Source organism: Gorilla gorilla, chromosome 21, assembly GCF_029281585.2.
Source record: "Gorilla gorilla gorilla isolate KB3781 chromosome 21, NHGRI_mGorGor1-v2.1_pri, whole genome shotgun sequence".
Taxonomy (NCBI): domain Eukaryota; kingdom Metazoa; phylum Chordata; class Mammalia; order Primates; family Hominidae; genus Gorilla; species Gorilla gorilla.
The window spans coordinates 71110925-71397529 of NC_073245.2; the positions used below are offsets into that span (position 1 = coordinate 71110925).

The 286605-nt window shown below is 44.7% G+C and overlaps 8 protein-coding genes, 3 long non-coding RNA genes and 1 pseudogene across 22 annotated transcripts; 5 read left to right on the plus strand and 7 right to left on the minus strand.

Moving 5' to 3' along the window:
• The first annotated feature begins 9206 nt into the window (after positions 1 to 9206).
• Positions 9207 to 9944, plus strand: LOC101132215 (neuroendocrine secretory protein 55). The gene has a single exon (XM_031004789.2). The coding sequence runs from the start codon at positions 9207 to 9209 to the stop codon at positions 9942 to 9944; it is 738 nt and encodes a 245-aa protein (XP_030860649.1).
• Positions 9866 to 80553, plus strand: LOC109023045 (guanine nucleotide-binding protein G(s) subunit alpha). Of its 7 annotated transcripts, none has more exons than XM_055372861.2 (13): positions 9866 to 9986; positions 64986 to 65058; positions 68280 to 68324; positions 72863 to 72917; positions 73004 to 73123; positions 74738 to 74835; positions 78516 to 78570; positions 78704 to 78777; positions 78875 to 78933; positions 79038 to 79158; positions 79305 to 79435; positions 79689 to 79756; positions 80038 to 80553. In XM_055372861.2, the coding sequence occupies exons 1-13, from the start codon at positions 9944 to 9946 to the stop codon at positions 80182 to 80184; spliced, it is 1089 nt and encodes a 362-aa protein (XP_055228836.1). In that variant the 5' UTR covers positions 9866 to 9943; the 3' UTR covers positions 80185 to 80553. The 7 variants fall into 7 exon arrangements, with proteins under 7 accessions (XP_055228836.1, XP_055228835.1, XP_030860657.1 ...); XM_055372860.2 differs by having other exon boundaries at positions 9929 to 9986; positions 68280 to 68323; positions 72859 to 72917; XM_031004791.3 differs by lacking the exon at positions 9866 to 9986 and adding an exon at positions 60798 to 61258.
• Positions 9982 to 19996, minus strand: LOC134757811 (uncharacterized). 2 transcript variants are annotated; one of them, XR_010132313.1, is made up of 3 exons: positions 19960 to 19996; positions 17973 to 19851; positions 9982 to 11651 (listed from the first exon to the last, which is right to left on the minus strand). It is a non-coding gene; the product is annotated as an uncharacterized lncRNA (long non-coding RNA). The 2 variants fall into 2 exon arrangements; XR_010132314.1 differs by having other exon boundaries at positions 17973 to 18011; positions 19617 to 19989.
• LOC129529102 (protein ALEX) lies at positions 22464 to 24616 on the plus strand. Its single transcript, XM_055372858.2, has one exon. It carries the CDS (start codon positions 22537 to 22539, stop codon positions 24577 to 24579), a length of 2043 nt encoding a protein of 680 aa, XP_055228833.2. The 5' UTR covers positions 22464 to 22536; the 3' UTR covers positions 24580 to 24616.
• Positions 33024 to 58281, minus strand: LOC101144717 (uncharacterized). Of its 2 annotated transcripts, XR_008674509.2 has the most exons (5): positions 54219 to 58281; positions 52290 to 52402; positions 51109 to 51171; positions 36667 to 36753; positions 33024 to 33384 (listed from the first exon to the last, which is right to left on the minus strand). It is a non-coding gene; the product is annotated as an uncharacterized lncRNA (long non-coding RNA). The 2 variants fall into 2 exon arrangements; XR_010132315.1 differs by lacking the exon at positions 33024 to 33384 and having other exon boundaries at positions 35903 to 36753; positions 57959 to 58281.
• On the minus strand, positions 76799 to 118252 carry LOC134757812 (uncharacterized). The gene is made up of 4 exons (XR_010132316.1): positions 118031 to 118252; positions 114368 to 114536; positions 88964 to 89081; positions 76799 to 77394 (listed from the first exon to the last, which is right to left on the minus strand). It is a non-coding gene; the product is annotated as an uncharacterized lncRNA (long non-coding RNA).
• Positions 117464 to 117756, minus strand: LOC115931695 (small integral membrane protein 30-like; annotated as a pseudogene).
• Positions 118253 to 150725: 32473 nt separating the features above from the next.
• NELFCD (negative elongation factor complex member C/D) lies at positions 150726 to 164663 on the plus strand. 2 transcript variants are annotated; one of them, XM_004062446.5, is made up of 15 exons: positions 150726 to 150887; positions 155631 to 155746; positions 156299 to 156408; positions 157254 to 157363; positions 158460 to 158567; positions 159034 to 159186; positions 159404 to 159534; positions 160464 to 160629; positions 160866 to 161000; positions 161435 to 161574; positions 162556 to 162670; positions 163011 to 163106; positions 163186 to 163326; positions 163672 to 163801; positions 164192 to 164663. In XM_004062446.5, the coding sequence occupies exons 1-15, from the start codon at positions 150774 to 150776 to the stop codon at positions 164224 to 164226; spliced, it is 1800 nt and encodes a 599-aa protein (XP_004062494.2). In that variant the 5' UTR covers positions 150726 to 150773; the 3' UTR covers positions 164227 to 164663. The 2 variants fall into 2 exon arrangements, with proteins under 2 accessions (XP_004062494.2, XP_055228839.2); XM_055372864.2 differs by lacking the exon at positions 164192 to 164663 and having other exon boundaries at positions 150754 to 150887; positions 163186 to 163237.
• A 73-nt stretch (positions 164664 to 164736) lies between these two features.
• Positions 164737 to 176878, minus strand: CTSZ (cathepsin Z). The gene is made up of 6 exons (XM_004062448.5): positions 176541 to 176878; positions 175878 to 176041; positions 171019 to 171198; positions 167160 to 167310; positions 166223 to 166385; positions 164737 to 165316 (listed from the first exon to the last, which is right to left on the minus strand). Exons 1-6 carry the CDS (start codon positions 176681 to 176683, stop codon positions 165206 to 165208), a joined length of 912 nt encoding a protein of 303 aa, XP_004062496.1. The 5' UTR covers positions 176684 to 176878; the 3' UTR covers positions 164737 to 165205.
• A 6684-nt stretch (positions 176879 to 183562) lies between these two features.
• On the plus strand, positions 183563 to 196249 carry TUBB1 (tubulin beta 1 class VI). 3 transcript variants are annotated; one of them, XM_063702384.1, is made up of 6 exons: positions 183563 to 185875; positions 186102 to 186198; positions 186733 to 187019; positions 192497 to 192605; positions 193144 to 193254; positions 193359 to 196249. In XM_063702384.1, the coding sequence occupies exons 4-6, from the start codon at positions 192506 to 192508 to the stop codon at positions 194435 to 194437; spliced, it is 1290 nt and encodes a 429-aa protein (XP_063558454.1). In that variant the 5' UTR covers positions 183563 to 185875; positions 186102 to 186198; positions 186733 to 187019; positions 192497 to 192505; the 3' UTR covers positions 194438 to 196249. The 3 variants fall into 3 exon arrangements, with proteins under 3 accessions (XP_063558454.1, XP_055228840.1, XP_004062495.1); XM_055372865.2 differs by lacking the exons at positions 183563 to 185875; positions 186102 to 186198; positions 186733 to 187019 and adding an exon at positions 187454 to 187540; XM_004062447.4 differs by lacking the exons at positions 183563 to 185875; positions 186102 to 186198; positions 186733 to 187019 and adding an exon at positions 189144 to 189231.
• Positions 196250 to 198169: 1920 nt separating this feature from the next.
• ATP5F1E (ATP synthase F1 subunit epsilon) lies at positions 198170 to 201875 on the minus strand. Its single transcript, XM_031004770.3, has 3 exons — positions 201722 to 201875; positions 199792 to 199918; positions 198170 to 198332 (listed from the first exon to the last, which is right to left on the minus strand). The coding sequence occupies exons 1-2, from the start codon at positions 201751 to 201753 to the stop codon at positions 199795 to 199797; spliced, it is 156 nt and encodes a 51-aa protein (XP_030860630.1). The 5' UTR covers positions 201754 to 201875; the 3' UTR covers positions 198170 to 198332; positions 199792 to 199794.
• Positions 201876 to 202635: 760 nt separating this feature from the next.
• Positions 202636 to 212424, minus strand: PRELID3B (PRELI domain containing 3B). Its single transcript, XM_004062449.5, has 6 exons — positions 212174 to 212424; positions 207940 to 208108; positions 206665 to 206754; positions 206164 to 206234; positions 205949 to 206051; positions 202636 to 204607 (listed from the first exon to the last, which is right to left on the minus strand). The coding sequence occupies exons 1-6, from the start codon at positions 212203 to 212205 to the stop codon at positions 204488 to 204490; spliced, it is 585 nt and encodes a 194-aa protein (XP_004062497.1). The 5' UTR covers positions 212206 to 212424; the 3' UTR covers positions 202636 to 204487.
• Positions 212425 to 286605: the final 74181 nt, after the last annotated feature.

A 286605-nucleotide genomic window follows, 5' to 3' on the forward strand; every position in this document is an offset into this window, starting at 1 on the left:
CCCTTCTCTCTCCTACACACTTTCAGAGGACACCACAAGGCATAGACAAAGGATGAAGTCAGAGAAAGCCAAAATAAGTAACAAAAACATCAATCTAACTGGCACTACTAACTAGAAGAACCCAAAAGAATAAACTAAAAATGATTTTAAAATATAAAAAGAAGTCCAGATTTACCAAATATCACAACTGTAAAACCCAAAGGACATCGAATTGGGGGTTCCTAGATTTTGAGATTTTAGACCAAAATCTACGAACAGTGGCGTAAGCCACTGTGCCCGGCCAGATCACGCTAATATTTCAAAAGAAATGTGTGGCACTCACATCGGGTTGCCAGCTGTTTTGCTTTTTTTAAAAAATCTGCTAGATAAAGTCACTGAAAACCAAATAAAAGCAAAATTTAAAAAACAACATCAGCGGGCGCAGTGGCTCACGCCTGTAATCCCAGAACTTTGGGAGGCCGAGGCGGGCAGATCACGAGATCAGGAGATGGAGACCATCCTGGCTAACATGGTGAAACCTCGTCTCTACTAAAAATACAAAAACAAAATTAGCCGGGAGTAGGGGCAGGTGCCCCTAGTCCCAGCTACTCAGGAGGCTGAGGCAGGAGAATGGCATGAACCGGGGAGGCAGAGCTTGCAGTGAGCCGAGATTGAGCCACTGCATTCCAGTCTAGGCGATAGAGCGAGACTCTGTCTCCAAAAAAAAAAAAAAAAAAAAAAGATCTAAAATCTTTTGGGGAGGGTAGAATTCAAGCAGTTTTATTTATTCATTCATTCATTTATTATAAGGATTTCTGATTTATTTATTTTCAAAGACTCTAAAATCTTAAAGCAAAACAAAACCCCTAATTATCATCTACAATCCTTCTAGAAAGAAATGATATCAAAATTCTAAAAGGCAGGAAGCTTATCTAGCCTCAAAATCAAGAATCAAAATTGAAAGTCCGTCCCCTGAATAAATTTGGCTTGATGAAAGCCCCACTACAACATCTTTCGTTTTCTCATTTCACTGTGGACTGGCATTTGGGAACCGCTGACTTAGTTCAGCTCTTTCCCTGATGAGGTAGTCTCTTCTACCAAATCCTCCAGAAACCTTCTCTGAGTGTTTGAGTAGGCTGCTGGTTGCCTCAAAAACCAACCAATTCTGAAAGTGGCAGAAGATGAGAAAAACATACAAAAATCAATACCATTTCTATAAATACATAATAAGAGACCTGAAAATATAATTAAAAAAAGAGTGCCCACTCACAATGCAACAAAAGCATCTATTACTTGGGAACTATATGATATATATTCACATATCAAACTCACATAGGATATATTAAAATTACATGAAGAAAACACAAATCCTTAATGAGAGAAATAGTGACCTGAACAGATTGAGAGGCCATACTTCTGGCTTAAGACTAAATGCAGAAAAGATGAAAATATTTCCCAACTTAATTTATAAATTGAACGCCATTCCAGTCAAAATATCACCAAGGTCATTTATAAAACTTGATAAAAATGGTTCTTAAATTCATATAGAAAAATAAATGGACAAAACATCAGAGAATGCTGAGATACTGTGCAATGAGAAGGCATTTGCCCCAGCAGATCTTAAACTATAGTCTAAAATCATCATTGTTAAGGCTGTAGGGCAGTCACGCTAAGATACTGGGAAAATGCCGCAATTTCACTAACTGAGCAGGAATGAAACCACTAGCAATTAAAACTACAGAACCCACAGAAGGCCACAACACTCCGAGGACAGAGAGATGTCTTGCAAAACTCTCTTATCTCAGTTGTGGACAGGAAGCTTTTGTTTTTGTTTTTCTAACTAACTGAGCAAGGTCAAAAATTTACAAAGTGACAAGATGAAGATTTCCTGACAGCGTAAAACAAGCCTCTCCTTAAGTATTTTCCAAGGTTCATCTCAATTCCCACACAGCACCTCATTCCTAGAATGCTTATGGTCAAAAGCACACTTTGGCAGTTAATTAAATTCCCGTTGTCCTCTAATTGTGAGTGTGAGTGTGTGACACAGGCTGGCGGCGACAACTCCTGTCCCAGAGGCTCTTTTGCCAGGGACCCTGCACCATCTCCACCAGGTGCCCAGGCACTCAGGAGGCACTGCTGGACTTCTTGCTGGGCCACTGGCTCCCTAAATACACAGATTATTGCTTAAAGGCGAGGATCTCCTCCACTTAAGTCAAATCTCACAAGCCTCAATGCCTTTTCTTTTTATATGTGGCTCCTCACATGCCTGAAACCAAATCTGCCATTTGGAAAACCGGAAAGTCTTCTCTTGCTCCTCTTCCCTCCCTCCTCAGTGAAGAGCTGGGAGAGAAGTGACGGCTGCTTCCTGAGGGAACTTCTAGACCAGTAAAGGGAAGGACTCCCAATTTATGATGACTTTTAGCCGAAACAATGGATGGGGAAGAGGGGGTCCAGAAGTAATCACCAGCCTCCAGTGCATTCTCATTTCTGACGTTGAGAGGCCCTTCTTTCATTCTCCTGGCTCCATGATATTTTATCATGCACAATGTATGTCACTCATGGGCCCTATTAGGAATCCTATCATCCTAGCAGTGGAGGTGACCTTGTAGACCAACCCATCCAACACCTCAGGGTTCTCATACACAAGGAAGGAAGAAGTGGAAAGAAAACCCTGACGTGGAAACCAAGTATCCACCAAAAGGAAGCCAAGGATGCACCCGGCTAGGGCACTGATCTGATTATCAACCCGTCCAGATCAAGCCCACACACACCTGACTGAGACCTAAGGGGTCCACACATCCTAACACCAGCGCGAGAAAGGACCTCATCTTCACTGGACTGTCTTTTAGAAAAATGAAGCCAAGCGAAAATAACAAACAAATACCTTAGAATTCTCTTTAACGCAAAGCAATGCTACAGCGAATGACGCCAATTTCTCCCCAGTTATCAGGATGGACTGATTGCAGTGCCCAGATTCATTTGCCTGAAGATAATTGCCTCAATTATCCACTTCACTTTGCACATATAGAAATAGTCCCAATCTACTGGAGCCTCAGTGACTAGACATGTAAAATTGGTCTAATCATATTTTGAAGAGCTCGAGCTGCAAGGATTTCTATGAGCGTGTGCCTAAACCGTGACAACACTAAGGGTTTCTCCCCTCCGGGCTCGAGGCGCGCTCGCTCTCTCCCTCCCAGAAGTCTGATGGGGTGAGTCAGATCCTCAGCAGATAAGATGAAAACAACTTTGAGGCTCTCTGTCAGGGCTAGGGGCTAGAGGAAAGATAGGATGTCCAGGACAGCTGGACAAAAGACAAAGCTATGAGCTGAGAGCTTTCCTGACGGTTGAGTGGTCCTTTGCAATCAGCAGTGTTTTCACCCACAGCTCACTGGCTGGCATGGCTGCTGGTGGGCCGGGCAGAGGTGGACATCTGGGGCCAGAACCACGTAGACTGGGGGTGTCCTGGGACAATGATGTCTCAACTGGCTGCAGGAAAGAACCAGACAAGCTCAGTGTAGGTCCGAATGGGCAGACAGCCGGAACTCAAGATGAAGCAAGGCAGGGTGTCAGAGTCCAGGGCCTGAACCGGAGAACATAGAATGCCAAGCTCCAGGGCCACGGGAGAGAAATGAGACACCACGTCCAAGAGGGCCTGTACCCCTCTTGGGTACTGATGCTTTGCCTGAGCAAGGGGGCTTCTAGATGCTTCCCGTTGGATCCAGAGTCTAGAAATTGCTCCTCCTGTGGCAGAGGAAGAGAGAGGGAGATAGGCGCTTATCAGTAGGAGAAGCTCAACAGAGCACAAAGTAAAGAGAAAGTAAGGGAGCTCCTGGGAAGACAGCTCCGAGCAATCTCTATGCACAGAACGAAGGCTCCTTTCTGATCCTATGCCCTTTAAAAATGAATGGCACAAATACAGTATTGTAATCCCAAAAATGGCCTGGACAGAAACCAGCCATGTCAAAAAGGTGATTATTTCCCTCTATTGTTTGCTTTTAGCTCTAGATGGCATTCTCCCCAAATCTCAAAATCAGGAGCTCGAGGTTTTCACCATTTCTACTGGTGAGAGCCAATTGATATCAGCGCAGTCTGAATAGCAGCAAAATAGCACCCTAGAGAGCTGAGCCAAATGCTTCTGCATTGTACCTGGTCCTCTCCGGGGAACAGGCGGGAGGGGCCAATACCAAATTCTCGGTGGGGTTGAGCCTTACTGGCTGATTGCCACAGTGAGGGGTGGGGAGTGCTGCAAACTCCCTGAATTCATTTCTGTCCAAAGGAAAGTTTGAAAAGCTCTTCATCTCCAAAAATAGTCCTTTCCAATGATTATCCAAAAAATATCTTCAAGAGTGATTATACCCGCTCACCAGGCAGGGCAGAACCAATCCATTATCTTGAGTTTCATCTTAGAAAATGCATTGAGGTCTATGGGACCTCTGACAATAGCCTGCAAGCCTTCTGAGAACCCATGATTCATCTGTCTCCCCCAGGGCCACTAGCACATGGCTTTGCACACGGTAGACACATGGTTAGAAACAAGTGGATTGAAAGCAATTCTCATGGGCTTTTAAAAATCAAAAGAAAATCTCAGAGTCAGACTAGGTAAAGACTCATCTCTTTCTGAAAATCACAAGATGAACTGTACCTCTGATTCTAACCAGTTACTCAACTTCCCTCCCTGTCTATCTGGGCTGGAATGTATTACTCTACACCTGTCAGCAATCTGGTTTTAATATTTGGGGGCACTTCACATCAATGTGTGTGATGTTGGATGGCAGGAATTGCTCATCCTCAATTACTTCGATCTCCCCACAATGCCCGGAATAGTGTCTTGATCATAGAAGTGGCTCAATTTATGATTGCTAAATAGCCAATTTCATTTGTAATTTCCGAGACAGCTCCAGGAGAGGAGGCAAAGAGAACCAATGTAATTAACAGATGGACTTGACTAATTTCTTTGCTTCAACAAGTGGTGAGTTGTGGAGCAAAGAGCCTCCACACCCTGCCTTGGTGAGGGAAGCTCCTCCACAGGCCGCTGGGTCCATCGCACACATCTGTTTGCCCTGTCTTAAAACTGCCACCCCAACACTCCTTCCTGTCACTGAGCCACTTGCGCTTTCAATGCTTCCAAAATAGTAAAAAGTGGGGGGGGGGGGGGGAGGATCGTGTCCATCAGTAGAGCCCCCAAACCCTTCTCCCACAGTCTACAGAGGCCTTCGATGGAATCAGAGGCTAACCTGATAAGAATGCGGTGGGCACCAAGTTCCAACCCCACTCGCTCACGCACACCGCGAAAAACATCTCCAGTGTGTGGTTACCTGTCCTTTGACTTCACATTGCTTCTGACAAAGCGCCAACTTTCTGACAGCCCACTCCATGTCAGATTCTTCTTTGGGTTGCGCTGAAGGCTTTCTGCTACAACTACCACCGATAGGTTCTAATTTTGCCCTCTAGAGCCGTATATAATAAATCTTAAGGCCTCTTCCACATGAAAATCCTTTAAGGAGCTAAAGACAATATTCTTCACAATTTATCTGAATCAGAAGCTTACTGTATGATACTGTAGTGAGCTGGGAACTGCGCTTTCCTGTCCAACTGGTTTAGGAGCCTCGCTCCAGCAGAGCCCCGGAAGTGATATATGCCCATACTTTATTTACCGGCAGACAGAGAGAGCCCCTTGTTCCTCAGCCCGGTAACAACAGAGGTGGTTCATCACCCACTTGCTCCTTTTTGAAATTCATTCTGCAGTGAGCACTTTTTAAAGTCATGCACGTAATGCATTTTAAAGAGCATCTTCTGTACGGCTCCATTTGCTCGACCTCGGCACTAAGTGTGAGATGGAATGGCATCTCAGTGCAGTCCCCCACTCCTTCCTCCCAGAGCCTGTGGTGAATGTACACTGAGATGTATTTGTAACTACACAGGACTGGGGCTCAAAAATGCAGTGTTTTGTTAAATGTTTGTTTGCTGATTAAAATGCATCTTGCAAAGAAAGCGCATTGCTAATGCAGAATCTAGTCCAAAAATATGTATTATGTAATGCACGTTTTTTAATAATGCAGGCAATCTCGGTGTATCTATATTAGTGAATCAGCTCTGGGCTGCCATCTCCTTTATAGGCATAAAAGCACTCCATCTGAAGAATGAAGTACTTTCTTATGTACACTAAAGAATCATAATCTACCTCGTTGCGGACAGCTGACATTAGTTTCCATTCAAAGGGCATTTACTAGCACCCATATAGTCCTGATTTTTCCCCCAACGTGCCCTGAAATCAGCTTGAATAATATATTTCTGTTCCATATGCGGTCGATGGAGCTGTGCTAATTAGAAGAAATAAAGTGGGTGGGTCAGTGTAGGCAGACTCTCTAGAAACGTGCCCCATTAGTTGGGACTGAGAAGCGGAGATTAGGATTTGAAATATACAGCTCTAAATGCCCCTGTCCAGTGTCCCATGATAATATCCACACAGTGACTACAGCCACGCAGGCATCTGTGATAATAAAACCCTTGCTGTTCCACAGGAAAAGTGGTAGAGCAGGGCACAACTGGAACACAGACATTTGTCCTTTTGTGGGGTTTGACAAGTCAATCCTACTTTATCAGACTAACCTCCCAGGTTCAAGCAATTCTTGTGGCTCAGCCACCCGAGTAGCTGGAACTACAGGCGTGCGTCAACACGCCTGGCTAATTTTTGTATTTTTAGTAGAGACAGGGTTTCACCATGTTGGTCAGGCTGGTCTTGAACTCCTGGCCTCAAGTGACCCACCCGCCATGGCCTCCCAAAGTGCTGGGATTATAGGTGAGAGCCACCAGGCCCAGCCCAATCACTATTTTAATGCTACAAACTAACACAGAGTGCAAGATACAAGCTAGATACAGCCAAGATGCAGAAAGGAAAACCTCAACACATCCAAAGCAGTTGCTGGTCTCTCACTGGGGTATGAACTCTGCACTTGGTGGCTTTAATACGGGTGTGGTGTTGAAGGTGTGAGGTTAAGTTCCATCATGGTGAGAATGGCTGTGGGTACCTGACTGACTCTTCAGACACCAGGCAGAAGTACCAGTACCAGGAGGGCCTGGTGGGCCACCCAGTGGTAGAGCCTCTTTTTTTAAGATTCCCCATACTGACTCAAGAAGGAGAAAAGGACCACAACCCATGACATGTGTCCTAAGTGAAACAACCTTCTCGATACTCCCAGGGATTCTAGGACGATGGCTTTGCTCTGAGTTGTTTCGCCTTTGGACTTGTCACTATGGCCAAAAAGGCACTCCATAATCATCATGGAGGGCCAGACTGAAGACACGCACACCTCAAAAGCATCAGCCAGGTTAGCTCCCACTGCAGGGATCTCCTCCTATAGGCCATCATTTGATTTTCTAGGGCCAAGAAAGAGCGGCACTATTTACTCCAAATCTTCAGCCTTGCAGAGTACAACACCACGATCTAGTGGTGTCTGACCGCCCCCTAGCCCTGATCCAATCATTTTCTCATGTGGAATTCAAGCTAGATTAAACAATGTTGGTGGGCACAGAGGGATTCTGACTGATTCAATCTCCTGATTAACAGCAAATTAATCCAAAATATCCTTTCCTTAATACAATACTTTTGTTGTTGTTGTTCACTACTCTACCTTCAGCACCTAAAACACAGCTTGGCACATGCAAGGCACCCAATGAGTATTGCTGAGTTACCTTTGTTAAAAACCTATCTAGGACCTGGGCGCAGTGGCTCACGCCTGTAATCCCAGCACTTTGGGAGGCCGAGGCGGGCGGATCACTTGAGGTCAGGAGTTTGAAACCAGCCTGGCCAATATGGCGAAACCCCTCTCTACTAAAACTACAAAAATTAGCCGAGCGTAGTGGTGCACGCCTGTAATCCCAGCTACTCAGGAGGCTTAGGTAGGAGAATCTCTTGAAGGTAGGAGAATCTCTTGAAGCCAGGAGGCAGAGGTTGCAGTGACCCAAGATCACATCAGTGCACTCCAGCTTGGGTGACAGAGCAAGATTCTGTCTCAAAGCAAAACAAAACAAAACAAAACAAAACAAAACAAAACAAAAAAAACCTACCTAGGAAATAGCTGTAAGGGGCCTCCAGTGAGGATTCCGTGTCACCCTGAACTGCCCCGCAGGAGAGAAGTGGTTGTGTGAACTGAGAGCGCAGGAAAGACTTCCCTTTACCCATGCTCTCAGCTCCAGTCCACTTCCAGCACCACCTTCTCAGCTCAATCGAGCTCAGGGCAGTCCTCAGATGGGCTTGCAGACTTGCAAACTACTACCTCAACCGTGGGGGCCCTTGTTGAAGAAGATGAGGTAATTAGCCAATTCAGACTGTTTGAGCACGTATTTTTTGGAAACTTTTCTAATTACAGTCACTATAACAGATCTGCTAAAGGTAGTTTCATGATTAATGGCTGCCCGAAGTTACCATCCTCAAACTATTAAGCCATTGGAAAATGCTAGAGGCTTAATACTCGTGTATAGACAGACCCTCATTCCCCTGAATATTTGCTATTTGGGGTTCTGCGTTTTTAGCTGCTCCCAGGCTGTGTTTATTTCCCCAATAACTGGGGAAACTGGGGAGGGGCACGACCCCACGGGAGCCTGCGCCCACCTGCCCAAGTACTGGACCTGGGGCTAGCTTGCCGCTTGCTCCTTGCCACCCGCCAGGCCCCCCGCCCATCGCTTCACCCAAATCCTTTCAAACAAGGTTCCCTCCTGCCACCTGCCGGCCCACTAGGGTCTGCGCCACAGGCTCGGCGCCACCACGCAGCTCGCGGGGAGGTGGCCCCCACCTCCTTACTGCACATGCCCGGCAGAAGTCCGGGCGCGCAACTTCGCAGAACCTCACTGCCCGTCCCTCCTCGCCTCAGTCTCCTCTGTCCTCTCCCAGGCAAGAGGACCGGCGGAGGCACCTCTCTCGAGTCTTAGGCTGCGGAATCTAAGACTCAGCGAGAGGAGCCCGGGAGGAGACAGAACTTTCCCCTTTTTTCCCATCCCTTCTTCTTGCTCAGAGAGGCAAGCAAGGCGCGGAGCTTTAGAAAGTTCTTAAGTGGTCAGGAAGGTAGGTGCTTCCCTTTTTCTCCTCACAAGGAGGTGAGGCTGGGACCTCCGGGCCAGCTTCTCACCTCATAGGGTGTACCTTTCCCGGCTCCAGCAGCCAATGCGCTTCGGAGCCGCTCTCTGCAGAGCCAGAGGGCAGGCCGGCTTCTCGGTGTGCGCCTAAGAGGATGGATCGGAGGTCCCGGGCTCAGCAGTGGCGCCGAGCTCGCCATAATTACAACGACCTGTGCCCGCCCATAGGCCGCCGGGCAGCCACCGCGCTCCTCTGGCTCTCCTGCTCCATCGCGCTCCTCCGCGCCCTTGCCACCTCCAACGCCCGTGCCCAGCAGCGCGCGGCTGCCCAACAGCGCCGGAGCTTCCTTAACGCCCACCACCGCTCCGGCGCCCAGGTATTCCCTGAGTCCCCCGAATCGGAATCTGACCACGAGCACGAGGAGGCAGACCTTGAGCTGTCCCTCCCCGAGTGCCTAGAGTACGAGGAAGAGTTCGACTACGAGACCGAGAGCGAGACCGAGTCCGAAATCGAGTCCGAGACCGACTTCGAGACCGAGCCTGAGACCGCCCCCACCACTGAGCCCGAGACCGAGCCTGAAGACGATCGCGGCCCGGTGGTGCCCAAGCACTCCACCTTCGGCCAGTCCCTCACCCAGCGTCTGCACGCTCTCAAGTTGCGAAGCCCCGACGCCTCCCCAAGTCGCGCGCCGCCCAGCACTCAGGAGCCCCAGAGCCCCAGGGAAGGGGAGGAGCTCAAGCCCGAGGACAAAGATCCAAGGGACCCCGAAGAGTCGAAGGAGCCCAAGGAGGAGAAGCAGCGGCGTCGCTGCAAGCCAAAGAAGCCCACCCGCCGTGACGCGTCCCCGGAGTCCCCTTCTAAAAAGGGACCCATCCCCATCCGGCGTCACTAATGGAGGACGCCGTCCAGATTCTCCTTGTTTTCATGGATTCAGGTTAGTTGCCCACCGCTAAATTGGGGAGCCTGAGGGCGGTGTGGGAGCAGCGCGGGCGGAAAGGAGGTGAGAAGGAAAGGCAGGTCAGGGGAGAGTGGGAAGAGAGGAGGCTCAGCTGGCCAGCCCGGGATCAGGGGTCAGGGTGAGGCGGCGAGGGCTCCCCCAAACTTCCCAGGATGCCAGGGGCGCCCTGGTGGCCAAAGGCTTGTTGGACGGCGGGGCGCACGCCGTGCGTCCCGCTGGAGACAACCTGAGGTCTCCGAGCTGGTGCCCCGGCTACGCGACTGAATCCCGAACGCACCCCAGATTTGGAGCTGCACACCCAAACGGCATTGGTAAGTCACTTGTTTTGCGCGCTTTTCTTCCTCCTAGAAAGACTAGTCTCAAATAAGTTGGCCTTCTCAGGTGTCCAAAATGTGGTTCGGAGGTGCGCGCGCCAACTTTCACGATGTGAGAGCAGCCGCGCTGTAAAAGACACTGTTGAAATGTGCGGAAAGTAATCAGAATGGGAATGGGCGAGAACTCTAGAGACTGACCACCCGGGAGGGAAGTCACGGGCGCGCGGCGCCTAAGCAGCTCAGAGCCGGGAGCCCAGGTCCCAGAGCTGACAATTAAGCCGCGGGACCTCCGCGCCAGTGCCTCCAGCTGCCGTGCGCCAGCCTTGGCCGCCACAGCCCGCCTCCCGTCGCTCGCGGGACAGAGACCGCCTCAAAGAGTGTGCGCACCTGCCCGCGCGCGCCGGAGCTGACCTCTCCCGGCGGCGGGCGGTTAGGGGAAAGTACCTGGGGGAAACGTAGAGGAGGTAAGGGGACCCTTGGGGGTGCCCCTACGGGCTACCAGGGTTGAACGCACAGGCATGGTCACGTCGGGGTATTGCCAAGCTTTTGGCGCAGCTGGTCGGGTGGCCAGGCTGCATGCGGCTTAGCAGGAGACGTCCTGGGCTGTTTGCGCAGGAACTCTGGAGGCCCTCGAGATCGTCGCAAGCGGAAAGGTAAAGCGGAACAAGGGACAGGCTGGAGACGGGGGTCGCGTCTAACATCAGGATAACTTACAATTCGTTTCCAAAGAGCGCGGTACGCGCAGAGCTGGGGAAAGGTGTTGGATCCGGCGCCAGTCCTTGGACGATCAGTCGTCGAAAAGGAGGCAGGGGCCGGCGGCTCCGGCAGCCTTGGGGAGGGGAGGCGAGGCGGCGTGCTCCGGCCATTTTCAGCACGGGTAGAGTTAAGTTTAACCTGTAACCTGGAGGGGAATCTGCTCTGATGACCTAGCACAAAAACGGCAGCAATCTGGTAACGCACCTTCGGAAGGGAAGGCGTACTCTCCTCGCCAGTCCTGGAGGGAAAGACTGATTAAGTGAAATGTCTTTTAAAAATCTCATCCGACTTGGAAATTGATTTTTTTTTTTTTCCTGGTGTGCGTGTCTCATTTTGCGCCGGCTTAATTATTCGGATGACAATGATTTGGAGGAATAGTAAAGCGTTTTGAGGGCTTGAGATGAATGACGGTCAGGTTCTTAACTCCTAAGAAAAGGATGATGATAGAAGGAAAATACCTTAAATGGTCTTCCTTCCAGGACCTATTCCGTAGGAAAGGCGTCGCGGCGCCCAAGACTTAGTTCTGCCGGGCTGCAGCGCAGACTGTGGTTGGATGCCTTTGTGGTCTTCCCTAGTAAATACGGAGAAACCAGTTTATTTGCAAGTGGTTTTCTGCGACAGCAATGTTAGTCTCAGAAGTTTGGAGGCTGCGGAAGGGCTAGGCGTGCCCCGCTTTTGGCTTGCCCCTAAATCGAAATTCCTGCTTAATGTAAACAATGATGGTGTGTTGGCTGTGACATTAAGTGTTCAGTTTTTCCTAATGTCTCAGCCTGAGTTCACCAAGCAAAATGTCTCTAGGGACAAGCAAGAAAAACTAGGGATTGTGTTGAATTTTTTTGGTGTGCCTTTCAAGTGTGGGAGCTATCTTCAGACTGGGTATTCCGGGAGACCCGTTTTCCCACAGAGAATTATTCGTTAGAGAAATGAGCATGTTGCCTTGTTGCAGGATGAATAAACAAGTTTTTTAAAAGCCCTCCGTGTCGAGCCCACACCTCACACCCATCTTGCTGTTTTTTAAACAGAAGCCCAACACAGGGATGTTTCCTGAACTGTAAGCAATGTACCATGTTCACATGTAGCGAGGAGGGGCAATCTAGGAACACACACTGTCTTTCAGTCTTCCACAAACTGCCTCGCCATCTGCATTACAGCCCAATTGTGAAAACCTGTTACCTACCGGCACACACTCTCCCCCGCTCAATTCCCCTCCCCCGCTCAATTCCCCTCCCCCGCTCAATTCCCCTCCCCCAGCTTCCCTCTTTACACCCTGATTCAAGGGTGGAAAAGCCAGTGCAGACCATATAAAGCAACTGAAAGCTATACCAACCCCCGAGGAAAGCACCTATGACCCTCCCTGAGAAGACAGGAGTTTGCTATATAGACTTAGCAAACCTTCTTTCTGCCTGAGAAACTGGTATTCAGCTGCCTTCCTTTTCCAGAGCCATTTTTAGCAAGTTCCCCAAGCATTCCCAACTCACTGGTCTCCCAGCTGGCCCTTTGTCCCACCCTGCTCAACTGGGGTTAGCATCTGAATAGGCCCACTTGCCCCTTTTACATAGGTGAGGTCTGCGGGGTGAGGATAGGCTCTCAAGAAAAAGCAGATCTTATGGTTAACCACATAGGTGAATTACCAGCCACTTTTAATACTTCAAATGGAGGGTGAGGGAGGAGGAGGAGCAGGAGACTAAAGCTAGTTAAACATGATGATATGCCCCTAATATTGAAGTTCTTTCCTTTAGTACATTAATCATTTGCTTAATGGAAATTTGCTTTTGTCGGGGAGGGGAGGGCGACCCAAAGGTGCTCTTGTAACTGAACTTATCTGAGCTGGGAATTTATGTTGCAATGTTCCAATATTGTGTGGGGTCAACCTGATGTAGGTTTAAAGTTTTGCAAACAAAACTCTTTATGTTCATCAGAATTCAAGAATTAGAAATGTTACAGTTTGGGATTGTTTTGAGATGTTTCTTTAATGCACTGCAAGCCTTTCTCACCCTGGAGTTGCTTACAGCCTTTGACTCTTCAGCCTTCATTTTCTGCAGCTGTGTGGAAGGTTAAGGAGGAAGAAAGCTGAAACTTCAGTGTTGGTAAGAATGAGGTTTTTTGGTTTTTTAATAATCTACATGGATTTACCTCAATTATCAGTTATTATTATACTGCTCTTCAAGAAGAGGGAAGCTTTTGAGAGGAAACTGAGCAGAAACCATGGTGTGAGTAAAGCATGTCTCCTAACTGCTTAACTGGAAGGTGACCTATCACAAAAACCAAATCACTAAAATAAAATTAAGCTTCCAGGCCAGTGATGTCATGTGCTGGCTCAACTGCTGCTCTTCTCTAAAAAATCACCCAGCAGAGGGATGAGATGCTCAAATGACATCTTTAATCCCCATGTTCAAGAATGAGAGATGGAATTTCTTGTTCTGTTGTGGGGTTTTGACACTAATGACTCTATTTCCTATAACTTGATGTCCCAAACTGGAGCAGTGGCATCTAAGACGAAAGGCCCAGGGCTAGGAGCCCAGGTTGCTTCTAGCCATGGTCAAGTGGCCTTAGGTCAGACCCAACACCCCTCTGCCTCAGTTTCTTCTAAAATGAGGTCGCTGAATGAGATGATCCTATTTATCCCTTTCAGCTCCAAATGTCTAGATTGATTAGCTTAAGAAGGCTGGGGTTGTCCAATTTGACCCTACACTAGTGATTTTAACCCTAATGGAACTCCCAAAAAACATCGAAAGTTGCTCAAATAAAAAGCACCAGCTAGGTATCACGCCATTGCACTCCAGCCCGGCCTACAGTGTGAGACTCCATCTCAAAAAACAAAACAAAACAAAACAACAACAACAACAACAAAAAACCCCGAAAAACAAAAAAAGCACCAGCTATGAAGAAATCTGTTTTGTGTTGGCTTCATGTAAATTTTGTCAAATCTGCTTTACAGCTGGTTGCAAAATGGTCTCAAAAGGCAGTTTAGAGAATGCAGAATTCCACTGTGTCCTTTCCCTAAACTGGAAACATTTAGCCATCCTGAGAGTCGTATTTAGTGTGTGTTTTACATGTGTGTGTGTGTGTTCCCCACCTTCTGTCCCTGACCTTGGTGTCTAAGAACAAGCTTTTCAGAGCAGGGGCAGGCAGCATGGTTGCAAGTACTGACCTAGTACTGCAGCTTGGAGAGGCTAACCACTGTGGGAGACGGCAGACTGATGGGAACATTGGTTGAGTGACCACAAGTGTTGTTGAAAGTTTTTTGGTAACAGTTTTAAGTGTTTTGGTTAAGCTAGACCTGAAAAAAATGGTATAGAAGCTACAGCTATTTGAGATAAACCAGTTTTCTCAACCTTTGTTTTTTTCATGATCACTCCCCTCTTAGCTTCTTCAGACATATGTTTCTTATTTGCCCCAACCCATGACATTTTAATACCATGGACATATAGCTATACCCCATTATCTGTTTATGTACTGCAGGACCTTGTCACAGCTAAGACTTTTTTGCACACCGCATCCCCCAAAACCAATTTTGCCTCCATCATACATGCATGGGATAAACAAAGCAAATATTTCAAAAACAAAAAAATCTGGTTCTGTCAAATTAAGTGATTTAGCACCCATTTTTGTTTTATAATTTCTTTCTTACATATCAAAAGGCCATATTGGGGGGTGGGGGGCATAAATTTTTTACTGGTATTTGTTTTCTTTCCCTTGTTTAAAAATCTCATGAGTTTTTTCAAACGCCTCCAATAGCTATGCTGGTCCAAGCACTAGTGGCCATTAATTCACAGGGCAGAGAAGCCAGAATAAACAGCCTAGTGACTTAGTTCTCCCAAGGCCAAGAGCCTGCAATGCGGGGCCACCATTACCTGTTGACAGTGCTCAGCCAGCAGAGGCAGGACTCTGCCTGCAACTATTCCCGGGTAGAAATGGGGAGGCTGCCTTCCCAGCTCCCACTGGGCATAGCCTGTGTGTTTATTTTTTGTGTTTATTTTACGGTATGTTACAAATTAGCAGGGCACATGGCTATGAGAAAGGCCAACATAAACCCAGGCAGCAGGGACAGAGGGTAAGTGGTGACAGTAAAGTGGGGAGAGATTTAAGGAAGGCAAAAGGAAAAGAAGAATTTGAGGGATCACAGAAAAAAGGAAGATGTGGGTAGATAAGAGAAGCCCTGGGAAGGAGCAGAAAAGAAGATTTAGAAATGGGGAAGGGGGTCACAAAGCCAGGAAATTTGGGGTTTATAAAGAAAGTTGTTTGAAGGAATAAAGAGAGTCTTGAAGAGAGAAAGGTTGAGGGCAGCTTCAAGTATCTGGTGGCTAAGGGGGTTAGAACCAGGTGCATCAAGGGACAGACTTCAGCTCAACATTAGGAAGGGCATTTTTAAAAGCCAAATATGGCATTGGAGGGCTACTAATGAGGCTCACAGATTCGACACCGTTAACATCACTGTCCCCCTGAGAGTTTCTTACAGACCTGGTCCAAAAATTCCAATTTCATAGGTGTGGAGTTTTCATACAAGTACGTCAATTGCTACACTCAAAGAGAAAGATTTAACACCTAGAAATCTAGCTGTCTAGCTCCAAGGCTAAAGCCTTGGGTTTTGGTTCACAGCAAGGTTGGTCTTCAAGGTCCCCACTCTCAAACTTGAGGGGTCCAAGGGGCACAGGCCAAAGACCGGCAGCCAGCAGAAGACCACGTTTCTTCTCCCCCCAACCCCATGTGAGAGCTGGTTTCTGAGTGTCCTGGCTTATGTCGCTGTCTTAATTAGATTTCATTAGGAAAATTTGTCCTGGGTAATTGAGGTTGTTCTAGAAGGTGAAATATACCATTCCCCTTAAACAATGATGCCCAGAAGCCCCCAGGGTGGCTGGAATTCCCACCATGAATTGCAGAAATTTTAAGCAGAGCTTCCACTAAAGCCAAATTTACCTTCCGAGATTCCCTCTTTCCCTTCCAACCCCCACTTTTGCCTCTCTCTTAGTTGCTTTCCCATGGTGCTGTTCATCTTTTCTGGAATGGCCTCTCCTCCCCTGAAATTCTTTGCTGCATCATCAGCTAGTCTGGAGAAGGAATCCACAAATGTCTGGACCCACTGTTCAAGCATAGGTGCTCAGAGGGCAGTGGCATGCCTTGGCTGAAACAGAATTTGGGGCACCTTTTGAGAAGGTTGCTGAGCTACAGCTAATTAGCTGAGTGAAGGGGTCTGAACTCATGATGGGGGCTTTTTAATCTGAGCATATCAAGTATTTTCATAAAGACTGTTTCCACTACCTCTAATATCAGCCTTGCATCTGCCTCTAACCTGGTATCTTGCCTCATCCATTTGAGGCTTTTTTCCTTTAGCTGGCATTTGCTTCAAACAGCCTGGCCACCCAGACCCCTCTGCAGACAGCAGTATGCTGCTGCCTCCACCGGCCAAGGCGGGCAGAGGAGAGGCTGAAGGGAAAAGGATGGCAGCAGCAAGTCTTGATTGAAAAGTAATTAATTGTACAGCTTCAAAGTCTATTACTACTCACTCAGCACTCAGAAAACATTTGTCACTGGGAGGCTGAGAAACTTCATAGTTGCCTAAATTCTTTTCTACCTTCTCTTTCTGCTTTTACTTTTTCCTCAATTGAAAGAAACCCACTGACAACCAATGACATGAATGGGCTACAGAGAAGGCACTTCTGCAAACTTCACCACCCACCTCCTCCCTGCAAAGCCGCAGACCAAAAGGAAAATGACTACCAAAAAAATACTGTTTTTCGTGGTTTCTGTTCCCTTCCCTTTCACCCACCTCCCTTCCCTCTCTCTACTTTGCCTTCTCTTTGTTGGCTACAGGGATAAACCCAGAAAGCTGACAGGTAGCTACCTAAACTTGAGATATGCCTTGTGCTTTTGGTAATGAGTAAGAATCCCAGAATGTAAGTAGAAACACAATTACTTGTTGAATACATGTGCCATGAAAGCATCAATAGAGAGGTGAGACTGTTTGGGAAGCCCAGGGCATCACGTGCGGCTACCAAGGAACGGGGCTGTAATGGTGCTGTTCAGAGAGTTAATGGTAAAGAAATACATACATTCTTTCCATTGGGGGTTCCATATTTTCAAGACGCCACTGTTTGCCACCTGTGGCACCTGGGCCATTTGGCTTTCCTCAGACATGCAGAGTTTAATGGAAGCATGAGAAATTTTTCCCATCCCTTTCTTAGTACATCAAGTGCAGACGCTATTATTTTTAAGTAGCCAAGTATACACAATTTTCAAGTAAACCATCCCTGGGTTTCGACAGCCAATCCTGTCCTCCCCTACTTGACACATCATCTCACTGCAGCCCTACACTCCAGCACACAGCCCCTCATGACAGGGGTCAAGACCCTGGCACACAGCATCTATCCATCCCAACTCGGCGTTTTTTTCAGGCACCAGCCTCTCCTGACTTCCTCTTCCTTAGCTGCATAAACACATTAATAGACTTTCCTTCCTCAGTCCTATCACATATTTATCTTTTCCCATGACGGCAATCCATCCAGCACGGGAAAGCTATGTTTAAGGTACTTTGCTATTATACAATTATAATGGCAGATCCTAAAAAAGTCCCTGGCAAGGTGAGGCCCCAGACGATGCTGCCCACTAACACCCAGCACTGGCCATCTCCCTCCAGATCAAGGCCATGTTTCTGTCTTGAGCTAGCAAAATTATCAGCCTTCAGGAGGATCACCAGACAAGCCAACCAATCAGGCCAATCAAGGTGGACCCCAGTAAACCCACTAGCCGATCACCCCCAGCTCTTACTATACCGGATTCCTCAGGTCCCTGTGGCCTTGCAGGTGCCACAGGTGGGTCAACTCCTCGAACATTTGGCCACACTTCTGGGGTCCCTGACCCCACTACTGATGTTTCAGCTCTTAGCTCCACTCACCTAAAGGACTTAGGTTTTTCAGAGTCTGGTAGCCAGTCACTACAGAGAAATAACAGGAGTGGAAAAAAGGGGGAATATCAGGGTTAAATACTGGGATTTATTCTTCCTAGTCTTAATTTATCTTTAAATTAAGGCAATTCCTATTCAAATCTAAGGGTCCTTTCTCAGCTTATAGTGGTGATTTTCAACTGGGGGAGATTTTGCCCCCCAGAGGACATTTAGCAAAGTCTGGAGACATTTTTGGTTGTTAAAACTAAGGGGATGCTACTGGCATCTAGTGGGTAGAGGCTAGGGATGCTGCTCAACATCCTACAATGCACAGGGCAGTCACCACAACAAAGAATTGCCTGGCCCCAAATACCACCAGTGCAGAGGCTAAAACACCAAGTCTAGATGAGATGCGCTGAGTGGTTCTGAAACCCCTTCCTCTGGTGTGCTCCCATCTCTCCCTTCTGAGTCCTCCCTACTCACTCCTGGACTGTCTCCCTTTTTCCTGTCCAGTGCGCCAGTTGTTCAAGATTCTATTACCAAATGTATTTCTCCCCTAAAGAGTTTTCTCTGACTCCATAAATTCATCTTTGTAAGTACGATTGCCAATTTGAATGTGTGACCTTTATCTTTTTCTGAACTTCCTCCCAGATAATGGGCTGCAAAAATCTCCATCCCAACTGCCCAAAGTTCCTTCAACTCTGCCATGTCTAAAACCAAGTCAGCACTGCCACCTTGCCAGCCCCTCCCACTGACTTCCCTGTCCCACTCCCAGTGTTGCATCCATCTGGGTGCCATACTTTGGCTCCTCCATCTTTTGTGTCTTTCTAGCATAAGAGCTGCTCCAGGAGGATCCTTTGGGACCCCTCTTGAGTGCCGTCCTTCAGCCTTACTGCTTCCTTTACCGTGCTAGGTCTCTCCTTTAAACATCTCCTTTGTGCATAACCCCTTTCCTTTGTTCTCGATCAGGATCATCCTCCATGCTGCTTCTGCTTTTCCTAAAAGTAGGCTCAAATCCTCACTTGCAGAACAAAAAACTTTCAACATCCTTTCCGTTTCCTGCCAAAATAGCCTCAAAAGTGCTTGCCCTCATACCCCATGGCATCCTCAGAGAGATTCTATCTAATTTCTCCTAACTTTTCTCCCCCTGCTCCCCAAGAGCCAGCCAAGGTGGCCAGTTGTGTTTACCCAGCCACGCCCCATGTTTCCTACCATTAAATCCTTTGTTCGTGGTGGGCAAACCGTCTCCCATCCCCCACTACCACCTTCTATTCATAGCCAAGGCGTCTATCCTTCCTTGGAGGCCCATATAAAAAGCCATTTTCTCCACCAAGACTTTCAAGGTCCCCCCAAGTGGAGGTCTTTTCTTTCATTTGTATGCTGCTCTACTCTCTAGGATGAGGAATTGGTATTTGTCTAACTTTTTAAATTTTTTTTAGTCACCTCCATGCATGTGCTCCCCTGGCAAAGATCATGATATCAGAAAGAATGAACAAAGGGGTCCCACAGACCCATGAGGGTGTCGAACAGAGACCCTGAACCCGTTCCTCGACAAATGGTACTTTGGGGGTGAGCGCGAGGCCTGACGAAAGCAAACAACCCCTTTGGAGCACCCATGGCAGTCTCCCTGGGGCTCCAACCCCAATGTCTACTGACCTTCCACTTGTGCAGGCTCAGCATCCCTGGGGCCTCAACTCCTTATCCATCCTGGGCTGCTCCTCGCAGTAAGCCCTCTCCTTGGGGTCCTGGCCCTCTACCTCCCAGCCCTGGAAATCTTCTTGCTCCTCACCTTGCCCGGCAGCGGCACCCCGTTGGCTAGGTTAGCCTGCCGCCATCAACACACCCAAGGGTTGGCCCCTGGGACACCACCTCTCCCCCCAGGCTTGGCAACCTGTGGCATGAGAAAGAGTGACCCCACAGCGCTAGCGGTCCTCGTGGTCTTCTAGGCCTAGCCGCCATACACCCGCCCCCCAACGGCTTCCAACCACCCCAGCAGCACCTCTTCGGGCGTTCCAACGCGGCGCCCCCTATTGGACCTCCCACCCATATCCGGTTTCCGGTCTGACGCCCCCTGCTCATTCGCCAGGCAGCCTTGATTGGCATGACCCCTGCCCAATGGCTGACCCGGCGCTGGGGTCGGAGGGGAGTGAGTTGGTGTTGGGACCCAGTTGGGCCATTCAGTGGATGCTCAAGTGGTTAAGCCGTTTTGCGTGGGTGTAGTTGGCCAAAGTTTGAATCAAAGTTCAGTGTTGACATCTGGAAGTGTGTAGACCCATAGAGCTAAAGCGATATATCTTTGGGGGATCCCAAACGTTTCCCAGGGTCCAACTGTGTTCGCCTCCTTCCGTGCTGCGTGGCCACATGGATGGTGGATGCAGGGGGGGCAAGGATGCACGGTGCCTGTGGTACCCTGGCTCTAAGAGGGATGCGTTAGACTAAACGGGATCGCAACTTGCGGTGGTTCGCCCGCCTGCAGCTCTTATACAGCAGCCCGTGCCATGCGCCCTGCTTGCTGCAGCCCGCCCTGTGTAACTCATCCAGCCTCCCCTCCCCCAGGGTTCTGCAGGTCAGGTGACCCCCTGCCTCCTGCCCAGCTGCTCTGTGCCTAGACGTGGCTCGCCAATCTGTCTCACTGGTGAGACCGACCTGATGCGCACCTGCCGGGTTTTATGTGACCCCCTAACAGCAGCTTTTCTCCCGGGTTCCAATCCCTCTGCAGACCCCAGACCAGAGCATAGCATGTGCACACACCAAGGCCACCAGGTGGTGTGGGTATTTACCTTTGGCTAGCTCTGAGCCCACCGCAGCATGGTAGCGGGAGCGCAGCTGCGCGGGCAACCGCCGGGTTTGTGGCCGGTTGGCGGGCTCAGTGCCGCCTCAGTGGGCTCTAGCAGTGGAAAAGTAAAGCGACTACCCTAAGATACCCAGAGCGAGAGGAGAGGGGCTGGAAGGGTGCTGGAGGCAGGCTGTAGTGAGGCTAAAGGAGCTGACTGACCGGCGCTGCGGCCGGTGCCCGAAGCAGCGAGCAGCGCACCTCAGCTCCGGTTGCCGCGCGGCATGGTATTTATCTGTGGGTTCAGTGCGCACAGCGTTGTCCAGTCTCGAAACCACCCTAAACCGGCATTAAACCCCAACCAAAATCCCCTTTAACCCTTCCCTAGAACAGCAGGACCTGCGAAACTCGGAGGCCGCTTTGTGAGGTCCGCCTCTGCGCAGCACGCCCCCCACCCCTCTCTTGGTGCCGCCGCAGCTACTCCCTAGGGGGCTTTGCTCTTGGTGGTACGCACCCTAGACCTTCTTATTCCCCTGCGTCACCATCCACATAAACAAGGGAGCACCCTGCTTGCGCCGCTGTGGGCCACTGCGGAGACCCCTAGAGTGTGATGGGGGTGGGGGCTGTTAAAGTGCTTTACCGGAGCCAACCTCAGCAAGTGACAAACAAAAGCAGCAAAAAGTACACCCAAGGCATTTAAAAAACAAATTGCGTGCTCATCTACTCGGCATCCCCTCTCCCTCGCCTCTCTCTGCTTCTCTGGTGGGCTCACGACCACCTGTCGCATCCCTACGCGTGCCTGCGCCCCTTCCCAGGCACCAAAAGCCTTGCGCTCCGGACTAGGGGCTTGAGATCCGGGGCTGCCTGGAGGCTGGGGGCTATGACTCAGAGTTTCAGGGGTATCCTGGGGTGATGAAATCCTTCTTCAGTCCCCCCTCCCCCGAGGAGTCGGTTGGGTTGGGGAGGGAGGGTTTCAGCTCCTGTACTCCAGCGTCCCGAGGCCCACGTCTTGCGTCACGTGTCCCGCAACGCAGGAGCGCTTTCTCTGGCCAGCGGAGAAGCGAGGAGAAAGACTCCAAATCAGTCAGGGAGAGGAGTGGAAGGAGCCAAAACGTCCCTGCGAGGCCTGCGCTCACCAGCCCCCTTACCCAAAGTCCCGGGCCCCTGGCGCCAGGAGCGGGCTCCTGGAGCCGGAGCCAGCTCCGCACTGGAACCGGCGTCCTCTGGTGGCAGAGAGAGAGCGCTACTGGCGATTTTCGGACCGAATCGGCACGCTCGTCAGATCCAAGCAGGCGGGACTGGCCTGGAGCAAAAAGAAAGAGAGAGGAGGGCATAAGGACAGACCAAGGAAGAGGGGCTGGGGGGCAGCCTGGGGGCATGAAAAGTGGCCAGGAAGGAGCCAAGACTCCACCAGCAACAATTGAGTTGCTTCAGCCTCAGTCTAGGGTTCCAGGCCTTGAACCCCCCAACCTCACAAGGGTTGGAAAGTGAGGCTGGTGAACTTTCCAGCTGGTACTTTGATTTAAAAATAATAATAATAATTTTTTCACCCTAGTTCGGTTGGGTGCTCCATCTTACGGAGCCCCAAACTTATTTTGAGAGGCCGCCACCGTGTTATGGGCGTGCGCAACTGCCTCTACGGCAATAATATGTCAGGACAACGCGATATCCCCCCTGAAATCGGGGAACAGCCCGAGCAACCACCTTTGGAGGCCCCAGGGGCAGCTGCCCCCGGTGCTGGGCCTAGCCCAGCCGAAGAGATGGAGACCGAACCGCCTCACAACGAGCCCATCCCCATCGAGAATGACGGCGAGGTCTGTGGACCCCCAGAGGTCTCCAGACCCAACTTTCAGGTCCTCAACCCGGCATTCAGGGAAGCTGGAGCCCATGGAAGCTACAGCCCGCCTCCTGAGGAAGCAATGCCCTTCGAGGTTGAACAGCCCAGCTTGGGAGGCTTCTGGCCTACACTGGAGCAGCGTGGATTCCCCAGTGGGGTCCATGCAAGCCTTGAGGCCTTCGGCCCAGCACTCATGGAGCCCGGAGCCTTCAGTGGTGCCAGACCAGGCCTGGGAGGATACAGCCCTCCACCAGAAGAAGCTATGCCCTTTGAGTTTGACCAGCCTGCCCAGAGAGGCTGCAGTCAACTTCTCTTACAGGTCCCAGACCTTGCTCCAGGAGGCCCAGGTGCTGCAGGGGTCCCCGGAGCTCCTCCCGAGGAGCCCCAAGCCCTCAGGCCTGCAACGGCTGGCTCCAGAGGAGGCTACAGCCCTCCCCCTGAGGAGACTATGCCATTTGAGCTTGATGGAGAAGGATTTGGGGACGACAGCCCACCCCCGGGGCTTTCCCGAGTTATCGCACAAGTCGACGGCAGCGGCCAGTTCGCGGCAGTCGCGGCCTCGAGTGCGGTCCGCCTCACTCCCGCCGCGAACGCGCCTCCCCTCTGGGTCCCAGGCGCCATCGGCAGCCCATCCCAAGAGGCTGTCAGACCTCCTTCTAACTTCACGGGCAGCAGCCCCTGGATGGAGATCTCCGGACCCCCGTTCGAGATTGGCAGCGCCCCCGCTGGGGTCGACGACACTCCCATCAACATGGACAGCCCCCCAATTGCGCTTGACGGCCCGCCCATCAAGGTCTCCGGAGCCCCAGATAAGAGAGAGCGAGCAGAGAGACCCCCAGTTGAGGAGGAAGCAGCAGAGATGGAAGGAGCCGCTGATGCCACGGAGAGAGGAAAAGTACCCTCTCCGGGGTACGGATCCCCTGCCGCCGGGGCAGCCTCAGCGGATAGCGCCGCTGGGGCAGCCTCAGCGGATACCGCTGCCAGGGCAGCCCCTGCAGCCCCAGCCGATCCTGACTCCGGGGCAGCCCCAGAAGATCCCGACTCCAGGACAGCACCAGCCGATCCTGACTCCGGGGCATTCGCAGCCGATCCCGACTCCGGGGCAGCCCCAGCCGATCCCGACTCCGGGGCAGCCCCTGCCGCCCCAGCCGATCCCGACTCCGGGGCGGCCCCTGACGCCCCAGCCGATCCCGACTCCGGGGCGGCCCCTGACGCCCCAGCCGATCCCGACTCCGGGGCGGCCCCTGACGCCCCAGCCGATTCCGACTCCGGGGCGGCCCCTGACGCCCCAGCCGATCCCGACTCCGGGGCGGCCCCTGACGCCCCAGCCGATCCAGATGCCGGGGCAGCCCCTGAGGCTCCCGCCGCCCCTGCGGCTGCTGAGACCCGGGCAGCCCATGTCGCCCCAGCTGCGCCAGACGCAGGGGCTCCCACTGCCCCAGCCGCTTCTGCCACCCGGGCAGCCCAAGTCCGCCGGGCGGCCTCTGCAGCCCCTGCCTCCGGGGCCAGACGCAAGATCCATCTCAGACCCCCCAGCCCCGAGATCCAGGCTGCCGATCCGCCTACTCCGCGGCCTACTCGCGCGTCTGCCTGGCGGGGCAAGTCCGAGAGCAGCCGCGGCCGCCGCGTGTACTACGATGAAGGGGCGGCCAGCAGCGACGATGACTCCAGCGGAGACGAGTCCGACGATGGGACCTCCGGATGCCTCCGCTGGTTTCAGCATCGGCGAAATCGCCGCCGCCGAAAGCCCCAGCGCAACTTACTCCGCAACTTTCTCGTGCAAGCCTTCGGGGGCTGCTTCGGTCGATCTGAGAGTCCCCAGCCCAAAGCCTCGCGCTCTCTCAAGGTCAAGAAGGTACCCCTGGCGGAGAAGCGCAGACAGATGCGCAAAGAAGCCCTGGAGAAGCGGGCCCAGAAGCGCGCAGAGAAGAAACGCAGTAAGCTCATCGACAAACAACTCCAGGACGAAAAGATGGGCTACATGTGTACGCACCGCCTGCTGCTTCTAGGTAATGCGGCGGACTCTGCCTGCGGGCAGCAGGGCCGCCGGGGAACCGGGGAGGGGGTGGCAGGGCTGCCTGGTGGGGCTAGGGGCTCAGCAGTGGGAGGAGGGGGTCCAGCCAAAGGCGGGAAGAACTTGCTAGAAAGTTCCAGGGAGGGACCCTAACTTTGCCCTGGGAGCGGGAGGGGATCTTTGGTGGATTCGGGTGGCCGAAGTATATGCCCTCCAGGGAGAAAAGTGGTGCCGAGCGACACTGAGGGTCGTTTCCGGCTGGACAGGCCAGCGCCAGCAACCGTAAGCTGGACAGGCAGGGGCTTCAGGTGAGCCAGGAACTGCCGGGGAGGGGCCCCGGGGCCCCGGGACTCCCCTGGCTAGGCTGGTGGGGTCCACGGTGGGCTGGGGTCATTGGGGAAGGCGCGCCCCCGCCTCGCCTGGCACGGCTGCTTGGACTCAGACAGCTTGTCGTTGTTGTGTGTTGGTGTCCATATTCTGTGTTCGCCTGTGCATGATACGCTCAAGTGTCCCCTGTTCCTATCCTGGCACCCCCAAATTACCCGCCGACTGTGTACTTGTACTTGGGAACGGGCTGTGTTGTGATTTGCGCCATGGCCCGGGCAAAAAACTTTCGCTGTTCGCACACTCTGGTGGTACCTGCGCCCGGGCGCTCTGCGGCAAGCGGTGCGGAGGACACGCGGGGAAGGTGGCGGGGCCTCCCGGGAAATAAGCGGGGCCCTTGGCCTGGGGGAGCGGGGGATCGCTTTTCGCCGGCCTCCGTAACCTTGTTCCTGTATGTCTTTCTCTCTTTTTCCTTTTGCGCTAAGCGTTTCCTCACTTCTCATTCGTTCGCCAAACCCTCCCGCCTTTACAGTTGAAAAACCAGACACACAGGTATCTGGGGCGCCCGGGGCTGCACACCTCAGTTCGGTATTCTGCACACACACAGGTCGGGGGATGGGGGAAAGGGGAAACACAACCTGCTGTAGGCAAGTCCGGATCCCAAACCACGTGGGGGCTGGTTCCAAGGGGGTGGGCGTGGCTGTGTTTAAAAAATACGAAATAATTTTTCTTCCTAGCGAAGAGCCCGAGGTAAGCCAATCATTTTTACAAAGAGTACAGTAGGAGGGGCTTGGTTTAAAAAGATGGGGGTTATGTGTTGTGAGTGGAATGTCACCTTTGTGTTTGAAATGCAACTAAAATAAAAGTTTTCAAAAAATGCTCTGAGTGTATTTGAAGTGTGTGGACAAAGTATGGCAAAACCGTGAATATGACTTGTGAAAACAAGTAAATGTTTGCATGTGAATTTTTTCAGGCAGCTTTAGCTGGGGGCAAAGAGGCTTGTCAAAGGTAAGGTCTTCTGCAAATTGGCTCTGGATACAAAAAATATATAAAGGTATTTTGATTATAGAAGTTAAAAATCATGATATTCTTGTCAGGAGGGTATTTTGGTGGCCTTCTCCCTTCCCCCTCCTCCTCTGCTCACATTTCCCCACCTCTTGGTGCCCTCCCTTCTCCAGGATCCCCCTCCTCACCCCACAGCAAGACCCTCTCCTGTATCTCCCAGTCTTTCCCTGGCCATTCCCAGTTCCCCACCCTCCCCCCAGCCCCCCAAGACTTCTTAACCTCAAATCTGGGGCATTAACTATTTTTGCCACATTTAATCAAAGCATCAATTAGCAATGGTCTGAATATGTGGTTTAAACGAAAACTTCCAAACAAACTTCACAAGCTTAATTTTTACATTTTATTCTCTAAGACTTTCTCTAAGACCTTTCAAGGGATTTCAAGATCACAGTTTTTAAGGCTGCGCTACATTTGTTAAATATGTTAGAATGTGTGATGGTTTTTTATTAATGGCATTATTGGCATATAACTGTGCTATTGTGACGTGGCTCTCACAAATCACAATTTTAAATGTGAGGATCATTTTGTGTATGCCCATCCAGGTAGACCATGACATTATCATTTACCTAAAGACATATAATATGGTCGTTGTTTTAAATTTCAAATGTCTCAACTACACTAAAGCTACCAAACATTAAATGACAATGCACTGGTTTCCCTGCAGACAACTGATTTTGCCATCACAGACCCATTTCAATATTCCAAGCACAGCTCTGGGAAGCAAACCTGTAAATTGGGGGTGGGAGGACACAAATGCGTACAGACAGGAGACCCAAGTGACAGTGTGCACCTGACCCCTAATTGTCAAATTGGTGATGTGCCTTACATGCGGGGCCTCAGTTGCCTCCTTTGTGAAATGAAGCTTTCCTAGCAGATCTCCACTAAGGAATGCTTTTGCACCATGATTTGAGTCTTCTATTCTTCCTGGGGGTGGGGGGTGGAGGAGACACAGTCTACTTACATCAGGACTGGAGACTTATACCATAGATTGTGCAGCCATCAGTCCTGCAGCAAACTGCCCATGTTTGGGACCAGTCTTAAGAATATTAGAAGTTTCCTTTGTCTCCCCTTATTTTGTCACCAGGAGTAAAAATTAACTTTAAGAAAAGCAAATTTGCTAGGGTCACCTTGCACCTTGTCCTGGCTTTGTTCTCGGGTGCTGGTGGCCAAACACCTTTGGATGCAGCATAGTCCAGAAGGTGGGCTGGCAAACCATGGGCCATGTCTAACATAAGCCTGAAATATGATAGCCAGTGTTAGCTGCTAGCTGAAACTGTACCACTGCAGTTTGTCAAAGCAGGCTACAGTTTTTGACCAGGCTTCCTTTTGCAGAGGTGACGTACCTCTTCTGGACCTGAATTATTGATGGGGGACAGGGAGAGGAGGAAGGATGAGGACTTACTCACATGTAGGACAAGACTTTTTACTAACTTTCTAGTCCCAACATATAAAACAAGACATCCATACATCCCTACCACTGAAAATGCAGATCAAATGGCTGTCCTTTGATATGGTTGCTAATTTGTGACATGCAGATTCATCTGTTGCTTGAAAAAATATATGTTCATGTGCTTATCCTTTCTGTTTTTATTGCCGGGACAATTTAATCTCATTACAGGGAATCCTAAGAAATCAAAGAGAGAGAGAGAGAGAGAGAGAGAGAGAGAGAAAGATAGATCGAAATCAGTAATACGATTAAAATTCTAAAATATCTAAAGAGTTCTTTTTAAAGAAGCCTTTTTCTTACTCAACACTATCCACCAATAGACTGTTTCCATGTTTCTGTTACATTTTAAAATAATTTTGGTGGCTTAAACATTTTTTAAAACTTCATTTAGTTGTGATTTCCTCCTTAAGAACTGAATGGGGCTAATAGATCACAGTTTCTTAGTATCTGCCACATTTATTAAAATTGTGCAGGCAAATGCTATATATAATAATGGCTATTCTGCTATGATGCTTTATTTATACAGTGAATCACAATTAATTGTATGATTATTTATGCCACCAAGTGCAACAGTGATGCACTGTATTCCATCTTGCAGAAGCACCTTTTTATTTTTCTTTTCTCTCTCTCTCTCTCTCTCTTTTTTAACATACAGCCATTTTTTTGTATTCTAAATGCCTCCACTGAGCTTTTGGTGTGGTGGGAAGGACATGGCTTATCAGGCCACAACATTTTGGAGTCCAGATAGATTTATTATTTTCTCTTTTCAGTCTCCTAGTAAGATTCATGCTTCTCAAAGTCTGAAATTCTACCTTGGTTTTAATTCTTACAGATTTCTCTCAGAAAAATTTTTCCCATATAGGTAGATTAATGTTTAAAATTTACCCCCATTATTTACAATGGAAAACTGGTTTTAAGCAAAAAGAATTGGGGGTCATCCCCTTACTGTATGTATCCTCCTAACTTGAAAAGGAAAATCTCCCTGCTCTCAGTATGATTAGTAACCAGTAATAATAATAATAATAACACATTCTGATTACATTTTTTGTTTGTTTGATTTGAAACAAAGTCTCCCTCTGTCACCCAGGCTGGAGTGCAATGGCAAGATTTCTGCTCACTGCAACCTCTGCCTCCCAGGTTCAAGCAATTCACCTGCCTCAGTCTCCAGAGTAGCTGGGATTACAAGCGTGTGCCACCATGCCTGGCTAATTGTTTGTATTTTTAGTAGAGATGGGGTTTCACCATGTTGTTCAAGCTGGTCTCAAACTCCTGACCTCAAGTGATCTACCCAGCCTCCCAAAGTGCTGGGATTACAGGCGTGAGCCACTGTGCCTGGCCACATTTTACATTTTGTAAAGCCTTTCATCTAGTCATATTTGTCTCTTGAAACAGTCCTGGGCAATAAAAACGTGATAGGGCCCCATTTCATAGGCAAATAAACCAAAAGCTCAGAGATTAAATATCAGGCATTTTTTTTTTTGAGAAGGAGTCTTGCTCTATTGCCCAGGCTGGAGTGCGATGGTGTGATTTTGGCTCACTACAACCTCTGCCTCCTGGGTTCAAGCGATTCTCCTGCCTCAGCCTCCTGAGTAGCTAGGATTACAGGCGCATGCACCATGCCCGGCTAATTTTTGTATTTTTAGTAGAGATGGGGTTTCACCATGTTGGTCAGGCTGGTCTCAAACTCCTGACCTCGTGATCCACCCGCCTCAGCCTCCCAAAGTTCTGGGATTACAGGCATGAGCCATCGCGCCCGGCCATAAGGCACTTTTACTCAAAGACTGCAAGGTAGGTAAAGGATCTCAAATTTCAAATTCAGATAAGATAATGCTTACCAGAAATGTGATGATAAGCTATAAAGCATTATTTAAGTGTAAAGCATGATTATTCTAAGTATACTATGTGCTCTTAAAATCCCTTGCCAAATGACACATGTCAAGTAGTCTGCTACTTTCTGAATTAGAGCAAAACTCACAGATCCCTGATTATAAATGTCCATTGAGTATACATGAAACATGAGCTCCCCCATTTCTGAGATGGCTGTCATGGCTTTGGTAATATTTCATTTACACATTTGCTTTCACTCATCTGCCAGCACTGCAACATTGCAGTCTTAGTTTGTTGGGCTACTGTTTTCCTTTTTTTTTTTTTTAAATGCAGGTTTTCTTTAAAGTTTTTTGTTTTTTGTTTTGTTTTGTTTTGTTTGCAGGGTCTAAAACTTTTCTTCTTGTTTAGGTTTCCACTAAATAATAATTAATCATTATAATAATAAAATGCAGTTACTTTTCTGCATAGCTCTATTATAAGTATAGTGTTAGAATGTTTAGAATCCTGGTCTGGATCTCATGATCCTATCAAAATAACTCTGCTCCGTAGTCTTCGTAGTGATTTTTTTTTTTTTAAAGTATGCCTTACTTCTAGTCCAGGCTAATTTCCATTTAGCAAGAGTCAGTGTGTGGTCTTAGAAATCACCTTTGGCTTTTATGCAGGAAGGTTAGTTGTTGTTGTTTTTAAGATGGAGTGTCACTCTGTCACCTAGGCTGGAGTGCAGTGGTACTATCTCGGCTCACTGCAACTTCTGCCTGCCAGTTCAAGCGATTCTCCTCCCTCAGCCTCTCGAATAGCTGGGATTACAGACATGCACCACCACACCTGGATAATTTTTTGTATTTTTAGTAGAGATGGGGTTTCACCATGTTGGCCAGGATGGTCTGGAAATCCTGACCTCAGGTGATCTGCCCACCTTGGCCTCCCAAAGTGCTGGGATCACAGGCATGAGCCACCGTGCCCGGCCAGGAAGGTTAGTATTAAGCAAAAAATAAATTTATTTTTAGAGAAGGTAACCTAGATTTGAAATTCCCAAAGCCAGCCATGCTCCTTCTTCTTTTTAGAGTTAGTTTTTCCTCCAAATAAAACTTACTCCCAACCCCAGCAAAATTGTGGCTCTTCAAATGCCTCTAAATAACTCTCAGGAGACACATCAGTAGCGAACAACAATCGTTTCTACACTTCTTGGTTTCTTTTAGCTGTAGTAGCAAATGTGAGGTTCCTCTCAAACCCACTCATGCCATTTGCCCATTTAAAAATCAAATTTCTCAGGAGGAGTAGCAATTTTCAAGAGAGAAGGGACAGGGCCAATTGATGTCACAAGGTCCTCACCATCAATTAAGACAAGTCAACGGAGGGAACTAAAAGCACTGGGCAGCCTAATTGACCATCTCTGACCCCTTGGAATAGGGACTAGGAGACTCTGGCCCTAACACGCACCTTCACAGATTTCATTAAATTAGACCGAATGGAGCTTTTGTTCTCATCAGATTCCTGTTCTGGCCTGTGGTCACCCTAAGCATAAGATCATGTTCTCTTTAGGAAGGAAGAGGAGAATGGACCTGAGCCTCTCTTTGGGAGTTCTGCTGAAAAGTCTGCAAGTCCTAAGTGGCCTTTATGCAATTTAGAGACTGGAAGGAAGGCACAAATATAAACTGGGGGAAAGAAGCCCCTGAACAAAGGAGAGGAGAGGTATTTCAAAAACAGGATATATTCTTTTTTTTTTTTTTGAGACGGAGTTTTGCTCTTGTTGCGCAGGCTGGAGTGCAGTGGTGCAATCTTGTCTCACTGCAACCTCCGCCTCCCGGGTTCAAGCGATTCTCCTGCCTCAGCCTCCCCAGTAGCTGGGATTACAGGCATGCACTACCACGCCCCACTAATTTTGTATTTTTTATAGAGACGGGGTTTCACCATGTTGGTCAGGCGGGTCTCGAACTCCTGACCTCAGATGATCTGCCCACCTCAGCCACCCAAAGTGCTGGGATTACAGGTGTGAGCCATGGCACCTGGACTTTTTTTCTTAATTCTTCCAAAAAGAGGGCCAGCTACTAGAAGCAGTTACAATTTGAGAAATCTAGAGTCTTTTTAAAAGGGTAACATGCTCAACCCAGTGCTTGGCACATATAAGTACCCCAAAAATGTTTTGGGTTTTTGGGGTTCTTTTTGTCGTTTTTTGTTTTTTAAGACAGGGTCTCACTCTGTCGCCCAAGCTGGAGTACAGTGGCATGATCTCGGCTCACTGCAACCTCTGCCTCCCGGATTCAAGTGATTCTCCTGTCTCAGCCTCCCCAGTAGCTGGGATTACAGGTGCCTGCCAGCATGCCCAGCTAACTTTTATATTTTTTAGTAGAGATGGGATTTCACCATGTTGGCCAGGCTGGTCTTGAACTCCTGACCTCAGGTGATCTGCCCACCTTGGCCTCCCAAAGTGCTGAGATTACAGGTGTGAGTCACTATACCAAGCCTCGACTTTTAATTTTAGAAATTTACTTTTCCTCCTAGATTTTTTTTTTCTCCCTGCTCCAAGTGACGTTTTGGGTTTGGTTAGTTTCCTGTTGTTGCTGGGTTTTTTTTTTGTTTGTGTCTTTGTTTTTCTGTTTTTTGCATTTCTCATTAGACTATTAACATGTAAGTTCTAAAAGTGCCAGCCATCTCATTCTGTCTTTCTGTCTCCACCTTTCAGAGTACATTCTTTGTTTACATTTTGTAAATAAAGGTCAAGCAGTAGACGAATGCCACCTTGCCACATTTATAATTGTGTGAAGTCACTCTCAGGTGAATGATGTGCCAGAGAGAGATGAGGAGATAACTTACTTTTTGACTTGTCCTGTAAAAGTGTCACCTGTCACCCCTGCCTATCCAGCTCCCCCTTCTGTTTTGATTAGCTCCTAACTATAAATCAATTCAATACCGAGGCTGAGCTCAAGGACCTGAGCTTGGATTGTTCTATGGTTATTACACATGAAAAAAAAAAAAAAAGAAAGAAAGAAAATGTGTTTAGTTTCCTTTCCAACAGCCAGATGGTGAACCAGGCCAGCTCATGGGAATTGAAGATGAAGAGACCTCCAAGAAAGAGGTAGGGAACAACACAACAAAACAATGTTTGACTTTTCATTATGTTGATCGTCACATGCTCTTTGAGCACACACGAGTCACACACCTTTCAAGTTAGAATCAGTGGAGCACTTTTCTACATGCAACAACTGGGAGCTATGCTAAGGGAAGAATGTTAGGCAACTGCTCTGTGACAGGGCAATGGAAATTCAGGGAGTGTGCCTCTGTTGTACTTCCTTAGAGTAAAATCCCAAATTGCATTGCAGAGTAATTTGTTAAACCTCAGGAGTATTTAAATTCAGGAGTATTTTGACTTGTGGAGTTCTGCCCACAGAACTGCACATTCGATCTTACTAAATGTTTTTTAATGATTCAATTTGGGGCGAGGAGAGAGGTATAAAGGTAGTATAAATTGTTATCCAATCTCAAATTTATTATGAGTCAGTCAATGTTTCCGACATTGTCACACACACACTGTGTGTGGGACAGAGTAAGTACTTTTAACTTCCTTTAATGAGTTGATAATGGGAAGGAAAAAAATCTCTGTACTACTTTCTAAAGAGTGTCACAGTTGAGCTTTCACAAGCTCAGTGTCACCACTGAGTGAGCATCGATTCTTACAAGGAAATTAAGACTTGGGCTGCAAGAGCCTCGCCTCTCTCTTCTGATTTATCTGGCTCTTGCCTCTCCCCCTCCATCAAAAGACCACACTATCTCTCTCCTCTTTTCCATTTGAACGATTTTGCCATTCATCAAACTGATTGCTAATGTGCAAATTACATGATGGTATTTTTACAGGGAACCTGCATTCAGGTAAGTTTGAAGCTGTGAGATATTTGAGGGGGAAAAATGAATAATGCTTATCATGATCCACAGAAACTAAAGTCAGGCATTGTAGGACAGTCCAGAACCCAAGAAGGGCCATGACAGGACCCTTCCAAAGGAAAGAGAATCTCGTGTCCCGTGTGTTAGCAAGTATCCATTCCAGCTCCCCTAGGGCTCCGGGACCCACATATCTGTGCCTCCATTTTTCTAGAGTTGTAGTAGCTGGTGGTCCAGTTGAAAAAAATGAAAACAGGAAACCTGTCAAGAATAGATAGTGTTATTTAGGAAGTATATAGGTACTTACATTACTGAGACCACTTGAACACATCCTTTTACATAGATACCTTTTTTTAAAATCTATGGTTATGTAACATCTGTGTCCGAGGGATTTAAGCAGAAAGCCCTGTGGCTTTCTCTTTTCAAAAGACAGACCTTATTTATAATCAGCCCCTTGATTTTTTTGGGGGGGCCTTCATGGGCTTTTGAAATCTTAGGAAGTGTCCATCCTAATTCCTTATAGCTGCTCTTTCTGTGGCTCTACTAGGGCCTTCAAGATGCTGAATTCACTTATTAATTAAATCATTGACGTCATTCAGGGGGTTCCTTTTGCCCACTGCCCCCCAACATGGGAATTTTTAAATGACTGGCTCTAGAAGGGCCCAAAGATGGTGAAGGTGAATTGATATTTCAGGTGACCACTAGATGGTGAGACAGTATAAGGCAGAAAACAGGTGGCATGTGTATGTGAAAATGAGAGGGATGGCCAGGGCCGGCAAAGGCAAAGAAGGGTCCCCCTTGACTTTTAACACCAACCCCCACCCCAGGACAAAGCTTGGATTCAAATAGGCCCCAAAGCTTTAGCCAGACCAGCTTTTTACTTTTACGCTGTGACTTCTCCTAGTTAGCGATATGCCAGGATTTTAGAAGCATTTTGGGGAGCTCAGTCTAACAGAGGGGTCCTCCAAGTGGCTTTATTGACATTTTTTCATGGGGTGGTTGTCCTATGCACTGTGGGATGTGTAGCAGCATCCCTGACCCCTACCTACCAGACACACACACACACACACACACACACACACACTCTCTCTCTCTCTCTCTCTGACAACCAAAACTGTTTCTAGTCATTGCCAAATGTCACCCCTCATTGATAACTACTGCCCTAACATCATCAGTATCAAATTCTGGGGAGAGTTCAAGATCATACATACTGTAACTTGCGTATCTTAAAAATATATATATTGGGGCTGGGCGCGGTGGCTCATGCCTGTAATCCTAGCACTTTGGGAGGCCAAGGTGGGCAGATCACCTGAGGTCAAGAGTTCCAGACCAGCCTGGCCACGTGGTGAAACCCCATCTTTACTGAGAATACAAAAAATTAGCCAGGCATGGTGGCGGGCACCTATAATCCCAGCTACTCAGGAGGCTGAGGCAGGAGAATCGCTTGAACCCGGGAGGCAGAGGTTGCAGTGAGCCGAGATGGCACCATTACACTCCAGCCTGGGCAACAAGAGCAAAACTCCATCTCAAAAAAAAATATATATATATATCATATAATATATAAATATATAATATATATCATATATAATATAAAATACATTTTTTTTTCCAGAGAAAAGTTTGTCCACTGCAGTTACTTTTTTTTTTTGAGATGGAGTTTCACTCTTGTCGCCCAGGCTGGAGTGCAATGGCATGATCTCAGATGACTGCAACCTCTGCCTCCTGAGTTCAAGTGACTCTCCTGCCTCAGCCTCCTAGTAGCTGGGATTACAGGCATGAGCCACCGTGTTCAACCCTGCAGAAGTAATTTCTAGAAATCTCAGAGAAGAAAGTGACCCAGATGACCCTAACTAGAATAGAAAAGGAAATTATTTCAGGGAAGTAAATAGTGAGCTGACTTTGATTAACCAAGTCAGTCCCATAGCTAGGCTAAATCAATGCTTAAATAGCCTTTACCCTTAAATGATCACATCTTCCACTTAGGGTTTCTTAAGGATGCCTTTTCCTGTAGCAGGCTAGGAATTCTCTCTCTGACTGGTGCACACTCAATTAATTCACTCTGCATTGTAGAGAAGGATGCCAAGACACGAAGGACCCATCTGTCAGATGGCTGCTGACAACGTATCAGCTCTAGGGTGGCAGGAGCCCCACTTTATATGTGTTCCCCAAAACAGCAGCAGAGCCTTTAACTGATAATGTGTACACACCAGCAAGCAGTGTGTGGGCCCCAGTTGCTGGGTCTCCCTAGTCTCAGGCCCATAGAGAACCAGCCTACTGCATGGAGGTGACCTATAAACTTTCAGCAACTGATCTTTCAAGACAGACAGACAGATTGCAGGAGAGAGGGGCAGTGGAAGGAACAGCTCTGAATGACTGGACTGAGAAAGAGCATAAGATCTCTCAGGAATAAAACATAGCTATGCCAATAGAAGTAACAATCCAAGGACATTTCCTGGTCAAGAGTCTTGCACTTGGTCTTTGATAAAGTGGACACCCCCTTCTCCATCCTAGGGCAGACTCTGTAACCATTATTTCTTGGAATAATCATAACAGGACTAAATTGTGATCTTAATTTTAAACAGTGGTCTAAGCCCCTAATTTGCATCTGACCAGCCTCTCTCAAGTAACCATTATGGAAGGGGACTTTATAACTTCTTTGTTATATTTTGACATAACACATTTATATTTTTGCCCCCATTTGGTCTTTCTATAGAGTTTTCAGATTGTAACATCTGAATTCATCTCATCAAGTTTTCACATTGAAACATCTGATTGTAACAACTGAAACAGATTCATTAGGGATCTAATTTTTTCAAACAAAGGAGATTTTTTCTTTTTTCTTTTTTTTTCCCTAGGGAGTTTCAAATTTATGACCTCTGACTTCATTGCAAAGGCCAGAAAAATAAATAAATAGATAGACAATGACCACTCTCCACTCCAGACATGCAGGTGTATTTCAACACTTTAGCTTTTACTATTAGGATTTCTTTAGGGGAAGGTGTAGAAATATATTGGTAGTTTGATAAATTATATATCAGACACGTAAAATTTAAAATATCATTTGAAATCAAAACTTGTCTGAAGACTAGCTTTTTATGTCACAAGTTCAGCTAAGCAAAGTGCCCCCTAACTATAAAACCTCCTTACTGCAGAATCCTAGAAATTACCAAAGGCAAACTTCTTGAATGTTGATTTTGAAATTTTGCCTGTGAAAGTGCAACATCTTTCCAAGCAAATGCTTAGAAGACTCAGGGCAGAACCCAAAAACAAATGCCAGACGTTAGGGGAAAATTTTTAAAAGTTGGATTGCCAGAAAACTTCTAGCTATTTATAATTAAGCATTTTTAGCTGCTAAAAGGAAGCACATTAGATCATTTTGTTTTGCAAAACAAATGGCCAGTGTGGGTTTTAGGATGGACACTCCCAGGAGGGCTCCCCTTTCTGAGTGGGAGTCTTTGGAAATGTTCCTGATGGGATCCAGTCATTCTGGAGCGCTCTTACGAAATCGTTCATCCTAGGGCAGTTTGGTGTTTGTGAGCTTACAGCGTTTACTCCTTGCTGTCTTCTACCGTAGGTCTGATCTGATGGGGGAGGCTGTGGGCAGAGGAGCTCCAGCTCTTTGGGAGGGTCCTAGAATAGTACAAACAGCACTGGGTTAGAAGTTGGGGGTTCTCATTCCTGGGACCTTGGTTGATTCTAGAACTTTATTCTAGGATTCCATGAATTTGCCAAGCTGACATCGGGAAAATAGGCTAAAGTTTGATTCTTGAAAGTATTGACAAGGCCCCATTTAGGAATGATTCTGCCAAGTATTCCTGGGGTCCTGCCATGGTCAGGAGAGCACCTTAAATTTGATGAGTTGTCAGGGAAGAAGCAGAGGGTATCTCTGTGTTCAGCTTTATGTATGAGAAAGTCAAGACACAAGATGGGGGCAGGACAGGGACAGCTTGAGAAAGGAGGCTTGAGATTGAGACTTGGAACTCAGGTGCCAGGGATGAATCCAAAAGGCTTGCAGGCATCTCAGCCTCAGACTTAAGCTAACATATAGCAGATAGTGGACGCCTCTCTTGTTTCTTTCTTTTTTTTTGAGGTGGAGTTTTGCTCTGTCACCCAGGCTGGAGTGAAGTGGCATGATCTTGGCTCACTGCAACCTCCATCTCCCAGGTTCAAGCAATTCTCCTGCCTCAGCTTCCTGAGTAGCTGGTACTACAGGCGCATGCCACCACACATAGCTAATTATGTATTTTTAGTAGAGATGGGGTTCTCCATGTTGGTCAGGCTGGTCTCAAACTCCCGATCTCAGGTGATCCGCCTGCCTCAGCCTCCCAAAGTGCTGGGATTACAGGGGTGAGCCACCGTGCCCTGCCAATATTTGTCTTTTTAGTAGAGATGGGGTTTCACCATGTTAGCCAGGCTGGTCTCGAACTCCTGACTTCAGATGATCCACCCACCTTGGCCTCCCAAAGTGCTGGGATTACAGGCATGAACCACTGCAGCCAGCTTTTTTTTTTTTTTTTTTTTTTTTTGTGGCCCTACAATCTTGATTCCGCAGAGTTAGGGTCTGATTTCAGATGTTAAGGCAGGCTCAAAGTGGGGCATCTGCTCTGCCACAAGAAGGTGAGAGGTCAGAAAGAAGAAGCAAGACCATTAGGGCTGCCTTAGTTGAAGAAAGGGGGCTCATCTCTCATTTTCTCAGAAGTTTCACAATCCAGAAAGGGGAGAACGGAAAGCAGCCTCCTAAGGAGTTTTCGAATTTCTTTCTCACTTTTCCTTTGTTTTCTCGCTCTCTCAGTCTCTTCTAAGATTTATTTTTAAATAGGGTTCTTATTTTGGGGGGGCTTTCTGAGCAGGAACTACCTTTTTTTTGGAGGGAAATAAATGAGAACACAAATTATTCAGGGCTGGGAAGTGGAAACAATGAAAGAAAGCAAGGCTACTCAGAACTGGCTGGCAGATGGCGCTCGGCTTTTACGATTGACAGCCTGGCTTTCAAAAATCCACCCTCGCGCCGGCGCCTAAGGCAGAACCCGCATCCCCCTCCCTAAACCCTCCTTCCCAAGGACACGGCCCCTGCCCCTAAGGCTGAGGAATGTTTTTAAAAGGTTTCAGTTGAGCAATTGACATCTAAGGACAAATCCCGGCCACTTTTAACTAGTGGATCTGAAGATCTTAGCCAAGGCAGGAAAGCACACGATCAGGTAACCTCCAGATTCACAGCCCTGGTGCCCCGGTTCTCCTGGGAACTGGTCCTGAGATCTTGGACAAATCCCTGGTTCTAGTTTTTCTCAATTGAAAAAACAGGAGAGATGTCTTTCTCACTTTAAAACTTATTTAATTATCTTATAAAGTTTCAATAGATGAGGTATGCCAACCCCCTATCCAACACACACTTTTTTAAATGTCTGTTCCAAAATGGCAGATTGTATAGGAAATCAAATGGTAGGGCCCTCTGTTGTCCTTTGGTAAATAATTAATAGTTTCTGGGTCCCAATCACCGGGAGAATCTTTGTGGGAGCAGAGTTTGGTGGTAAACTCTTCCACACCTCAATCAAGGGCTAGAAAAGAGGTTCATAGGTGAGCAGAGCTCCAGTTTCCACCAGGGAAATCTAAGGGGCCTACCTGGAGAAGTTAGCATTTAAGACAATATGGAGAGATGAAGTAGAATTTGAGGTGCATGGTCAATGATTGTTTACAGAGAAGGGACTTGCTAGGGATACATCATTGCTTTTCCATTCATGCAAGCATCATTGTGTTTTTCAGGATCTCTGAGACCTCAGGGCTAGTTTTAAGTTCTTCCCTCCTCAACCCCTCTCCACTTCTCAGTGCTTCACGGCACACCGGGGCATTCTCACTAGCGAAGGTGTCCTCTCTAAGGATGGGACCCCTACTGTCCATCTCAGGCTCAGCACTGCCTTGGGGCAGGCCACTTCTGGCTTCTTTAGACCTCGTTTCCACAGGAGGGGAAGCTGGGTCCGATGGTGTCTGGGTCAAATTCCTTGGTTCCAAGAACAGGTACCGTTGCCATTCCCTTCCATTCCTGTCCCCCCCCCCAACACCCCACCCAGCAGCTGGAAAATGATGAGGTCATCTATTTGAGAAGGGCCACACAGGCCTCCCACAGAAGGACCTACAAAGTCCTCCAATGGGAATTTATTTCTTTCTGATCAAATTTACCTTCCATACCCCATTCATATACACATTCTTTCTCCCCTCTCTCTTAAAATTGTAAAGTTAAAGAAACTGAATACACAGGGTTGATTTAAGGTAAACGTCCCTCCCACCCATCTATTTAAAAAATTTTCTTTTACTTGATAACTTTCCTACAACATGATTCTCTTATGCCCATATTCCTCTGAGGATTCTTTAAAGCTTTTCTTGCACTTTCTCCTCCTCACAGTCCCTGACTTCTAGCCCTGAGTGGTGGCTGAGGGCAGGTGACCCTGTAGACTGTGGGGAACAGAGGAGGCCAGGGCAGGTGGCTGCCTCTTTCCAACCTTTCCTGGGCCATGGGAGCTCCTCCCCACCAGAGGTCAGCAGAGAGCTCAGAATGGCTGGGTCTGCTCTCAGAAATTGGGATCTTGGAATTCTCTAGATGAAATGTAGGATGCCCAAATGGAAAAAAAGCCCCATGTTTCCAGGGTGTTTTGGTTGGGGCTCTCATCCTGTCTTGGGTCCCGGGGACCTTACTTTTAACACCAATACAGCCATTCTGTGCTTTTCTCAGGGGAGGGGTGGTTGGGGGTTTGGTCTGTTTATTTGGTGGCTTTCTTGGTCAGTCTTCTCCCTGCGCCAGGCGCACAAATCCCTCCCTTAGAGGGAACCACACCCTCTTAGAACTCTCCCTTCTGGGGCCCAACTGCCCACTTTCGCTTCCCACATGACATGGAACCCACATCCCACACTTGGCCGGGCGCCTTTTCTTCTAGTTGTATTTATTGTTAAAATGACATCATAATATTACAGGAAATCCCCCCAGCCTGCCCTCACCCTGCTGTGATTTTACTGATCATTATCTCCCCCTGTTCTTCACTCAGGTGTATGCATAGTTTTGAGAGGGCATGAATCATGGTGTGCAGTTTCATATTAATCCCCCTGCTCCACAAACACACACTACAGGACAGTTTCCTTAGAGCTCTTCCGTGTTCGCCATCGTCCTTCCACAGTTCTTTCACTTGTTCAGTCCTTTCGCTAGCGGGGAAGAGCAGGGAAAGAATTGAGGTTCCCTCCCTTTGTTTTTCCTTCTCTGATCTTTTGAAATCCCGGGGTCCTTGTGAACGACTCAGAAATTAAAACCAATTCCCTTTGGCCAGTTGTTTATTGTTGAAAGAGACAGACAAAGAGAAATTAAGGTGCAAACGGAAGGAAAGAAGTAAATAGAGATTAAATTTAAAAATTTGAAAGGGAGCAGTGGTTCACGCCTGTAATCCCAGCACTTTGGGAGGCCGAGGTGGGCAGATCACCTGAGGTCAGGAGTTCAAGACCAGCCTGACTAACATGGAGAACCATCGTCTCTACTAAAAATACAAAATTAGCTGGGCATGGTGGTGCATGCCTGTAATTCCAGCTACTCGGGAGGCTGAGACAGGAGAATCGCTTGAACCTGGGAGGCAGGGTTTGCAGTGAGCCGAGATTGCGCCATTGCACTCCATCCTGGGCAACAAGAATGATACTCTGTCTAAAAAAAAAAACAAAAAAACAAACAACAAAAAAAAACCAAAAAAATTAAAAGGGAGAGAGAGGAGGAAAAAAGAGGGAAAGGAAAGAGAGAGAGAAGGAAGGAAGAAGGAAGGGAGGGAGGAGGGAGAGAGAGAAAAGAAAAGAAAGGAAAAGAAAAAAGAAAAGAGTGCCTTTGCCAAGTTTAGCTCTAAGCACCAAATGGGGTCCTTGCCCTCTAGAAACTTCTAGTCCAGAACAGAGGAGAGGATCAGGTTGCAAGTGATTATCCTTCTACCAGGCAGGGGGTGGAGCACTGCCAAGGAGGGTGTGGCTGGCACAGCTGAGGGGCCAGGCTGGCTAGACCGGACAGGAGTACGGGGAGGAGAGGCAGGTTCACAATCCAGGCTGGGGCATCCTCTCCTCCCCATCTCACTGCCCCATGAGGTCCCTTGTTCGTTCAAGTGCCAACCAGAAGAGCTGGGACAGAGGCCTCTCTTGTGTGCCAAGACGGGGGCCACCACCACCCTCTGAGCTCTGACCACTGCCCTCTCACCTCTTATTGCTCTCCCAAATGTTTATCTCCTGATTCTAAAATGATGGTCCATTTTTTGTTGTATTTTAAAGTTAGGAACACACTGCATGTAGCACACTTCATGTAGCACAAGTGTTTTCACATGCCTTATCCCACTAAGTGGTTTTGTTTTGTTTTAGAAAGTCTGGCACACAGAGAACCTTCTAGTTCTTTAAAAAAAAAAAAATCATAAATTTTTAAATTTGATAATTATCCAGAACAAAACAAAGCAAACCCTAAGGTTAAAAGTGAGCATCCTATAAGTTAAGTATACATCTTTGATGTTGGGGAAACCTTTGAATTTTACAAATCGATGTCCTTGAGAATTGGGTTCCAGCCAGACCCACTGTAGGCATTGTTTTCTTTTTTTCTTTTTCCTTCCTTCCTCCCTTCCTTCCTTTCTTCCTCCCATTCCCCCTCCCCACTTTGAAAAACAAGTTTTATTCTCTTGGGTTATGTTCATTAGAGAGGGAAGACAATTCTGTTCAGCAAGGAAAGGTGAGGGGAAGAGAAAAGGGGGGAATTCAGCCGGAGGAGAACAGGGACAAGGTTGATTGCTCTGTGCTGGGGTGAGGGTGGGGGGCAGAGAGAGAACATCACAGCCAGATGCAAATCACAAGAGCAGACCTTCAGCTTCCTGGCATTGGTGGGGAAAATATTCCGTCAGCTGCCTTTCTATGTCCTGGGCTTCATTCATCAGCTCAAGAGAAAAAAAAATAAAATCAAAATTTCATCCTAATTTGTTGTGGTTGGACCCCATTCTCCCACATTTTGGCCTTCTTGTAAAGCACAACCACAAAGGCAGAAGTGGCTTCCTGGGCTGACCTGCCTCTCAGTTCATTCTCAAGGCGTTAGCCTCATCCCATCAGGAGGAGTTCAGACTCTCCCCAAGCACCAAGAGTTAGAAATGTGTTGCTAATTGATTTGAGCTAAATTTGTGTTGCTTTGAGACTTAGCAAAATGGCTGATTAGGGGCCAGTGTTGGGGAAAATAATTGCTGATCTAATAGCTACGAAAAGGAACTCATTCACAAATATGTTTATAAAATGGGCCTTCTGTGACATTTTGGAGTTGTCAGGGAGTTAGGGGTCATGGTAGTTCTTCAGGAAGAAAGAAATGTTGTTGGGAATTGTTTAGTGGAAATTTAGCATAAAATGACATGCCTAATTTAAGAAAACAGTTAAATCCATCATGGTTCCAAGTGAAAACAGTTGTCACAAATTAATTTTTCAAATGTTTGACTATTGGCAGGTCTGAGGTTTACTCATATGTAGGTTATGTCCAACTTGGCAAAAGCATGGAATCCTGCCCAGTCCTTGGTACACAGGGACTAGCACATGTACCCATTTTTTCTCACTGATAAGTTATTTCCTAATTTTTTGGTTAACTTGAAGGTCGAAATAGCCTTACTCCTTTTTGTCTGTCTAGTAGCATCTCTAAGCTTGCAGTAGCTGCTCACGTGTCTGCCACGCCCCTTAGAAGGAGGAATCCTTGCCTGGTCGGTGAGTTTGCCTCAATTTGGGCATTTTCATTTGTTAATTCATTCATTCGATATACATGTATTGAGTGCCAAATATGTGCCCTTCCCCGTGGGGAAGACAAAAGTATGAGACATTGCTACTCCCTTGATGGAATCAAAACAAACCCAGGAAGTTAACAAGAGTGGGCAGTCTCTGCTAAGCGATTACACAGGGAATAAATAAGGAAAGATGGAAAGATTGTCAACCAAAAGACTTCAACAACCTGCTAAGAGTCTTCCAGCCCAGTTGAGCACACCAAATCAGAGGTTACCTAAAAGTGTCATGAGTGCTGATAATTAAGCTGCAGAAAACCTAGAAGGATCTGCTGGGGTCAAAACAAACAACATTTGACAGGCACAGCCATTCAGATTTTCATGCCACTCTGAGGCTGAAAATTTCTGCACAAACAGCAGTGACTGAACCTTTGCTAGTCACAGGATAGACCTCCTTGTTGATAGGGTAGACCTCCCTGTTGATAACTTGTCAGTCATGGGACTGAATGAGGACTTTCTCCAGGAGGCACAGCCCAGAGGGTTACTGGCCATGCTGAGGATGCAGTCTTGCTTCCAGGAGGGGCTGCAGAGGCCTGGCCCAAGAGTGGTGCTGAGAACTGCCTTTTGCCAACTTCTTTCTTTCATTGTGCACTCTCTGGAGCCAAACTATGCCTTCCAGGATCTTTCAAGACTAAAATTCTCTTAGGAAGATGGGCCCAATATTTCCCACCTAACCTTAGAAATCTTCTATGTCTAGGATTAGTGTTTTGAGAGTTAGATGGGAAAGTGTAGTTTGCAGCCAGATCCTTATGTACTACAGAGTGCTTTCACCTTAGTGCTTTCATCCTCCATCTTAGCTCCAACCCTCCATCTTAGCTCTTGGGCTGGCCCCCGTCTTAGCTCTAGTCTTACATCTTAGCTCCTGGCCTGCCCTCCATCTTAGCTCCTGGCCTGCCTTCTATCTTTGCTCCTGGCCTGCCCTCTATCTTTGCTCCTGGCCTGCCTTCTATCTTTGCTCCTGGCCTGCCCTCTATCTTTGCTCCTGGCCTGCCTTCCATCTTAGCTCCTGGCCTGCCCTCCATCTTAGCTCCTGGCCTACCCTCCATCTTAGCTCCTGGCCTGCCCTCCATCTTAGCTCCTGGCCTGCCCTCTATCTTTGCTCCTGGCCTGCCTTCCATCTTAGTTCCTGGCCTGCCCTCCATCTTAGCTCCTGGCCTGCCCTCCATCTTAGCTCCTGGCCTGCCTTCCATCTTAGTTCCTGGCCTGCCCTCTCTCTTAGTTCCAGTCCTCCATCTTAGATCCTGAGCTTTGGGTCTCTTTTGTTTTGTTCCCTAATGCAGATAGAGATAGTCTATATTCAAATACTATAATTAATTCCCAGCCATTGTGGAATGAAAAACACATTTTAATTTCCAGAATTTAATTTCCAACTTTCCTTTCACAAATACTTTTAAATTATCTATTTATTACCCTTGAAATATTATGTCTTATGGATAGGTCTCTGTAACTATCACAGCATATGATAGTGACCTTTATGTTTTTTTGAAAATATGAGTGTGTAATGCACATTGCTAGCTATTTTTTATGTTAAAAATAAGACAAGGGAAGGTTGTCTGGATGACTGAACTGAAAGAACTCTCAGGTGAACTTTGCTCCATAGTGAATATGATTGAGATTTATAGAATTATTAAGTTGTGGCTTCTTAAAAATTGCCACCGAAACAGGAATGCCTGAATTTTGTGTTCTGGGTGATCGTGGATGAGCACATGGCACATCTGAAAAGTGATTTGGCCCCAGGCCTCCTTACCTCCCTGCAGGTGGCTGTGTTCTCTTCAGTTAATCCCATTAGCTGGCAAAGGCTGATGAGGCTACTCTTAAGGGACATGTGCATTTTAATAAAGAGCTTTAGAGGCCCAAAAGCCCAGAGAGTCACATTTTTAATAGTGGGGTTCTTAAGAGTAGCATTCTAACAAGAGGCATTGGGGGGAACAGGGGAGAGCATTTGGGCAGTCACCCCCTCCCCACTTCTAGTTCCAGCCCCATACCCTGTTTTCCCAACCCAAGTCTATGGCTGCCTAGAAGCCCTCTAAGCAATGAGTTGACTTTCTTCCACTGTGACCCCAGGACACGTGGACCCCTCACACCAGATCTCCAAGTAGCAGCATAGTGCTTAGTGTTATTCTGCCTGGCAGCGGGGTGCCCCCCCACCCCATTCAGTGGCAGTCAGGTTCAGATCGTACGTAGGCTTCAGGGTGCCTGACTCATTCCGGCTCCGGTCGATAATGACAAGCCCCATGTTTTTCTCCAGCGTCCACGGCTATGACACATACAACAGTCAGGAAATAAAAGAGGCTTGAGTACTATACGGTTGCTTTACTTTCTTTAAAAAAGAAATATAATGTGAAGGGCATGGGGGAAGGAGCAAGGAGGCAGGAGTCCAAGCCAGCAAATAAGCCAGCAGCAAAACAACCTTGTTGTTTGTATGTTACATAAACAGCCCCCCCAACTGTCCTGCGGTTATATCCTTAGGAAAAACTGGGGCTTAGTGGCGCTCGGGTTGATTTCACACCTTAGCTTAGAGTTACTCAGAGGTGTATTAACAGTTAATGATTCCATTGAGGGTGGCCCAGATTGGCATCTTGACTTGCCAGATATTAGCAATACTCTTATAGAAACCCAAAAGCCTGCCAATTAAGTTCCCCAGTGTAAGTTAAAAGGGGCCTTTCTGAGATGCGTGATCTTTAGGAAAAGGAAATTAAACTAATTTTGAAAGCTCCTAACACTGGAGTTTCCTTATAATGTAAGTAGGTGACGGCTGGGATGAATATTATGAGTCCCTCCCATAATGTGTATTTGAATAGATGTCATGGATTCTAATGGCAGAGTTCAAAGTCACTCAGAGGGGTGGGTTTTTATTTTTTTAATGTCACCCACCTGAAATTATTTTCAGAAAGTTCTGTAATGGCTAACAGGATTAGAATGACATTGTCACAAAATGATATGAGGTGTTAAAAAGACCCCTACATGATGCGGTGTCCACAACGCACAAGAAGTACCCCCCCCCCCCCACCCAAGTATGACTCAGTAACACTCAGTGAGGAGGAGAGCATCGAATTATATAAGTTACAGTTTTATTTCAGACACACAAGCACGTAGGCCAGCAGTGATAGTAAACATGCAGGCATGCTTTCCCTCTGAGCATGAGAGGCGTTTGGATTTTATCCTCCCAGATGCAGAACCTCTGTACTTCTAAATAGCTTCCTCCTGACCCTTAGCTAAGTCAACGGGGAGAATCAGCCTCCAAGTTTTGCTAAATTGTGTACCATGACAGTGACTTGTATTTAGGAGACCTTGCGTGGATCTAAAGCCCAGAAGTAGCCACCACCACCGTTCCTCCCGATGAAAATGGCCTCACCAGCACCTCGCTGCAAACAGACACCAGCTCAAAACATTGATTTTCTCCCCACCCTCGCAAGGTTAGGATTCTGCTTAGAACTCTGCTTTAAGCTAAAATTTCCATCACCAAAGGGCCTGATTTCAGGCAGAGAAAGGACCACTTTAGCAAATGAGAGAAGCAAAGAGGAGTGGAGGAGGAGGGTCATTTCAACAGCAGCAAAACTCAGCCATGCCATTTTCCCTGACAGCACTTTAATTATGATGAAAGAACAAGATTTTTTTTCTCCGGTTTTTACAGAGGAGGCTCATGGTGGGGGGAAAGGAGGGGGCTCTGAAAGAGATGTGAGCTGCCAAGGTACAGAGTGCAAAGCGGCTGTCACTGCCAAATGACAGATGCAGTTGGAGAGGGGGAGAGAAGCCCTTCCCTGAGCCTGTGCACCAGTGGCCCATTCTGTGGGGGCCCAGGACTAGTCAGCCAGGGGCAAATGGTGAATAGGATGGCCCAAAGGAGCCACCTGCTACATACCAGCTTCCCCCTTTCCTTCCGTGAGATTTTAACCCCAGGGCTGGTTCTCCTAGTTGTGCTCTGCTCCACCAGATTTGAAAGCCTTGGAGGGGTTTCAAGTGGTCACATACCTTATTGTTGAAAAGGATGTTTTTCTTTAAAGTCAGGTGCTAAGTCAGGTGTGAGGTTGAAATGGACACTTAAGGGCTTCACAGCAGGATAAAGGGACAGAGCCCAGGAAGCCCAGGACTGATGCTCTGATGGGCAGAAGCCAGCCGTGTTTTAGGAATGGGGAAAGAGTTGGAGCACCAGATGTTAAGAGGTTACAGTCAGCTCAAGCAAGAACGAGAGAACGGCGCTGTCACTGACTTCCCACCTCCCGGCCTTGCCGGTAATCCCTGCTCTGATTGGAGGCATGGGGTCCACAGGAGGCACCTATTGTGTTGCTACAACGCCCAAAAGTGGCCTGAGAATTCTGGGCTGGTAGTGTTTAGAAAGAGATATAAGTGAATCCTAGACTCTCACAGCTGGAAAAAGCCTTTCTTCCTGGGAATGGGAAGTAACAAAATGAGTCCAGGTTAGCTGTGGAGTCCTTAGAGATGAAGGGAGCAGAGAGGGAGGAAAAAAAACAAAAACAAGGTGCATTATTTTGTGCTTCCTTTCACCTCCCTCCTTGGTTTTAGGGCCCTTTCCTGGCATGCAACAGGAAGTGCAGGCTGTGTTGAGAGCCTCTGGTGCAGACTTACGCAGAGCACAAGAGATGATGTGAGCCTGCTTGTCTGGGCTGCTTTTGTGTAACTGAATTACACAGTATCTATGTTAGAAGTGATGTCACCCAAGAGAGCCCCATGGCCTTGAACTAAACACCAAGGGGCATCGGGCCCCGGCCCCAGGAGGCCTGCTATGCAGCAACTTCTCTGAACAATTTGTGATTTTCTGTTCTTATTCCCCTCACTAAATTGTCATGCTGCTAGAGACACTTCTAATTTGATGGTTATTAATGGGCAGCTGGTAATGAAACAGCAAGGACTTAGGGCTTTGCAGTAGGTGAATTATGGACATTTACAAGTCAAACAACTTTATTTCTTACATTTAGCAAGAGGTTTAACAAGCAAAGTGCAACATCTGCAGAATCTTATGGGAGGAGGCAGTGGTCTTGAAACTGTGAGGCAGTACTGCAGGGAGAGAGATCGTCTTTCCCTAGAACAACTGCAATCTCCCCATCAGAGCCAACTGGAAATACAAATTTGCTCTTATCTCCATGCGTGGTGATTCTGCCTGCTACAGAGATGGAGGAACAGTGATCTGGCTGATTTTAATGGACCCATTTAGGGAAAAACACTTAAAAAATATGTGAAAATGCATTTTCCCCCTATTCCTTCTGGAAAGCAACATTAGGGTCCGGCAGTTCTGTCTGGAAGGAGGGAGATGCAGGAGCAGCAACCTGGCTTATGACCGTCTGGCTGCTTAGTGGTTTTATTTTAGAAAGAGTTTTAATTCAGAGGCAGTGGTGGTGGGGGGGGGTGCGGGTAGGGGGGAGGGAGACAAATCAGATGTAGAGGTTTGCAGAGCCAAAGGAAGCCCACTTTAGGAGACCACATTTTCAGCATCAGAATAAGTAAAGTATTTGAGGATTTTTGTCTCCTCTTAAAAATAGGCACTTTGGAAAAGGAAAATATGCAGGCTTTTGAGAAACATAGTGAGGTGATCAGTTAATGTGAGGTGGTGGTGATTGTAACGTTGGAAGAATTGGTCTCATTTTTCATGTCACAATTAATATTGTTTGAGATTAGATAGCTTCTTAATTTAGACCATTTACATTTTACAGAGCACTAAAAAGCAAGCCTCCAAGCCACGTTCTGGCAGCACAAAGCCAAATAAATGGGAACAATATAACCTTAAAAAGATCCATTCTTTCACTTGTAGCTTTGCTCTGGTCAATATCGAGTCATTTAGCACAATCTAAAAAACTCACATTTTTCATTGCTAGAAATATGTAATTCTTACTACTATTCATTGCCTGCAAATGTCCTGTTCTGGGGACCTTTTTGACTTGGGTTTTTGTCTTCTTGACACCAAAGCATACAATCAATTTGGTCAAAAGTTCAATCGTGAAAAAACATCTGGATGTTTTGTCTATAAACAACCAGTTTGCCTGAATATTTGAGAGGATCAGCTCAGCCAACCACCTGTCCTGATGTTACCCCAACACAGCCCAAATGCACTCAGAGGGGTGCGGAAGGAAGGGTACACACAAACAAGGTGTGGGGGTCTCGCTTTCTCTGCTGCAGCCATCTGAAATCGGCTGCAGAGGAGGGGGGAAATGAAGCAGCAGGCTAGTCCTTCTAGGCAGACATGGAGGGAGAACCGTGTGGAAAGATATCTTTATGGCTAGACTCTCAGCAACATCACTGTCAGAATCTGGTGCCTGCAGCCATCTTAGAATTTAGAGGAAGCTGAAGGCACCTGCCCACATTTTGTCTTAGGTTACAACCAGCTCAATCCAGCCAGCAAAAAATAAGGTTGAGAAGCGTTTCGCTTTTACAGAAAAAGAAAAAATTTCCATGATTCTGTTCCTTGAAAAAAAAAGCTGACCCTCCCCAACCCAAACCTTTTATTTCAAAGTCACCAAAACTGAGACTAGATAATCTCTCTCTCTCTCTCTTTTTCCTCATGTGCATAGCCAATTTAGACTCTCTTGGCTGGAATTTTTCCTGATCTCTCAGTGCAGTAAAAAGCCAGGCAGATGGGGGAGGAAGGGAACATGGAGAGGCAGAAGAAGGGGCAATGGCTCCTCGGCACATCTCCCTTTGTAGTTCAGTCTTACACAGTCCATTTTTATTTGCAAATAGCTTAGCCCAAAAGAGGGTATTGATATGACCCCCAGATGCTGTTCCGAATCCATCTCACTTATTTTCCCTCTGGGGTGCAGGCAGGGCAGAGCCCAGATATGATCAGACCTTCAAAGCGCAGCCTTGATCCTTTATTTTTCATGTTACAGTCACAGACCTTGAAAATGTGTTTTCAGCAGTTTACCACATACCGAGAATTTCAGGAAACAAAAGGTCAAGAATTGATGACTTAGATTTATTAGTGGCCCCATTAAGCAGACCTCAGAATTCTAATGATGGGTCTTTGCTAGACAAATCAATGTCATGTTTCTAAAAGGACAAGAGTGACAGCTGGGTGATTTCACAGAATTATCAGGTATTGGGAGGAAGGTTAAGCAGGGGTTCAATTACTATCAATTACAATGATGTTCTTGTTTGTTTCCCTGGGGTTTTCATGCTGCTAGTTGTGTTTTTTTTTTTTCTTGCATTTGCATATTTGCTGTTTTGCTTTACATGTTTTAGAAATTATCCATCTATTTTTTTTCCTCTCAAAATCTCTTCTACCTTTGGCATCAATTGTAGAAACTAAATGTCTGCTGTAGAGTTCTATCCTTTAGTCATAGTTTTTTGTTTTGTTTTGTTTTTTTTAAACAAAGTTCTCTTCTCTGCCTCCCCACCCAATAAACTGAGTGGATGTGTAGTTATGCCAAGTTGTGGAAAACACATTTAACACATTTAAGAACGTGCAAGGTATGAAATATAAAGTATGTTATACCTAAGATTAAAATATTAATTCGATTTGGGGATTATACCAGTCAACATTTTGGTTTTACATGCATTCATTCAACTAACTTATGGTATCTTGTTGAAATGATGCATTTAAAATAATTACTGATTTAATTAAAAGAAAACTAAGGAACTTTTCAGGCTGAGAATGACATTAAATTATCCTGTTCTTGAGCGCCTCCCAGAGGCGTGGGTTAAATAACACCAGAATATGAATTTAGGGTCATTTCGGCTTTTCTAGACTTTGGGATGCCTCCAATGGTTATGAGTAAAAGGAGTGGTGCTTTAACTTGGAGATTAGATGTCTCTGGGTCCCAATTAAGTTTTATATCCATTTCCTTTGTATGGTTGAGCTATTTGGCACCATCTTGGCAGAAGACAGGGATCCAGGGCCTTTGCTACCAGTGGAATGGATTGAGGAAAGCTTCCTCAGTGATAAGTCTTGGCTTGGCAAAACATAGCCTAGCCTTCTTCCTTCCCTCTCCAGACCAGGGCACCACGTGGAGATAGCGCCGTTTGCTTGGGCTGGCCTTGGACATTTCAGAGTTCCCCTCTTACTACATGCTGACATCACCCCGCAACTCCCCATGTGCCTTCCCTCACTGTTGCCAAGTGCTCTTGAAAGTCAACCACCTTCTTGGGTGACTGCTGCTTTCTCACCTCAGGTTAAACCCATGGACCCAGTGAAAGTTCTCCCAGGGGCTCCCATACCCGGGGGTAATCATACCTTCCATATGTGAAGGGCTAGTTTTCCAGAGTTTTTATTTCTTGGTGTTAGGTCACTGCAACCCTGGGATAAAAATAGATGTAATTAGCATGTTGCAGATCAGACTCTGCACTTGTAGCTTTGTGCCACTTTCTCTAATAATACCAATTTTGGTGACAGATTTCCTAGAATCCTGGACTTGCTTCAATCCCTAAAATCCTCCAAGAGCTGAATTGTAGGACAAACCTGTTTGCTTTAGAACCTAGAAGGGCTTTGTCCCAGTTAGATTGTCTCTTTTCCCTACCTTTCTAGACATTGCAGGTCCATCTCCATTTTCTTTTTTGTTTGTTTGTGTTTGTTTTGTTTTGTTTTGAGACGGAGTCTGGGTTTGTCGCCCAGGCTGGAGTGCAGTGGCGCGATCTAGGCTCACTGCAAGCTCCGCCTCCCGGGTTCACGCCATTCTCCCGCCTCAGCCTCCCGAGTAGCTGGGGCTACAGGCGCCCGCCACTGCGCCCGGTTAATTTTTTTGTATTTTTAGTAGAGACGGGGTTTCACCGTGGTCTCGATCTCCTGACCTCGTGATCCGCCTGCCTCGGGCTCCCAAAGTGCTGGCGTGAGCCACCGCGCCCGGCATCATTTTTTTGTTTTTATTATCAGGGAGCAACGGCTCCATTCTCCCCTAAGGCTGACATTTTTGTTGAAGGCTGAGCACGCATGTCTTCCGTGCTTGTGGCAAAAGGCCCTTTCCTGGCTGGCTCCAGAATCCTCACCAGTTAATTGGGAAAAAATTTGAGTTAGGCATCACAATTTCAGCCGAGCTGGGCAAACAACGAGTACACCTGTCACTCGAGCCAGTGTCCAAAACTCAGCCCCATGGATCACAGCTGTAGCGTTATTTCAGCATGAGCAATTCAGTATTTAATGTTCCTTAGAAAAAAAGTAAATCATTCCAAGCTGCTACTGTTCACCTATTAACTCTTTCAGGATTTCATGGTGGTGGGGTGGAGGTGGGGAGTAATCTATAATTTGCTTGGCTAGCAGAGATAATACCCCCTTCCCAAGTCTGTCTTTCTTACATAATGGCCATTTCTTACATAATGGAGAAGAGGGGCTGCAAAACAATATCCTCTTGATCTGTGGCAGCCACTGCCTTCCAGAATGAGAAGTTAGATTTTCTTCTTTCGTTTCATTTATATTTTTACCTGCGCAGTACAGGTACTGCTTCCTACGATCAGCAGCTTCCATTTCTTTCCTCTTTCCACGGTAGCTTAAATTAGCCCATCATCATCAGCAAATCTTAATTTACAATTAAGTGCTGGGAAAAAAAAAAGTTCGTCATTAATCAGACCTTCTCATTTTATGTAAATGGCCCCCAAAAGCAACACACATTTTTAATCTGTCCTGCCGATAGCTGAGCCCTTCTGTCATTTGGGTCCTAATAAATGAATTGGCCATCTGCAATTAATCTGCATAGTACAAATCATTGGAAGGCCGAGTCTGTCTGCCTTCTGAAAGAAACTGGCTATATTTAGTTTTTTAAGCAAGTCTGCTTTGTGTTCTTTGTAAAGTCAGCGACATTCTTTCAATTTTTTCGGTGTAATTAGCACAAAAGGAGCCGTAATCTGAGAAGGTAGTAGAGACTAAGGCAACCGAAAAACAGGAATGTTCAAGAAAGCGGGCAGAGGCAGCCTTCCCAGTACTGGGCGGCGTGCAGAGACCCTGGGACGTGGCTGTGGGTAGAGCTGAGGTCTGTAGCTCATAAAAAATCTCCTTTTCATCTGATCCCCAGACTGGTTGCAAATGCTTGCCGCTTGGGCTGAATAATTTTCCCCTTCTGATAACTTCCAGTGGTCGGCAAGGACCTTAGAAAGACACAGTGCCATCTGGGCTCTGCTGTTGAGTGGGCTCCTGACAGGCCAATGAGAGTTCTGTGCACACTGCCAAGCCCTCAATAAACTGCTGAGTGGGAGAGCAGAGGGCATAGCCCTGAGCTCCCCAGCAAATGCTGAATTTCAACCAACTGGAGGCTGCATGGAAATCAAGCAGAGGAAGGCTGCGGTGGCTTTGGGAAGGAGAGTTGGAGCCTGCGCGAAAAGAGGGTGCAGCCCTCCTCATTGGGAGCTGTGCAGCCTGTGCCCCGATGGTTAGTTCCCCCCTCAAAATAAAAGCCAGGGAAATAGGTGGAGCTAAGCGGTAATTACACATTTTTCAATTTCAACTAAAACGTGTGGGCAAACACAAAACGATGAAAAGGTAGCTACATTTCTAGATGAATTAAATGTGTGACTAATTATGTCCCATTAATTGCTTAATTCCTGGTTTACCAACAGCAGATGGAAGTGGGACTGGAGAGGGGGTTTTAGCTCTGAAGGCGAATGACACCTGAGGCCCAGTCTGAATCTCAGTTTTCCCAAACTGAGGCTAGACCATAACGGCAAGGCTGTTTGAAAATGATCACCTACATTTGGTTGGCAGGTAGATAAAATCCAAAGATGTAAAACTTCTATTTAGCAGTCGTTTCATTTGTATATGTCCACAAAGCAGCATTTAACTAAACAAAATGAATTGCCTGATTAATCCAGTGTTTTTAACTGTCTAAACTCCAATTCTATGGAGCTAAATTTGAAGAAGTGAATACCATGAAAAAAACCCTAAAATCCTTAAAATAAGAACAATTATAAAGGGCTTCTTTTATCTAAGGAAATTTTATTAGAACCTCAGGCCTCCTGACTGGTCTCAATATCACATCTCCAGGTGCACCAACTGCCTCTTATTTTTTCCTGTTGTCACTTGTTTAGTAAGATGTTGGATCAAAGTGTCATTTAAATAAGGCATCTTGTAAATAAGCAGGAAAGTAAACTGGTCCATGTCTATTTTTAACTAGTCTCCCTACATTATTCTCCATCCTGGATGAGTTTCCATCTTCAAGGCCAAGTTAAAAGTTCTAAGCAACAGGTTTTCCCATTACCTTAGTCCTCATGAAAATTTTTCCCCAAGGGAAGTGAAGGATATTTCAGTTTAGGAAAATTAACTTTCCTGCTGTAGAGCGGCAAAACTCTGAAATATTTTTTTCTACTCAATTAAGAGCTCCATTAAGTGGGTCCATTGATCTGTTATTGATGTTGATGTACCTCAAAGAAAATGGAGCTTCCTCAGTCTTCTCCTGGATTTGACTTTCAGTTTTGGAGTTAATTGTGGAAGCTACCGCCTGTGTTCTGCTGATGGGTCTGCCTTTTGGTCCTGCTAGTGGGTTTGTTTTCTGCTCCCTGTTGATATCCAAGTTGTTTGTCCACCTAGAATCTCCAATGAAGGGTAACATGTGCATCATATCATTTAGGCTTCTAACAGGAACAAAGTAATACATGTCATCTCTTTTTGTTAGCTTCCCCCTTCTTGAGGTAGATGGTGGTTTTGTTAAAAGTCCATTCCTGCCCACGCTGGGGCTCATGGGGATGTCGTGAGAAAGGCACTGATGGCCTGGGGAATTGGGGGTCTGTCCACAGTGACCAGGAAGCCTCTCTCACAGATGGTGCCTCCCCATCAGAGAGTCAGGAAAGATCAAGAAGGGCTGCAAAACGTCCTCTTTGCCCTCATATTATGTGCCATGCTTTTAAGTAGATGTTTGAACAGCATCTCAAAACCACTGGCTCAAGAAATTGGGTCCAAACACACTGGCCAATGTACGTCCACATTCTGTTTGAATTAAAGTATGTTCTGAATTAAAAACAGATCATTTTAAAATGAGTTGATGGATAATAAATAGGAAAATGTCATATGGCCATGTAGTTAATTCTTCAGTAATTGACTTCAAGTCTTAAGTGAAGTTTTATATCATGTTTAGTTTTGAATACAAGTTTAGGGTTACTTTATGGTTGGAGTTACTAACTAGTGAATATGACAAGAAAAAAAAATGTCCTAGATAATCACTACATTCGATTTCCAAGAACTTTTATGGTCTAAAGTAATAGAGCCTTCTTACAAGGATTAACTGGGACTAGGAAATGCTTTTTACAATTCCTGCTTTCATCATCTACATGACATAGGCTTTGACATTCATTTGCAATAGCAGTTTCAGTCATTCTAGCTAATTAAACTGCAGAACGTGCTTTGAAGACAGGAAACACTGTGGAAGTGCTAAATACTATTATTAAAACCTTACAGCTAAAGTTTCTGTTTCAGTGGAAACCTATTTATTGTTTCCTAGGCTATTAAATTAATATTATAATTATATTTGCTCTGGGCTCTTGGAAGACAACTTAAAATGACCCCAACTAATGAAAGGCCAAGGATAACATTCTTGTCCAAAAACTGAGTGACAGCATTAAGCAGAACAGTATTTTCAAGATTCTAAGCTGTAGCAAGTCCACTGCTTCAAAAGGTAGACAAGGCATTCTTACTCAGAAAGGAGGATACCCAGGGGCCAAGGAACACAAACTGCCTTTATCACCACGAAGCTGACAAGACCACAGAATTCAAACTCTGATGTGGGACGTTGTTCATTGTTGTCAAATATGGAATGTTGGAAAGAAATGTTTCGAGGCCGTATCTCCATGTAGTGTGTGACACCATCTGTTTAAACAAGTTTTTTCGTTAGGTGACCTAGTGTTTTAGGTTAGGGATGTGTTATGATCTCAGCTGGCTGGCTTGGGCATGAAGCAAGTCTCCTGAGCCAGAGATCTGTGCTTTCCTTGGGCATTTTATACCCAAGATATTCTGCCCTTTGTCCCTCCCTGAAATCTCCATAACTCCCTTCTCTTCCTGAGCCAGACGAGAGGCCCCTTCCATTGGAAAGCTCTCTCATCTGGACTGTTCCAAGAGTTATGCCAATAGATTGCCCCGCTTTCAAAGCATAAACTAGGTACTCAAAACAGTAATGATCAATTAAATTACTAACTCATATGAAAAGGTCACACATGGTAGCCTCCAAATCTGAAAGACTTGAAAAAAAAAATCACAACTTTTAGGGCCTCAAGAGGTCAAATTTGAGGCCAAAAACTCAGTAAAATCTCTTCTTTCACTTTGTGTGGAGTGAAAACAGACAGCCTAGCTGACCACAAACCAGCTTGTGTTTCAGCACTCTGGGTGTCATTTGCTTACCTGTAAACCCATGATTCCACCTGCTGTCATTTATTTACAAAGTAAATGCTTTATTTATCCATCAGCAGTTAGTCATAATAAAATATAGGTGAAACCTACACTTAAAAAATTTTTGTTTTCAAGAGTGGCCTCATAGATTGAGAGCTGAAAGGAGTAAAGCCTGATCTTGCGTTACCCATTTCTAGGACAATAGTCCCAATTGTGCCTTGCCTAGGACGCATGTTAGTATATGACATGGGGCAGTTTCACTCCTTTTAAAGTTCAGGTGTGATGTTTATCTAAAAGGGGAAGGTGGTAATGGAGCTCAGAGATTTCCAAATAAGGAGGCTCTTCATTATATTCATTGTATAACTTTGTACCTCCTGGCATAAGTATCTAGGTTGTATTTGTTACTATTTACCTTGTACCTCTTAAAGACAATGTATCTGTGCTTTGCCACAGTAGAAGCAGGAAGGAAGATGCTTTTGAACAAATGGAGCATAACAAAAATGTCTGGCCTATTCTTCCCTCTTACAAGTCTTTAACAATTTTTAAAAATGACAATCAATCAAATTCAGCCAGGAATTTTTAATTTACCATCTAAAGATATAGAACCTGTGCTGTGTCATCAAGCGGTTCTAATTTAGGTGGTGGATGGTAGTGAGCCTCACTATCACTATTACAGGCAGCCTAGGAATCATCGATTCTGAGGCCTTACTGCTGAGTTTTCCTATGAGCACATTCAGGTGTATCTGCACAATATTTTTATGCATCTTTGGTTAGGTGAAAAGCATCAACCTAGGATAGTTCCTTTGAGCATTTTCAAAATAAGGTGTATTTTTGTGTGGAAGAGAGGCCATCCATGATCAGGAGTGTGACAAAAACCTGGCCCCAACTTTTCAGCCAAGTTCAAGAAAGTCAGGGGTCTGCAGCAGCCCAGGGCAGGACGGTGTCTAGGCTGCGCTTCCTGTTCTTAATTCCAAGTGTTGTTTGGTGACTTTGAATCGCCCTCTGTTGTCCTTTCAGATTCATAAAAAAGAGGCCTTGTACAATGGGGGCAGCGGTGTACCTGAAGGGGCCAAGAAAAATAATATGTGGCATCTTCATCTGTCACACCTTTTCTTACTCGAAGTGGAGCAAACTGGGGAAAAGGGGGGAATTTCAGTCATCCTGTTGAATGGCTAACAGTGTCTTTTTATTTTCAAAGCTAACTTAAAACGATACAACAGTTTGCTCAAGGCCTCTGGTGGTATCAGCCGCCCCATACCGCTGGGGACTGTTAAATGTGTTTCCATTTATAGGTAGACTTTTCTTTTTTCTCCTTCTCCATCAAACATCTTAAGTTTCATGGGCTCTGTTAAGAAGTCAAAGAAAAAGTTGGAAGACAGTTTGTGGACTTTGCATATCTGGGCTTTCCGGGACGTAGGCCTGTGTCCCATCCAAGACACTGCTCACGTCTTAGCCTGACTACCTGGCCGCCTCGGCTCACCTGGGCACATGGTGAGCCGCGGAACTCGCAGGCACCAAACATTTATTGAATGAATAAACCGTATCCCAGCAGACACCACGGTGGCAGCAGATGACCTAACCAAGGTCCCAGGAAAGGCGGGCTGGGGTCAACTGGTTGAAAATTTAGTAACCCTGCTCCTAATCCCGTGCACTGCTATATCCTAGTGTGCGGCGGGACACTTGAGAGTTTTGAAAGAACCCTCAAACAAGTTCACGTTCCGTAAACTACTTTTCCCTCTGTTCCAGAGCCCCCAGGGCGCCCAGGCAAGGCCGCCACCTCTCCCACCTGGGAGGACGCCTCGAGCACCGACTCCACAGCCACGGCCACCGCTCCTCGGCTCCCGTGACACCGACGCGCCTGCTGCTTCGAGCAGGGCTAGCTTTGCACTCCCATCGCACTTTTCTCGTCCGAAGATACGAAACTCCGTCCGGACGTCGCAAATAATTCGAATTCGGCTCTCTGACACCTACCTCAGCGGGCGCGCGCCGCTGGGAGGGCGGGGTGGGTGGCTGGAGGTAAGGAGGCGCACAGCAGGGGTAAGCGCCGCCGTCGCACACTTTGCACGCCGCCCAGGGCTACACCACTCACCGAAAATTGGGAGGCAGGTCTGGGAGGCGGGGTTGAGCGCCCACCGTCTTGGGCGCGCCCGCGCCCCCCGCCATCGCGGCCCCCGCGCCCCCGGCCCAGACCCGCGCGGTCCCGGCACCGGCCTGCACCCCCAGGGTGCGCGGCGGCCCATTTGGGTGCGTCCCCGGTGGGCCGATTTTTCGCGCTTCCCCTTCGGTTTATAGGGGCCGCTGCTATGGGTCGGTCCTCTGAAGAGGCTGGGGCGTCATCGGGGCCGGTTAGAAGCTCTGCTCCCCGGCGGGGACACTCAGTCGCGTCGGCACCGCGGAGCGGGCTGCGTCAGGTGGCTGGCCGGCGCGGCGCTCCCCTGCTCTCTGGCTCCGGGCTGCGGCGCGGCGGCTGGAGCGAGCCCCTGTCCCGGCGCGGGGCGGCGGCGGGCGGCCGGCAGGCGCTGCCTTGCGTGTGAGTGCACCTCACTCACATGTAAGTCGGGGAGCGCCGGGGCCTCCCGCGGAAGTGCGAGTCGCCCGGCGCAGGCAAGAGCCGCCGGGTCCGGGACAAGGCAGGGGCGCCCGGGCGCCGCTGCCTTGCCCCGGGGCGCCTCCGGGCACCCCCCAATTCTCTCTCTTTTCTCTTCTCCATTGGCGTGCCCAAGAGCCAAACCAAGGAGCGCCTGAGGGTAAACAGACTCCTGCCATCCGCGCCTTTGCACTTTTCTTTTTGAGTTGACATTTCTTGGTGCTTTTTGGTTTGTCGCTGTTGTTGGGTGCTTTTTGGTTTGTTCTCGTCCCTTTTTCGTTTGCTCATCCTTTTTGGCGCTAACTCTTAGGCAGCCAGCCCAGCAGCCCGAAGCCCGGGCAGCCGCGCTCCGCGGCCCCGGGGCAGCGCGGCGGGAACCGCAGCCAAGCCCCCCGACACGGGGCGCACGGGGGCCGGGCAGCCCGAGGCCGGGGGCAAGCAGGGAGCCCGGGCCAGGCGCGAGCCGAGCTCCCCGAGGTGGCCGGGCCACCATGCTGAAGATGGCCATGAAGCTCAAAGCCCGGGCGGCGGAGAGCGAGAAGAAGACGGCCGCGGCGGCTGCCGAGGTGGCTGCCGAAGCTGCGGCGGCGGCTGCGGCGTTGGCCGAGCCGAGAGAGCCGCTCGCGCCGCGGAAGAGCGGGGACCCCGAGAAGCTCGCGAAGAACCCCAAGAACCCGGCGCGGGAGGCGCTCCCCGAGAAGTTCCTAACAGACAAGGAGCGCAAAAAGCTCGAGAAGAAGCTGCTGGAGCAGAGGCGAAAGGAGGAGAAGAAGAAGGAGAAGGAGAGGAAGAAGATGGAGAAGATGCTGAAGAAGAAGAAGAAGAAGGTGCCAGAAGCCCAGGAGGAGGCCCGATGCCCCGAGGCCGCCGCCGCCGCGGCCGCCGCCGCCGACGACGAGGGCGCCGAGGAGGGCGCCGTCGGGGGCGCCGAGGAGGGCGCCGCCGCCGGGGGCACGAGTAGGGCCTGGGCTGACTGGGACACGGACTCGAGCGACGAGGACGACGCCTACTACGCGGCGCCGCGCGTTGGGGGCATCGTGTGGCGGCCCGGGCCGCTCAAGGCTGGCGCGCTGAGCGCCCACCTGCCCCTCGTGGTGTTCCTGGTCTTCTCGGTGCGCAGCCCCTCGTGGGTGCTCAACTTCCTGCTGCAGAAGCGCACGGAGCAGGGCCGCGGCTGCGGCTTCGTGTTCGGGGCGACCTGCTGCTTCCGAGTGTTCCTGGGCTGCGCCTTCTTCTCCTACTTGGGCGGCCGCGCCAAGCGCAGAGGCCGCGGGCGCTCCGGGGCCAGAGGCGCCTTCGGCTCGGGCCATGGCGCCCGGCGCCGGGGGCGCGAGGAGCGGCTCATCTAGTCAGACCCCCCACCCCGCCACCGCCACCAGACACCACCATCGCTGTGTAGTGTGGGTTTTTATTCGTGTTCGTGTGTGTGTGTGGACACATTTTCCTTTTCGGTTGCTCTGTCCTTTGGTTTGTGCTCGCCTCGCTTTTTCCACACTCCTGCTCTCTGGCTCTCTGTGTCTCTCGCTCTTTCGAAAATTTTCCTAAGTCCGGGCGCGCGCTCCCTCCCCTTCCGCCCACCCCAGCCCCTCGGCGGCGCCCGCGGGAGGGGGAGGAGGCCTCGGGGGCGCCGGGCGACGCGGTCCGGGGGGTGGAGCGTTGGCGTCGTGCGAGGGGTCGTCACTGGCGCGGAGACGCCCCCTCTCCCCCCTCGGCTCAGCCGGGCTGCTGCCCGAGCCCGGGGGGTGGGGGGCGTCTCCCCGGCCCGTCCCGTCCCCGGCCGGGCGCGGGCGGAGGGACCCCCTCCCCGGGTTCCCGGGGGGCCGCCTCCCTCCGCCGGCTCCCGCCCTCCCAGCCGCCGCTGCCGCCGCCGCGGCCGCTCCTCGGCCCTCCTCCTCCTCCTCCTCCTCCTCCTTCCACCCCCCTCGCCGCCGCCGCCTCCTCCTCCCCCCGCCTCCCCCCGCCCGCCGCGGCGCTTTTGGCTCGGGGCGGCGGCGGGGGCCCGGCCGAGGCAATAAGAGCGGCGGCGGCGGCAGCGGCGGCAGCAGCTCCCGCAGCTCCTGCTCTGGTCCGCCTCGGCCCGGCGGCGGCCATCAGCCCCCTCGGCCTCGGCTCGAGGGGCGGGGAGCTGCGCGCGCCCCTCGGTCCGACCGACACCACCCTCCCCTTCCCGCCCGTCCGCGCGCCCCGCGGCCCGCGGCCCGCAGTCCGCCCCGCGCGCTCCTTGCCGAGGAGCCGAGCCCGCGCCCGGCCCGCCCGCCCGCCCGCCCGGCGCTGCCCCGGCCCTCCCGGCCCGCGTGAGGCCGCCCGCGCCCGCCGCCGCCGCAGCCCGGCCGCGCCCCGCCGCCGCCGCCGCCGCCGCCATGGGCTGCCTCGGGAACAGTAAGACCGAGGACCAGCGCAACGAGGAGAAGGCGCAGCGTGAGGCCAACAAAAAGATCGAGAAGCAGCTGCAGAAGGACAAGCAGGTCTACCGGGCCACGCACCGCCTGCTGCTGCTGGGTAAGGGCGGGCGGGGGGCGCCGGCCCCGGCCCGGGGGCCCTCGAAGGGCGCCCCGCAGGCCGCGCGCGCCGAGCCCGCCCCCCGCCCCGGGCGCGCGCTCCCGAGCCCCCCGCCCGTTCGCGGGCTCTGTCTGTGGGGGGCGAGGCCGGAAGGGGGACCCCGGGGCGCGGATTCGGCCGGGCGAGGGCTCAAAAACGGGGCGGGGGGCCGTGGCGACGCGGGCGCGGGTCCCCCTCCCCCGGCCTGCCCGCTCAGTGTCTCTCTCTTGCTCTCGCTCTCGCTCTCCCCCTCTCTCTCTCTTTCTCTCTTTTTCCGCGAGGCCTACACGACGCCAGGGGTTTGGGTGCGTGTTGGGGAGGGGGAGGGGGAGCCCATGGGGCTCCGGGGACTGCGACAAAAAGAGGGTTTCGGGGACAGGAAACCGGGTGGCGGGTAGAGGGAGGGGGACCCGCCTCCGTGGGGTGTGAGATTTGTTGGGAGAGGGAAAGGGGGGAAGAAAGGGGCGAGGAGAGGAGGGGGTGACGCTGGGGGGCGCCGTGGTGGCGGAGGGGGCCTCGCCAAAGGGAGGCTTTGGCGGGGAGAAGTGGCCGAGGAGAGTGGGGGGGCTGGTGACATCAGCCCCTCGGAAAGGATCGGAGCGGTAAAGGTGGTGCAGTGGGGGGGAGGGGGCGCAAGGGAGTCGTGGCGCCGGAGTCGGGAGGGGGGCGGCGAGGGGAGGAGGGAGGGCGGTTGCCGCTGGGCGCGACTTGGTGCGTTTCGGGCAGGACCGACTGTGTGTGCGCGGAGCAGACGTGTCCCGGGCCAGGCCGGGCCGTGGAAGGAGGAGAAGGAGAGTCAAATAAAATAAGACCACCCCCCAACACCAAAAAATGGATAGAGTTAGTACGAGAAGTGCCCAGTGAAGCCAAATGACACGTCATTTTACAGTATGACCTTTTTTTCCCCTTCCAGACTTGCAGGCTTTTTCAAAAGCAGAGCGGAGAATTAATTGTAGCAGCTGCCCCCCCCACCCACCACGAGCAGCGCCCCCCCCCAACACTATTTCAATAAACCATTAAAAAAAACACATTTTCCTGCTGGCTGGCCACATTGAGAGTGCTTTGTGAAAAGAAAAAGACATTCACAAATCAGATAAAACTGGAGAATGACATTTGTCTGTAAATGGCTTCTTGGTCTGGAAATGGCGTGGTTTCTTTTTTTTTTTTTTTTTGTCCTTCTCAAGGTGGGAGGGGGGATTGAGAGTGCTCTAAGGAGACGACTTTTCCTCCAGGTGGGAAGAGATAAAAAGACATAAATTAGTTGTTTATCAAGTGACATTTAGTTGTTTGGTTTTGGGCTTTCTTTTTTGGATTGCGATTTTTTCTCTGATTAAAAAAATAATAAAATAAAAAAAGGTTAACTATAAGGAGATGACCTTTCCTCCTTTTTTTTTCTTAAGGTGCTGTTTTGGGGAAAAAAATGTAATGAAATGACCAAAAGAATTACACAGCATTAATTAAAAATGGAAGTTTTCCACTTCCTTGATAATTTGGCTATCTGAATAAATTTGTGAATTTGCTAGGTTAAGACCTAGTTCGTGGTCACATTTCAACAAAACAGCTTGAGTATAAAGAAAATAATAAAAGGCTGTTCTTATTTATTTTCCTTTGGTGGCTTTTGGTTTGCTCTTTTTGCATAGGTCATGACTTTGTTCTCCTGGGTCCAGATTTATAAAAGCAGAAAATTACTAATTAAGTGAAAATACGTGTCTTTGGTGTTTATGCATTTGCAATTTCAGTAATTAAATGGTACATGTGTTGCTGTCTTGTCTAAAACTTTTAAAGGCAGAATTATGCTGTTGGGATATTAGTATGCGTATAAGTTGATATCAAAGTATAAATCTGGAAAAGTCTAGAATCTTTTCTGTGAATGCTATCTCAATACTACTTTAAGTCAAGTGTGATGCTAATGACATCTTAAAATTTCCAACACCTTTTGTGCAGTGATCACAAAGTCTTCACTTAATTTGAGACTGTTACTCAGAACACGCCTTGCGTCACGGGGGCTAATCTAAGTGTCCTAGTCTATATGACTACATTACATCATGATGTATTGATTGCCTCTGGCCTAGGAATCTGCAGCTTAAGCCAGTGACACAACATTTTGCATTTTTAAATGGTGATTCTCACCAAATAATGCCTCCCCACAAAAGAGGAAACCTAATAATGCCCCAAATCCTCTTTTTACTCCATCTTAATGACATAAAAATTAAGTGAATTAGAGAACTACAATGATCTTAAAATAATTTTTCAGCCACATTTCATAAATGTGGAAACTGAGGCACGGATCTGTTTTTGCCTATGAAAGATAGGTCCTGTAACTGTTACACAGTTTAACACTTCTGAAATTAGAATATTAGAGATCCTGCTAAATATTACGTATTGTTTCCGTGGCCTCTCTTAATAGTGCCATTTATATTTTTAATTTACCAGTTAGGCTCATTAAGATAGTGTTTGCTTTGAAATCAGCGTTTCTGTGGAAACTAATTTTAACTTTTACAGATATTGATTACGGGCTTGTGAAAAGGCAAGTAAAGGAGGAATGCTTTGCTATCTGGGCATTAAAACAATACAATTAAAAGTTAAAAAAGAAAGAAAAAGGTAAAAACAGATTTGTGTGGAAGGAGGGCAAAAAAACTTCACACGTGGATTATCTGTTGGAGAATGTGCATTGCAAAAAAGATGCAAAATAGCAATCCTCCCTCTAGCTTGATGGAAATGTGTTTTTTCCATGAAACATATATGTATTTTTACAAATGAAAGATGATTTAAAATGGAGGCATGTGTTTCTACTCTTTGAGTTGGGAAGGGCTTGGAATCTTTCAAATTCAGTACTTCCCAGGGATAGTTTTCCTTTTGATTAAAGTTTTGTTCTTATATTACTTTTTACTGTTGTTTTTGCAGTTTACCTAATGCTAATAGGGTCTCAGGAACTGTATTTGATGTTAAAGTGTGGTTTTTCCAGAAGATGACAGATAATTGATGGTCTCCCCTTTTCCTCAGCAACATAGTTGTACCCAGAGGGAATTTATCTTTAGAAAGATATAGTTTGTGAGGAAAGAGGAGGATGGATAAGTGGATAAAATGTAATGCAGTTTTAGGGGTGGATTTTTAAGTAGCCCAAGGGGTAGGAAACCTGCACAGAAAGAAGCTGCGTTGTGAAAATGTTTGGAAGGAAAGTGCTGCATCGCTACGTGATGTGGAAGAGACTGCAGTGTCTGGGCATTGTTGGGAATCCCGGGTATTTTAACCATGAAACATCTGACAACAAATTATGTGTCTAGATATGTTTATGTGTGAATGTTCATGTATCAGGGATTCAGTTTCACAGTTTTAACTTCAATTTTCTTGTTTACCCCACAAATGACAAAATTGCGTCATTCCTTCTCTTTGCCCCTTTCCAACGCCACCCCACAATTTTTTAAACAGTCAAAAGAAAAATTAAAACCAGCAAACCTTAAATTCTTGTTTGTTATTTGGATGGTGAAATACTGCAGGTAGACACTGAATTGGACATTGATTTCCTTTTCTCTGCGTCGAAATGTCAAGGAAAGTTGCAAGTCTATGATTTTGTGTTTGGTTTTTTGCATGTTGCTTCTATGGAAAAACAAAACAACAACAGCAGTCCTCCCTGCCCAAAGTGTTAAAATGCCTCCTTCATAACCTGAGACTTACTTTCATTTTCTAGGTGCTGGAGAATCTGGTAAAAGCACCATTGTGAAGCAGATGAGGATCCTGCATGTTAATGGGTTTAATGGAGAGTAAGTGTCAAATCTGTGCAGGGGGGCACCGAGTAAGAGGAACAGACTTTATACTAACCTTTAGGAAGTATAGGTGGGCTTTGGGGGCTGGGCAGCCAGTTTTCACTTAATTTTTCCTGATTTACATATTAGAAAATCCTGGGAAGGGCTCTTTAGGGTCCCCCACCCCCTTGGATCTTTGGTGCAACAAATACTACTGATGAAAGCACCAGTGTTTGTGACAAACATCTCCCTATCCCAAGAAAATCGTGCCTGGTTGCAGGGGACGCTTGACAGCACTTGGCCCCGTGACAGCCCCTCTCCGGGCCAGGTCCGTGCCACAGTCTCCAGACATCACTGCAGCGTCTTCAACGTGGCTTTGGCCGCCCCCTTGTCCGGCCCATGCTGATCACTGCAAATTCACCCCACCCCACCTCACGCAGATTTCAATGTAATGAACCAACACAGGATGTTTTAAACTATTAGGGAAACATTGTTTCCATAATATTCTCACCAGAAACAGATTTGGAAGTGGCAGCCCGTGTTTACAGTTTCTCATTTTTTTTTGTCCCCCTTTAAATTACCATTATGGGTAAATCATTGTTTCCCTTGAAAACAAAAAACAAATCAGTACCCCTGCCTACAGAAAAGAAGAGGGAACATTTATTTAAAGGATGGAAAGACTGGGAGTTAGGCACTCCCAGCCTCACTGAGGGGCATTTTTGCCTTTGAAAAGTCCTCCCAGGTATCCTGGTATAGCACAGTGTGGCAATCCGTAGTGGGAATGAAGATTAAGCAGGAGAGACTTTGTATTAGACCTGTGAGACAAGTTAGGAAGCCCTGCCTGGCATGGGGAATGCAAACAGGGAACATTCAATAAATCGGGGAACTTGCTTTTCTCCCCAAGACCCCAGATGGGGCCTACCCATCGTTCTCATGTAACAAAATGTGTAAAAAACAAAACAAAACTAAGTTGACCAGTCTGTTTTCACTGGTATGAGAGCATTAACCACACTAGATTTCAAGTACCTGAAGGCACTAGTTTGTAATTACTAGCTGGTTAGCACAGTCCTGTTCCCTTTCTTAAACTTGGATTCAATTGAAAATTTAACCTTGAGTTGCTTCAGCTTCCATTTCAAAAGGGGAGTTGGAGTCAAGGTGGTAGCATTTAATTATACCAACCACCCCCCAAAAAAACAAACAAAGCAAACAAACAAACCTTTACTAGTCACTAAGCATCCGGGAAACAAAGGTGAACTTTTTCACCTTTCAGAGCAAGGCAGGCAGCTCCTTATGGAGAATTCTAGAATTTGTTAGATCAAATAATTGTTTAGAGAGGGATGACATCACCCATACAAATAGTCCTGTTAGTTGAGGATGCTTTTTCTACTTTAACCCTGAATTCAGAAGGATTGGTTGGGATGCAGAGGGGGCTTCTTCACTCATCTGATTATGACTCTCAATGGGTTATCAACGTGTACATACGTGCTATTGAGTAAGTCAGCATCACTTGTCACCAACCAATTCCGAAATTAATTCTTGACACACCCCTCGATAAAGCCCTGCCAGCGGAGACTGCCATCCTGACAATAAATAAAAACCCTGAGACAGACTTCCAACCATGAATCTGTCATTTGAAGAAAAATCTTGCGTAAATTTTCCCCCTGCAACTTGCACGAGTACTTATTCATGAGAGTAGTTAAGCAAAAATAATTTGACCATGTATTCTCTAGATAAATATTTTGATGAAAACTGGACATGGCTAGCATTTTTCAAAGATGCAGCAGCCACTGTTTACCTTAGCTTGAGTCGGATGGAAGCTAAGTCACCTTTGAAATAAATTACTGACAGCTTCATTACAGATTGCCCTAAAATTTAAAAATTTTTAAAGAAAGGATTCTCCTCCCTAAGTGAGCCAGCCTGTAACACCAGGCAAGGGTTTTAAACCAGAACTTCTCTTTTCTGTTTTCTTTTTGGAAAGAGGAAGCAACATTCCCAGTTTGCCTTCTTTGCAGACAAGGGCACAGATAAACGTTAAATTTAGCCTGTGAGAGGGTTTACAGGGGTATTCCTCATGGGAGCCTAGATACCTTATTTTTATCTCATCCAACTGCCTCCTTTTTTCTTTTTCCTCACTGCGGTATTGCAACAAAAGCTATTTCCTTCTTAACTAGGAATTCCCTATGAGACAGTGACATCTGTCCCTAAAGGGTGGTCTGGGTGGTACAGGGTTTTTCCTCCCTGATCTTGCGTTTTGTTAGGGCTCGGCTGAGCTATTAAATTTGCCTTAACTCTCTGCGGGCTGCCATACTGATTACATTTTTAAGAGTGAGATAATACTGATTTGACCTTCAGAAATACAGAGGTTGGATGCGGATTTTCTAACTCAAAACTAACTCTCTTTCTTACATTTAGTGCCAGGAACAAAACAAAAACAAAACATAAACACCATTAACATTGGTTGAACTAAGCTAATCAATCACCAAACTGTAGAATGCTGCCCTTCGGCCTTCAAGGAGGAATTCCTACTGTTTATGAAGATCGGGTTTGGGTTTTTGTTTTTTTTTTTTTTCTTTTTCTTTTTTCCGTGGTGGTGGTGGGTGGGCTTTTGTTCTTTTTGTTTTTTCTGTGGTGGTGGTGGGTGGGCTTTTGTTCTTTGAAATTTTTTTTGCTACATCACAGTCCAGACATAGTTTAATGACAATTTATGGGGAACAATTATTTATAAATAAAACCATTTTATAGGTAGTTTCCTTCCACTGCAAGAAGTGAGGTCATTAGTTTTGCAGGAAATCCTGGGCAGAAATCTCCCCCGTTTATGCCTTTGTGCCTTAAGTTACAACATTGGGAAGATTCTGACCTGGGAGAATTAGGAGCCTTATGCGCTGCCATATTCTCCAAAGAATTGTGAGATAAATCACTGCTTTAGCTCCCTAATGCGTGTACGTTTAGTGAAAGCACAAGAAAACAATTATCCATCCCTCCTGTCTCCGACCAGTCTCCAGAGAGCTCTGTTAATACTGCAGCAAAGGTGTGGGATTCTTCCCCCATGGCCTGCAGTCTCAGTGGATGTTCCAATTTAGCCAGAAAGGCGACCTAAGAATTGCCGGGAGGATGGATGGCGCGCGAATTGTTGCTTTTGCTCTTGGCTGATTGTTTAGGAATGTAGAGAGACTGTGTGTGGTTTGTGTGAAATTGCGGTGCCTTGCAGATTAGGTGAGCTTTCAATCTCTCTTTAAAAGGGGCGGCGAAGAGGACCCGCAGGCTGCAAGGAGCAACAGCGATGGGTAGGCACATTCAAAAACAGAAAAAATTTTTAACAAACAAAACAAACATGAAGATCATACTGGGAAACTGAGGCCAGAGACCCGGGAAGAAAATAAAAATCATTTAAAGGACCATCAGCCATATTGGCATCCATTTGTGAATAACACAATTTCCTGACATTTTGGAGCAAGTAAAGTGCGTAACATAAATTTTTTTGGCCATGCTTAAAGTAGAATGAGATCCAGCTGGGGGAAAGTTATAGATTTCAGCCTTAGACGATCAGTTTAGGATTTTGAGAATTGATGTTTTTCCATATGGTTTCTGTTTTCCCCCAGCTCTCCATTTGAACCAGCTACTTGTTTTAAAACTATCTACTAAATTCCATCTACCCACTGGTTGGTCTGACTTTAAAATTTCAGACCTCTTTGAAACAAAATTTGTTTCCTTTATTAAAATATGCAATGCTGCACCGTCTTTAATTTTGAAAAACGCCTTGGTACCTTGCAGCAGGTCGTTAAGAATCATCTCGAAAAGCCTCTGGCCTTTTAAAAATGATCAAATTTATTTGAATCAAAGGCACTTTACGTTAGCTGGTGGATAAGGAAATTCATGATGGCATCTTTTATTTTTCCATTCATTATCAAATTATTTTTTCTTTGCTTCCTGCATCCCCACACCCATCACACACACACACACACGCACATGCATACACAGACACGCACACACATCACACGCACACACAGCCACACGCGCCGCGCACACACACACGCATGCCAGGTAACCACTCTAGCTCTGCTGTGTATTTAGCATGCAGTGGTGGAGTGGCTATTTCTCATAAGACCATCCAGAACCATTGACTTAGTTTAGGGCATCTCAAAGAAACAGCTTCTGTGGCCAGGGAGGGGAGGGGCAAAAATATTGGGGTCTGGGGACAAAGTAACTGACACATGTTTGTTCATCTGTTTCTTTTAGAATATAATATCCCTAGATGATGGCTACAGTTTCTCATCTTCCCGGCTATGTCCTATCACAATTTGCATGCTGGAATTGCTCGGTCTTAGGAACTTCTAATAAGAATACTATTCTGTTATCTGAGGGGGGAGGGGGGATGGGGCCCCTGCTACCTGACCTTAAACGATGATTGAAAAAACGAAAAATGGACTGAAATCCTTAATTGGCAGAAATGTAGTATGACAACTATCCAAAAAGGCATCTCTATAAGAAATGACTAATTGACAATCTGCTGTACCAAAAGTTGGCATTTGAGCAAGATATGACAAGTCCTTAGTGAGCAACCTACTGTGTACTAGATGTCCTGCTAAACCCTTGAACCCTACTAATACCTTGGCCTGCACGTCTCTCTGACTCTGTTCTGCAAGTCAATATAAGTATTAACATTCGTGATAAATAAAAATTCTCTGCATGTTTCAGCAATCCCTGTATCTCGCGTCTGTCTTCTGTCTTCCTTCTTTTGTCTGTCTTTTCCCACCAAAGCACAAGGATTAAGGTGGAGACCTGAATAGCCTCCCCCACCACTTAGTTAACTGAAGCGGGGGGAGGGGAGGAGCTCTTAAAAACTGAACACATCCCATCTGCTTTATACATAGAAGGGGGAGGAGGAGGAACCAAGACCCTAAAAGTACTTCCAGCCTTAGTCCCAATTTTGTAGCGAATCAGAATTCTAGCTAATGGCATATGTTTTGCCTTTGTTGAGTAGTTTAAAGACATCTAAGGAATTTTCTCTGAATTTCACAATCAACGTTAAATTCATTAAGCAATAGTAAAAGTGATGATAAACCTGCCAACCCCCAGTATAATATCTCCATCTACATAGTAATTGCTTCAATGGAAGAATTTTATGTTTTAGTATTACACACCCGAATTAGATTTTAGATTTCTATTTTAGCTGTTTTATACTTGATATACTCCCACACCTATTCACATACGTAGATGAATACTGAACACGTTCTCAAAATATCCGTATTTTAAGACGGGAAGTTTTCCAATTATCATACTACTGCTTAGACCAAAATATCAAACTGAATGAAAGAAACTTGTTTCTGGAAATACTTTTCTCTTGCTGTATGCAGGTTTGGATATTTAGTACCCGATACCCGAACGTATTTAATTTTACTATTGTGGAACCTCAAAACCAAAGGGTAATAGCTTTCATTACCTGTGAAGTGGAGCCTGCTTTTAATGAATGGGAATAGATTTGCCCTAGGGGGTTTTAGGTAAATTCTGAATTCAAAAGTGAACACTGGGGACCATCAAACACATGTCCTTTTAATTTATAACATCTAAATAATTGATGTTAGACTGTAATACCAAGGCCGGGAATTCTTAATTTCAGAAATGAGCTTTGTTTCTGCACATACAAAGCAGACAGTCGCACAGAGCGATCAGGACTCACTCCTTTTCACTCTAAGGTGGTTGCTTTAAGAGTCTGGGGGCCAGAATCAGATTTCAGATTTGTACACAAGGCCTGAAGCTCGCTCACCTCCCTGTCATCTGTGTTTCTGAGATTCTCCGGTCCTGCAGCACTTTTACTTAAATGGCCCTGAGGGGATTCCTGGCAACGTCTGTCCCCCCTCCCCACCCCAGACACCCACCACCACTAATGAGCGTGGCCCCTCTGAACTTCGCCAGCTCTTCACCCAATGTAGAAGAGCAGTGCTGCAGTGACCTGTGAAAGGGGATTCGCGTAGGAAAGGGGCGAGATGGGATCCTTCAGCAGGTGAAGGCCCAGAAGTACACAGACGTTTATTCAGAAAGAATAAATTTGCAAGTATAATTCTTTGAGAAAGGAAAGACCAAATGATTTGTGGAAGGCCTGTCGACAGGCCCGCACTTGACCCCACCGTCTGTCCCTGCCCCCCACCCCTGCTGCTCCACTGACTGCCCTGCCCTGCTCGTCTGCTCTTGCTAATTAACCTCCCTTCACCTTTCCTCTGCCTTAACTGTCATGTTCTAGTCTGGAGGGATTATATGTTTTAATTTCTACTCCAGTCTATGAATGGTGAATCAGCCAAGTGAATGCTTCAAAAACTGGGACTCTCAACAGATTAAAAAATATATATATACAAACCGTGAAAAAGATAAACTCTGTCCCCTACATCTCCCATTCCCATTGGTTTCTGCCTTGGTGACTCCCCCCTCTCGGCCTCAGTTTCCCTGTCAGAGGGGCAGGACCATAGCACCTTTTTTCCGCATGACAGCGCCCTCACCTCCCAGGGCCTAACAGGTACAGCAGGTGTGCTGTGTGTGCTGGTTCCATTTTTGGGCTATAGACCTGATGAGATACATACTCCACACAAGAGGCCTTTTCTTGCCCTCTAAAAACATAAACTCGACAACCTTCCCTGGCTGTGCTTTTAATGAAGGCTAGTTTCTGAAAAACATTCAGCATTTGGATCAGTGTAATCTGGTACAAAAATTAACATTCTGTTATGGTCCCCAGAAGCCAAAGGGTGTGGCCTTTACCTGTGGGACCAGTGACCCTGAATATAGATCACTCCATAAAGACCACGCAGGCCATCCCATGTGGCTGAGTTAAAGTCAAGGAAAAGCTACAAAACCTTCAACCTCTACTTACCAGTGGGATCTGACCTCCCCTCCCCCTTAGATTATAAGCCCTTCTAGGGGGTGGAATCTTATTTGATTCCTACTGCACATGGACCAACATGCACTAACATCATGAACTAGAAGTTTCATTGCTGCTAGCTGCAGTGCCTGGAGCATCGCACATATGACTTTTTTTTTTTTTTTTTTTTTTTGACGGAGTCTCACTCTCACCCTGGCTGGAGTGCAGCGGTGCCATCTCAGCTTACTGCAACCTCCGCCTCCCGGGTTCAAGCGATTCTCCTGCCTCAGCCTCCCTAGTAGCTGGGATTACAGGTGCATGCCACCATGCCCAGCTAGTTTTTTTGTGTGTTTTTAATAGAGACGGGGTTTCACCATGTTGGCCAGACTGGTCTCCAACTCCTGACCTCAGGCAGTCTGCCCGCCTCAGCCTCCCAAAGTGCTGGGATTACAGGTGTGAGCCACCGCACCCAGACTCCTGTGATGAACTATTATAAACACCACCACCAGTGCTCACTGGTTCTCTCAGTATGCTAATCTAGCAACTGAGTTAATTCCAAGTCAAACCATGGGACTGTTTTGCTCCACCCCAACCTCACAGGGACCTATCATTCCAGCCTCACCCCTACCCAGATGTTGATAGGACCAGGAGAAGCCTTTAGGAAGTGTTAGTATGTAGTGTGGGGGCTTCAAACCCATGAAAGATTAAATGAGCTGCATGCAACTTCTGGTACAGTCATGATTGCTAAGGCAATTTGCTAATCTGCCCCGATTGGGCGTGCCCTCAGGGCACATTTGGGAGGTTATAATTTGCAACTGTGTTTATTCAGCTACCTCCAATCTTTGCACAGATCCGAACCCACAAGTCCCTGAAGAACAGAATACTATGCTTTTTAGTCGGGATATCTTTATGAAAGCAGTACTCCTAACTGACATGGTGCAATATGATTTTCTTTTCTTTTCAATCCCACTGCAGTGAGAAGGCAACCAAAGTGCAGGACATCAAAAACAACCTGAAAGAGGCGATTGAAGTATGTGCTGGCTCCTTGTGCTTTCTGTCTTATAGCCCCCTCCCAGCCAGTGCTGTTCCCTGACCGCTTTGCTAAATCATTTTCAGACCATTGTGGCCGCCATGAGCAACCTGGTGCCCCCCGTGGAGCTGGCCAACCCCGAGAACCAGTTCAGAGTGGACTACATTCTGAGTGTGATGAACGTGCCTGACTTTGACTTCCCTCCCGTAAGCTACACCCCGACTTGTGTGGCCTTAGCCCCACCCACCTGAGCACAGTGTCCATATAGGAACATGAGTGACAGCCCTGCACATGGGCAAGAGCATCCAAACCACACTTCAGGCAAAACCACTTTTCAGTGATGTCCATCCTTAGGAAAAGTTAATTTCATGTGTAACCTTAATTTAATAATAATAATCATTAGGGCTTTGTTCAAGATGGATGAGCAAAATTCTGTCACCCCTTCTACATCTTAGCTCACCTGTCCTCACAAATAAACATCACTCTTGAATACTACAATCTCACTTTATTAGACTGTAAATTTTTATGAGGAAAAAGGTCCTGAGCTATGGCAGGCTTAATTATTCCCTCATTCACATCTTAGGACAAACAAAACTGTATGTTAAATATGGCACACAAATACTAATTGTGCATTTACTCCACTGGAAGTGCCCTAAGGTACCTTGGGATGCCTCAGTGAAGTGCCAAATGGAAGACATTCTCATTTTAAACAGGTGACCTTTTAACATTTATTAAGAGTTTTCTAAAGTCAGTCCTTGTCTTGGGGCAAATGAAATCTTTTCTCGTTATTAAAAAAAAAATGAAATATATCTAGATTATAACTCAAAAATAAATCATAAAATAGAACATATGGAAAAGACTTTCCTCTGGATGCACGACACTGTTGGCTCCCTAAAGAACTACTTTTAGGGAACAAAAAACTGTTCAAGCCCAAGCATATACGTTTAGGCCCCTTCGTGGGGAGAATGGCTTATAAGCGGGGAACGGGAAAGGAGATGGAAAGATGTATGCGTTTGTAAGACCCACAGGGAAGAGACTTGTCTACAGCTAAAACAATGAGTTATTGTTGCCTTTTGTCAGGCTTTCGTGGGAATTTGTGTTTGTATATTTTAGATGGACTTGGCTGCAAACTTCAATTAGAGAAATTAGTAGTATATAGTTAGTATGGATAGCTAAATTTTTTAAATAGCATTATTTTGAAAAAAAGCAGTAAACACAATATGTATAATATAACCCACTGACTTTCTTGAAATATGACTCTATATTTAATAGGAAAAGGAAACAGCAGCCTATTAAAAATGTATCAGAACAATAACTTTTTATTAGTCCTACTAACATCTGAACTTTTATGTTCCGACCTACAAGTCCCCCATCATCATTTTTTTTTGGTAAGATTCACATTTTCCCAGGAGGAAAATTTAGTCCCAGCACATCTTACAAGTGAAGTTTCTTATTTTCACAACATTGAACCATTTATTGGCATATTCTAACACAGATTAGTGTATATTCTTCCTAAACAATTCTGTGAAGAAACTAAATTACTCAGTAGCTTACCCCATTCCCCTACACATGAGAGAAGAAACTACCCAAAACCAGTAATTCACAATAAGACCCAGCAGCTAATTGCGTGAACTTTTGAATATGTTTAACGTGTTGAATTAAAGTTCTTTGTGAGCATTAATTCATTAATTGGGCTCAAAATTCAGAATCACACCAAGTGTCGGTCACATAGGGAACTCTGGTCTCAGGGTTCGAATGACAGTGTTGTTGATTAGTTCAAGCTCTTGCCTTTCTCTAAACTTTCTTGTGTTCACTTTCAGGAATTCTATGAGCATGCCAAGGCTCTGTGGGAGGATGAAGGAGTGCGTGCCTGCTACGAACGCTCCAACGAGTACCAGCTGATTGACTGTGCCCAGTAGTAAGTAACCGCCACCCAACCCATCAGCACATAAAACAGGCAAAAACAAGAAAACATGAAAACCTGTGATCCTGCTTTGAAAGTTACTTGTTGATGATTCCTTTCTTAGAAGCCAACCAGTTACCCCACTGGCAGAAAGTTCTAATCTGATTCAATTGTTTATTTATAAAGTCCTTAATTGCATTTTTTTCTTTTAGTGCAGTGACATTATTTTATATAAACATTTAATGCCTGTTAGAGCAAAATGATGATGAGTTTCATAGTATTCATAATTAGTAGGAAGTAATTAATTGAATTGACCCCAAGCATTTAGGGAAATAGGGCAGTGCTCACATTTTGAATAATGTAAAAATACTATATTTTATTGCTATAATTTTAAAACATAACAAAGAGGAACGGTGAAGACATAGCTACGCCTCCTCTCTCCTTGGTAGTTGTTGATTGATCTATTTCTGCTCTCAGGTAAGCGACTCTAGTAGCTGCCTAGTGTTACTAGATCCTAGTGACTCTAGGTAGAGTTTGTTTTTGTGTTGTCTTGACTTTTGAACTCTATTTCATATCCTTATTTATTCCTTCTCACCGGGTCTTGATTCAAGGATGGTAAGTGGTCAGTGGATTTTAAATCCTAAACTGTACACCTAAGCAGTACAATACCGTGGTGGGGTTATTTTCAAATAAAACAAATTACTACCTGCGAGGAGGACAGGTTAAGGCCTGCAGTAGCAATGGGAAAAGCATCTTTCTCCAAAGTCACTCCTAAAGGTGGGCTCACCTGGTTGGTGCGTTGGCAAATGAAGAAGGGGGAACTTAAAACACAGACTTTATTGCACAACTCTACCTGATGCCCAGGCTGCTTCCCTTGCTGCATAACACCTGACTTACCGTTGCCTCAGGGATCGCCGTCTGTCCCTGTCACCCACCATGGTCTCTCCCAGAGGACATCGTACCCGATAGCTAGAAAGTTGCCTTTGAAATAGTTTATGGCTTCCCTCATCTTGCCCATGATATAGCAAGTATGTGGTGGTCAGGGTTATTTAAAAAATATGTAAAGATTATTATTATTTTTTTGAGACGGAGTCTCACTCTGTCACCCAGGCTGGAGTGCAGTGGTGCGACCTTGGCTCACTGCAACCTCTGCCTCCTGGGTTCAAGTGATTCTCCTGCCTCAGCCTCCCGAGTAGCTGGGACTACAGGTGCCTGCCGCCCCACCCAGCTAATTTTTCTATTTTTTAGTAGAGACGGGGTTTCACCATATTGGCCAGGCTGGTCTCAAACTCCTGACCTTGTGATCCGCCTGCCTCAGCCTCCCAAAGTGCTGGGATTACAGACGTGAGCCACCGCGCCCAGCCAAAAATGTAAAGATATCTTTTGTTTGTTGATGCTGCAGAAATGCACAAAGCAGTCTCAGTTAATGATATTCTGAAGTAGGAGTGTCTTGTGACTCGGGGCAGGGGAGTCTAGTAGAGGTTTGATGTTTTAGCTGTCCTTATTACAAGTAGCTGAAACTCGGAACTGATTTTGCTATAGGAAGTATTAGCTAATCAGAACCAAGGTGCCAGGCTGACTCACCAAGGGCTAAGATTGCTTTACTTAGTAGCCTCAAGCCCAAGGAACTGATTGTGAAAACCACCTGAATAAACAGGAGGGAGGAAGAGGTAATACTGTTCATCTATAAATCATATAAGCCTATGTTAGGGTCTGTGCAATCTATCAACCCCAGCCCTGCCTTCCCATAGGAAATTCCTTTATTTTCAATTGCCACATACATAGATATCCCACGGTTTAATATACAAGCAAATGTGTCTATTTTTTCAAGGAACAGAAAAAACAGTCCATCTTGGCTGGTCCCTATGGCCCCCAGCCCCCACTCCTTCTTCAGCAAAGTCCCTGATTTTCTCAAAAGTTCGAACCAAAAGCTGGAAGCGCTAATTATAGTAACGCAAAACAAATGGAAATCCTGGAATTGTTTGCATTTTGTATTTTGGATCCAAGTCAGAAGTTAAGTACAGGTACAAGATTAAGAGAGTTTAACCACCTCAGTTTTGAATGCCGGGGGGGCAGGGAGTCGTCCCAGTTTCGTGAATTAACAGTAGCTTAGCCAGATTGTTGAATTTTGTTGGGTTTCGTTCTCTCTCTCAAATCATTTAGAAGTTTTTGGGGTTTTTTTAAGCAACACTTAATGACTCCTGAAACTTTGTCTGAAAACTGCACCATTTGTATAGATCATGAAAAGTTTTAAGGAAACTCAGAGAAAAAGAGAACAACGCAGCTTAAAACTTTTAAAATGTCCTCCCTCACCCATGGCTCAAACAGCCCTGCATCTGCCGTGGCCGGCACGTTTCTGGTTGAACTGCCTTCATGTTAAAGTTCAGATACTGGTAGTGTGCCCATTTCTTAAGCTGCCTGTTTTTATTTGTTGAGCTGGGGTTTGGCTGGCTCCACTCCAGATGTCTCTCTCACAAGATTTGGTGCTGATGATCTATTTATAGAACTGTGGTTCTGTTGCCATGGTAACATGCTGGAGGCCAGGGCGGCTGGGGAGCTATTTCTGGACTGGTGCTGTAATGTAAGATTGATTGGGCAAGTTAGTATATCCTCTAAGCCAGACTAACTCTGAACTAGTAAAAAGGAAGAGGGGAACACAAAACTTAGGCAGTTTCTTTAAATAAACTTTTCTCTCTTTATGATTTTCTTTTCTCGTTAGCCGGCTTTAAAACAATTCCAATCTCTACATGCCCCTCCCTCCAAAAAATAACTGGTTTTAACATTAATTTTCCATATTAATTACCCCAATCTTTCAAAAGTAAATTTTCCTGTGTGTCTAGTCAAGCAACACAAACAAGATGCTTTTTTAATGAAAAGCGTAATATCTGGAGTGTTCTATTTCATGGACCAAACAGAACGGAAGAGAACTTTGTGTTTGTTTCCTGTTCAGGATGGCTAGGGCGAGAAGGGCCCCTTTGTGCCAACCTCTTTTGTTCTCTTTAATCAATGAGATTCTTAAAAAGTAAAAAGGAAGGGATACAGATTCTCAGTAACTAAAACAATCTCGTGTGCCCTTGAGGGGAAAGTCCTTGATGTTTTTAAGAACGTCACTTTATTTTTTTTTTTTAACTGAATGATATAGAGGTATACAACTTTCAAACTGTTTGCCATTTTAATCAAGCAATTTGAAAATTAAAATGTTTTTGTCAAGCATTACCAAATGGCACAGAATGTGATAGGCCAGCCTGGTTTTGGGGTCCTTTCTCTACTGGTTGATATACATAAAACCTTCTAAAAATCAAGAATATTGCCAGAGAGCAACGGGAATAAGCAAGCTAAGTAAAGAATAAAAAACAAAAATAGAAAAATTAAACACGAAGAACAAAGCCCCACCACTGTCCTGCGCTGTTTGTGTGGCCCCACTGCATCGAGGCCACAGGCTAGCTGCTAGACACATGTAGAGTTCCCTGATTCCTAAAATTATTTATCTTAAATCCTGTTTGCCCTAACCTTCTTAAGGCATCAGCTTTGAGTTACAAATGTAACCAACACACAAGCATATGTGCCATTGACTTAGTGCTGCATAACTGTGGGACGGTCACTTCCGTTGAGCCTGACCTTGTAGAGAGACACAAATAGTTGGCAAATTGATGTGAGCGCTGTGAACACCCCACGTGTCTTTCTTTTTCTCCCAGCTTCCTGGACAAGATCGACGTGATCAAGCAGGCTGACTATGTGCCGAGCGATCAGGTGTGCAAAACCCCTCACCACCAGAGGACTCTGAGCCCTCTTTCCAAACTACTCCAGACCTTTGCTTTAGATTGGCAATTATTACTGTTTCGGTTGACTTTGGTGAGATCCATTGACCTCAATTTTGTTCTAGGACCTGCTTCGCTGCCGCGTCCTGACTTCTGGAATCTTTGAGACCAAGTTCCAGGTGGACAAAGTCAACTTCCAGTAAGCCAACTGTTACCTTTTTATATAACAGAGATCATGGTTTCTTGACATTCACCCCAGTCCCTCTGGAATAACCAGCTGTCCTCCTCCCCGCCAGCATGTTTGACGTGGGTGGCCAGCGCGACGAACGCCGCAAGTGGATCCAGTGCTTCAACGGTAGGATGCTGTGGGCTCGGCTGTTCGTAAAGAACGCTTTGCTTCCGTGTTGTTAGGGATCAGGGTCGCTGCTCACGCTCTTGGCTTTGCTCTCTTTGGTTAAGATGTGACTGCCATCATCTTCGTGGTGGCCAGCAGCAGCTACAACATGGTCATCCGGGAGGACAACCAGACCAACCGCCTGCAGGAGGCTCTGAACCTCTTCAAGAGCATCTGGAACAACAGGTTTGTGGAGTGACCGCCCACCCCCTGCGCTTGCCCAGGAGGCCCTGGTCTGCACTGTTTATAGAGAAGAACCCCGTGCAAGCATTCCAGACCCCTGGCCGAAAGCGCGCTTCTCCCGAGCATTCACACAGCCTCCCTTCTTGTAGATGGCTGCGCACCATCTCTGTGATTCTGTTCCTCAACAAGCAAGATCTGCTCGCTGAGAAAGTCCTTGCTGGGAAATCGAAGATTGAGGACTACTTTCCAGAATTTGCTCGCTACACTACTCCTGAGGATGGTGTGTATGGCTTCCACTCTTGCTGGCTGTTCATTGCGGTGGTTCTTTTTCAAACGGTCAGGCTGAAAACCCCCATCCCCCTCCCACCACCAAACCATAAAGGATCTGTAAGAGAAGCAAGAAAAACGCACTCCCACTAATTCTCATATGGAAAAATCAGGGTTTTGAAGACTTCAGGAGCTACAGAGATGCTAGCACCCCAGCTCTGCTTGAATTTTTAATTACATTAATATGTATTCCCTTTTTTTTATAGCTACTCCCGAGCCCGGAGAGGACCCACGCGTGACCCGGGCCAAGTACTTCATTCGAGATGAGTTTCTGGTGAGTCGAGCCTGTCTTTAGTTTCCTCTCTTGTTCCTCCTCTTTTTCTCATGGATGTAAATTTACTTAATTCCAAATTCAGGGGTTCAGCTACCCAGTTCCATGGTTTTAGTTCACGCACATCCAGTGTGGATTTGAGCTCTTTGCGCCCCTCCTTTTGCTTTTGTTTTCATATGACATCAGAGGCTGGCTGACAGCCGTCCCTGGTAGGTGTCCCCATCAGGGATAGGGTGGTTCCTGGCGAGGGTGTCACTGACAAGTCCCCTTGTTTGTGCCCGCAGAGGATCAGCACTGCCAGTGGAGATGGGCGTCACTACTGCTACCCTCATTTCACCTGCGCTGTGGACACTGAGAACATCCGCCGTGTGTTCAACGACTGCCGTGACATCATTCAGCGCATGCACCTTCGTCAGTACGAGCTGCTCTAAGAAGGGAACCCCCAAATTTAATTAAAGCCTTAAGCACAATTAATTAAAAGTGAAACGTAATTGTACAAGCAGTTAATCACCCACCATAGGGCATGATTAACAAAGCAACCTTTCCCTTCCCCCGAGTGATTTTGTGAAACCCCCTTTTCCCTTCAGCTTGCTTAGATGTTCCAAATTTAGAAAGCTTAAGGCGGCCTACAGAAAAAGGAAAAAAGGCCACAAAAGTTCCCTTTCACTTTCAGTAAAAATAAATAAAATAACAGCAGCAAACAGAAATAAATAAAATGAAATAAAAGAAACAAATGAAATAAATATTGTGTTGTGCAGCATTAAAAAAAATCAAAATAAAAATTAAATGTGAGCAAAGAATGATGGGACTCCCGTGAGTTATTTATGGTTCTGAGCAAATTCCCGTCATTCGTGGTTTTGACTTGGTCCTTACGTCAAAAGTTGGGAGGCCCCAAGGTGAAGAAGTGAGTGGGTATAAAATCTCACCACTGTATGTTTTCTGGTGACCCTAATCTGTAGGTGTCTTGAAACAATTTGCAGACAATAGGAAAAGTCCACTCCTGTTCCTCCTAAATTTCACCCCACAGTGAACCACTATGCCCCAGTCATCTCTGCATTTTGATCATTGCCATCCTATCCAAAGATTCTACCAACTCACACCATTACGTCATCACACAGTCTGCCTGCTGACCCAGGCTTCCCAAGAAAAGTAGTGTATTTTTTGCTATAAGATAGGGACTAAATTATGTGGAGAAATAGAGGAGCGCAGTGTTTCAAATCAATGGGGTTATTCAAGAAATGGTGTAGCCATTTGAGGAAAATTTAGGCTGGATCCCTACCTCATTGCACACAGCAAAATGAATTTGACATAAGTTGATCACATACATCTAAATAAAAGAGGTACTTTTTAAAGTGGCTATTTTATAATTAAAACCTTGGGTTTTTAAAGGGCCTCTCTGCAGCATAACCTAAGACCTAAAGGCCATAAGGGGGTTGGGGATGACTATAAAAATGAAAATCACACTTAAAATTTGAATGGGGGAAGGGCCTGGGTCAGGTAGAAATTTAACAAAGGGTTTACTTCCCTAATAAGCAAAGAGTTCTTATTAATAAGCAAAACCATCAGAAAAATGGGCACAGTATATAAGCATGCAACCTAAATACAAATAGCTAATAAGCCTCTGGGGATATGTGGGACATCACTCATAATAAATACTCACCATAATTGGGAGTGGGGATGGGGGTCCACACTCACGGGTTGAAGTGTGGCTTATTTCTGAGGTCCTGTGGGTTCCCTAGACTTTCACCCCTAGGCTTATCCCCCAAGGTGTAGTCTCATATGTGGTCACTTCCTGGGTGGTTTCCAGGAAGGGTGGGAGGAAGTGATCAGCATCAACGATGGTGCCCTCTGAAGCTGGCCAAATGGGACTTCAAGTTCATTCTGTAATCCAGGTCCCAAATCCACTTCCTGTTCTAGTTTCCAGATCAAATTACTCTCACCCAAATTAATCATATAGTGTAGCTCACCAGAGGTGAGCGATGAGCCCCACGGGGGGCAGAAAAGTAGCAAATACCTGCATCTCCATCCAACTTTCACATAACATTCAGTCCACATGTGCTTGCTATGCAATTTTTAGTACAAAGCCCTCAAAAGCCCCCCAAATATAAAATCCAAGTAAAAATCGGGGCTTGCTATGCAAATACAGCCGAAAGACTAGCCCACAAGTTCCCATAATCCTCCAAAGCACCCCAAATAAACACACCTAAAACCCGGACAGTGGCTATCAAGTGCAACCACAAGACCAGCGTGCCACACAAACATTCATCCAGGTAAAGGCTGTGCTCAGCGAAAATCAAGGCTGAACTCCAGCCCCTGGCTCCTCTTCCAAGATGGCTCCCTGTATGTCCCTTTTACATTGAAATTCTGCAACCTTCTTAGCATAATCCACATGAGATTGTCACAGCTCTAGCCACATATCCATCAAAATTAGAAAACATAAAATTCCCAGGCCAGAGATGCCAAGGAAAATGATACCACAGAACCCCACCTTGTTGGTCATAACTGACAGAGACTTCATGGTATCTTCTAGAAGAAGGGCCACAAAAGTCACAGTTATCAGGTATCTACTAATGCTAGCCATTACCCAATGGGATAGGTTCAGCTGCTATTTTGACAATGAGTAAAAGAGGCCCAGAGAGACCCCCAAGAGAGGTCTCTAGTGAGCAGGGAAGATGTGCTTCAAACTCAAGTAGCCAAAGGCCACTGCTTGGTCCCTACAAGATACTGTTGTCCTGGAAGATGCAGGAGAAAAGAGAAAAAGGTCTCCTGGTGTTCTTCCCATGATGTCAGTTATCAGGAGTCCATGACCTGTGACCCCCATCGAAAATCCTGCCGGTCACCATGGGATTCCACACCCAGGTGGGTGAGTGGGGCCTCTTCCCACAGACCGTGGCACTGACCATACTCCTGCCTCCCTACCAGGTCAGGGCTTTGTCCCCACCAGTCACCCCATTGCGTTTGAGACTTGCTTCCCTATGTTAGGCTTCATCGCTGCTATTTAAAACATTTTTGTTTCCCTTTTCCCTCTGACCCTGGTGCCAAGCAAAACTTCTACAGAGCTATTTTCAAATCTAAATTTTAGGATCTTCAAAAAACAAAAAATTATAAAGACTTTCATTTAAATCTTTGATTACAAGAAGCCATTTAAAAAAAAAGATTTTTTTTAATCTGAATGCCTGTAATCCCAGCACTTTGGGAGGCCGAGGCGGGCGGATCACGAGGTCAGGAGATGGAGACCATCCTGGCCAACAGGGTGAAACCCCCTCTCTACTAAAAATACAAAATATTAGCCAGGCGTGGTAGCAGGCACCTGTAGTCCCAGCTACTCAGGAGGCTGAGGCAGGAGAATGGCGTGAACCCGGGAGGCAGAGTTTGCAGTGAGCTGAGATCTCGCCACTGCACTCCAGCCTGGGCAACAGAGCAAGAGTCCATCTCAAAAAAAAAAAAAAAAAAAAATTAATCTGATGTTTAAATCTCTATTAAAGTGCAAAGCAACCTATTTTTCTAAAGGTAATGATTTGCACCACACTTTGTAGAGATGTGTAAACCAAATATTATAAATGACTATTCATTGACCTTTTGGATTGAACATGATAATAATAAACCATTAGGGCCCTTCACAGTATGAGAAGGGTCTAGAATTGGACAGAATTTTTATTTACCTCCACTTTTACTTAAATGTGCACAAAATTATGCCCCCCAAAACGGCCACATCTGCATAGCCCTTCTATGTAGACCATGGCATCCTCTTATTATAATACTTTCTTGGATGGCTTTGGTCATCTTTTCACTTAATAAATACATAGAGACTATGGGATCCATGCCAGCCAGTGGGAATCCTGATCTCATGGGGTTCATGTTCTAGTGAGAGAGACACACACTTACTAAATAAATAATAAAAAGAATTACAGATGGTGACAAAATCTCTGAAGCAATAAGCAGGATGCAGGCAGTGGGGAATGGGAGATATTTGAGGAGGGATTTCACTTTAGATGGAACAGCTAGGGAGGGCCTCTCTGATGTAGTACATTTTCTTCTGAGAATGTGAAGGATGAGAAGAAGCCAGCCATCAAGTACTAATAGCTAACATCATTATTTAAAATTGTTATTAAAACATAATTAATGGCCAGGTGCGGTGGCTCACACCTGTAATCCCAGCACTTTGGGAGTCCGAGGCGGGCAGATCACCTGAGGTCAGGAGTTCAAGACCATCCTGGCCAACATGGTAAAACCCTGTCTTTACTAAAAATACAAAAAATTAGTCAGGCGTGGTAGCAGGCACCTGTAGTCCCAGCTACTCAGGAGGCTGAGGCAAGGAGAATCAGGAGGCAAGGAGAATCTACCTCCAGGAGGCAGAGGTTGCAGTGGGCTGAGATCGTGCCACTGCACTCCAGCCTGGTGACAGAGCGAAACTCTGTCTCAATAATAATAATAATAATAATAATAATAATAATAAACATTTTTGGAGGACTTTACTATGTGCCAGGTACTGTTCTACACTCTGTATACAGATGATCTCATTTAATCCTTTCAAAGCCCTATTAAAAACCATCCCATCATTTGTACAACAGGTCCTATCCCACTGTGCAGTAGTTAGCTCAAACATGAAAAAGGTAAATCATATCTAAAGCACTGTGAATAATTTAAGCAAATTATGCTTTTTAATAAAGGTTACACTAAAAAGGTCATTGCAATAAGCACTTAATTTAAGTAATTGTTACACAGGTTCCTATTTCAGAGCTGGAGGACTTTGCATCTCTAGGGTAATTTTCCCACATTAAAAAATGCATGTATATGCTACGAACAACAAGTCTTCTCATTTTGCCTATTTTATTTACCATATCAGTTAAGAATGCATTCAGCTGCAAGTAACAGAATCCTGACCCAGAGTGGCACAGACAAACAGAAGTTTATGTCCACTTATCAAGAATTCTAGAGGTAGGTGGTTCCTGTTATTTCAGCAGCTCATCAATGGCAGGACTAATGTGTCCACAATTCTCTTGGCTTCTCTCTCATGGTTGCAAGACAGTATCACAGTACAGCTGAAGGCAGAAGAGGAAGGGAGAGACAACCCAAACTAATCTCTTTTGTCCTCTTTTTGTCAGTGTTTCATAGAGGCCTCTTCATTCATGCTTCACCATGTGAAATACACATAGATACCCAGCTATGTATGCGTACTTCGAAAAGTAAAAGTAACAGATAGAAAAGTATCCCTCCCTCCTTCTCTCCTTCCTCCCTCCCTCCCTTCTCTCCTTCCTCCCCTCCCCTCCCTCCCTCCCTCCCTCCCTTCCTTTCCTTCCTTCCTTCCTTCCTTCTGTCTTTTTAGACAGAGTCTCACTCTGTTGCCCAGGCTGAAGTGCAGTGGCGTGATCTTAGTACGCTACAACCTCTACTTCCCAGGTTTAAGCAATTCTTCTGCCTCAGCCTCCAGAGTAGCTGGGATGACAGATGCCCACCGCCACGCCCAGCTAATTTTTTGTATTTTTAGTAGAGATGGGGTTTCACCATGTTGGCCAGGCTGGTCTCAAACTCCTGACCTCAAGTGATCCACCCACCTCAGCCTCCCAAAGGACTGCGATTACAGGCATGAGCCACTGAACCTGGCTGTATCTTTTCAATAACACTATTATGCAGACACACATAGATAGGGATTTTATTTTTTATTATTTTTATTTTTGAGGTGGAGTTTCGCTCTTGTTGCCCAGGCTGGAGTGCAATGGCACAATCTTCAGTCACTGCAACCTCCGCCTCCTGGGTTCAAGCAATTCTTCTGCCTCAGCCTCCCAAGGAGCTGGAATTACAGGCATGCGCCACCACGCCCAGCTAATTTTGTATTTTTAGTAGAGTTGAGGTTTCACTATATTGATCAGGCTGGTCTCAAACTCCTGACCCCAGGTGATCCACCCACCTCGGCCTCCCAAAGTGCTGGGATTCCAGGCGTGAGTCACTGCGCCCGGTCGAGAGGGATTTATAATTACCTGTTGTATGCACCTTGATGGAACATCTGAAAAAAACATATCCAATGCCTGTAGTTTTAAGGCTTAGGGAAGATATTAGGGGGAATAAAACCCTTTCCAATCATAAGAGAACGATTTGCATAATTCTACATAAACAAGTTAGAAAGCCTAGATGAAATAGAAAATCATCCAAAAAATACTTCTTACCAAAATTGACCCCAGCAGAGACATCATAAATCTAAGCTGACCAGTTACCATAGAAAAACACAAAGCACAGTGAGAGGCCTCCATGACAAAAAAGCTCCAGACTCTCACTGGGATGGGAAGCTAATGACAAGAAGGAAACATGAGGGAAACTTCTGGGGTGCTAGCAAGTTTCTATTCTTGATCTAAATGCTGGTTAAACAAATATATTCCATTTGAGAAAATTCATTTGACTGTACACTTAGGATTTGGAACTTTTTAGTACATGTATTATATATATATTTTTTTTTTTTAATGAGGAAAAGGAAAAAGGCACTAGGCCCAGGTGGTTTCACAGGGGAATTATATTAAACCTTTAAAAGTCAAATAATCCCAGTGCTACTTACATTATTCCAGACCATAACATAATAAAAGGAAAACCTCAAAATTATTTTTATAAAGTATACCACTGATTCCAAAACATGCCAAAGATTGCACCCAAAAAAAAAATTACAGATTAATTTCACTTATGAATATCAATACAAATATTTTAAAATATAAGCAAACATAATTCCATATTACATTAAAAATAATACATCATGCCTGGTAAGATTTATTCTAGGAATTCAAGGTTTGTTCAATATGAACAAATACAGTAATATATGCCAAAATTTAATACTGATTCATATTTTAGAAATCCAACAAAATAGTAATGAATGGATGCTTTTCTAATATAAAGACTCTCTCTATATATATCACATATCTATATATACTTAGTACAGTATATATCATGTATATAAATAAAATCTCCAAAAGTCAACATTTTAATTAATGAGGAGCTTCTAAAAGCTTTTCCACTAATGTCAGGAATAAGAAACAAGAAAGACAAGGATGCCTCACATCATCACTCTCTTTATCATTGTGTGAGATGAATGAGCCAATTCAATTAGACAAAAGAAAGCAATGAGAGACCTAGAATTGGAAGGGGAGAAGCAAAACTATCTTTTTGACAGGTGCAGTGGCTCATACCTGTAATCCCAGCACTTTGGGAGGCCGAGGCGGGTGGATCACGAGGTCAGGAGATCAAGACCATCCTGGCTAACACAGTGAAACCCAGTCTCTACTAAAAATACAAAAAAATTAGCCGGGCGTGCTAGTGGGTGCCTGTAGTCTCGTGAACCCCGGAGGTGGAGCTTGCAGTGAGCTGAGATCGCGCCACTGCACTCCAGCCTAGGCGCCAAAGTGAGACTCTGTCCCCAAAAAAAAAAAAAAAAAAAAAAAAAAAAATTAAAAAATTAGCCAGATGTGGTGGCACATGCCTGCAGTTCCAGCTACTTGGGAGGCTGAGGTGGCCAGACAACTTGAGCCCAGGAAGCCGAGGCTGCAGTGAGCCATGTTCATGCCACTGTACTCCAGCCTCAGTGACAGAGTGAGACCCTGTTGCAAAAAAAAATAAAAATAACAGGTGATTATTATTATAACTCTCCCCTCCAAAAATCCACGGAAAAATCATTACTAAAAAGTGAAAGGATTTAGTAAAGTACAAAGTACAGATTTATAAGATTAACATGTAAAAATCAATACCAGCCTAGGCACGGTGTGCATGCCTATAGTCCTAGCTACTTGGGAGGCTGAGGCAAGAGGATCACTTGAGCCTAGAAGTTCAAGGCTGCAGTGAGGTATGATTGTGCCACTGTACTCCAGCCTATGCAACAACAACGAGACCCCATCTCTAAAATAATAATAATATTTTAAAAAATCAATAGCAGGCTGGCCACAGGGGCTTATGACTGTAATCCCAGCACTTTGGGAGGCTAAGGTGGGAAGATTGCCTGAGCCAAGGAATTGGAGACCAGCCTGGGCAACATGGCAAGACCCCGTCTCTTAAAAAGAAAAAAAATTTTTTAATCAATAGCATGTGAAAGGTAAAACAAGAAAGCTTTAAGAAGAAAATACAGGCTTGGTGTGGTGGCTCACACCTGTAATCCCAGCACTTTGGGAGGCCGAGGCAGGCAGATCATGAGGTCAGGAGTTCGAGACCAGCCTGACCACCATGGTAAAACCCTGTCTCTACTAAAAATACAAAAATTAGCTGGATGTGGTGGCATGTGCCTGTAATCCCAGCTACTCAGGAGCCTGAGGTAGGAGAATCCCTTAAACCTGGGAGGCAGAGGTTGCAGTGAGCCAAGATAGTGCCACTGCACTCCATCCAGCCTGGGAGACAGAGCGAGACTCCACCTCAAAAAAAAAAAAAAAAAAAAAAAAAAGAAGAAGAAGAAAATACAAGAGACTGCTGCTTGCGTACGGTCCCCATGTTACATTTGGCTGATTCATCTCCTAAATCCCGTGTCATCTGTGGGTTACCTCTCCTCTTTTTCTTGCCCCTTATACGATTCCAACTCAGAAACTGAGTTGTTTGTCCTCTAGAGTTTTCCATATTCCAGATTTTGCTGATTGCATCCCCATATTATAAACCTTCTGATTTGAACAAACCAACTATTTTTTAAAAAGTATGAAATCATCAGATAAATTTAAACAATGGCTGGATATTTGACAATACTAAGAAAACTAGTGTTAATGTTTTTATGTGGATAGGAGCATCATGATTTTCACGAATTCTTATCTTTCAGATATACCTACTGAAACAAAATAGTACGATGTTCCAAAATCATACAGTGGGGTGAAGGCAGGAGTTGGAGCCATGCTGGAAATTGTTTTGCTACAGGCTCTCCTGTGGTAAGTGGGCAACCGTGGGGAGCCTTGATGTTAGTGTTTGCCAATTCCCATGGTGTAAATCCCCCACTATGATTGATTTCAAACTCCCAGCAGTATGCCATTGGATATGGAGTTGGGAAGAGATGTGCACAGTCAGCTCTGAGCAGACAGTGCCAGTCAGCTCCAGCACACCACTGATAGGAGGGTGGAGGTGAAACAAGATTGGCCACGAGGTGATGCTTGTTAAAACAGGGTGATCAGCACATGGGGGTCCATTGCACTATTCTAATTTTCTATGTGTTGTGTATTTTAAGCAAAAGTTTACAAACAAGGGGCCAGGTGCAGTGGCTTATACCTGTAATCCCAGTACTTTAGAAGGCAAAGGTGGTAGGATCCCTTGAAGCCAGGAGTTCGAGGCTGCAGTGAGCTACTCCACTGTACTCCAGCCTGGGCAACAGAGCAAGACCCTGTCTCTAAAATAAAATAAAGTAAAATAAATTAAGAAAAAGAGAAAGAAAAATCTTACATTTCCAGATTAAAGTTTTTAAAACTTCCAATGTTAATGATGACAGTAGGACAGGCACAGTGGCTCATGCCTGTAATCCTAGCACTTTGGGAGACCAAGGCGGGTGGATCACTTGAGTCCAGAAGTTCAAGATCAGCCTGGATAACATGGCAAAACCCCGTCTTTCTACAAAAAAAAAAAAAAAAAAAAAAAATTAGCTGGGCGTGGTGGCATGCATCTGTAGTCCCAGCTACTTAGGAGGCTGAAGCAGGAGGATCGCCTGAATTCAGGAAGTGGAAGTTGCAGTGAGCCAAGATGGAGCCACTATACTCCAGCATGGGCAATGGAGTGAGACCCTGTCTAAAAAAAAAAAAAAAAAAGGAATGATGATTAATAGTAAGAGCAACAATGTTGTTGAGAGCCTACTATCTACCTGTCCCTAATTTAAGCACTTTACAGGGAATAACTCAAGATGTTTTTATCCTTGCTTTACAGATGAGGAAACCAAGGAGTAGAAAGTTGAACAACTGGCCAGGCGCAGTGGCTCACGCCTGCAATCCCAGCACTCTGGGAGACTGAGGGGGGTGGATCACCTGAGGTCAGGAGTTCAAGACCAGCCTGGCCAATATGGTGAAACCCCATCTCTACTAAAAATACAAAAATTAGCCGGGCATGGTGGTGCACACCTGTAGTCCCAGCTACTAGGGAGGCTGAGGCAGGAGAATTGCTCCAACCAGGAGGCAGAGGTTGCAGTGAGCCAAGATCATGCCACTGCACTCCAGGCTGGGCAACAGAGTGAGACTCTGTCTCAAAAAAAAAGAAAAGAAAGAAAGTTGAACAACTTCCTTGGTTCAAGATCACATAGCTAATAAGTGGTAGAGTCCAGATTCAAACCCAGGTAGCCAGGCTCCTGCAACTTTAAATTCTAACCCAAGACACATTTTTTTTTGGTTTTAAGGAGCATAAAGTTTAACAGGCAAGAAAGAAGGAACAAGAAAACAGCTCCCCCGTACAGAGACAGAAGGAGGGGGGATTTGAACAGAGAGAAAACCCCCAACGCAAGATGCTTGATTCAAGAAAACACCCAAGATTGTAAGATTGGAAAGAAATGCAGTGGTGTTGCTGAATGATAGATAATATGCTGTTTAGGAGATCTTTTTCCCAACCACAACTTTGTTGAGTGCCTCCTTAGGGCTAAGGATGAACAAGATGATGGTGCCCAGGACAGGCTGGTTCTGTTCAAATGAGGCATTCCCTGTACTGTGAGGCAAATCACATTTCCAAAGCGGGGTTTCATCTATATGGGGCTTGGTGAGGCAGAGGAGAGGGGGATTATTGATATAAATTTCTGGGTTAGTCTTTCATCACCATGATGGTCTGGTAATTTCTTGGTATAAATCTACTAGGAGTAAGTTTTTCATATTTTAAGAACAAATGTTTTCATCCTTTGTCATAGCACAGACTTTTATCCATTCAGCAAGCATTTATTAGACACTCAATAATCCGCCAAGCCCTGTGCTAGGTGGTCAGGTGACAGCAGCCAATGGGGTAGAAAACCATTCTCATGCTAGAGGGAGAATTGAGATGATACAATGGTAACCAAATAAGTAATTGAGATAATTCAGACAGTCACAAAGTTTATCTACAGCAAGCTCATGTGGTGTGGTGGTTGTAGGGGTATCACTTTAAAAGGTGTTGCTAGGGAAGAACTCTCTGAGGGGGTAATCTTTGAACTGAGACTCAAAGGGTGGGAAGAGGGTGGAGGTTGGAGAAAGGAGCTTGAGGTGGCGGATGCCCCCACGAGGAAGGCCCTGGGGCACACCACATATTTCCAGCATACATTTTGAGACACAACTGTATTTTTGTAATTAATGACTTTCACATCTTGCTGCTTAGAGATCCTTGCATCTCTAAGGATCTTCCGTTTCCAAAATTGGTGACACACACTTTCCTGGGAGGAGGTGGGATTTGGGGTTGCATGCAGAGGAGAGTGAAGGAGGGTAGGGCTCAGGTGTCAGAGTCTGGGATAAAAGGCGCTGCTGTATCCGTGGAGCCCAAAGCAGTGCCTGGCACAAAGCCAACAGTCCTTGAAGAGATGTGAAATGAACCAACTGGGGAAATAGGAGGGCATTTCCATCACTTTTCTCTGGAAATTGACGGCCTTGTCAAGGTGGCTTTTGCAATAATGGGAAGGCAAGTCTAGGAACCCCGTTTACCTGCAGTCAGTCCTCCTCACATACACACTTCACTACTTCAGAGATGAAGTTCAAGTTTGAGAAAAATTGAGATCAGCCAATAGAAATAAGGATCCATGAACCAGAGATAAGAATTGGTTCTTCTCTTTTTCCAAAAGGAGAGAAATAAAGAAAAAATATTATGACCCTGTTCCCCAAGGTCAGGTTGTCTCAAAGGAAACAAAGTGTCCCCCATCAAACTGAGTTTGAGGGAAGAAAGACATTGAGAAATGGAAAATTGAGTGCAGGGTTGGGATTACCAAACAGCTCCTGGAGCAAAGGTTAAGAATGCTTTTGTGTTTTCTCATCATTTATACCCTGATTGGTACTTGCTTTAGTATTTTATAGCTCATTAGCAAACAGCATTCTTGGAAACTGTAGGAACTGGCCAGGGAGGGCATTCTGAACTGCGTTCTTTAGGTTTTTATGATTTGAAACTGAAGGATCACTAAAAATCACATTGCATTTGGTAAATCTGTAGTTATTCAATATTTCCCTCTCTCAGTTTCATCCTTCTGTCTGAATTATAGCCTTCAGTAGCAGTGTTCAGAATGACAAATTTTTTTCTGATGGCTCTTGAGATTGAAATGTCTTGGCCTCCTAAAGTATGGGGGAGCTCTTTAATCTAGTTTCATTCAGCTAATTTGGTACTAAAATGTTATCCTTAATTCCAAACCAAAAAACTTTTTGTACCAGATCATACTTAGATTGGCCTTAAAAAGCTATCAGTCAAAGAAACAGAGGCTCCTAACGAGAAATGGTAACAGCTGAGGGAGAAACCAGACTGCTGATATGCAAAATTTTAAGGAAATATTAAAGTTTACTCATCTTCTCAAAGAAGAGAATTATTATCACTGGAATAGCTAGAATAATTCTTATTTGTTTCTAGGAACAAGAATTGAATGCAGAAATGGCTAAATTTCACCAAAGAGTAGAGGCCTTTTCTTAATTAGAAGTGGAAATGCAAAAATTGATTACCTGCAAGTACTGTTGCTGTGAATTAAACTTGCTTTACCTGGTTCAATTTACAGCAACAGTACATGACAACAAAGTGTTAAGCCTTTACCCATAAAATTATAGCTCATTGTACAACCGAGAAATTACCCCACATGGAATTATATAATTGCCTTCATCCACAACTATAAGCATTTCTGTTACCTTCCTACAGAAGTTAAAATATTCTCATAGCAGTTTCAGCAATAAATTGAAATTGTAATAGTAGTTTATCATTTGCCTTAAGGTTTTTACTTTTACTAAGAACTAATAGTAGTGGAGAAACCATTGAAATTCTTGGTGTGGGCCAAGAATTCTTTTGAGAGCCTGTGACAATATAAGTTCACTCAAGTCATGTTCAAGTCTCAGTGAAACTTGATTCCACAAAGGCAGTACGTAGGTTGAAAATAAATGCTGAGTCTTTTATTTCTTTATGTCTAAAAAAAGAAAGAAAAAAGCTTTTTCACTTGCATACCTCAAATAAACATTTAAATTTTCATTCAGAAGCCGAGGTGGGCAGGTCACTTGAGGTCAGGAGTTTGACACCAGCCTGGCTAACATGGCGAAACCCCGCCTCTACTAAAAATACAAAAATTAGCCAGGCATGGTGACACGTGCCTGTAGTTCCATAGTCCCAGCTACTCGGGAGGCTGAGGCAGGTGAATCACTTGAATGCAGGAGGCAGAGGTTGCAGTGAGCCAAGATTGCACCATTGCACTCCAGTCTGGGTGACAGAGTGAGACCCTCTCTCTCTCAAAAAAAAAGTCACTTTTTTGCAATTATAAAAAGACATAGAATTAACTCATCTACACATCTGACCACACTGAGGGCTTTGTCATGGATAATTCAGTGCATCTTCTGAAACCCAAATCTTCACTGTGAGAGTTTAAATTCATTGGAGTTTTGAAGATTAATTTCTGTGGCTGCTCTTGAAATAAACAATGCCAATGAATTTTCTTTTGCATGCATTTGTTAGTGCTAGTTCAACAATGGTAACATTTAGAAGAATGCTGCCATATTGGGCTTTGCTTCTTGCTCATTTGATTTTTCCTACAATGATACTGATGCTTTGGGTCTCCTTCTCCCATGCTTGACACACTTTTTACAAAGTAAGCTCTAAATCATAGCAAACAAAATGCAGACTATAGCGAAAGGGCTTACCATAGAATGCAAAGGATGAGTATCACGAAGTTTGCCTATATACCATCCATGTTAATGGGTCAAAAGAGAAGATGCCTTTGGCAGCTTAATAGGATTGAAAGGCATCTAAGAGCATTGAGCCCCTTTTCTGTTTTGTTTTGTTTTTTAAACAAAAGCCCTTGGCAAAATGATAATAAAAAAATGCTTGTTTGATGTCATTTCATGTGTGTGCCTGTGCATGTATGGATCCAACAGCCAGCAATATTCTTAATATTCTTGAAGTCAGGAACAACAAAACAGTACCTATTCTCACCACTATTAATTTTGGTCTGGAAGTGATGGTTCGCACAATTAGACCAAAAAAAATTGAAGTCGAAAATACGAGAAAGGAGAAGGTAATATTGTGATTATGTGTGGATGATATGATTGTACAGCTTAGAAAACCCCCACAGAAAATTCACCTGGTGTACGATAATAAAAGCTTAACACTCACTGAGTGCCCAGGCCCCATTCTAAGTCTCTTAATACTCGTATACTATCTAACTATAATAATGAAAGTTAGCATTGATGGAGTACTTACCATGCACACGTGTACTACTTAAGTGCTTGCTATTCTTACACCATACAACCACAACGGTAAGATTCTCATAAGCACTGAGTGTCTATTACGTGCCAGACCCTGTTGAAATACTTTAATGCTCATAATAATTAAGAGGCTTTAAATCCTATTTCTGTTATGTAATATAAATTAACATATTACTACAAATGTATTTCTATAATATACTTTATAGTGTAATCATACTTATGTAATATGTTACATATTAAATTGCATATAATTTATATTACATTATATAGTTTATATGTTATAGGTTATTAATATTGTTATATTTTATATTACTACATATTTATATTTATATATTCATGTGTTACAATTATACATGTACAAAGTGATATGATATTGTATATTGTTATATATAATTTATATCATATTATATGACAATATATTATATTTTATTATATGGATTAAGGCTACATAACTTCAATTTAAATGTATAACTTTTATATCATTTTCTAATTATATATGTGTAACTCGATATATTACATTAAATTATATAATTTATATTATACTGTGCTACATTATATTTTATTATATATTATAACACTATACTTTTACAGTACTACATATTTATATTTACACAGTATATTTCATATCATATAATTACACCTGTATAAGGTGAATTACATATTACATATTAAACCATATACAATTTATATTATATTAGACTACCTTACATTATATTTTAAAATCTCACTGTTTATAAAGGCAGAACTGAGGCTCCGAGAGGTGTCCCTTGCCAGAAGTCAGGGAGCAGCTCACGGGCAGAGCTGGGGTTCCAGCCCCACTTTGGTTCCAGAAGCCCAGCTTTTAACCCTCAGGAACCGTCCAAGACCTTCCCTGGTGGAAGGGAGCTTCACCTGCCTGCTCACTCGCTACTTTGACAGGAAGTAGCAACAGCCCTGCCAGGGACCACAGTTGTATGAATGTGTGTGAGTATGGGTGTGTATAACAGTGTGTGTGGGGTGTGTGCAAGAGTGTGTGTGTGCGTGCGTGTGTGTAAGGCAGTCATTTTTTAAATCCCAGATGAAGCACGGTGGCTCACACCTGTAATCCCAGCACTTTTGGAGGCCAAGGCAGGAGGATCGCTTAAGGTCAGGAGTTCGAGACCAGCCTGGCCAACACGGTAAAACCCTGTCTCTACAAAAAATGCAAAAATTAGCCATGCACATGCAGCCCAGGACAGCTTTGAATGTGGCCCAACACAAATTCACAAACTGTCTTACAACATTAGGAGATTTTTCTTTTAACTCACCAGCTATTGCTAGTATATTTTATGTGTGGCCCAAGACAATTCTTCTTCCAGTGTGGTCCAGGGAAGCCAACAGATTGGACACCTCTGCTCTAAGTTAACTCTAAATTTAATGCAACCCCAGAGTACCCTGATCTTTTTAATGTGGCAAAATCATCTTACAGTTCATCTGGAAGAATAAATTATCTCAGAGAATAGCAAATAGAATTCCAACAGTGAAGGCTGTTGGCCATGGGGTTGCCCTACCAGATATCACACATATTATAACACGTTCTAGTGTGGTTCTAGTACAGGAACAGACAGAGCCTGGGAACAAAACAGAAGACCAGAAACAGGCCAAAGTTTATGGAAATTTAATATATGATCAAAGGGGCATTCAGATGTATTAGTCGGGATTTGTTATATGTAACAGAAATGCAATATAAAATACCTCAAACAAAAGGCAAAATTAGTTGAAAGGTTCCTAATACTCTGTAAAGAGCAAGGGTGTATATCTGCATTTGGCCTCATTCCCCTAGACCAAATCTCTTTTTCAGTCTGTGACAAAGCCTGTCCCAAGCTTCAGAGCTTCCAACCTCACCATCATAGGCTGAGAAGCAGGCAACGGGCTGAGCAGTGTATTCACTGGCGTGCTTCTATTTCTATTAAAAGGCTGTTAGTGTGCATGTGGTGTTGAGGGGAGACTGTATCTTTGTGTGAATATGCTTAAAAGGCCTAACTGGTATTACTGGATGCCCCAGGGAGGAGATACACAACAGTGATCTTTTCCCCCCTATTGGATCTCTGGAGATGGGAATCGTTATCTTCCTCATTTCGTGGCCAGACTTTCACTGGTGTGTGCAAGGTGCTTATTTTATTTATTTACTTATTCCCCTTAGCTGCACTTCTCTTTGCCTGTAGGCAGCAATTCCAGTATGTCTGCTATGTTCCTTCTCTTTGTTATTAAAAAACATGTACACTGTTTGAGGCACATTGTTTTTATTATTTATATATTTTATTTATTTTTGAGACGGGGTCTCACTCTGTCACCCAGGCTGGAGTGCATGACGCAATCTCAGCTCACTGCAGCCTTGACCTCCCAGGCTCAAGCAATCCTCCCCACTCAGCCTCGTGAGTAGCTGGGACTACAGACACACACCACCACGCCGAGCTAATTTTTGTATTTTTAGTAGAGGCGAGGTTTCACCGTGTCACCAAGACTGGTCTTGAACTCCTTGGCTCAAGCAATCTGCCTGCCCTGGCCTCCCAAAGTGCTGGGATTATAGGCATGAGCCACCATCCCCAGCCAAGGGGCCCATTATTTTTAATTGGCATAAATGATATGCTTACAGATCTCATTCTGTGTCTTCCTCACCTGGCCCTGTTTCTCAGATCTATGCACATTGCTGTGTGTGTGCTGTCATTGCTTCCAGTGTCTACATGTGTCCCTGCGTCAGTCAGGATAGAGTAGGTTATGTTGCTGTAACATACACTCCTGAGACGGTAACAGTTTAGGCACAAATGCTCATTTCTCATTCAGACCGCATGACCACTGTAGACCGACAGGAGGGTTCTGCTCTTGTTATCACCCAGGGACCTAGGTGCCCTCTCTATTACTGTCGCTTGCTATGCCAGACAAAAAGGCACAGCAAAGCATTCCCTGACTCATTTGGTAGTGATACACATCACTTCTGCACATGTTTCCATGCCCAGACAAGTCACCCAGCTCCACCTAACCCCATATGGCAGGGAAGTTCCATTCTAGCATGTGGCAGTAGGAGAGGAAAGCTGGCACTTCTAGAACAGTCCTGATGATTACTATGGACCCCCCAGGCTGCCTTCCACTCCCTGCTACACCAAACAAGGCTGTGTGGACTCATGCCTGCACGAGGCGCCTACAGACCCAGAGGACACAGCTTTGGGACACATACCCAGCAGTGGGGTTTCTGGGTAGAAGAACAGGCACTTAATTTCACTAAAGAGTGCTGGAGTGTTCTCCAGCGCATAAGACAGGTGACTAAGAACAACAGCAGCACCAAGAGGTGCAGTCTTCTAACACCTAGAGGTTCCAAGAGGACCATAACAGAAACCAGCCGAGAAAGAAAGTTCTGAGAAGGAAACGGCAATTAGGAGATGGCCAAGGGAAGCCAGTGTTTCAAGAGGAATGGAGTGGTCACCTCTGTCTAGTGCTTCTAGGGGCCAGAAAAGATGAAATCCCTGCAAACTTATCCAGTGGGAGTAGGGGGACAGATAAAACAAGATTTGCAAATATTGATAATTATTGAAGTTGGGAAACTGAGGGTCATTATATTAGTCTCTCTTCCTTTGAATACGTTTGAACATTTTTTTTTTTTTTTTGAGATGGAGTTTCGCTCTTATCGCCCAGGCTGAAGTGCGGTGGCACAATCTCGGCTCACTGCAACCTCCGCCTCCCAGGTTCAAGTGATTCTCCTGCCTCCGCCTCCTGAGTAGCTGGGATTACAGGCACATGCCACCATGCCTAGCTAACTTTTATATTTTTAGTAGAGACAGGGTTTCACCATGTTGGCCAGGCTGGTCTCCAACTCCTGACCTCAGGTGATCCGCCCCCACGTTGGCCTCCCAAATTGCTGGGATTACAGGCCTGAGCCACCGCGCCCAGCCTGCATCATTTATGAATTTAGACAGGTAGGTAAAGGGCAAAAGCTAGACTGGGAAGAAATGAGATTTGTGGGAACCGAGGAAATGGAGATTAGGAAAGTCAAAATGGAAGGCTGTGTTTCTCATGAATGCCCCTAGCAACATGTTCAGTTCCACATGCGCTTCCAGAACCTTCCCTCTCCCCATCAAGAGGCGGAGTCTACCCCCATATCCTTTAATCTGGGCACACACACCTGTGGCTTCACTTTTCTCTCCAACAGAGAACAGTGATTTGCTGCTGTGACCCCTGAGGCTGGGTCATAAAAAGCATAAGCTTTCCTGATTCATATTCATTCTCATTCTCCCTCTCTCTCGCTCTCTGTTGCAATAAAATACACAGAATATAAAATTTACCATCTTAGCCATTTTTTTTTTTTTTTCGAGACGGAGTTTCACCCTGTCGCCCAGGCTGGAGGGCAGTGGAGCGATCTCGGTTCACTGCAAGCTCCGCCTCCCGGGTTCACGCCATTCTCCTGCCTCAGCCTCCCGAGTAGCTAGGACTACAGGTGCCCACCACCACGCCCAGCTTTTTGCATTTTTAGTAGAAACAGGGTTTCACCATGTTAGCCAGGATGGTCTCGATCTCCTGACCTCGTGATCGGCCCACCTCGGCCTCCCAAAGTGCTGGGACTACAGGCCCAAGCCACCGGGCCCGGCCCATCTTAGCCATTTCTAAGTGTGCAGTGCAGTAGAGTTAAGCACATTCCCAGTGTTGTCCATCTGTCTTCAGAACCGTCTTCACCTTGCAAACCTGACTCTGTCCCTATTCAACAACTCCCCATTCCACCTCCAGCCAGCCCCTGGCGACCACCCTTCTATTTTCTGTCTCTATGAATTTGACCACTTCTGGTTCTCTTTTTTAGTATATTTGTGCTTGAAATGCAGGTGCCCTGCTGTGAAGAAGCCCAGAGTCATCCAGGACAACATGGAGGGGTGCAAGTGGGGAGGAACTGAGGCCCCAGCTGACAGCGTGACCTTCAGCCACCATACCTGTGGGCAAACACACCTTCCGGTGATCCCAGCCCAGCTTTTGAAGCAAACAGCTGAAGCTCAGACCTGGTGGAGCCGAAATGAGCTGTCCCTACTGAGCGCTGTCTGAATTATTGGCCCATGGAAACTATTACAATAATCAACGTCACTAAGTGCGGGGGTAATCCACACACTTTTTTGAAGTGTGTATTGAAGCCACAGGAACTGGAACAGGAGAGAACTCTCACATGGAGTTCGTCTGTGGAGAAGGAGAAACATGGAGTAGTGGCCAGAGGAAGTTAAGCCAAGAAATGTTGTTTTTGTTTCATTTTGCTTTTTTTTTTTTTTTTTTTGAGACAGAGTTTCACTCTTGTTGCCCAGGCTGGAGTGCAGTGGCGTGATTTCGGCTCACTGCAACCTCTGCCTCCTGGGTTCAAGCAATTCGCCTGTCTCAGACTCCCGAGTAGCTGGGATTACAGGCATGTGCCACCACGCCTGGCTAATTTTTGTATTTTTAGTAGAGACGGAGTTTCATCATATTGGTCAGGCTGATTTCAAACTCCTGACCTCAGGTGATCTGCCCACCTCAGCCTCCCAAAGTGCTGGGATTACAGGCTTGAGCCACCATGCCTGGCCTTGCTTTTTAAGATTGAAGCAATCTGAGTGTTTCAATGTTGAAGATAAAGGAGGGAGAGATTGAATATGCAGAAGAAAGGGGAATTATCCAAAGAAGACGACTCCAGAGAGGGCGGAGTGCAGAGGATCCTCAGCACAGGTGGGGCCCTGGGAGGGACAGCCCGATGCTGACAGGGTGAACCTTCAGTGCTAGGTGGGTGACAGGGTGCTTGCACGTGGACTGTTTTCTCTCCGCAATAGAAGGTGGGAAGGGTGAAGGTAGGAAACGGTGAAGTCAGAGGTTTGAGGAGAGAATAGAAAGTCTGACACATCTTTGTAGAGAAAGGGAGAATGTGTTGACTTGAGGAAAGAAGGATTTGAGAACAGATGGTTTAGTTGATGTTGGTGATCAGGAATAGCTGGGAAATCAGGTTATCCTGTTGTGGGCTTCTGTCCGCAGAACTTAGCTACTTAGGTATATGCATGATACATACTTGATTCATCCCAGACTGGGGTTCTGCCAACACATGTGATCAGAGGGTAAAGAGCAATGGGTTTAGGGTGTTAGCAAGAGGGTGGTTGACAGGATGGACCATGAAACTGAAGCTGGGGAAAGAGAACAATCAGTGTGTGTGTGTATGCATGTGCGTGTGCCTGTGTGTGATGGTGGGGGTTGGGTGGAACTAATGTATAAACTTTGATTCAGCATTTCTACTTCTAGGACTTTATCTGAAAAAGAGCATTGTGCCACTGGCCCTACTTGCAACGACTTTCATCACAGAATCACATAAAATATTGAAAGATTTGAAACTAGGCAAATATTCATTAATTGAGTATTGGTTAAATAAAACAGAACACTATCCAGCCACCTCAATGCCTTTCGGGACGCAGGCATGGGAAAAGGGAATTGTAGGGTCCTGGAAGCCATCCTCTTTGTCACAAGGAAAGCACACTGACAAAGGGACAGGAGGAGGTGGCACAGAGAGAGGAGGGAGGCAGGAGACCTAGTCTGATCCTGATAACTCAGATATCTGGTTTCAGTGATGTGTAAAATGAGCTTCTGGATTCCCCAGTTACATGAGACAGGTACTCTTCTCTTTTGACCAATCTAGTTTGAATAAGGTTTCTGAGGTTTGCAATTCAAAGTACCCTGCTATGGTTTGAATGTGTTCTCCACAAATTCATAGGTACAAACCCTAACCCCCAAGGCAATGGTATTAGGAGGTGGGGACTTTGAGGGGTCATTAGATCATGAGAGCTTCCCCCATGAATGGGATTAGTGCCTTCACAAAACATGAGGCCCCAGGGAGCCGCCTTGCCCCTTCCACCATGTACAGATACAGTAAGAAGGTGCCATCTATAAGAAAGAAGCCTTCACCAGATGCTGCCTGTGTACCTTAATCTTAGACTTCTCAACCTCCAGAACTGTGAGCAATAAATATCTGTTGTTCACAAACCACCCTGTCTATAGTATGTTGTTATAGCAGCCTGAACAGACTAAGAGACTAAGAAACCACCCCCCACCCACCGGCCTCAACTAAAATGAAAGTCGCTAACAGAAGTAGAGGGTTAAAAGAAGCAGAATCTTAAAATGTTGAACTGGCTGAAGTGAGATGAGGTGGGTTGGAAATGTCATTATGCAGTAGATAAGCTGGTGTTAAACTCTGGCTGCTTGCTTGTGAGAATTAGATCATTTGACCACTGAAGTTGGACCTTCAGGTAAATTGGCAGAAAAATATCAGACTATTGGAGGGTTGACAGCTTCACAGGGCTTCCCACCTTTCACGTGAAGGATTTCTCCTCCTCTGTTTGTAGCAAAACTAACGGACCCATGAATCACAGCACCTCTGTACCACTAAGAGGTCGGCAAATCAGTCTCTGTCTCTGTTGGAAAATGCTATTTATCCTAGAAGATAAGTACTTTTAAAATATCACAATATCATTATCACACCTACAAGTATCAACAACATTCCCTTAATATCATCAAATAACCCCTCACTTGTCCATTTTCAATTTGAAATTGTCTCATGAATTATTTTAGCATTAAAAAGATAAGAATTCAAGAAACAAGATTCCTTGACATGACTTCCAGGTCTCTGAATTTATAAGTCTTCCTCTATCTCCCTGTTTTCTTCCTTAAAATGGTTTATTTCCCACAGTCTGGAATTCGTTTATTGAATTCCTGAATTCAATAACGAAGATTGGCCGCTGGGCCTAGAGGCTTCATCAGATTCAAATCTGATTTTGTTACAAGATGACTTTACAGGCGGTGCTGTGTACTTCCATTGGGAAAAACATAATGTCTTGCTTTCTCTCCTTTTATTGTGAACAACCATTGATATTGAATATCTGCATTCACTAATTCTCCAGAGGCTGAAAAATCGTCAAAATCCAATTTTAGCATTCTCTTTCCATGTATTATGCTTCTTGAAAAAGAAACTTCCTCCCATCCATATTTGGTTACATGAATATACAGTCGTTATAGGAAAGGCAAGATAAGTGCTTGATCCCCTCTCTTTACTCATTTTCAAAACAATGTATAGATCCCCTAGCATCCTCCAACTGTGATCAATTATTACTGTCATTATTAATTATAATTTATTTAGTATCATACTGACATTTTCGATGTGATGTGCTTCAGTCTACTGCAGGTTTATTCTTATTAATATCTAAAGAGTTCAGCCTGCAGTGAGAACACATGGACACAGAGATGGGAACGACACACCCTGGGGCCCGTCGGGGAGTAGGGAGGGAGAGCATTAGGGAAAACAGCTAATGCACGCTGGGCTTAATACCTAGGTGATAGGTTGATAGGTGCAGCAAACCACCATGGCACACGTTTACCTACGTAACAAGCTTGCACATCCCACACGTATGTCCCAGAACTTAAAATAAAAATAAAAAATAAAGAATGCAGAAGAAAAAAAAGGGTTTGGTTGGCTGGTAGCTCACCTCTGTAATTCCAACACTCTGGGAGGCCAAGGTGGGCAGATTACTTGAGCTCAGGAGATTAAGACCAGCCTGAGCAACATGGTGAAACACCATCTCTACTAAAAATACAAAAATTAGCCAGGTGTGGCGGTGCACGTCTGTAGTTCCAGCTACTTGCGGGACTGAGGCAGGAGGATCACTTGAACCGAAAAGGTCGAGGCTGCAGTGAGCCGAGATGGCACCACTGTACACTCCAGCCTGGGTGACAAAGTGAGACCCTGTCTCACAAAAAAAGTTCCAAGCCTGGCGTGGTGGCTTATGCCTGTAATCCCAGCACTTTGGGAAGCTGAGGCGGGAGGATCACTTGAGGTCAGGAGTTCGAGACCAGCCTGCCCAACATGGTGAAACCCAGTCTCTACTAAAAATACAAAAATTAGCAGGGCATGTTGGTACATGCCTGTAATCCCAGCTACTTGGGAGGATGAGGCAGGAGAATCGCTTGAACCCAGGAGGCGGAGGTTGCAGTAAGCCGAGACCGTGCCACTGCACTCCAGCCTGGGCAACACGAGCAAAACTTCATCTCAAAAACAAACCAACCAACCAACAAACAAAGTTCCACCTAACTGACATATACAGACCATTTCGTCCAACAGCAGCAGAAAACACGTTCTTCTCAAGCACACATAGAATGTTCTCTAGGATAGATAATATGCTAGGCCAAAAACCAAATCTTAACATAATTAAGAAGATTGAAATCGTATCAAGTATCTTATCTTTTCCACAATGGTATGAAACTAGAAATCACTAACAGAAAGAATTTCAGAAAATTCACAGTTATGTGGAAATTAAGCAACAGGCTCCTTAACAACAAATGAAGCTAAAAAGAAATTTAAAATTATCTTGAGGGCTGGGCACGGTGGCTCACACCTATAATCGTAGCGCTTTGGGAGGCCAAGGTGGGAGGATTGCCTGAGCCCAGGCAACATGGTGAGATCCTGTCTCTATAAAACACAGAAAAATTACCCAGGTGTGGTGGTGCATGCTGGTAGTACCAGCTGCTTGGGAGGCTGAGATGGGAAGATCACTTGAGTCCAGGTGTGCAAGGTTATAGTGAGCTATGATCATGCCACTACACTCCAGCCTGGGCAACAGAGTGACACACTGTCTCTAAAAATAAATAAAATAAAATATTTTGAGACTAACAAGAATGGAAACATAACATACCAGAATTTATGGGATGCAGTTCTAAGAGGGAAGTTTATAGCCATAAATACCCATATCAAAAAAGAAGAAAGATCTCAAATAAACAACGTAACATCATACCTCAAGGTACTAGAAAAAGAAACACACACAAAGCCCAAAGTTAGTAGAAGGAAGAAAATAATAAAGATCAGAGCAGAAATAAATAAAATAGGGACTAGAAAAATAATAAAAAAGATCAATGAAACTAAGAGTTGGGTTCTTGAAAAGACAAACATAATTGACAAACCTTTAGCTAGGCTAAGAAAAAAAGAGAGAAGATTAAAATAAGTAAAACCAGAAATGAAAGAGGAATAATTACAATCAATAGCACAGAAATACAAAGGATTATAAGATATTATAATTACATGCCAGCAAAAGGGGGAACCTAGAAGAAATGGATAAATTCCTAGAAACATACAACTTACCAGGACTGAATCATGAAAAAATAGAAAATCTGAACAGACCAATAACAAATGAGGAGATTGAATTAGTAATCAAAAATCTCCCACCAAAGAAAAGCCCAGGACCTGATGGCTTCACAGGTGAATTCTACCAAACATTTGAGGAACTAATACCAATCCATCTCAAACTCTTCCAAAAAATTGAAGAGAGGGAATACTTCCAAACTCATTTTACAAAGCCAGTTTTACCGATACCAAAGCCAGACAAGAACACTGCAAAAAAAGAAAATTATGGACCAACATCCTTGATGAACACAGATGCAAAAATCTCAACAAAATATAAGCAAACTGAACTCAACAGCACATTAGAAAGATCCTTCACCATGATGAAATGAGATTTTCCCTTGGGATGCAAGGATGATTCCACATATGCAAATCAATAAATGTGATATAACACATTAACAGAATAAAAGACAAAAACCATATCATTATCTCAATAGGTACAGAAAAAGCATTAGACAAAATTAAACATTGCTTCAGGATAAAAATCTCAACAAACTAGGTACAGAAAGAATGTATCTGAACACAGTCAAGGCCATATATCACAAGTCCACAGCGAGTGTTCTACTTAATGGTAAAAAGTTGAAAGTTTTTTCTCTAAGATCAGGAAAAACACAAGGATGCCTGCTCTTGCCACTTCTATTCAACACAATACTGAGTTCTAGCCAGAGCAAGTAGGCAAGGAAAAAAAAAAAAAGCCATCCAAATTGGAAAGGAAGAAGTTAAACTGTCTTTGTTAGCAGGTGACATGATCTTATATATGGAAGATCCTAAAGACTCCATTAAAAAAACTGTTAGAACTAACACATTAATTTAGTAAAGTTGCAGGTTAGGCGCTTTGTAATACAGGCTGGGCGCAGTGGCTCACACCTGTAATCCCAGCACTTTGGGAGGTGGAGGTGGGTGGATCACCTGAGGTCAGGAGTTCCAGACCAGACTGGCCAACATGGTGAAACCCCGTCTCTACTAAAAATACAAAAAATTAGCTGGGCGTGGTGGCGCATGCCTATAATACCAGCTACTCAGGAGGCTGAGGCAGGAATTGCTTGAACCTGGGAGGTGGAGGTTGCAGTGAGCCGAAATTGTGCCATTGCACTCCAGCTTGGGCAATGAGAGTGAAACTCCATCTCAAAAAAAGAAAAGAAAGAAAGTCAACATACAAAAATTAGTAGTAGCATTTCTACATACTAACAATAAACTATCTCAAAAAGGAATCAAGAAAATAACTAATTTACAATAGCTACAAAATAAAAATACTTAGGAATAAATGTGATAAGGAAGTGAAAGATCTGTATATTGAAAACTATAAATTGCTGATGAAAGAAATTGAAGAATACACAAATAGATGGAAAAATATCTGGTGTTCATAGTTTAGAAGAGTTAATATTGTTTAAATATCCATACTACCCAAAGATTTCTACAGGTCCAATGCAATCACTATAAAAATCCCAATGAAATTTTCACAGAAACAGAAAAAACAATAATAAAATTTGTACGGAACCATAAAAGACCTCAAATAGCCAAAGCAATCTTGAGCCAAAAGAACAAAGCTGGAGGCATCATACTACCTGACTTCAAAATACACTACAAAACTATGGTAACCAAAACAGCATGGTACTGGGATAAAAACAGACACATAGGCCAATGGAGCAAAATAAAAAGCCCAGACATAAATCCATGCATTTACGGTCAATTGATTTCTGGCAAAGATGCCAAGAACATACAATGGGGAAAACAATCTCTTCAATAAATGGTGTTGGGGAAACTGGATAGCCATATGAAGAATAATGAAATTAGACCCTTACTTCACGTATAAAAAACAAACAAACAAAAAATGGATTAAAAATGTGAAACTGTGAAACTGGGCCAGGCGTGGTGGTTCATGCCTGTAATCCCAGCACTTTGGGAGGCCGAGGCAGGTGGATCACCTGAGGTCAGGAGTTTGAGACCAGCCTAGCCAACATAGTGAAACCCCATCTCTACTAAAAATACAAAAAAATTAGCCAGGCATAGTGGCATGCACCTGTAGTCCCAGCTACTTGGGAGGCTGAGGCAGGAGAATTGCTTGAACCCAGGAGGTGGAGGTTGCAGTGAGTAAAGATAGTGCCACTGCACTCCAGCCTGGGAGACAGAGTGAGACTCTGTCTAAAAAAAAAAAAAAGGATGTGAAGCTGTAAAACTACTAGAAGAAAACATAGGGTAAAAGCTCCATGACATCGATCTGGACAATGATATTTTGGATATTACCTCAAAAGAGGATTCAACTTCCTTCTTTTAGGTATGGATATCCAGTCGTTCTACCACCATTTTTTTTTAAAGGCTATTCTTTCCACCATTGAATTGTCTTAGCACTCTTGTCAAAAATCAATTGACTCTTATACTGAAGGAAAGCTTGGGGGTGGGGCGGGGGGGACATCAACTGACCATGAATTCACGAGTTTACTTTTGAGCTCCCAATTCTATTACGCATGATGTGATATATCCACATAGTCCTCATAAGTGTAGCTTTGTAGTAAGTTTTGAAATTAGAAAGTGAGTCCTCCGATTTTGTTGTTCTTTTTCAAGAATTGTTTTCATTATTTTGGGTTTTTTGCTATTCCTTATGAATTTTGGTATCAGCTTGTCAGTTTCCACAAAAATGTTTGCTGGATATTGACAGAGACTGTGTTGATATTGAGAGGGATTACATGGGCTTCCTCTGAAGTTTCTATTGATTGCTTCTTTTTTTTTTTTTTTTGAGGCAGAGCCTCACTCTGTCACACAGGCTAGAGTACAATGGTGCGACCTCGGCAGACTGCAACCTCTGCCTCCCAGGTTCAAGCGATTCTCCCATCTCAGCCTCCTGAGTAGCTGGGATTACAGGCACCCGCCATCATGCCCAGCTAATTTTTGTATTTTAGTAGAGATGACGTTTCACCATGTTGGCTAGGCTGGTCTTGAACTCCTGACCTCAGGTGATTCACTCACCTCAGCCTCCCAAAGCACTGGGATTACAGACGTGAGCCACTGGACCCGGCTGATTGCTCCTTTTTTCTATGTATGGGCAATACTTCATTTCCTTGCATGTCTCATAATTTTTTGTTGAAAACCAGCCTCTTAAAATAACATATTATGTCAACTCTGAAAATCAAATTCTCTCCCTTCCCCAGGATTTGTTGATGTTACTATTTATTGTTATTGCTACTTCTTGTCGTCGTTTCTTTGTGACTTTTCTGAATAAATTCCATAAAATCTGCATTTCTTATAATGTGTGGCCACTGAAGTCTTTGCTCTGTTAGCTTAGTGGTCAGCTAATTATTAGAAAGACATTTTCTTAAATTCTTGTTATCAGCAACTCTCCCAGTCTTTGCCAGGGAGCTTTGTGCATATGTTGGAGCATGCCTTCAATACTGAACCAGGCAGCTGACAAATCTGCCTTCGTCTTTACTTCCTTCTTGCATAGAGCCTCAAGGTGACCCAGAGATGAAAGAACCTCACTGGTTCATCATAAGCCTGTGCATAGCCTTGGGTGAGTGCTTTCCAAAGATCCTATGGCTTTTCATGGCATTTCATTCCCCAACTTTTCCTTTTCAGCTTTTTGGTTAGCCTATTGCTTGTCCCAACTGTTACCTACTGCCTCAAGCAGGCATAAAATTAAACAATTCCTCCTAATTGTTTTGACAAATGCCCCCAAGGAAAAGGCTTTTAACACTAAACAAACTTCCAGTCATGGCAAGCAAACCAGATGGGTAAAATAATGATAATTCCTGAGAAGGAGGCTTTGAAAGAGCTTCAACCTCATTTCATTCTCTCTGGTAACTACAAGCTCTGGTTTTCACTTTGATTGCCTGCTATTGGTTTTCAAGGCTGCCAGAAAACTGGAGAAAGGGAAATAGAAATAGGGGAAGTTAAGATACCACAAAGCTCACTATTCTTATCAAGATTCAGCCATTTTTCTTAAATACATGCTTTCCTAATGGCTGCAAACCTTTGGTTAATTTTCAAAGTTCTAAAATTGTAGATTTTGTTGCAGTGAGCCGAGATAGCGCCACTGTACTCTAGCCTGGGCGAGAGCAAGACTTCGTTTCAGAAAAAAAAAAATTGTTGATTTTGACTATTTTGTCAGTTTTCTCATTGCTCTTCTGGAGAAGAGAATTTTTAGAGGTTCTTACTCAGAAATTGTCACTAACGTTACTCCAGTAAACTTTTAAAGTAAGTGCCTGGAAGTCAATATTTTAGGCTTTGTGGGCAAACTCAAGGATGTTAAACAGGCAATTATGTAACGAGAGGAAAAAAAATTTTCACAAAATTTTAACTGATGAAATTCAAAATATGATAATAAGTACTTTTTTGTTTTATAGCTCTACTAATGAGAAGAATGAAGCTTATTGGGGGGGGAGGTAACATTTTACTTAATTGGGGGTTATCATCATAACCAACTGCAAATTTTCATCTATCAGTGCTGACCTGTAAAGAGATTTTGCGTATTTCATCTTTGAAAATGTCTTTTCACAAAGATAGGTACTGCCAATTCTGATATCAGTCCACAAGCATGTGATTTTAATTGAATTTAATTGTGATTGAATTGAATTCAGTTGTGATTTAAATGTAATTTATATTCATCACATGTATGGCATTTACAGAATTCTATTAGATTTTTTCCTTGATATTTGCCTTTTAGCATGTATTAATCACTCATTTCATTATGTATTAATCACTTCGAATTGAAGGTTATTTGGAAACTCTTCTATTGCACAGTTAAATAGACTTTGAAGCATGTAAGTTTCCTTTCAGCATACATCACATTCTAAGAAACACTGCTTACTCTGTAGCTTGAATTCCAAAAACAATTCCACAGGAAATTTGTATGGAAATGGAGATCTTCCTTTTTGTTTCAACTTTTGACAGCATGGGAAGTATTTAAAGTGACACAACATCAGCTGTGACCCACACAATATTAGTAAAGGCAAAATGACTTTACCACAATATAAGTTTTGCATATAAGCACTGTTTTGCCTTTTAACATTAGCTTGAATTTATTAAGAAATACTTTCAAATTCACAGCAAATTCTAAGCATTATTATACTACGGTATAATAGTGGTTGACAGAGGCTATTCTTGTTCTGAAAAACTAAACTCTTGGTCTGAGCTCAAAATATGTCAATAAAACTTCACTACCAATGAGCCTTCAAATTTCTGTGTGGTAGAACAAGTCAAGGTATTTATCATCTACTTCTGATAAAAATTCATGGAACTGATTAAGTCCACAAGAGTTAAGTTCAGTGTTAACAGTACTCATTCAATAACACACAATTCAAATATTTTCCTCAAAATATCGATATATAATACAATGAATTTCATAGGCTTTAAACCTCTTACATTTCTGCACGCTTTATAGAGTTGTCCAGCTAAGCCTCTTGCTGCTCCACACATATTTTTACTGTCATCAGTTGTAACACACCTTAATAGATTCCATTTCTGACTGTAATGAATTAATATTTTTTCAACTTCTTTAAAAATATTCTCCCCTGGCCGGGCGCGGTGGCTCACGCCTGTAATCCCAGCACTTTGGGAGGCCGAGGCAGGTGGATCATGAGGTCAGGAGATTGAGACCATCCTGGCTAACACGGTGAAACCCCGTCTCTACTAAAAATACAAAAAAAAAAAAAAAAATTAGCTGGGCATGGTGGCGGGCACCTGTAGTCCCAGCTACTTGGGAGGCTGAGGCAGGAGAATGGCGTGAACCCGGGAGGCGGGGCTTGCAGTGAGCTGAGATAGCACCACTGCAGTCCGGCCCGGGAAAAAGAGCAAGACTCCATCTCAAAAAAAAAAAAAAAAAAAAAAAAAATTCTCCCCTATAGCTGTTACATGCATAAAAGCTACTCCTCCAGTCACTTCAAATTGGGCATTGACTTCTCAAGATTTTTAAAAACTGCCTATTGGCCAGGCACGGTGGCTCACACCTGTAATCCCAGCACTTTGGGAGGCTGAGGCAGGTGGATCACCTGAGGCAGGTGGATCACCTGAGGTCAGGAGTTTGAGACCAGCAGGACCAATATAGTGAAACCCCTTCTCTACTAAAAATACAAAAATTCGCTGGGTGTGGCGGTGCGTGCCAGTAGTCCCAGATACTCGGGAGGGTGAGGCAGAAGAATCGCTTGAACCCAGGAGGCGGAGGTTGCAGTGAGCCAAGATCGCGCCACTGCCCTCCAGCCTGGGCAACAGAGAAAGATTCCATCTCAATAAACCCCAAAACAAAACAAAACAAAAAAACAAAACAAAAAAAACCTCGCAAAAATTAGTCAGGCGTGGTGGTGTGCACCTGTAGTCGCAGCTACTCAGGAGGCTAAGACAGGAGAATCGCTTGAACCCAGGAGGCAAAGATTGCAGTGAGCCGAGATCACGCTGCTGCACTCCAGCCTGGGTAACAGAGCGAGATTACATCTCAAAAAACAAAACAAAACAAACAAACAAAAAAACTGCCTGTTTTTTAGTGGACTATTGATGCTACTCGCAATGTCCCAAACTCTTCAACCAACTATCCTCAATGCAAGGCTAATACTCTTAAACAAGTTTGTTTTTTCTGGGTACATTTATTCAGCCATTGTAATCAAACATCATGCAATTAACTTACTATTTATAAACAGATTTCTTTCTTGCTTAACAAACGAACTACTTGATAATTTACTTCAGTTATGGATTCTTTGTCATTTTAATTTCTGTGAAGAAATTCTGCCATGATCTCTGCAATGTTGATGCATTTCATCCTCTTCTAGAAGAGCTATCACGTCATCACACAAGATACAATGTTTTGTCATGTGATGTGACAGCAAAATAATTCACACTCCATTATGCCTTAGAAACAGACATTCAAAGTCTACTTTTATCTTCTTTCTTTCTTTAACATGAAAGATATGTACTCATAATTTTTTTAGAGTGTGGCAATATATGTAGCACTCAAAATCCTGTTGTTTTTTAACTGTGTAACTGCAATTCTCATTGTGCCAAGTAGCAGTTTAAGGCAATGAGAATGCTACATCCAGCCCCTGGCACAATTCCTCACTTTCGCCAGTGCAGCACAAAAGCACCCACGGAAAAAAGTAAACAAATTAGCATGGCTGTGTCCCCATAAAAGCTTATTTATGGATATTACAACTTGAATTTCCTATCACTTCATGTGCTACAAAATATTCTTCTTTTGATTGTTTAACTATTTAAAAATGTAAAAACTATTCTTAACTCACGGGCCATACAGAAACAGGTGGCAGGCCAGATTTGGTACACAGGCCATAGTTAGCCAATCCCTGCTATAATACATTTAACTTAATTTTTTGTTGTTGTTGTTGAGACAGAGTCTCATTCTGTTGCCCAGGCTGGAGTGCAGTGGCATGTTCTCCCCTCACTGCAAACTCCACCTCCTAGGTTCAAGCAATTCTCTTGCCTCAGCCTCCCAAGTAGCTGGGATTACGGGTGCACGCCACCATGCCAAGCTAATTTTTGTATTTTTAGTAGAGACAGGGTTTTGCCATGTTGGCCAGGCTGGTCTTGAACTCCTGACCCCAGGTGATCCACCCACCTTAGCCTCCCAAAATGCTGGGATTACAGGTGTGAGCTGCCGTGTCCGGCCAAATTTAATTTTAAGTTCATATTAATTTAATTATTTGTATAGGTAATACTTGCACATGCTCTAAACTTAATATCTTAGAGAAGGGTGGGTGGCATAAAATCTCCCCTCTACATCAGCCACCAGCTACCCAGTTCTTCTCCCTAGAGGCAACCAGTGTTGCCAGTTTCCCATGTAATCTTCCAGAGCCACTCTGTGTATATCTAAGCAATTACACACAGATATATTTTTCTTTCTTGTGTTTACATAAAAGGCAACATACTCTACTTCATACTCACTCACATGGCTATAATCAAAGATAGCTACATTGGCAAGGAAATAGAGAAATTGAAACCTCCGCAGACTGCTGGAAGGAATGTAAAATAGTGCAGCCGCTTGCCATATCAGCCAGCACTTCTCCCCCAGGTGTATAACCAGGAGAAAGGAAAACACAAATTCACACAAAAACTTGTACTCCAGCGTTCATGTTATTCATAATAGCCCAAAGTGGAAACAATCCAAATGTCTATCCACTGGTTAACAAACTGTGTTAAAAATGTATACAATAGAATACTACTCAGCCAAAAAGATGAAATACTGATACATGCCACAACACACTAAGCCTTGAAAGCACCATGCTAAGCGAAAGAAGCTGGACACAAAAGTCAATGCATTGTATGATTTCATGTATGTGAAATGTCTAGAAGAGGCAAATTCATAGAGACAGAAAACAGATTGCTGGAGGAGGAAAAAATGCGAAGTGACAGCTAATGAGAACAGGATTTTTTTTTTTTTTTTTGGAGTGATAAGAATGTTCTGGAACTGGATAATGGTGATGGTTGTACAACCTTGTGAATATACTACAAGCACTGAATTGTGTACTTAAAAATGTATTCTGTAATATGTGAATTACTTCTCAATAAAATTAGTAGCATATTATACATATGCCTTGCCTTTTTCCCTTATCATCATCTAGAGGCCAATTAAAAGGGGACGAGACATGCAAAAGCAATATGAAATACAGTGGTGGCTTCTGTGAGCACTGGCCAAATCAAAAATGATAGTAACCCAAATCTAAAAATGCTTGCCTCAAAAAAGGGAATATTGGCTGGGCAAGGTGGCTCACGCCTATAATCCCAGCACTTTGGGAGGCCAATGTGGGTGGATCACTTGAGGTCAGGAGTTTGAGACCAGCCTGGCCAACATGGTGAAACCCCGTCTCTACTAAAAATACAAAATTTAGCCAGGTGTGGTGGCAGGTGCCTGTAATCCCAGCTACTCGGGAGGCTGAGGCTGGACAATCACTTGAACCTGGGAGGCAGAGGTTGCCTGAGACTGCACCACTGCACTTTAGCCTGGGCAACAGAGTGAAACTGTGTATCCAAAAAGAAAAAAAAAGGAAAGAAAAAGAAAAAAAAAGGGGGGGATATTCAAGTCTTTCTACAACTAAGTTTTAAAAAACTCTGTAACTGGTTATAAGTAGGCTGAAAACTGAACCCATCCGAGACTGAACCTGCAGCTTGTATATTAACATAGTTGAATTCACAGTCTACAGTACTTTTTTTTTTTTTTTTTTTCCTGAGACGGAGTCTCGCTCTGTCACCCAGGCTGGAGTGCAGTGGCGCAATCTCAGCTCACTGCAACCTCTGCTGCCTGGGTTCACGTGATTCTCCTGTCTCAGCCTCCCGAGTAGTTGGGATTACAGGCGCCCGCCACCATGCCTGGCTAATTTTTGTATTTTTAGTAGAGACGGGGTTTCACCATCTTGGTCAGGCTGGTCTCGAACTCCTGGCCTCATGATCCAACCGCCTCGGCCTCCCAAAGTGCTGGGATTACAGGCATGGGCCACCATGCCTGGCCTACAGTACTTTTAACCAAAAGTGAGGGCAATGGTTGAGAAAGAAAGAAAGCCCGACAAGATGGAACTGGAATAAAAATATCCAGAAATATTCCAAGACTCCCCCGGTCCTACCACTCTGCAACACTCCACTGTGCCTCTCCTCCCTTAGGAAGAGTCCTCGCCCTTTGAGGGAAAATAACCACGCTCTCATGCCCTGCTACTACACATTTTTACCTGGCTGGTAACCAGAATTGAAACTCAACCAGGCCTGGGAGTGAAATGCATTATTATGGAAGGAGAATGAAGAATTGCTTCTTGAAGGAAGGGCATGGCTGCACCAATATGTATAGTCATACTGTAAATAAAAACAAAAACAAAGCAAACAAAAGATATGTATAGTCATCATGAGAAGGGACTTAAGGTCCCCAGGCATAGAGGGTGGCGTTTATTTCTCAGCTGGAATGAAGTTATTGATTTAGGTGCATTCTTTCAGGGGGCGTGGGCAGCTGCTTTAGCAGTTTGCTGCTTTGGCTAATGTTCTGAATGCTGCTCTGTGCAAAATGACATGGCAAAGCCAGAGACACTTTGGCATAAGACAGAGAAAGAATTCAAAGACTTCAGGAGACAGGAATGCCGCACTGGAACTGCAGTGGGTTTCCCCCTTACCGGCTCCTCCCACCTCCATGTGGCTCCCATGAGGGCTGGAAGGCTCTCCACTCACCTTGGCCTTGAGAAATGCATTGGTGAGGAATATGGCAGTCTTTCAAATGGGCTTTCACTGGCTGTTCTCCTGGCCTGGGGATGTTGGTGGTACAGGCTGGAGTTGCCTTGCTGATCTCAATGGAGATGAGAGGAGCCGGCGTTGGCTTGGTCCACGTGGCCACGGTTACCTGCCAGAAGCCAAGGAGCCCGGGTAATCATAATAGGCAACAAGGCAGGTGTGCTTATTGGTTCACAACATGGTTGGTGTAAGGCCCAGAGATCTTTAGTTGTGGTTAATTAGAGGGTTCCCAGGAATTAAAGTGACAGGTGCTCCATCCTTTTGTATGCAACCATAAAATAAAAATAGAATAAAATAGACCGGGCTCGGTGGCTCACACCTGTAATCCCAGCACTTTGGGTGGCCGAGGCGGGTGGATCACCTGAGGTCAGGAGTTCGAGACCAGCCTGGCCAACATGGTAAAGCCCTGTCTCTACTAAAAATACAAAAAGTAGCCGGGCATGGTGGCAGGCGCCTGTAGTCCCAGTTACTCAGGAGGCTGAGGCAGAAGAATCGCTTGAACTTGGGAGGCAGAGGATGCAGTGAGCTGAGATCGTGCCACTGCACTCCAACCTGAGTGACAGAGTGAGACTCCGTCTCAAAAAAAAAAAAAAAAAAAAAGAATAAAATAAGTCCAGGTCTAATGAAAGTAAGACATAAGGAAGTCAAGAACTGGTATCTAATTCTGTACGCTGGGTCACTTCATTGATCCAGAGTCTCTAGTCTAGAGACCGGAGACCATAAGTAACATGGTCTAGGTAGCCTTGAGACCCACGTAATCACCAAGGCAACCTGGAGGGCTTCTTCCTCACATTTCCCCAAAGAGAAATGTGCCCTGGGAGAAAGAACATACCAAAACCTTTGGTCTACTGGATACTGGATCAAATCTAAGTAATGCTAATTATTGGGATCCTAGGAACCTCGACATCACCATGGTCTGCCCTTTGGAGTGAGGTCTATGTGGATCCAGAGATGGAGTGGGGATCGAGTCCACCAATAGCAAGCCCACCCCAAGGGTCTTTTCTGTCCAGATGTAGATATATAGATGGATCTCCTCAGAATCAGGCATCGTCACCTATTGGCTTGTTAAGGCCTGGAGTAAATGCCACCATGGTGGGCAGGGCCAAAAACGAGACACTGGAACTTCCTCTTTCCTCCAAAATAGCAATCAGAAAGCATTGTTACCTCTAAAAAATGTTTTAAGTACACATTTCAGTGGTTGTAGTATATTGTAGATAGTCCCAAACATCAAACACTTGGAAAGGGTGTGCTTGGTGACCCCTGTGACATCCCCACTGAATCTGCAATTCAGCTGCTGCACAGGGTGCCAGGTGAATTAGCCTTAGCTTAATCAGGTGGTTTTCCAAGTGTCGATCCCAACCCAACTCCCATTTTCCTCTCACCAGGAAAAATCAATACAATGCCTAGAAACTGTTATGCACTTTTTTTTTTTTTTGAGACGGAGTCTCTCTCTGTCACCCAGGCTGGAGTGCAGTTGAGTGACCCCAGCTCACTGCAACCTCCGCCTCCCAGGTTCAAGCGATTCTCCTGCCCCAGCCTCCCGAGTAGCTGGAATTACAGGCGTGCACCACCATGCCCGGCTAGTTTTTGTATTTTTAGTGAGACAGTGTTTCACCATGTTGGCCAGGCTGGTCTCGAACTCCTAACCTCCAGTGATCCGCCTGCCTTGGCCTCCCAAAGTGCTGGGATTACAAGCATGAACCACTGCACTTAGCCTGGTATGCACTTTTTTTTTTTTTTTGAGACAGAGTCTCTCCCTGTTGCCCAGACTGGAATGCAGTTGCGCGATCCTGGCTCACTGCAACCTCTGCCTCCTGGGTTCAAGCGATCCTCAGCCTCCTGAGTAACTGGGACTACAGGCATGTGCCACCACACCCAGCTAATTTTTGTATTTTTAGTAAAGATGGGGTTCTGCCATGTTGGCCAGGCTGGTCTTGAACTCCTGGCCTCAAGTGATCCTCCCACTTTGGCCTCCCAAAATGCTGGGATTACAGGCATGAGCCACCGTGCCTGGCCCTGGTATACACTTTTGATTGCGCAAATGCATTTTTCTCCATCTTGAAAGAGAAAATACCAGATGATGTTTCCTTTTACTCCTTTACAGTTCTTCTCAGAGTCCTCTCTCCTTTTGGAACATACATTGTTCCCAGTGAAATGGAACATTGCACATAACAGCTAATTGGTCTATTACATTAAAAGCAACACGTTGATAGACTAGGAAAAAAAGAGGAACAGTTATCTTGAAGATATATATATATTATATATCCATATAATATACGGTTGGTACAAAAGTAATTGCAGTTTTTGCATTGTTGAAATTTGCCGTTTGATATTGGAATACCTTCTTTTTTTAACAACATAATGGGTTTATATTCAATATAGTACTTATCAGGAGGGTGTTGCTAAGTTAATGTAAAGTTTTTTTCTTAACATTAAATCTCTTTTCCATGTCAACATCTATAGTTTTTTCTAATATTAATTTTTTTCTGCATTTCAGTATTAGATACACTGAATACATTTTTCGAAATGTTTTTTCTCCAGAGAAAAAAGTTTCCCTTTTTGGCTGACTCTCTTATATCTAAATACAATATTAACTTGGGAGACAACAAAACAAAAATCTAATAAAAAGATGGAGAAAACTCCCCAACGATTCGGGAGGCAGTGATTATAACCGAACATTGGTGATTTCCTAAGATTCTGGGCAAGAACTTCCTTCTTCCTATTTCACATTCTTTGAGAATTCTAAAACTATGAAATATTACTTATGTAAATTTCAGCTATCTTACTTGTTTGACCTCCTTTCTAACTGGCAAATACAAATGATAGACTGCATTTTTCTGTGCATTATTTGTTCTAAAGAAAACATTTTTTTTCAATTTATATACGTATGTCTGTTCCCATTTCATGGAAACAACGAAAAATGTAAAACTCCCTTGTTTACTGATTCTTGGAAACTTTCAGACCCCAAAGCTCAGGTTTAGCCTCTATAGCACAAAGGTTTTCAGGGTGAGGTTTGATTCAGTAGGCCTTTCAAACTCACATCTGTCCATTTCTTTCTCGTGCATATACCCCCGAGCAGCACAACTGCCTGTAATGCTAAGAACCACACCTAACAAGAGGGCGATTGCATCACCGGCTTCTGCTGCTTCCACAACAGGCAGCACCAAAAGCAGTGACATGAGGACTAAGGACAACTGTGTTGAAACTGAGGTCATGATGTTGGAATCTTGATGGCTGAAGGTTCCAAAGAAATGGTGTATATAGAATTCTATCTGACTTGAAATTTTCCCTTCCTGGAGCTCCGGATGCTGAGATTAAGAGGTTCCACTTAACACTACCTTCCAGGAAGCAGCCATTACAGGACTGGAATACATTCTTAAATGTGGTTATGTCATACATCATCTTAATGAGCATTTCTCTCTTTATTTATTTTTGCTAATGACTTATTACTTGCTGTTTATTTTTTTCTTTATTTTAGACTATGGAAATGATGTTAGACAAAAAGCAAATTTGAGCAATATTCTTATTCGAGTTCAAAATGGATTGTAAAGCAGTGGAGACAACTCGCAACATCAATGGCCCAGGAACTGCTAATGAACATACCGTGCAGTGGGGGTTCAAGAAGTTTTGCAAAAGAGAGGAGAGCCTTGAAGATGAGGAGCGTAGCGGCCAGTCGTCGGAAGTTGACAACCACCAATTGAGAGCAATCACGGAAGCTGGTCCTCTTACAACTACACCAGAAGCTGCTGAAGAACTCAACGTCCACCATTCTACGGTCGTTCGGCATTTGACGCAAACTGGAAAGGTGAAAAAGCTCGATAAGTGGGTGCCTCATGAGCTGAGCGAAAATCAAAAACATTGTCGTTTTGAAATGTCGTCTTCTCTTATTCTACACAACAACAATGAACCATTTCTCCATCGGATTGTGATGTGCGACAAAAAGTGGATTTTATACGACAACCAGCGATGACCAGCTCGGTGGGTGGACTGAGAAGCTCCAAAGCACTTCCCAAAGCCAAACTTGCACCAAAAAAAGGTCCTGGTCACTGTCTGGTGGCCTGCTGACGGTCTGACCACCACAGCTTTCTGAATCCCGGCAAAACCATTACATCTGAGAAGTGTGCTCAGCAAATCGATGAGATGCACCAAAAACTGCAAAGCCTGCAGCCGGCACTGGTCAACAGAAAGGACTCAATTCTTCTCCAGGATAATGCCGACCGCAGGTCCTACAACCAATGCTTCAAAAGTTGATCAAATTGGGCTACAAAGTTTTGCCTCGTCTGCCATATTCACCTGACCTCTCACCAACCAACTACTGCTTCTTCAACCATCTTGACAACTTTTTCCAGAGAAAACGCTTCCACAACCAGCAGCATGCAGAAAATGCTTTCCAAGAGTTTGTCAAATCCCGACGCACAGATTTTTACATTACAGGAATAAACAAACTTATTTCTCATTGGTAAAAAATGTGTTGATTGTAATGGTTCCTATTTTGATTAATAAAGATGTGTTTGAGCCTAGTTATAATTTTAAAATCACAGTCCAAAACCGTAATTACTATTGCACCAACCAGAATATATAGAATATATAACATAATATATAATATATTTGAAATATACTATATAAAATATATATTATATTTATGTATATATTATATATTTCATATATATTATATATTTCATATATATTTTATATTTCATATATAATATAATATATATTTCATATATAATATAATATATATTTCATATATAATATAATATATATTTCATATATAATATAATATATATTTCATATATAATATAATATATATTTCATATATATTATACTCTATATATAATATAGGTTATATATATTCCACATATTATATATATTATACTCCATATATAAAATATATATTTCATTCATCACATATATTTCATATATAGTATATTTAGGCAGGGTCTTGCTCTGTTGCCCAGGGTAGAATGCAGTGACACAATCACTGCAGCCTCAACCACTGCAGCCTCAACCTCCCAGGCACAGGCGATCCTCTCACCTCAGCCACCTAAGTAGCTGGGACTACAGGCACGCACCATCACACTTGGCTAATTTAAAATTTTTTGTACAGACACGATCTCACTATGTTGCCCAGACTGGTCTCAAACTCCGGGACCCAAGCAATCCTCTTGTCCCAGCCTCCCAAAGTGCTGAGATTATAGGGTTGAGCCATCACACCCAACAGAGGATACTTTTTCTGGCTGTTCTGCACCACAGCCTCCTTGGATGGGTAGGAGTGTGTTCATTTATCATCTAGCACACAGGCTGCTGAAACAAGAGGAATAATGTTCAAACATGATCAAAAGGAGTATGCATCTCACACAGTGAATCTGGGCTTGGAGCTATGTTTTAACTGAATGTGACTGAACATGGTCTTAATTTGTAAAAGAAGGGAGGTTTTGAGTTATTTAAAAGACGCATACGGGAAAAATTTTCAACTTTGTACACGTTGGGATTATGAACACGAGTCTGTGCACAAGTATAGGTGTGCATGAGCCTTTGAGAATCAAAGCATAGGCCAGGAAGAGTGGCTCACACCTGCAATCCCAGCACTTTGGGAGGCCAAGGCTGGTGGATAGCTTCCGTCCAGGAGTTTGCTTAAGTCAGGGAGTTTGAGACCAGCCTGGGCAACATGGGGAAACTCCATCTCCATAAAATAAATAAAAAATTTTTTAAAGTTAAAATTAAAAATTAAAAAAAAAGAAAATCAAAGGGTGGACTGCAGTGAGCATTTTATTGTTTTTGTCTAGTCAGCAGCCCAGATGCCTTTGGAAAAAGTTACCCTCAACTCTAGCCATGCAATACGGAAGAGGGCACCAATCAGATCACCTTGGACTTGTGGCCACAGGATTGGGCAAACAATCCAGGCTGATAACAGTTTTTTGTTTGTTTGTTTGTTGTTATTGTTTGTTTTGTTTGTTTTTGAGACGCAGTCTCGCTCTGTCACCCATGCTGGAGTGCAATGGTGCAATCTCGGCTCACTGCACCCTCTGTCTCCTCTGCCTCCTGGGTTCAAGCTATTCTCCTGCCCCAGCCTCTCAAGTACCTGGGGTTACAGGCATGTGCCACCATGCCCAGCTAATTTTTGTATTTTTAGTAGAGACTGGGTTTTACCATGTTGGCCTGGCTGGTCTCGAACTCCTGACCTCAGGTGATCCACCTGCCTTGGCCTCCCATAAGTACCGGGATTACAGGCGTGAACCACCGTGCCCAGCCTGATAATAGGTTCTTATTGGTAGAAACATTTTAAATGACAAGACATAGAATACCTAACAAAAATGTCTTATGAATGAAAGAAACATAAGTGGCATTTATAAAACACTCCTCACAACAAAAACAGAACACACACTTTTTTTTTTTCAAATGCTTGCAGTACATATGCCAGGGTAGTTTACATTCTAGGAAATAAAGCAAACCTCAACAATTTTTAAAGAATTTCAATTAAATAGAGTATGTTATCTGAACACAAAGGAATTAAAAATTAAAAACCAATAACAAAAAGAAGTCTGGATTATCCTGAAATATTTGGAAATTAACACACTTCAAATAACCCATGAGTCAAAGTCAAAAGGGCAATTAAAGATATTTTGCATTGAATTAAAACAAACAAACAACTTATCAAAAGTATAGGATGCAATTAAAGCAGTGCTTAGAGGAAAACTAATAGCATATATATATATATATATGCTATCAAATCAACGACCTAAGCTACCACCTTAAGAAACTATAAAAACAAGAGTAAACTAAACCCAAAGCAAGTGGAAATAAGCAAATAATAAAGAGAAAAGCAGAAACTCATGAAAGTGAAAACAAAAATAATAAAGAAAATCAAACATAAAACTGGTTCCTCAGAAAGAGGAACAAAATTTATAAGCCTCTAGCCTGACCAAGAAAAAGAAGAAAACAGATCACTAATGTCAGCTCCCTAAGCTTACTAAAGAGAAAATAAATAACTTACATATTCCCGTATATATCAAAGAAATTGAATTTGTCATTTAAAATATTTCACTAGCCTGGCCAACATGGTGAAACCCCACCTCTACTAAAAATACAAAAATTAGCTGGGTGTGATGGCGGGCGCCTGTAATCCCAACTACTCAGGATGCTGAGGCAGGAGAATCATTTGAACCTGAGAGGTGGACATTGCAGTGAGCTGAGATCACACCACTGCACTCCAGCCTCGGGGACAGGGCAAGGCTCCGTCTCAAAAAAAAAAAAAAAAAAAAAAATTTTCAACAAAAACACTCCAGGCCTAGATGGCTTCAGTGGTGAATTCCACTAAACATTTAGGGAAGAAATAATACAATTTCCCACAGATTCTTCCAGATAATTGAAAAGAAGAAATGTTTGCCAACTAATTTTATGAGGAAATTACACCAATACCCAAACCAGAAATAAACACTGCAAGAAAAAAAAATCCTTTAGACCATTATCCCTCATAAACATAGGTAACAAAAATCCTCAACAAAATATTGGCAAACTGTGTTCAGCAACATATAAAAAGAATAATGCATCATGACAAAGTGGGGGAGTTATCCCGGAAATGCAAAATTGGTTCAACATTTAAGAATCAATGAATGTAATTCAATTGACCCAAGAAGAAAAACTATATAAACTTCTCAATAGAAGAAAAAAAGATAATTGAACAAAATTCAGCATCAATTCATTATAAAAACTCTCCAAAACTAGGAACAGAAGGGAACTTTCACAATCAAACAAAGGACAATTACACAAAACGTACAACTAATGTCATACTTCATGATTAAAGACTGAAAACTTTCTCCTAAAATCAAGAACAGTGCAATGATGTTCACTCTCACCATTTATATTTAACATCATACTGAAGGCCCTAGCCAGTGGAATAAAGCAAGAACAAGAAAAAAAAAAGTAATATAGATTGGTGATAAAGAAATAAAACTCTTGATTCAAAGGTGACATGATTGTATATGTAGAAAATACAAAAGATTCTATTTTAAAATCTCCCAGAACTAGTAAAGGCATTTGGCAAGGTCACAGTATGCAAGGTCAGTTCAATTAATTGAATGTCTATAGACTAGCAATAAATAATTACAAAATGAAAAAATTTTAAGTACCATTTATAAGAACACTGAAAATAATGAAATATGTGGGCTAAAATCTAACAAAATATGTGCAAGATCAGCATACTGAGAAGTACCAAACACTGATGAAAGAAAGAAAATAGGATCTAAATAAATGGTGAGATGATCCATATTTTTGAATTGGCAGATTCAATATTATTAAGATATAAATTCCATCAAAATAACCTATAAGTTCAGTGCAATCCCAAACAAAATCCTAGAATTTTGTAGAAGTAAACAACCTGATTTTAAAATTTGTATGTAAAGGCAAGGGAACTAGAAGTGCCAAAAGAACAGAACAAAGTTGAAAGACTCAAAATACCTGATGATTTCAAGAGTTACTTCAAAGTCACAATAATCAATACAGTTTGTTATTGCTGAAAGGAGGGATACATAGATCGATGTATACATAGATTAATGGAATAGAATAGAATCCAAAGAAAGATCCACACTTATATGGCCAATTGATTTTTGACAAAGAGATGAAGGCAATTCAATGGAGAAATGATCGTCTTTTTGACAAATGATGCTGGAATAATTGGATATCCATATGAAAAAATAGGAAAGTTGACCCAGATGTTACACCATACTCAAAAATCAACTCAAAATGAATCATTGGTGAAAACATAAAAGCCAAAACTACAGAACTTCTAGGAGAAAACGTATGTCACTATGGGTTAGGCCAAGATTTCTAAGATAACATCAAAACACAATCCATAAAAGAAAAATATGAATAAATTGGACTTCATTAAAATTTTGAACCTCTGCTCTTTGAAAGTTACTGCTAAAGAAAATGAAGAAAGAAACCACAGACTTGGAGAAAATATTTGCAAAGTGTGTGTATGGTAAAAGACTTATATCCAGAATATATAAAGATCTCTCAAATTCAGTATCACAAATTATCAGGCAAATGAAAATTAGAACCACGATGAGATACCACTTTACTCCTGCAAGAACAGCCATAATTTAAAAAACAAATAGATGTGGTATGGTATGGATGTGGTGAAAAGGGAACACTTCTACACTGCTGGTGGGAATGCAAACTAGTACAACCACTATGGAAAACAGTATGGAGATTCCTTAAAGAACTAAAAGGAGAACTACCATTTGACCCAGCAATCCCACTACTGGGTATCTACCCAGAGGAAAAGAAGTCATTGTATGAAAAAGACATGGCCGGGCGCAGTGACTCATGCCTGTAATCCCAGCACTTTGGGAGGTCAAGGCGGGTGGATCACTTGAGGTCAGGAGTTCAAGACCAGCCTGGCCAACGTTGTGAAACCCAGTCTCTACTAAAAATACAAAAATTAGCCGGGCGTGGTGGCAGGTTTCTGTAATCCCCGCTACTCAGAAGGCTGAGGCAGGAGAATCGCTGGAACCCAGGAGGCGGAGGTTGCAGTGAGCCAAGATCACACCATTGCACTCCAGCCTAGGTGACAGAACAGGACTCTGTCTCAAAAAGAAAAAATAGAAAAAGACACTTGCCCAGGCATGTTTCTAGCAGCACAATTCATAATTGCAAAAATATGGAACCAGCCTAAATGCCCATCAACCAACAAAGTGGGTAAGGAAAATGTGATACACACACACACACACACACACACACACACCATGGAATACTACTCAGCCATAAAAAGGATTGAAATAATGGCATTCACAGCAACCTGGATGGAATTGGAGACCATTATTCTAAGTGAGGTAACTCAGGAATGGAAAATCAAATATCATATGTTCTCACTTATAAGTGGGAGCTAAGCTATGAGAACACAAAGGCATAAGAATGATACAATGGATGTCAGAGACTAGGGGCGGGTGAGGGATAAAAGACTACACATTGGGTACAGTGTATACTGCTCGGGTGATGGGTACACCAAAATCTCAGAAATCACCACTAAAGAACTTATCTATGTAACCAAAAACCACCCATTCCCCAAAAACTATTGAAATAAAATTTAAAAAATGAGAACAAACAAGCAAAGACCTCAATACAAAAATGGGCAAAATGTTTGAACAAGGATTTGAATTAAAAAAAACAGCAAATATGCATATAAAATGATGCTCCATGGCTCAGTTTTGTTACTCTGTGCAAAAAAAAAAAAAAAAAAAAGGAAAAGAAAAGAAAAGAAAAAAAGATTCTCAATGGCATTAGCCATTAGGGAATTGCAAATTAAAGCCACAGTATGATACAGCTATTGCAAAGACAAAACTAAAAAGCAAAAAAAAATCGAGAAAAAACCTGACGATATCAAAGATGACAAGGATGTAGGGCAGCTGGAACTCTCATTTGCTGCTGGCGGGAATGCACAAAGATACATCCACTTGAAAAAACAATCTGGGGTCAGTGCAGTGGCTCACACCACTATAATCCTAGCATTCTGGGGCACGGAGGCAGGAGGATCACCTGAGTCCAGGAGTTCAAGAGCAGTCTGGACAACATAGTACAACCTAGTGAGACCCTGTCTTTATTTTTAAAAAATTAAAAATAAACAAATATTTTGGCGGTTCCTATAAAGTTAAACCTGTATTTTCCATACGACTCAAAAAACCGAATTCTAGATATTCAAGAGGAATGAAATTCTATTCAAGAGGAATGAAAGCTTATGTTCACACATCAGTGTTTCTGTCTCAAAAAAAAAAAAAAGATGTTACATAACTCCTACTAGAACCACACAACACTACACAGGAAATAGTTTAGCCTTAAAAAATTAAATCTATTAGTCAGGCGTGGTGGTATGTGCCTTTAGTTCCAGCTACTCATGGGAGTTTGAGGTGGGAAGATCACTTGAGCTCAGGAGATGGAGGTTACAGTGAGCTATGATAGTGCCACTGCACTCCAGCCTGGGCAACAGAATTAGATCCTATCTTAAAAGAAACAAAAATTCTGAATCTGACCAAGTTTCTAGATCAACATAGTGATTTCAAGGAAATACAAGGGACAAAAGAACATGTTAAAACACACCATGGGAGCTAATACAAACACGCATACGTATGCATGTAAGTACGTATGTACGTGTATACGTCTATACATTATTTTATAGACCGTCATGTGGTGCTTAACGATGGGGATGTATACTGAGAAACGTGTCATTATGCAATTTCATCATTGTGCAAACATCCTAGAGTGTACTTATGCAACCCTAGATGGTATAGCCTACTACATACCTAGGCCGCAAACCTGTAGGGCATGTTACTGTAATGAACACTGTGGGCACAATGGTAAGTATCTGTGTATTTAAACATAGAAAAGATACAATAAAAATACAGTATAAATGATTATAAAAAATAGTACACCTGTGTAGGGTACTTACCATGAAAGGAGTTTGCAGGACTGGAGGTTGCTCTGGCTGAGTCAGTGAGAGGGTGGTGAGTGAATGTGAAGGTCTAGGACGTCACTGTTCACTACTGTAGACTTTATCAACACTGTACACGTAGGATACACTACATTCATTTTATAACATTTCTTTCTTCAATAATAAATTAATCTTAGCATACTGTAACTTTTTTGCTTTATAAACTTTAAAATTTTTTTAACTTTTTTTTTTTTTTTTTTGAGACAGAGTCTTGCTTTGTCATCCAGGCTAAGGTGCAGTGGTATGATCTCGGCTCACTGCAATCTCTGCCTCCCAGGTTCAAGCGATTTTCCTGCCTCAGCCTCCTGAGTAGCTGGGATTACAGGTGCCTGCCACCATGCCTGGGTAATTTTTTGTATTTTTAGTACAGACGGGGCTTCACCATGTTGGCCAGGCTGGTCTTGAACTCCTGACCTCAGGTGGTTCACCCTCCTCGACGTCACAAAGTGTTGAGATTTTACAGGCGTGAGCCACCGCGCCGGGACTTTTGTTTAGCTTTTTGATTCTTTTGTAATAACACTTAGCTTAAAACACAAATACATCGTACAGCCATACAAAATATTTTCCTTCTTTATATCTTTATTTGATAAGCATTCTTCTTTTTTAAATTCTTTCTAACTTCTTAAACTTTTTCGTTAAAAACTAAGACACACTTAAAAATAAAGTAAAAACTAAGACTTAAACATACACATTAGTCTAGGCCTACGCAGGGTCAGAATCATGAAAGTCACTGTCTTCCACCTCCATGTCTTGTCTCACTGGAAGGTCTTTGGGGTCAATAACAGGTATGGAGCTGGCATCTCCTATGATAACAATGCCTTCTTCTGGAATATCTTTAGAAGAACCTGCCTGGGGCTGTTTTGCAGTTAACTTTGCTTTTTTTTAATCAGTAGAAGGAGTACACTCTAAAACAATGATAAAAAAATATATAGTATAGGCCATCATGGTGGCTCATGCCAATAATCCCAGCACTTTGGGGGGCTGAGGTGCGTGGATTATCTGAGGTCAGGAGTTCGAGACCAGCCTGGCCAACACGGTGAAACTTCGTCTTTACTAAAAATACACACACACACAAAATTAGCTGGGCATGGTGGCGGGCACCTGTAATCCCAGCTACTTGGGAGACTGAGGCAGGAGAATTGCTCGAACCCGGAAGGTGGAGGTTACAGTGAGCTGAGATGGTACCACTGCACTCCAGCCTGAACAAGAGCAAAACTCCATCTCAAATAAATAAATAAATAAATAAAACTTTTAAAAAGCATAGTATAGTAAATACATAAACCAGCAACGTTGTTTTTTATTATGATTAGGTATTATATATTGTATATGCTGTAGTTTGATATGGGTGGTGGTTCAGTAGGTTTGTTTATGCCAGCATCACCACAAATTCGTGAGGAATGCCTTGTGCTACAACTTTCTGACAGCCATGAGGTCACTAGGCAAGAGGAATTTTTCAGCTCCATTATAATCTTATGGACTGTCATCTATGCAGTCCACCCATGACCAAAATGTCATGTGGCACATGACTGTAGTGTGCATATATATTTATTTTCTAATTAAATGTGTGTGAGTTCAGATACGGAAAGAGCTCTGTATCAATGAGCAGGCCGAGTGGTCATATCTTAGTTCCTAAATGCTGTTCGCCCCCAAACAAATCAGGGCTCCTACAGCATACACAAGATTTGATAATGATAGTAAACAACCATGTTCCTGGTTTTATGATTATACCAGAGGGCTGGTTCAGGGAGCCTGGAGCACTTTCTTGTACCAGAAAGTAAGGAAGTTCTAAAGAAGTTGGAGACATATTTAGATGACACAGAAACTGGCTTGAAAGTCTTCCCACTTGGGATAATTTCAATATAAAAAAATGGATAATTATAAAAATAATAATATGAGGCTGGGGATAGTGGCTCACGCTTGTAATCCCAGCACTTTAGGAGGCCAAGGCAGGTGGATCACCTGAGGTCAGGAGTTCAAGATCACCCTGGCAAACGTGGTGAAACCCCATCTCTACTAAAAACACAAAAATTAGCCGGGTGTCGTGGTGTGCACCTGTAGTCCCAGCTACTCGGGAGGCTGAAGCAGGAGAATTGCTTGAACCTGGGAGGCCAAGGTTGCAGCGAGCTGAGATTACACTGTTATACTCCAGCCTGGGAAACAGAGTGAGACTCCGTTTCAAAAATAATAATAATAATAATAATAATAATAATAATGACTCCTCACTGGTATAAACAGACAAGGGAGAAGGGAGATCTTCTTGACAATAGAAAGCTAATGACGACATATAGAAGAGAAGATATGATGAAATTAGAAAATTATCTTATGGCCCTCGTAATAATTAATTGAGGGAAGATGTATTGATGCATGCTAAAACCAGTGAATGAGGTCAGGACAGAGGAGCAAACCCTCCCGTATGTAACAAAAGTAAAAACTGGATAAAACGACAACAAAAAACCCCCACTATTTAAAGACACTGAAAATGTCCAAAACCAGGCAGAAACTGGAGGAAAGTTTAATATAAAACACAACTGGAAGTGGCAAAACCTGTACATTTGTAACTTTCTGACCTGAGCTTATTCCCCAATCCCCACAGCTACTAGCTGTGGAAATCTGCGGTCAAACCACAGCCTCAGTGTTTCAAGGGATTATCAATCAGAGCGCAAGCGGAGAAACGCAGCTGGGATTTTTTTTTTTTAATTAATTAATTTTTTTTTTTTTTTTTTTTGAGACCGAATCTTGCTGTCGCCCAGGCCGGAGTACAGTGGCATGATCTTGGCTTACTGCAACCTCTGTCTCCTGGCTTCAAGCAGTTCTCCTGTCTCAGCCTCGCAAGTAGCTGGGATTACAGGCACATGCCACCATGCCTGGCTAATTTTTGTATTTTTAGTGGAGACAAATTTTCACCATATTGGTCAGGCTGGTCTTGAACTCCTGACCTCAGGTGATCCGCCCGCCTTGGCTTCCCAAAGTGCTGGGATTACAGGTGTGAGTTTCTGTGCCCAGCCCGCGGCTGGGAATTTTAACAGGAAATACTGCCACTGAAAGACTCACTGAAGGAGCGAGACAAGTTCTGAATGTAAACTTTGCCCGATTCCCTGGCTGGAAAACAAGCCACACAGGGGAAGCTTCTCAGGGTCCTGGTGAAAACGGAGGCAGAGAGCAAGGAGAAATCTCTCGAACGATAAGCTATGTAGGAGGTGAGATCTGTGAGTCTGCTTTCTGTTTCTTGTTCCTGCTGAGTCCATTCCCCAATCATGCGCAGACTGAATGAACAAGCACGAAAGTCTTACAGGAACTCAATGATCTTAAGACAGACCCGAAAGCCCGCAGAGCAGCTGGAAATTAGGCAGGAACCTGCACAAACAAGAAGCCACAGAGATGCTGAGTTCATCACCAAGTTAAGCAGGGACAGGGCTGATCACAAAGTTAAGCAGGGACAAGGCTGATCACAAAGTTAAGCAGGGACAAGGGAGACCCCCATGGCCCAGGCTGAAAAAGCAGCAGTGAGAAACTTGCATAGGACAGAGGTATCGGGTGCTGAACACTACAGGGGAAAAAAAACTTGGTAGTTTGGATCCAGGCAAGTTAATTGCCTATTAGAACGACAACAAGACAACGTCCCTCAGAAGAACACACCAAAATCCAGAGTCCACATTGTATTACTTACGATGTCCAATTTTCAACCCAAAATGATCAAACATGCCCCCCCAAGACCCCGAAAACAAAACAGAACAACAACAACCAAAAAATACCCAGAAAACAAGACAGTCAATAAAAACCGAATCTGATTGAACTCAGGTGTTGGATTTAGCAGACAAAGGCTTCCAAGAGGATAGAAAGATGTTCAAATAATTAAAGGAAAATATGGCATAAATGAATAAGCCAATATAAAATCACAATAGAAAAATGGAAGCTATTTGGGGGGACATTCTAGAGCTCTGAAGTATAATAAATGAAATTAAAATTTTACTAGATGGGCTCAAAACCATATTTGAGATGGCAGAAGAAAGATCAATGGAAATTACTGATCCAAAGGACATAAACATTGAAGAAAAATGTGGGAAATGTAGCACTGATTAGATATTTGATGATATTAAGAAATTATTCTTGGCCAGGCACAGAGACTCACGCTTGTAATCTCCGTACTTTGGGAGGCTGAGGTGGGAGGATCACTTGAGGTCAGGAGTTCAAGACTAGCCTGGCCAACATGGTGAAACCCCATCTCTACTAAAAATACAAAAATTAGCTGGGCATGGTGGTGGGCACTTGTAATCCCCACTACTTGGGAGGCTGAGGCAGGAGAATTGCTTGAACCCAGGAGGTGGAGGTTGCAGCAAACTGAGATCATGCCACTGCACTTCAGCCTGGGTGACAGAGTGAGACTCCATCTCAGAAAACAAAAAGAAATTATTCTGTTAGGTATCATAATATCATAGTTGATATAATATGTATCATGGTTAATATATATTATGTGTAATGTCTCACGGTGTGTGTTTTAAATACTTATTTGACATATATTAAGATGAAGATGTTTGATAGAAGTTTGCTTCAAATAATTATGTAGGGAGGGTTAGTGAGTACTAAATCAAACGTAGATGGCATAGATTAGCTGAATTGATAATGATTGAAGATTTATTATTATTACTAATTTTCTATATGTTTGAAATTTCCTACAATAAAAAATTAAACAAAATTAGCTCAAAAGCAAAAATGTCCAGAAGTAGACTTCAGGCAAGTTTGATACAGCAACTTAATAACATCATCAAGAACCTGCCCACCTCACTTGCCTCCTCTCCTCTCCTGCTCTGCTCCTCCCCTCCCTGTCGCTTTCCCCTCTTTTTCTGCAGTATTGATATCACCTTCTGGCTCCGTGTAATGTGCCCCCAGCAGTTCTAAAATCCCCTTTCAGTTTGGCAAAAGGTACAGTTGACCAGGTGCAGTGGCTCACACCTGTAATCCCAGCACTCTGGGAGGCTGAGGCGGGTAAATTGCTTGAGCTCAGGAGTTCAAGAACAGCTTGAGCAACAAGGCAAGTCCCCATCTCTACAAAAAAAAAAAAATTAGCTGGGTGTGGTAGTGCACACTTGTGTTCCCAGCTACTGGGGAGGCTGAGGATGCAGTTAGCTGAGATTATGCCACTGTACTCCAGCCTGGGTGACAGAGCAAGACCCTGTCTGAAAAGAAAAAAAAAAACCGTTTCAGTTTACCAAGGTAACAACCCTATGCCACTCTTCCCTGGGAAAGAGAGTGCCCTGTTGGCTCTCACAGAAGGAAAAGGAAACTTCCCTTTCTCAGGAGGCCCCAGTGTAATCCTCCTGTCAGGCCCCGATTGGGCTGCACACCCATCCTGAACCAGTCACTCCATTTCTGTTGATGGGATACATTGATGGGGGAGAGTGAGTTTCTAAAGGAAATGGGAGGCTATAGAAGGAGTGGAAATGGATGCTGGACAGCAATCCACAAGTAACCTTAAAAACTGCCGCCATGGCCAGACAGATTGGTCCAGAGAGGACATCTGACCTTTGCTGCCACAATCAAATTCCTTCCTTACCAAGACACTGGAGTTAGAGAATACTCAGCCTTACCTTTGTGTCATAGGCATGGGAGTATGTGGACTGCCTGAAGCCATCTTCCCTGGTGTGTAGACAAAGTCCACCTGCCATTAGAGAAGAGGATGCCAACTAACAGCAAGAAACTGAAGTAATACATACAGGACGAGGCAGGTTCCTAATTTCATGTTTGAGTTTCTGGACCTATTCATGCATGAAGCTGGGTCAGCCCACAGACTTCCCAGATACACTAGCCAATATTTGGTTTTCTACTTTTTTTTTTTCTTTTTGAGACGGAGTCTCACTCTGTCACCTGGGCTGGAGTGCAGTGGCACCATCTCAGCTCACTGCCACCTCTGCCCTCCCGGGTCCATGCGATTCTCCTGCCTCAGCCTTCCCAGTAGCTGGGATTATAGGTGCACACCACCACACCCTGCTAATTTTTTGTATTTTTAGTAGAGACGGGGTTTCACTATGTTGGCCAGACTGGTCTCGAACTCTTGACCTTATGATCCACCCGCCTCGGCCTCCCAAAGTGCTGGGATTACAGGCGTGGGCCACAGCGCCCAGCCGGTTTTCTACTTCTTATAGCTCAAAGAGCCTGAATGAATACATATGCACTGTGCATAGGAGAAGTTGATTAGTGAAGTGAGGTGTCATATCTTGCAAAATCCCACTTCACCATGATCCTCTAGGTATCTCTAGAGCATAAATTACACTTCAGAGTTGGTCCTACGTTGAGGTTGGTTTTCATACTCCTGCATGTGTCAGTCATTGGCTAAGAACTCTGCCCCAAGGACATATAAACTTTCCAGCGTCTCTGCTCTTGGGGAGTTCTTGGGAGGTGGCATCAGTAACCCAAGATAGACTGAAGATAGTCGCAAGTGCAAGCCCTTAGAAACAGAGACCTCAGAAGCTGGGAGATGCATGTGCCAAGCTGGTCAGGGGTTCTCAGAGAACCTGGCTGGAGCACCACAGTGTCCACTACAGAAAGAAAAGCAAGGAAAGAGGCCAAACGGAGAGTCAGGAATTGCTGGGGGCTCCATGCGAACAAGTCTAAGAGAAAAAAATGCCAGGGGGACCCAGTCGTCAGGGTGCCCCCCGCCCCGGCCCCCACCGCCACTTCTGTGTTTGACCTCCAGGAGCGCTACTGGGTCCTCACAGTGAATGTCAGAGAAAAACCCCCTCAGGCTCCTGGCAGAGGGACGGGAAAAGGAATCATTTTGAAATATACCAGGGCATTCTGTTCTTTTTTACAAGGTCTGTCAACAGGAGAAACTAACCAGAGCCTAACCAGCTGGGCTTTTATCAGAACCTAACTGACCCAGGCAAAAAACAAAACAACAAAACAAAACAAAGCAAAAAAACTCAAAACCTAGGTGGCCCCAGCCTTCCACACGGGAGAAGGGAAATCACCAACCCCAGCCCACTCTGGCTGTTCTATCCCCCTAAGAGGAGAGGGGGACTGAGAAGCACTTGTGAAACCCACAGTCTGAGAACACAGGCTCATTGAGAGACTGAGACCTAGTCATAGGACTATAGAATGCTTCTCCTCTCCCTACACCTTACCAACACATTACTAAAGGCCTATTTACAACAGTTCCATTTATCTAGTACATCATGTCCAGCAATCAAGAAAAAATTACAAGATATACTAAAAGGCAAAAAAACAAAACAAACAAACAAAAAAACACATGGTTTGAAGACACAGAGCAAGCATCGAAACCAGACTCATATGTGGTAAGGATGTCGGATGATCAGAACAGAAATCGAAAAGAGCCATGATTAATGTGCTAAGGCCACCAATGGACACAGTATACACCATGCAAGAACAGATGGGCAATGTAAGCAGAGAGTTAGAAATTCTATGAAAGAATCAAAAAGAAATGCTAGAGATCAAAAACACTGTAACAGAAAAAAAGAATCCCTTTGATGGTCTTATTAGTGGACTGGACACAACTGAGGAAAGAATCTTTGAGCCTGAGGATATCTCAGTAAAAGCCTCCAAAAATGAGGCCAGGCACAGTGGCTCATGCCTGTAATCCCAGCATTTCGGGAGGCCGAGGTGGGTGGATCATTTGAGGTCAGGAGTTCAAGACCAGCCTGACCAACATGATGAACCCTATCTCTACTAAAAATACAAAATTAGCTGGGTGTGGTGGCGGGCGTCTGTAATACCAGCCACTCAAGAGGCTGAGGCAGGAGAATCTCTTGAACCTGGGAAGTGGAGGTTGCAGTGAGCTGAGATTGTGCCACTGCACTCCAGTCTGGGCAACAAGAGCGAAACTCCATCTCAAAAACAAACAAACAAACAAACCTCCAAAAATGAAAAGCAAATAGGAAAAAAGACTTAAAAAAAATACAGCAAAATATCCAAGAACAATGAGGCAACTACAAAGGGGTAACAGATGCATAGTGTAATACCAGAAGAAGAAGGAAAGAAAGGAACAGAAGAAATATTGGAGTAATAATGACTGAGAGTTTCTACAAATTCATGATCCAAACCACAGAGCCAAGAAACTCAGAGAACACCAAACAGGATAAATGCAAAAACAACAAAAACAACAACAACAAAAACCCACACCTAGACATACCATTTTCAAACTACAGAAAATCAAAGATAAAAAATCTGAAAGAAGTCTAAGGAAAAAAAATCTTGCTTCATAATTCTTACAAAGAATTACGTCCAGCTTCTCAGAAACCATGCAAGCAAAAAGAGAGTGGAGTGAAATATATAAAATGTTGAGAGAAAAAACTCTCCAACCTAGAATTCTGTACCCTGTGAAATTGTCCTTCAAAAGTCAAGGAGAAATGAAGAGTTTCTCAGACAAACATAAATTGAGGAAATTTGTTGCCAGTAGATCTGTCATGCAGAAAATGTTAAAAGAAGTTCTTTAGAGAAAAAGAAATTGGTATAGGTCAGACTCTTGGATCTGCATAGGGAAAAGAAGAGCATCAGAGAAGAAATTAGTCAATGTAAAGTAACAATTTCTATTTTTCTTATTCTTAGTTGATTTAAAAGATAGCACTTTCTTCAAAATAATAATACCAACAACTTACTTGGTTATATGTATGCTTCTATATATATGCTAATGTATATATGCTTATATATGTGTGTGTGTGTATGCACAGACAGTGTCCCGAGTCCCTGGGTGCAGTCCTTCCAGAGGCCACCATGACTCTGTCTGTCCTGCTCAGGGGAACTGGTTCATTTCCTCCCACCTGCCCTTTTGTTCTTTTTCACTCCAGGTCATAAGGTCCTGACCATTACAGGGACCCTCCTTTGCTCCAATCAGGTGTGGCCTGGGAGCTGGGTCACAGAAAGCAAGGCAGCATCTCTGGACAGGTCTCTTCAAGATACTGTGCCCCGAAGGGAGGTTTGGGCAAGGCGGCCCCTGGCAGTTTCTGCACCTGGGCACTGAGCACAGGTGAAGGGAGGTTTGGGCAAGGCGGCCCCTGACAGTTTCTGCACCTGGGTGCTGAGCACAGGGGGCCCCTGGGGAGGGACCACCCAGCTCCTGCCTTCCCTGAGAACTGCCTGTTCCCCCAGTTGAAGGAATGGTGTCAGCGTTCCATGCCTCGGTCTCACCTGGCCATGGCAGATTGGACTGGGGTGGACACCTGCCCCAAGCCTGGGCAATTACGTTCTCTTTCCCAGGTATTGAAACTGGGACCAGAGACTGTAGTTCAGAGATGCTGGTGGCTGCAGCAGAGAGGTGGTGCAGGGATGCAGCTGGGGAGTCTGACACTGCTGAGCTGCAGGGCTGTGGCTACAATGTGCTTGCTGAGAGACACAATACACAGCACTCAAGCTCGTCAATCAGAGCGCTGTAACAATGGCGGGTTCCTGGTAGCCATTTCGCGTCTTTGGTAGCCCTCTCTTGCCCCAAGGCCACATTTTCTTGATCCAGGAATAGACCCGTCATCTAGGTTAGGTTATCAGAGTCTCTAACTCATGATATTGGACTCGAGGCTAGAATATTGCATGGGTTTTTGTTTGTTTGTTTGTTTTTAGAGACAGGGTCTTGCTCCATCGCCCAGGCTGGAGTGCAGTGGCCCAATCATAGCTCCCTGCAGCCTCCAGCTCCTGGGATAAAGCGATCCTCCCACCTCTGCCTCCGCCTCTCAAGTACCTAAGACGATAGGTGCGAGCCACTGTGCTACTGGCTTTCAGTCTTCACCTGAATAACTTATTAAATGGTGGGGCTTGGATATAGGCACTGTTGATACTTTCTGCTATGTAAACTGAAATGCACGGGACATTCTGTTGAGAGAGGGAGACGGCAGCAGATGCAGAATGAGGAGAGTCCTGACAGCATTCCACAGCCTGTGGCTGTTTTCCCTGCCCACCTGTCTTTGTTTCCACATAAAGGGAATTTATGATAAATCCTCTATTTTCTTTTCTTTTTTTTTTTTTTTTGACGGAGTCTCACTCGCACCCTGGCTGGAGTGCAGTGGTGCAATCTTGGCTCACTGCAAGCTCCACCTCCCGGGTTCACGCCATTCTCCTGCCTCAGCCTCCCAAGTAGCTGGGACTATGGGCGCCTGCCACCATGCCTGGCTAATTTTTTTGTATTTTTTTAGTAGAGATGGGGTTTCACCATGTTAGCCAGGATGGTCTCGATCTCTTGACCTCGTGATTTGCCCGCCTTGGCCTCCCAAAGTGCTGGGATTACAGGCGTGAGCCAAAATTGTCTATTTTCTTAGGTTACTATCTAGTTTTTTTTTTTTTTTTTTTTGAGACAGAATCTTGCTCTGTCACCCAAGCTGGAGTGCAATGGCGTGATCTCAGCTCACTGCATCCTCTACCTCCCAGGTTCAAACTATTCTCCTGCCTCAGCCTCCCAAGTAGCTGGGATTACATGCACATGACACGACACCCGGCTAATTTTTTGTACTTTTAGTAGAGACAGGGTTTCATCATGTTGGCCATGCTGGTTTCGAACTCCCAAACTCAAGTGATCTGCCCGCCTCATCCTCCCAAAGTGCTGGGATTACAGGTGTGAGCCACCGCACCTGGCTTTTTTTTTTTTTTTTTTGAGACAGAGTTTTGCTGTCGCCCAGGCTGGAGTGCAGTGGTGCGATCTCGGCTCACTGCAACCTCTACCTCCCAGGTTCAAGCAGTTCTCCTGCCTCAACCTCCCAAGTAGCTGGGATTATTGATGCATGCCACCATGTCTGGCTAGTTTTTGTATTTTTAGTAGAGACAGGGTTTCACCATGTTGGCCAAGCTGGTCTTGAACTCCTGACCTTGGGTAATCCACCTGCCTCAGCCTCCCAAAATGCTGGGATTACAGATGTGAGCCACCACGCCCAGCCTAGTTCTTGCATCCAAATTTCCTTACCAACCCAGCAAGGAAGTGATAAATTGAAAATTTCATTTAAAGGAGTCCCCAAGCCACTCAGTAGTATTTATCAACAGGATTAGGTAAATGTAACATAGTATGGAATTATTAATAATTAATTTCCTCCAATAAAGCTGAATATAAATGTAAGAGACATTGAAATTATATTACGAAGAGTGAAATAACTGAAAATGACACAAGTGAGATTGTTCTAAAAGTTTCTTAGAATCTTAGGACACATTTGCTCACTCGTTCAAGCTAGGTCAAGCAAAAAAAGGAATTAATTGGAAGGACAAAGGAATGGGACCTCATGGCAACAATGGTCAAAAATGCAGTCACTCATGAAGAATCAGTACCTAGTAAGTCAGAAGAGTGTACTGTGGTGTCTCTCAGGAACCACATGACCCCTCAGCCCTGCAGCTCAGCGGTGTCTGACTCCCCAGCTCCAGCCCTGCACCACCTCTCTGCTGCAGCCACCAACATCTCTGAACTGCAGTCTTTGGTCCCAGTTTCAATACCTAGGAAAGAGAACTTAATTGCCCAGCCTTGGGGCAAGGGTCCACCCCAGTCCAATCTGCCATGGCCAGGTGAGATCAGGGCATGTAATGCTGACACAGAAGCTGGCACTGTCCCTTTAGAAAGCATTGGGGGACAGGCCGTTCTCAGGGAAGGCAGGAGCTGGGTAGTCCTCCCTGAAGTCCCTCTGTACTCCGCACCCAGGGGCAGAAACCGTAAGGCGCCGCCTTGCTCAAACCTCCCTTCAGGGCACCCGTCCAGAGACACTGCCTTACTTTCTGCCTTACTTTCTGCCGGGTGACCCTGACTCCCAGGCCACTCCTGACTGGAGCAAAGGAGGGTCCCTGTAATGGTCAGGACCTTTTTCAATGGTGAGTCTTGAAATTCAAATGACCTGAAGTGAAAGAGAAAAAAGGGCAAGTGGGAGGCAATGAACCAGCACACCTCAGCAGGAAGGACAGAGTCATGGTGGCCTCTGGAAGGACTGGACCCAGGACCCAGGGACTCAGGACACTGTCTGACCCTCTGTCTTCTCCGCTCGCTTTTGCTTCTCCCTACGGAATGCCCTCATCCTCTCCGCCTGGGACCTCATATGCATCATGCCAGGAAGCATGGCAGGAGGCCCTTCAGATTGATGTTTGACCATCCCTACAACGAAGGCAAAAGCAGCCTTTCTCCAATTTGAGCTTGAAAAATCCTCCATGAGGACTTGTTAGGAAAATATACATATATATATATATATATATATATGTGTGTGTGTGACAAAAAATTAAAACAAACAAAAGTGGAAAAATTGTACTTTTAAAAAATGTTATGTACTCATCACTGGATTTCAACAATTATCAACAAACGGGCAATCATGTTTCATCTGTACATCCACCCTCCACTGGATTATTTTAAAGCAAATCCCAAATATTCTGTCACTTCCTCTGAAATACTTCTGACATATCGTAAGGAGTTTTAAAAACTTAATCATAATGCCAATATCACGCTAAAAAAATTAGCAAAAACTCCTTAATACCATCAGCATAGTCAACCAGTGTTCACATTTCTCTAGCTGTCTTAAAAATTGAAAAACTGGACCAGAACAATTGGGCAAGAGAAAGAAGTAAAGGGCATCCAAATTGGAAGGGAAGAAGTCAAGTTAGCCTTGTTCACAAACAACATGATCTTATACCTAAAATAACCCAAAGATTTCACCAAAAAACCATTAGAACTGATAAACAAATTTGGTAAATTTGCAGTATACAAAATCAACATCCAAAAGTCAGTAGCACTTATATATGTCAATAGCAAACAATCTGTTAAAAAAAATCAAGAAAACAATCCCATTTATAATAGCTACAAAGAATATTAAATACCTATTAATCAATCTAACCAAAGAAGTGAAAGGTCTATACAAGGAAAACTATAAAACTCCAATGAAAAAAATAGAAAAGGACATACAAAAAAGTGAAAAGATATTCCATCCTCATGGATTGAAAGAATTAATAGTATTGAAATGACAATACTAGCCAAAGCAATTTACAGATTCAATGCAATCACTATCAGAAATACCAAGGACATTCACAGAAAAAGAAAAAAAAATCCTAAAATTTATATAGAACCACAAAAGACTCTGTATTGCCAAAGCAATCCTAAGCAAAAAGAACAAAGTTGGAGGCATTACACTACAAACTTCAAAATATATTACAAAGCTATAGTAACCCAAACAGCATGGTACTGGCATAAAAACAAACAAATATACCAATAGAACAGAATAGAGGACCCAGATATAAATCCACACATTCATATCCAATTCATCTTTGACAAAGGTACAAAGAACGTACAATGGAAAAAGGATAGTCTTTTCAACAAATGCTGCTGGAAAAACTGGATAAACTATATGCAGAAGAATGAAACTAAACCCCTATCACTCACCATACACAAAAATCAAATCAAAATGGATTAAGATTTGAATGTAACACCTGAAATTATGAAACTACTAAAAGAGAACATTTGGAAAATGCTCCAAGACATTGGTCTTGGGCAAGCAAAGATTTTTTTGTGTAAGACCTCACAAGTACAAACAACAAAAGCAAGTGAAAATAGACAGATGGGATTACATCAAGCTAAACAGCAAAGGAAACAATCAACAAAATGAAGAGAGAATCACAGAATGGCAGGAAATATTTGCAAACTACCCATTTGACAAGGGATTCATAATCAGAATATATAAGAAGCTCAAACAACAGCAAAAACAAAACAAAACAAAATACAATCTGATTTTTAAATGGGCAAAAGATTGGAATAGACATTTCTCAAAAGAAGCCATACAAATGGCTAACAGGTATATGAAAAAATGTTCAACATCACTAATCACCAGAGAAATGCAAATCAAAACCACAGTGCAGTATCATTTAACCCCAGTTAAAATGGCTGTGTCAAAAGAAACAAAGAGTAACAGATGCTGGTAAGGATGTGGAGAAAGGGGAACCCTCCGTCTTACACTGCTGATGGGAATGTCAACTGGTATAGCCCCTATGGGGGACAGTATAAAGCTTCCTCAAAAACCCAAAAATAAAACTACCAAGTGATCCAGCAATTCCACTACCGTGTATATATTCAAAGGAAAGAAAATCAATATACCAAAGCGACATCTATGCTCCCATGTTTATTGCAGCACTATTCATGATAGCCAAGATATGGAAGCAACTGAAGTGCTCATCAACAGATGAATAAAGAGAAAGCAGTACACACACACGATGGAATATTATTCAGCCATTAAAAAAAAAGCCAGGAGCGATGGCTCACACTTGGGAGGCAGAGGCAGGAAAATCTCTTGGCGCAAGAGTTCAAGACCAGCCTGGACAACATAGGGAGACCCCATCTCCACTATATTTAAAAAAAAAAAAAGCCAGGCATGATGGTGTGTGCCTGTAGTACCAGCTACTCTGGAGGCTGAGGGGAGGATTGCTTAAACCTGGGAGTTCAAGGCTGCAATAAGCCATGATTGCACCACTGCACTCCAGCCTAGGCAGCAGATCGAGAAAAAAAAAAAAAAAAAAGAAAGAAAGAAAAGATCCTGTCACTTGCAGCAACATGGATGGAACTGGAGGTTGTTCTGTAAAGTGAAATAAGCTAGGCACAGAAAGACACATATCACACATTCTCACTCATACATGGGAGCTAAAAACGCGGCTGTCATGGAGAGAGAGTACAATGTTGGTTACCAGAGGCTGGAAGGGGAGCAGGGAGGGAGGAATAAAGGGGAAAAAAAGAATATAAATATATTTATAACCACTGAACTGCATACTTAAATATGGTAAAGAGGTATTGACCATTTTTGATATGGGTTAATAAAAAGGAATAAGAGCAAAAAATTTAAAAAATGATAAAGAGAGCAAATTACATAGGTATATTTTACCTCAATAAAAAGAAAAAAGAAAAAAGAAAAAAAACTTGAAAAATTGGCTTCAAATCAGGATCCAAACAAGCTTCACTCATTGCATTTGGTGGCTGTGTCTCTGCAGACTCCTTCAATCCACAAATTCCTCCTCTTTTTTCCTCCTTGTAGCTTTTTTTTCCCCAAGAAACTGAGCCATGTGCCATCTAGAGTTCCCCGCATGCCAGGCCTTGTGTGGCATCTCTGCAGGGTCTTTCCACAGGATCCTCTGTCTGACCTCGTTGGCTGGTAGATCTAGAGGCCTCCTTTCCCACACTGGGGTGTGCAGGTGAGCTACCTCACAGGTGGCAGGTGCTCCCTCAGCATCAAGATGGGAGACAGCGAGCCTGCTGGCTTCTCTTTTCCTGAGCCTGGAGAAAGGTTTCAGGTGTCTCACCTGGCCATCATTTTAGGGCTTCCCATCAGGTTTCTGCCTGAGGGCTTTGGCAGATATTGACCACCATTGCTGGGATCCATTTCTTCTTCAGTATCCATTATCTATCTATCATTCCTACTGAATTTATTAGCTAGAATTCTTTCTAAAGTGAGTTGGCTCAGTTTTTCTGTAAAGGGCTAGATAGTAAATATTTTAGGCCTGATGAACCACATATAGTCTGTCGAATATTTTTCTTTTTTTATTGCTCTTTAAAAATGTGAAAATCTTCCTAGACAGTAGGCATTACAAAAACAGGCTGCAAACCAGATTTGGTCCATGGGCCATAGTTTGCCAACTTCCATTCTAAAAAGAAGAGAACTTTTCCTCATCCACTATCTGGTTGCCTTAAAGTATTGTATAACTTGGACAAGAGAGGTGGGATTCTTTTCTTTTAGTTCTCAACTTCAGAATGATGGTTTGAGGCCGAGCTCATGCCTGTATTCCCAGCACGTTGGAAGGCTGAGGCAGGAAAATCACGTGTCCAGGAATTCGAGGCCAGCCCGGACAACATGGTGAAACCCTATCTCTACAAAAAAATACAAAAATTAGCTAGGTGTGGTGGTATACATGCCTGTAGTTCCAGCTACTTGGAGGGGGCTGAGGTATGAGGATTGCTTGAGCCTGGGAGATCAAGCATGCTGTGAGCCATGATCACACCATTGCATTCACCCTGGGTGAAAGAGTGAGAACCTGTCTCAAAAATAAATAAATAGGCCAGGCACGGTGGCTCACGCCTGTAATCCCAGCATTTTGGGAGGCCGAGGAGGGCGGATCACGAGGTCAGGAGATCGAGACCATCCTGGCTAACACGGTGAAACCCCGTCTCTACTAAAAATACAAAAAAAAAATTAGCCAGGTGTGGTGGCGGGCACCTATAGTCCCAGCTACTCGGGAGGCTAAGGCAGGAGAGTTGCTTGAACCTGGGAGGCGGAGGTTGCAGTGAGCCGAGATTGCGCCACTGTACTCCAGCCTGGGCGACAGAGCAAGACTCCATCTCAAAAAAATAAAAATAAAAATAAAAAATAAAAATAAATAAAAGAAAATAACAGTCTGGCGCCCTTATGTGCTCCAAAGGTGATTAACTGGACACCTCGTGTCACCAGCTCACCTGTTCTCAGCTCACCGTTCCCTCCAGGTGCTACTACAGCTGCCAACTTTGCTCAGGTGGGACTTGGCTGCTCCTGCATCGGCTGTACCTCTTACTTTTTCTTTCCTGTCCCAGGACTCCTAGGACACTGTGATATGTGACAATTGCAGAAATCTGAAAGACACTTGCAACTGGGCTGCCTGGAAGAGTGGGGAAGACAATGCCCCCTAGGGCAGTCCTTGACCAATAGAAAACAAAAGCCAGGGGAAGGTAAACGTGTTCCCCTCTGTCCTTAAGTGAGCAATTTTGAGGCATATTTTAGATGGTTCCACCAAAGGTCCTGCAAGAATATGGCCCACAGTCATAACCACCTCAGCACAGCACCCTTGTACTGGCTTCCCTCCTTTCCTGTTGCTCCCTCCTGCTCCTGGGGTCACTTTGAAATTGAACTACCTAACATTGTTCTGCCCGGCCACGGTGCTCCCAGCCACTGGTGAGGGATTTGCTCTGCTATCCGCTCTGGTAGCAGCTTCACGGTTCAGGGACAGCTTCATTCAGATGTTCCCCAACTGATGCTGCAAATTCATCTTCAAGTGGGCAAAGCTTCTCAGAAATGTAGTGATTTTTGCCAGGTGTGGTGACATGTACCTGTAGTCCCATCTACTCAGGAGACTGAGACAGGAGGATCATTTGAGTCCAGGAGTTCAAGGTTGCAGTGAGCTATGATGGTGCCACTGCAGTCTAGCCTGGGCAACAGAGCAAGACTCCAGCTCTAAATAATAATAATAATAATAATAATAATAAGAAGAAGAAGAAGAAGAAGAAGAAGAGGAAGAAGAAGAAGAAGAAGAAGAAAGGCCGGGTGCGGTGGCACATGCCTGTAATCCTAGCACTTTGGGAGGCCGAGAAGGATGGATTGCCTGAGCTCAGGAGTTCAAGCCTAGCCTGGGCAACACAGTGAAATCCCATCTCTACTAAAAATACAAAAAAATTAGCCAGGCATGGTGGCATGCATCTGTAGTCCTAGCTACTCAGGAGGCTGAGGCAGGAGAGTTGCTTGAACCTGGGAGGTGGAGGTTGCAGTGAGCCGAGATTGTGCCACTACACTTCAGCCTGGGCAACAGAGCGAGATAAGAAGAGGAAGAAGAAGAAGAAGGAAGAAGGAAGAAGGAAGTAGAAGGAAGAAGAAGAAGAAGAGGAGGAGGAGGAGGAAGAGGAAGAAGAGGAAGAGGAAGAAGAGAAAGAGGAAGACAGTCTTAACATTCTATTTTGTCTGATATTAATAAAGAAACTTCAACTGTCTTATGGTTACTGTTTGCATGGTATAATTTTTTCCATCCTTTTGCTTTCCACCTATTTGTGTCTTTAAATCTATGATGTTTCTATTATAGACAGCATATGGGTGGGGTCTTGCTTTTTCATCCAGTATGACTGTCTCTGTCTTTTGAAGTATCTAGTCTATTCACATTTAATAAAATTCCAGATATGGTTGGATTTATGCTGCCACTTTGCTATTTGTTTTATATTTATCTCCTGTCTCTTCTGGTCTGCTTTACTGCCTTATTTTATGTTAAATGTGTTTTCATGAACTACATGGATTTATCTGTTGATTTTCTTTCTTACTATTTTTTTTGAGTTTTTTCATTAGTGATTGCTCTAGGGATTACAATGCACATCTTAATTTAGCACAGTCTGTCAAATTTGGTTTTTTGTTTTTGTTTTTTAGATGGAGTCTCGCTCTTTTGCCAGGCTGGAGTGCAGTGGCACAATCTTGGCTCACTGCAACCTCCGCCTCCTGGGTTCAAGTGATTCTCCTGCCTCAGCCTCCCAAGTAGCTGGGACTACAGGCACGCGCCACCACGCCCAGCTAATTTCCTGTTTTTAGTAGAGGTGGGGTTTCACCATGTTGGCCAGGATGGTCTCGATCTCCTGACCTTGTGATGCAACCGCCTCGGCCTCCCAAAGTGCTGGGATTACAGGTGTGAGCCACCACACCTGGCCCAAATTTACTTAATTTCAGTAAAATATAGAAACCTCGGCCAGGTGCGGTGACTCAGGCCTGTAATCTCAGCACTTTGGGAGGCCGAGGTGGGCGGATCACCTGAGGTCAGGAGTTCGAGACTAGCCTGGCCAACATGGCGAAACACTATCTCTACTAAAAATACAAAAATTAGCCGGGCATGGTGGCGGGTGCCTATAATCCCAGCTACTGGGAAGGCTGAGGCAGGAGAATCACTTGAACGATGGTTCAAGCAAACGGCGGAGGTTGCAGTGAGCCAAGATCATGCCACTTCATTCCAGCTTGGGTGAAAGAGTAAAACTCTGTCTGAAAAAAAAAAAAAAAAACCCAAAAAAACTGCTCGCTCCAATTTGTATTTGTCTCACTCCAACTGTAAAGTGTTATGATGATGCTTTATTTAATATTACATATTTTTTAAAAAGCAAGAGAAGAACTGGAGTCTCTTTAGTCTCTTTACAGACTTTAATATTTACCATTTCTGATATTCTTCATCTCTTGTGAATTGAAGTTACTATCTAGAGTAACTTTCAGCTTGAAGAATTTCCTTTAGTGTTTCTTGTAAGGCAGGTCATTAGCAACAAATGATTTCAGTTTTTATCTGGGAATGTATTTATTTTACCTTTATTTTGATATTGCTGGATATAAAATTCTTGGTTGACAGTTTGCTTTATTCAAACATTTGGAATATGTCCTTCCACTACCTTTGGCTTCCATTTTTTTCTGATGAGCAGTCAAGTCATTAATCACATTTCCCTTGTTGCTTTCAAGAATAAGAAAATACACAGGCCAAAATATCACAGATTTACACTGTTCTTACTTAAAGTTTAGTAATTTTAATTAATAAATGCTTCTCCGTTTGCTGTATGCCTTTGGTCTATTATTTCCAGAGGCCTGCAATGGTTATTTTTGACAGTTTTGTCCGGTATCATTGTGGCATTTAAGGGGCAAGATTTGTTGACCTCACTCCGTTGTCATGTCAGACATGAGAAAATGGTTTGTTGGTTTTTTTTTTTTTTTTTCAGATGAAATGAGAGGTCACTGAGATGTATCAAGCGGAGGAGGGAAATAATCTGTTTGTGTTTTAAAAGACTGCTTTAGACACTCATATTAGTTAATTATTGCTGCACAAAAAATTACCCCAAATTGATTTACTTACAACAACACACATTTATTATGTCATAGTTTCTGTAGGAACTTTGCAAGCAGTTTAGCTGGATGGTTCTGACTCAGGGTCTCTCATGAAGTTGAAAGTGGTATGTCAGCTGGGACTTGACTGAAAGTGGAGAATCCACCTCCAAGCCCACTTACTTAGCTGCTGTAGGAGCCCTCAGTTTCTCACCATGGGTTTCTCCATGGGCCTGTTCACAGTGTGGCATCTGGCCTCCTCCAAAGTGAGTGATCTGAGAGAGCGTGGCCAAAATGGAAGTCCCAGTGTCTTTTTATGACCTAGTCCATGAAGTCCCCCACTGTCACTGCCTTATTCATTAGAAGTGAATCACTAAGTTCAGCTCACACACAAGAGGAAAGACATTAAGCTCCGCCTCTTGAAAAGAGGAGTATAAAAAAAGTTGTGGATACATTTTGTAAACCATCACACTGCTGTTTGGAGAATGGACTGTAATAGAGAACAGAAAGATGAGTCAGATCAGTCTGTGGCTACTGCAGCCACCCAGGTGAGAGCTGGTAAGAGCCTGAACTAAGACAGTGGCATAACGATGGAGACAAGTGAATAGATTTGAAGTAGATTTTGCAAGTGGATCTGATGCAGAATTTGCCTTGGGTTGAATAGGAATCATGGGGGAACAGAAGTTACAAATGATTTCCAGGTGTCTGGTATTTGTAACTAAGGACGTCGTGGCCCCATGTCCTGAGAGAAGAAAACAGACTCTGGCCTGGCCTCTCTCTCTCCCTTACTCTCTCTCTCTCTGGCCTGGCCTCTTTCTCTCTCTCTTTCTTTTTCTTTGGCTTGGCCCCTCTCTCTCTCTCCCTTACTCTCTCTCTGGCCTGCCCTTTCTCTCTTTCTCCCTTTCTCTCTCTCTCTCTGGTCTGGCCTCTCTCTCTCTCCCCTTACTGTCTCTCTCTCTCCTTTTGATGTCTGTACTCCAGTCATTTTCTTTACTGTCATTTCTTATTTTCTCCACTGTACCCTATTCTCTTTGTCCTCCAGATTGAAGTCACAAGTCTCAGCTTAAACATAACTTCCCTGGAAAGGACTTCTTGACCTCTTTCTGAGGTCGCTGCATTTTTTAAAAAAATTGTTAGAGATAGCTTCTCTTTTCTCCTTTTTTGCCGTTAGCACCAGATGAATTGTGTCTCTGATTCAGCTATATCCCAGCACATGACACCTAGTAGGCACTCAGTAAGTATTTCCTCAATGGATTAAGTGAAACCAACTTCTAATTTTCATAAAAATTCTCCACCAGAATTCTTCTTTTTCTTCTTTTTTTTTTGGCGGGGGGCAGGGGACAGAGTCTTGCTCTGTCACCCAGGCTGGAGTACAGTGGTGTGATCTCACTTCACTGCAACCTCTGCCTCCCAAGTTCAAACGATTCTCCTGCCTCAGCCTCCCAAGTAGCTGGGACTACAGGCACCTGCCACCACACCTGGCTAATTTTTTGTATTTTTAGAAGAGATGGGGTTTCACCATGTTGGCCAGGCTGGTCTCAAACTCCTGACCTCAAGTGATCCGCCTGTGTTGGCCTCCCAAAGTGCTGGGATTATAGGTATGAGCCACCGCACCCGGCCCAGAATTCTTCTTAAACAGGAAAATGGCTTTAGAACTTAAATGACTTTAGGAGTATTTAACCAATGCAAGCTAATCTGGACAATCTAGACAAGGCTTTGGAAAAAACAACAGATCCACAATATCTCAGGAGGCAAGACCTATAGACCCAGCTCCTTTTTTTTTTTTTTTGAGACAGACTCTCGCTTTGTCACCCAGGCTGGAGTGCAGTGGCATGATCTCGGCTCACTGCAAGCTCCACCTCCCAGGTTCATGCCATTCTCCTGCCTCAGCCTCCCGAGTAGCTGGGACTACAGGCGCCTGCCACCATGCCCGGCTAATTTTTTTGTATTTTTAGTAGAGACGGGGTTTCACCGTGTTAGCCAGGATGGTCTCGATCTCCTGACCTCGTGATCCACCTGCCTCGGCCTCCCAAAGTGCTGGGATTACGGGCCTGAGCCACTGCGCCGGGCTGACCCAGTTACTTTTAAATCATTGTGACTTATAGGCTGAATGTAATGCTTTCATTACGGGTTGTTTGTTAATCCATTTAACAATAAATGGATTAACCAACCTGTTGGTTGAAGGAGAAGTGAGTTGAATAATCCCCAATTCCGTAGGCACAATTAGTTATACATACATTAATTGGTCCGCTTTCAATTCTGGCACTATTTTTTAAAAAATCTAAGAGGAGAGGTAGGAGGAGTTTAACAGCCATCTATTCTTTCCAACATTTTGAGAAAGCAAGTGAAAATGAACCCTGAAACAAGCCAACAGCAGGGGCACTCATTAACTTAATACACTTTAATCTTGTGAATAGAAGCTGGAGCTGGATCCTTTGAATCGGAGCTGCAGACTTCCACCTCCAACTGCCTGCAGGACATCTCTGCATGGGTGTTCTGTTGGCACCTCTAACTCAGCACAACCCAATGAACTCATTATCATCCCATGCAGAAACCTGCCCTCCTCCTGGGTTCCCTGTCTCAGCTGTTGGCCATCCCCAGGCACACAAGCTGGGGGTCATAGCAGCATCTTCCCTGCCCCTGCTCCTGGCTCCCATCTCCCACCCCCAAGGCTGTTGTATCCTCTGGACTTGACCCCAACTTCACAGCAGTTAGCCACAGCTCCTTCTCAGCAACCCCCTCCATTAATGCTCACCGAAGCCTCTTAATTTACATTCTCACCTTCTCACTTCCTTCTGTAACGCCCCCTCAGCTAGGAGAAATGCCTTTGAAAATTCAGATATGTCCTTTCACCCGCTCAGAGCAAGAAAAAAAAAATCCAAACGTTTCATCTTCCTCATAATGATGCATACTTGCTGAGCACCTACCATGTGCAAGCTCTCTGCTCAGTGCTTGGCATACCTTATTACATTCAATCCTCAGAGATGGCCCTCAGTTAATACAGACCTAACTCCCTCCCAAGATCTGGCCCTCCCTGCCTTGCCCACCTCATCTAGATTTCTCCTTGGCCTGCCAGGTGCTGCTCTCAGTGGCTTTTCTGTTCCAAGTACGCATGCCTGGCCTTTGCCCTGGCAGTTCTGCTCTCTGGAAATGCTCTTCCCTGGGTCTTAGCTAGCTTGCCCCTTTCATGACATGACTCAGTTCAAATGTAAGCTGCTCAGTGGCCATCTCTGATCTCCCCAAGAAGATTCTATTATCACAGAATACTAGCACTGATCACCTTCCGTCTTTATTTGTTCCCCCCACCCCCTCCCCCCCATTCAGCTCCTTCAGTAGAATGTAGGCCCTACCAGGGCAAGGATCGGGTCCAATTTGTTCACCGAGCTCCAGGGAGCAGCGCAGTGCTGGGCACTTAGGGAACACTCAATAAACATTTGTTGAATAAATGAAGACATATTCCCTGATAAGTTCTCCAAAAGTAGTCACTACTATCAATCTTCTGGAGCTCTTTTCTCTAATACTCTTTCCTTACTGACATAGGCATTACCTTTCTTTTTTTTCTTTATAGACAGGGTCTCACTTTGTCACACAGGCTGAAATGCAATGGCACGACCATAGCAAACTGTAACCTCAAACTCCTGGGCTGAAGCAATCCTCCTGCCTCAGCCTCCCGAGCAGCTAGGACTACAGGCGTGCATCACCATACCTGGCTGGGGGCGGGGGAAGGGGGGGCGGTGTCTTGCTATGTTGCCCAGGTTGGTCTCAAACTCTTGCCTCAAGCAATCCTCCCACCTTGGCCTCCCAAAGTGCTGGGATTACAGGTGTGAGCCGAGGCGCTCAGCCATGGGCGTTACCTTTCAAAGCATCCAGATTCGATGGCGTTAATCTCCCTGTTTAAAATTTTCTGTGATTTGGACACAAAGATGGGAACAACAGACATGGGGTATTCCAAAAGGCAGAAGGTGTGGAGAGGGGTAAAGGCTGAAAAAGGTTGGCGAAAGGATTAGAAGCATCACGCAATATACCAATGTAACAAACCTGCACGTGTACTGAATCTAAAATTAAAACAAAACAAAAACACAACAACCAAACAAAAACCTTTCCGTGATCATCAGGAGGCTGTCATATTCTCACCCCCTACTTCACGCTGGGAATCGTGCTGCGGGCTTTACAACAGCGTCAGCTGCTCCCTTTGGCAACGACCAGAGAGGTCCTTTCTCCAGAGATTTTTGTCAGCTCTGGGCACGTTTGCTTTGTGGGCCTATCTTCCATTTTATAAAAAATTAAAAATGCTACTTTCCACTGCATTCAATACTTTTTCTTCTCTTTTCTTTTTTCTTTTCTTTTCTCTCTTTCTTTCTTCTTTCTTTCGTTTTCTTTTCTTTCTTTTTTTTTTTGACACAGTTTCACTCTGTTGCCTAGGCTGGAGTGCAGTGGTGTGATCTTGGCTCACTGCAACCTCCACCTCCTGGGTTCAAGCGGTTCTGGTGACTCAGCCTCTTGAGTAGCTGAGACTACAGGCGCCCGCCACCATGCCCAGCTAATTTTTGTATTATTAGTAGAGAAGGAGTTGTACCATGTTGACCAGGCTGGTCTCGAACTCCTGACCTCAGGTGATCCGCCCGCCTTGGCCTCCCAAAGTGTTGGGATTACAGGCGTGAGCCACCGTGCCCTGCCCTTTTTATGTATGTATGTATGTATTTATTTATTTGAGATAGGGTCTCGCTCTGTCGCTCAGGCTGCAGTGCAATGGTGCGATCTTGGCTCACTGCAACCTCCGCCTCCCGGGTTCAAGCGATTCTCCTGCCTCAGTCTCCCAAGTACCTGGTATTACAGGCGCATGCCACCACGCCCGGCTAATTTTTGTATTTTGAGTAGAGACGGGGTTTCACCATGTTGGCCAGACTGGCCTCGAACTCCTGACCTCAAGGGATCCGTCAGCCTCGGTCTCCCAAAGTGCTGGGATTACAGGCGTGAGCCCCCACGCCCGGTCGCGTTTAGTACTTTTTACCAAAACTAAAAGAAATTAAAACACTTTCACGGGTCCTGGACACTTCCGGAAGGATTTGTTTCCAGCTGCCAGATGAGGAAACTGGGGCTCGCAGAGCCGGCGCAGCAGGGGAGGGGCTGTGCACGAATCCAGTGGGAAACCTCTCTCCGGAGCTAAGCCCCTGGTCCACCCAGGCATCGCTCCGGGATCGACTGGGGGCGTTCCTTCCGCCGGTCCCCTTTGTTCCCAGTGCCGAGCCCGCGGCCCTGCCCTTCCTCCAGGCCCCGCCCCTTCTTCCAGGCCCCGCCTCCCGCCCCGGCCGAGGCGCGCGGCCGCGCGTGCGCCCGCCCGCCTGTCCCCGCCTCGCGCATGCGCCGCGCTCGCACGCGGGAGGGCATGGCGGGGGCCGCGCCGGGCGCCATCATGGACGAGGACTACTACGGGAGCGCGGCCGAGTGGGGCGACGAGGCTGACGGCGGCCAGGTGAGGCGGGGCACTGGGCGCACCCTAGAGAGAATCGTTCGTCTCCGCCGCCGGCGGGCCAGCCCCGCTCCCGGCGAGGCCGCGCGGCGCGAGGCTGCGGGCGTGCGGGGGGTGTGCGCGCGCACGGCCCGCGCGGTCACCGTGTGGTTCAAGCACAGCGCGCCCCGCCCCCGCCCGCCCGCCCGGGGTCCCGCGGCGCGGCCGCCGGGGTCCCCGCCTCCTCGCCTGCAGGACCTTGGGGTGGGGGTGAGGCGCCGGAGGCTCTGGCGCGGGGCGGCCCGAGGCCCCCAGTACCCCCTCGCTCCGGCCAGGCCCGGCGCCGGCCCTGCGACCCCCGCGGCGGGCGGGACACCAACGCTAAGGTGGAGGGTTGGGTCCGGAGCTCACAGACTTTTAAACAAAAATAAAGTGGAAAAACTTCACACTAGCATCATGAGGAAAAAGTAGAACTTAGGGCATTCCTACATGTGCTTTACTGTTTTATAAACTACTCTTCAGCACCTTGGGCTGATTTCATCTGTTTTTGGGCAAACTGATGGAAAGGATCTTCGGGCCTTGACCTTCCAGGGTTTGGGGTGGAAGCCCAGGAGGGATCACTCTGTTCCACCCTGAGGACAGGGACTGCAGAGCCAGGGCAGGCAGCTCTAGTCTGGACAATGTGTCCCCACCTTACTCTAAAGACCCACCTGCGGCGCAGGATTGAAATGTAGCTTCTCACGTCCCTCCCCTGGAGACGGCCCAACAGTTGGTCTGGACGGGAGCCTGGGAACTTGCATTTTTTTTTTTTTTTTTTTTTTTTGTGGTGGAGTTTCGCTCTTGTTGCCCAGGCTGGAGTGTAATGGCGCCATCGCGGCTCACTGCAACGTCTGCCTCTCGGATTCAAGCGATTCTCCTGCCTCAGCCTCCCGAATAGCTGGGATTACAGGCGCCCACCACCATGCCCAGCTAATTTTTATTTTTATTTTTATTTTTTTTTTTGTATTTTGAGTAGAGACGGGGTTTCACCATGTTGGCCAGGCTGGTCTCAAACTCTTGACCTCAGGTGATCCACCCACCTCGGCCTCCCAAAGTACTGGGATTACAGGCGTGAGCCACTGCTCGTGGCCCAGGAACTTGCATTTTTAACAAGAATCAAGATTGGGGATGTCTGGTGCATTTAGAACTGGTATTTTGAGGGAATAAAGGATAAAGTGGGGCTTACGTTGATGAACATGGGTGGTGGTGTGATGGCGGCTTCGGAGCCATGGTCTAAAATGCCAAGGCAGGCGATGTGTTTCTGGAACTGAAAGAAGCCCTGTGATGTTAGCTGCCTGGTGGAAGCAGTGGCAGGAGGTCAGTAGGGAGCAGGTTCTGAAGATCCTTGGAGAACTGCTGAATGGTATGGCTTGTTCAGGAGTTTGGGGCAGGGAGTGACACGAGTAGATTTGCATGTTGGATCATTTCACAGTGTTGGAGGCTTAGGGTGGAGTGGATAGAGTCAGACTTAGCTAACTGAGAGCTTGGGCCATGTGTGTCATGCGTTATCCCCTTCTACACACAGGATTTTGAGTTGGGTGTTACCCTACTTATCTGGTAAGTGAACAAAATGAGACGAAAAGACTTAGTGACCTGCCCAAGGTCATGAAACTAATAAAGGAAGGAGAGGGGACCCAAACCCACATCCTTTGCCTCCGTTGCCACTTCGTCAAATTGCTGACTACCAAAGTGGTCCAGATGAGAAGGTGTGAATTAGCTTAGTGGTAGGTTGGTGTTTGGGGCATCTAGTATATCACCTTGAGCCTTTTTTTTTTTCTTTTTTTTTTTTGAGACGGAGTCTCGCTTAGCTGCACAGGCTGGAGTGCAGTGGCTTGATCTCAGTTCGCTGCAACCGCCATCTCCTGGGTTCAAGCAATTCTCCCGTCTCAGCCTCCTGAGTAGCTGGGATTACAGGCATCCGCCATCATGTCCGGCTAATTTTTGTATTTTAGTAGAGGCAGGGTTTCACCACGTTGGCCAGGCTGGTCTTGAACTCCTGACCTCAGGTGATCCGCCTGCCCCGGCCTCCCAAAATGCTAGGATTACAGGCGTGAGCCACCGCACCTGGCCTTTTTTTTTCTTTCTTTCTTTGAGATGGAGTCTCACTCTGTCACCCAGGCTGGAGTGCAGTGGTGCCATCTTGGCTCACTGCAACCTCCACCTCCTGGGTTCAAGTGATTCTCCAAGTAGCTGGAATTACAGGCCGGTGCCACCACACCCGGCTAATTTTTGTATTTTTAGTAGAGATGCGGTTTCACCATGTTGGCCAGGCTGGTCTCGAACTCCTGGCCTCAAGTAATCTGCCCGCCTCCGCCTCTCAAAGTGCTGAGATTACAGGTGTGAGCCACCGTGCCCGGCCTCACCTTGAGGCTTTGAGTCATAAAGTGTTAGAACTGGTGCGTATAAGGGCCATCTAATCAGTACCTTCACTTTATAGACCAAGCGCGTGAGTTATTTGCCCAAGTTTGTGCAGTCAGACCTAGACCCCACTGATGGGAGATTGGGGAGTCTCATGTTTGGGGAATTTTAATCATGATCCTAATTTGGCCCACTGACACACCAGTGGGCTCTCATGGATGAGGGGGGTGGACCAGACGTTCATTTCGTGTTTATTCTGTGACTCTGCTTGGAAGAGGGACAGAAAGTTAGGAAAGATGTTAGGAGGGTGGCAAGAACTGGATTTTAAAAGATAGTTGGTGACCCAAATTCTGTTCGCCTGATGCCATGTTACATAGTGGGAGGTAGGAAGATGTGTAAGGAGGCCACTGTGATGTTCAGTCTGGATGGTGGAAACTAAGAGCTGCAGACATGCAAATAGATGAGTCCTGCTGCAGATTGCAAATGGGGAGTGGTGAGAGGTCAGAACGGACAGGGGAAGTGGGAAGGGCACGCTCTTGCTAGAGCTGGGGCGTTTTTTCCTGAAGGAGATGGGAATCTTTAAGCAGGAGAGAGATGTCAGTTTTGTGGCTTACAGAGATCACTGTGGCCACGGTGTGAAAGATGATTGAAAGGAAGGAATAAGACTGAGACTTTAGGGGAATGTTGCTACTGCAAGCATACAAAAAATAAGGAAGAGCAGAGGCAAATGTGGAAAGAAGGACCACCTTGGATAGACAGATGGGAGATGGAACTGATGAGTCTTTGTGACAGGATGTGGGGGTGGGGTGAGGGAGAGAAGCTGAGGATGATTTTCAGGTTTGGGGGGTAACAGGTAGATATATGAAGGATACCTTTACCAAAATATCAGTTGTAGGAAGAAGATCTGTTTCCAGGGAAAATATGTCAGTTTTGGACCTAAGGAGTTTGGATACTTGTGAGACATCTGACTGGAAATGAGAATGGAATGTTGGATACCTGAGTCTGGAGCTTAAGAGAGGAAAGACGGAGAGAGAGATCCAGGCTAATTCTAGATTTGTGAGCAGGTAGATAGCATGACCCAAGAGGTGGTGGAAGAGGCAGGTAGGTGAGTGCCCAGGGTGGAAGCCCAAGAAAACAGACACATGGGAATGAAGCTCGGGGTGAAGTCCGGCCTCTGTCACGCCCTTAGGGGCTCAGCGTTCCCCATGCAAATCTGGTCTGAGAGAAGACTCCACAGCTTTTACTGGGAAGTCATCGGGTTCTGTCTGCTCCCAAAGCACTGCTTTTAGGATCTTAGTCCGGATCAGGAGTGAGCAAACTTTTCTGAAAAAGGCTAGATAGCAAATATTTTAGGTTGTGCCTGTCTCTGTCTTAACTATTTACCTCTGCCCTTACAGGGGGAAAGCAATCATAGATAGTCCTTAAAAGAATGGGTGTGCTTGTGTTCCGTAAAAGTTTATTTGCAAAAATAGGAGAGGGCTGGATTCGGCTCTGGGTCATAGTTTGCTGACCCCTGGCCCAGCTCTTGCCCCATTATGTTAGAGTAGGTTGCGTGGAGGTCTGTCTGTCCTATTAGTTTGTGAACTTCTTTGATGGAAAAAGCCTTGTCTTGTCTTACATTTTCTTAGGTTCCTTGGTTGATGAGCACAGTGCAGACTGAATGTTCAAAAAGCATCTGCTTGTTAGTTAGGGTGGCAGTGTTAAAGTTGGACAGGGTTTGGGATCACAGTCCATCCTCACATGGTCATTAGCAGGTGAAGAAGCCTGCTTTGCCCTTAGATGGAGTGACAGGCCTGAGGTTGCTTCCACATAGAATTGGGACTGGAGTCCAGCCAGAAGTGTGGATGCAAGGCGAGTTAGTGGTCTTTACTTTCTAATGGTAAGTGATGGCTCTTGCTTTCAAGAATCAGGTTGTTACTCTTCAGTGGCATGTATGAAATAAGAATAGTGAAAACAATAATAATAATAGTTTACTATTTATTGCACTGTTACTAAATGTCAGGGATTATGCTGGGTTCTTCCAAAAATTAGCTCATGGAATCCTCACAACAGCCAAATGGGAATAGGCGTTATTATTATCTTCACTTAACAGAGGAGGAAATGGACACTCAGAGAGGTTGGGTAACTTGTGTGAGCATGGAACGCGGTTTGCCAGGGAGGAGTTGTACACACCCACTCAGTGTGATCCTGGATCCCATTTTCCTAGCCACTCACTATCTGTCCAGCCCATTTCATGAAATTGTCATGAAAGTCAAATGAAATAATGTGTGTAGAATACTTTCAAAATGGGCAGCATTATACGATTTAAGGTGAGATTAGGGTATTTGTATTAATGAAAAAAATATCCTGGCTCTTGGCATTTACCAACAGCAGGAGGATGATTCTGGAGAAGGAGAGGATGATGCGGAGGTTCAGCAAGAATGTCTGCATAAATTTTCCACCCGGGATTATATCATGGAACCCTCCATCTTCAACACTCTGAAGAGGTATGTGAGAAAGGTGTCTGTATTGGGAGGAGGCTGGGGATAATTTAGAGAAAGTTTTGTAATACACCCAGAAGGTGCTATGTAAAGCAAGAGTAATGCGAACTGAACTAAAGGCTTCAAGGGGGGGTCCCCTCTGCCACTTTTTTTTTTTTTTTTTTTTAATTTTTTTAAGACAGAGTCTTGCTCTGTTGCAGTGGCACAATCACCGCTCACTGCAGCTTCAGCCTCCTGGAATCAAGCAGTTCTCCCACCTCAGCCTCGCAAGGTGGCCACCACAGGCGTCTGCCATCATGCCTGGCTATTTTTGTTTTTTTTTTTTTGGGAGAGACAGGGCTCCTTACGTTGCCCTGGCTGCTCTTGAACTCCTAGGCTCAAGTGATTCTCCCACCTCTGCCTCCCAAAGTGCTGGGATTACAGGTGTGCACCACTGCACCCAGCCCCCTCCGCTGCTTTAAAAATTTTGAAACGTGATTCTCTTCCTCCTTCCTTACCTTCCTGTTGTCCATCATTCCATTCATTCGGGTGTAATTGCTGCTTTGTTACTTTCCCTAGGTATTTTCAGGCAGGAGGGTCTCCAGAGAATGTTATCCAGCTCTTATCTGAAAACTACACCGCTGTGGCCCAGACTGTGAACCTGCTGGCCGAGTGGCTCATTCAGACAGGTGCTTTGTGGGTGTCCCCTGTCCTGGCTAGTTACCCCCACTTTTTAAAAAATGGACTTTTGGGTCCTTATAACACTGATACGAAGCCTGCTTTGATTTCCTGGTTTCTGAGACTTGTGTAAGAAAGAGCTGAACTTCTTACTCATTTTTATCTTTATCTTACTCATTTGTATCTGCTTGCCTCTTATCTTTGATTCAGTAATTGAGGTTTACTGGTAGCCTGCAAACGTGATTCTCATTGAGCTGTTTTCCCTACCATGTTGTAGAATTATAGGATTATACAGTGTGTGTTCAGTGTGTCATTTTCAAGACGTCTATTACAGCAAGCAGTAAATGACGGATAATTTAGGACTGGCTGTGATTATGGCTTTTAGTTAATATGATCAAAGTAGAGTCTTACTGTAAATCCACGGAGCCGGGTGCAGATGACATCACTGAAGTGCGTGCTGTCCGGAAGCTTGTGGACACACTGCTGTCCCGGTGATTAGATACAAGTGTGTCTCTTTTGGCTGCCATCTGCTCCCTCCTCACTGGGCAGGGATGTTTTTCCATCCCCCTACCTGTCTGCTGGGGCCATTTGTCTTTATCCTCAGTGAGGCTCTGCAGATGGTGCTGTCCTTTCCATGAAGTTAGGGGTGGACCAGACTTGTGTGTTCTGTTCTGTGCTGCTTTTTGGTCTTATCATTGATAACTACTTTGAAGAGTTCCAAAACCTTACATATATAAGTGGTCAGAAGCAATTCTTTGGTATTTGATTCACATAGAGACTTTTGACCATTTGCTTTCTAAAGCCACACAGTGAATGGACAGCTTGCCATTGTCTAGTTGCTTTTATTCTCTTTCAGGTGTTGAGCCAGTGCAGGTTCAGGAAACTGTGGAAAATCACTTGAAGAGTTTGCTGATCAAACATTTTGATCCCCGCAAAGCAGATTCTATTTTTACTGAAGAAGGAGAGGTGAGAAATTATTTTTCTTTGTCTAGTACCAGGCCCTAGGGTCTTTTGCAAATTCCCTGTGTACAGTGGAGCGTGGCATATCATGTAAGTAATGGCAGAGTTGAGGACTAAAATCAGAGTGTGAGACAGAAGTTGCATCTAGTCAGAATTGCCCTTTAAACTCTGTACCCAGGGTCGTGACATGCTTGCATACAAGAGGCATACAGTTTCTGAGATCAAGAGAATGAACAGCAAGTTCCCACCATTTCCCCTCTCAGGCTGACTCCAGGGCACAGCCCTTGGAGTGTTGTGGTGGATTCGTTTGGTTCCTCCAAGAAGCAGCTGCCAAGACAGGGCTAGGCCTGCAGGAGATGATGGGGAAGCGACTATGAGGGAAGATGGGGTAGGGCTGGAGGAGGCTGGGGTAGCTGTGATGCAGTCTGACCCTTGAGGGCAAGAGAGAAGGAATGAGGGTTAGTAGGAAGAATGTTAGGCTGCAGTGCAGTTTCCAGAACGTTCCAGCCATATCAGTGGGGAATCTTTAAGCCACAGGTGCCCATTCTGGGAGCCCACGTCTCCTGGACAGGCCTGCTTTTGAGGCCCTGCTGCATTCCATCTGTGGCTGGGAGCAGCCTTGGGGAGCTGGCCTTGGCACAAACAGGATGGCAGGTTCAGAGCACAGCCCTTGAGGACATCCGTCACATAGGAGAGCTGAGAGAAATGTTTTTCTGGCTACTCCATGTGGTGATGGGCCAGACCACCTGTGCCATTTAAATGGCCTCTTTCTCTTTTGCTAAGGGCATACAAGCTGGGGCAGCATGAGCTCCCTGTGTGTGCAAGGCAGCTCTATGCGGTTCTCGGTGTCTCCTAGGAAGCAACTTTCAGTACCCTCCTGTGTTGAGTCCGATTTTCTGAAAGCTGAGCGGGCATCTAGGGACCTTTCTGTCACTCAGCCAACTGTGTGGCCGTGGCCAGCTCTGGGTCTACCTCCCCCAGAACTAGATGCCCATGGGGAGTTCATCAGCACCAATCTCCTGTGATCGTTTATACAACAGAATCTCCACTCAAGTAAAAGCGGGGCCTCCTCCTATCTTGCTGTTTGTGTGTTTGTTGGCAGACCCCAGCGTGGCTGGAACAGATGATTGCACATACCACGTGGCGGGACCTTTTTTATAAACTGGCTGAAGCCCATCCAGACTGTTTGATGCTGAACTTCACCGTTAAGGTAGGAAGAGTTCTAGAGTTAAGGAGAAAAGTGTTTATGAATGTTTATTTTTGGTTGTTGGTCTGTTTCCTTTGACAGTTCATATTTGCTTTTTTTCCATAAAGGTCTTTATTGTTTTATTTTCATAAGCCTTACACTGAGAAAGAAAAGTGTAAAATTTGTATCTGTTTTTGGGTCAGTGTTGACTGTGTTTTAGGATTTAGCAGGGACACAAGAATTCTCTTGTGCTTGGAGAGGAGCTTTAGGCGTGCCTGCTTGATCTTCCTCTTGCATATGAAGAAACGATGGAGAGGTGGTCAGCCCAGGGCACACACCTAGGTGATAGCAGGGTGAGGGCGGAGTGAAGGCCTGAGACCCACGACCAGCGCACAGTTACTCCACCTCACCACAAACACTGACAAGCCAGCTTCCCGTGGAGGTGCGGTCACTGCGTGCCGCCCCTCTGACTTCTTGTTTTCTGTCCTAGCTTATTTCTGACGCAGGGTACCAGGGGGAGATCACCAGTGTGTCCACAGCATGCCAGCAGCTAGAAGTGTTCTCGAGAGTGCTCCGGACCTCTCTAGCTACAATTTTAGATGGAGGAGAAGAAAACCTTGAAAAAAATCTCCCTGAGTTTGCCGTAAGTTCTTTCTCTATGAACCTCCGATTAGAAGGAGGCTGCTTTGGGTCTTGGTTTTCAAGCATGAGATGCTCCTTCCCTGGAGAGAATCTCCATTTCTGAGGGCACCTTCCAGGATGCTCACTCCCGGGCCTGAGCACGGTGGAGGCTTGGCTCTCATCCGCCCGTCTGTGCTAGAGTAGTAAACCCCACCCCCTCTCTCCCTGCAATCTTTCAGAAGATGGTGTGCCACGGGGAGCACACGTACCTGTTTGCCCAGGCCATGATGTCCGTGCTGGCCCAGGAGGAGCAGGGGGGCTCCGCTGTGCGCAGGATCGCCCAGGAAGTGCAGCGCTTTGCCCAGGAGAAGTGAGAGGCCCTGTTTCTGCTCAACCCTTCCTTCCTAGTGCTCCCCACAAAACCCTTCCCATGGCCCGTGTTCCACAGCCAAAGCTGCTAGCTCCTTCTGTTCAACGTAGAGGTAAACTTGCTTTTGGCTGGGCGTGGTAGCTCACGCCTGTAATCCCAGCACTTTGGGAGGCCGAGGCGGATGGATCACCTAAGGTCAGGAGTTTGAGACCAGCTTGACCAACACGGAGAAACCCCATCTCTAGTAAACAAAAATACAAAATTAGCCGGGTGTGGCGGCACATGCCTGTAATCCCAGCTACTTGGGAGGCTGAGGCAGGAGAATCGCTTGAACCTGGGAGGTGGAGGTTGTGGTCAGCCAAGATTGCACCATTGCACTCCAGCCTGGGCAACAAGAGCGAAACTCTGTCTCAAAAAAAAAAAAAAAAAAAAAAAAATTAAAAACTTCCTTTTATCCAGCAGAGCTGGAAAAGTGAGAGTTGTTTTTGGTATACTTGGAGAGCTGGCTTTCTAAAGTGCTGCTTTGAGGACTGTTTTGTAAAGCACTTGATTCGTCTTCCCTTTGCTGGAGTTATGGACCTGGGCTTTTACACTGGGATTCAGAAGTAACAAATCAAGTCAGTCTGGAAATAGTTGTCCAGCAATCTCATTGTTACAGTGTCGCAAAATGAGCTCATATTAGCTTTATTTTCTGCTACCAATAGAGTGTTCCTAAGTATTTAAAGTGTGTGACTCCTTTATTATAGAGCCAGCAAGCTGTATTTGAATCACTTTTCCAGTGTTGTAAATGTTATTTTTGTGGGTCAGTCAGTATACTCGTGAATGACAGAAAAACAGATCCGAACAATGCAAAGTATTATATGTGTAAAAAATAACAGAAAAAAGAAGCTGCCTTGTTAGTAACGGGCTCTATGGTTTTTCTCATCAAGAGGTCATGACGCCAGTCAGATCACACTAGCGTTGGGCACAGCTGCCTCCTACCCCAGGGCCTGCCAGGCTCTCGGGGCCATGCTGTCCAAAGGAGCCCTGAACCCTGCTGACATCACCGTCCTGTTCAAGATGTTCACAAGCATGGACCCTCCTCCGGTTGAACTCGTAAGTTGCTTCTCAAGAATCCCCAATGCCAACTGGTAAGGTGACTTTGGAAAGTCTGTGCTTGTCTGATTCTCTGAAGGCTGTGAATGCAAATCCATCATTGTCCTGGTCCTTCCTCAGTCACACTCTCTGCCTGGAGCCTGTTGGGCCCCTGCTGTGTAGGGAACCCTGAGGGGAGGTGGGTGAGCAGTGCCCTCACACCTGCCATCCCGAACTGGGCATATGCTTCTCCTCAGATCCGCGTTCCAGCCTTCCTGGACCTGTTCATGCAGTCACTCTTTAAACCAGGGGCTCGGATCAACCAGGACCACAAGCACAAATACATCCACATCTTGGCGTACGCAGCAAGCGTGGTTGAGACCTGGAAGAAGGTACCATCGGTTCTGGGAATTTGTGGATTTTTTAGGAGACAAATATCCTCCTCTGCTTTGATATTATTTTGGAATTTTGGCTGCAAGAAATCTTGACCCTCCCTAGTATCAGGCATGTGTTTTCTTGTGTTTCTGCCTAGAGAAAGCGCTAAACGTCTCCAGAAAATGTGCGTAATGTCTCCAATGCTCTGCAAACCGTAAATTGAAATGTGACTAAAGAAATGAAACTGATTTCCTTAAAACATGGACAAACACTAGTCTCATTGCTTTTCAGTTTCTGTACACTGTGTGACTGTGAAGTTTGACAGCTGAATTGACTCCCAACTTAAGTAGAAACAGGGAAAGTGATTTGCAAGAAGTGGCCGACACCAGAACACCCCGACAGCAGGGATATCTGCCCTGTCAGGCTCACCAGCTTGTGTGTGTGTTTTCAGAACAAGCGAGTGAGCATCAACAAAGATGAGCTGAAGTCAACGTCAAAAGCTGTCGAAACCGTTCACAATTTGTGTTGCAACGAGAACAAAGGGGCCTCTGAACTAGTGGCAGAATTGAGCACACTTTATCAGTGTATTAGGTAAGCAAAACGAAACTCAGTTCTTAAATCAGTCCTTTGGGGAGGAGGTGGTTTGAGTTTTCATATTGAAAGCTCAAATAACAAAAGCTTCAGCGATACTTGTTCATTTTATTTATTTTTTCATTTTTAAACAGTATATAGGGAACTTTAAACAGCTTTAGCAGCATGAGTAATTTTCAGGTGTTTATTTGCCAGAAGTCTGTTGAGTACAAATTAGGCTAAGTAAAAGATAGCCAGAGTTAACAAAAATTGATTTGAAGGGTCTATTTATAGGTAAAGTTATGCCCACAAAGTATTGCTTAGATAGAAATGATTTGTGATTATGCCAATCATATAAATAGACGTGTCCTAGAAATAGTGTGTCCTCTTAGGCATGTCTTTCCCCTAATAATTTATACTAGGGATGAAGAAAGAGTTTGCTAAATAAAGGTAAACTTCAACCCAGTCCACCAAACTCACTGAGTATCGCTCATTAATGATCTTTTCCTTTCAATAAGTGGTTTAAAGTGAGCAGAGAATTGAACTCTGCTTCTTGCACCGCATGTTGAGTGGCTGCTGATCCATTCACGCTATTTACTAATAAGCAGAGCTTACGCCAGGCACAGTGGCTCTCGCCTGGAATCCCAGCAATCTGGGAGGCCAAGGCAAGAAGATCGTTTGAGCCCAGGAGTTTGAGACCAGCCTGAGCAACATGGTGGACCCTCTCTCTACAAAAAATTAGCAGACATGGTGGCACTTACCTGTAGTCCCAGGTACTCGGGAGGCTGCAGTGAGCCATGATTGTGCCATTGTACTCCAGCCTGAATGACAGAGTGAGACCCTGTCTCAAAAAAAAAAAAAAAAAAAAAAAGGGTTGGGGGGCGTATTGAAGGGTGAATGATGGAGTCATTTGAGTTTGTTTTTAACTTTCCTTTAATGCTTTTCTAGCATATTTTGTGTTTTAAATTGTTTTTTAAAGGAAGCATTCTGCCTTAACTGTAGGTTTCCAGTGGTAGCAATGGGTGTGCTGAAGTGGGTGGATTGGACTGTATCAGAACCAAGGTACTTTCAGCTGCAGACTGACCATACCCCTGTCCACCTGGCGTTGCTGGATGAGGTAAGAGGGCGGAGGGCTGTTCACAGCGTACACAGTGTCTGTCTCATGCTGTTTACGTTGGCATTAACATTGCATCTATTTAGTGAGTTTAGAGGATACTCTTCTCAAAAATAGTTATTTCTGTCTTAAGTGAGGATTTTCCTCTTAAGGACCTAGCTTCATTGACTGCAGAAATTTCTTAACCTCAGTCAAGTGTTACTGGAAGCTGATGGCCCTGGCTTAGGTGTCAGGACCTTCTTCCGCAGTGATAAGCTCTTTGGTGGCTGTGACAGTGCCCGGTTTCTCTGTGTGCTGAGCGTGACCACACTGCTCAGCAAAGCTCCCTCTGGCCTGTTTGTAGATCAGCACCTGCCACCAGCTCCTGCACCCCCAGGTCCTGCAGCTGCTTGTTAAGCTTTTTGAGACTGAGCACTCCCAGCTGGACGTGATGGAGCAGGTGAGCAGTGCCCGTGGGGCTTGCCAGAGGGCTGAGGAGGGCCCTCTCTAACCAGCTGCCTGTCCCCCTTCTTCTGTAGCTTGAGTTGAAGAAGACACTGCTGGACAGGATGGTTCACCTGCTGAGTCGAGGTTATGTACTTCCTGTTGTCAGTTACATCCGAAAGTGTCTGGAGAAGCTGGACACTGACATTTCACTCATTCGCTATTTTGTCACTGAGGTCAGCAATGCACCGTTGGTTTCATGTTTCATACCGTTTACACTAGCACTGCCCTTTTTGGCTTAATTTAGTTCATTTTGTACCTAACTGAGAACTGTGCTTTCTGATGTAGTGATGACAATGACAGATACTCGTTTACCAAAAAGCACCTTCTGCCTGTAGCAGCTGTATGACACACTTTACCTCCATTACCACCCTGGGCATCTGAATGTTGGAGATGGGTGGTGTCACCGGCCGGTGGGGGCGGGGAGGGATTTTTTCCAAACTGATGGCCATTTCACCCGGATGTCGGTGGATGCCCCGCACTAGTGTGCGGAAGAAGTCACCCTGTGCTCCCCCACACAGGTGCTGGACGTCATTGCTCCTCCTTATACCTCTGACTTCGTGCAACTTTTCCTCCCCATCCTGGAGAATGACAGCATCGCAGGTACCATCAAAACGGAAGGCGAGCATGACCCTGTGACGGAGTTTATAGGTGAGGCTGACTGCCTAGCCCTTTACTACGATAGAAAATGTCAGCTGGGCGCGGTGGCTCATGCCTATAATCCCAGCACTTTGGGAGGCCAAGGTGGGTGGATCACCTGAGGTTGGGAGTTCAAGACCAGCCTGACCAACATGGAGAAACCCCATCTCTACTAAAAATACAACATTAGCTGGGCATGGTGGCACGTGCCTGTAATCCTAGCTACTCAGGAGGCTGAGGCAGGAGAATCGCTTAACCTGGGAGGCAGAGGTTGCAGTGAGCCAAGATCGCACCATTGCACTCTATCCTGGGCAACAAGAGCAAAACTGCATCTCAAAAAAAAAAGAAAATGTCATGTTCTGTTTCCTGTTTCTAACACAGTCACTGTTTTCCTCGTTAAAGCTCACTGCAAATCTAACTTCATCATGGTGAACTAATTTAGAGCATCCTCCAGAGCTGAAGCAGAACATTCCAGAACCCGTTGTGGAAAAACCCTTTCAAGAAGCTGTTTTAAGAGGCTCGGGCAGCGTCTTGAAAATGGGCACCGCTGGGAGGAGGTGGATGACTTCTTTACAAAGGAAAATAGTAGCAGCTTCAGTGAGAAACTGCTCTTACGAACAGTCCCTTCTCTGCTGTCAATCCAATACTGCTCCCAAATTCTGTTTTCAGTGTTCATTTCCCTCAAGGCAGGCGCTGGGCTCCCACGACCCCTCAGGACAGATCTGGCCGTCAGCCGTGGGCCGCTGGGAACTCCACTCGGGGAACTCCTTTCCAAGCTGACCTCAGTTTTCTCACAAGAACCCAGTTAGTTGATGTTTTATTGTAATTGTCTTAATTTGCTAAGCACAAGTAATAAGTAAATTTTTAAAAAGCCTTTCTGCTGGGTTGGATTAGGTCCTGATGTGACATTGTTTTTGTGTGTGAATAAGGCACGGGCAGCCTCAGTCTTGTGCGGAGCTAGATACTTTATTCATCACTTGGGCGATTTGAAACTGCCATCTCCCTCCCTCCCTCCCTCCCTCCCTCACCCTTGGTTCTAAAGTGACATAAGAATGGTGATAAGTCTGAACTGTTTCACCTCTTAAATGCCATATTATTGCCCACAGTTGCCAAATACAAAATATCAAGTCCTCTACTGAAGAAAACTGAGGTCTCATCGTTTCCTGTGTCGCAGGTCACTTCTTCACCAGGTGGTTGACTGCAGTCACTGTGAGGCAGAGCCATGCTGTGCAGGTGTTATAAGTCATCCCACTTTCAACTCTCAGGAACACTCAGCCAGTACCACGCTGTCCTCGCCATCCAATATTGATAGCCACCCCCGTTCCTGCCAGCCAGCCTGGCACACATAACCATAGGATCCCCTCTGGTCATGGCTCACCATGCCTTTTCTTAAACTGCGTTTCTAGTGACATGGCCTTAAACGATGGGGTCCCCAAATGTACAGTGCTCCTCGATGGCAAGGTTGTATCTGGCGCCCTTCCGATCCTTATAGGTGCTGGTCACGATCCTCAGCCAGCCTCTCTCGCCCTGTGAGAAGTGGGATCGCGCGTCAGCCCTTCTGCAGCCGACTCCCGCTCCCCTTGCTGCTGTCAGCACCCTGCCCCCTGCTTTCTGCTGTCAGCACCTTGCCCCCTGCTTTCTGCCTCCATCTCTCAGGCCAGCCTTGGGGGATCCAGACAGCCCACTCAGCTGCCCCTCAGCTTTCCCATGACCCCTGTTCTGAAATAGCTTTTGTGAAACATTTCACTTGGTTAATGTTTAACATGAGGGCCCTCTATGCCAGAAGTGAATTCATCAACAAAACATGTTGACTCTAGACTGGTGCCTCCTCCAGCTACTACTACCCCCATTAGTCACCTAGTAAAAAATCACGACATTTCATCACCTGCACATGAACCGCTTTCCCCCCATTTCTTAATCATGAATTTCTGTGTCTTAAATTATTAATGGCTAAGACTAGGTCTGGCAGTTAATTTCTCTCTCCTGGATTTTTGGCCCAACTCGAGTATTTTTGAAAAACCTACACAGTATTTTAGGGGAGCCCAAAAACCATGATAGGAAAAAGAATGAGCTGGTTGTAAAGGAAGAGGGTGGCAGAGCTCCTCTCCAGCAGTGCTCACAGGGACTTCCCCAGGGCACCAGGCACCATCTGGAGACAGTTTTGGTCACACTGGGATTGCGGGGAGTCACCTAGTGGGTGGAGGGGCCAGGGATGCTGCTGAACACCCAAAGTGCACAGGATGGCGGCAGCCGCGCATGTCAGAGAAGGGTCTGGCCCCAAAAGCCACTCGCGCGGTGGCTGAGACAGCTGGAGCAAGGAACCCTCTGTCAAGGCCCCAGTTTTTAGCTAAAAGTCAACAGAACCATTCAAGCGAGAGGAGTACCAGGACGTTTTTTTCTAGGAATGACCTTAAGAAAATGAAAACATCTTACCCATGGTTCACCCCATGAATTCCGGACAATCCAGTACTCAGTCCCATCACTGATGCCCCACCCAGCCACGGAAACGACGTGGTTTATATAGGTGGTGTCCTGGTATTCGGCATAGATGCCTCCGGTGTAGTTAGCCAGTCTTTCTGTTGCCATTATTCCACAGCTGCGAGCAAGCAGTTAAAGAATTACCACTTTAAATTGAGAGAATTTACCGTCATTAGAAATAATCTGATACGGCTGGGCGCAGTGGCTCACGCCTGTAATTCCAGCACTTTGGGAGGCCGAGGCAGGTGGATCGCTTGAGTCCAGGAATTCAAGACCAGCCTGGGCAAGATGGCGAAACCCCACCTCTACAGAAAATACAAAAATTAGCTGGGTGTGGTGGTGTGCGCCAGTAGTCCCAGCTACTCGGTGGAGGGGGCTGAGGCGGGAGGATAGCTTGAGCCCGGGCGGTCAAGGCTGCAGTGAGCCAAGATCATACCACTGCACTCCAGCCTGGGTGACAGGGTGAGATTGTGTTTCAAAAAAAAAAAAAAAAAATCTGATATGACAAAAAAGTGTAAACCCGACTCAGGTAGTGTATATCTGACGGCTCTGGATAAACTTCTGTTGTTATTCACATAGTGTCTTCCCTGCTGAAACTGCCCCCTCGGTACAGCTTGGAGCGTCTCATCCGCATTCCGCACAACCATCCATAGGGGCAGACTTGCTATCAGCTGAGTGTTAACTCAGAAAACTGAAGTTCTTAGAGGGGAAATGATGTGGCTGTCTCGAGCCTACTGAGTACAAGTGGCCAGAAGGAAAGTGGCGAAGGACGGAGATGCCTACATGAGCACCTACGTGAGCCCACACTGGAGCTGTCACCGCGGATCTCTCCTCACCCGCGGGACCTTTCCTCACCCGCAAACCTCTCTTCGCCCGCGGGACCTCTCCTCACCTGATGGGACCATTTGCGTAGATTTCTGCCATCATCTTCTCCCTCCCAGAGAGGGAGCCGTAGTCTCCCACCCTCCAGAGGGTGTAGTTCCGGATGGCGTGGCACTCTTTGAATTCATTGCATGTCCCACATTGGTTAAACTTGTCACACTCTGGGGGAGAGCAAGAAAAGTCAGCATGAGGCCGTCTCCTCATCAACCCACTGACAAAGAAGCCCGCCAAGCCCACTCTCCACTCTCATCATGCAGCCTACCACTCAGCAGCTAAGAACGGAAATCATCTTGCTATTAGGTGCTGCTTAATGACGCTCTTCTTTCAGCTGCCAGGGAGTTATGAAAAGCCCTTCCCCAGGCCTTGGCAGAGAAGAAAAGAGACAGACATTAATTAGCACATAGTAGGCACCCAGGAGTTCGCCTTTTTCCTCTAATGGCTGGAGAAGGACCTTTCCACAATACTTTCTAGCTGAAAATGGAGCATAATCAAATGATTAGCACTTAATAAAATGTCTCTATTGCTGGCTGGTGAATACATAGGCCAATACACTGGGTAACAACAACCACAAAAAAGCATTTTCTTCTGTGCCCACGCTGAGGGGACCAAAAAAAAAAAATTCTGGTTATTTTGACTTAACAGGTTATCAAGAATTAGGCTTAAAAAATAAAATAAAGAGGGCCAGGTGCCTGTAATCCCAGCTCTTTGGGAGGCCGAGGTGGGCGGATCACCTGAGGTCAGGAGTTTGAGACCAGCCTGGCCAACATGGTGAAACCCCCGTCTCTACTAATGAAGTACAAAAATTAGCTGGGTGTGGTGGCGGATGCCTGTCATCCTGGCTACTCAGTGGAGGCTGAGGCAGGAGAATCGCTTGAACCCGGGAGGCAGAGGTTGCAGTGAGCCAGGATCGCGCCACTGCACTCCAGCCTGAGCGACAAGAGCGAGACTCTGTCACAAAAAAAAAAAAAAAAAAAAAAAATAGAGGACAGGCGTGGTGGCTCACACCTGTAATCCCAGCTCTTTGGGAGGCCAAGGCAGGAGGATGGCTTGATGCCAGGAGTCTGAGACCAGCCTGGACAACAGAGCGAGACCTCATCTCTACAGAAAAAAAATTTTATAAATTAATTTTAAAAAAAGAAGAAAAAGTACAGCTCTCGGTTTTGCAAGGCTCAGAGTCACTGTGTTCCCACTTTTCACTCCATCCACACGGCGGCCCTCGGCCTGCCATTCGCTGCTTTGGCACGACCTGTCTGTCACAGTTACACATCTGTCAGGATTCCTCCCCCAGGAACATGAGCACCTTGAGGCTCAGACACTGGTTCAATTTGTTCCTTGCACACCAAGTGCCCAGTGCCCAGTACTACGGGAAAATGGTGGATTTGTGGCCACACTTTTGCTAACACTACAAAGATAACTATTTATCGCAATCAGGTTTTTTTATTCTTTTCTTTTCTTTTTTTTTTGGAGACAGAGTCTCACTCTGTCACCCAGGCTGGAGTTCAGTGGTATGATCCTGGCTCACTGCAACTTCTGCCTCCTGGGTTCAAGTGATTCTCCTGCCTTAGCCTCCCGAGTAGCTGGGATTACAGGTGCATGCCACCACGCTCGGCTATTTTTTGTATTTTTAGTAGGGACAGGGTTTCACCATGTTGGCCAGGCTGGTCTCGAACTCCTGGTCTCAAGTGATCCGCCCGCCTCAGCCTCCCAAAGTGCTGGGATTACAGGTGTGAGCCATTGCGGTCACCAGTCACACAATCAGGTTTCTGATGAGCTCCATCTGCTCCTGTCAGGCTGGGTGGGTTGGAGGGGCCTGGCCTCGGCTGGGCGAGAGCAGTTTGGCATGGAGTGGGCGTGGCCCTGGAGACACCTGATACCCGCTTCCTGCTTCCAGAGCCATCTGACAGCCCTTCCCTCTGCGCCTTCATCTGTCCCCCTTCTCGAAGGACTCAGCCAGTCCAGGAGAATTCTTTCTGGCTGAACAATAAGGCCTGAGAGGCAAGGCAAGGGAGCCCCGCTGGCAGAGGGTGGTGCCCAGAGGACCTTCTGCCACTTCAGAGTGCACAGGGCGCTGCGGCCAGCCTATATAGCCTGGGGCAGGGGTGGAGGCAGCAAAGCAAGCAGCTGCTGGGCTTTCCCAGCTCTCTGCTCTGGTTGTGAGGGAGATCTGAGTCAGGTGGCTTAAAACTACCAGTTATGGCCGGGCGCGGTGGCTCACACCTGTAATCCCAGCACTTTGGGAGGCCGAGGCAGGCATATCACGAGGTCAGGAGATCAAGACCATCCTGGTTAACATGGTGAAATCCCGTCTCTACTAAAAATACAAAAAATTAGCCAGGCGCGGTGGCGGGCGCCTGTAGTCCCAGCTACTCGGGAGGCTGAGGCAGGAGAGTGGCGTGAACCCAGGAGGCGGAGCTTGCAGTGAGCTGAGATGGTGCCACTGCAGTCCTGCCTGGGCAAAAAAGCGAGACTCCGTCTCAAAAAAAAAAAAAAAACAAAAAAACTACCAGTTATGGCCAGGTGCAGCGGCTCATGCCTGTAATCTCACCATTTTGGGAGGCCAAGGCGGGTGGATCACTTGAGGTTGGGAGTTTAAGACCAGCCTGAACAACATGGAGAAACCCCGTCTCTACTAAAAAATACAAAATTAGCCGGGCGTGGTGGCGCATGCCTGTAATCCCAGCTACTCAGTAGGCTGAGGCAGGAGAATCACTCAAACCCGGGAGGCGGAGGTTGCAGTGAGCAGAGATCGTGCCATTGCACTCCAGCCTGGGCAACAAGAGCAAAACTCCCTCTCAAAAACAAACAGACAAACAAAACCTACCAATTATGGGATTAGGGTCTGGACTTTTCTTTCCTTCTGTTTCCAATGGGAGCAGCCTGAAAGGAATGTACCAGCTCTAGGGATTCCAGGCTAGCTTGGGTCTGCTCATCCACACAGCACCTCCTTGGCCGTAGCCGCACCTGAATGTGGGGGACCTGGGCCCTGGGTCACCAGAACAGGAACCAAGCCAATGGCAGTTTGGGGCAGCACCTCCCCACCTGCTCTCCACCAAAGCTCCTGGAAAATGAACTCTTCCTCCACAAGGCCCCCTACACCTCTCCCCTACAAAGGCCCAAAAAGCCACCAAAATGCCAGCCTGTCAGAACTCAAACACCATATTCAGGCCCAGCCAAAGGGGCACAGGAGCAAGACACTCTTCCACGAGGCTGGAGACATGAGGACAGGGCCGATATTTTTTTTTTTTTTTTTTTTTGAGACGTAGTCTTGCTCTGTCACCCAGGCTAGAGTGCAGTGGCGCGATCTTGGCTCACTGCAACCTCTGCCTCCCGGGTCAAGCAATGCTCCTGCCTCAGCTGCCCGAGTAGCTGGGATTACAGGCGTGTACCACCACACCCAGCTAATTTTTGTGCTTTTGGTAGGGACGGGATTTCACCGTGTTGGCCAGGCTGGTCTTGAACTCCTGACCTCCAGTGATCTGCCTGTCTCGGCCTCCCAAAGTGCTGAGATTACAGGCACAAGCCACCGCGTGTGGCCAAGGATGCTCTTCAGACCACTCCTGCAGCAGGCTTTTTCGTTGGGCTTCTCAACAGGGACTACGGGGTTCAGTTTTCTGATCCCCAGCCCAAGCGGGTGCAAGATAGCAGAGGGGGCTTCTGCAGGGAGAGGCTGGAGCCAGCACTGGGAACACTACCCCTCATGGTCAAGAGCACCAGCGCCCCTGGGGGCTGCAACCTCTGCCCTCCCGCAGCTCCCCAGCCACCAGCCAATGTGAGGAGCACGGGGTCAGGCTGGGTCCTCAGCCACGAGTGCCCGTGGAAGAGGGAGTGGAGGGCAGGAGGGTGGAGTGGGGGCACAGGCAGCAGCCTACCCTGGTCCTTGGCCTGGTAGTTGTTGCAGGTCTCATCAGGGATGCCGTGCTGGTGGGCGTAGTCCCACACGGACAGGTCATTACCCCCTTCACAGGAGCCAGCGTTACCACAGTCGATGACGTTCTGCACGGACAGGAGGGTGGAGGGCCACACTCCCTTCCTCTTGATGTTGATCCGATCTGCAACAGTCAGCACCCGCCGGTCAGCACTCACCCACTCTCCACCCACTTCCCCGAATGGACCTGGACGCCTCGGGCGGGATGCAGGCGCTGCCCAGCCTGGCCTGCCTTCAGCTCTGCCCAGCTGCCTGTGTCTCCTTCTCCCTGCTGACCTCTTCATGGAGGTCTCCGCTCAGACGTCGCTCTGCAGAGAGGCCTCCCCTGGCCTTCTTTGGGCACTGTCCTGTCTGCCACACCTCCCACTACAAATGCCATGAGAGCAGGGCCAGGGCCAGGCGGTCACCAGCATCTGGCCCTGCAGACACCTGAGAAGTGCCTGCTGAATGAAGGGCTGAATGGACAGAGACTCAGCCACCCATGGCAAGTGGGCCACACCCCAAAGCCAGCCAGGAGAGACAGGTCCTCGTGGACAGGGGGCCAAGGTGTCAGCTCTGTGAACGAGTATAGCCCAGGGAGCCGCATGAGCCCCAGTGAGGGGCCAGATGCGGTCCTGAGGGCTGGGGAAGGCCAGCAGGGACCCAGCCCTGAAGGCACTGGGGGATGCAGAGGGCTCCCAGCGGCTGGCTGACCATGCCCTCACTGCCCAGGTGGCTGGGCTCTAAATCCCAAGGTGCAGCCAGGGACAGCTGAGGGTGGTCACCGAGGGACCTGCTTCCCTTCCCATGCACAAATGCAATAAAACAGATCCTAGAAGGAAACCCAGGCCCATGTTCAGGGTCATCTCACTCTGCCCTCCCAGGACAATGATTTCACAGCCACACACCCCTGCACCTGCCTCAGGCCTCATCTCCTGACCCCACCTTCAAGTCAGAACTCTTCCTGCAGCCTCACCTGTCCCTCCCCCAGGGCACAATGAGCAGGGGGTCCCTCTGCCCATTGGCAGCCCCCTCTGGACCTGCACATCCCCTCCATCTCCTGTCACCTTCCAGACTCTCCCACACTGCCCCACAGTCTGCTCCTCCACCTGGCCTCCTCCCGGTTGCCCAGCCAGGGGCCTTCTGGAACTGTCCCTGCTCTAGTGACTTTGCTTCACACATCACTGAAAAGTCCCAAAGCAGACCTCCATCCTGCCGCCACCCAGCCTGCCCATGTTCTGCACCCCAAACCCTCTTCCTGGAGCAGCCGGTGGCTGGTTTGTCCCCTCCCACCTGACCGACCCACCCTAGGTTCCATCCTGTTTCCTCCCAAGGACTTGGCTCCCTCCAGCTTTCCTTCTCCCCGCTCCCTTGTCAGCTATGCCCCCTGTAAGCAGATCTGCACACCCCAAACTTGCCTTTCTCACAACAGAGTAAGCCCCCGGCCCCTCCCACTCACTATCACGGTTTTCTGCTTTACTCAATGGTTTGAGACAGTGCCCCGACCCCTACTGCCCCGCTCCTCTTCAGCCCTTTCTCTCTTGCTAAAGGTCACTTCTCCACTGTCATCCGAGCTGACCACTCTCCAGCAGCAGTCAGCACAGCGGTCGCTCCATCCTTCTGGAAGCACCTCCTGCCTGGGCTTCTGGAGTTCCACTTGGCAGTGCAGGGCGTCCCATGGCCTGCCCCCGAGCCCTATCCTTCTATGCCCAACCCAACCCGGCGACAGCAGTCCTGGCCCAGAGGCAGAGCTCGGATGGATGAGCAGTTTTGGTTCTGGCCTCTCCGTCTACTCCTGCCTGAAGCATCTGGACCCGGCCTAACCAGCTCACTGAGGTATGCACAAGCTTCTCCCACGGCCAAACTCAATCCTTCATCCCACCAGCCCCACCTGGGAACGGGCTTATTACTCACACCCAACTGTGGGCTAACACAAGTGTCCTGAATACGTTTAACGCAGACAAAGCCAAGCCAGGGTGTGCAGGAAGTTGGGTGTGTCAAACACATTTTCCACTCACGGTGTTTTCAACTTACGAGGGGGTTGTCGGGACATGACCCCACGGTTAAGTCAGGGAGCATCTGTAACTGTACAAAGTCTACAGCACTATGAAGAAAAATAAATCCGGGAGATAATTCAGGAAGTGGGGTGTCATATGCATAGGGTGGCTGAGGAAGACCCCGCTGAAGTGACATCCATAGGAGGGAGGGAGGGAGCCATGGGACCTCAGGGAGAGAGGAGGTGCCTGGTGGGAGAAGCTACCTCCCCGCTCCACTCTCCGCAGGAGCAGGGGAGCAAGGGGGGACTGGGAGGGAGCCCGATGGTGAAGGCTCTTGAAGGCCAGAGGGTTCTGTCTTTTATCTGAGTGGAATCCTGAGAGGGTTTCAAGCCAAAGAACATGTTCTGATGGGTTGTCACAGGCTCACTGTGGCCGCAGGGGCAGAGGCCAGGAGACCAGTGAGGGCAGTCGGCAGTGGGGCGGTGTGGCTTAGACCTGGAGGAGGCGGTGGGCGGTGCGTGATTTCTGCATCTGCTTCCAAGGTAGAACCGACAAGACTTGTGGGTGGATTATGTGAGGGACAGAAAACAGAGGAGTCGGGTACCAGTCCAGGCTTTTGCCTGCATAGCCGGAAGGACAGCCAGGGAGGACTGGGGAAGAAATGGGCTGTCAGGTGACAGTAGTGGAAGGAGCCATCCAGACCTGAAGGTCTGAGGCTGGAGGCGTCAGGTGACCGGGCCAGCGGGCGAGTGGGCAGGTGGATGTCAAGCTGAGTTCAGGTGAAGGGTTGGTCCTGGGGAAGCTGACACTCAGAACTCTGAGGAGCAGACAGCTGGGGAGAGGGGAAGGAGTGGCCAGGGAGGTGGAGGCGGGCAGTGTGGTGCAGGAGAAGGAAGCATCCTGGGGAGACGTGATCAGGAGAATGCTTCACGGTGGGCCCCAGGTGGCAGTGGAAAGAACAGTGCCGGTGGGGTGGCAGAGGTGGGACTGAGGCTGGAGTGGGTTCAAGGGTAGAGAAGAGGAAGTGGAGGGACTCCAGATACTTCCCTAGGGAGCCCAGAATTGGGGCGGGGTGGGGCCGAGGGCTTTGTGTTCCTTTTTTCCAGGTGGGAGAGCTTCCCTGAGTGGGAAGGGACGGGCTCAGTGAGGGGACAAGACATTTGATCCTGGGGGAGAGGAGGGAAGACAAATGGAGGAACTGCTGCCTTGGCTGGCAGATGGCCAGGGCCCCGTGGAAGTCCCCTTCTGGTGGCTTCTATTCCTCAGTGAAAGAGGAAGCAAGTGCCTGGGCCTGGGTGCGCTGAGAAGGAGGTTTCAGGAGAAAGTGGGGTGAAGCAGTCATCTGCCCAGAGAGAGTCCCCTGGGGAAATGCGGCAGGGCTGACCCCTGGCCAGGGTCCCGCATCCATCTGAAAGCCATCTCCTTCCTACCCGCAGTCCTTCACAGACGCACATCTTGTCACCTGACTCCCTCTCAAACAGTTCAAGGCTTCCCACAGGCACCTGGTGACCTTTCTATCCTCCCCTCACCCCCACCCCACCCTCAAAGGCTCTTTCACTTCCTCAGCGGGTGCCAGGCCTGGACACTTCCCCTAGACTCTGCCCAGTCCTCTGCCTCTAGCCCCACCCACACCCTGCAGCCCGCCCAAGGTCTCCCAGACCTTCCAGCTCCATCCACATCAAAGGGACCTTTGAACATTCAGAAGTGTGTTCCAGCCCCGGGGGGAGACGCCACGGATGCCACAGCTTCAGCTGGCTGGCTCTGGGGTCCAGACCCTACCCCCAGAGCAAGAACCACTCATTCACAAGACTGAGCCCATCAGACATCCTGGCACAAAGCCCAGGCTTCCGGGCTCAAATCTCAGCTGTCACTCACACTATGCTCAAGCCTCTCCATCTCTCTGCAAAAAGCCTGCTTCCTCATCTGCAAACTGAAAGCAATCATGGCATTGAGGAGGCGTCAGTGAGATGGAGCACACGCAAACGCGTGTCCCCCAGCCTTGGCCCACAGCGGCAGCCACAATGTAGTCTATCCTTTTCACATGGGTGTACAGCAGGCCTGACCCATGAGGACCAAGGCCAGGGAAGAGGCAACAGCACCACAGTGCTCATAGGCCAAACTCCCAGGCCACGAAAGTCCCATCTCCAGGGGAAATCCAGGCTCCTGGACCCTGTGCTGTGACTGGAGAGGGGATAGCAGAGTCCCTTCCAAATGCTGTGGGGTGGGCCTGGGGCTGGTTTGCAGCTGTCCCTTCTCCCGCCTTCTCTCCCAAAGCAGGGTGCAGCAGCCTCGTTGATAGGGAGGGCCTCAGTTTCCCCTTCCTCTTTGCTAAGAGCCTCCCTACCCTACTCCTGCCAAAAGCCTAAGATAGAAACCCACCAGGCTGGAGGTAGTGACCAGGTTAGGCCATGGGCTGTAGCCAACTAGCCTCACCCAATATTCCAAGCCCAAGACAGGCTTTCATCTGTGCTGAGAAGCAGTTTACTTCTGTATCCTCAAATACAGCCTGGGGACCCAGTGATTTTGCATTTCTGTTTCTATCCCAATGGCTGAGGTCACAAGTTTTGGGGGAGAGAGGGCACCTGGCAGCCACTTGTCACTGGGATTCAGTCCTAGTCCTGCCTATCACCCAAAAGCCCCAGAATGACCCAGCTTGGGTCACCTCAGCAGAGGGCAAAGGCCCGCGCTCCTCGGCCTTAGCACCCCAGCCTAGGCTGACCTGGCCTTTAATCACAGGCCCCTGGAACCGCGGGCTGAGCTGCCTGGGCCTATAAAGAGGCAGCAGGGATGGGCTTTCCTGGCCCACAGTCAAAGGGCGGCCACTCACCCGCCATAGCGCTGGTGCTGGCGTGGGCCCAGCAGGAGCCGCAGTATTGGGGGATGTGCTGGTTCCGGGTGATGCTGGCATAGTTGACACCATCCACATTGCGCCAGTCCCAGCTCTTGGGCAGATCCGCTGGGGACAGGTACTCATGAGGCCGGGGGTATGTGCTGAGAAGAGATCATCCCCACCCAGATCGGTGCTGGAGCTCCCGGGGGCCGTGGCCCCAGGAAGCCCTCGGTAGGGCCCTCCCGCCTTTCCCAACACCTGAGGGCATGGGAGTGGGGCCACAATCACCAGAGGTGAGCCAGGTGTGGGCCCACCTCACACTAGGAGGCTCCAGCGCTCTCAGAATGTGAAGGAGGCAGGGCACCCCCGAAAGGAGGGAACCGGGTTGCTCCCCCAGCCATGCCGCGCCGTAAGGGCCACCCCCAGAGGCCGAGGAGGTGGGGCTGGCCTGGCTTTCTGGCCAGGTGGGGCTTGTCCAACCCCACAAACATCAGGGCTCACCCTGGATGTGGAAGAGAAGGAGCGACCCCCAAAACGAAGCGGCTGGATCTGACCTTCCAAGGCCTGTTGGCGAGCAGGGCCCCCAGGAGGCAGAGCGCGCGCCTGGCCCGGGCGATGGGCCTCCCGTCCCCCCAGGGCTGCCTCCCCGCCGGTGCCCACCTGCGCCCCAGCGGAGCCAGCCCGTCCCCCCGCAGAGGCCGGTAGCAGGTCTGTCCCCGGCGGAAGTAGAGGCCGCCCTGCGCCGCGCCCGCCAGCAGCACGAGCAGCAGAAGCGGCCGCCACCCTGGCCCGCGCCCCGCCATGGCCCCGCGCCGGCTCCTGGGTCCCGCTCCGGATCCCGCTCAGAGTCCCAGATCCCGCGCCGGGTCCCAGATCCCGCGCCGGCTCCCGCTCTGGATCCTGCCCCGGCCTCGGCCTCGGCCTCGGCCCAGCACCCGGCCGACCCCGCACTTTGGGCCCCTGCCCCGCCCGGCCCTTAAGGCTGCGGCGGCCAGGCCGGGACACTCCCCCGGGGCGGGGCTGTCCCATCGCGGCTCCTGCCCCGCCCGGTGACCCCTGCCCTCCCCGCCCGGCTCCGCGCCCCGCTCCCTCCCTGGCTCCGGGGCGCCTGAACTCGCGGGCCAGGCGCGAGGTCGCCGGGCAGACCCCAAGCCTGACCCCGCCGCCGGCCGCCGCCCTGAGCGCGGGACTGTCCAGCTGGACTCATTTGCCGGGGTTCCTGGCTTCGGGGTTGGGGGCCGCAGGCTCATGGGCCCCCTTGGCCCTGCATTCCTGGGGCCCTGAGCCCTGGGGAGAGGCCCCCAGCCTCACATCTGGGCCCAGGCCTCCCCTAGGAAGGGATCCTGGGATGCGGCCACCGCTCCCAAAGAAGGGTCCCCGCGCCTGGCTTTCTAAACCCCTTTTCCCAAAGGCCCAGGCCCTTTCGGGGGGACGGTTCCCTTTTGCAGAGAAGGAAGGAGGGATCCTTCTAGAAAATGCCCCAAAGGAAAATTCCACTTGGCGCAGGCATCAGGAGTTATACAATGTGACTTCCAAAGATGCCTTGAAAAGGTTTTCTGCTAACGAAACTCTTCTTAGTCAAATGAGGAACCAAAAGCAGAAGTGGCCCCCCAGGACGCGGTTTTGTAACTGGAGGAGGGCTTCTTGCTCCCTGCGGCCCCTCTGTTTGTCATGGCCCTTGGGCCCACACCATGGCCTTCTTCTCTGGTAAGAACAGGGCCCAGCGTTCTGGGCTGGGGCCTGACAGGCTCTTGCTGGGGGCCCTTGGCACAGGGCCCACAGATGAGCTTGCCTGACTCTCTCCATACTCAGTGGCACTCACCACATTCCGAGCGTGCCACGTGGGCAAGGGGAAGTCACAGTGGCTGCCTCCTGACTTCCAGAAGCTTCCATGACCATTCCCGGAAGCGCTGAGGTGGCCATGGAATCCCCGCATGACTGTCCGAGTGGAGAGCAAGGCTGGAGAGCTGCTTCGTCAGCCCAGAAATTTCAGTCCTTGTTCCCCAAAAAGTGGTCACTGAGGCAAAGTGTGGACCCGGGGCTCTATCTACTGATGTGTCTCTTATTTGTTTGGCAAGTCGCTCATGGAGACCATTAGTGTCCATCAGTCATCAGAAGGTGGGGTGGGGTGGCCATCCTGGGAGAAGTCCCCAAGCTTGAGCTGGCAGTGGGGTTGGGAGCCAGGCCTCCCAACCTCTGGGCATAAAAGGAGTGGAAAGAGAATTGCCAAGAGGGGGCTTTCTTCCTCCCATGTCAACCCTGTGGCCTCCCTGACTACAGGAGCTGGGTCCTTGTGAGGAAGAAACCCAGACACAGCTGCCCTTGCCAGGTCATCAGGTGGCATCTACCAAAGCGGCCGGTTTTTGGCTTCTTCTAAAGAAAAAGCTAAGAACTCACAAAACTGTGCGGTAAGAGATATTGTGCCCCTCCCTCCAGGTACCCATAGTTATGATCCAGGTACTATGAAGTCCAACAGCACATTCTACAGCATGAGAAACAAGCCTGGAGAGGGGAAGGCCCCTTGTGCTTGGCCTCTGATGCCTGAGCTGTGATGTCCTGGGCCCTGGTCCCTGAATCTGGGTGAAAAGGCACCCAAGGTGTAAGCTTTTCTTTCCTGTAGCATGCGGAGAGCTGGGGTGCTCTGAAGATGCCCCGAGACTCTCCGAGCAGGTCCAGCGCATGTAGAAGGTATGACAGGCAGGGCCAGCAAGGCAGGCACACGACCCCTGCAGTCACATGGGGCCCTAAGTCCAGAAGTGTAATGCAGAGCTGAACGAGGGGCTCTCCAGGTTCACTGTGCCCTGGGCCCTGCAAATTATGTAGCTGGGTCTGATGACAGCAACCACACCTGCTCCATCACAAGTCCTGTACATCACCCGCTTTCAGCCCAGAGCCTCTGGCAAACCAAACTCACAAACAAGGGTCAGGAGGAGGGGTGAGATGGTCAGGAAGGGGAATAAACATTCACAGTCCTGCTCCCAAATGCTGGCACAAAGCTTAATTTATCTGGGGAGTTCCAAAGAGGAGACTCTCCGGATTTACCCTATTGAAAGTTGGTTAAAGGGAAGGATATTTTTAGGCTGGTAACAAAAAGGACGTCCAAAGTTGACAACTTGTGCCCCCTGGGTTTCCCTAACATAGAAGCAATTCAAGATCAGAATCTGATGGAATAGGGCAGGAAGAGAGGGAGGGAGCCTATCCATTTGAAATCATCATTTACTTTTTCTTTTTTTTGGAGACAGTCTCGCTCTGTCACCTGGGCTGGAGTGCAATGGAGCAATCTCGGCTCACTGCAACCTCCGCCTCCTGGGTTCATGCAATTCTCCTGCCTCAGCCTCCTGAGTAGCTGGGATTACAGGCACATGCCACCACACCTGGCTAATTTTTTGTATTTTTAGTAGAGACGGGGTTTCACTATGTTGGCCAGACTGGTCTCGAGCTTCTGACCTCGTGATCCTGCCGCCTCGGCCTCCCAAAGTGCTGGGATTACAGGTGTGAGCCACCGCGCCTGGTCTGAAATCATCATTTTCAAGCCAAGAAGGAAGGAAGGGGGCCTGATGAGACTTACCTCTTCAGCCCCTTCTGATGGGTCCAACACAGCAAACCACGCAGAGACAGGGCTCCTCATCTCTGAACCTGGCCCTAGTCAAGTGGATGCATGTCTGGCTGCCAGACTGCTCGGAGAAGCTGGCGGGCTGTGTCATTTTGGGGGTTACTAAAATCGTGCAGCAGAGGATCCTAAATAGGATTTTTGGTTTTCTTGGTTTTGGGGTTTTTGTTGGTTGTTTTTGTTTTTCCCTTAACTCGATGCAAGATCTTAAACATGTTCCTTGTGGGGGCGGGGTTGGGGATGGCCACAAACCCACCCAAACTCAAATTCCAGTGCTGCTATTAGTGAAGGATGTTTAGTTGGAGGAGTTCTCTGAAGGGCACGCAGATAAAACCAGGAGGTGTCTGGGACTGGAAAAAGAGGAGGGAGCACATTGGGAACCTGACAGACAGGCCACCCCAGCCGTTTCTTGCTGGGGACTGCTTGCTGGGGGTTGAGTTTAGCCCCAGAGCTGTGTCTCTCTCTTCATAGCAGACTCACCTGCAGAGCAGCTTGGGGACTCTTGGAAACCGGAAAGGTGTTTCCTCCTGACTTGGCTGCAGGTGCCTGCAAGGTGGTTTTGTGGATACTGACTCATCTTCTCATCTGGGCCGGGATCCGAAGAGGCTTGGGGCAGGGCACTTGGACCTTCCTACCTCTGAGGCCCTACTTGCCTAAGCATTGCTTCTAGCAGCTCTTTATAAGCAGCTGTGTGCCACCGCCTTCCAGCTTGGGGCAGAATTGAGTAGGTATTTAGAGCAAGGCGTCTCCCCTGAAACCACTTTGCCTGGAAAGCTTGGCACCTATCCTGGGTTTTCCTTCCTGGAGGTAACGGAGTCATTCCTGCTCCCAGTGGTGCTTGAGGGCAGAGGGCTGAGCCAATGACATTCTAGAGGACTGTGCAGCCGCATTTGATCCTTTGCACAATGCTGTGAGGGGGGGGTGGGGGTTGGGAGGCAGATGCTATTACTCCATTCTACTGGCAAAAAGACTGAGCCTCTGGAGATGTCAGGAGACCTGTGCTCAGCACGAGGCTCCTGGGTGGCAGGTTCCAATCCAGTCCCTTTTTTTTTTTTTTTTTTAAACCCCATGAATTCTCCTGCAAAACACATGATCCAAGGCCAAAGACACAAAAGCCTATTCATTTCTAAAAATAAGGCTGATTTTTCTCCTCATTCTGATAAAGATCAGCACTCAGGCCACGGCTGGCCCACCTTCCCAACCTGGAGGAGGAGAACACAGATGAGTTTTCATCGACTGTGGAATGGCCTTGAAATCCTTTTTCTTCTTCCTTTGTGCCATATTGTCTGGCTTCCACCCCGGCAAGCTGCAGACATTTCCTATTATTCCACATTCCTGAGTTTAGCCACATCCTGGATACCGGCATTTGTTTGGGTGGATGCCGACAGTGCTCGCTAGGCTAGGCTGGTTTTGCAGGGCACGACGGTTCCCTCACCAGCTACAGGAGTTCCTCTTGATCCACTTGGTCAACGGGTCAGAGGCACTCGCTAACACCCAGATATCTCTGCAGTGCAGGCCTTCAGATAGGGCGGGTCAGGTTTGCAATACACCATGCCACTGTCCCCAGGCACCACCACGCATCACATCCTGGCCTTGTTGTGTTATGGGAAAGGGGATCCCAACCCAGATCCCAAGAGAGAGTTCTTGGACCTCACGCAAGAAGGAATTCGGGGAAAGTCCATAAAGTGAAAGCAAGTTTATTAAGAAAGCAAAGGAATAAAAGAATAGCTCCTCCACAGGCAGAGTGGCAGCACGGGATGCTCAGCTATTTATACTTACTGTTACTTCTTGATTATACACTGAACAAGGAGTGGATTATTCCTGAGTTTTTCGGAAAGGGGTGGGCAATTCCAGGAACTGAGGGTTCCTCCCCTTTTTAGACCATACAGGATAACTTCCTGATGCTGCTGTGGCATCTGTAAACTGCCATGGTGCTGGTAGGAGTGTCTCTTAGCATGCTAATGCATTATAATTAGCATATAATGAGCACTGAGGACAACCAGAGGTCACTTTCATCGCCATCTTGGGTTTGGTGGGTTTTGGCTGCCTTCTTTATCACATCCTTTTATCAGCAAGGTTTTTTGTTTGTTTGTTTTTGTTTTTTGAGACAGAGTTTCGCTCTTGTTACCCAGGCTGGAGGGCAATGGCACAATCTTGGCTCATTGCAACCTCTGCCTCTTGGGGTCAAGTGATTCTCCTGCCTTAGCCTCCCAAGTAGCTGGGATTACAGGCGCCTGCCACCATGCGTGGCTACTTTTTTGGCTTTTTTTAGTAGAGACGGGGTTTCACCATGTTGGCCAGGCTGGTCTTGAACTCCTGACCTCAGGCGATCCACCCGCCTCAGCCTCCCAAAGTGCTAGTATTACAGGCCTGAGCCACCGTGCCTGGCCTATTGGCAAGGTCTTGGTGACCTGTACCTTGTGCCGACCTCCTATCTCATCCTGTGATGTAGAATGTCTAACCTCCAAGGAATGCAGCCCAGGAGGTCTCAGCCTTATTTTACCCAGTCTGTATTCAAGATGGAGTCGCTCTGGTTCAAACGCCTCTGACAGTTGCACAGTGACTGGTGGCGCACACTTGCTTGGGAGTGGATGTGGCTCCTTGGGCTAACATTGATGAAGGCAGCTTCATCAGCATCACCTTTGGGACACACCCTGTGCAGCACAGCATGTAACAGACACAGCCCACCCATGAACTCACCAGGAAGTCTTTCAAAGGGGCACTCAATGACTACCCGATTGAATTTGTTTGCCCTCTAAAGTAAGGCTGTCAGCAAATATTTGTTGAGCACCTAGTATGTGCAGGCTACTGTTTTCTTCCCCAGGGATTCGGCAGTGAACAAAGTCCCTGTCTGCAAGGACTTATGTTTTCTGCATAAGGGAACATGTGGAAAAGTAAAATGCTCAGGAGGTAGGAAGTGCTTGCAAACAATTAAAACGGGGAACAGGAGAGACGGAGGGTCTCTGGAGAAGTTTGGTCTGGGACCATTCTTTTAGGTATCCAGTGAGTTGGGATTGAATAATGACAGTCATGGAAGGTGCTGGAAGGAGACTCAGCAGAAGGAAGAGTGTCTGCAGAGGCCTGAGAATGTGAGTGCACTGGGTAAGTGTGTGATGCACTGGGGAAAGCCCTTGGGGAGGCTGCGGACAGGTGGGCTCAGCCTCCAAGCTGCAGGGACCATGCGGGCACTCAGGCCAGCTTCACACGGCCAGCCCACCTCTCCCCTTCCCTCCCCTTTCTGCCATCTGACAGAGGCTCTGCTGACCTCCTTCATCCCCCACCTAATTTCCCTGCCCAGCGGGTTTCCCATCCCTGTCTCATGGGGCGTGTGCATTTTGGAAGATCTGAAGGCACACATCGACCTTCCTTTTGTAAGAGGTTTGGGTTTTCTCCCGGTTGCCACTGGCTTTCCAGGAGGGCAGTGGCTGAGAGCTGATTTCTGTTTGTAAGATCCCTCTGGTGGCTGTGGGAGGGATGCTGTGAGTGGAGTCAGCTGTGGGACAGGAAGGGCCCTGGAGGGGAGAGCCACAGGTGATGGATGAGGAATGCTGCTTGAGAGAAGGGGAGAGTAGATGCATCAGGACATCCACCTGGGAGCAGGACTTGCAGGATGCAGTTACAGAGTTAGGAGCAGGGGACGTGAGCACCCTGGGCTCCTGGAGCCTGCCTCTTGGCCCCTTGAATTGTACCCCTGGATGTAGGTGTCTGAGGACCTGCAATCCGTTTCTGGTTCTGCCACATTATCCTGAGACTTGAACATGTCAATTCCTCTCTGAGCCTTAGTTTCTTCTTGAAGGTGGTGGTGTCATGCAGGCTAAACGAGGGAGCATGTGGGAGACGGTGGTGGCAGCAGAGAAACTGGTAAAGACCGGCAGAGCGGGAGGCTAGTGCTGCTTTCACCCTCTAAGTCCCTGGAGGGCAGGGCCCATATTTTCTACTTTTCTGAGGTCCCTCAAAACTCATATATCAGAGATTTCTTGGACAAACACTGGGCTTGAAGAAGTACATATTTTTGTTCGATTTCAGCTCCAGGAGCTGACCCATTTTATGCTTATCTCTGTTCATGCCACAGAACATCGCTTATCACTAGCTGCAACTTCGGGAGACAGGAAAGATGCAAGTGAGAAGGTTCATGTGTCCATCTCTTATCACTAGCTGCAACTTCGGGAGACAGGAAAGATGCAAGTGAGAAGGTTCATGTGTCCATCTCTTAGATCTTCGCGCAGTTCAGGGGAGGTGGTGGTGGTGGTAGGTGTGTGTGTGCGCGCGCGCGTGTGTTTTCTCCTGTAAATCAGAGATGCCACAGCCTGCATGCTGCTCACCAGTGCACCTGGAGAGACAGCAAGATGTTTCCACCCTCTGGGCTTGGAGGCTGGACAGGTGTGAGGAGCAGCCAGAGTCTGCCTGGTACAGGAACCATGAGCATCTCAGCTGTGGGGGAAGAACGTTAACACTCCTGGCTCAGCGAAAACCAGCAATGTCCTCCTAGTCTCTCTCCTCTTGAAGTTAGTTACTCATCCTCCTAGAACTTTCTTTTCCAGTAAGAGAACACACACCGAGCAGGGTACAAGACAGTGGAGCTCAGCTCCTCTGGCGGGCTGCCTACACCTGCTGAGTCACTCATAATGGCCCCTCAGATGTCATTTTCTTGCTAAGACATTTGCAAAAATTTTCTGGTTCTAAATCACACGCAAATGGTATAATTCAACAATCTTCTCTGAGTTATTCAGGGAACTTCAATGCACTCAGAAGTGGAAGATCGGGGCAGATGAAATCAATGAATTCTCTGAGTGCTCTGTTTTTCTCTGAATTCTATTTCATTTGCCAAATGGAGGGTGGGGGCAGCTCCATCTGACCCCTGGGGGATAACTCCTGGGGGAAGTCTGGAAGCAGCCGATTCGGGGTTTCTGGGTGACACTGGTTTTTCTTATCTTCCCGGTTCTATTTCTGTAATAGACGCAAGTGTCATGCGGGAAAAGGCTTGCTGCTACGGAGCCTTCTGTGGATGGCTGTGACAGGCCACTGGAGGAGAGGGTTTCAGGCTCAGGGCTGGGCTGGTCCTGGTTGGGAATTTCAGTGTTGTGGGCCATAGCGTCCTCACCACACTTGCTAGGAGAAGCTCCTGCCCTCTGGGGCAATGCTTGCTGATCTCCTCACCTAAATGCAGGCACTGCTAACCTGCCTTGGTCACAGCCCTTTGTCGGCGGCGGAGGGGGGAGGGGGGGCAGAAAACAACTTTGTCACTCATCACGGTGGCCACTGTGAATCACTTGCTGCAGTTCAGGACGGGGGGCGGTCACCTTCAGCCTGGCAAAACAGACCTTGGGGTCGTGCCGGCATCTCCAGGGGCAGTGTTCGCCTATGTCCTGCACAGGGCCCGCTTCTACCAATCTGAGGGCAAGGCGGACTGTATTCCCCACCTCACTGCTGGCACTAAGTTGGCAATCAGAGGAGAGCTGTTTCCTCTGGGGAGCAGGTACCTTCAGAAACAAGGACAAGAGAGCTGAGACAGGACGCACGCCTTTCCAGACCTGCTGCCTTTCCTGCCACTCTGTTCTGCCCAGACATTTTAAATTGAGACAGGCCCCGATGTCCACGGCCATGTCAAGTCTGCCGCACAGTAGGTGCTCCGTCTGTAGGTGTGGAATGCAGCTCCCCCTCCCACCCTGCGAAGCCCACTTGAAAAATACCACCGGCAGCCACATGTTAGGGGTCAGCCCTGGCAGGCCCAGTCCTCACAGACTTGTGACGTGGTGACTTTTATTTCATTTTTCACGTGAAAAAGTTCGGGTCTAGGGCGGAGATGGGCCCCTGGGTGGTGGAGCTGCCACTCCGTCCCTCACCCTCTCACAGCCCAGTGTCCAAAGCTCAGCACTCGCCTGGCCTGAATAAACATGGCCGGTGATACAAGAATCAAAGCAAACAGGGCTTCTCTCTTTTTCCTCCTTTTTGCCAACTGCCCCATTAACAGAAAAACCTTTTAAGCGCCCACCTGGAAACCTGGCTTTTTCCCCTCCCTAAGCAAACTAAGATGGCCAAGAGGAATGTGCTGCAGTGCGGAGGGTGGGCGGAGGACCCCAGCAGCCTGGATCCTGCTCACATGGCAAACAGTGAACACAGACAGACCAGAAATGCCCCGTGGGCCCAGCCCTGTGGTCCCTGCAGCAAGGCAGTTTGTGGCCAACAGGGGCTCCTTTCAGGAGCTGGGCCACAGAAGGCCACGGCTGCCCACCGGTCACACCTTCCCGTAATAGCTCACTGCGGTTATTCCATCTACAGTCTGTCCCCAACATCCAGGTTTCTTGGAACAGTTTATATCTCCAGCCTAGACCACCTCTTATGGAATGGAGGAAAAAGGTGACCCCACCTGGAGAAGGACATACTCGTGAGTAAATACATCACTGGCTTTAAGAACACAGCCCGCTCTGAGCATCACTGCTCAAACCTGCCCAGCTGTTAGTGTGCCCTTAACAAACATTTACTGAGGCCCTGCCATGGATCAGGCACTTTGGGGACTCAAAGATGAAATGACACGGGCAGCTCCCAGGCTGGCGGGAGATAAGGCATGTGTATAAGTAATTAGCAAACAGGACTGTGTGTGGGCACTGCAGGTTGAAGTGCTCTGGTCCCCAGAAGAGGAAGTGTCTCTGATGAGGGACCTGCCTGTGGGAAGATCATGGATCTGTCTTTGATCTTCGGAGAAGTCTGGTAGGCAGGGGCCCCTGGGTGGGGAGGGAGGCTGGAGAGAGCTGGTGGGGACAGAGACAAGGGGAAAAGAGGCCAAGGCATGCCGGGAGAAAGGCTGGAAGTGAGGCAAGATGGGCTAATGTCTATGGAAACAGAATGGTCTGTTCTTAATTTTAAAATGGTCTGTTTTAATTTCTGAAAAATACTGCTGAGGACCTATGAATAGGTCTGTTTTAATTTAAACAGATCATTAATAAAATGTTCTGTTTTAATTTCTGAAAAATACTACTGAGGACCTATGAATATCCTCCTCTTGAATTTGCACATTCTTCTCTTTACCTTTGGGCAGGGTGGAGGGGTGACTGGACTGGAAGCATCTGTGAGTCATGTGACATTCAGGTTTGAGCACAAAAAAGTTCCAAACTTAGAGAAATATTACAAGGGTATTAATCTTGTGCTAACTTTGAAAAGAATCAGCAATTGTTACCACTTTGCCCCTTTACTGAACTGCTCTCTCTCCGTTTATCACGTTATGTGGTTGTGGAACTGTTTCAGAGTAAGCTGCCAGCATCAAAACGACCTTGAAGTACAGTGCTTCATAATATGGGATCTCCTGGAAACAAGGACTTCCACTTAGAACCACCCTGCCATGATCAAAGTCAAGAAATGGAACACTGATACAATACTATTTTCCAATGTACACAATCCTTATTTGAATTTTGACAATGATCCTCATACCATCCTCTATAGCAGCCCTCTTCCCTGGTCCTGGATCCAGCCCAGGATCACGGGGTGCACTGTCAGTACTCAAGGGCAGCCTGGGATCTACACACTAGACAGAGGTGAGAAGCAGTCCCAGTCCAGGCACTCTTAGGACACAGTGCTTTCTTCTTCCCCACCTCTGGGTCTCTCTTCTGGTTTATAGCTCAGGCCCTTTGGCTGTGTGTTTGAGCTCCTTTGGGAGTAAGCAGAAGCGATTTCCCCCAGACACTCCATTGTTAGGAACTTTCCTGATTGTGTTCCTGACCTCACATCCTGGGCCCCACCAGGCCTGTAGAGGGAACACAAGGTTTAGGAGTCAAGCCTGGGCTTGGGGCACAGGAAGCACAGGCCCCTCATGGACCAGGCTGGGCTCCAATGCTTCAACCAAGGTCACGGGTCTGGCGAGAGGCAGGGGAGGGAAGGACCTCCAGGGCTTCTCGCTCTGAGTTCAGTAGTCTTGCCTTGAGTCCCTGTCCTGAGAGATGGTGTCCTTGAGCTGCTCCAGAGCTAGGAGTGCTCTCTTCCTAAGTAAGCCAGAGTTCCAAGAGTGCAGGATCTGGCCACATCTACCTCCTTCATTCCCTTGTCTGCAGCACCCAAGGTGAGCCCAGCATATGACAGGTCCCCGTCCATACCTGTTCAAAGAATGGGGGCAACCTCAGGGTGCCCGGCAGACATTAAAGAGAGGCCTCAAGAGGTGGTTGCTCACCGGATGGTGGCTGTCCACATCCTCGGGGCTTCAGGAGTGAGGCCTTGCCCTATACCTGCCCACCTGCACCTCGACAGCTCAACAGGCACAAGGCAGCGTCCACCGGCTCTCCCCTTCCGAGCCAGGGCTCTCACGCCTTCTCAGGGAGTCCCTTCCCCATCTTCTTTGGAAGCTTCCACCTTCTGTCCTCCAGGCAGTGGGGAACTGCCACCCTCCTGGGCAAGGATATGGAGCTGGTGTTTGGCCTGGATGCCCTTGCCTGGTTGGAGGTAATAAAGCCTAGGACTGGCTTTCGATGATGATAGAAGCTTGGTGGCAGGGGATGTACTGAGGACCAGGAGACAGAACAGCTGCTTTCAAGCTGTTGAGTACCCAGCCTGCTGCCACTCCTGTACCGCGCATGAGGGAATGATTTTTTTTTTTTTTTTCTGACAGAGTCTTGTTTTGTCGCCCAGGCTGGAGTGCAGTGGCATGATCTCGGCTCACTACAACCTCCGCCTCTCAGGTTCAAGCGATTCTCCTGCCGCAGTCTCCCAAGTAGCTGGGACTACATGTGTGTGCCACCACACCTGACTAATATTTGTATTTTTAGTAGAGATGGGGTTTCGCCATGTTGGCCAGGCTAGTCTTGAACTCCTGACTTCTGGTGATCTGCCCACCTTGGCCTCTCAAAGTGCTGGGATTACAGGAGTGAGCCACCACACCCGGCTCTAAGGGAATACAATTGGGAGTCCATTTTGCTCTTGGAGAATTCAGGGTCTGGTAAAGGGACCCTATGGCAAACATTAAGACCCCAGACACCATGAGCTGAGATGGGAACGACAGAGCAGGAGCTGGGAAGGGTGCTGAGGCACAGCCCAGCCCTGGCATGGCTAGGGCAGGGGTCCAAGAGGCCTGCAGGACACTGCAGAGTAACTTGCATACAGGGCGAGAAAGGGCATGTGGGGGAGGGGCGGGCAGACAGTGCCTGATGCAGGCCATCCCGGGACCTGGGACCTGCGAGGCCCAGTTGTGGAGCCTCCTGCTGTGTTGGGGCATGGGGCTTCTGGGGACCAAAGTCTGGAAAAGGGGCCGGGAAGATGGACAGGGAAAGCCCTTGGAGGTGGTCTGGTTACCTGGGTGAGCTAGGAGCCACAGTCATCATACCACGGTCATTAGGGCCAGCATGGTCACCTAGAAGCCTGCAAACAGTGCCAGCTTCCAGGCCCTGTGCACCGAGGTGGCCTTTAATCTTGCACTCACTCTCTAGGAAATGATGGGGCAGTATTCTGTGTTGAGGGAGGAAAAACACTCCCTTCCAAAAGCATGACAGGCAGAAAGCAGAGAAGGGCCAGGACTGGCTGAGGGCGGGGAGCTGGGTCTCTGGGGTGGACACACCCTTGGTCACATTGTGAGGGTAGCTTGGTTGGCCAGTCCCACCACTGCGGTGACCACAGTTGTGTTGGGCTCACACCAGTGAACCGAAGCTCTGGATTCTGAGAGTCTGAGGATTCCGTGAAGATCTCAGACTTGGGCTCAGAGCAAGGATGCGTGAAATTGTCCATATTCAGATTGGCCAGTGTGGCAACCAGATCGGAGCCAAGGTAAGTAATGTCTGGTTACTAATCCTAGCTTTACCACAGTCCATAGAGGCAGACAACCAAAAAAATACCCTAAGTTAGCAGGGAAGACAATTAAGTCTAGCAGATTTAATGTACTTGCTAAATATCAGACAATGCCTTTGGGCTTTAATTCTTAAAAGAAAAATTTCACATGGGAAAAGAAGGAAACAATCTTTAACTAAAGAGCTACAACACACATTAAGGGCTTAGAGTGTTAATTTAATTAATGTTAATTTTATCCATAGATACATATGTACAATACATGCCGACCATTATATTACATAATACGTTTATCATCTTTTTCTTTGCCCACTCTGTTGCCCAGGCTGGAGTAGAGTGGCAGAATCATGGCTCACTATAGCCTCAACCTCCTGGGCTCAAGCTATTCTCCTGCCTCAGCCTCCTGAGTAGCTGGGATTATAGGCGTGCACCACTATGCCTGGCTAATTTTTAAATTTTTTTTGAGAGACAGGGATCTCACTTTGTTGCTCAGGCTGGTCTTGAACTCATGGGCTCAAGTGATCCTTCTGCCTCAGGCTTCCAAAGTGGTGAGATGACAGGTGTAAGCCACCGTGCCTGGCACTTTTATCATCTTTTATTTTTTTGAGATGGAGTGTCGCTCTTGTTGCCCACGCTGGAGTGCAATGGTGCAATCTTGGCTCACTGCAACCTCCACCTCCTGGGTTCAAGTGATTCTCCTGCCTCAGCCACCCCAGTAGCTGGGATTACAGGCATGCGCCACCACGTCTGGCTAATTTTGTATTTTTAGTAGAGATGGGGTTTCACCATGTTGGTCAAGCTGGTCTCGAACTCCTGACCTCAGGTGATGTGCCCGCCTGGGCCTCCCGAAGTGCTGGGATTATAGGCGTGAGCCACTGTACCTGGCCCACTTTTATCATCTTAACAATGAACTTTTCATATCTAAAAACAGTAATTTGTCTCAGAACAGCTTTTTGAAGTTTTTTGAGAAACTTTCTATACCCTGTCACTATGGTGTCTTTCCCCTCCCCTCTCATGTTTATTGTAACGCTTAAAAAAAATCAATTACTGTTTTATTAGTATGCAATTGAAAATTTAAGAAATTTAATTGAAAATAAAGTTTTTGTGTACAGTAACATAATTAAAATACACTGTCTGGAATATAAATGAGTTTTTCTTTCCCTTGCCCCCCTGCTTAAAAATTTCCCCCAAGTATGTAACTTAATTGGCCAACCCCAAGAACACAGATGCCTGAACCCACAATCTCCAATCTTGATTTTAAGATGACCAATTGCACTGTGCAAAATTTATCGTGCTCTCTTTGCTGCTGTGAAATTACTTTTACTAATATGAGAGGCATTAAAAGTAAGGTTTTGAAACACCTACATTCATCATCCATCAATGACACTTGGGTTGTTTCTGCCTTTTGGCTACCGTGAGTAATGCTGCTAGGAAACAACTAAGGCTTTTAAATGCAGGTGTTTTAAACCGCGGGCAAAGAACATTACTGCTTGAAAAGAAGTCACCATTCCTCCGTGCCTCAGGGGTAAGACATTCGTAACTCACACACAGAGAAGTGGGAGGCAGGAGCCCTGCTGCTCTGAAGCTGGAAGATAATACGGAAAGGGGCCCTCAAGAGAAAGTGTTAGGTTTAGATAGGGTCTTAGCTCTCACTCTAGAATCGTATGGTCTAGCGTTTAGAGTCCTGGCTGACTCACCATTTAGAGCTATAAGAACTTTAAGACACATTTAATTTGGGGTATCTTAGAACTTGAATTTATTTATTCTTCCACTCCCTGAACAGTGCTGGCAGTTTACCATGAACTGCCTTGTTATTAAGACCATGGCCAGAGCAGCGCTGTCATTTAGAAGATATGGTTGGGGTTTTTAACATAACCTTGGGGATTTTAATATATGTGAATACATTTTCATTGCATTTTAGTATGTGCCTTTCAGGGTGGTCAAAAGGAGTCTTCCCAGTAACTGTTTGCATATTAAGAGCTTGGCACATATCTATATTAATAAGTACTGTGTATGTGACTGGAAGTGCAGTATGTTTCAAATAGTTACCAGAGGACAACTATGTGTAATTGTGAGTTGTATGTATACCTGACAATCAAAAATGCACATTACTGGCCGGGCGCAGTGGCTCACACCTGTGATCCTAGCACTTTGGGAGGCCGAGGCAGGTGCATCACCTGAGGTCAGGAGTTTGAGACCAGCCTGGCTAACATGGCAAAACCCTGTCTCTACTAAAAATGCAAAAATTAGCTGGGCATGGTGGTGAACGCCTGTAATCCCAGCTACTTGAGAGGCTGAGGCAGGAGAATTGCTTGAACCCAGGAGGTGGAAGTTGCAGTGAGCCAAGATTGTGCTACTGCACTCCAGCCTAGGTGACAAGAGTGAAACTCTGTCTCAAAAAAAAAATAAAAATAAAAATAAATAAACATAAAAAAACAAAAAAAAGAAAGAAAGGCCGGGTGCTGTGGCTTATGCCTGTAATCCCAGTACTTTGGAAGGCCAAGGAGGGTGGATCACAAGGTCAAGAGATAGAGACCATCCTGGCCAACATGGTGAAACCCCGTTGTCTACTAAAAATATAAAAATTAGTTGGGCGTGGTGGTGCGTGCCTGTAGTCCCAGCTACTCAGGAGGCTGAGGCAGGAGAATCGCTTGAACCCAGGAGGCGGAGGTTGCAGTGAGCCGAGATCACGCCACTGCACAGATAACACTCTGTCAAAAAAAAAAAAAAAAAAAAAGGCGCTAATTACTTAAAATCATGCACAGAGGTCCAAGTTATGGGCTGTTTGGAAAAGTTCATGAAAAGAAATCCCCAAAGTGAAATGAGATATTACTGTGAAATCAGATAAGAATTCAGTTTATTTTCCTTTAATGGAATCTACACTTTACTAGCTTGGAGCATTATAAGGAGAAATTAGAGCTATATTGACATTAAATTCTAAAACAACAGCTTTAATGTATATAATGGCATGAATTTAATAGGAGGAAAATCCGATTTAGTACTTTGTGTTTGACATTTTATTTAAGGAGTTCAGGTGGGGAGAAAATGCAATCTTCATATTACTTCATATTGCTTAGTAGAGGCAAAAAGCAAATGATGCCATGGTTATTTATGAAAAGGCCCTAAAAGAATGTCTTGGGGAGGGTCAGGCAATCAGAGGGAAACAGGCTTGGGAATGCTCACTTTCTCTCTGGTTAACACAGCCTTTTTCGGGGCCCGTTTACTCTGACCTTCCTCCTGCTTTCAGTTCTGGGAGATGATTGGTGAGGAACACGGGATCGACTTGGCTGGGAGCGACCGCGGGGCCTCGGCCTTGCAGCTGGAGAGAATCAGCGTGTACTACAATGAAGCCTACGGTAGGACTGGCGGGGCTCTGGGAGCAGTGGTCCCGCAACTGGGAACACAAGCAGAGGAAGGGCAGAGGCCCAGGAGATGGAAATGTCAAAGCAGTGATGTCTATGCTCAGGGAGGCGACAGGCAGGGCAGCAGGATCCTAGAGTGGTGGGTCCCCAAGCCCTAGTCAAGAGGGAGGAATGGGGAAGGAGCTGCTGGATATGGCACACACCTTAACACAAGCAGGTTAAGTACTCACTTTCCTTTGTGGTTTCACAAATGAAACCAGGATCATTTCCAATATCAAGGAAGAGAATCTCTGTCACTGGCAATATCACAGAGCAGACAATGATGGAGATTGTTTCTGGGTATTCTATAGATTTGTGGGATTGTTGTTGGGGTAAAAAATATGATGTTAGATACTCAAATCTCGACCTACCAAGGGCCCCTTTCTAGAATATCCATGATTTTTTTTGGACCAGTATCACAAAGTTCTATTTTGATAAAACATTAACTTTTAGAAAAACAAGTAGGCTGACTTTTTCCTATTTTTCTACACAGGTAGGAAATATGTGCCCCGAGCAGTCTTGGTGGACCTAGAACCTGGGACGATGGACAGCATTCGATCTAGCAAATTAGGAGCTCTCTTTCAACCCGACAGTTTTGTCCATGGTATGTTTTTCCAGAAGGTTCCACCAGGAGGAGGGGGGGATGCTTTACTGGTGCCCTTCTCTTTTCACTTTTCTTCCCCTGCTGGTTACTCTTTTTGGCCACAGGTAACTCTGGGGCTGGCAACAACTGGGCCAAAGGCCACTACACGGAGGGAGCCGAGCTGATCGAGAATGTCCTAGAGGTGGTGAGGCACGAGAGTGAGAGCTGTGACTGCCTGCAGGGCTTCCAGATCGTCCACTCCCTGGGCGGGGGCACAGGCTCCGGGATGGGCACTCTGCTCATGAACAAGATTAGAGAGGAGTACCCGGACCGGATCATGAATTCCTTCAGCGTCATGCCTTCTCCCAAGGTGTCGGACACGGTGGTGGAGCCCTACAACGCGGTTCTGTCCATCCACCAGCTGATTGAGAATGCAGATGCCTGTTTCTGCATTGACAATGAGGCCCTCTATGACATCTGCTTCCGTACCCTGAAGCTGACGACACCCACCTATGGGGATCTCAACCACCTAGTGTCCTTGACCATGAGCGGCATAACCACCTCCCTCCGGTTCCCGGGTCAGCTCAACGCAGACCTGCGCAAGCTGGCGGTGAACATGGTCCCCTTCCCCCGCCTGCACTTCTTTATGCCCGGCTTTGCCCCACTCACGGCCCAGGGCAGCCAGCAGTACCGAGCCCTCTCCGTGGCCGAGCTCACCCAGCAGATGTTCGATGCCCGCAATACCATGGCTGCCTGTGACCCCCGCCGTGGCCGCTACCTCACAGTGGCCTGCATTTTCCGGGGCAAGATGTCCACCAAGGAAGTGGACCAGCAACTGCTCTCCGTGCAGACCAGAAACAGCAGCTGCTTTGTGGAGTGGATTCCCAACAACGTCAAGGTGGCTGTCTGCGACATCCCGCCCCGGGGGCTGAGCATGGCCGCCACCTTCATTGGCAACAACACGGCCATCCAGGAGATCTTTAATAGGGTCTCTGAGCATTTCTCAGCCATGTTCAAAAGGAAAGCTTTTGTGCACTGGTACACCAGCGAAGGGATGGACATAAACGAATTTGGGGAAGCTGAAAATAACATCCATGATTTGGTATCCGAGTACCAACAATTTCAAGATGCCAAAGCAGCTCTAGAGGAAGATGAAGAGGTCATGGAGGAGGCAGAAATGGAGCCAGAAGATAAGGGACATTAACTGTGAGGGAAGCTGTGCCGCGGAGTCGCTCACAGAACAGTCTCTCATTAGATTAGTGTTTCTCCTGCGGCACTCCAAAACCCATTCTGCACTGCGGCACCGTGAATGATACGCCCTCACCATTAGCTTCCACACAGGGACTGCGGGAGACAGGTGGGGAGCAGCTGACAGGCATTAGGGTCTTTGCTGACATTTACTAACCTTGAAGAGTTTGATGTTCAATGCATACTTATTACCTTAAAAAAATAGCAAATTTATTGTAAAGTGCTCCCTTTGTTTCAAAGTGTTTGCCAGGCATCCAGACTACACGTGTGGATTTGCAGGGAGCCACTGGAGTTGGTGTTACATTTTTATACTTTAGCAGCACTGATAGGCACCCTGGAATCCTCACTTGGTATCCGAGGGCTACTAAGACTCTTTCCTTAGGTTCTTTCCTCTGAGCAAACACTGCCTGGCATCCTGCCTTCCAGTGCCTGCCAGCCTCCAGAAGAGCCAGGTGCCTGACTAGTACATGGGGAGCTACAGAGCCAAGGTCAATGTGAGTCAACATCCACTAGAAATATCCATGTTGTGTAGACCTGTGCATACAACATGCTAACTGGAAAAGAGGAAAAAAGAAAAGCCACAGTCCTCTCCACAAAAATACCTGGTCCAAACAAGAAAAACAAAAAGACAAGCAAAACTAAAGAACTGCAGTCTTCTGATCTTTATTTCTGAAGAGCTAGCCTTTAACATATATGTTTATATAGTTTAAATTTCTTACTACTGTTAGATCCCAGGAATTCATTAATAATCATCCTTGACTTTCCTTTTAAAGGCTATTTTGAAATGCTCTTTTCACTTTCATTCAGTCATCACCCCCCAAAATGCTCTGCAGCCTCTCTGCTCTTTGAGAAAGGGCACACCATGCGCTCGGCAACCATTCAAATGCAGGAATTAAGCAGCAATGGCTGCAGTGTCCTTCTCAGTTACGGAGGACATCGTCTCATTAGGGAACTTTTACAGTTCAAATTAATTTGCAGAAGTTGCCATAAATGTTTGCATAATGACATAGCTTTAACCACTACATGATTTTAATCTGCTCACATTATAACAGGACCAAATACACAAGAGCGTAATCAAATCATCTGTAACTTCTTAATTACAGTTTACCTATTTCTGACATGCAGCACTGCCATCTCTTCCAGCACCATCAGGGTTTTAATGGCCCTCTAGAATTACCACTGAGATGCACTATTTGATCCATGGATAACCGGTAATGGGAAAATGCTCCGACCCTCAATGCAGTAAATATTTACTTGCAGGCAACTGGGTTCTCATCTCTTGATTTGCTTTTGTAATCAGCAATAATAAAATAGCAGGTAGATGGATGACAGTTGCTCATTCTGAGAAACTTCACTCTTTTCACTTATGCATCACGAGGAAATAACTAAAATACATACCAAGAGAAAAATACCTTGCCATCGGATCATCAACAAGTCTTCTATTTACAAACTTCAAAAAACACAAAACAACAATCATGTTTTAAATGCTTTCTACTTGTGGTTCAAGAAGCACTAGATGTAGTAAGAAACTCTACCTATCTACTTAGTTTGAAGTTAGTAACTTCCTGAGATGCTAAAGACTTACAGCCTGCGATTATACAAGGATTTACACATGCTTCCTCTGGTGCTTTACTTCACAAACCTAAAAAAGCAATGAAATAGATGTAAGGAAGGAGGGATTTAAACCTTTTAAAAAACTTTTGCTGACTTATATTACTGTAAAGATTTGTTTGCTCAATAGTAATCATTAAACTACAAAGTAATTCAATTTTAAATGGCAAAATTGCTTTATTTCAGACTAAATAAATTCCTTTTCTTGAAGCCTAACCATCCAGACTGAGTAGTTAAAAATATTTAGAAATGCATCTCACCATCCTACTCTTTCGTATGGTAGAAATAGATGTAAAAACACAAAACAAACTAGAAACCTAAGAAATCTGTCCCTTTTGATTTTGAAGAGCTTATCCTTCAGCAGTACGGTTGCTCCAGCGACCTTGGTCTCTCAGAGACCGACAGCAGCATTACCGAATTTTAGAGCTTATCCGATTCCTTCACTTTGCTCACAAGAACGATGTGAACTAAGAGATTAACTGACAACTTCAAACATCATCCAACTAGTTAGTGGGATACTCATTAAGTTGGTCTGATTGGGGTCACCTCATCACTGGGCACAGTCATTCTGCCAGCTACCCAGCACTGCTGGAGGCAGGAAGTTTATTATACTACTGGTTTAGGATTTTTTTTTTAATCACGGAGAAAAGAGCCTCTAAGAATCTCTGCTGACAGTAAACTTGTCTTTTACTCAGTGACTTCACTCCTTTCCATATCACAAGCCCTGTCCCTAAGTCTCACCTCTAATTACCCCATCTGCCTCCTTAATAATATACCATCTCTATACCAATAATCTACCAATATACTACCAATCTACTATGCCATCTACATACCAGTAATACCCCATCTGCCTCCTTAATAAATGACTTATCTCTAATTACTTGACTGGAAATCATTTAGCCCCTTTGCCTATTAGTTACTTTATTCGTCCCATGTCAAAAAGGCCCGACAGCCTTTTGATTCATTTATTCCTGTCCCCTGTAATGGAGGATACTTCCTAGTACCTTAATCTTGGGGGCCACAGGACTGAACTGAGGTGCCCTAACTTGCCAACAGCAGGATGACAGCTCCGAGGCGGAGGACTCCAAGGGCTCCTAACCTGCTGTTTTCCAGAGGCACCCTCTTCCACTCAATCGGCTCTGCCTCCCTGCTCGCTCTGTGCTGAGAATTCAGTAAAACCTACAGGTCAAGTGTCGGGACAATAAGTCATTCCCAGAAGCCGAGAACAAAGACGTTCTTTTCGGCTTATCCTCGGCATTGCTGACAGTGGCCCTGATAAATTATTGTGAGCTTAAGTACCATGTGAGAACTGATCCTAGAATGGTGTTTCAAAATTTCCAGTTCAAATTTATTTCTCCAGTCTCCAAAAACAGTTAAAATCAGGCAGTTAACTTTGCAATGGTGTTTTACTTGCCCAAGCCCTTTCAAGTTTCAAAGAAAGATAAAAACATAACTTGCAACAATTTTTCATCCCTAAATAATGAATGAATGAATCACTATGGAAATACCACGAAACTGCTGTTGTGGTCACCGTGTCCCAGACTTGCAGTCAAAACTCCTAGGTTTTAATTTCAGTTTGGCCATCAACTCAATGAGCAAGTTATTAAATAGCTTTGCCTCATTTCCTATGAGAAATGCTACCAGAGTATAAAGATTCATTTACAAAACAATGTGAAAAACACTTTGTGCTTAAATTCTGTAACTGTTCTTATCTATAGGCTTTAAGTGCACAAGACAAAACGAGTACAATCTAGTATTTCTTCTTCTAATCTACACTTTTAGTATTTAATAATTATTTCCATTTGTTACTGATAACCATGTCATTATTCTGACATGACAACAATTCAAAAATAAAGGACTACAAAGCCTCAATGACAGCAGATAATTTTGATCACCAATTAATGTCATGAAGTAACTATTTTGAGACATTTTCAAAATGCTTTCTGTATCCCTTTGGTCACTAAATATTAAATCTGGCTTCCCCTGCTTTTAAGAAACCCTGGTTCACATGGCCATAATCATGCAGCTGTGCAGACAGTTCCTTTAAAGAAAATGAAAAAGTCTCACAAACTAAAAATCAAGAGTAACAGTGAACCATATTTCAATTTATTGACATTGTCAATTTATGAACAAGACAGGATTTTTTTTTTCCCATGGAATGAGATCCTTTTCAATCTGCCATAACATGTGCCCACACATCTTCACCTTGGAAATGTAGCATTTCAAGCTTTAGTCAGGGTCTAGGAGGAAAAAGAAAATGCAACAGTTGCTAGTTCTCCGTGTTTTCTTAAAAACTCAACATGAATATAAGAAATAACTTCCTTATAGTGAACTGTATAACTGTGGCTATCATTCACACTGCCGTGGCTCAGATGTAAAAAGTGCTGATTCAAGTACACAGGCTTAGTCAAGCAGGCATTTTCCCGCTGAGTAAAAGTAAACACTCTCCCAGCATAAAGAAACTACTTTGCCTTTAAAAGACACTAACATCTCCTTGTGCTAATGAGGTGGGGTCTGTAACCCTGAAGGGCATAACAGAGAGGGGCTAATGCTTTGTTTAAGGGGATCGGACACTACTTCCTGACCCCCAGGAGTTTGCAAAATCTCAGCATTAGATGCAGTCTGGCAGCTCTGAGCCGAGTGAGGCTAAATGATTTTCTGTTAGCTTATTGTTAAAACAAAACAACCCAACATAAAACCAGGTCTCATTACTCAGAATTATGAGATTAGACAGAGAGCCCCTAGAAAAAGGGCTAAATTCAAAACACTGCATCTCCAGACTTGTAATAAAATATTTACTAATTCAAAATGAAAATGAAAAGTGCTTAGGGGAGACAGTTCCAATAAGTAAAATTGCTCATAACCATAAGCTGCCAAAGGATTAATATTTATCACATTTCTGTGCTATTATGGGTCTGAAGCTTTTTAAAAGCAAAACAAGAATAATTAAATCTGAAAAACATCTCTCTGATAATTTGCCTTGCCTACTTTTGAAATAACAATGTCAAGAAAGTACTTTAGAGATCAAACCACTTTTATAATGTGGAACACAAAAGTCTACACTTATCAACTGTACAGACCTTTTTATTTCACAAGAATTTAACTTTACATCACCAACATCTTTGGAAAAGTAAAATGAACCAAACCCTCTGAAAGCATAATAAATTAGCAAAACAGTATTCACTGCGGGGTCTTGCAGATTTTATTGCTTGATACAACAGCAGGACCCTTGCCTGTGCTTGTAGTTATTATGTTCGAGAAGTAGTGATTTGTGAGAACATTAGTAGTTGTGGGGGAAATAAAAATGTAAAGAACTGTAGTTTTTCATGCTCTTGGACTGTTATGTAACTCCAATTGCAATTATACAAGTGGGGAGTTCATCCTCCAAATTATTTGATTTGTGCATACAAATGAAACAGGTTTAATTAAAATAAGATGGCTCTCTACCTAAGCATTGCTAAATGAACTGAAAATCAATGTGCCAATTACTTCTGCTTGTCAGGGCCCAAAAAGACTTTCTTTTTATTAGGCCAGGGGACTTCTATAACCTGCATGCTTTAAATTATATTATCCCAATAACTAACTTCCAAATACACTGACTAAAAAATGAACAGAACCCAAAACTAAAATTATTTTGATCTTTATGGTGCTCCAAAAACTTAAGATGCAACTGTTCTTCTAAATAAATCAGTAACTTACAGATTATTCCTTCTTTACTTTCACAATTTTTACGCTGCTGCCAGAAGTCTTCTCAGCATTTGCTTTGAATTCTGTCTTCAGTGCATCTCTCACTGCTTTTGCACAGATCTGGGAGTATCGGATGTAGCTGGGAAGAAATTAGAGAAGATATATGGTTAATTATCAATATTCCAGCCAGACAGCTGTTACTGTGTTTTCGCTTTTCTTCCTGTACTTTTTATTTTGGTTTGGTTGTACCTTATTGTAGAACTGGATTTAAAAATATGACTAATGCCAAAAAGTATCTATACAAAGAAAAAGAACTAGAAAAAAAGTACCAAAGTATTAACTGGTGTTTGGATGGATGATCTTTGATTTTTCTTCTTTGTACTGTGTTTTCTCTTTAGTGTATATTAATTCAAAATAAAAGATGCATAAATGTTTTTAAAAATCCCACAGCATAGAAAAAAAAAAAGACTGAAATGTTTAGAGACTATAACATGAATCGTCAATTCTCTCAATTTCTCTCCTTAAAACTTTAATTATATTATTCTTGGAAAATGAGGTATGCATAAGTAAGAGAAAACTATTTTGAATTAAAACAATTCGTTCTAAATTATTTAAACTCTTCTCTGAGAATACTGAATTCTGTCTCACAAGTCTGCCACTGAAAATAACCTCCTAATGAAGATTTCTAAATCAAACTGAAAAGTGCTTAGAGAACATCATCAATTCTAGCAAAACTGTAAAACCTGCTTCCTGTTTGGTAGATGGACTCCCATCAACACTGTAGTTTCCAAAAGATGTCAGATCACCTTTCCCACTTTTTAAAAACAGGAAGCGGGGAGGGGTGCTATTTTCTCATGTTTTAGAATTTATTTTGGGGACTCAGAGGTATGAGTTCCAATGCCTGCTTCCATTCTTACTAACTGGGTGACCTTCAGGCTGTTCAACCTTTTCAGCACGTTTACTCACCTGAAAAAAATAACAGAATAAAAGGACAATAATACCTGTCCTGCTGATAGCTGGGAGGAGGAAAAACAAGTGTGAGAAAGTATGGATCACAGGGTAGGTTGCCTAATAAACGGTATCTACTACTGGGACTATCATCCTTCCATCCTTCCAATTCTACAAGACTTCGCTGGCTTGACCTCAGCAAGTCGGGAAGCTCCGCTGTAGTGTAGTCACATGTACCCACAAAATGTAAAGTGCTACACCATCCAGTCAACTAACAAGGTGTGTCACCTAGAGCAAGGTACTTCTGCTCACTCAGGTGCACGGGTAAAAAAAAATCGGATGTGACAGCTAGACCAATGGTTTGCAGTTCCACTATGAGACACCATGTCCTCAAGTGGGTTCCATATTTGAGCTTTCCAGGAGCCACCTTTCATCTTTGTGAGGGGCTCTCGACAGTTATGGCTTTCACCCCTTTTAGACATAAGGAAACCTGAAATCAACAGGACTTAAAAGTTAAAAAAAAAATGTGTAAAGTTGTAAAAGGCTCCACACCTCGATGCTGGATTAAAGGTCAAAGCTGCTAACGGCGGTCACGTGGAAAGAAATCTCCTGTTTCCCGAGGTGGATGTGACTGTACTACTTTCACCACCTGGCTCCAGCACCATTCTACAAGAAAAAAGTTTGCTGAATAAGAGCTGGCCTCTCTCTCTCTCGAGAAACCTGCCATTCACAAAGGTGTCCAGGGGCACTCTGTGGGTGCTGGGCCGCACCGGCGGGAAGCGAGGCAGGACACAGACGCGCTCCCACGCGAGGCCGAGGCCGCGCCCGGCTGAGCGCTTTGCCCACAGCGACGCCATCTTGGCGGCGACGCCCGAGGCTAGGCCCAACCCCGGTCACGCGTGGGGCCGCTGCTCCGTGTCCTGCATGACCTCTGGGCACCGGGATGCGCGCGGGCCGGCTCGCGAAGCCCTTCCCTCTGGAGGCCTGGGCCTACCTGAGTCCAGCCTGTCTCCAGTAGGCCACCATGCTGTAGCGAAAGCGGAGCGCGTCGGGCCGAATCGCCAAGACGCCGGCAATGTCGGCTCAGCCGGGCGGTTCAGCCGCAGGAAGATCAGACCGCAGAAGCGGAAGGGGCGGGGCGTGCGGACCTGCCAATCACCGCCTCCTACCCTGCCCCGCCCCTGAGCACGGCCCCTGCTGCCCTGCCGCGGAAGGCCCCCGGCGCCGGGAGCCAATGGGCGCGCGCGGTCTGGACTGCGGGTGCCAATCCCGGGGCGGGCCGGCCGGCCGCGCCCACCTATTGGCTCCAAGAGGTCCCCCGGCGTGTGTCCCCCGACCTTCCGTATTACCCCGGCGGGGACGACCGGGGCAAGAAGGCCGGGGCATCCTCGCTCGCTAAGGACCACTGAGCCGCGTGCTTTCGGGAAGCGAGGACGCGAGGCGGCGCGGGCACGGCCGCCCCGAGGGCCTGGCTTTGCGCCCGCTTCAGGGAAACGGCGCCGGCTTTTTTAAATCTGTGGACAGACAAGAGTGTCCTGAGAGCTGAGATTTAGAAAGGCTCTTAGGGCACCCCCTTTCTTGGAGTGACACTAAACCCTGGAAACCCAGTGGAGGACCCCCTAGCGTTTTCTGTAGTTCTAGGACCCGCTTCCGATGTGCGACAAGACAACAGTTGCCACTGTTGCCCGGAATGGATGGGAAGAAAAATGTGAGGAAAACCCACTGGAGGCACAGGGGAACTGCCACGCGGCCGGGAAAATGCTCATCTCAGTGCCTGTGATTTAGAGAAACTAACCCAACGCAGTGAAGGCTCACAGTCTAGGAATTAAAGTGTTTCTCTCATAAAGAAAAAAAAGCCTTTGCCCTTGACCTTAAATTACGAAAAAGAAATTATAATCAGGAAAAACATCACTTAAAAGAAAGTTTTTATTAACCAAAGTTTTCCTTAATCCACATTTCAACTTTATTAAATAGTCCAAGGGTTTCATTTATGAACACTTATTCCAGTTTAGTTCTCTTAAATTCATTTGCTTGTTGTGCATTTATGTTTAAAAAGGTAACTAACTGCACTGGAAAATGAAAATTTATAGTTTTATCAATAGGTCAGTTTTAAAAAAATCAAAGGATAAGGATTTAAAAATATTAGGGCATTACACCTTTTTCAGAACAAGGATAATTTACAGAAATTATACAAAGCAGATTTTCATCAAATATCAATTATTTAGCGATGTTTTATTTAGCTGAAATGTTATTTCACTTGTAAAAACTATCGCCGGTTACAAAAAAAAATCAGAAACCTTATTAAATTTAACCTGCTTTTACAAATGTCCTAAGAAGTCTTAAGCTAAACAAAATTTAAGTAGGAAAACGATAATTTAAAAATAGTGTGTTATACTATTTCTGTGGTTTATGTACATATATTAACTGGTCTCTGATAGGAAACATGACTAGAAGTTTATCACACTAAGCACTGTAAAATAAAGGCAAGAGCTAATCATCTTCTAGCAAAAATACTCTCTATGCAACAATTGCAAATGTCAAAGCTATTATTTAGTGGTTAATTGCCTGCTACAATACATAAAACAAAGTACATTTACTGGATTGTTTTTCAGTTTGCAGCTGCCCTCTTGACATCCCAAATAAGGAATTCCCGTTAAGTAAAACCTGCAGTGCAATTCACTCAGTGGTTAGTTTCAGGCCAAGCCTCCCCCTACCATTATCCCTGTTCTTCCCCACCGCCCCCAAATCCTGCAGTGGCACCATATTATTAAAAACACTAAGTACCTGGGATTTATGCCTCAGAGCAAGACATCATTTGAGTAATTTCAAATGATACACAGCTCCTTCATGTAAAAAAGATGTTTTGTGGTCACAATTACTTCAAAAAGTAATTATATTCAAATAACCTGACATATCATGCCTTAGCAATTACAAAACCATGATTTTGACACATGGCAATTTTTAAGTTAGGCAAATGTGAAATGCTAAAAGATGTGAACAGCTGTTCTTCTGTTTAAGTTAGAGCACTGCAAAACTCAGGTAATGACTTTATTTTTTCAGTTAACATAACCAGCCCACGATACAGCATACTAAATCACAAAGTACAAATCCAAGGAAGTTAATACCTTTACTAAGTTACAAGACTTGGGCAAATCAATACAGTACTCTTTTATAATGAAACCATACTTTTGTTGGAGTCATGTTACTTTAGTGATAATTTTCACTCCAAAAATATTTAAGTACCAAATCAAAACACTGGTTTTTAATGGTGGTTTATAGCATAGTAAGGTATTTTACACAAAATATATTTTAAAACTACACAATTTCTCCTTTTAAGTGAGCTCCCTTGTGCAAGCTGCTGAAGTGTACAGCAGCAGGGCAATGGGCGTCTATAGGAGGTGGCTCTGCTCTGTTCTGGGGTTGGTCCAAAGTCAGGTGGAGTTCCAATGTATGAAAAGCTTGAAGAATCTACCTTAAGGAGACTGAATATCAATACCAGTTTCCAAGGAGTTCTTGTTGAATTTTCACAGAAATACTGGAACCCTCAAAATCAGATAGTAATTTCAAACATTAATTTCAGATGATCCCTTTTATTTAGAGGCCCTGCATCTGTTTTGATCAAGTCACATAGCCTTACACCAACTTATCAAAAAAAAAAAAAAACTACCCAAAATATAGTTGTATTTTTAAAATAACAAATAAATATATAGTCAGTTTGGAGAGACCTGGAGTACCCGACGTTGTCTACCAACTGTCACGATCACTTCTCTGCAAACGCTGCTGCTGCCATTGGAGTCCTTATGGTTCCTCTTGCTGAGGCTGTCAGTTCTTCAATCTCAGCATTTAATTTATGTATTACCCATTCCATTGCTTCTCGGCCCTTAAAAAAATCCAATACATATATTGTTACTGAGGGAGAGCAAAGGCATATATCGAACTAATGACACACCAGGAAGTAACAAGGGGCGTGACAAGTTTAACTCAATCTCAGGATGACAGATCGTTTTTGTCCTGGCTTTTTCTAATGTTATTTAGCAAACATCAAATGCCTTGAGCAACTGGCTTGATCCATAAACTGACTTTTATTTTGTATGCAAAAGATGTTCTCAAATGAATCTACAATTAAATGACAGAATGTCTTATTTGTTTCATTATTATAGTGGTCCCCTTTTTAGGGGCAAGAAGGTCAAATCCCTTTTCTTTACATTTTAAACCAAAATCCTGTGCAAGGTCCTGCAGGATCTGGTCCTCAACTCACTCCTTACCCCTTCTCTCCTAGTGTTCTATGCAGTTCCTTGAAAAACAGCATTCCCTACTTCCTGTCTTAGGGCCTTTGCACACGAAGCTGCTCCACCTAGAACACTCTTCTTGGAATACCCCTCGCAATCCACCTGCCCCCATTTGGCACTCAGAAGAAACATCAGTTACTGAACACTCAATAAGCACTCTCATACCTTTCTGTACCTTTACTTTCCTAATTACATGCTGTATGATTAATGTCACCTGCCTCTTAGTTCCACGGGGGCAGGGACCACATTTGTTTTGCTCCCTGCTGTATACCCTGTCTAGCCTAGCACTCTGCATGGCACAGAGAAGGCATCCATGAGTATCTCCTGATAACCACATTAACCATGTGTTATGTAACAGTGCATGGCATCTTTCTCTAAACTTACTGTTTTAGATCATGCATTCTCAATAAGCAAAAATTGGTTCTTGGGGGGATGGAAAAAATCTCCCTCTTTTAATGTATAAAGCCCACACATATGTATATGATATATAACTTAATGGAGGTGGCAATTAGGGAAAAAATGTCTAAAACGAGTTGGGGGGAGACAACAGTGAAAAAAGGTTGAGAAACAGTGCTTTAAATGACACACAGCTACACATCATTGAGCACTTCCTCAGTACTGGGCCTCAGGCTACACACTTTCCATATGTTATCTCATTTACTCCACACCAACCCTGTAAAATGGGTAATCTCCACTTTAAAAACGGAAAACTGAGGCATAGAAAGGTTAACTTAATTGCCCAAGGTTAAAAGGCTAAAAGTTAGAGCTTGGATGTGAACCCAGAGCCTTTGTAAGTAACTGCCCAATGTGCTACAGTTTCCTATGGTAGAATGGGCAAGGGTCAGCTTACAAGGACACAAATGTAGTCAGCACCCCATTCCATTCCCAGGAAATGAACCAGGGAATAATAACCAAGAAGCAGCCTCACTTACCTTACTAGCGTTTGAGGATATCGTACTTGCCATCAGTCCTTCAAGGTAACTGCTGAGGCTAACTCCTTTCACGGTGATTATGGCTTCTTGTGTCAAAACAGTTCTGGAACAAAACATATTCACACAGGTTCAGATGACCCAGCTTTCATTTTCAAAAAACTTGATAAACCTTAAACACCCTTTACGATACATTTGTTAAAATATTTTTTACTCACTTTTCTGGATCCTGAGGATGTGGTTTGTATATAAGTCTCTCATCTACTGAAACCATGTTTGTAAATGAAATCTACAGAATGAAGAAAAAAAAAAAAGATCAAATCATTTTGGAACTGAAGATTCAAAATGTTGCTAAAATCAACACACAAGCCAAAATCTTACTAAACATACAAAACAATAAATAAACCGCTGCTATTATTGCATAAACTATTCACTGCCTACTTTTTATTTAAAAAGCAAAGTTGAGGAAATAAAGTATAATAATGATAATACACATAATCCCAAACTCATTTTATTGAGTGCTATCCCCTTAGAGATAGGCAAGATCATGAGAGCAGGAAGGGTAAGGAAGCAACATCCAGGGCCAAGTTAGGCCAGCACATAAGCAGGGATTCTCTGAACCACATCATGAACACGCACTCACTTCCACGGCAACTAGGAGAGGGACAAAGAACTCAGCCAGACAGTTCGAAATGAAACAAAAGGGAGCCAAGACTTACATTAGTAGATTTAAGTTCCATTGTTTTCTCTACAGGATCAACTACAGAATGTTCTTGCACATATGTTTTCGTTCTTGCTGCACCAATAAGCTAAGTAAAACATTCAGAACTAGGAATCAGAGGAGGAAGAATTTCTTACCAAGTGTATCAATATTTTATTTGAAGGAAAAAATGTGTTACAATATTTTGAACCAAAAATCTGTTTCCTAAAAACCAGAGGAAACAAGCAAAGGTCAGAAAGGAGGCCTATTCACATATCATGGATGAGAGGAGACTGCCAGACACAAAAACTTTTCCCAGAGGCAATTAGAAACCAGCCCACTGAGAACATCTGCAACGTGAGGCACCACGCTGAATCTGCCGCGATGCGACGGTGGAACGCTGAGGCTGAGATATGGAAATCAGGTTTGGGGCAACATGGCAGCTAGAAAAAGGAGAACTCAAAGGCATCTGTCAGTATCTTCCTAGAACAGCCCAAGGGAGGGGGCACCTCAGCTTCATTCTCCAGACAGAAAAACAGCGTTCTTACGACGGAGGATCACACGTCAGTGTCCACTGTCACTCCCTGTGCTATGACCCCAAGCCCACCCCCTGACCCTGCTCATTTCTGTGTCTGCACTATGGTTTGCATAAGGAGGCAGTAAGTACATTCCTATTGAAAATGTGTACTTTAGTTTTCTTAGTGAACCTACTCTCCATAAAGAGACCCTCTAAAGAAACCCGGATCCACTTATTACAGCAGTTTTCTCGCATTATGGTAAACTGGCATTCTAGTTTCTTCCTGGTAAAATCTGCTCACTAAAGCCTGCTCGTTCTTAAGGGAATAGAATTGTTTCTAAATGTACAGGAAGGAGTTCCAGACCTTGGAACAAATGTGGCAATAACAAGTCCGAGAACATAGTCCTTACTTAAGGTACACAACCCACCACTGACCACAGAACTGTCACCTAACAATTATGACCAGACCATTACTGCCAAACCTTAGTATTGGTCTCAAGTTGCTGGCAAAAGCAGAAAAAGCAGAATAGAACTCCTTTCAGGTCACACGGCATTAGCTGGCTTCCTTAAGAAAATTTTATCGGGTGCCTTCATGAAGACTGTAATAATATTTCCAATTCATTATACACTCATAATTCAAGTTTATTATAATACAACTTGAACGGATGCAAAAAATGACATTCAGAATTGGCTCCCACAACCTATTTGAAAGTATAATGCGGTTTAGAAAACTTCTCTACAGCAGTCACATTTCTCCGGGAATAAAGACACACTTACAGACTTCACAATGGAAGGCAGTCCCCACTCTGTGCTGAGAAGTCTGTGGCTGTGCAACTTTCCAGAGAGATCTATATGTCTGTCCAACACATCAACTCCAACCACACTTGGGTTCATAGGGTTTGGGTATTTCTGCATTGCAGCTGTTGTAACAGTTTCCCACGGGTGGCTGCCGATGTGAACCAAAAAAAAAAAAAAAAAATTCAAACATTTAAAATTATGCATATGAGTTAAACAATTTTTATAATCTATCAAATCATTCATTACAATGTAAGTTTAATGAGTTTACCTAGGAAAAATTACCTTCTGAAACACTGATGATTATGGGAAACTGATCTACATTTTTCACAGGCTTCAGTATTTTTCCACAATACAGGCTATGTAAAAAAACTCATATCTATAAAGATCAAAGCAGTCTACACCATCTTTCCTACTTATCCTTATCCACTTTCACATGTAAATTGTTTCTAGGAAGAACCAGTGATTCATGAAAATGTATTTAAAAATTATGTTCTACTGAAACAAATAGCCAAAAGTATCATTATGCCATTTATTATTTTTTCTGACCCCAATTCTATCAGTTTATACGGAAGTAACAAAAGTAAAAGAGTTTATGGGCACTATAAATTCTTACAGGGATCACAAAAAGATCCAAAGCATTGATTTAATTATTGAACTTTCCCTTCATTTTAATGTAATAAATAACAGTGGCTCCTCCAGTCAATCTTTATCTATTGTTTTTCTCAAAGGAGTGATTCTGATTTCTGTTTTGAAAAGGTCACTCAATATAATAAAATGTCCTTAAGGTGCACTCCTAATATACTATTTTCTAATATTCTCTTTTAATATAATAAGCACTTGCTTATCACCTAGTACTGAAGTGGTAATAATATCACATCACTTGAGAACTTGCAGTATCTTTATTTTCTTCAAAAAGGCACATGTGCTTGGGTGATTCAAAATGTGATGCAACCTTTGTTCACTTCACAACTTCTGTGAATAAGACACTTGTACAAAAAATATCATTTTCAAAAGGACCCCTTATTAAGTACAATCAGTATTAAAGGTGACTTAGTCCACCTGCAGTCTGATTCTGATGCCTTCTACACTACTTATCTGTGCTCTCATCTTCATTTAAAGGAAAAAGACAAGATCTGGGGATGATGTTTCAAGCTACAATGACTGTTAGGCCACACAGCATTACTTTTTATTTTTCTAAAAGTAAAACAAGTAGACATTATTCCAACCTTTTAGAGAACTCAGATTGACAACTACATCTTGTTGACAAAAGGAAAATCTCAACTCCATTAATTTCCCAGAACCCTGGACAACCAGTGACATCATTTTTAATGTTTTCATTATAATATTCTTTTCTATACAATATTGTACCAATGAACCTCATTCTGTCTTTAGTCTCCAGCCTTATCCAGCAATCAATGCAGGTATATAAGCAGAGTTGCTTCATCAATCTGAAGTGTCCCCACAAATAGAAGCATACAGGCCAAGCACTGATTCTTACCAAGGCAACTCTCTAAAATGAAAATCAGATGAACCCTCCCCAGGTCTCCATCCAGTCATATACCATGGTTAGCTGGCTTCCATGCCCTTACCTCTTCCCCCAACCCTCTCTAAAAAATTAATAATCGCATAACTTCAGGGTGGTTATGCATTATTTGTAATTTAGTCCATCTCTCCTTTCTGAACCAACTTGAAACCACTGATGTTGACTTAGCTTGGCTCACGATTGCTTTATGAACCATAACCAGCTCAAACATTACAAACAATACTTATTATGATTAATCTTCCAGCAATTAATCTGAGCTGTATTAACATAATTATGTGGAAAAGATCTCACAATGGAAGACATGCAAATACCACGCCAAAGTAGAATCAGGAGGACCTGGCTATGGCTCACTGACCGGTCCAACTTCTTCACCTTTGAAACGAGGTGAGGACATTATTAACTCCACCGGCGCAGCATCGAGGTCTTGATTTACTTATGAAAATGTAATCAATCCAAAGAACAGTGGCTGACACATACTGGGCATCTCTATAAGTTGAAGGAATCAATGAATGACTTCACCTGGATGCCAACTATAGGCCTCAGAAGAAAAGTGTTGGAAAATCAAAGACAGATAAGATGTAGAATGATGACTTAGACATTGTTAGAGAGTGACATCCTAAAGATCAGAAACAATGCTCAGATTTGTCAGGGGAGATGATGACTTCAATTTCAGACAGGCTGAGTTTGAAGGGCCTGTGGGACAGGAGGGTAGCAATGCCTAACAGGCACCTGAAAATGAAAAGCGAAGCTCAAGAGAGGCTGGAGCTCAAGGTACAGATCTGGGTGCCATAAATGTATACCTATCATTTGGGACTTTGACCAAACAGCTCAGATTATGTGGGGAGAAAGCACGGATCAGGGCTGCTTCTCCCAGGACAAAAAAAAAAGTCTGTGACAAAAAGAGAAACAAAAAAGAAATTAAGATCACAGGTAAAAGCCAATATAGGAAGGCCAACACAGAATCTCACTGAACATTTACACTGAATGGGAAAAGACAGGGAAGTGCTGAAGACAAAGGCAGAAAGAGTGTAGAGGGAAAGAGGGGATGAGCCAGGAAGAAGAGTTAGGGAAGATATGGGAGAAGACAGTTCTAGGGAGACTGAGTGCCAAGCACCTCTGAAGCATGCAAACCCAGAAGAGGACTGAAGCATGCAAACCTGGAAGAGGACTGAAATTAAACATCCTCGGAGCTGAAATGGACTAGTGATGAATGTGACCAGGTTAATGAACATCTAAATGACTACAAATTTCGGGTCTTTTTCCTCCCAAAAAGACTAAACAGTAGGGGGAAAAGAAAGCTTCCTTCTGATTCCAGTATTCTATACTTTGCAGGATACAGCAGGCCCTAGGATGTGTCCCACTAAGTACAAATGCTGACAACGTTTTAAAAGTTGCCTTCAGAGGCCGGGCACAGTGGCCCACACCTGTAATCCCGGCACTTTGGGAGGCCGAGGCGGGCGAATCACCTGAGGTCAGGTGCGACCTGACCAGGGCGAATCACTTTGAGACCAACCTGACCAACACGGTGAAACTCCGTCTCTACTAAAAATACAAAAAATTAGCCGGGCGCGGTGGTGGGCGCCTGTAATCCCAGCTACTTGGGAGGCCAAGGCAGGAGAATCGTTTGAACACGGGAGACGGAGGTTGCAGTGAGCCAAGAACACGCCACTGCTCTCCAGCCTGGGCAACAGAGCGAGACTCTGCCTCAAAAAAGAAATTTTAAAAAAAGTTGCCTTCAGAGACATTTTTAAAACCATAAATGGCTTTGTGGCATATTTATTTACAAGGCTATACTAATTAAAACAGTGTGGCAACGACATTAAGATCAGCGGAACAGAGCAGGTAACTCGGGAAAAAAAGGATTTCGCTGCTTAAATTTGTGGCTCTTTTGTAAATGGAATCAGGGACCTGGAAGAGAATATAATTCTCCACATCCAACTGGTTCAAGGCCTATTTTCGTTAGTAAACATTTCACATTATCCAAAAAGATGTTCCTGAACGTGGCCTCAAAGAGCTAACACGGGTAGGCCCTGACGACCGTCCTTTTCCATCTCTCAGATGAAAATGGGTAACCCAGGGTCACACGCTTGTCACAGCCAGAGCTAGACCTTGAATTCCAAATCCAAGGCTCTGCTGCGTAGATGAACGAGTTGTGAAAAGGCTTCACATCCTGGTGGTCAGAGTTCACCCGAAATTCACATTCGAAGGTAGAAACTCCACCCAAACGGCGGCCAGGGAAAGTACACTCTGGAGAAAACCAACACCTCCCTCTTGGGATCCTCGGGTCCACGTCCCAAAGGGGTTTCACAGGGCGGGATGTGGCAACCCTGAGTGCTGTCAAGGGCTTCGTGCTCTGCGACGCCCCCAGGACCTCAGGAGGCCGCCGGCCTGAGGCTACCTCATGGTGGGGGACAGCCCGGAAGTGGCCCCGTAGCCCTGCCGGTCGCAAGGCCGCCTGGGTCTGGAGGTCGGAGCCGTCCCCTCGGCTAGGGCGCCTCGGGGTCGTGACCTTGGTCTGCCCTCTGTGTCGCCGGGGCCCGCAGGCTTCAGAGTTCGCTCCCCTCGCTAGGCCCGACGCCTAGAAGCCTCCTGCGGGCCGCCTCTGCCTCGCCTCGACTCCAGGGCCGGCGTGCCTGCCCTCCACGGAGCCGACCCGCGCCCCAAACTTACTCAAAGACGTGCTCCGAAGTCCAGATCTTCATGGTACCGGCACCCTGAGCGATGTCCGGGTAGCGCCAGGGGACAACGAGGCACAGAGGCTACAGCTGCCCCTGCCCCGCCCCCAGCACCCCAGCCGGCGGCGCAGTGCGCAGGCGCCGTCGGGCCCGACGCGAGAGACGCCCAGACGCGCGGCCCCACGCCCTATCCCGGCCCGGGTTTTGCCCCAGCCTTGCGCGCGGCGCAAGGAAACCCCGCCTCTTAGCGCCGGGCGCATCGCGCCGGCGCAGTGCCGCAGACGGCAGCTGGAGGGGCCGGCGCGGGCGCTGTGCTGCGCAGGCGCGGCGGGCTGGTAGGGAGCCTTGACCTCTGGGCAGAGTTGGGTCAGGTCCAGGAGGTGCCTGCGCGCCCGCTTGGCCCTCTTTGTCCTTCTGGCCCAGCACATCCTCGCCTGGCATTTCGAGGCGTGTGGACGCATGCGATCAGCCTGCTGACATAGATGTTCCTCGTGGTGGTCACTTGTGCAAAATTTCCTGATGCCCTATAGAGAGTTCCAGCCACCTCCTGGGTCAGCCCGGGCTGTTGTCCCAAATCCACCAGCCACCCAGCCGATCAGCTGTGCCCGTCCCACCTGCCCTCCAGGAGCTTGCAGCTTTCGGAGGGGATAAATAAGGCGTGACGCGGAGAAGCTAACATCAGACCTGCCCATGAATAATACCCCTACGAGGGATGCGGTCCGGAAGCACGGTGCCAGGGGTCGGGTAGAAAAGCTTCCTGGCCGGGCACACCTTGCCCTAGGTGCATATGATGGATCTGAGCTGAGATGTCTCTCCCAGAGAGACTTCCCTCGTCACCGTTTCTCACCTTGTTGCTCTGCTCCATCACAATATCCTGTTGCATTTTTTATAGCACTTACCCCTCTGACATCATCTTGTTAATTTATTTGTGAAAATTCACAATCGAACTGAGTTCTTGAAGGCAAGAATCTTGCCGGTCTTGCTCAAAAATCATTTTCAGTGTCTCCCATGTAGTCAAGGCTCAATGATTACTTATTGAAAAATGAAAAAAATCAATAGCTATTTGTGGGATGAATGAATTAATGGAGTCATCTAGTTTATTTGTTGTAACTTCCGCTAGACTGTAAGCCCCTGAGGGCGAGGCTCTTGCCAGACTTGTTCAGTGATTTCCCCCTTCCTAAATGACAATTATTTGTTGCATCAATGGATGAAAGAATGACTAAGAATTGCTGGGGCAGGAGGTGGCATGTGGTTTCATTCAGAGATGAGCCTTGTCCAGGGAACAGACTGCCTGGCTTAGCTTTCAGAATACGGCTTCCCACCCTGCTCTCCTGCACTCTCCACAGCCGTCTACCTCCTAACAGAACAATTTGCCATTTTAAATGAAGTTTATGGAGGAAAATCTTTACATCTAGTTACTTAGAAGCTTGTTAGAAGGACCACCTCATTCTTGTTCTTAGCTTGTTGGATTGTTAAAGACAAAAAGCCAGGTTAATTTAGGAGGGAGGATAATTTTTCAAAATAACATAAGTCCTTTATACAGGAAAACAAAAATTACATTAGACAGGAAGGAAATAATATGGTTGGGTAGTTGCTAAGTGCAATTTGTGGTACCTGAGATTTTCTTTTTTTAAACCTACAGTACTTAAGAGTGATTTCTTGGGGAGGTAATGCTTTAAGGGCTGCTGAGAGTACCTCAGCCTTGACTAAGATGCAGTTAACGTCGCTGGGTGTTAAAAACACTGGTTCAAGAACCATCAGCACAGAACAGCCTGTCCCTGCTATTCCTGGAGTTCCATGAGGCTGTTCACCATTCAGCATTCCTGTTCTGTTTATTTTAGAGAACATTATTCTGCCCTCAAGTTCAAAATTTCTGTGTTTTAGTCATGAAAATTAAATGACACCTATCTCCCGTGCCCCCAACACACACACTGTATCAGTCTAATTTTACTTACTAGATCTAGAGTGATGGGATGGGGCATGGAAAGATGGAGATCCAGGACCCGATTGTCTTCTCTGCGTGTCTCCTCATGGTGGAAATAATACCACCTCTTGCTTGGATTTGGAGGGTAAGACTTACATAATGATTATCTCCCGGAGACTCTGTTAGGAGACACAGAGGAAGCAAATTAATGGTTTTTAGATACCTAAGCACTGCATTACTTGACAGTGCCTCTCACAGAAACAGAGAAGTCATTAACAACAGATCATTACTTTGATTTGAAATTAACTAGGTGACTGGTAGTTATGGCCCTTGCCCCAGGGATGACACACATCTCCACACCCTTCCTGCTGGGATCTCCTGTTGGGATCTTGCCGAGCTCCGTGTCTGGGATGAGAATGCAGACATTAACTCTTACCTACAAGGAACTTTACAACTGGCCAGGAACCAAAATCAAAACACAAGTCAAGAATCAACTAGAGGATATTTATTTATTTTTTAGACAGAGTCCCACTCTGTCACCCAGGCCAAGCCTGGAGTGCAATGGCACGATCTTGGCTCACTACAACCTCTGCCTCCCAGGTTCAAGTGATTCTCCTGCCTCAGCCTCTGGAGTAGCTGGGATTACAAGTGCGTGCCACCACACCCAGCTAATTTTTGTATTTTTAGTAGAGATGGGGTTTCACCATGTTGACCAGGCTGGTCTTGAACTCCTAACCTCAAGTGATCTGCCTGCCTCAGCCTCCCAAAGTGCTGGGATTATAGGCATGAGCCACCATGCCCAGCAAGAATCAACAAGAGGATATTTAAAGGAAGGGTTGGGTGTTCACAGCCAAGAGACCCAGAACTTTGAAGTGCAGCCTCTGGGTCCTTATGGAAGGTAGTGGGCAGAAGAGGACTGGCTAAGAGGCTGGGATCAGGGGTTGGTATAGCAAGAGGCAGATGGCAGCACTGACATGAGTGGCCCCATGTTACCCAGTTCCAGAGACAGGCCAGGCAGGAGAAGCACTCCATCGTCAGCTGGGCCTCAGCTACTGTTATTTCCAAATTCCCCTCACTTGCACACCATCTTTACAGTTGTTGCCCTATCTTCATTCCACGTGTCCCATTGTTCTCGGACGAAATCAACGGTCTGGCTGCTTATTCTCAAAGCCCAATAACGAGATGCAGATGAACTGGGAGAGAAGGGAGTTAACCGGTTACAGGGAGGAGGCCTGGAAATTATCACCAGACCAACTCAAAATTACAAAGTTTTCCAGAGCTTATATACCTTTTAAGCTATATGTCTATGTGTAAGTGTGCATTCATCTAAAGACATAAGTGATTAACCTCTTCTAATCTATAACTAAGATCTGAGTCCTGAAGACCTTCCTCTGGAGCTTCAGTAAATTTATTTAATCTAAATGGGTCCAGGTGCTGGGATGATTACTCCTGCTACATCATGGAGGTTTGGGGAATTCCTTCAGACCCCTAATAAACGTGTCTGTGGAGGCCTGGGGAGTTTCTTCAGACCCCTAGTAAAACTTGTTTAATCCTAAGCAGGTTCTGTTAAGAATTCCTTTGCCATCTTGTCATACTTCAAGGCCCAGGAAAGGCCTAGACAAAACTCTTGGTGGGCTTTCGTGACATTCCAGCCTTTGTGTAAGGACACTGGCTCTTTTGGCTTTTCATATTTAACCACTCAGTCAGCATGGAAACGGTTGTTATGGAGGCCTGTGTCAGTGAGACCTGGCCTGCCACACCATTACTACTTGATTTTTTATATCACTGTGGTTTAAGAAGAAACGTACTTGGTCTTTGTCCCACATTCTTGTCACAGAGCTCCTAAAACCCTTGGGATTTCCTGAATGATAGGGATGCCTTTGATTATTTATAACAAGCTCCTTTTGATACCATCTCCAGGTAGATGGTGTTGGAATTGTAATGGCTGCTAGAGAATTGTGTGGTTGGTGGAGAAAACCCTCACACATCTATGTCGGAACGTATGTGTGTTGAGAGTCTAGTAGTAGGAAAAACCGTGTGTTTTTGTCAGAATCAGCTTCCTTACAAATACACTTGAAAGGAAACTTTATATAACTACTTTCAATAGAAAACCAGTATTTTTACCCTGATAAATGCTAAATACATGACTCTTAAAATAAGGCAGTGAGCCCCGTGGGCCTTCCTAACACCTTCTCGTCTCCTCACAAAGTGGGCATGTCTCACTTTGGTGCTGACTTCCAAACTTCCCAGGTGCTTTTTGGACTCTCATCCATTCTCCTCAAACTCCAAGCCACCTTTTCCTCTGAATCTCTCAGCAGTGACCTTTATCTCTAAATTCACTGTGAACTCCTTCAACTGTCTTCTTCTCTTTGTATTCTCATGAATCTTTCCGTATATCTTCTTAACTCTGAGAATCTTTCTCTCTTTCCCTCCCTCCTTCCCTCCTTCCCTCCCTCCCTCCTTCCTTCCTTCTTTCCTTCCTTCCTCTCTCTTTCTCTCTCTCTTTCTTTCTTCCTTTCTTTCAACAGAGTCTTGCTCTGTCTCCCAGGCTGGAGTGCAGTGGCGTGATCTTGGCTCACTGCAACCTCCTCCTCCTAGGTTCAAACAATTCCCCTGCCTCAGCCTCTTGAGTAGCTGGGATTACAGGCATGCACCACCGCTGGCTAATTTTTGTATTTCTAGTAGAGATGGGATTTCGCCATCTTGGCCAGGCTGGTCTCAAACTCCTGACCTCAAGTGATCCACCTGCCTTGGCTTCCCAAAGTGCTAGGATTACAGGCATGAGCCACTGCGCCCGGCCTCGTTTTTACATTTTTATTTTAGAGACAGAGCTTTGCTCTGTTGCCCAGGCTGGAGTGCAGCAGCATGATTATGGCTTACTGCAGCTTTGACCTCCTGGGCTAAATTGATCCTCCTGCCTCAGCCTCCCGACTAGCTGGAACTACAGATGCGTGCCACCATGCCCGGCCATGATAATGTGTCCCTTCTCTTTTCCAGTCTTTTTGTCTGTGCTCCCTTCATTTAGTCATTGCACAAATAACAACTGATCATCTATTCTGGGTCATCCCTATCACACTACAGCAGCAGGTGACAATTTCCCTAGGGACAATATTCCCCAGGGGACATTGGCACTGTCTGGAGACATGCTCAGTTGTCCCAACTGGTGATGAGGGTGCCACTGGCATCTGTGGGTAGAGGCCAGGGATGCTGCTAAACATCCTACAATGCACAAGATGGCAACTGATTCCCTGCCCCAACAAAGAGGGATCTGGCCCCAAATGTTGACAATGTCAGTGTTGAAACGCTGGGGTTCATCTAACAGGCTCTTATCTCTGTCCCAGTCTACCTGTCTGGCTTTGATGTTTTCTCCTCCCATTCTCCAACTCAGCTGAACCCACAGCCACATAAATCTCTCGCTATCCTTACAGGCCATGCGTTTCCACACCCTTGAACTTTGCACATGGTGTTCTCTCCACCCAGAATGCACTCTCCTCTGATTTGCCCTGGAAAGTCTTACTCATATCTTGAGATTCTGTGCAAATACTCTACTCTCCAAGTGTCTCACTGATAACGCCTCTCCCCACTAGCTGAGCACAGTGCCTTGTTTCGGCTTCTGTGCTCCTGTTTGCATTTGACACAGCCCTCACTATGACACATCACTTTGGAAGTGTTGTGTGTGTGTCCACACTGCAATTTAAAGTCCAAAGTGATGACTTCTGTGTTAGAAGGATGGGGGTGGGAGCATGGCTCCTTATCAACCTCTTCATCATTTGAGTCCTTACTATAAATGTGGCCACACAGTGAAGCAAGAATCATCATAACAAGAAAATATTTGCCACTGAACCAAATCTGTACATACGAACTTGGTGCCTTATGAAAGCAGCAGCATAGATCCTCATCTCTTGAGCCTATGTATTTGCTGGTTAGTCTCCCACTGATTGTCCAAGGCTAAAAATAACACAAGTGGTTGGAAAGTGAAACCAAAACTCTTGGAGAAGACGCAGAATTTCATCAAGTTGATGAGAGTGACATTCAAGAACTCCTTCATTATACACTAACCCATCAATAGATGACTTTGTGTAGAATTGAAGCAGTTAACATTTGAGCAGACAAAATTGGCAGGGGATGGTTCACAAAGAAAATAATATGAATGGCTAAAAGTTGGGAAAGGCTCTTGGGAAAAATATTAGAGTCATTGAATATTTCTGCAAAGATGTCCATCTCTGCGACTGAGTTGTGAAATTCAAACATATTTTGCAGTGCTATTTTCCAGTTTGGTGAGGAAAATCATTGCAGAAACCAGCACTTGGTTCATTCTATGTGATAACAATTTGATAGAGTTACAATTTTAATCTAACATATGTATATATATATATCTCATATAAATATCTATCATATATATCACTAAATATACACATATGGATATATGTGCATATATATAAACTTACTATCATTACTTCATTTTATGTTATTTATTTATTTTTGAGATGGAGTCTCACTCTGTCGCCCAGGCCGGAGGGCAGTGGCACAATCTAGGTTCACTGCAACCTCCGCCTCCTGGGTTCAAGCAAATCTCCTGTCTCAGCCTCTCAAGTAGCTGGGATTACAGGCACCTGCCACCACACCTGGCTACTTTTTGTATTTTTAGTAGAGATGGGTTTTCACCATGTTGGTCAGGCTGGTCTCGAACTCCTGACCTCAAGTGATCCGCCACCTTGGCCTCCCAAAGTGCTGGGATTACAGGTGTGAGCCACCGCACCCAGTCAGTATCATCATTTTATGTTTCATTTTTCAGGGTAAAGTGTCAGCTGCACTTTTTGTTTTTCATCATTTACTATAAAATATTGGTGTTGCTTTTAAGTGGATTTGCTTTCAGTGAGCTTATTGGGTACCAATTGCATACCAAAAATGACAGCTTTCGTCAAACTCCAACAGCTAGGACTACACAGGGAGGTCGGTGAGGAGAGAGATGCAATCGGTACTTCGGTTACAAACAATAAGGGCAGTGGTGATAGGAGAGGAGCAGGAAATTGGAGCCATGTTTAGGAAGCTGTACTGGCACAGCCCGGGACACTCTCACCTTTTCACTTGTGGCCCAGGTGGCCCTGATGGAATAGAGAGCCAGAGTCTGCGTGCCCATAGAATAAGCCAGAGAGAAGTGACCAGCACAGCTCAAGCCTGAGATTTCAACATCCCTATCAGCTCTCCAACCTAGGGAGTGTAACTGGCTGAGAAGGAGAGACCAGAACACAGGAAGGGCTCAGGGGCTCCCAAGCCCTCAGACATGGCGTCCACCCCTTGTCTCTGCAAAGGCAAACTCCCCATTTTAGGAATCACATTACTCCTAATTTAATACAAATCTTTCTTTCTCTCTTTCTCTTTCTTTCTTTCTCTTTCTTTCTTTCTTTCTTTCTTTCTTTCTTTCTTTCTTTCTTTCTTTCTTTCTTTCTTTCCTTCTTTCATCTTTCTTTTTTTTTTTTTTTCTTTGAGACATGGTCTCTTATGTTGCCCAGGCTGGTCAAATCCTGGCCTCAAGTGATCCTCCTGCCCCAGCTTCCCAAAGTGCTGGGATTACAGGCATGAGCCACCCCACACAGCCTAGAATCTAGAGTCAAATTCAATTTTGTTTCCATTAGTGATTGAAGATTTCAGGTAGCCATACAGAACTTCCTGTCTTTATGATTTTTCCCATTTTTTGTTTACCTAAATATAGAAATAACTTATTCTTGAATCCCTGTCTTAAGAAATGAATCTCTTCTGGAAAGCTCTGACTATCACAGGAATTCCCCATCCTGAGAAATTAAAGGTAATTTCTTAATGCTAAATCAATCTGTCTAATTAGCAGTTTTTCCATAACCAGGTCTATGTCAAAACTAGCTTTTCTCTTTTTCTATGCTAAAAGGTTTTATCCTGAAAATACTCTCATATACTCACATACACGATGGTATAAAATCTGGCCCAGAAATTCTCACTGGGATAATGAAAATGACATCATTGCATGTGTGTCCTGAGATGAACAGTTCTTGCAGTCCTTTCTTTTACATTCGTTTGAGTGATATTGCTTGTTTCCTATTACAACATCAGGAGATGGAAGTCACTGACCAGCTGCCAACACCTGAACACCACAGGCTCATAGTTTCTCTTTTTTCTTTTCTCTTATGTGGGACCTTTTTTTTTTTTTTTTTAGCTGGAGTCTCACTCTGTCACCTAGGCCGGAGTGCAATGATGCGACCTCAGCTCACTGCAACCTCCTCCTCCTGGGTTCAAGCGATTCTCCTGCCTCAGCCTCCCAAGTAGCTGGGATTACAGGCATGCGTCATCATGCCCAGTTAATTTTTGCATTTTTAGTAGAGATGGGGTTTCACTATGTTGGCCAGGCTGGTTTTGAACTCTTGACCTCAGGTGATCCACCCGCCTCAGCCTCGCAAAGTGCTGGGATGACAGGCGTGAGCCACCGCGCCCGGCCATTATGCAGGGCATTTTTTATTTGCAGTCACCAGACAGAGACCTGCTGCTTGGTGACCGTGGCCAATGCCATGAGTCCACTGCATGTCTTTCACATCATGAAGGGGGAAGGGGGGCAATCCTCTCTCATGGGCCAAGATTCATCCTCTTCGTGAACCGCGTAATTAGGTTTACAGAAGGGGACAGAGCCTGGCTCTTGTCATGGAGGTTGGTGGTTTTCATCACCTTGCTGAAGGAAATTAGTTCTCTGTCTTTGCTAGAGGCAAATGGATCAATCCTGAAATAGACTTAGGCCTTGAAGGGGCCCCCATTCCAAGTACCCTCATCCACAGGGGGTCTTGGAGACAGGCAAAGAGATATGTAGCTGCATATTGGCCTGGGTTGGATCCAGACAGCTGCTTTTTGTGTGGCCTATTCTTGCTGGACTTTATGTTGGTGACCTCTTGGGGATAACATTTCAGTGGCCAGCAGCGTAAACACCAAGGGAGGGAGCAATGGCAGCCATGTTCTCCTTCCTGAAAGCAGTTTAGCTGCCTACAATTTCAAAGGATCAAACCATCACATCCTTCAAGCCCCCAGGGCCCAAACTATTTAATAATAAGTGCCTGGGCAATATTTTGGAATACTTTTCTTTCTCGCAGCCCAGAGCATGCCACACCTATTCTGTCACTTGCCAGTGTGACATCTTGTAAAGAAAGGGAAGCAGGGTTTGGGAGGCCCAGGTGGGAGGATTGCTTGAGGCCAGGAGTTCGAGACCAGCCTGGGCAACATAGTGAGACCCCCCCTCCCCATCTCTACAAAAAACAGAAAAAACTAGCCAGGCATGGTGGTGTGCGCCTATATTCCCGGCCACCTGGGAGGCTGAGGCAGGAGGATTAAGCCCAGGAGTTTGAGGCTGCAGCGAGCTGTGATTGCACCATTGTAGCCTTGGCGACAGAGTGAGACCCAGTTTCAAAAAAAAGAAAAGGAAGGGCGAGCAGGACGATTATTCCAGTTTTACAGATGGAAAATGGAGGTGAAGAGATGCTGGTGCCTCTCCCTCCCAATTCCTAGCTTTATTCTCTCATCACTAGATCATGGTGTGGGGTGTTAAAGGTGATACCACGTCAATACACAGCTTAGGCAATGGGCTTCCCTTGGTTCCCGGGTTCAGACCACAACAGAGCACAGCTGTTCATCCCAGTGGGACCTGCCGGGTTACCCCTGTTCATTCTGTAAGAAGGTGAGTGTATTACAATGTTCCGAACCTAAGTGGATGTGTAACAGATACTTGCTGGATTCTATTCCTGGAATTTGGGATAGAGTCAGCGTTTGGCTTTTTCATGGTCTTTCTGAGAAGTCCATTCTGCAGAAGTGTGACATTTTATGTACATTTAAAAAATTGCATTAAAATCAAGCAGAATAGGGTGGAAGAGTAAAAGGAAAGTCAGTTGTTTGTCATGAATCATCTTGTAGGGACGGAGCTGGCCCTTTTAAAAAATATTTATTGTTTCAACATCAGGACTCTGAACCCGCAGTGCAGAAGGATAGCATGATACCCTGGAGTAGAGTGAGGAGCCTAACATTGTAGGTGGAAGGTTTTGAGTATGGCCCCAAGAGTAATATATTCAGTGAGTCTCAACTGAAGCTCCAGGGGTCAACAAGTACCAGACAACAGGTACCTGTGGGCCTGGAAATAATCCCCCTCCTATTCACCTGGGAGGTCATTGCTTGTCCTGTTGTCATGCACTCAAACTAGTAGACTCAGTCATTTCAATGAACAAAAGACTAAGCCAGATTATTGGCATTCAAGATGGAAACCTGGATATGGGATGGCTGGCCTCTCTAGCCATGTGCAGGCACAGCATTTGCACACCTGAGTCATGTCAAATAACTTTTTTTTTTTTTGAGACTGAGTCTCGCTCTTGTCAGCCAGGCTGGAGTGCAGTGGCGCAATCTGGGCTCACTGCAACCTCCGCCTCCTGGGTTCAAGCAATTCTCCTGCCTTAGCCTCCCAAGTAGCTGGGATTACAAGCACCCACCACCACGCCAGGCTAATTTTTGTAGCTTTTTAGTAGAGACAGGGTTTCATCATGTTGGCCAGGCTGGTCTCGAATTCCTGACCTCAGGTGATCCGCCTGCCTCAGCCTCCCAAAGTGCTGGGATTACAGACATGAGCCACAGCACCTGGCCCATGTCGGATAACTTTTAGGAAGAGATGATAGAGATTTCAGCTTCTGCTCTCATTGTATTCTCATTCCATTCTCATTCTTGTATTCTCCTCCCAAACAAAATAAAACAAAGAAATGTGTCCTTTCTAGCTTTATGCATGCATGTCCTCCGAGGAAAGGCAGTCCTCTTCATGTTTAGATGCTCCAAAATGATGTCAAAAATTTTCCAAAAGGTTTTTTCCCACCAAGTGTAAAGTAAACTGAAGCATTCTAGACTATGAGGCAAACCCAGCAGGATCGAAGGGCCTGCAAGCATCTAGGGTTGTGATGTTCTCAGTTCTGGTAAGAAAGAGCACATGGACAGAAAGAGGCAGAGAGATGGTCTGTCTCATTCACAGGTGTATCCACAATACCAGGCACATAGTAACGGCTCAGTAAGCATCTGTTGGGTGAATAAAGGCATCAACAGAAAGCAAGCCAAGTCCTGGTGTTAGGTAACCCATGCCTTATTTATCATCAAGGGGGTCAACAATATATAGTGTGTACAGTTTATGAGCCCTGACATTTACCAGAATTTGGAACTTGCAAGGCATAACATGAAGGTCCCAATCCAGTAAGAACACAAGGGTACGGGGAGAGAATCAGCAGGTGTCCAAATCTGGGCAGTGCCCCTGCCAGCTCTCTGGGTCCCAAAGCCACGTCTAGGGAGACCAGGGCACCTAGAAGCAGCAGTTGTTCCCCAGCTGGCTGTGCAGAGCAGGTCTGGAGGGAGACAGGTGCCCGCAGCCCAAACTGCCTTCATTTGAGAGAACAGCTGTTTGCTTGGCCCTTAGGCTGAGGAAAAAAATGCTGAGCCATATGTCCTTAGTAAATCAGTGCATGGCCCTATCAGAAAAAGTGCCCAAATGATTGATTAGAAAGCAACCAGCCAGCCCTTGCGTATAGCTTTACTTGTGTGCTGCAAGTTTGTTTAATGTCAAAATGTACCAAAATCCACCCTGCGCCTTCCACTTCCATTTTTCATCACAGAAATATTTGCCAAATGCATGCACTGAAACCACTGGGGAAGAGAAGAAAGTAAGACATTTTCTTAAGAGGAGGGACTGCAAAGTGAGGCAGAAACTCAAACAGGAAACACCCTCTTTTATGGATTATGTGTGATGTTAAACAATGATGAAAATGTTTCTGAGTACTTGCAGGCTGATAGATCATAAAGGAATCTTAAATTCACCTAGACCTTTTTTTCAAACACGCAGACACCTACCAGATGGGGAAACAGAGGCACTAGAACGCATATGTTGACAGTCTTTGGAATCCAGTGAGTTAAGACCATAATCTACATCTCTAGTCTTTTTCCTTTGCTGACTTGTCTATTCACTCAGAGTAATAACGTAGAAAAAGCCTACCTTAAGAAGGAGTTTCAATGGTTTCTCATTTCTTCAAATGGTATTGAGTATAATTCCATATAAGCTTTAGTCCTCAAACAGCTTTAGTCACTTACATCAGCCAACTGGTACCTTCAGCAAAAATACATTCAGGTATTTACATTTTTAACAAGATAAATCAGCACATAGCATTGGTTGTATATTGATTAAAATTCTACCTTGGGTAACTGTGATTTATTGGAAAAATTAATATCAAAATCTAAAATGTTAATCAAACTTAACTGAAAAATGCAAAAATCAGCACCTTTCTTTCAAATCAGCAGTGATCATGTATAAACAATAATAGAAAAACCCTATCAAAAATAACTCAAGGCCAAGTGCAGTGGCTCACGCCTGTAATCCCAGCACTTTGGGAGGCTGAGGTGGGCAGATCACTTGAGGTCAGGCATTTGAGACCTGCCTGGCTAACATGCTGAAACCCCATCTCTACTAAAAATACAAAAATTAGCCGGGCATGGTGGTTCGTGCCTGTAATCCCAGCTACTTGGGAGGCTGAGGCAGGAGAATCGCCTGAACCCAGGAGGCAGAGGTTGCAGTGAGCTGAGATTGTATCATTGCAGTCCAGCCTAGGCAATAGAGTGAGACTTTCTCAAAAAAGAAAAAAAAAAGGACCTAAAAATATGAAATATCTAGCAAGAAACCTTAACAAGAGATGTATAGGATCTAAATGAAGAGAATCATAAATTTTCTCCGAAGAACATAACAGGAAACCTGAATAAAAGATGATATACCATGCTTCTGGGCAGGGAGATTCAGTGTTTTGATACTGTCAATTCTCCCTAAATTAGTTGAATGAAATTCCAGTTGAAATCTCAGTAGGACACTTTTGGAACCTGACAGAGTGATTCTAATGTTTCTTTGGAAGAACAAACAGGTGAGGGTGGCCAGGAAAGTTTTGAAAAGGTAAAGAGGGGAATTCAATCTACCAGATATTACAACATATTAGGTAGCTATAGTAGCTAAAGTAGTGTGAAACTGAGCAAAAATGGGTAGAAAGAAATGGATACCCTTAAAATCAACCTTAACATATATGACATTTTAGCATGTACTTTAAATGGGCATTTCAAATCCAAGGGGAAGGGATACATTAGTAAATAAATGGTGCTGGAACAGCCAGTTAAATATTTGGAAAAGACAGAAAGTAGGATTATCTCAGGCTATATATCTAAATCAATCAGAGATTACCTAAAGAGAGAAATACTAAAAATCTAGTTATTCATACAGCTTTAATTGCCTAAGTGGGACAGAGTCACAAATATAGAAAACATCAAAAACATTAAAAGGAAAATATAGTATGAAAACATTTACCACAAATGTAATGCATTAAGAGTTAATTTTCTTAAAATATAGGCTGGGCGCCGTGGCTCACGCCTGTGATCCCAGCACTTTGGGAGGCCAAGGCGGGTGGATCACTTGAAGTCAGGAGTTCAAGATGAGCCTGACCAACATGGTGAAACCCCGTCTCTACTAAAATAAAAAAATCAGCCAGCGTAGTAGCATGAAACTGTAATCCCACCTACTTGGGAGACTGAGGCAAGGGAATGGCTCAAACCTGGGAGGCAGAGCTTGCAGTGAACCGAGATCATGCCACTGCACTCCAGCCTGGGCGATAGAATGAGACTCCGTGTAAAAAAAAAAAAAAAAAAAAAAATATATATATATATATATATATATATATATCGTCATATAACCATTAGAAACCCACTAAAACCCTTTAGAAAATGAAAATACCATGAACAGACAATTGGTAGAAAAAATGCAAGTGATTAATGTGAAAAAATGTTCCACTGCTTTGGTGATCAAATAAATGCCCATTAAAACCATATACCATTTTTGGCCTATCAACTTAGCAAATCGAAATATAGCTCTTATTCAAAGTTGGTGAATATGAAGTGAGGTAGTTACTTTCATACACTTCTATTGAAAGTATCAGTTGGTACAATCTTTCTGGAGAACAATTTAGCAATATCTATGAAGAGTCTTAAACATTCCTGTTTGTCCTTGTGATTCTCAATGCAGAAATTTAAGGAAATTCAGAAATTTGGACCAAGATCTAAGTCACAGAATTGTTTGTAATAATATAAAGCTGGAAAAACCTTAAGTGTTCAGAAAAAGATTCACTAGTTGGATCATGAAGAAATAGAACTTGTGTTTTAAGGGGAGGGAGAAGAAGTGGGAGAATTCTAGGGAGAAAGAACAGCGAGGGTGATAGGAAGGGTGCATGAAAGTGCATTGCAAGTTTGATTTGGAAACTGTAGTGTGCTCTGGAAGGCCAGGTGAGGGGCAGATAGAAGGGGTAAGAAGAGGTGAGGCTCAGAGGCTTGTGTAGCGGTCTATCTCCTGCATGAGAATTTAAGATGTAAGGACTCTGGGTTGGTTATCTTTATATCCTTCCAAGTTCCTAATAGGTGCTTAACAAATGTCTGCTCAATAATCAAGAGATTTCTTTCAGTGTTGAGTGGCTTTGGGTTCTGTGTTATTAGGTTATGGTTTTCCTCTATAGCTTGTAAAGATCCAGCAAAGTTTTTTTTTTTTTTTTTTTTTTTTTGAGACAGAGTCTCGCTCTGTCGCCCAGGCTGGAGTGCAGTGGCACCATCTCGGCTCACTGAAATCTCTGCCTCCTGGGTTCACGCCATTCTCCTGCCTCAGCCTCCCGAGTAGCTGGGATTACAGGCGCCCACCACCACGCCCAGCTAATTTTTTGTGTTTTTAGTAGAGACGGGGTTTCACCGTGTTAGCCAGGATGGTCTCAGTCTCCTGACCTCGTGATCAGCCCGCCTCGGCCTCCCGAAGTGCTGGGATTACAGGTGTGAGCAACCGCACCCAGCTAGATCCAGAAAAGTTACTTAGGAAGAAAATTAATAATGACTCTCCCTAAGTAACGTGGTTGATTTATGACAGGCATTAAATGATACTTTAAAACAGCCTTATTTGGACTTCAGTCAGTAGGGGGTGCACCAATGCTGAAAATTCTGATACTAATAAAGAATAGCACTTATTTGTTAATCTTACGGTCCTTCGTCCTGCTTACTATTTGTCCCTTCTTTGCCCCTCTCACCACTCTCTATCCCCCACATTAAGAAATTTCTCATTGCTGCACATACCACCAGTTATAAAACTGGATTTTAATAAGAGTTAATTTAATGTTGCTGTTTATTTTATTTTATTTTTTTTTTTTGAGGCGGAGTCTCGCTCTGTCGCCCAGGCTGGAGTGCAGTGGCGCGATCTCGGCTCACTGCAAGCTCCACCTCCTGGGTTCACGCTGTTGCTGTTTATTAAATTGTTACAAGTAAGTGTGACATTTTTGAGAAATTGCTGTATAGAGAAGAGTTTAAATTGTGCTTATTTATTCATGACACATTTTTTATCACAATAGTTGAGAAAGTATTAATACTAGTAAAAAATGGAGGTGATATTTAATAGTCCATGGGGACACAAATTCTATAATTAAAAGAAGAGTAATAGTGACCTTTAGATAAAGCATATTTCATAAAGTGCTCATTAAAAAGGAGTTCACTTTTGGAACTTTATTTTCTCAAAGTTCTCTTTATAAAATAGAATCAATAAAATACCACAGTTTATTGAAATTTTAAAGAGTACAGAGAGCTGTGGTGTTGTGTAGAGAAATTGAGGGGGAAATAAAATTAGGTTTGTATATGGTATTTTTGAAACAAAGAGGAACCTGATTGGCATACTTAACATTTGAAGAATATAGCTAAAAATATTGTGCCAGAATAATAAGCCCTGGTATCAAAACATATGAAATGAGAATTAGCATTTCCTGAGAGAAAATTAAAACTATAGAATTAAAGAAAGCACCATCTGAATAGGAAAAGAGAGCCATTTGTGGTAGGGTAGAGTTTGGAAACTGAGAGGTGCCTACATTTCATTAGATGATGCTATGCTCTTTTGAAATGATGATACAGGGTGTACTAATGATCTTCTCCCTTTCCATTCCTTAAAAATGCTTATAAAGTGGCTTAAAACAAAGGAAAATATTAGCAATGAAAATGATTACTAAAGTGAATCATATGCAATCAAAAGTTTAAAAACTTTTGTGGAAGAAAAAGTTATGAAACTAAAATTGAAAAAAAAGCACCATGTGGAAGACCTATTAAAAGGCACAGATGCTCAAAAGAATTCCTAAAAGATATTTCAACGTTGCACTTTCTCTGAATAACATACTTATAAAAAGTCACACAGATAACCTAAAATTAAAAGTTTACACAAAGATAGAGCCATGATAATAAATATGAGAAAGCAAAAGCTTTCCTATATTATCAAATAATATCCTATTTTATCAAATAATATCATATTTTATCAAATAATTAAAGATAAAACATATTATGTGAACTAAATGGGTGGTTATACAAAGATAAATACAGTACATACTTAACACATAATAATTGTGAATTTATATGCACCAAATAACATGGCAACAAAACACAAAAAGTGAGGGATAGAAGAACTTCAAGTAGAAGCTAACAAAAATTTAGTTACGGAGCAGCATTAAATTTCTTGTAATCAAGACCACAACAGGTAAAGTAAATAAAATCCTGCAGTCTGTAAGTTTGATATACTCTCCTTATAAGTATTCAGAGAACACTTATTACTCTTATCACTTGCTAGTTTACATAAAATCAAATGAATAAATAGCACCAGAAGTTTTACAGGCTGCACTGTGACCAAAATACAACCAAAATTTGAAAGTAAATGCCTTAAGAATAAACAAACAAAATTGAAAATTACTGCAATATTTTAAAGTAGTCCCTCAAAGAACAACTGGGATAATGGGAAAACAAAGAATTCAATAAAGACAATTTAGGAAATAATAACAATATGCTACATTTCAAAATCTATAAAAGTCAATGCTTAGAGAACAAGTTAATGACAGCTTTAAATATTTTTATTGTTAATATGAAAAAGAAAAAGTAAATTTATTATTCAATATTACATCTTAGGGAAAAAAGAACACAATAAAAGAATAAAAGATAAAGTTATAAATTGGAAGGCAAGAAAATAAACAGTAAACTAAGGCAAGAGCTGATTCCTTGAAACTTTGATAATAGACAAACCTGTGATAAATCTAATTTAGAAAAACAAAACAAAAAAAAGCCAAACATAAAAAGTAGAAATTAGAAATGAAACAGAAACCCTATAGACATAAAAATTATAAGAAATCAATGTTGATAATTCTGCAACTGTATTTGTAGCTCTCAAGGAAATGGGTAATTTCACGCAAAAATAGAAGTTTCTAAAGTTGATGCGAGATGAAGAAAATCTTTACACATTAATAAGAGAGGAATACATTCAGAAAATCATCAAAGAACTATTAAGATTTCAAGAAAGAGGGCTCTGAATCTGACAGATAATTACAAAAATATTTTAAAGAAATAAATAATACTATTTTACAATGAGTATTCCTGACAGAGAAACACTTATTATACTACCGATAAGGATAAGCACCCCAAACAACTAGCCAAGGTCATAAAAACAGATGGGGAAATCTTGAATGAAACCCATTAAAAAGACATTGGATTATGAAGTAAAATGTATCCCTGAAATGCAGGGATGGTTCAATGACAAAATGTAATACTGTATGAGAGAATTAAATGAAAATCCATACATAGCCATTTCCATAGATGTTGAGAAGTAGTTTGACAAAATTCAGCACACATTCTAACTACACATTTTTTAAAAAAAAGGCTAGAGGTATATTTTCTTAATATATTAATAGTTTTTGTTTGTTTGTTTGTTTTTTGAGACAGGGTCTCCCTCTGTTACCCAGGCTGGAGTGCAGTGGCATGATCTCAGCTCACTGCAACCTCCACCTCCCAGGTTCAAGTGATTCTCCTGACTCAGCCCTCTGAGTAGCTGGGATTACAGATGCCTGCCACCACACCCTGCTAATTGTTGTATTTTTAGTAGAGACTAGGTTTTACCATGCTGGCCAGGCTGGTCTCGAACTCCTGACCTCCAGTGATCCACCCACCTTGGCCTCCCAAAGTGCTGGGATTACAGGCACAAACCTCTGCGCCTGGCCATTTTTTTTTTTTTTTTAAATCAAGGCCGGGCATGATGGCTCATGCCTGTAATCTCAGCACTTTGGTAGGAAAAGGCGGGAGGATTGCTTGAGCCCAAGAGTTTGAGACCAGCCTGGGCAACATGGCAAAAACCCGTCTCTACAAAACACACAAAAATTAGCCGAGTGTGGTCGTGTGCGCCTGTAGTCCCAGTCTGGGACTCAGGAGGCTGAGGCAGGAGAATCGCTTGAGCCCAGGAGGTCGAGGCTGCAGTGAGCTGTGATTACACCACTGCACTCCAGCCTGGGTGACAGAAAGAAACCCTGTCTCAAAATAAATAAATAAATATATAAATAAAAACCAAGTAACATTATAGCCAATGGACAACCTTAGAGACATTTCTCTAAAAGCAAAATGAAATTTTTAAGGTGCTGCCTTAATTTAAAATTGTTTTGAGATGTATATTCAATAAAATAAAATGAAAAATTAAGAAATAAGAATATGTAATGGACCCATCAAGACAAAACATTTTCAGGTGATAAAACATGTAACTAAACCTGCTAAAAGTTGCTGGATACAGAACAAATCTTTAAAATCAATAGTATCCCTGTGTATCCACATTAACATTTCATTAATTATAATAAGAAAGAGTAGAAAATCCTTAGAAATAAGCTTAATAAGGAATAGATGCATGAAATACAGTGAACAGTTTACTGAAAAGTACAAAGGAAGACACGATGGAAGGTAGAAACATGCTGTGTCCTGCAAGGGAACACATTTTCTAAGGATGGTAATTTTCCCCAAGTTCAATTAAAATCCCCAGAAGATGTTAAACAGAACAAAAATAGCTAACGTAAATAATTATAAAAATCATTAGAAAAGAATGGTCATGTGAAGCTATAAAGAATTTAAGTGGCGACCAGCCTGGCTGACTGAGGTGGATATACCATGAAGCTACTGAAGTTTTCACTCCTAAGCACTCAGGGCACAGATCCTCCCAGTAATGCCTGGGAGGAGCTCTATTTTTCTCATGGTGATGTGCTTTTGTAAATTTTACGTCAGTAAATATTTTCTTCATGAGATACCACCCCTCACCCAATTGTATAAGTTTTGGGTGCCACAATACTTGAAGCCACCATGCCAGATATAAAATGATGTTCTAAATCTATAATAATTAAAAGACAGCTGGCTGGGTGTGGTTGCTCACACCTGTAATTCCAGCACTTTGGGAGGCCGAGGTGGGCGGATCACCTGAGGTCACGAGTTCGAGACCAGCCTGGCCAACATGCTGAAACCCCATCTCTACAAAAATACAAAAATTAGCTGGGCGTGTTGGTGTGCACCTGTAGTCCCAGGTACTCAGGAGGCTGAGGCAGGAGAATTGCTTGAACCTGGGAGGCGGAGGTTGCAGTTGAGCTGAGACTGCACCACTGCATTCCAGCATGGGCAGCAAGAGTGAAACTCTGTCTCAAAAAAAAAAAAAAAAAAAAAGAAAGAAAAAATAGGTCAATAGAACAGAAATGCCAGAAGTAAATAAAATGATATGTAAAATGTAAATATGTCACATATACACCATGGAATACTATGCACCCATAAAAAAGAATGAGTTCATGTCCTTTGGAGGAACATGGATGAAGCTGGAAGCCATCATTCTCAGCAAACTAACACAGGAACAGAAAACCAAACACCGCATGTTCTCACTCATAAGTGGGAGTTGAATAATGAGAATACATGGACACAGGGAGGGGAACATCACACACTGAGACCTGTTTGGGGGGCGGGGGGCAGGGGGCAAGGGGAGGGAGAACATTAGGACAAATACCTAATGCATGTGGGGCTTAAAATGTAGGTGACGGGTTGATAGGTGCAGCAAACCACCACAGTGCATGTATACCTATGTAACAAACGTGCACGTTCTGCACTTATATTCTGAACTTAAAGTACAATAAAATAAAAGAAAGGAGAGAAAAAATAAATATGGGAGATAGTGTCATAAAAAATATGAAAGAACACAAGAACACATTATTTAATATACGGTATTGGGTACAGCTAGGTGATGTTCAAAATAGTAACAGCTGGTGTGGCATGGGCACAACGCACTGACATGTAACAACAGTTACTGGCCATTCCCAACATATGCTGCTGAACCGGTGTGTATGGACTTCATGTCATCCCTGCTGTAACTTAGGAAATTGGGAAATGCACTTTATTTATTTATGTATTTATTTGTTTTGAGACCAAATCTCACTCTGTTGCCCAGGCTGGGGTGCTGTGGTGTGAGCTCGGCTCACTGCAACCTCCGCCTCCCGGGTTTAAGCGATTCTCATGCCTCAGCTTCCCGGGTAGCTGGGATTACAGGCACATGCCACCAAGACTGGCTAATGTTTGTATTTTTAGTAGAAATGGGGTTTCACCATGTTGGCCAGGCTGGTCTTGAACTCCTGACCTCAAGGGATCCAGCCACTTCAGCCTCCCAAAGTACTGGGATTACAGGCATGAGCCACCACGCTGGGCCAGGGAATTGCACTTTAGATCTATACCGTATGCTATGTTGAGCTCCAGGTGGATTGGCACATTAAATTTAAGATACTCCTCATGCCTGTAGTCCCAACACTTTGGGAGGCTGAGGCAGGCAGGTCAGGAGTTTGAGATCAGCCTGGCCAACATAGTGAAACCCCATCTCTGCTAAATATACAAAAATTAGCTGGGTGTGGTGGTGGGCGCCTGTAATCCAGCTACTTGGGAGGCTGAGGCAAGAGAATCTTTTGAACCTAGGAGGCAGAGGTTGCAGTGAGCCGAGATTGTGACACTGCCCTCCAGCCTGGGCAACAGAGTGGGACTCCATCTCAAGCAAATAAAAAAAATTTAAAATACTCGATTCTAAACTAGACTTTCTAAGAATAGAAGCAATAAAAGAAGACAAACATTTCAATAATTAGAATGTAGAGCATTTTTATAAAATGAAAATTAACAAAAATCAAAAAGGAAACTATTTGGGAAAAAATGTGAGCATCAAATATGGCAAGGGGTTAATATTTAAAGAAACCACTTTAATATATACCAATAACGTGGAGGGTCCGATGAACAAAGAAACAAAGGTCATAAGTGGATGATTAACACAAGAGCGAGGAGTAAACGAACATATGGAGAGATGTGGGGCTTCTGGATTGGGTAAAGACATGCCACATGAGGTAACAATGGGGTGCCATTTAAACTGTTCACACGAGTGATATGTTTAAAAAGATGCATATTGCTGCTAACGCTGCAGTTGTACTAGTAACTGGCATGGTATAGTTCAATTATTTTTCTTGCTTATTACTCTGTTCAAATAATTTTCTCTTGAACAGACATAAGAGAAATATATATTGGCAATATAAAGGTAGAATAATAAAATGTTTTTGCCTTTTTGCCCCATAATCCCGTATTTGAGAAGAAGCATGGCATGGGGAAGAGAGCATGGAATTTCGAGTTGGAAATTCTAGGTCTGAAGCCAGGTTTTAATACTTGCAAGCTGGGCAATCCCAGGAAAGTTGCTTAATTTTCTCTCTGGTCCTTAGTTTTCTCTTTTGCAAAGTCAGGATTATCATATGTGCCTCAGAGGGTTTGGCTGAAGGTTAAATGCAATAGCCTGGGTGTAAATGGAAAAACTTAACATTTCTATGGCACTTTGTTCCTTTGTTCATGAATCTCAGTTTCCTTGTCTGTAACATGGGATAATAATACCTGTCTCACAGTCAGAAGAGATAATGTATTCATTCACACACGCATTCATTCATTCAACCTTGAGGGTTTAGGAATGACTTGGTGCTGACCTAGGTGCTGGCCATACGGAGGCAGATGAAGCAAACCCAGTCAGCCATTCCCTTTCCAGCTGGAGCTGAGTCCAGAGATGGGCTTGTCATGTGGCCATCATGCCACAGGTCTCAACAAACACAAACGCGCTGTAATTAGCTAGGATGACTCTGCCATCCAGGGCACATTCAGTGCTCCTCAAAAGAGAGTCCACAGTTATATTTCTTTTGTGTGTCCTCTGTATAGAACAGAGGCTCAAATGAATATTCTATTCAACGGGTGCATGCATGCATAAATGTCTACAGGAGGGTCATTTGTTTTAATGAACAATCTGAAGTCACCTAAATGTCCAATATAAGAGGAGTGGCTAGGCCAGTGGGATTGTAATCACGCAGCAGAAGACTTTGCAGTCATTAAAATGGAAAATTCTGAGCATCAGGAAAGACACAGAAAAATATCTGATATAATATTACACAGGAACAAAAGTAGAATACAAAATGACACGAACTTCACAATTATAAATATATGTCCAGAATCAGAGGGAATATTGAAAAGCAAACATTTTATTACAGCAGTGAGATTCTGGGTGAATTTAAAAAATTCCTTTTATGATGTGAAAATATTGTGTTAGCAATAAAATAACAACTACCAGAAAGAAAATGGCTGCTGTGCAGAGAGAAAAATAGATGAATTTATTAAATTTTTTTGGTTGAAGTATAACTTACAAATGGTAAAGTGCACCTAAATGTACACTCAATGAATTTTCCCATATACACACCTGCCTAAATGTACACTCAGCTAATTTTTCCATATGTATACACCTGCCTAAATGTACACTCGATGAATTTTTACATATATATACACCTGCTTAACCTCCACCCAATTCAAGTTATAGAACATTAAACATGGGTGATTTTAAGTGGGAGAAAATAGCTTTGGTGTATGTTGTGAGGGTGGACATAAAATCAATCGACAGTATTATTTTGCAAAAAATATCAGTCTTCCTAATATGAAGATAAAATGTTAGAATACATTAAAACAGCAGAGAATGTAAGGCCCATTTTTAGAGGGAGTTCAGAAGTTGATAGATTAACCTAGGCAAACAAAGTGAACAGACTTTTTTCCCCCTTTTTATACTAAATGGCCCAAATGGAGGAAAATCACTTTCAAATGATCACATATAATATGCATAACGACAAATCTGACACTGCCAAAATCATACGCACAACCTCAGTTTTCCCTCCGGCAAGATAAACAAATCGACACCGATAAATCTGAGTGGAAATAGGGCTGTCAAATGTTATCTTCCAGACTTGGGATTAGAAACAAGGGAAATGTCCCAGAAGTCATTTGGTACCAGGAGGGCTGTGCATGCCCTTGTCTCTCTGCCTCATCCTTTGCTGCACCTTCCTCCAATACGTGAGTACATATGTATATATTTCTCTCACAGCCCTCCTAATTCCCAAACCACAAACACCGAAGCCTTATATAATTTCACTGTGCTTTCTTTTCTGTTGTTGATTTATCTGAAGTGTTGCTTGACTGCTTTATCTTTCCCTACACAGCCTCTTAAATTGCTTCAGCAGATCTAACCTCTCCAGAGACCGGAGACAGGCACAAAGCTTTATGCCGGACGCTGCCAGGCCCACGTCCGTGTGGGCGTTGAATGGATGCTACATGATGGCAGAATGAGTCACTGGGATTTAGGCGGAGAGTTTGGAGGAAGGTGCTAATGAAAAGGGCTCTGGTGCTGCAGGAGACATACGCAGGTCAGGAGTAATGACGTCAGCCCAGAGCCAGTGTTTAAAAATAGTGAGGCTCTTCAATGAATCAAAATGATTCTATGGGGAAAAAACTAAACTGGTGATGGAAGGTTATATTGCTTTGTAAAAGAAAAAGTAATTTATGCTCGACCTCAAGAAAAGCAAAAGTTACAAATCAAAATAAACTCAGAAGTGCTTGAAGTAGGCAGAAACTCATCAAAACAGTTGGAGTGAACTTACCATGTTCTGTACACTAACTAAAGAAAATTGCTAGGGGATAGTGAATAGCAAAGATGCCTGGCTTCCTTCCCTATCGCAGTCACCTCTGCAAGTAGGATTACCAGCTTCTGCTTTGTGACAGCTTTTGCTGTTTCTGATGGGTCCTTATGCATGAGAGGGTACAGTCGACAGACCATTCACTGCTGAAGCTGTCAGAATTAACCCCAAAGAAAAATGGAGCTGAATAGGCTTTATGATTACATAACATGCCTAGACTTGACCAGCCCAGGCTGTTTGTTTATATATGTCTGGCATGCCAGATTCGACCTGACTTAAGTGGTACCTGCTTTAATTAATTTAATTGGTTTTCTTTTCTTGATGGAAAATAGAAAGATATTTAACTACTCCAAAATCTCTTCCCTACCCCATGAAAGCCTTTGTAAATTCTATTTGATGAGGTGGTTAAGTTATTCAGTGAATGATTCTATGCAAGCATATACTCACAAAAATAATATTTAAACAATACTATAGCTGACATGGAATAAATACCAAATAACTAGTCAGACCACATCTGTACTTTTACAGTTGATCTTAGCCAAAGGCTAAGAAGCAATGCACCTCTGTACTTCTAAATACAAAATCAATTCTGCAACATAAAAACATTCACCTATGGGAATTGGGATTTTGGCTTTCTTTTAGTAATTCATAAGCTTGTGGTAATAAGTGTAAAAATAGGAATTACCAACTGAGTAAAAATTTTTCTATCTATAAAAACTAAGCAAAGCCAATAATTAAATACTGTAGTTTTTGAAAGTTTAGTTTTAAAATTTTACTCTTTTTATAAAATTAGCCGTGATATATATTTTTAAATGACTAAATAGTACAGCAGGCTAGAGATCTTATTTATTTATTTATTTTTTTGGAGACAGAGTCTCGCTCTGTCGCCCAGGCTGGAGTGCAGTGGCTCGATCTTGGCTCACTGTAACCTCTGCCTCCCAGGTTCAAGTGATTCTCTTGCCTGAGCCTCTCTAGTAGCTGGGATTACACGCGCCGCCACCACGCCCAGCTAATATTTTTGTATTTTTAGTAGAGATGGGGTTTCACCATGTTGGCCAGGTTGGTTTCCAACTCCTGACCTCAAGTGATCCGCCCACCTTGGCCTCCCAAAATGCTGGGATTACAGGCATCAGCCACCAGGCCCGCCCGAGATCTAATTTTTTTTCTTAAATAACCTGGAGCAACTTAATAATAAAAACAAACAAGTTAACTTTAGTTCCTGTTGTTCGCTTTATACATTATCAAGCTGTTGCCATAAAATATGAGATGAAGGTAGAAACGGTTTTAATGAGGCATGCTTGATTTTTCTTAGTTTGTTTCATGCACATTTTATCCGTATGACAAAATATCAATGTGGAATTAAATATTATACAGAAAGAGGATATAGAAAGCAAGCACATTTTATTTTTGCTTTTATTCTTTCCCATTGCACTCAGTACTATAAATGAGTTGCAAATGAGGTACAGCTACAAGTAATGAAATTGTGCTGTTTGGTAGAGTTCTAATAATTTATATCAATGAAACATAGTAACTGTTGCATGGAAAGTGTGACTCCATCTACACAGACGGCAGCACAAATAGATAAAGGAAACCTGAGTTGAGATTACATAATGATAAGAGTATGCAACATAAAATACTGTGGGTTGCATTAAATTTTTTTTTAAATTATGTGGATATCAAGAAAGGCAAAGAATTTGACTGCATAACTGGAAATTATGCATCTAATTCTCTAATTATCGCCAAGCTAATTTATAATGGAAGAGCAGGATGAGAAAGATAATCATGTTTTCAAATGAAGTATCATGATTTCTCAGGGGTGAGCTACATTCTGTGTCACACTGGAAAAGAGACAGTCATTGCCCTTTTCTTCTAAAAGGATTTAGACACATAGAACACATTTGTCCTCTAATAATTGCATACCTCAAATTGCTTCAATCCTAAATAAATAGGCAGCTATTTATTTAGGATTGAAGCAATTTGGGGTATGTGATGATTTAGAATGGTCTAAAAATCAAATAGTCTTAAGAACAACCTTGCATCCTTTCCAAGCTATTCTGAACAATTGATTCTATGTATTAGATGCAATTTTTCAACCTTTTATGTTGCTAAAGATGTTCATTTGCCTCAGAATAAATAACAAGCATCCTGCCTGTAAGACAGAGTAATATTTTTACCTTCATGATTATGAAAGATTAAACAGAAATATTTTAAAAGACATATTTTAGAAGGTAATATAATCCAGAAACTGCAATTTATTATCCATGTCTGACATAAAATAAAAATTTATCTGACATAAGAAGAAAAAAGAAAAGTGACTGGGAATTAAGATCAAAGAGTCAACAGAAGCGGACTAAGAGGTCATCCAGGTATTGCAGTTAGCAAACAAGTACTTCCAAATACCTACGATTAAGATGCTAAAGAAAATAGAGACAACTGAGGACAAAACAGATAAAAGATGAGGTATTTTAAAATGAATTGGATGTATCAAAGAGCTTATAGTACTGGCTATGATCTCCAATACAATGTTGACTAGAAGTGGCAATGGTGGTTCTTCCTATCTTGCTCCTGAGCTCAGGAATGATGTTAGCTAAAAGGTTTCTGTAGCTGTACCTTTAAGGTTTGGGCACTGTGCTATCTGTAAGTTATACTTCCATAAAAACCGAAACAAATCTTAGGAGATATTTTTCATTTATAAGTTAAACTGTTCCAAAGGGGGATAACCTCTGTCTCTTTTACTTAAAAAATGCAAATATGCTCAATCTAATCTCTTTTCAATTTCTGAGAATTGCAGTTTCAAGAATTATTACTGACATCAGCTACAAATAAAACAAGAAAACAATTGTTTAGAAACCTCAAAATTGATATAAAACTATTCTGGTCAAGACATTTTTATTAAAATATTGTTTTGAAATTTGGCAGTTGATTTCTGGTCTCATCATGATGCCAAAAATAGATTAAATAGATTCAGTGAGCTATCTAGATGGGCCAAATAACAGATTTGATAAAGTCCCTACTACATGTTTAGGCAGTGACATTTGTCAGTAGCCAGCACAGTAATAGTTATAAGTGACAATTCGGGGAAGAGTCTGGGCTGACAGTGTCAGTTCCCATCATGTGGCTCAGTCTCCATTCCCTCTCAGCCTAGACTGAGAGGGAACATAAAATAAGCAAAGTGCTTTCAAGCCTGCATAGGAAGGTGTCTTCTTCTCTTACCCCTGGAATCAAAGAAGCGATGAAAATCTTTGTTTATTGCTTTCGTTAGAGACTCAAACACAGGCTATCAAATGTGCAAAAACGTTTTCTTTCACATAAAAGATTTCTGATAGCCATGTCACTTGTTTCAATTTCCTGTTCATTCCAGATACCGCTGTCTGGGAATGGGATTCAAATGGAAGATATCTTGCATTTATTCCAAAACATTCAGCTACCTGACATGAAATATGATGGGACATTCTTTTAACTTGTTTATTTCTTTGGATTTTTTTTTTTTCACATCATCTCCAGTGTTTCAATTTTCTTAGCAGCCAGAGGCTTCTCCTGAGTGTCTCTTCTGGGTAAAGGTGGTCAGGGCTGCTGCAGGCCCAGGCCACATGCTGTCTGTAAATGGTTTTGCAGGTACATGATAGACATAGATTCAATTCTTGCTTCCTGATTTCCTGCATGTCATTTTGGAGCTAACATACCTCCATGTACAGAGGCCCTGGGGAAGAATGCATACTGATGCTCTTGAGCAGGGTGCACACATTGGGGCCCAAGGGCCAAATCTGGCCAGCTCTCTGTTTTTGTATGGCTCCCAAGCTAAGAATCATCATATTTTTGAATGGTAGGAAAAAAATCAAAAGGAGAATAATGCTTTCTGACACATGAAAATGATACAAAATTCGAATTTCATTGTCTATAAATAACTGGAACGGAGCCACGTATGCTCATTCATATTGTCCATGGTGGCTTTTGCACCACTATGGCAAAGTTGACTAACTTAGTCAGAGGCCTTTGGTCTGCAAAGCCTAAAATATTTACTATGTAGCCATTTACAGAAGAAGTTTGCCCATTGTTATGGATTAAACTATGTCCCCAAAAAAGATGTTGATGTTCTAACCACCAGTACTTGTGAATGTGGCCTTATTTGGAAAAAGGGTCTTTGCAGATGATCCAGTTAAGTTGAGGTCCTTAGGGTGAACCCTAAACCAATACGTATCCTTATAAAATCAGAAAATCTGGAAATACACACACACACATGCAGAGAATGCCATGTGAAGATGGAGGCAGAGATAGAGCTGATGCTTCTATTATACAAGCCAAAGAATGGTAAGTGTTGCCAGCAAAACACCAGAAGCTTCCAAAGAGGCCTGGAACAGATTCTCTCTTGCTGCTGTCAGAAGGAGCCAACCCTGCTGACACTTTGGTCTTGGACTTCCAGCCGGCAGAACTGTGAGACAAGAAACTTCTGTTATTTAAGTCCCTTAATCTGTGGTGCTTTGTTATGGAAGCTGGAGCAGCATGTACCAGCTCCTGATGTAAACACACACATTAGCCACTGAAAGGTGCTAATGCCCTTTTCACTTCATTGGGTTCTTAAAAGTGTCTGCTGTGAACAAATGCCACACATGTCACCTCCGTTTCTTCCTGTTGCCACCTGTGGAAAGGCCATGGGGAGTGGCTTGGACGCTCTCTGAGTGATGAGGCTCTCTCAGGGATGCTGACTCCCTCTATGCACTCCGAAACTCCCCACAAGTGACAAGCACTTTATTTTTCTCAATAGCGAATCAAGAACTGTCAGTTAAACTCCCACTTGAACCAACTTCTCATAGCCTCCTATTCAAAAATTATATTGAAAAAAAAATCTTTCTTTTAAAAGATAAAACAAGGATGGCTGCATGTGATTTTCTCTCTACCAATATTTTCAAGAACATACACCAGTGGAAGTGCCCAGTAGGATCCCAGAATTTAGGGGAAGTTTCAGTGTTTCATTTTAATATTCCAAACAATAAAATGAGGAAATGAAATGTTTTGGTTCCTTTTAGAACCTGTTAAGGAGCCAAACATGCTTTTAAATGAGGGCTCAATTAAAATATTGGATGGAAGCAAAAGATCATTTAGAATCAACAATAAATTCTCCTGATCTGCCTTTTACAATTAGTTACTTACAGTTTAAAAAATGCCAAAATCATTTCTAAAAGTCATTCCAATATAGGCATAAGTTGTTAATGTAATGCAATATGAATACCTAAATATGCATAAAAAGACAAACAAGGAGTTGCTTATTCACCTTAATAACAGGGCTTTGGGATTCTTTTGTAAATGATTCATTTTATAAATGTTTGGTGGTTGTATATTGTTCTAGAATACATCTGTTGCAAAAAAAAACAAAAAACAAAAAACAAAAAACTAAAAACCCTCCAATTCCCAATCAAACAAAAGATTTACTGAGAAACTTTGAGATGCCCAGTTCTAATTCTGGTGCAATGGGAACAAACTTATACTGAGACATAAACTTTGACCTCAGTGAATTTATGGGATTCATTTTTAGCCTGCTTGCAAAGATTAGAAAATTATATAGTCAGAGACTAAATGGATGGAAAGACTTGTATGTACAGTTGGTATTCCAAACAGACAAAAATCCTTGCAACTGTCATGAAACCACAGGGAAGAGATGGACAAGATTCAGCTGCAGCGTGAAGGAGGGGTATGACCTGGAGAGACACAAAGAAGGGAGACGATGGATTTTGTGTGGTGCACACCAGACCCAGAACCCACTGTACTTGGAATGGTGACTGTAATGTTCCTCACCAAACAGTGAGCTTCCTGAGGGCAGGAGCTGTGTTTTGTTACTTTTTTGGTCACTAGCTCCTGGCACCGGACTGCACACAGAAATGGGGCTCAATGGCTGACGGATTGAATTAATGATAGTGAGAATCCCAGCAATATAGAAATAAATGAAGGAGCTGGAATGTTGGGAGTCCCCAAACATAAAGAGTCTTTATCTCCAAAAGTTACTTACCAGGGTTTTGGACTCAGAATTCATTTATTACCAAAAAAATCCTGTAAACACTGATCACCTTCCTGCAATAAATTTTGGCCTGTGCACAAAATTTAAAGGGGCACCAAAAACCTCAGTAATCAAGGTAAATAATATTTTAATGCAACATATGTTTTAAAATAAAAATCAATGCCAAAAAACTCATGATAAACAAAATATCACCATTTTAAATAAAAACAGGATTGGTATTATTGACTTTTCTTATTTCCAGAGGGTAAAATATGCCGTTTTTTTTTTTTTTTTTTTTTTTTTTTTTTTTTTTTTTTGAGACAGAGTCTCACTCTGTCACCTAGGCTGGAGTGCAGTGGCATGATCTCGGCTCACTGCAACTCCTGCCTCCAGGGTTCAGGCGATTCTCCTGCCTCAGCCTCCCGAGTAGCTGGGACTGCAGGTACACGGCACCACGCCTGGCTAATTTTTGTGTTTTTAGTAGAGATAAGGTTTCACCATGTTGGCCAGGCTGGTCTTGAACTCCTGACCTCGTGATCCACCGGCCTCGACCTCCCAAAGTGCTAGGATTACAGCCACGAGCCACCACGCCCGGCCGACATATGCTCTGTACTGTTACCATGCAGCTGAGGCTGGTAAGATGAAGGCCAGAATTGCCAGTGACCACTTTTGTCATGATGTGGAGAGCTCAGACTGAGAATGAAATCACAGAGATTCCATTAAATAAACTCTATGGAATAATAGAAATAATGCAAAAGAGTTATGTATTGATAATTACAAAGGAAGCAGTAGAAATAATGCCATTGCAATTCAACTACATTTAATGATGCCAGGATTCTCAAAGAATTGTTTGCCATTCTGTGCATGGAGAAACACGTTCCATTCTTTTAGGAAGAGAGAATAAAGAAGAAAACTGATAAAGCTGAGAAGAGCTTGGGGAAAGCAAGGCAGTTAAAAGGAATAGCCCGCTTGTTGGTACAGCAATGGCAAGTCAGAGTGGGACTGGTTTGCTACTCAGCTCTCCATTTGATTAGAAAGGACCAAAATCCAATTCAAACTGGCTTAAACAAAAAAGGGGAGTGAGGTTCCCAACACAAAAAACCCAGCAGAACTTCCTTCAGGCATGAGTAGATCCAGGGACTCAAACGTGACATCAGAACTTAGTTCCTTTTTGCCGCTTGCTTCTGCTTTCATCTCTGTGGTTTCATTCTCAATCTGAGCTTTCCATATCACAGCAAACAGGGCCTCTGGCAATACTGGCCTTTATCCTACCAGCCTCAGCTGCATGGAAACAGCAGAGAGCATATTTCGCCCACTAGCAACAAGAAAAGTCAATAATACCGATCCTGTCTTTATGTAAAATGATGATATTTTGTTTATCATGAATTTTTTGGCATTGATTTTTATTTTAAAACATACATTTCATTGGCTGGGCATGGTGGCTCACACCTGTAATTCCAGCACTTTGGGAAGCCAAGGGCGGGTGGATCACCTGAGGTCAGGAGTTCGAGACTAGCCTGGCCAACATGGTGAAACCCCGTCTCTACTAAAAATACAAAAATTAGCTGGGTGTGGTGGCATCCGCCTGTAATCTCAGCTACTTGGGAGGCTGAGGCAGGAGAATTGCTTGAACCTGGGAGGTGGAGGTTGCAGTGAGCTGAGATCGTGCCACTGCACTCCAGCCTGGAAAACAGAGCAAGACTCCATCTCAAAAACAAACAAAAAAACCCATACATTTCATTAAGATATTATTTACCTTGATTACTGAAGTTTTTGGCACCCCTTTAAATTTTGTGCACAGGCCAATGCCCTCCTCTCTTTCCAGCCTGTCCTGGCTACACCTGCAACATTACTCTGACCCTCCACACCCTCCAGATCCTAAACCATATATTTTGCCCCAAGGTATCTGCTATGGCTGAATTGTGCATCCCAAAAGATATGTTGAAGTTCTAACAGCCTGTACCTAGGAATGTGATCTTCTTTGGAAATAGGGCATTTGCAAGTATAATCAAACTAAGATAAAGTCAATAGGGTGGGTCCTCGTGCAATATGACTGGAATCCTTATCAGAAGAGGGAAACACCGTGTGAAGACAGAGACACAGGGAGAAGATGGCCATGACAACGGAGGCAGAGGCTGGAGGGATGCGTCTGCAAGCCGAAGAAGGCTGAGGATTCCTGGCAGCACTGGGAGCCAGAAGAGGCAAGGGCAGATTCTCCCCCGAAGGTTTCAGAGGGAGCATGGCCTTGCCAACACCTTGACTTCTAGCCTCCAGAACTAGGGGAGAATCCATCTCTGTTATTTGGGGACCCCTGCTCCCTTTCTTTTAGTGCTTTATCACTGCATTCCTAGGGAACGAATACAGTCCCCAATCTAGGGCCTTCTCTTTGGCTTTATCCTTGGGATCCAGAGACTCTAGAACCATATGTGAGCTTCTCTATATCGTCTTCACAATTTTCTCTCCCTCTGTCCACTGCTTAAATGTTGATGTGCCCTTGGATTCCCCTGTAAAGTCTTCGATGGGACTCTTCTAGACAATCTCCCCCTCTACTATCTAAGAAGGAAAAAAAAAACTTGCTCCCATGAACTGGCAGCAAGAGGGGCCACTAATCAGCCAAGAATTGCCGGGTGGGGAGTTTCAGAGTAAACTGAAGGCACCCAGCAAGCTGTGGCGTGGATTATTGCAGCATCCTACAGGACAGAGCTGAGAAAATGGCAGTGGGTCAGCCTGGGCTGGGGAATGCAGAGCACTCATTATTGAGACGTGCAACTTCAAAGTTACCTTTTACTCTACCCTAGCTAGTTACCCAGGTATAAATCCTATTGTTCTTCCTTCAAAATATATTTTGCTGCTAGTTACCCAGACTGGAAACCTCAGTTCCCATGAGAGTTCCTCCCCATTTTCACCCACCTTTTTCTAATCAGTTGTCAAGCTTTAACTTTCAGTTATTGTCACTACTGTGGCCACTGTTCAAGTTCAGAGACCTTAAACAAAAATGTTGCCAAAGTCATATGCTAATAACTTGAAGATCCGTTGGCCCCAAGCCCCATCCTTCTCCCCTAATGACACAAGATCTCAAGTTTTGTCCTTGGACAGTCAAGCCTCGCGTCAGTCCTGGCACAGAGCGATGCTTCATAAATGTTTCCTGACTGAATGAAGAATCATGCATTTTCCTCTCATTTCACTTAGTAGCATCTTCCAAACAGGATGTTTTTTAGACTTTTAGGACTTCCTTATTATTTGGTCACATAGGGCCTGATCTTCTACATTGTTTCATGTTGCTACCTTTAAGAAAAAACAGGGCATACATTGAATTTGAATTTATGCCCTGTTTAAGAAAAACAGGGCATACATTGAATTTCACAGCAAGCTGTTGAGTACATGGAATTGCCATTAGGGGTTCATAAACCTCTTTTTTGGGAAGATGGGTGGGTGGGAGAGGTAACAGCAGGGAAAGATGAGCTTAGGAAACATAATTCTTAGGCTGGGGAGGAAGCATGGGTTGCAAAGCAGCACAGAGGAGGGCCTCATAAGTAATCTCTAAAGCTATGGCCACTAAGAGGAATGGGAAGGATCTCGCCAGTTAGAAATGACAGTGATGACAGGAACAAACACCAGATAAAAACAAGTCACCAGTAATACAGATTAAATGAAAGCAATGCATGGTTCTTTCTATCTCCCAGAAACAAATAAAGAACAGCTAAGACCAGTTCAGAAACACTACTGAAAAAGTGGATTTTTTTTCCTTATGCACTTTGCCAAGGAGTTATTTGCATCTATTGTTATTTACTTTGGCTTCACTATTTGATCCTATGAATTCTTAAAAAGTGAGAATCAAAATCAAGCCAGTTTCAGTGAAGCACTAGCATACTGTTAGGAAGCTTGAAATGTATTCCGATGAAAGATACACAAAACGCTCCTCACTAACAGACACACCATACGCATCTTCTCTGATGTGAGTACTCTACATATGAACTCTTATGCCTAAAATTCAGTATGCATTTATTATATATGCTTTATTCTGATCAGCTCAGTAGTGCTTCTGAGATAGAAAAACTTGCCAGGTATCCTTCCAGCTTTTCAGCACCAAGTTGGGGAAAAACAGCTTTCAGAATTACCGTGCTGAACTTTGACGCTACTCTGAGAAAGTTACTGCCTAATTCTACACCTCTTATGCAAACTGGGTGGCGCACGATTTCATTTCAACTTATTAAGTCAATTACCTGAAAAATAGACACCAAATTACAATGTATACTGTTTTTTCCCACTTTATAGAGAATCAAAATGTCAGAGGTAGGTGGGATTTAAAAAGTTTTCTGCTTATGAATGATACATAATTTCAAATGACTCATAGCACTTGTTGAAATAAAGTATCCAACCTGGCTGACTCATAACACTGACGCTGGAGTTTCAAATAGAGTTTCCATTATCACACAAATTGACCCAATCTATGCATTGCACAGAGTTATTCTGACCACAACAAATTACTAGTGACCAGGCTATCAATCATTTAAACAAGCAATGCTATCACAAGATAATACACTCAATTACCTAAGCCCATCTGCGAGTTCTATAGGAACTACTTTCATAACTTTAACAGAATGCTCTGGGATACATTTTAAAATCTTTTGTAATTCAGACTCCATTGTCAAGCTCTGATGAAAAAGTGGGGCTCTTTATTCGCCTGTAATTTTGAAAATGGCTTCATTTCTTCTACAAGTACATGCAAGACATTTTGGATAGTTTAAGAATACCGGTTTTCTTAAAAACGCTGTGTGAGAAATGTGGATGTCTGGAAATGAAAAAAAGCCAGATGGCTTTATTTGTTTCATCTCCTTTTGCACCTACAGAGCCTGAAGAAGATCATACAATGCGTTCTTCATTTTGGTGTCTTTTCAACGAAGATTGAAGAGAAAAATAGAACCCTAAATAATTAAGACTGACTCATACTTGTCCGCTCACAGCAATGTTCTACCCACTAACTTATAACACCTTTATGAAAAGTCAGATCCTCTACATTTCAATTTCCTATTACAATACAGAAGATGGACATTTTAGCAGCAAGACTTCAAAGGGGAAAACTTCAGACACAGACTGAGTGCACTTTGCATTCTGTCATTTATAAAAGAGAGACACTAATGGATTTAAGCAAGGAAGGTGAGTGGGCTAGCTTTTATTCAAGTCCTGTGTCTGTATTATTCGGTGTTGCCGTCATCAACAACACCTTTTCTATGGGAAAAGGGTGCCCATTAATTTTTTTTCCCCAGAAGAAAACTTCTCTGCAGGGACTTCAAAGTTCTGAGGAAGCAGTAAGAATCTTCCATGAGCTGATTCTTTAGTTTTCTAGGGTTCTCATACAAAAATGATCTATTCTTTTGATCAGCATTTCCTGAATTTTGCTATGTGCAAAGTGAAATGGCACTTGGCCTCATGAAGTTTACCCTCTGGTAGGAGAGAAAGATTCTTAACAAGCAAACCCTCTATTAATCATAAAGCATGATAGGTCACGAGACATACAAGCATGGCAGAGAGACAGGAGGCCAGGTGGGAATAGGGATGGAGGGAGGGTGCTTCCCTACTTAGGACAGGTTATTCAGCTACCCAAGGAGGGGACACCTAACCTGGAGTCTGAAGGATGGAAAGAATCTAGCCTCCTGGTGAGCAAGAAGAACAGTTTTCAGGAAAGGAAATGGGGATGCTGGACTCCCTGAGGTCTGAATGGGTGGGGGTGGGGGTGGCAGGTGTTGGTAGAGGAAGGAGCAGCAGCATTCACACTTCTTAGCCTCATTCCCCAACCCTTGTCTCCCCCTTCCCCAAAGAAGGGAGGCAAGTCAGGTTCAGAGTCTGGTGAGGATGTTGGGACTTGAGCCCAGCAGGGGTGACAGCAGCCCACTGTGGGGTTCAGTCTGAGCATGTGTGTGTTCTTTAGTATGTGCCTCAGTCTTCCAAGTAGCTGGGACTACAGGCACAACCCCCACCATGCCCAACAACTGAATATTTTTAAGTGAAACCACTGACATTTTCATAACTTCACTTTATCTTCCAGTGAAAAGAAGGTTTCATTCTTCACACAGTGACACTGGGTGCCTCGCGCAAGCCTTCACACCTCTGCTCTCAGGAAGGGCACAGAACTGGGAGCTGGGGTGCTTCTGGGAAAAAAAGCAGTGATGCCACACAGTGGCTCCCACCACATGGCAGTTATTATCCTGTTTCTAGGAACTTCCAAGTGAGATTGGTAGTGTTAGCTCGAGTTCCCTGATTTATTAGGGTTTTGTTTTTCTTTGTTTTGTTGTTGTTTTGTTTTGTTTTGTTTTGTTTTGTTTTTTGAGACAGGGTCTGGCTCTTTCACCCAGACTGGAGTGTGGCGGTGTGATCATGGCTCACTGTAGCCTCCAACTCCTTGGGCTCAAGTGATGCTCCTGCCTCAGCCTCCCGAGTAGCTAAGCCTAAACACATGCACCGCCATGCCCAGCTAATTTTTAAATGTTTTGTAGAGATGGGGGCGGGGGAGACATACTGTGTTGCCCAGGCTGGTCTTGAACTACTGGCCTCAATCCTCCCACCTCGGCCTCCCAAAGTGCTGGGATTACAGGCATGAGCCACCGTGCCAGGACTGATTTATCATTTCCAGAAAGTATTTCTTTTTTGCACTCTCCATGAGCTCTCAGCACATCACTGTCCTAGACAAGAAAATGAGGTTCTATTTTCTGATAAGCCTAGAGTGATGTGGCCGACTCAAGCCTCGTCTTGCGCACAGAGCCTTTCTGGGTCAGCCAAGTGTGAACAGCTTTTTTCCTTTGTTACAGGTTCGATAGTTCTTGGCCTCATTTGTAGGACTTTGTGTAATCTGCCTTGTAGTGTGATTAAATGTATATATGCTGTCACTAGATTTTGAATACATAGAAGAAAAAATTTACATCTTTATCCTTGCTCTATTCCTCAGAAAAACGCCTTAAACAACAATTCCTTAATACATAGTTATTGAATTTGAATGTCAAATGTATTCTCTATTAATAGATATAATTGGTGCCAAACCTAAGATTTGTGTTTCAAGTTTAAGCCAGGATATACACGATATCAATCAGGGGTTCTGATCACCAGCAACAGAAATGGATTCTGATTAACTTAAGAGGTTAGGAATTTATTGGAAGGCTACCAACAGTTGACAGAACCAATGGAAAGGCCTGGAAAATTGCCTCGGAAAGTAAGCAAGCACTGCGAGAACAGAAGCCAAGAGCATCAAGGGTCCAGGGGTCTCCCCCACTGGCAGCCACCTGTTTGTGCACCTGCCATTGCTGCCCCTGGGCTCCTAACCTTTCTGCCACCATGTTGAATAGCCTTCAGGGGCTTCCATTTCTCGGAGGCACATCCCAACATTTCAGAACCATGAACAGGGGAGCATGCAATCAGCTGAGCGTATATATGCGCACATATCCTGGCTGCCAGGAAATGGGGAGGTGATTTATCTGCACCCTGTCTCAGGGTAGAAATGCATACTAGACAGTTTCCCCGAGCTATGATGGCATTATCATGTTGGAGAGGGAGAGGAGGAGGAAGGGGAGAGGAGGAGGAAGGAGAAAGAAGAAGGAGGACAAGGAGGAGGAGGAAGAGAAGGAGAAAAGGAGAAGGAGGAAGAAAAAGAAGGAGAAGGAGGAGGAGAAAAGGAAAAAGAGAAGGGGAAGAAGGAGAAGGAGAAAAAGGAGGGCAAGGAGAAAGAGAAAGGGAAGAAGGAGGAGGAGGAGGGGGAGTAGGAGGGGGAGGAGGAAGAGGGAGGGAAGGAGAAGAAGAGGAAGGGGAAAGGGAAGAAGGAGAAAAGGGGGTGGGAGCAAGAGGAGAAAGAATGGTAGTGTCTACTAGGTTAGGGAAAAATTTTGATTTTTGTTAACTATGAGTTTTTAAAGCAGTTTGCACGAAAAATTTGCTTTTCACAAAAACAAATCAACCCTTCTGAACAAATTTCCCTAAACATTGAAATGGTTTTCATGAGTAGAAACAGGTTCAGTAACTAACTATATAATCTAAGTGACAAAGTCTGCATTAATAACACAAACATTTAATAAAATCAAATGTAAAGTATAAACACTTTTCATGTCAATACTAAGAAAGAGGAAATTCTCAGAATAGAAACCAGAAAATGAGAGAGTGAGTAATTAGGTCCCAGAGGTTGAAAGGGAAGAACAATGTAATACATATTCTCTCATTTTGCTCTACGGGGTGTCTCCACCTGTCTCCCATTCGGAGATAAGGGACCGGTTATGACACTAACAAGTAGGTATGCGCCAAAAGCATGTTACTAGCCTAAGAATATGAATGACAAATCATGTTGTTTTCCCACATGGAATAAAAGTACTCTTCCTAGGGCAGAAATGATTTGTTCCTCATGACCATAATGATCATCTGTACCATGCGTCTAGGCTAGAAATTCACCCCCAACAAACCTTCCACTTACTCCTAATTTCCATGAATTAGTTATTTCAATGCTCCCCAAATAGTCTAGTTGACTATAAACCTTTTCATACTCCTTAAACTACAATAACCCTTGATTTTAAAAATAGAGCCTTGCATTACTAATGCTATACCAATTTTTAAACACCATGCTCTGAAAAAATAAAAGCCTATTACTGTAAGTTTTATATTAAGTTTTTCTGGAAGTGGGTACATACAAATAACTGCTGTGCAATTTCGATGTACAGGAATAACAAAAAATACTTTAAAATGTTACTCATCTTGCCCATAGAATATTTATTCTTCAATTACTAATTACACGTAGGACTTTCAAGGTGCAGAAAATGGGCACTTCTTTGGTAAGCAGTGACACATGTCATCAACTCCACAATTTTACTTTAGGATCCACAAAGTGGACCGCCACCAAAGAGGGGGGTCTTTCTTGCCTTGGTAATGACAACTACATACACCATCATCATCTTTTTTTTTTTTTTTTGAGATGGAGTCTCGCTGTGTCATCTAGGCTGGAGTGCAGCGGCGCGATCTCTGCTCACTGCAACCTCTGCCTCCTGGGTTCATGCGATTCTCCTGCCTCAGCCTCCTGAGTAACTGGGAATGCAGGTGCCTGCCACCACACCCGGCTAATTTTTGTATTTTTAGTAGAGACAGGGTTTCACCATATTGACCCGGCTGGTCTCGATCTCCTGACCTTGTGATCCGCCCGCCTCGGCCTCCCAAAGTGCTGGGATTACAGGCGTGAGCCACAGCGCCCGGCCCTAAACTATCATCTTCTTAACAAAAGGTTAAAGAAGCCCAACACTATGATGGTCACACAGCAGAGGGAAGAACAGACACTGTCTCTAACGAACAGTAATGATCCGTTTTAAAGGGTGGCATCTAATTGTCCAAGGGAACTACCTAGTTTTAGGATTTAATCAAACCAATGAGTTATTCCTTAAACCCAAATTATCTTTTTAAATATTTATCTATTTACTTATTTTTTGAGACAAGGTCTCACTCTGTCACCCAGGCTGGAGTGCAGTGGAGCGATCTTGGCTCACTGAAACCTCTTCTTCCTGGGTTCAAATGATTCTCCAGACCCAGCTTCCTGTGTAGCTGGGACTATATATGTTAGCCTCCAATGCCCAGCTAATTTTTGTATTTTTTAGTAGCGATGGGGTTTCGCCATGTTGGCTAGGCTAGTCTCGAACTCCTGGCCTCAAATGATCCACCTGCCTCGGCCTCCCAAAGTGCTGGGATTATAGGTGTGAGCCACCACGTCCGGCCCTTGAACCCAAATTATCGAACCTGAACAACCCAGTGGTTATATGTGATTGCTTATAAATTAAGCTGTCTCCATTAAAGGGCTTTTCACGTAAATTTAAAAAAGTGTCATATCTCATGGATAATTTTAATGCACAGTATTGGTCGTACGCTAAAATATAGGGGAAAATTCTCACGTGCAAATAAATAAAGGTTTGTACAGGTTTGGTACCAGCAGGTTTTAAGGCAGGGAGTGGTGTTTTTTTTTTTTCTTTTTCCCAGAGATCCAGAGATATTTTGGAAAGAATGAGTAACTTACAAACAAGGAGTCAGGAATGACAGGAATATGACAGGAAACGTAAATTGGATCAATATTTCTTTTTTTTTCTTTTTCTTCTTTTCTTTCTTTCTTTTTTCTTTTTTCTTTTTTTTTTTTTGAGACAGAGTCTCATTCTGTCACCCAGGCTAGAGTGCAGTGGCATGATCTTGGCCCACTGCAACCTCCGCCTCCTGGATTCAAGGGATTCTCCTGCCTCAGCCTCCCAAGTAGCTGGGATTACAGGCGCCTGCCACCATGCCTGGCTAATTTTTGAATTTTTAGTAGAGACAGGGTTTCGCCATGTTGGCCAGGCTGATCTTGAACTCCTGACCTCAGGTGATCCACCTGCCTCGGCCTCCCAAAGTGCTGGGATTACAGATGTGAGTCACCGTGCCCCGCCTGGATCAATATTTCTTGAAGGCAATTTGTCAATACATGTCCGAAGCCTTAGCTTTATTTTTTTCTCCAAGAAATCTACTTTTAGGGACATATATGGAAGATACAATAAATTTATGTAAAGATTGTGCCACGAGCATGTCCACCACAGCATTGCTTATCAAAACAGAAAATTACTAATTTCAATGTCCACCCTCAGGGCACTAGGTAAAGCAAATCGTATGTCCACAGCGTGGCATTAAAAATGAGGCAGGAAGGGAAACGTAAATCCAAAACATGATGAGATACCATTTCATACACACTGCGTTGGCCATCATCAAAAACTGGAAAAGAAGCTTTGGTGAGGATTGGAGAAAGTAGAATCCTCATGCACTGCCAGTAAGAATATAAAATGGTTCAGCAATTGTGGAAAACAGTTTGACAGTTCTTCAAAAATTAAACATAGAATTATCCTACAACCCAACAATTCCACTCCTACCTGAATACCCAAAGAATTGAAAACAGCAACTGAAACAAATACAGGTACACGCATGTTTATAGTAGCTCTATTCACAATAGCCAAAAGGTGGAAATGACCCAAGTGTCAATCAGCAGAGGAATGGATAAACAAACGGTGCTGTAGGCATGCAGCAGAATGTTATTCTGCTATAAAGGAAGGAAGTTCTGGTATTTGCTACAATGTGCATATAAGCCTTGAAAAAATTATGCTAAGTGAAAGACACCAGACACACAAGATAACATATTGTGTGATTCCATTTATATGAAACATCCAGAATAAGGCAAATCCATAGAGACAGAAAGACTAACGGTTGCCAGCGGGCTGGGAGGAGGAGTCAGCCGGCGAGGGACTGCCTAATGGATATAGGTTTTCCTTCTGGGGTGATGAAAATGTTCTGGACCTAGGTAGAGGGGGTGGTTGTACAACACTGTGAATGTACTAAGTGACACTGAATTGTTAATTTAAAAATGGTTAATGGTTAATGTTACGTTACTTTTTCCCTCAAGATAATAAAACGATGGAGAAGAATATTTCTTGAAAAGGGAAGATGTTCACCACATATTTGGGGGGAAAAATGTAAAAGTAGGGAAATACTATCGCAAGGACAAAAAACCAAACACCGCATGTTCTCACTCATAGGTGGGAATTGAACAACGAGAACACATGGACACAGGAAGGGGAACATCACACACCGGGGACTGTTGTGGGGTGGGGGGAGGGGGGAGGGGGGAGGGATAGCATTAGGAGATACACCTAATGCTAAATGACGAGTTAATGGGTGCAGCACACCAACATGGCACATGTATACATATGTAACAAACCTGCACGTTGTGCACATGTACCCTAAAACTTAAAGTATAATAATAATAAAATTAAAAAAAAGTAGGGAAATAAAAGTGGATGTAGGAATTAATTATTGTACTTGCTAAAATAATTTTATAAATTAACACTATATATAAAAATATAAACACATATGAATATGTATTTTATAACATATAAAGAATATATAAACGGACAGAAAGGCTTTACACAAAAAAGCCCCTAGTGGTGATTCTTGGGTAGAGGGATTATGTGGTAGGATTATGGTTGACTTAATTGTTTTCTTATCTGTCCTTCCAAATATCTCATAATGAGCATGTCATACTTTGTATTAAGAAAAAAATTGTATAGGTGATATAATAAAAATAGGAATGTAAAATCAGGATTATGTCTGTTGACTTATACCATGCCTCCATAGAATCCAGTAATAACATGGATAGCTTTTCCATGAGCTCATCTGTATGATCAGGCAAATGGTGTCCTGTGAAACACAATCACGCAGTGGAAAGCAGGATATACCATGCTGAACAAACAAGTCAGGCACCCTCAAGTGGCTCCACGGTGCTATTCAAAGACTTCAGCCTCTTAGTTGAGATAATATTGAGGTAATTACAGTAACATAATTAAGTTATGTGACTTTGGAATGCACTAAAAAGAAATATACTTAAAAGAAATAGCATGTCAAGAAAAGAAGCCAACCTACTGCATTTAAATAATCCTTTAACAAAATGTAATTTGCTTAAAATCCTTAATAAGAGCTCATTCTTTTATTCATAAAGTATATCAAAATGTGATCAATTTTCCTATAATGAAATAAAATCTGATATTTGTTTACTATTTTTTACTACTATTTCAAGTTGCTGTTAAAAGAAAGCTACCCAAATGAAAATATCTGTATTTTCATCCTTTAAGAAAACTTGGTAAAAACGAAAAATTTCAAAACAGGGAATCATGTGACTATGAATTGCATGACATTAAAAAAATGGAATTATTCTATGAAAGAATGAGCTTTCACTGCATTTCAAAAAAGTTCAGTTTTCCTGCTTCTATAGTTACTTTAATTCTTTCAGGTTCTCTCTGTAAACACAATTGCTTGTCTAGATGTTACTAATTGTTACCATGAAGGTTCCCTTCTGATCTCACCTAATTTTCTTTCTTATTATCAGAGGCTGATATTCATTCATCCAAAAAGTATTTGAGGAGTGTCTACCACATTCCAGACCACATGCTCAGAGCCTGGTGGACTGAGCATCACTGGCCCTACCCTTAGGCCATAAGTGGGCTGTCCAGTGCCGAGAATAGCAGTGCCTCACAGGCATTTGGTACATATGCATTGAATATTGGCCTTAGGAGGAGGGATCAGGGTGAACCTGTGTGTACACATTACAGCCTCTCCCAGGGTTGTGGGTTGTCCATGTGAACTTGGGCATTATTACATCATGGCAGGTGGATAAGGGCTAACATCTATTGAGCATCCACTGAATTCTGGGCAGAACGCTGAACGCTTTACTTGCACTAGGTGATTCACATCCCATTGATCTAGGGACTACCATCACCACACTCTACAGATGTGAAAACTGAGGCCCAAGGCAGTTAAATATTACTTGCCTGGGGTCACACGTAGTGAAATCTGGCGATTGCATCTTCCTGCCAAGGGCATGGAGAAAGAGGAAAGTGATAAAGACCAGAGGTGTGTTCTTGGGAACGCCCTCCAACTAGGGGAAGAGGGGACAGCAGAACAGCAGGATAAAGGGCATGGAGGGACTTCCTAAATTCCTAAATGTTCAATGAATTACGAGGATGCTTCAAGAAAAGCTGGCTCACAGGAAGTTTGGGCTGGATGGGAAGGAGGGCCCAGAAGCACTTGGTATCTAGGAACTGGGGGCCTTCCAAGGAGCACCTTCAGCTACATGGGTAGGATATGGCTGAGTTCCTGGGCCTAAGAAGGCGGCTGAGCTATGGAGGCAAGGTGTTTTTCCCAAAAGGCTTGGAGTGGTGGGCGTGAATCCGCTTAGAGGGATGTCTTGAGTGGGGAGAGAATCCAGGCAAGAATTGCTTCAGGCCAGGATGAGTTAGCAGAGAGGCTGAAGACATTTGAGAGCTGAAGGCTGGAGAAAGCTCCGAGAGGGGCTGAGGGACAGGGCACAGTGACCCCCAGCTCAGCAGAGGGCAGGGGAAGGAGACTTTTGGGTCCAATGGGGAACTGAAGAAGACATCTGAGTAAAATATTAGGCAGTGTGATCTGGCGTGAGGCAGGAGATGAGGTGGGCAGGCAAGACTCGGCATGGCTGAATGGGCAGCTTGATGGCCCAGGCACTTGCTGGCTTCTTTGTCATTCCAGAGGGTGCCTTTCTGTTCCAGGCTAGTGATACCATTTTTTCCCCATTCATGGTAGTTTCATAAAGTTCTCTTTTAAAATAAACCTATTTAGATAAAATAAATAAGTCCATTAAGGGAAGAAGAAAGCAAATAATGGTACAGATGGTGCAGGGATGTGGCAAAAATTGTGAAGGGGTGTGAGTGAGTGAAGATTGGACAACATTGCATACAGGAGCACATTTCCTAGTTAAAAATCATTTAAAATTTAATTTAAAAAAATTTACAGTTAATTGCTTCACCTGCAATGCTGGAAACTGTCTAGGTGGGACCGAATCTGAGCCAAAACCAACACCCGCCCAGGGAGAAGAGGGTTGAGTCCTTGGCAGGGGTTCCCGGCTGTTCTTGGCAGAGAATGTGGCCTGGAGAAGCTGTCCAGCTGGCTTGAACATGTGGATTTGCAGCTGTACACTCAAACCGGGTTCCATACTATTTTTTTTTTAATGAACTAGTTACCCTTGTTTCAGTGCCCCATTAAAATGTTTTTGGGCTGGGTATGGTGGCTCATGCTTTTAATCCCAGCATTTGGGGAGGGTGAGACAGGAGAATCGCTTGAGCCCAGGAGGTCGAGGCTGCAGTGACCCTTGGTCACATTGCTGCACTCCAGCCTGGGCAACAGAGTGAGACCCTGTCTCAAAAAAACAACAAAAAAAATCAGGTTTATGAAATGCTTTTCATTATGAGGATTAGAAATACTTGGATTTTCTCTGTAATGAGAATTATGAAACCAGTTGGGCCACTCAGCCTCTCTAGCCTGGGCAACAGAGTGAGACCCTGTCTCAAAAAAATATATATTTTTGCCTCACGCCTGTAATCCCAGCACTTTGGGAGGCCAAGGCGGGTGGATCATGAGGTCAAGAGATCGAGACCATCCTGGTCAATATGGTGAAACCCCGTCTCTACTAAAAATACAAAAATTAGCTGGGTATGGTGGCACGTGCCTGTAGTCCCAAGCTACTCAGGAGGCTGAGGCAGGAGAATCACTTGAACCCAGGAGGTGGAGGTTGCAGTGAGCCGAGATCGTGCCATTGCGATCCAGCCTGGTGACAGAGTGAGACTCTGTCTCAAAAAAAGAAAAAAAAAATTTAATGCTCCTGTTCAGGCAATATTTTGTTTTGTCTTACTCTATAACTTCAAGGCATTTCAAAAGAAAATTAAAAATCTTTGCTCTAATGGGCTAAGAAGCAAAGGAAATAGACTGACAGGGTTTGATCTGATGGTGTCCTCTATGGCCAACATCATCCCGTCTCTGCTGAGAACCCACAGCCTTTTTTGATTCTGGGCACTGAGACATAAACAAGACCTAAAGACAAATGCCAGCTTCTTATTAGATTTTAACCTTTCTTTCAGATTTTCTTTGGAATACTGAATGGACTAATCAATTTTCCTATTTTCATTCTAGAAACTCAAATAGTACTTGCCAGGTAGAGATGAAAAGACAGTAGGTTCCAGAACCCTTTCTTTCTTCTAGGACATACACGGGGCACACAAGCAGTTTTATAAGTTACAAACATATGCAGAGAATAAAATTTTAACATAAAAGAAAAGTGTGGAAATGCCTCATAACATTAACTTTTATTCATGTATGGAGAAAAATCACTATTTTCCCCTATTCGTTTAAAAATTTCCTCCAGTGAAATACAATTAGTTGCTGAGAAAAGGTAACCCTAGGAACAAAATGCTGTGCACCTGTGTCTTCTAGACTGGCAGTGGTGTTGCTGTGCCACCCTCAGCTGTCAGGTCAAAGATTAGTTAGGATGAAACTTTTCTGGGGCAGAATGAATGCATAATTGCATTTAAAAATGAATCTGCTTGATACTCAAGATTACTTGCCTGCTCCATCCGTGAGATTCATAAAGAAATTAGGTCACTCAGTAGGACATAAGTTCAAAATTAAGACATTCCAATTTATCATGAGGACAAAGTACGGTTTCAAACAAAATCTTCTACATAAAGGAAGATTCAGCTAAACATCCACTAACCTAAAAATTAACAAAGGAAAACTTTGAAGACACAAATCGTGATTTTAGGGGGTCTTATTTTCTAGACAAGTTTTGAAAACATCAAAACATGGTTATGTAAACTGCTTTCAAAGATAAGACCCTTGATTACTGGTGCTGCAAAAATAGGAAACAAATATCAAATGATATAAAAACACCGAATTTGATTTTACAGCACTTCCTTCAAAACTCCAATTAAATTAAATGCAAATAATGTAAGCATGTATCAGCCAGAAAGGTTATAATCCTTCTAATAAAATCCATATGGTTTTAAAGGAGGTTTTACATAGAAAAAGAGACTTTAGAAAGAAAATGCAAAAAATATGTACTGGTCTAAAACTTTGAAATAACAACCAGACTGTATGCCTGGGACAGCGTGAATTACTGTGAGTAGAGAATGCTGTTTGTATTCATTTTAGTGTCTGTTAGGAAGTTAGGCAGATAGTAATTTTAAAAAATGGGCTGGTAGAGTTTTGCTATTGATTTGTAAAGGTGACTTGTGTACCATGTGACAAGGTATGTAACTGATATGACTTATTCAGATGCAATCACAATTTAAAGATTTCATACATTTCTTTATAAATATTCCTTAATAATCCAGAAAATATCACATAAATACTCGTATAGTAAGAACGGAATTGTGAACTCCGTATTACTACTAGCCATTCTTAGCATGTGTATTCCAGAAGTGTTTTCCAAAATGGAAGGCACTGATGGAGATTTACTGTTCAGTATTTATTGTAGGGGTTACCAAACTATGGCCCACAAGCCAAATCTGGCTCGCTGGTTTGTTTTGTAAATAAAGTTTTATTGAAACACAGCCATGCCCACTTATTTACATATTGGCTCTGGCTGCTTTTGTGTTGTACCAGCAGAGTCTAGTCACTGCGGCAGGATCTTCTGGCCCCAGAATCTCAAATATTTTCTCTCTGGCCCTTTACAGAAAAGCTTGCCAACCTCTGGCTTGTAGAATCATTCAAAATTGTGATGATTTATATGTACTTTAATATCCACCGTGGTAGCGAATTGGCAGATTAATTAATTTTGTTTCTCTTTGCTTTGTTACAGTCAAAATAAATTAGGTGTTTATTTTAGAACTTGTGGCTGATTAATGCTCAAAAACAAATAAGCAAAATCACTCATCAGAACTAAATACTCTGCAAGTTATTTTCACAAAAATAAACGAGGCGGAGAATAAACAAGACAAAAAATGGGTAATATAAATAATGAGACACTTATTCAAAGCTGAAGACTACCCTCAGGCTGCTGAGACAACTTAGGCTCTCACAAAAAACGATTAACCTTGCTCGGAATGCATTCGCCCTCTTTTCTGTGAAGTAAACATTTCTTGTCAAAGGCATCCTGACAGTGGTAATTAAGTTCAGAAAGTTCTATACTGAGTGGGAGATGTGCCTGTATTGCTTGACTTTTTTTTTTTTTTTTTTTAATGAGAAGACAACATCTCATGGTAGAGAGCTGAACTTTCAATTTTACAGGTGAATTCTACCAGTTTATAAATTTGGGATGCAACTGTCAATAAATACATAATAAATGTTCTCTAAAATACAAGATATAGGTAATAAGAGTTAAGAGGAAAATAATTGCAGTGATCAAAACAGAATTTAAAAATAGAGGTAAAATGAATTGCTTGGAGCATCTCATAGGCTGGGAGAATGCTCTGAACCCATGCATCGCCCCGGTCAGAAGGACCACCAGGGGGCGCCTTGTTTCTAAGCTTTCCCTAGGGGTTGTTCTTGGTTAAGATTCCTGGATTGGTAAAGATTCTTTGGCGTTTTTGGAGAGATCCTGAAACTGATTAATCAACTCTGAGGCTTTCAGTTCCTTGCCAATGATCCAACAGATCCATCCCAGTGGGATGGTTATGTCCCTTAGATTTAGGAACCTGCATTTTAATTAATATAGCTTTCAAGCTACAAAGTTTTGTAAAACCTATAGTCAAGTGCAGCCTTGGATCTTTTTCATATGAATTTGTGCTTAGGTTAAGATTTATTCCCCGAAGAGCTGTTTATGGAAAACCAGAGGATGTATATTAGAGTTCTGGGAATCTAGTGTCTCTTTTCTTCATCCTCAGAGTATGTGACCTTGAGCCAATGGCTTGACCTCCTCAGGCTCCAACTTCCCTAACTGCCACTTTTGCAAGCTGAGTTTATAAACATGAGTTGAGATAATGCCTGTGGAATGTCTGGCACATAGTGGGTGCTTCATACCCTTTATCAAGTTTCTGTTATCCTTTAATTGTATTAAAACAAATAACAGAGATCCAGGGTTTTACGTTCATGCCTGTTAAATTTCTTCCTAATTTCAGTTCATCTTTCATTTTCTTTTTCTTTTTTTCTTTTTTTTTTGAGATGGGGTCTTGCTCTGTCACCCAGGCTGGAGTGCAGTGGCACGATCTTGGCTCACTGCAGCCTCTGCCTCCCGGGTTCAAGCAATTCTCCCACCTCAGCCTCTCGAGTAGTTGGGATTACAGGGGCGCACCACCACACTTGCCTGATTTTTGCATTTTTAGTAGAGACGGGGTTTCACCATGTTGGCCAGGCTGGCCTCAAACTCCTGACCTCAGGAGATCCACCCACCTCAGCCTCCCAAAGTGCTGGGATTACAGGTATGAATCACTGTGCCCGGCCTCAGTTCATCTTTCAATGGTAAAAATCCTTCTGAATCTTGATTTACTCTGTCAAAGGACGAGTGTTCCCTTCCAGTCCTGGGATACCTCTAACTTGGATTTTCATTTTTCTGAGCCTTCATCCTAGTTCAACACTCACAGTCAAGTGGAGCTCCGAGGTGCAAAACCAGGCATTCTCCTTCCAGGTTGATAGCAACTGACACTTTTTGGGGGAAGCCTGTCATGAGTGATACCTTGGGGAAGCCAAGGTCAAGGGCAAAGAGGGCAATGACTATCACTGGGGATGCTCACCAGGTCCTGGGCCTGAAGTCCACTCTTCCAGGTCCTCCTGCTTTCCTATTGGATGCCAGTCACACCCCGGTCTTTTGGTGGCCCCTGGTGTCTTCCCACTTTGCTAAGCCTTTGATGGCTTGGTTCTGAGATGCATGTGTCCTCACTGCCTCAAACAGCGAAGAGGGACCCGTGTTGTCCATCTTTCGTCTGTGTCTGTTCTCCTCATTTCTCTGGGTGTACCATGTCCAGTGCTGAGGACTGGTTTTCTTCCTAACAGTCAAAACATTTGTCTCCGTCTGCCTTGGACAATCTGACTTTGTAGTGCTCACAGAGCTTTATAATTTGCCTCACAGTAGATGGAGTTTTTAAAGTCTTTTTTTTTTTTTCACTTCTTTTTATCAAGTTACTGGCAACAAATTCCCAGGGCCTGGCTCAGAGGGCATTTAAAGGGTGCCACCTAGGACCACAACAGTTGCAATTTAAATCACAACCTAGAGGCGTGGTCAGTGCAGAGGAACATACAGCCTTCCAAGCTCCAGGGAAGTGGCTTGTCTTATGAGTTTCACAGACAGGGTAAGGAGTTGGGGAATCTGGTCCCAAAGGTCTGTGAGTCTTCAAAGTTCCTCTTACTATTTCTCCCAAGAGGCCTTATGAGTCCTCAGGCAAACATAGCTATTGATGACCTGATCTGGCAGCTCATACCCTTCTGGAGCTGGGCTCCAAAAGAGATTCCCAATGCGTCAATGCATGGTCTTTAATGTATCACTGACCTTATACTACAAGAAAGAATGCTGGGGGCAGTACAATACATTTCAGAAATACCTCTATCAGTGAATTAACTTTTCCCTTAAACAGTTATTATTAAAGTGAAATTCACACAACATAAAATAATCATTTTAAAGTGAACAATTCAGTGACATTTAGTGCATGCTCAGTGTCGTGCAAACACCGCTCTTTCTGGTTTCACATATTCATCAACCCCAAAGAAAACCCTGTACCAATAAACAATTACCCCTCATTCCTCCTCCTTCCAGGCTGGAAACTACCAATCTGCATCCTGTCTCTATGGATTTATGTATTCCGAATATTACATATAAATAAAATTGTACAACACGTGACATTTTGTGTCTGGCTTGTTCCACTTAGTTATAGCCTGTGTCAGTGGTTCATTCCTTTTCATGGCTGATTACTATTCCATGGTATGCACATATCACAATTTGTTTATGATCATCAGTTGATGGACATTTGGGCTGTTTGCACCTTCTGCCTATTGTGAATAGTGTTGATATGGACATTCATGCACAAGTTTTTGTTTGAATACCTGTTTTCAACCATTTTGGCTATGTATCTAAGAGTGTAATTGCTGGGTCATATGGTAATTCTATGTTCAACTTATTGAAGAAGGATTAATTTTTGTGCATTTTAAAATTGTATTTTTGTTGTTGAGTTGTAAGAGTACTTTATATATTCTGGATACTAGATCCTTATCAAATATATGACTTGCAAATATTTTTTTTCGTGGATTGTCTTTTCACTTTTTTGATAATGTCATAATTACTTTTTGCCTTTTGTAAAAGTCAGGTTTATTAAGGTTTAATTTACATATAATAACATTTACCCTTTCAAAGTATTCAGCGGCATGACTTTTGGCAAATGTATATAGATGTGCAGCCGCCAGAGTCAACATGTAACATTTGCACCACCACAAAAAGGTTCTCTTGGGCCCTTTTGAAGTTAATTCCCTCTCAGTGCTAATTACTTGTTAAGTTTTGTTATTAAACTAATTTTTAATTTTCTAAAATAATTAACTACTGTGGAACACCTAACTAACAAATACTAGATCAATGATGCACCATTGTAGTATTTGTATTGACCCTGTGCAGCTTGCAGAGTATTGACATTTTATAGTTTGAATTTACTCTTTCCTGGGACCCAGCTGCAAGGGTAACACTTGTTTCAGCTGTACAGACTTGGAGTGCCAGCAGGAAGCACTGAAGCCGGCTCTTCTCTCCTGATGATTCTCCAAGAAGATTCACTCTGGTACGAATGCAGAGGCAGATTCCACTGTAAAATACATTCCATCAAATTGTTCCACATGCAATCTTCATACATCTAGGGCATAGGCGGAACTATTTCTTTCACAGTGTTTTTTTCTAAAGACAAAACAGGACTAATGATTTTTCTGGTGTTTCAACAGACAAAGGAGGCTGGGCATGTTGGCTCACACCTGTAATTCCAGCTCTTTGGGAGGCTGAGGCTAGAGGATCACTTGAGCCCAGGAGTTCAAGACCAGCCTGGGCAACATAGAGAGACCCCATCTCTACAAAAAATAAAAAAATTAGCTGGATGTGGTGGCGTGTGCCTATGGTCCCAGATACTCGGGAGGCTGAGGTGGCAGGATGGCTTGAACTCTGGAGGCAGATGCTGCAGTGAGCCCCGATAGTGCCACTGCACTCCAGCCTGGGTGACAGAGTCAGACTCTGTCTAAGAAAAAAAGACAAAGGAAACTGAAATTTGACTTCGCTCTGACCACCCGCCCCTGCTTATGAACATCTACCCTCCACCCCAAAGTTCCACGTTCTGCCACGGAGTTGCTCAGTTTCTTGTTGAAACCAGATGTTCTTGTGCTGCCCCCATCCTGCAGAGGGGGTTCAGGCATTATTGGAATGCTTTATTTGAGCTAGGTTGAATTGGTCTAGATTTCTAAAACTCAGAAGAGCCTGATCCACAGAACTGATACATGGAGGGAGGTTTCACAGAATAGGCCTCAAGAAGAAATGTGGGATTCTTATAAGATCATCAGGACACAGTCAGTAGGTGACAGGGAGAATAGCCTCCAAATCTTACACTGAGAAGTTCGTGATCTGTGTTGGCAAAACAGTAAATAGAAACACCTTGAAGCTCAAGTCACGTGGTTTTAAGTCTTTCTGAGCGTACGGGATAAAAAAATTGGCAGCGTGCGATGCTTCCTCACACAGCTGGGTCTTGGTGTTCATGTCATTTACCACATCACATTGAAATGATCTGTTTACATGTCTGTCGTCCACACTAGATTGCCATCTCTTCAGAGGCTGGGCCAGTTTTATTTGACCTTGTTTTCACAAGGTCTCTGTAATGTCTCGACAGTGGGGGACACTCAGCCCGTTTCCAAGGACCCAGGCTGTATCACCTTCTGCACTCAAAATGGTTCGCAAACACTATATCATCAGTTATACTTTCTGTGGGCTGTTTCTGTCTTCTCGCCTCTCCTTAGTATCTCTGCTATCTCTGAAGCTACCTTCATTTAAATTACATTCCTAGTATCTTTGAAGTAGGCAAGTAGATAGTTAATGCTGAAGTCCAAAATATTCAGGTTAATAATGGAAAAGATAGCTATTGCTGAACAACTAAATGTAAGGCATGATATTAGATAATGAGCCAGAAAAATAATTGCTCTAAAGGACACTGTTGAGTCCACTGGTGAAGCTGGAATACAGAGCAACACTACATGCATTATTCATCTGCCTTCCTATTCATTCTATTATGTTTTTCCTCCTGGTTCTAACTGTAGATAAGAGTTTTATGTCAAGGTAAAATTTCCTGAATTTGATAACAGTATTGTTATATTAGAAACTGTCCTTTTCCTTGGGAAATGCGCACTGAGCTACTTAAGGATAAAGAGACATGATGTATGCAATTTAATCTCAGATGGCTCAGACAGTGAGAGAATTTATGATAAAGGGAATGTGGCAAAATGCTAGCCATCGGTGAATTTGGGTAAAGAGTATTGGGAACCTTTTGTACTATTCTTGCAACTTTTATGTAAGCTAAGCATTATTTCTAAATAAAGTTAATAAAAAGTTATTTCCAAGATTAAACCTTTTCTTTGATATTGATACTCTGTGAATAAAGAGCACAAGCAACAGTTAGCCAGGATGGACAGGTGGAAGCGATACGTCCTTATTTATCCATTCCTCTAGTCCTGTTCATTTTTGCCCTGATTCTAACTTCCTCCTCTTATTGTCTAAGTGTGGACATGCCCCAAGGCCCCTTTGCTTGCAGTCTTTCCCTCCACACTTCCTTGGTGCTCTTGATTCCGCTCGTGGCTTCTGTCACCCAAGTATATTGCACACTGCTGTGTTCAGGGTGCTAGGGCAGGTTGCAGAGGTTTGATTTATGGTTGTGTAGATAAAGCAGTGCACAGAGGTGCTTATGACCTGGATGTTCACGAAATCATGGACTTTAAATGAAATTGGAAATCGTCAAGCCCTCACTGTCTACTCATCATCCTTGCTCCTGTTTCAAGAGACTAAGGAGGCTGGGCATGGTGGCTCACACCTGTAATCCCAGCACTTTGGGAGGCTGAGGCAAGAGGAGAGCAGTTCAAGACAAGCCTAGGCAACATGGAGAGATCAGAGCAGACTGGTTTTGACTTTCATCACCATTCAAAGCAAACTATGCTAGGGAATATCACCAAAAACTTCCAACTGGAAATCTAATGGACAGTGTCCAACCTTTGTTACAGTCACCTCTTAAGAAGCTGTGTAATCTAGGGTAAGAGTAACAGCAAAAACATAGAATTTACTAATGCAGGCTCTGTTCTAGGCGCTTAACACATAATTACCAATTTAATTATCTCAACAGTTCTAGCAGCAAATTTTATTATCATTCTCACTTTACAGCGAGAAGCTGGGGCATAGAGAGGTTGAATAACTGGACTAATTTAGTGAGTGGTGGAGCTAGAACCGTAGCTTAGGAATCTATGGCTTTATCATAATATTACATGGCATGCAGAATGCTCATCATGGTCCCTGGTATACAGTCAGAGTTCAATCCATGTTAGCTATTACTGTTATTATTAGCTATCGGCTCTGGGGTGAAGGTCTGGGTCTGATGGCCTAGCAAGAGCTGTGCTGCCCAACACGGGTTCCCAGAGCCACATGTGATTGAGCCCTGGATATGCGGTTCCTTCAAATTGAGATGTGCTTTAAGTGTAAAGTATACACTGGTTTGAAGATTTAATACACAGAAAAAAAATCCTGATAACTTGAAAATATTTTGGATATAGTGGGTTCAATAAGATGCATCATTAAAATTAATTTTGCATTTTTTACCTTTAAAAATATATTCGCTAACAAATTTAAAGTTACAAACATAATTTTACGTCTTTTACGTACGTTTTTTACTTAATTTTACGTACTTACATTGAATTTCTATTGTTCCGTGTTGGCCTAGGCACTAGAGAGATAGCCTGAAGCCTGGAGCTTCCACTGGGAAAAAGCATTAGGCTCGGGGCGCTGCTCAGCTGCGGATGGGAGAAAACAGAGACAGTCTTGGAACAGGTTCCCAAGGACCTGCACAATTGCCAGCATATTCACACACTGCCCCTCTAAGCCAGGGAATTGAGGGCCGCAGACGTGAAAGGCTGCGGTGAACTTTTCCATTTTCAGCATAATTGCTTCAAGCTGTGGCTGAGCAGGCAGGCCCCAAGCACCACCTGCCATCAAACACTCAGAGGGGTGAAGAGTCCCAGCATTTCCCACCTCCAGGCTGGCAAAAGGCTTCAGCTGGCCTCACCAGAAGTCCTGCCCCTCACACGGAGGCCCCGCCTCCTTACTCTCACTGAGCCTGCTCGGCTGCTGGTCCAAGTAGATCTTTTTCTGGTCACCTTGCTGTTTCCGGGTTACTCGTAAAGCTTCCGGGAACATGGTTGTCTTAAGCTCTTTAAAACCTACCTGATAACCTAATGGTTTATTCTCTTCTCCCTGGGCTGAGGGGTAGAGGAAAAGCGCAGAAACTCGCACACTTGCTGCAGACTCTTCCTGAAGCATCTCCACCTGGCTGTGCCCTGTAAACTCGTAAGTCCAATCTCTCCAAAACTGTTCTCGTGCCCAGTCCCCATAATCTTTTTCTCTTGTGTGCTGGTCTCAGTAAATTCTCCACCACTCTGGGCCATACCCCAGGCATCATCTCAGCCTCTCCTTCTCCTTCAGTCTCCTGGCCAATCAATCACCAAGTTGTGTGTGTTCTGCCTTCTAAGTATAGCTGGAACCTTTCCTGTGGTCTGTCTCCCATCATGGTCTAGGCCGTCACTGACTGTCACCTGAATCACAGCAAGGACTCCTTTTCTGGCCTTCCTGTTTGCAATTTGACCCACACACCCCCAGCCAAACACTGCGCACTAGCGCGTGTCTTCCTAAAGCTGCATCTGGTGGTATCCTGTGAATGCTGCTGTGAAGTCCAAGCTCCTACAGATGATTTCCCACTAGGCCTTTTATCAGGTCTTGATTCTTCAGCCTCTTTACTCACCCTTCTCCCTCTCTCACTTTACAGTCTAGTCATCAAAGTCTTCTTCCCTTTTTTTTTTTTTTTTTTTTGCCTGAAATCCATCAACCCAGCCCTCTCCTAATACTACCTCTGTGCCGCCTACTCCCATCCTCACCCCAAAATTTTGCCTGCCAAGCTTACTCTTCCTTAAGGTCTCAGTTAGCCACCTCTTACTCTGGGAGAGCATCCTCTTCCCTTCTACCTTCCCCCATAAGAGCACTTTGCATTCTGCTTTATAGACTGATTTTGAGCATGGACTACTCCTGATTCCCATCTGTGGCTCAGCACTAGCAAAGTGCCAGGGCCGTAGTAGTTGTCCAATAAACACTTGTTACATAAATGAAAGGATTCCCACAACTGACTGTTGCTAGAGGGCAGCCTATCTCTGGGTCAAAAAGACTCTAAAGCCTAGACAGATACTGACAGTCGAGCCAGTATGATTTCCGACTTCTTATAAAAAATGAAACGTCCACCATCAAAGGCGATAGCTCTCTACAACCCAAACTTCTTTCTTCTTGGCCAGCTGATGAAATGTTCATCTTTCCAGGTCCCACAGTCACTGCCTGCTCTCCTTTTTACTTATTATTATTATTATTATTATTTAAGGGTGACCAGTATAAGAGTGGGCCAGTGAAGGTGAGACTGGGGCAAAGTTGGGTAGAAATGATTTCTGTTTAGCTTTGGGGAGTGAAGTAACTTTTCACAATTGCTAACTACTTGGTACTTTTCTTTCTTTTTCTTGTCTTTTTTTTTTTTTCTTTTTTTGAGATGAAGTCTCGTTCTGTTGCCAAGGATGGAGTGCAATGGCACGATCTCTGCTCACTGCAACCTCCTCCTCCCAGGCTCAAGCTATTCTTCTGCCTCAGCCTCCCAAGTAGCTGGGATTACAGGCACACGCCACCAGCCCAGCCAATTTTTGTATTTTTATTAGAGACCGGGTTTCACCATGTTGGCCAGGCTGGTCTCAAACTCCTGACCTCAGGTGATCTGCCCGCCTCAGCCTCCCAAAGTGCTGGGATTACAAGCATGAGCCACCACGCCTGGCCTACTACTTGGTACTTTTCATCAGCTTACTCTTTTCGAGCATTATTCCCAGATTAAATTTGAGTCATTTTGGAAGCCCAAAATATCCTCTGAATTATTGGATGTGGCTGTAAAATGTGTTCTCAAGGAGCCCCTTGTAAATTTCCATGAGCGGCTGTTATCCTAAGTCATATGAAGGCAGTAATCCATCAGAGTTACCCTATGTGCACAAGGAAGGACTGTCTAGAATCTAATTTTATCTCTAACTCTATAAACAGCCAAGTGGCACCATTTATTATTTTACATAAATCAGCCCTGAGACCAAATTCTCCTTTAAATGTGTCCTTTATTCTTTTCCAATACAATACTGCCTAAAAATCCCCAGTAGCTTGAAACAGTTCTATGGCCTTTGCGTTTGGGGAGGGAGAGAGGTTCTGGAGGAATGAGAGGAGAGGAGAGAGACCTGAGAGGGAAAAGGAAACTCCTGTTCAGCACATCAGTCCAACCAGGCTTTGGGCTTGCAAGCCAGAACATCTAGATGAAAAGCAAAGAAGCAAGTCAATGAAGGGCCTATTCTCAACTTGGCTAGATGCCTTTTTCTATTCTCATTTAACATGTCTTTTGGAAGATAAGAAATTGTAGGTCTGCATTAGTCACTGTTAGGAAAACTTGTACAGGAATTTACTTTCTAGTGACTTGACTTGGAGAGTGGCTGGTATCCACGGGTCCTTAATAAAAGCTGGTGAGAGAACAGGACGCTGATGAAGACTGATGCTAAATGGGCCGTGTGCTTCCTGTGGCTCTAATGGAAATCATGGCGTGTTTAGCTTAATGGCAATATGGAAAATCCACTTCCTTCTCTCAGCCATTTTTTTAACTAATATAATATTATAATACGATTCTCTCTTGTTTATCCCCTTATTTTTTATAGTTAAAAGTTTAATTTGGAGTTTAAATGTAATTTGAATGCTGCCTAGAGCTCTCCAGAGACAAGGTGTGATATCAATTCCGCAGAATGGAATAATTCTAATTTTCACATGGTGTTGGATGGCAACTAGGGACTACCATGCCTCACGACTGGATATCTATAAGCTTCTACCACCAACCTCAGAAACACTATCATGAGCAAGAGAGAAACTGATAAAAATAAATGTTTCTCTCCTTCCAGAGTCAGTTACCAGAGTGGAAATTCAACTTGTTATCTCTCCTTGCCATACCTTATAGGATGAAAATCTGGTCTTTAAAAAATATTTAGGAGTAAATAGCCCAGTTTCTTCTTTCTATTTGGCTATGGGCTGAATTTCTGGGCAGGTAAGTCAACTGTAAAATGTAATCCTTTCCTGTGTGATTTTGGCTGCAGTGCTTGGGGACAGATTATATTCTTGTTGTTGTTTTTGCTTGTTTGCCATTCTCAGTCCAGTGAATTCTCCTCTCTAACTTCCATCCACAGTTAATTTACATTCCCAGTATTTGACGTCCTTGGATGAGATCAGAAATGGCAAACAACTTTGAAAACTTTGTGCTCATATGGCTATTAATGCTTGCCTGTTGGATGTTTTTGGTTTTGGTTCATTTATAAGCTGATATTGGCTGTTTCTTTCTTTCTTTTTTTTTTTTTAAAAAAAGAAGTAGACTTTATTTTTTACAGCAGTTTCAGGTTTATAGCAAAATTGAGCAGAAAGTACAGAGATTTCCCATATACCTCTAGCTCCACACAGGGACAGCTTCCGCCACTGTCAACATTCTCCAGCAGAGTGATACATTAGCTACAATTGATGAAGCTACCTTGACACATCATTATCACCCAAGGTCCATGGTTTAAATTCGGTTTTATTCTGGGTGTACATCCTGTGGATTTGGACAAATTCATAGTGACATGTATCCACCGTTACGGTGTCATACAGAGTAGTTTCACTGTCCTAAAAGTCCCGTGCTCCAGCTTTTCCTCCCTCTCTCCCTGCTAATTCTTGGCAACCACTGATCTTTTTACTGTCTCCACAGTTTGCCTTTTCCAGAATGTCATGTAGTTGGAATCATACAGTATGTAGCCTTTCAGATTGGCTTCTTTCACTTAGCAATATACATTTAAGTTTCTTCCATGTCTTTTCATGGCTTGGTAGCTCATTTCTTTCTAGCACTGAATAATATTTCATTGTCTGAATGTATCACAGTTTATCCATTCATCTACTGAAGGACATCTCGGTTACTTCCAAGTTTTTGCAGTTAAGCTGCTGCTGTAAACATTCGTGAGCAGGTTTTGTGTGGACATAAGTTTTCAACTCTTGGGTAAATACCAAGGAGCACAATTGCCATATTGTATGGTAAGAGTATGTTTAGTTTTGTAAGAGACTGCCAAACTGTCTTCCAAAATGGCTATGCCATTTTGCTTCCCACCAGGAGTGAATGAGAGCTTCTGTCTATATCCTCACCAGCATTTTGGCATTGTCAGTGTTCTGGATTTTGGCCATTCTCAGAAGCATGTAGTGGTATCTTATTACTGTTTTAATTTGTATTTCCCTAATGACATTTGGCGTGGATCATCCTTTCATGTGCTTATTTGTCATCTGTAGAACTTCATTGAGGTATCTGATAAGGTCTTTAGTCTATTGTTTAATCAGGATGTTTGTTTTCTTACTGTTGAGTTTTTTTTTTTTTGTTTTTTTTGTTTTTTTTTTTTTGAGATGGAGTCTCGCTTCGTCGCCCAGGCTGGAGTGTAGTGGCGGGATCTTGGCTCACTGCAACCTCCGCCTCCCGGGTTCAAGGAAGTCTCCTGTTTCAGTCTCCTGAGTAGCTGGAACTACAGGCGCCTGCCACCACGCCCAGCTAATTTTTGTATTTTTAGTAGAGACAGGGTTTCACCTTGTTGGTAAGGCTGGTCTGGAACTCCTGACCTCAGGTGATCCACCCGCCTCGGCCTCCCAAAGTGTGGGATGACAGGCATGAGCCACCGCGCCCAGCCACTGTTGAGTTCTAAGAGTTCTTTATCTATATTTTTTCATTTTAAGCTTTACTGACAAATGAAAAATTGTACAGACTTATGGCATACAATGTAATGTTTGATGTACGTATGCATCGTGCAATGATTAAATCAAGATAATTAACACATTCATCACCTCACATGTTTATCACTTTTTATGGTAAGAACATTTAAGACCTACTGTCTCAGCAATTTTCAAATATACGTTGCATTACTATCAACTATAGTCATCATGCTGTACAATAGATCTCCAGAACTGATACCTCCTGTCTAATAAAAAATTTGTACCCCTTGAGCAACATCTCCCTGTTTAACTTTTGTTTTAATTTCAGGGGTACATGTGCAGGTTTGTTGTATAGGTAAACTTGTGTCCTGGGGTCTGTTGTACAGATTATTTCATCACCCAGGTATTAAGCCTAGTACTCACTAGTTATTTTTCCTGATCCTCTCCCTCCTTCCTCCACCTTCTGATAGACCCCAACAGTGGATTTTTTTCCTTTGTGTGTCCATGTGTTCTCATCATTTAACTCCCACTTACAAGTGAGAACACGTGGTATTTGGTTTTCTGTTCCTGCATTAGTTTGCTAAGGATAATGGCCTCCAGCTGCATCCATGTCTCTACAGAGGACATGATCTTGTTCTTTTCCACGGCTGCATAGTATTATATGGTGCATCTGTACAACATTTTCTTAATCCAGTCTATCATTGATGGGCATTTAGGTTGATTCCATGTCTTTGCTGTTGTGAATAGTGCTGCAATGAACATACACATGCGTGTGTCTTTATGATAGAATGATTTTATATTCCTTTAGGGACATACCCAGTAATGGGATTGCTGGGTTGAATGGATAGTTCTGGTTCTATGTCTTTGAGAAATCACCACACTGTTTTCCACAATGGTTGAACTAATTTACACTCCCACAAACAGTGTATAAGCATTTCTTTTTCCCCACAACCTTGCCAGCATCTGTTTTTTTGTTTTATTTTATTTTTCGAGACGGAGTCTTGCTGGTGCCCAGGCTGGAGTGCAGTGGCGTGATCTCGGCTCATTGCGACCTCTGCCTCCCGGGTTCAAGTGATTTTCCTGCCTCAGCCTCCTGAGTAGCTGGGACTACAGGTGCACACCACTACGCCTGGCCAATTTTTGTATTTTTAGTAGACACGAAGTTTCACCATGTTGGCCATGCTGGTCTCAAACTCCTGACCTCAGGTGATCCACTCACCTCAGCTTCCCAAAGTGCTGGAATTACAGGCGTGAGCCAGAGAACCTGGCCCATCTTTTATTTTTTGACTTTTTAATAATCGGATGTTATTTTTAATGCGATTTTTTTATTTCTTTTTCAGATAGTTCGTTGTTGGCGTATAGATGTGCTACTACTTTTTACATGTTAATTTTGTATCCTGTAACTCTACTGAACTTCTTTATTATTTCTAACAGATTTTTTATGGCATCTTTAGGATTTTCTATATATAAGATCATGTCATGTACAAAGAAAGACAGTTTAACTTCTTCCTTTAGAATTTGGATGCTTTTGTATATCTGTTATAGGTTTTTGCTTTATGGTTATCATGAGGCCATCTTGCTGATATCACTGTTTTTGTATATTTTGGATAAGAGACATTTATCAGGTACGTTTTTCTGCAAGTATTTTCTCCTAGTCTGTGACTCCATATCTTTTCATTTTCTTGACAGTGTCTTTTGCAGAACAGAAAAGTTAATTTTAATGAAGCCCAGCTAATCAGATTTTTTTGCCTGGCTTTGTGGGGAAAGACCTCACCTTTGTTTCTTTCATGAAAAGTGACTTTGGTATTGTATAAAAGTCATCTAGATTTTCTCCTATGTTATCTTCTAGGAGTTTTATAGTTTTGCATTTTACACTTATGTCTGTGATCCATTTTGAGTTAATTTTTGTGAAGGGTATAAGATCTGTGTCTGACATTAATTTAGGAAAATTCTCAGTCATTATTGCTTCCAATATTTCTTCTGCTCCTTTCTGTCTTTATTCATTTTCTGGTGTTCCCATTATATATAATTATACCTTTTGTAGTTGTCCCACAGTTTTAAGATATTTTGTTCTGTTTGTTTTCAGTCCTTTTTTTCTCCTTGCTTTTCAGTTTTTGCAGTTTCTATTGTAATATTCTCAAGCTCAGAGATTCTTTCCTCAGCTGTGTCCAGTTTACTAATAAGCCTATCTAAGGTATTCTTTCTTTCTATTACAGTGTTTTTGATCTTTAGCATTTCTTTTGATTATTTCATAGAATTTCCATCTCTCTGCTTCCATTACCCACTTGTTCTTGCATGCTGTCTACTTTATCCATTAAAGTTCTTAGCATGTTAATCATAGTTGTTTTCCATTCCCAGTATAACTCTAAGATCCCTGACATATCTGAGTTTGGTTTTGATGCTTGCTCTGCCTCTTTACATTGTGGGTTTTTTTTTTTTTTTTTTTTTTTTTGCCTTTTAGTATGCCTTGTAATTTTTCTTGGTAGCTGGACATGATGTACTGGGTAAAAGGCAGTGCTATAAATAGGCCTTTAGTACTGTGGTGGTAAGCTACGGGGAGGGGAAGCCTTCTATACTTTTCTGATTAGGCCATAGTCTTCTAGTGAGCCTGTGCCCTGGGACTGTGAGCTTCTTAAGTGTTTCTTGTTTTTTTTTTTTGTCTCCCTTATATGGGACAGGATGGCTAGAACATGCCAGAGTTGGGTATTTCCCTTTCTCCCTGTGGGGACTAGAGCCAGTTGGAGTTGGGTGTTTCCCTTCTCCCACATGGAAGGCTAGAGTTGGCTGGAGTTGGGTATATCCCTTCCCGCAGGTCAGTTAGGCTCTGATAAGACCCTAGCTTGTTAGGCTCTAGTTAAATAGTTTCTCTTGAGGGCAGACCTTGTTAAAAAGAACATAATGCTCTAGAGTATTTTAAATGTTTACTTTTTTCCTTCCCCTGCTGGAAACATAAGGGGATTTTTCTCCACTCTTGACTGTGAGAAACTGGTCCAGCTCTTGGAGGTAAAACTCATAAAAGTTTGGGTCCTTCTGGAGTTCTTTACTCTCAGACTTGTCTACACTGAGTCTCTAGCAATTTGTCATGTACAGTTCAGGATTTCTAGTATTGGTTCCCATGGTAGAGGTTTCTGCTTATAGGTATCTGCTCCAATAGGTTGACATTTCTGTATCTGCCTGTCTGACTCCCCAGTTTTGAGGGCAGCACTTTGCTCTTTCACCTCACTTCTCTTATGGATCTAAGAGTTTGATTTTTCAGTTTGTCCAGCTTTGTATTTGTTGTTAGCTTGAAAGTTGTCACTCCAACCTCCTTATATCTTCTGCAATAAGGCTACAGAATGAAGTAACACAAGGCTCCTTCCTGCTGGGAGTTTCCTGTTGTGTAAAGAACCCAAAGAAGTAAACCATGATTACCCTGCAGTACAATATTGACCATGGCCAGTGTGTGGAAAACCAGTTGCCTCTGTCGGTACCAGAGCCTGATTCTGTACGTTCAAATCCTTGTTGTACCACTTAATGTCTTTGTGGTCTTGGTCATGTGATTTAACCTGTCTGAGCCGTGGTTTCCTCCTCTGTAAAATGGGGATATTCATAGTTCCGGTTTCCTTGTGGGGATTACATGAGTTATCAAATGTAATGTGCTTAGCTCAATGCTTCACGAATCATCACTACTTGAAAAACCATGATGGTGTTGTTGTTGTTATCAGTATACTCACGGTGTTAGGGAGAAAGAGAAGGGTACACCTAACTCTGAAGTTTTATAGAGGAGGTGATGTCTGAGAAGTGTTTTGAAGAATGAGTAGGAGTTTACCAGGAAGGTAAGGAAGAGAGTGTTCTGGGCAGAGGAAATGTTGCTGTGATTGTCATACTCATGGAAAGCAGACTGACATGTTTAGGAGCTATAGTCTAATAGGATTCAACATTGAATGAATATCTCTTCTGTGCCAGGCATGCTTCTAGATACTCAGATACAGTGGGGGAAACAGGCCTGGTGTCTGCTGACACTGCACTTAGATTTTAGTGAAGAGACAGTCAATGAACCAAGAAGCACAAGATACTTAAAAATTTTAGGTAGTGATACATACTGTTTGCATATATTTCCCTGGAAGCCCATTTTAATAAAATAGGGAGGTGGAGAGCTTATCAAGTAAAAGAACTCCCTAAACATTCTCTTGTCCGAAGGGAAGGGTGTGTGTGGTAGAGGAAAGCAGTTGCAGTGAAAGAGCAGTGACGGGTGATGAAATCAGGGAGGAAGGAAGGCATCTCCCATAGGCATGAAGAACCTTTCATAGGCAAAGATGTTGTCACTCTTAACTGTAGGTCAATGATCCCCAAGCTTCTGTCTTTCATACATTTTTACTATATTTGCAGAAATTAAAGTCTTCCCATTCAATTATTTATTTAAAATTGCTATTTAAATTCACCTTTTAGCATTTAGAAAATAAATGCATGTATTTTCAGAAGGAAGCGTTGTAGTATAGCTGTAAATGGAAGACCAGGCTTACCTGCCATGAAAGTAGCAATTGGAAAAATTAAAATTAAAAATGTTTATCTGTGCACTACCCAAAACCATCTTGAGTAGCACCTTTGGTGCACTCCTTGCATGCTTGGTCAATGATGAGGTGCTGGGGAGTCACATAAAATGTTGAATAGAGAAGCAACATGACTTTTGTTAGCCAATGGAGTCAGGGTGGAGAGGAGTTAGCAAGACATCAGGGATGCTGTCGCAGGTCGTGCCCCCAACTAAGGAAGTGTCAGGAGACAAAGCAAGACAGACAGATACAAAACATGCCTTGAGGTAGAATGGGATGGGGTGGAGGGATGATGGAGAGGAACGAACCAAAGAAAACGTCCAGATTTTTGGCTTTGGTGTGAAGAAGCAAGTGTTTTCATGTTTCTGTGTCATTTGAACTGTCTAAGGCAACATTACTGGCACCTGGGCTGATGAACAAACTTTGGAAGTTAAAGGGTGTTAGACCTGGAGCCATGGGCTTCCATTCCAGGAGTGAGCCAAATATATTCATCCTGGGATAGGGCCCTCCCACTTCCTCTTCCTAAATGAATTATTTATATTCCAAAGGGCCTTAAGACACTGGGGAGCAAAGGGTTCTCTGTCTCTTTCTCTCTCAGGATGGGAGAGGTCCATAAGCTCATGTATAAGCTCCTAGATTCATAATTTTGGGGTTCTTCTCCTGCCATACAGATCCTGTCCATGAAGGGTGACAGCTGGTTCTCAGTGGGTCCCTGTGGGACACGGGGCACGGGAAATCAGCACAGTTACTGCTGTGAGTAGTCAGTTTGAGCTCTGCTCTAGGAATCCAAGTTTGCACTCAGGATAAAAATGAGTAACTATAGATATTAAAAACTTTTCAGGTAGCGAGTGACAGACCTCCCAACCTCTATAGATACAGAACTTCAGAGGTTTAAAAGCAATTTCCCATGATGACCTCATTTGACCTTCTCGAAAGTTCAGAGCCAGCTGGGCAGACATGGGGCTCTTTTCAGATGGGGAACTTGAGGCTGAGAGGGGAAGGGATTTGCTAAAGGTTAGGCTGCTTGTACATAACAGAGCTGGCTTCTTCTAAGTCAGTGGTCCTCCATGGGGCTGATTCTGCCCTCCAGGGCACATCTGGCAATGTCTAGGGACATTTTTGGTTGTCACAACTTTGGAGAGGATGTCATAGGCATTCAGGGAATGAAGGTCAGGGATGCTGCCGAACACCCTGCAGTGCATGGGATGGCCCCACAACAAATGTCCACTTTGCCAAGGTCGAGAGACAGTTCCAGAGACTTCCTGCCCCAGTCTTGTGCCTTTCTGTTACAGGGCAGCAGCCTCTCCTTTCTGCAACATCCACTTGGTCTTGATGAAAAACGAAACCAACCTGCCAATCATGTCTTACCGAAGTTACCTGCGATGATGAATATAATAATTTTGAACTTTTCTTTAGCATATAAATAATCCCTGCCTTTATTATAATATTCTGCAGGATAACGTCTAACTCAGTCCTAACCAAGAGCATTATATTTGTATGTGTTATCTTCAGGAGGCTATTATAATGAAATAAAAAGGCAGCAAAGCTCACTGGGAAAACAGCAGGCTGGGGCTGCCCTTGCGTTGGAAAGTGCTTAGGGGAGGGAAGGTTCATTCTTCTCTCACCAGCCTCCCACTGCCCTTCCCAGGGGACTCTCTGATGTGGAAAGCTCTAGAGTTCTCCAGCATTCTTCCCCGGGGCATCATGGCTCTGGCCATTCCTGTGACCCTGTCCTTCCATGCACAGCTCTTGGCAGGCCTCTTGACTTAGCCACGTGATCCCAACTGGGTGAAGGTGGATGTCCTTTGGCCCACACTTGTGGCTGCCAGGATATAGGTTTGGTGCAGAGATTTAATTTTTGGAGAGCTGAGAACTCGAAACTGGTGGATGGACATGGCTTCTTGGATGGCTGGCTTATCAAGAGCAGCTGGCCATTTATGATTTGTTAAGGGCTTTTGCTCTCTCCTGGCCTCAGCTTCTCTCTGGATCTTATCACAAACCTGTTATAGTTTCATTTGATTTGTTTCTTGGTTTATTTTTTTTCCTCCCTTTTTGGTTGTTGTTATTTTCCTGGGGTTTTGAGGATCAGACTGAGCAGGGTGAGGGAGCCAAGTTACCGCTTGGAAACCTCAGAGACAGCGAGATCAGGTTTCAGGTCTAAGGTGAATTTGCTGTGGCCCAAAATATTCACTCTCTTTGTCTAGCAGCTCATTCCCTAATTGCCCTAATTGCAGTGAGCTTCTTTTTATCTGCAGGTCAACAGGGATACCTCAGTGATGCATTTAACTTCTTAGGAGGTAAGATCAGCCCCCCTCCCATCCCTTATTCCGAAGAGGAGGATGTTTTCCTTGAGTTCAAACCCTAGAGCCACATTCTACATCATAATTCCTTCTACACCATAATTCAACTCAATTCACAAAACAGGGATCCAGCTTCTGCTTTGAAAGTTCCCATGCTTACCATTAAGGACAAAACCACAATGGGCAAATGTGGAATCTTGGTTCTGGATTCTCCCTGCCCTGGGATGAAGAAAGGCATGGCGGTTGGCTGGAGAGCGCTGAGCCTCCCAGTTGAAGAGTTAGGGCCCTGCCAGTGACTATCCCACCCTCCCCTGTCTGATCCTTGCTGTCCTCTCTGGCTCTCATCTCTCTTCAACATGTCTTTTCCATCCTGTGCCACCATCTGAACACCTTGGTCGAATGCATCAGGCTACTGTCTGAATCTGGGACTCTGCACACACAGCGTCTTCTGCCCAAGACGTGTTCTCTTCTCTGGTCATTGACTTGACTCTTACTCATCTGTCGGGTGGGTGTCTGTTAGGGATTCAGCTGATTGCGTGTCACAGAAGATCCAAATAGGAGAAACTTCAGCAAGATAGGGGTTGACTTTTTTCTCTCGCAAAAAGAAGTCTGAGGGTAGACAGTTGAGGATGGTGTGCAGACACCTGGTCCAAGGGCTTTGCAACACTCCTGACCTTTCCCCCGCCTTTCTGTGTTGCAAGATGTCCGCTGAGGCTCCAACCATCAAGTTTTGGACTCAGGCAGGAAGAAGAGGAAAGGTAGGGGGCAAACCCACAAGGACCACAAGCGTCTTTTAAGGAGGTTACCTTGAGGTCCATCCACCTGGCCGCTGCTGCTTACCTCTCATCGGCCAGAACTGTGGCACAGCTCTGCAGGGAGAGCTGGGAAATGTAGTTTTTCCTTTTTCAGCTGAGCACATAGTCCTTTCTTCCTCCCATTACTCTAAATATGGTTCTGCAAAGTATATTCAGAGAAGTGGAGCTTCTCATGTCCCATTCATGGCATTTTGTAAAATAGATTTTTATTACTTTACTACCTTTTAAAAAATAAATGGAGCGTATTGTACATCCTTTTCTCCATCTTGCTTGTCTTTGCCTCACAATATATCCAGAAGAGTTCTCCCAACATGGTTGTGTTGTTTTACATCCCCACCAGCAATATCTGGGAGGTGCACTTGGCCCACATCTTAGCCAGTATTTACTGCTGTCATTTTTTTTTTTTTTTTTGAGACAGACTCTCGCTCTGTCGCCCAGGCAGGCGTGCAGTGGCACAATCCTGGCTCACTACAACCTCTGCCTCCCAGGTTCCAGTGATTCTCCCGCTTCAGCCTCCCGAGTAGTTCGGATTATAGGCGTGCGCCCCCACGCCTGGCTAATTTTTGTGTTTTTTAGTAGAGATGGGGTTTCATCATGTTGGTTAGGCTGGTGTCGAACTCATGGCCTCAAGTGATCCGCCTGCCTTGGCCTCCCAAAGTGCTGGGATTACAGGCATGAGCCTCCATGCCCAGCCAGTGCTGTCAATTTTTAAAATTGTATTCACTCTAGTGTCTATAAAATTGTATAACACTGTGGTTTTAATTTTTATTTTCCTGTAACCTAATGATGTTGAGCACATTTTGATGTACTTTTTGACCATTCATGTACTTCCTTTTCTGAAGGGTCTGTTCAAGACATTTACCTATTTTTATTGGGCTGTCTTTTTATTACAAATTCATAATAATCCCTTAATTGTTCCTGAATCAGACAGGTATAGTATAGACATTTTCTATGAGTCTATGACTTCCCTATTCATTTTCTTACTGATGTCTTTTGAAGGATTGATATTTTAAATTATGATTAAATGTATCAGTTTTTCTTTAAAAAAATGTGGTCTGTTAAAGAAGGAGCTGTATTCATTTCCCAGGGCATCCCTAACAAATGGCCACAAACTGGGAGGCTTAGAACAACAGAAATGGATTCCCTTGCAGTTCTGGAGGCTGGAAGTCTGAAATCAAGGTGTAGGCAGGGCTGTGCTCCCTCTGAAGGCTGTGGGGAAGGGTCTGCTCCAGACCTGTCTCCCAGCTGCTGGAGGCTGCCAGCAACACCTGCTGCTCCTGGGCTTACGGCTGTGCCACTCCAATCTCTGCCTCCATTGGCACCTGACCCTCTCCCCTGTGTGTCTTGTATCTTCTCTTCTGATAAGGATGCAAATCATATTAGATTAGGGCCTCCCCTACTTCTATGTAACCTTAACTAATTACATCTGCAATAACCCTCTTTCCAAATAAGGTCACATTCTGAGGTTCCAGGAAGAACATGAATTTTGGAGGGGCACTATCCAACCAAACATAGATATCAAGGCGAATGGCTAGGAAATTAACTGTCTCTTTATAAGGTTTCAGCTTAGCTTGTGAGCACTGAAAGCATCCCCTCCTTCCCAGCATAGTAGCTAAATGGTAGTTGCCTGCTTCCTTGTCTGAATTCCTCGTGTGTCAGAGGGCAGGGAACTCTTACTTTGTTCCTCTCCCTGACCCCTGACTTTAAGTAACAGAAATCCTTAAATTGGCTAAAATTGTAAGGGAATTTATCTTCTTGGCCAACAGGAAGTCCATAGGTGGGTCAGCTCCAGGCTTCGGAGTTAGGGCCTTAGCTTTGCTCATGCCCTCCAGGATGTGTTAGCTTCAACTTCGGTCAAGAAGCAAGATGGCAGCTTCCATTTCAGATAAGCATTTGTAGAGGGGATATTTCCCAGACTTCCCCAGCCATGTCAGGCTAGGTCACATGTCCTTTTGTCAACCAGTTGCTGGTAAGGCCTGGCTTGGACTAATTACTTAGGGGTCACCTGACGTTGGGGATTCAATCAACAAGACCCTTTCCCTGTATGAATGACTATATTCTTGTTGCACTGTTGAGCCTGGGACACTGCTGTGCCCATGGTGGCTTCTTGATTGTGTGGTGACCTTGAAGGCTCCAAAGGCCCTGCTCAAAGCCCTAGAGGCATTTTGCAGGATCATGCGAACCAATGGAAACACGTTTTCTTTTGGCTTGGGCCAGCATCTCCTCATGACCACGGCTCCATGCCAGTACTCCTGGAGGTCAGTTGAGGGGACAACTTGATGTTCTTTCTTGGCAGGAACCAACTTTCTTTCTTGGAAAGTTACATGTTCCTGAGCTGGAGCTTCACAGCTGCTCTGAGGTCAGGGTTGTGGGTGAACAGGCTCCACTGGGCTCTGAGTGAGTGTGGCTTGGCCTGGAATTAAGTCAGGGACAGACAGCTGCCCCCCTTAACCCAGGAGTTTGGCTTTGACTGGTTAGCCGAGGAAGGGGTGTGGAGGACTGGAGATGACCAGTGATTTTTGCAAGCCAAGAAACTGCAGGACAAGGTCAGTCTTTATTTAGACCTATTTCTGCAGGAATAAAGAAGGTGGTGATGGTGTTTCTACTTCTAAAATAAGAGCAGAGTGAGTAAATTCTCTTTGGGGAACACTTAGCCATTGACCTATTACTTCCTTACCTGAACCTTTTCAGCCAGCTGAGGGGGGTGAGATGTTGATCCCAATTGCATGTCAGGGGTGTCTGCCTTTCCCTTTCTTAGAACAGCCCCCTTATTCATCTGGGCCCTCCTCATTTTGTGATGAAAGATTCAAAAATTAGGAAAAAAAATGATGCTGGAAATTATAGCTAAATGTACAAAGCACTTACTATGTGGTCAAGGCTGTATGTGGGATATCTCATTTACTCTTGACAGAAAATACTAGCACGAAGTAGATAGTCCTATAATTCCCCATTTTACAGTTGCTGTACTCGAAGATGAGAAAGGTAAGGTCACCTGCTCAGAACCCTATAGCTGGGACATGGTGGGGTCAAGATTTGAACTCAGGTCTTACTGATTCTAAAGTCTGAGCTGTTGCCTCCCAAAAGCCAGCTGCCATTCTTTTGTCACCTCTCTAATTTCTCCAAATAGTGAATTTTCATGGGAAAATGGGAATAGTTCTTCCCACTGGCATCCTTTAGTTCAACCATAGCTAAGTAATAAAAATGTGCATTTTTCTCATAAGACACAACAACTCTTAATGTATTATGTGTAAGAGAGAAAGGTAGGAAATGACCAAATGTCCATCAATAGTGGACAAGCTGAGTAAACTATGGTAAATCCAAACAGTAGGGTACTATACAGTTGTAAAAAAAAGTGATGAATATCTTCATATATTTATACGGAGTAGCTTCCAGTGTATATCGTTAATTGGGAAAAAACCTTGTGTAGGATAGCATTAATAGTAGTCTCCTTTTGTGTAACGAGGGGAGAACATATATATATTCTATTCTCTATGTAAGAATATGTTTTATTCTTTTAAATATATAAGAATACATTTTAAATATATACTTAATATATAAATATATAATTTATTTATAAATATTTAATATATTTAAATAAATAATATTTAAAACATTAAATTTAAATATATTTTAAATACATTAATATATTACAATATATTTTAAAATATGAATGTATATAAAGAATTTTTATAGAAGAATGAAAAGATAAACCAAAAAATTACTTAACATGGATACCTAGATGGGGGGAGGAAATTGGGTGAAGGAGGCAGACATGAAAGAGACATGTGAGAAGGTACCTCATTTTATAGAATTGGCTTTGGAGCCCTGTACATATTTCACATAGTTAAACATGAAAATTAAAAAATAGCAACACTTAAAAATTGAAAACAAATTGTAATAAGTGGATCTAGGTGAATGTTAAAATGGTGCTCAATTGCACATACACAAAATTATTTCAAATGACTTTTAAACACAGTATTTGAACTGTTTATCCCTGGGAGAATAATCCTTAAGACCAAGGGAACTGTACAAAAAAATCTTAACTAGGATTCAAAAGCCTTATTTTAAGTAATAATATTGGCATTGCTGTTTTGAAACTATTATATGATAATGTAGGTTAAAGTAAATAGAAATTATGTTAATAACTTTAGGAACCAAATTTTCAGTATAAAAGTAAATATATGTACATATAAAATCCAAAGATGTTCAATAAAGCCCTAAAATCTTAAAATTTAAATAAAATATATCAGTATAAATTCATGAGTTACCTTTCCCTTTCTAAAACAACAACAACAAAAGCCCCTTACATATTTCTTTTTTTTTTTTTTAACTTGTCACTGATGAAGCTCAGACAATCCTTTACGTATTTTTTAACTCTGTCCATGGAAAAGTCCTGGAAATGACTAACCCAGTAGTGTTTAGCAATCACATGTCCAGATTATGGTCTCTAAATATCATTTTCCACAAAATGAACCAGAGTTCCTTAGAGAAATAGCCAGTTCCAGGTCTGGAGCAGGACCTATGCAAGTTGGACATGTGAATTTTTGTTCTGCCAGAAAGCAAGAAAGCTATAAAAGATTAATGGAATCATGTCAAAAGGAAGTAGGAGCTAACACCATGGGCTTCCACTGGCAAAGAGGGGTCAACTTGAACAATAAAAAAGAATAATGATTGCAATTGTTTGAAGCAAATCAATTATTGCCAAAGTGATAATGAGAAAACAACTCTTTGGTTGCTCCTGAACATTGATAAGGCACTAACTTATTCTGAAAATTTATAAGCAAAGAAATAAGCATTTACACTGCCTTATTGTGCCAACTGTATTTTGTGGTAAAAAGGTGATGAGGGAAAGTTCTTTGTAAAATAAATGAAGGAGGCCGGGTGTGGTGGCTCACAGCTGTAATCCCAGCACTTTGGGAGGCTGAGGTGAGCTGATCACTTGAGTCCAGGAGTTCTAGACCAGTCTGGGCAATATGGCAAAACCCTGTCTCTACAAAAAATACAAAAAGGAGCTGGGTGTGGTGGCATGTACCTGTAGTCCCAGCTACTCAGGAGGCTGACGTGGGAGGATCACCTGAGGCCAGGAGGTTGAGGCTGCAGTGGGCTGTGATTGCACCACTGCACTTCAGCCTGGTTTGGAGTGAGACCAGCCTGGCTGGAGTGAAACAGAGTGAGACCCTGTTTCAAAAAACAGGAGGAAGAAGAAGGAATAATAGAATTATCACTGTTTGTTATCCCTAATGAAATAACACATCTAGGCAACAATCCTGGATGCTGCTGAAACCATTAGCTACAAAGCCAGTGGAGAGAATGGGGAGATCTAAGGGGGAGGAACCAGCCTAACAGCACTTAAACCCACTGATCAATCTTAGCATCATTAGAAGTGAGGTATTCCAACATTACGCACCTCCTGATGGGATACAATAGTAAGTACGCAGCACCACGTATATTCTTAAAAAAACTTGAACTTGAATCTAGCTTGAATCTCTCTAGTGCTTACTACCAGTCTTCAGAAATGTGGGGAATAGGAGAACAAGTGAAATGGCACTATAAGGAAGCAACCAGCTAAATTCAGAATGTGAAACTTTCTACAGGAGAAATGACCTAAGGTGGGGAAGGAGAGTCTCTAGATTAAAAAAAAAAATGTAAGAGGCATATTCAATCAACTGCAATATGTGTACCATGTCTGTATCTTGATTTGAGGAAATTAACTGTAAAAAGAAACTTTTGAGACACTTAGAAAAATGTTTCTTTTCCTGGATGTTAGAAGATATTCTTGCTAATTTTGTTAGGTGTGATAGAAGCATTGTGGTTATGTAAAAAGTATCTTCAATTGATAGAGATGTAATCTAACAGTAATGATGGTTAAAATAATACACTATCTGGTTGAGGCTTTCGGGCTTGGATGGCTGTGCGGTGCAGCCTAGTGTCCACCTGCAGCTGCCTTCTGTGTCAGTCCTCTGCCCCGCCAAGGCTGTAGAGCTTGTCCATGCGGGTAGCAGGGTGCTCCAAGGAGCTGTGCACTGGCCACACCATGGTCCACCTCACTACTCCCCTCTGCAAGGCCTATTACAGGGGCCACTTAACGATCTGCCTTGCCCTGGGTGGCTGCACCAACCAGCCCTTCTACTGCATTGTGGCTGCTCACAGGTGTCCCAGGGATGGCCGTTTTGTAGAGCAGCTGGGCTCCTATGATCCATTGCCCAACAGTCATAGAGAAAAACTTGCTGTCCTCAAACTGGACTGGATCCATCATTGGATTGGCTGTGGGGCCCACCTCTCTAAGCCTATGGAAAAGCTAGTGGGTCTTGCTGGGTTTTTCCCTGTGCATCCTATGATGATCATAAGTGCTGTGAGACTATGAAGGAAATGGGCACCTGAAGTCCTCTTAGCTTCTCAGAAAACAGATGCAGAGGCTACAGATACAGAGGCTACAGGAACACAAGTGAGCTGACTTCAGTGAGCATAGCAGTGAGAACAGGGTCAAGGTCCTCTTAAAATACTGTGCAGAGATCTTAATTTTGTTAGATTCGGAGGTCAATAAATGGAGTGTCCTGAGTCACCCTTGCTCTTCTGGCCTGGCCTGCACAGGGCCCAGGGAGAGATTTGTTCTCGTGTGACACAAGGCAGGGGCTAGGTATTAATTAGCTTTTTTGGACTTTGTCTTGGGAAAGACAGTGGCTGCGGGAGGATTGGACTTTTGAGTTGGGCTCTGGGTCTCTTGGACACTTTACAATCTGCTGGGGTTTCCAATATTTACTGCTTCAAAGCCCCCAGCCAGACTGTTCATGTTCATGTCTTCCATATCTTCATGTTCATCCCACAAGCGCAAGAACAATTACCTTTCTTACTGATTTTGTAATTGGAGATTTATATTGTCTTGCTTAACACATATGATCAAATATACAAAAGGTAGATTTGTTATGAAAATTGCTTTTTGGCTGTAATAACCTACCTTTTAAGAATGAGAAAGTGCTGGGCTTAAGGGAATTCAGAATGAATCAAGACTGAACCATTCAAATGTGGCTGCATTTTCTGCATGTATCATAGATGGGATCCTTCTGAGAATACTGGAATAGGGAATTATGACACCAAGCTAATTCAGTTGTGAACCTTATTCTTGTACTTTTCTTTCTTGCTGGTAATTTTACGGAGCAGGTAGAGAAAGCTGCTGTATGTTAGGATAAACTGTATACCAGTAATTTTGATGACCTATGGTGAGTGATACATTTTACTTCTTGTATCTTTTCCTTCCTACCTTGATGCCAGTAATTTATAAGTGGTCTGTATAGTTCGAATGTATTTGAATAACTTCAGTATACTTTAGCTCTACTTTTTGATTTGACTCAAAGAACCATCCATTGGTCTCAAGTATTCCATGTGTTTTAAAAGCCTGAAGTCAGTGAGATAAAATTCAACATCAAGAATTTGAAGTAAAGTAACTTGAAAGAATGTAAAGAAAACATACGGACAGTGGCTTATGCCTGTAATCTCAGCACTTTGGAAGGCTGAGGAAGAAGGATTGCTGGAAGCCAGAGTTCAAGACCAGCCTGGGCAACCAGCAAGACCCCACTTCTACAAAATATTTAAAAAAATTAGCTGAGCATGG

Excerpts from the sequence above, each read along its gene's own strand:
- LOC101132215 (XM_031004789.2), top strand. The coding sequence starts at position 9,207 with ATGGATCGGAGGTCCCGGGCTCAGCAGTGGCGCCGAGCTCGCCATAAT.
- LOC129529102 (XM_055372858.2), top strand. The coding sequence starts at position 22,537 with ATGACGGCGAGGTCTGTGGACCCCCAGAGGTCTCCAGACCCAACTTTC.
- LOC109023045 (XM_055372859.2), top strand. The coding sequence starts at position 61,120 with ATGGGCTGCCTCGGGAACAGTAAGACCGAGGACCAGCGCAACGAGGAG. Across the intron at positions 61,259-64,985 it reads GCACCGCCTGCTGCTGCTGG|GTGCTGGAGAATCTGGTAAA; the intron begins GTAAGGGCGGGC and ends TTCATTTTCTAG. Across the intron at positions 72,918-73,003 it reads ACCTGAAAGAGGCGATTGAA|ACCATTGTGGCCGCCATGAG; the intron begins GTATGTGCTGGC and ends AATCATTTTCAG.
- NELFCD (XM_004062446.5), top strand. The coding sequence starts at position 150,774 with ATGCGCCGCGCTCGCACGCGGGAGGGCATGGCGGGGGCCGCGCCGGGC. Across the intron at positions 150,888-155,630 it reads ACGAGGCTGACGGCGGCCAG|CAGGAGGATGATTCTGGAGA; the intron begins GTGAGGCGGGGC and ends ATTTACCAACAG. Across the intron at positions 163,107-163,185 it reads AGCTGGACGTGATGGAGCAG|CTTGAGTTGAAGAAGACACT; the intron begins GTGAGCAGTGCC and ends CTTCTTCTGTAG.
- CTSZ (XM_004062448.5), bottom strand. The coding sequence starts at position 176,683 with ATGGCGGGGCGCGGGCCAGGGTGGCGGCCGCTTCTGCTGCTCGTGCTG. Across the intron at positions 171,199-175,877 it reads CAGCACCAGCGCTATGGCGG|ATCGGATCAACATCAAGAGG; the intron begins GTGAGTGGCCGC and ends TGACTGTTGCAG. Across the intron at positions 165,317-166,222 it reads ATTCATGGGGTGAACCATGG|GGCGAGAGAGGCTGGCTGAG; the intron begins GTAAGATGTTTT and ends CACTTCTCACAG.
- TUBB1 (XM_004062447.4), top strand. The coding sequence starts at position 189,175 with ATGCGTGAAATTGTCCATATTCAGATTGGCCAGTGTGGCAACCAGATC. Across the intron at positions 192,606-193,143 it reads GTACTACAATGAAGCCTACG|GTAGGAAATATGTGCCCCGA; the intron begins GTAGGACTGGCG and ends TTTTCTACACAG. Across the intron at positions 193,255-193,358 it reads ACCCGACAGTTTTGTCCATG|GTAACTCTGGGGCTGGCAAC; the intron begins GTATGTTTTTCC and ends TTTTGGCCACAG.
- ATP5F1E (XM_031004770.3), bottom strand. The coding sequence starts at position 201,753 with ATGGTGGCCTACTGGAGACAGGCTGGACTCAG. Across the intron at positions 199,919-201,721 it reads TGGAGACAGGCTGGACTCAG|CTACATCCGATACTCCCAGA; the intron begins GTAGGCCCAGGC and ends ATTTCTTCCCAG.
- PRELID3B (XM_004062449.5), bottom strand. The coding sequence starts at position 212,205 with ATGAAGATCTGGACTTCGGAGCACGTCTTTGA. Across the intron at positions 206,755-207,939 it reads TGCCTTCCATTGTGAAGTCT|CTTATTGGTGCAGCAAGAAC; the intron begins GTAAGTGTGTCT and ends TGTTTTACTTAG. Across the intron at positions 206,235-206,664 it reads TGGAACTTAAATCTACTAAT|ATTTCATTTACAAACATGGT; the intron begins GTAAGTCTTGGC and ends TTCATTCTGTAG.